At 45.5% G+C, this 276588-nt stretch overlaps 7 protein-coding genes across 19 annotated transcripts; 3 read left to right on the forward strand and 4 right to left on the reverse strand.

The window, feature by feature from the left end:
- Positions 1–1496: 1496 nt before the first annotated feature.
- Positions 1497–63011, reverse strand: LOC131895267 (tetratricopeptide repeat protein 41-like). Of its 3 annotated transcripts, none has more exons than XM_059245696.1 (16): positions 62921–63011; positions 55143–56110; positions 49999–50173; positions 45214–45428; positions 38885–39045; positions 37155–37596; positions 34534–34773; positions 31930–32128; positions 30452–30630; positions 24988–25127; positions 19369–19540; positions 18287–18434; positions 16467–16619; positions 13888–14021; positions 2256–2385; positions 1497–2167 (listed from the first exon to the last, which is right to left on the reverse strand). In XM_059245696.1, the coding sequence occupies exons 2-16, from the start codon at positions 55927–55929 to the stop codon at positions 1525–1527; spliced, it is 3918 nt and encodes a 1305-aa protein (XP_059101679.1). In that variant the 5' UTR covers positions 55930–56110; positions 62921–63011; the 3' UTR covers positions 1497–1524. The 3 variants fall into 3 exon arrangements, with proteins under 3 accessions (XP_059101679.1, XP_059101680.1, XP_059101678.1); XM_059245697.1 differs by lacking the exon at positions 62921–63011 and adding an exon at positions 62697–62860 and having other exon boundaries at positions 2256–2382; XM_059245695.1 differs by lacking the exon at positions 62921–63011 and adding an exon at positions 62697–62860.
- A 181-nt stretch (positions 63012–63192) lies between these two features.
- On the forward strand, positions 63193–76964 carry Hsp90b1 (heat shock protein 90 beta family member 1). The gene is made up of 18 exons (XM_059245698.1): positions 63193–63379; positions 64277–64379; positions 65120–65261; positions 65772–65888; positions 66718–67049; positions 69066–69177; positions 69346–69465; positions 70468–70584; positions 71687–71824; positions 71913–71990; positions 72104–72169; positions 72870–73139; positions 73336–73581; positions 73984–74120; positions 75111–75189; positions 75280–75435; positions 75894–76013; positions 76656–76964. The coding sequence occupies exons 1-18, from the start codon at positions 63331–63333 to the stop codon at positions 76683–76685; spliced, it is 2412 nt and encodes an 803-aa protein (XP_059101681.1). The 5' UTR covers positions 63193–63330; the 3' UTR covers positions 76686–76964.
- Positions 76965–79626: 2662 nt separating this feature from the next.
- LOC131895127 (ubiquinol-cytochrome-c reductase complex assembly factor 6) lies at positions 79627–82706 on the reverse strand. Its single transcript, XM_059245557.1, has 3 exons — positions 82575–82706; positions 82205–82321; positions 79627–79740 (listed from the first exon to the last, which is right to left on the reverse strand). Exons 2-3 carry the CDS (start codon positions 82310–82312, stop codon positions 79645–79647), a joined length of 204 nt encoding a protein of 67 aa, XP_059101540.1. The 5' UTR covers positions 82313–82321; positions 82575–82706; the 3' UTR covers positions 79627–79644.
- A 4229-nt stretch (positions 82707–86935) lies between these two features.
- Tdg (thymine DNA glycosylase) lies at positions 86936–108495 on the forward strand. Of its 2 annotated transcripts, none has more exons than XM_059245727.1 (10): positions 86936–87041; positions 94284–94417; positions 97191–97432; positions 99141–99210; positions 101432–101567; positions 101686–101768; positions 101851–101945; positions 105421–105592; positions 106196–106321; positions 106674–108495. In XM_059245727.1, the coding sequence occupies exons 1-10, from the start codon at positions 87019–87021 to the stop codon at positions 106811–106813; spliced, it is 1221 nt and encodes a 406-aa protein (XP_059101710.1). In that variant the 5' UTR covers positions 86936–87018; the 3' UTR covers positions 106814–108495. The 2 variants fall into 2 exon arrangements, with proteins under 2 accessions (XP_059101710.1, XP_059101711.1); XM_059245728.1 differs by having other exon boundaries at positions 106677–108495.
- A 334-nt stretch (positions 108496–108829) lies between these two features.
- Positions 108830–151015, reverse strand: Glt8d2 (glycosyltransferase 8 domain containing 2). Of its 4 annotated transcripts, none has more exons than XM_059245723.1 (13): positions 150725–151015; positions 148139–148374; positions 145787–145835; positions 143644–143850; positions 124629–124682; positions 121804–121896; positions 119575–119746; positions 117369–117486; positions 115475–115559; positions 114817–114929; positions 113232–113398; positions 111468–111580; positions 108830–109569 (listed from the first exon to the last, which is right to left on the reverse strand). In XM_059245723.1, exons 5-13 carry the CDS (start codon positions 124645–124647, stop codon positions 109400–109402), a joined length of 1050 nt encoding a protein of 349 aa, XP_059101706.1. In that variant the 5' UTR covers positions 124648–124682; positions 143644–143850; positions 145787–145835; positions 148139–148374; positions 150725–151015; the 3' UTR covers positions 108830–109399. The 4 variants fall into 4 exon arrangements, with proteins under 4 accessions (XP_059101706.1, XP_059101707.1, XP_059101708.1 ...); XM_059245724.1 differs by having other exon boundaries at positions 148139–148410; XM_059245725.1 differs by lacking the exon at positions 148139–148374.
- Positions 151016–153641: 2626 nt separating this feature from the next.
- Positions 153642–212806, forward strand: Hcfc2 (host cell factor C2). 5 transcript variants are annotated; one of them, XM_059245633.1, is made up of 15 exons: positions 153642–153833; positions 155143–155291; positions 156641–156801; positions 159750–159958; positions 160670–160754; positions 162942–163048; positions 163147–163335; positions 171111–171278; positions 171791–171843; positions 175884–176058; positions 180583–180656; positions 182361–182495; positions 184479–184664; positions 186338–186623; positions 212624–212796. In XM_059245633.1, exons 1-15 carry the CDS (start codon positions 153671–153673, stop codon positions 212734–212736), a joined length of 2253 nt encoding a protein of 750 aa, XP_059101616.1. In that variant the 5' UTR covers positions 153642–153670; the 3' UTR covers positions 212737–212796. The 5 variants fall into 5 exon arrangements, with proteins under 5 accessions (XP_059101616.1, XP_059101618.1, XP_059101620.1 ...); XM_059245635.1 differs by lacking the exon at positions 212624–212796 and adding an exon at positions 186800–188851; XM_059245637.1 differs by lacking the exon at positions 184479–184664 and having other exon boundaries at positions 212624–212806.
- Nfyb (nuclear transcription factor Y subunit beta) lies at positions 207275–223091 on the reverse strand. 3 transcript variants are annotated; one of them, XM_059245639.1, is made up of 7 exons: positions 222978–223091; positions 220160–220243; positions 213725–213818; positions 211936–212066; positions 209152–209349; positions 208086–208167; positions 207275–207502 (listed from the first exon to the last, which is right to left on the reverse strand). In XM_059245639.1, exons 2-7 carry the CDS (start codon positions 220163–220165, stop codon positions 207282–207284), a joined length of 732 nt encoding a protein of 243 aa, XP_059101622.1. In that variant the 5' UTR covers positions 220166–220243; positions 222978–223091; the 3' UTR covers positions 207275–207281. The 3 variants fall into 3 exon arrangements, with proteins under 3 accessions (XP_059101622.1, XP_059101621.1, XP_059101623.1); XM_059245638.1 differs by lacking the exon at positions 222978–223091 and adding an exon at positions 222608–222758; XM_059245640.1 differs by lacking the exon at positions 222978–223091 and adding an exon at positions 222011–222124.
- Positions 223092–276588: the final 53497 nt, after the last annotated feature.

Below are 276588 nucleotides of genomic sequence, written 5' to 3' on the forward strand. Positions count from 1 at the left end.
CACTAAAAGCCCAATAAACGGCAGCCGCCCCACCGGGCGCCATTTCTGTGTGCGCTGAGTCAGACCGGACTCCTGGAGGACTATCATCCACCCATGACCTGCCCGAGAAGCACTGGGCCCCAAGGAATTCCCAAACTACCCAATGGTGACCGCTGAGTGGGAGGTAAATTAGGGGGAATAGCTGGCGCATGTGAAATAGGTGGGGTACAGTCGTGGTTCTTAAATTGTGGGCTGGAAGGGTCAACTGCTTCGTGTAAGAAGATGACACCTAAGCTAGTTCCTGACTGATAATAAAAACCATCAGCGGAAGATGTCCAGTGTATTTTATCTCATACAATTTTCTCAACTATCTTGAAAGGTAAGCACCGTGTCTCTAATTTTATACCTAATGAAACTGGGGCACAGCAGAGGTAAAGTCACACAGCTGAGTCCCCTCTTCTGTGAGTTTCCTAGGAATAATTTTGTTGAGTGGTAGGGATAAGGGTAGCTGGAAAGTAATCCTTAACTATTACAGGTTAATGTTTTACCAATCACTGATAAAACGGAGGATAATAAAATGTTCAAATAGATATAGTATCAAATTCATGGGCTCTGATACATAAAGCTTACTTTACGACTTGAGAGCATTTCAATTCCTATTTTTTCTTAATATATTAATAAAAAGTTTTGGTAATAACAATCATCAATTTGCTTAGATGAAAATTTTTTAAACTCAAAATAGATAAACTCTAGCAATGTAAAAATAAAGTTAAAATTGATAAGATTCCAGAGAGAGAGAGAGAGAGAGAGAGAGAGAGAGAGAGAGAGCAAGCCAGGCGGATCTTTGTGAGTTCGGGGCCAGCCTGGTCTACAGAGAGAGATCCAGGAAAAAAAAAAAAAAAAAAGAATATAGGACTATGGGATCAAGATTGTTCTGCTTCCCATAGAAATGTGGATCACTTAAAAACCTGCTCTTTTTAACTAAAATCAGACATAACATTATAAGGGACTAAGAATCCCCAGACCTGGATAATGACCACTCCTAAGTGTTTAAAAGAAAATATCCAATGAAAGAATCCAAAATAGATGCTAGGGGAATAGCTTAAAGAGCTTCCTGTCACACACAAGGACCGCCATAAAAAGCCAGGCGTGACAGCCTGTCCCTGTGACCTCATCATCCCTGACGCTCACTGACTAGCCAGTCTAGTAGAACCAGTGAGCTCTAGGTTCAGTGAGACCTTATCTCAAAAAACAAGGGGGGCTGGGAGGTGGTGGTGCATGCCTTTAATCCCAGCACTTGGGAGGCAGAGGCAGGAGAATCTCTGAGTTCAAGGCCAGCCTGGTCTACAGAGTGATTTCCAGGACAGCCAGGGCTGTTACATAGAGAAAAAATAAAAAATAAGGGGGAAAGCGATTGAGGAAAACATCAACATTGACCTCTGGCCTACACACAAACATGTACACACATGTCCCACAAACACGCATACACATAAAACTTCAAAAAGACTGAGAAAAACTTAAATACAAAAGAGCCCAAAGTGGTTTTTATTCATTATCGGTTTCATCTGAGATCCTCAACCATTTTGTTTCTACTTGAGATCTTCTTGGGAAAACAGATTTCTGGGGAGTAAAGCTGTGCTGTGGGGTGTGAAAGAGCCATTTTTCTGACACAAGCTCGGACATGGATTGCCAGGGGTCGTTTGCACTCAGAGGTGCTCTCGGGGGCCGACGGTAAATCGCGGTGACTAGTCCGTCTCCACGCTCACATTTAGCAGAAAAAACTCTTTGCTTTGAAAGTTTGACTAAGCCATTCTTTTCACCCACAGACAATGTCTTGACAGGATAGTTCTTTTTCCTTGGAGTTTGCTTTCTTGGACCGTTCCATATTTGGGTCTTTTCCCCAGCAGACAGAATTGGAATCAAAGTCTTCCTCCCTTTGCCAGGAAAACATTTTGGTTTATCTGAAACCGGAGGAGGCATTGGCTCTGTGCTTTTAGCTCGCTGCAACTTACTTACATTCATACACATTGCAGTGTTCACCGTGTCCGAACTCTGAGCGCTGCAGAAGTTTAATTTAGACAAGTTTTCCCATAATAGAAAGCCATTCTTAGAACCTTCAGAGTGCAGCTGGCTCATGCCTTGAGGCCAAAACCTCCTGCCTCGGAACCTCTGGATTTCCCTTAGAAGGCTGCAAAAGACCAGAACGTGTCAAGTGGCTGTGTGTTCACACAGGTAATCACAAGGTCTACTTTCTGAGACAGGCAACAGAAACTCACTGCAGTATTCCCTGGATGGAAGCGTGGGAAGACCCCAGGTGAGTGGACCTTAAATCAAGTGACCTGTACAGATAGCTGACGGCCTCCATCATGGCGTGATGGCAGACGTCACCTGACAACAGTTGGCCTGCTGGAGAGAAGGAGGGGAAAGGAATATTAGAATTCTTAATTACCAACTTTATACACTTCAAAGAAACTAGAGAGCGTTTATTACACCGTCTGTCGTAATATCCCGCCCAAAGCATTTCACTTGCGTCTTATGTGAAGAAACAGATACAAATGAGAGGATGCTGGGCCTGGAAAGAAGGGGCAGAAGCTGACTTACACTCTTTAGAAATGAAGATGTTGATGTTATGAGAGGAGGAAGAGACAGAAAAAGGAAGATGAGACCAGGTCAATGCCTTAAGTTAAAGAGACAGTAAGCACAGCTTGAGCCCCTCAGGAGAGAGCTTGCCCAGCATGCACCAGGCCCTGCATTCCGTTGTACACAAACGCGCGCACACACACACACACACACTAAGCATTTGACAGCTGCGGTTCTAGATAGTTCTAGAGTAGAAAAACAACTTCCTTGTGGCTTAAAGAGTTTCGTTTCTCTCGGGTCAGGTGACACAGGTGGCATTTGAAACCATGCACAACATGCTTCCTTGATTACAAATGCACTGTAAAGCTGGTGCCGGGAGGACACTGACCTGGCCGTGTGATAGAGACTGCTGGGGAGGTGAGGGCTGTGAGCACGGACGTACACCCAGGAGCCTGTGCTCATTACAAGGCACCTGGCTGTAGTCGCCATCTGTCTGTAGTCCAGTAAGAGCTGCGTGCCGTCATTTGCTTTCTTTACCATTTAGTCTTTCTCACAGTACCATATACCTGTGGCTCACACGTGAAGGTGTACCCAAGTGTGAAGGAGAAAGCGCCCCCCTCCCTCCCTCCCTCCCTCCCGTACCTCTGTAAGGGGTGCCATGGGCTTCCAGTGCATGTCCATTCCACGCCTCTCGTAGACATGGTCTGGTTGGTGGTAGAACACCCCAGCCTGACCCTGACCACTGCACTGGCCCTGAATGACCGATGCACTGGCCCTGACCACTGCACTGGCCCCTCACTCTGGACTGTAACGAACATCATTAACTCCTACTTGCATTCATTCTCCCCGCGGCTCTCTACCCTAAGCCATGCCGCCTGCTGCTTTCTCTGTAAGTTTTGGGGGGCTATCTGCTTAGCCATCTGCAGCTCTGTCCTTGCTTTTGAGTTTTCCCATGATGCCCTATGATGTTTCAGCCTCCCTCTCAAGAACAGTAGCATGCCCATTACTCAGTGTGATGCCGAGTTCCAGGGATTTTTAACTGGCCTCAAAAGGAAAAAATGGAGAAACACAAAACATCCCATGGAGCTGGTAAGGTAGGACCCACTGGGAGATGCTCTGGTTACCCATCTCCAGATTTTGCAGACACTGTTCATTCTCCAAGGAGCTCTTCGGTTGGTGATACAGAGGTAAATTTTCACAGGCACAGCTTTGCTGCTTCATGGCCTGCTGCCCAGGCTTCTTCCAAGCCAACGCCTGACCCCCAGGGCCTTCCTCTGGGACCCAAGGCAGACCCATAGCTATAGTTTTGACCTTGGTGTCCTTTGACACAACCTGATCCTCTCTTTCTGTCAGCAGGTAACTTCCAGGATCAGGATCCTTGCCTTGGACTAGCCCCAGACCTTTCTCTGGAGCTGGTATCAGCTCTGGGTTAGCTTCATCAGTCCTCTTGACCCAGGGAGAAGACAACCATCCCTGCGAATGTGAATTACTGAGGAATTTCTGGGCCTTCTCCCACAGCCAACTTTTGCTCTGGGTGGGGAGAGAACCTAACACCTAGTTGCTTGTTTCTGCTGGTGTTTTTATCTCATTAAATCCTTAGAATAGTCCTATGGGCAGACATTATTATCCCCTTCTGGACAGTGAAAAAAAATTGAGGCAGTGATGTCCACAAGCTCAGAAAATAGTGCTGCTGAGAATCTCAGTCACCACGATTCCAGACATAACTCCACAAGCAAGAAAGAGGACACTCTTCTCCATGTTGCATGTATTCCTTAGGAGAGTCAAAATCATCGTCATCAAGCCGGAGAGATGGCTCGGTGGGGAAAGACACTTGACCCCAAGCTTGATGGAGGTGGAGAAGTGGCTCCTGGGAGTTGCCCTCTGACCCCCACAGACCCAAGGCACACCCACTCACACAAATAAATAAAATACTTTTAATTTTTGGTTTTTCGAGACAGGGTTTTTGTGTGTAGCCCTGGAACTCTCTCTGTAGACCAGGCTGGCCTCAAACTCACAGAGATCTGCCTGCCTCTGCCTCCCAAGTACTGTATTAAAGACATGGGCCACCATCACTCTTGTATAATATTGCAGGACCAGCCTTAATATTATACATCCCAGGGGCTCAGGAGAGAGAACTACTAACGGTGAGGACTATTTTCAGGAAATAGAATCTCAGCACACCAAGCTCTATAGTCCACTTGCTTTAATTCCTCTGGCATAATATCCTTTATACACAGCTTCAGTTCTGTTCTCATGCCTAGCTCCTATCTTGCCTTATTTCTCTCTATACTTATCTATTGCTCCCTCTAAGTTCTATCTTAATTCTCTCATCTTAATTCTGCCTCATCTAGGTCCTTTTCAGCTTGTTCTTACCCAGCTAGTACTTCCCCATCTGGCTCTTCCTCATCTTCCATCTCGTTCCTCTAGTACTCTCTTCTAGCCCTTCAATCTAGTTCTTCCCCATCTCAGTTTGTTCCTCTCAAGTTCTTACCTGTCTAGTTCTTCCATTATTTGCAACCCCAAAGGGAAGTGACCAATCGGGAAATGAATTAACTAAAGGCTAAATTCGGGTAATATCTAAGAAGAGGGATCTTATGTGCTCAACTATTAAACTCTCAAATGTGATTAGTAGAAAATGTTAAGAATCTATAAGTTGCTAGGTCAATGGGAGAAAATAAAACTGTCTTTTTTTCCTGTGGCTCCTATCTGTCCAAGCTATCTGGCATTTTTCTGCAGGGTGGGGGAAAGTGTGCTCAGTCGCTAGGCAACCTGTGTACAGCTAGATGCCTCTGGTGATAGTTAAAGGGAGATCTGGAACTGGAGGTAAGGTTTGGGAAAGGAGGAAGTAAGGCTTAATTGGCACATCCGCCAGGCCTTCTCAGACAGGTAGCCTGGATGCTTAAGTCTGTTCTTAGAGAGTACAGAGGTATCTCTGATAAGGTACTTTCCTCCATCTGGGGATGGACCTGGCCGGATGCTGCCAATGATGATAATTACAGGGAGGCTTGAACTGGGTTTCCGGCTGAGCATAGCTGTCAGCACAGAAAGTTATCTAAATATTCCTAGAAGTGGTTAGGTAAGGAGTTAAAGGTCTATAAAGTTAGTAAGGATGTAAGAAAGAAGGGTCTGAGCTAAATTGTGTAAAGCTATTACTTAATGTTCACCTGACCTAGGCAGTGTCTCCTTGTGGAATTTATCTTAAATCAGGAGACTTGCATATGGACTGTTATTACTGCTAGTCCTTGAAAGTGGCCAAGGGAGATATCTGATTCCAGAGAAAGCCTTTCCTGAGGTTGTTCTCCAAATACCTGGAATGTGTATGTCCAGAGAGTGATCAGTCCACACTGTTAGCCCTTCTTAGGGAAAAGTCAATTGGGAAAACTATGAAGGCACACATGATTTTCATAACAGAATACAGCTGATATATAACAAGCCAAGTAACACCAAAAACTCCTTGGAATTTGGCTTCCCCTGGAGGAAATCCTTGATCCCTCCAGGTAGTGACTTTGCCATAACCAGCTGAGTTCTTATGATATATTCCTGCGGCCTGCAGCACATCACCGGGCCAATAAATAGTTTTTTAAAAACTTGTAATATCACTAGGAAGGAATCCACCTGTGTGGTACATCTGGGAGGAGACCCTTACCAGGTCCTTCACTTCCTCTACAAAACCCAGGACACACTAAGTGTCTGCAGCTAGTTCTTCTCCACAGCCAGGCTTCTGTTCCCAGCCAGCTAGGTGCTAGCATGAGCCAGAGTCAGGCAGGTTCATTACTCTAAGTAATTTGGTTAAGTACCAAGTAACAGATGAGACTTGGGATGAAAAGGAATTGCTTCCTATGAAAACTAGACTAGATGCTTTAGAAAGATTCACTCCCATGAGATGCTAAAACAACTAACTCGTTGTTTCCAAGTATGAGCAGGCAAGACCACCGTAGAGACAGGACATCAGGTGGCAGTCTCAGGATCTGTCACAGAGACTGAAGCACACTTGCCTCACTCTTCAGAAACCCAAACTAGAATTTGTGGGCCATGTATTTCAAGAAAAAAATGACATCCACTTCTAATCCAAGAGTCCACTCTTAAAGGTGGAGAGAGACTCTATGAAGCATTTAAAAAATTGGGGTTTTTAAATGGTGGACATTTATACCTAAGTCAAAACGAAAATGTAAGGTTTGTCTGGGTTACTAACTTTGGATCAAAGGATCAACTTCTGTCAGCAGAGGGTTCTGGCTGAGGTGAGAATTTTGAAATCAAATGACAGAAAGAGACTGCCTCTCCCTGCTGAGAGTCACCCGCTGGCACAATTAATTTCCTCCTTCTGAACTTGACCCAGAGGGTTGACATTTCCTCTTAAAGAGAAGCCCAGTGAGAGGGAGGTCGCATTGTGTTCATCTGTCATTCTCCATCCAAAATAAACTGCTCAGTGCAGAGCACTCAGCTTACACAATGGGAAAGGAAAGGCACATTTCTATTCTTTCCTCCCACTCAATAGCGAGTTTACAGCATTTATCAAAGAGCTATGAGATTGCGCCTGCCAGAGAGAGCTCAGAACATAGATCACAGAAGGCCTCACGTCATAGTTGGCAATCCTGCTGAAATCTCTGGGATCTACAGCTTTGTTATGCTAAGGCTTGCACTTGAAACTGGAGCTAGGAAGGCTTAATGAACAAAAGAGATTCAATTTAGTTATAAGTGCCTCACAAAAGTGATCTCAGGTGGAAGATGAAGGACCCACCACCTTCCTACAGATGCAACATCTTAACATTTAAACCTTACTATTATTGTCTCATGCAAAAAAAAATCGTGATTATAAAATAAACCTTAATTATCAAAACTTACTGGAAGCCCCTCTTTTCATATCCCGTTGAAAACTAAACTGTATTCAACTTGTTCGCCTACTGTAATCATAAAATTAGAAGGAAGATGCCAAGACACTCAAGCTGGCAATTATCATTGTTAATACACAATCTAAAACAATCTAGAATGTCAGCTAAGGAGAACTGCTTTCAGTGGGGGAGAGAAGGGTTGATTTGTTTCCTTCCGTGTTGTTAGCTAGGAGCAGCACCATCATCTCGATGGGATAACCCAGGGCACACCGTGTAAAGGACATACCCTGCTTTACCCATGGCGCCTCACTCAGCCAGCATGCTGACAGAGTGAATGCCAAGTGCCCTGCCCCTGGGGATTCTCAGTCTGTTTGAGAAGTCAAAAATGCACACAGTGGGAACAAGAATGATGGGGAAGGGTCCTTGAGCTCCGTGGTGGTGCTGACCCAAAGTCTAATTTAGGACTATTACATTGGCAATCTCAGTGAACGATTTGCCAGGGAATGACTCTTCCTAACACTTCCTGCCCTGGCTTCCCAGGAATATGATCTGTCAGACCCTTCTCTGGTGCCCCTCCCCGACTGCTGCCGAACACCAGCCATAGGGACCTTTTCAGTTCCATCCAGCCTCAAACATTCCGTCCCACTCCTGGACTCTGCTTACTGAACAACTTCTCATCCTGCACCTTCTGTTCCAGCAACACTTCCTGGGATACTTCCCCTGCCTGGCTCATCCAGTGGAGGAAGCCTGGTCCCCTGGTACACTCGGACTTTCCCGGAATAGTACTCTCCTGGCTGTACTTAAGGTGTGATATGTCACTACAGCATTGTGTCAGCTGGGTCTCCAAGCAGCACTGCACAATTTAAACAACTGTGTACTTAGTTGTGTGACAGCCTTCTTCCATAGGTGAGCTCAGCTGAAGGCACAGCTGGTCTTGTCTGTCTTGTGCTTTGCTATCTCCCCAGCAACGAAAACAAAGGTTGACATGTGAAAGGCACAGTAAATATTTGTTGAATGAATTATTAATAATAACCAAACAATTTAAATAACTGCCTGATAAGAATGTAAGAAGTAATTAACATACAAATCCCTTTAATAACCATACTTGCGCTACATTTTCATTTTTCAGGCAGGCTGATCTCAACTAAGGAACTGAGGATGTCCTTGAACTTCAGATTACAAGTGTACCCAAACACGCTGAGTTTATTCAGGGCTGGGGATGGGACCGGAGCTTCTAATATGCTACACCCCTGGTCCCATGCTTGCTTTTCTAAAGAGAGAAGGGGAATCAGCATTAGCTAAGGTTTTTTCTCCCTCCTGTGTGAGCTTGCTCAACAAATGCCATGTTGGTAAAGAGAAACCAAGTCTCTTCCTGTTAGAAAAAGGTATAGACGGGCTGGAGAGATGGCTCAGAGGTTGAGAGCACTGGCTGCTCTTCCAGAGGTCCTGAGTTCAATTCCCAGCAACCACATGGTGGCTCACAGCCATTTGTAATGAGATCTAGTGCCCTCTTCTGGCCTGCAGGCATACATGCTGTATACATAAGTAAATAAATTTAAAAAAAAAGAAAAAAGAAAAAGAAAAAGGTATAGACAATAATAGCAATAATAATAATAACAAACATATAAATACTTAACTTTAGGTAGTAAGGAACTATGTTAAGCATTAAGTAACGCTTATTAAAAGAATACAAAATGTGTAGGAAGGTTTAAAAAAAGGCAAGGGTTAAGTCATATAAGATGGACAGGGACTTCTTCCCTAGGACATTGTTGGACAATCCTATAAAAACGACCAAATGAGATTATATTTCTCTTTTAAAATGTCAATTAGATGCTGATATCTGGTGGTGATATCATCTCAAGTTTGGTCCACATTGTCCCCAACTGGACATGCAGCTGGGACCTGGGCAGGGGCCTCACCACACTGTCCTCTCCACTGGACACACAGCTGAGACCTGGGCAGAGACATCAGCACACTGTCCCCTCCACCGGACACACAGCTGGTGCCTGGGCAGTCATCAGCACACTGTCCTCCACTGGACACACAGCTGGAACCTGGACAGAGGCATCAGCACCCTGTCCTCTCCACTGGACACACAGCTGGGACCTGGACAGAAGCATCAGCACACTGTCCCTCACTGGACACACAGCTGGGACCTGGGCAGAGGCATCAGCACACTGTCCCTCACTGGACACACAGCTGGGACCTGGGCAGAGGCATCAGCACACTGTCCCTCACTGGACACACAGCTGGGACCTGGACAGAGGCATCAGCACACTGTCCTCTCCACTGGACACACAGCTGGGACCTGGAGAGAGGCATCAGCACACTGTCCCTCACTGGACACACAGCTGGTGCCTGGAGAGAGACATCAGCACACTGTCCCCTCCACTGGACACACAGCTGGGACCTGGACAGAGACATCAGCACACTGTCCCTCACTGGACACACAGCTGGTGCCTGGACAGAGGCATCAGCACACTGTCCCCTCCACTGGACACACAGCTGGGACCTGGACAGAGACATCAGCACACTGTCCTCTCCACTGGACACACATCTGGTACCTGGACAGAGACATCAGCACACTGTCCCTCACTGGACACACAGCTGGGACCTGGACAGAGACATCAGCACACTGTCCTCTCCACTGGACACACAGCTGGTGCCTGGACAGAGGCATCAGCACACTGTCCCTCACTGGACACACAGCTGGGACCTGGACAGAGACATCAGCACACTGTCCTCTCCACTGGACACACAGCTGGGACCTGGACAGAGACATCAGCACACTGTCCTCTCCACTGGACACACAGCTGGGACCTGGAGAGAGACATCAGCACACTGTCCTCTCCACTGGACACACAGCTGGGACCTGGGCAGAGGCATCACCACACTGTCCTCTCCACTGGACACACAGCTGGGACCTGGACAGAGACATCAGCACACTGTCCCTCACTGGACACACAGCTGGTGCCTGGACAGAGACATCAGCACACTGTCCTCTCCACTGGACACACATCTGGTACCTGGGCAGAGGCATCAGCACACTGTCCTCTCCACTGGACACACATCTGGTACCTGGGCAGAGACATCAGCACACTGTCCCTCACTGGACACACATCTGGTACCTGGGCAGAGGCATCAGCACACTGTCCCCTCCACCGGACACACATCTGGTGCCTGGAGAGAGACATCAGCACACTGTCCCTCACTGGACACACAGCTGGTGCCTGGACAGAGACATCAGCACACTGTCCTCTCCACTGGACACACAGCTGGTTCCTGGGCAGAGGCATCAGTTGCTGCTAAGGCACTGCCTAGGACAGTTACTTGAACCGACCTCTCCTACCAAGTTTCCTGTTGTTTGCTCCTTACACAGAAGTCTCATCTAACAAGCATCTGACTTCACAGTTAAACTTTGATCTGTAAACACAGCTCACATTGATCAAGACACAGAGGAAATCATTTCCCTGACATCGCCCTTCCACAGGGTTTTCGTACGAAGGTTCTGGTACTAGTCCAGCCAGCTGCACACTTATGCTTCACCTTATTAAACAGGACTTACGGTAATCATAATGTCAAAGGATTTTCCTCATTAGCTTTGTCTCTTAATGTTCCCCACAAGGTTCGCTCAGGGGACCCGATGGTCGACCTCTGAACTTACACTGGCTAAGAAAAGCGTCTCAAGCTCTTAAGCCATCGATCTTCCTGTAGCTGTGACAAAGCTGCCGGGAGTTCTCTGGACAGTTTCTTGCCTACCCTTCTCTTCTCACAAGGGCAAAACTGCCCCGACCGCTTCCCAAGGCCAGGAGGAGTTAGAGCACAACTAACAGCCTGGTTCTGTGTGACACAGAGGCGGCCTGGCCCACACAGCACACTCCAAGGACGTGTGCTGTCCTCACAGGGCTCCCTCGTGTCCTGAATCTCTGCCACCAGTTAGGTTTGGTGACAGCCCCCTAAATCAACCCTCCTCCGAGGCACTCTCCCCATCACTACTTTTGTAGCTCAAAACATCTAGTCTGTGCCCTAAAACTCCTAATGGCTTTTAGGGGGACCTCTGAGAAGGGGGAGGAGGAAGGAGGAGTTAGAATCACTGGTGGGCAGAGAGACAGGAAAGGAGCCAAGACTAGGTAAAGGATGGCGAAGTTCCAAGATGGCTGGTTTCTTCCTCCTCCTCCTCCTCACCCAAGACAAAAGCCTGATAGCTTAAAAAAAAAAGTCCTTATTGCCCTGTTCTTCTACCAACAGGGCCCCTGCTGAGGAACTGGCTACTCTACACTCCTCAAGTTCCAGGCCAAACCAGAACATGTTACACAATAATTGGGGGCCAATCAGTCAGCCTATCTTTCTTCAAACTGAACAAGCCTAAATTAGGGGAGGAATGCTGTGGAATAATGCTTTTGTACACTGGTCTAATAAAACACTGATTGGCCAGTAGCCAGGCAGGAAGTATAAGTGGAATAAGCAGACAAGAATAATTCTGGGAAGAGAAAGGCTGAGTCAGGAGACACCAGCCTGCCATCCAGGGAGCAGCATGTTACGGCACACAGGTAAAGTCACAGAAAACATGGTGACATATGGACTAACAGAAATGGGCTGAGTTTAAGTGTAAGAGCTAGTCAGTGATAGGCCTGACCTAATGGCCAAGCAGTTTTAATTAATATAAGTCTCTATGTGTTTATTTGGGCCCAAGTGGCTGCAGGACTGGTGGGTGAGAGAGATTTTTCCTGACCATGGGCCAGGTGGGACACAGGAAAAGTTCAGCTACAGAGGAAGACCCTTCAGAGACATTAAAAATGTTGCCCAGCCCTAAGAGAGAGGCCCCTCTACTTTGCTATATGTCCCTGGGTGCCTGCCATAGGAGTGTGTTCCCTCACCCCTAATAGCCTTTCTTCAATCGCTGGGAGAAAGAAAAAGAAGTTGGATCACAGCACATTGAACACAGGCTGCAAACCTGAGCCATTTTGTATAGACTTATTTCAGGAGTCATAAAACTCTGCCCTTGACACTGTTACAGATGCCGACTTTCTGAAGTAAATGGATGTCATTTATTCCTGCTATAAGCTAGAGACCCAAACTGTCACAGAACAGACTATGTGGAGAAATTAGAGCAGACATACCAATTCCTTTTCCAAATACTTTTTCTATTTTTTGCATCTGCATTTTCTGGTCTTAGATAAAACACTGCACAAACCTCAGCCTGAAAGGCTTTATCAGAAAATAGAAAAAAACTGTTTGTTCAAGCACATACACATACACCCCTAAATCCATCCACTGAAAACATTCTTTTGCTGCTCAGACAGATATTTTTGGCTTTTTTTTTTTCTCTTCAGCAAGTGACCAAGCTGATGCAATCATTTTTTACTGAAAAAAAATCCACAAAGAATGAAAAATGGCATGGGAAATAATCTTTTTCTTTGCAGGGTTAGAGATAGAAGGTGGGTTCTTCTGAAGGCAAAGCAAGGACTACAATCCTAGCCTCTAGGTTTCATTCGCTTTTTATTTTTGAGAAAAACTCTCACAATACATCTTACACTGTCTGTGAACTCTCAGTCTTCCTGTTACCTTCTTGAAAATGCTTGGGATTACAGGAGTACACCACCATCCCCGGCTGGGATTACAGGAGTGCACCACCGTCCCCGGCCGGGATTACAGGAGTGCACCACTGTCCCCGGCTGGGATTACGGAGTACACCACCATCCATGACTGGGAATACAGGAGTACACCACCATCTCTGGCTGGGATGATAGAAAGTGCACCACCATCCCCGGCTAGAGAAGAACATTAAAAGATTTATGAATGGAAGGGAACTAGATTACAACAAAATCTGAAGTTTCTGGGCCAGTGGACAGCTTGGTAGGTGTGGTGGTTTGAATGAGAATGGCCCCCACAGGCTCAAACATGTGAAGACCTGGGCCAGTTCTTAGAACTGTCTGGTAGAGTCAGGAGATGTGTCATTGGAGGTGGGCTTTGAGATTTCAAAAGCCCACCCCAGGCCCCCTCTCTCTCTCTGCCTCCAACTGAGACTCAGATGTAAGCTCTTAGCTGCAGCTCCTGTACCACACCTCCTCATCTGCTGCCACGCTTCCCACCATGCTGGTCATGGACTCACCCTGTGAAACCGTAAGCAAGCCTCTAATCAAATGCCTCCTTTTGTAAACTTCCTCAGTCTCTTTACAGCAATAGAAAAATAGCGAAGCTGGTGAGTAAAGGCACTTGCTGCCACATCTGAATTCAATCCTCTGAACCCACATGATGGAAGGAAAGAATAACTCCTGCAATTTGTCCTCTGACCTCTACATGCATGCCTGCATACACGCACGCGCACACACGCACACACACATATACACACACTAAATAAATGTAATTTTAAAATTCATTTTAAAAAAGCAAGTATATAGAGCAGGAGTTGCTTCAATGAAGCCACTTTTAAAATAAGCAAAGCATGCAGATGAAGCAGGGAAACGTTGCCCTTTCATGAACAGATGGGAGCAATTACCTAGTTTACACAAGGTATCGCTGAGGCTGATGCTCAGCTGCTTCCTGACAAGCTTGCAGGTGGCCACAGTGTCTGAATTCTCTTTGATTTTTATTACTTGTTTATAATATTCAGTTACTTGCTTCTTTTGTGATCTAGAAAACAGAAATTCAATTAAAGCTTTGCATTGAAGAAATATGGCATACATTCATTCAACAAACATTCTCTAAATGCTGGTCTTAGGATCGGGGCGCAAAGGAGAGTAAGTGAATATCAGACTCTCACAGTTAGTTTAGAGGGTGGAAAATGAAGCCAGATCCATCGATGTAACAGTGTGCGCCTTTTTTTTTTTTTTTTTATAGACAGAGTCTCAGGCATCAAAACTCCATATATAGCCAAGGATGACCTTGAACACCTGCCCCCTGTCCTGGGCTCTGGGACTGTAGCATGTACCATTTCACAGAGTGGAGATTTGCTGGGGAGTGAACCAAAGCCTTAGTACATGTTAGGCAGGCATTCTCCCAACTTAGACTCATCCTCAGCCCCTGTTGTTGTTGTATTATACTATTGTTATTGTATTTTTATTATTATTATTATTATTATTATTATTACTATTATTATTATTGTAGTGCTGGGTATCAAAGCCAGGGCCTCTGTGGTAGTTTGATGAGAATAGCCCCCATAGGTTCACATGTCTGAATACTTGGTCCCCAGTTGGTGGAACTGTTTGAGAAGGATTAGGAGGTGTGGCCTTGCTGGAGGAGGTGTGTCACTGAGGGCGGCTTTGAGGTTTCAAAATGCTGGAACCATCCTCCTACTCTCGGATTGAGATGTGAGCTGTCAACTGTTCCCGCTGCCGTGCCACCATGGACTCCACCCTCTGGAACTCTAAGCCCAACTAAAGACTTTCTTCTACACATTGCCTTGGCCATGCTGTTCTGTCACAGCTCATCCTCAACCCCTTGAACATGAGCTATACCCCCAGCCCAGGGCTTTGGGCTGTAACGTTGAAAAACCTTCAAGAAGATGGGAGGCTCACACTGACTGCGCCTGGGTGGACGCTGGAGGCTGCACTGAAGTGGCCACAGAGGGCAGTCAGACCAGAGTCAAGCCCTCTGATATGTGCTTACCGCTTCCCTCACCAAACAGCAAGACGGTAGGTAGGTAAGCTCCTGTCCAACCTCACAGTCACTCAGCAATAGAAAGGAAGCCAGAGTGCAGCAGTGAGACACAGCCCACACCTCCCCTCCAGTTCCTCCCTCATCGGTCAGAAAGGACACGGTGGGCTGATTTAAACTCAGGGACTACAGATTACTGTTAGGCCTCAGAGAAACCCAGCCCAGACGGCTAAGGTGCCTATTAACATATCAAAGCCGACTCTAGCCGCCAGCTTGTCCCAACATCTCCCAGCATGGCAAGTACCTGTTACAGAGTCCTGGCTCCTCTGCTTCCCACCCCGCCCCTACCCTACACCTTCCCAGCCCCTGAGCGTCCCTTCCCTTCCCCAGCTCCTCTTCCCTGCATAGCCTCGGCCTTTTTGACTACGTGCTCTCCTGGCTTCTATCTTGGTCTGCCATTTTTGGCTCCTGGTCCCCTCTCTTTTGCCCTCTCTCCTCTCTTCTTCCTCTCTCAACACCCCTCCACCACCCACCCACCCCCGGAACCCCCGGCCTGATTCAGTCAGCCGGCCATGTTCAGGAAAAACTCTTCCAGATGCCTCTGGCTGTTCTCTCCCTCATATCTACACTAAAACCTCCTCAGCTGTACCTAGGAGCGGCCATGTCCTCATTTTCAGTTACCAGTAGGCACTCATCTACTGATGGAGAAGAGGGAACTGTCTTAGAGAAAGTGGAAGACTGGGGTGGAAAAAGGACACCAGAACACAGGAGGAGAGGACAGGGGAACTCCGAACCCAAGAAACAGTAACTTCACAACTGAACGAGCATCCCCGGATGTTCAGTCAGCGGACTCCCCTATGAAAGAGCAATGCTGAGCCCAGGAAGTCTGCCATTGGCTCTCAGGCTTCACAAAGAAACTCCTTCCACACTAGCCTGCAGCAGGGGGGGGGGGGGGGGGGACGGACGGACGGACGGACAGTCAGATCTGGCCACGCTCACAGCAGGGTCCTGTGATCTCTACGACCCTCTTCTGCACCTGGATATGTGAGGAGCTGAGGACAGAGCCACATCTCAAAGGCTGCTCGAGGCAGGGGGGGGTGAGTATGACCTAAGGCATGGCTGACTTTGGCCTTGATCACACAGCCCCACAGAACAGCAGCCAGGGCCTAGGCCTGCACAGAAGCCCTTAGCAAAGCATGCTCACTCACAAGTCCTGTCAGGAACACTGGGGAGCACTCGCAGTGAGCGCACTGGACCCCCTGTGTCCTTACCTGCTGCCAAAGCTGCCACTCTGTGGGCCCAGAGTTTTCAGAATGCCTTGTAGCAGGTCCCCTGACAAACTGGGCAGGACAGAGCCCTCAGGAAGGGCACATCCCCACTAGGGACAAAGAAGCAAGATGCCCCTGATAGGTCAGTGCACACCCCAGACACTAGAGAAATGGGAGAGGGACCCATTTCTTGAAATAATCCATAGAAACTTACTTTTCATTATCTTCTAGTAAAAAAAATAGCAAATCCGCTAAAAATTCCATAATTTCTCCAACTAGTATGTTTTTATCACCAAACAGACGTCTTCTGATATGTAAACACTCTTGAAACTTCAGTCTTGCAACAGGCACATTTCCCGCAGCCAACCTAAGAAAGAAACACAAGCCTGTGGCTGACCAGGATGGAGAATGCTTAACAGTAAATGGTCCACATTCACTGGGCTAGCGACAATTCTCAACAATCTTATGAAAATCCTTTCTCTTATATAGATATCTATCCAGAAAGATATGTGTAAATTGGGGAATCAAGAACCTCAAAAACACTCAGAAGTATGTGTCTGTGTGTGTGCGAGCACACACGTACATGTGCATGAGCACACTCACCGCCTTCAGGAGCGGGCAGTGCTAGGGATTCAACCCCAAACCTTTTACATGCTAGTACTTGCTCTAGCACTGAGCTACATCTGCCTGTCCTCAGAAATACCTTTATAAAGAAACCAGAATAGCCAGGCATAGTGGAACATGACTATAATCCCAGCATTTGAAAGGTTAAGACAGGAGGATCATGAGTTCAAGGCCAGCCTAAGCTACATGGTGTATTTCAGGCCACCCTGGGCTATCTGGCAAGATTTTTGACTCAAAAAAAAAAAATCCAAATAAGAAAGAAACTAGAACACTTCTCAACCTCAGCACTACAGTGTTGTGGGATATTTGTACACTGTGTAAAGATGGATTGCTGTGATTGGTGTAATAAAAAGCTGAATGGCCAATAGCTAGGCAGGAGATATAGGCAGGCATTCCGGGGACAGAGAGGAGTCTGGGAAAAGAAAGGACACCAGGAGATGCAGAGTAAGCAGGATGTACAGGAGGAGAGGTAACAGCCACAAGCCAAGTGGCAGAATGTAGATTAATATAAATGGGTTAAGTTATAAGAACTAGTTAGGGGGCTGGAGAGATGGCTCAGAGGTTAAGAGCACTGGCAGCTCTTCCAGAGGTCCTGAGTTCAATTCCCAGCAACCACATGGTGGCTCACAACCATCAATAATGAGATCTGGTGCCCTCTTCTGGGGTGCAGGAATATATGCAGACAGAACATTGTATACATAATAAATAAATCTTAAAAAAAAAAAAGAACTAGTTAGAAACAGGCCTAAGCTATAGGTCAAGCTTTCATAATTAATAAGAAGTCTCCATGTCAATATTTGGGAGCTGGTTGTACAGAGAAAGATTTGTTACACTATATATTTCTTTGGGGAGGGTAATTTCATGTAGATCTGCCCTTCACATTGTCGGCTGCATTCCTGGCCTCCACCTCTAGATGGCAATAAAAATCTTCCTGCCAGTGATGTTAACCAGAAAGTGGTACAGCTCTTGCCAAAAGTGCCTTGAGAAGAGCCCCAGACCAGCCATGGCTGAGGCCTGCTATGCTGGAAGATAAACATGCCAATGCTCAGCGTCCAACCAAATTTAGATTTAGATGATAGCTGTGGTAGCAGGTACCGATCAAATATAAATATAAATATGTATTGTTGAGACAGGGTCTCATGTTAGCTTAAATTGGTTTTGAACTTCCTACGAAGCTGAGGACAACCTTGAATTCCTCATTCCTCCCGTCTCTGCCTCCCAAGTGCAGGGATTACAGGCATGCATCATTGTGCCCAACTTACACTGTTCTGGGAAATGAACCTGAGACTTCATGTACACAAGGCAAGCACTCTACCAGTTGAGCTGCATCCTCAGACCCTAAGCATATTAATGAAAAGAACAGGAGCTAATACAGAAAGCAAGAAGAACAAAGAAAAATGTCATGCTTACATGAGAACACCTTCAGTATATTTCATGGTAGCTTGATCGCGGGGGCTATCAGTCACTAACTTGGAGATTTCAGTAGCATAATCCAAAATGTGGCTTTCTTTTAAGAATTTCTCAGATGCTGATTTTACCAGGTTATTCATCACTTTGACTACAGGGCATAAATGTTGGCAAAGAATATAATGCTTAAAGGTTTTGTTTATCCACAGAAGAGTCAAATTGTCAACAGGCCTAGCATTTAATACCATTTCTTCATCATGCCAAGAACCAGGGTTCTTCCGGACAAATCAGTCACTGACCTACACATACTAGGGTTTGTTTCCATACAAAGTGTCTGTACGTATGCAGCAGTCAAAGGACCAAGGAACAAAGACAACAGTGTGAACCTGAAGAGTAGATCTGTGTGGAGGTACAAGACAGACTGAGAGAGAGAGAGAGACAGAGAGAGAGAGACAGAGACAGACAGAGACAGAGACAGAGAGACAGAGACAGAGACAGAGAGACAGAGACAGACAGAGACAGAGAGGCAGACAGAGAGAGAGACAGAGAGACACAGAGAGAGAGACACACACAGAGAGAGACAGAGAGAGACACACACACACAGAGAGACAGAGAGAGAGACACACACACAGAGAGACAGAGAGAAACAGAGAGAGAGACAGAGAGAGATAGAGAGAGAGGCAGAGACAGAGAGAGAGAGAGAGAGAGAGAGAGAGAGAGAGAACATGAGAAGTCAGAGGATGCCTTTAAGTTTCATTTCTCAGGTACCATACACACTTTTTTGTTTGTTTTTTGTGACAGGGTCTCTCCGTGGCCTGGAACTCACTAACAGGTGAGGCTGGCTGGCCAGAGAGCCTTGGGGATTCAACCATCTCTGCTTCTTCAGCACTGGGGTCACAAGCATGTGCCACCATGTCCACCTTTTTATACGGGTTCTGCCTTGGCCTCCTGAGTGCTGGGACTAGAGAGATGCACCTTCACGGTTGGCAGTGGGTAGTTTTCTTTAGCATCACCCGGCCCTTCCCCTCCCTGGGGTTGCTCTCTGAACTGCAAGGAGTGGAGTGGCCTCCGTAGGTGTCGCCTACCTTTCTGCCTCATTAATTCCTGGCTGGTTTTCAAGTCACTGAGCGTAAACCGCAGCAGATTTGACCACGCTTTCTGAAAATACGTGAGTCCTTTCTCAGTCATCCCGATTTCAAGATATAATTCTCCAATGGCATTCTGGGCTTTGAGGAGCATTTCTGTCATGGATGGGCTCTATACACAATGACAAAGGGAACCACTCCTGAAAACAGAGATTGCTGACAGTGACAGCTACAGCACCCACCCATCACTTCTCAGGGAGATTTAAATGTTTATCAGATGAACTGCTATGATGAAATCTTTAGTAGCAGACACGTAAAAATAAGAATCCACTTTGGACGTTTTCACCGATTATTAGTTAATGGTAACACGCCAATGCCTAATGTGTGTCAAGTATTCCAGGAAAGGGTGATCCAGGTGATCCCGCATGCATGAGTGGCTGGGAATGCTGCTTGAATTCAGTGGGACCAGAGAGTTCATTGCTTCATATCTGACACCTTTATAATGTAAATTCTGATTACTACCTGTAAGGAAGAAGATGTCATGGCCCATTATAGATTGAGATATGCTCAGAACTCATCAGAGTCACAGTTAAGCAGGAGGCCTGGCTAGGCCCCTCTCCCCATCTTGTCTCAGAATTCTAAAGCTTGGAAAGTTACAAGTGTCCCTCACTATGTGACTAAGCCCATAAGATAAGGAGACAAGCTCCAAATGATTCATTAGATAAGGCTGTGTGCCCTAAACCAAGGAGATGAACTGAGAAAGGGAGCAAGCCCAGAGGACAATATGCCATATATGTGCAGGTACCCATGGAGGCCAGAAAAGGGTGTCAGATCCCCTAGAACTAGAGTTACAGGTGGCTGTGAGCCACAAGACATGGGTGCTGGGAACCAAACCCTAGTCCCCTGAAAGAGCAGCAAGCACTCTTAACCACTCAGCCGTTTCTCCAGCCCCTCCATTTAAAAGGTAATTTTATTGTCAGGCATAGCGGCACATGCCTCTATTCCCAGCACTTGGGAGGCAGAGACAGGCAGATCTCTGCAAATCCAAGGCTGGTCTGCTTTACAGAGTGAGTTCCAGGATAGCCAGGACTACAGAGAGAGACCTTGTCTCAAAAACAACAACCCCCAAAAAACTGTATTACATTTGTTTGTGTCTGCGTCTGTGTGTGTATGTGTGTGTGTGTGTGTATGTGTGTGTGTGCATGCATGCGTGTACACCATGATGTACATGGGTGGTCAGAGGACAGCTTGCATTGAAGGAGACAGCTCTCTGTTGTGAAAGATTAGTTATAGATGTGTTACATTCATTTGTGCTATGGAATATTTGTTTAATGAAGCAGAGATGTGTTGCATTCTTCATGTTGCATTTGTTTAACTCGGTTACTTTGCCTGTCTAAAACACCTGATTGGTCTACTAAAGAGCTAAATAGCCAATAACAAGGCAGGAGAAAGGATAGGCAGGGCTGGCAGGCAGAGAGAATAAACAGGAGGAGAAATCTGGGAGGAGAGGACAAGGAGCAAGAAAAGAAGGGGCCAGCCACACAGCCACACAGCCAGACACAGAATAAGAAAGAGAGAAAGATATACAGAAATACAGAAAGATAAAAGCCCAGAGTCAAAAGTTAGATGGGATAATTTAAGTTATGAAAAGCTGACTAGAAACAAGTCAAGCTAAGGCCAGGCATTCATAAGAAAGAATAAGACTCCATATGTTTATTTGGGAACTAGGAGGCGGACCCTCAAAGAGCCAAAAGAGTAGAAAGAGTTAAAAATAAAAACGTACATTTTGGCACTCAATGTAGGATTATCTATCCACAGGGCTTGAGAAAGCTCAAAGTTTAAACAAAACAAAACAAAACAAAACATGGACACAGCTCCCTTAAGAAGTTCTGCCATAAGCAGAGCACTTAGACAGGCTTGTTCACGCTCAATAGAAACAAAAAACTAAGTTAAAAAACCCTGCCACAGTGCAGGACTCTGGCACTCCAGAGCTGGGGGTTGAATGCAGCTCCAAGTCAAACAAATCTCTGACTGGACCTCAAGCTTTAGGCTTGGATCTCACCAGTGAAAAGCATGTGGAGCCAATCAATAGAGCCATTTGGAGGACCCAGCTGTAGCTTAGCAGTTTAAAGTTTGCTCACACGGTCAAAAAAGACTAGAGATATGCAGTAAAGACAGATCCAGACAGAAAAAAAAACCTCTAAACAGTTCCAGTGTGTTTTACAATGTGCATAGGCTTAAGAAAGAAAGAAAATGGGTATGGACAGTCATAGAAAGAAATAAATAGCTTAAAAATAATAAAGTCTTTAAAGAGAGAAGTAAAATAAAAAAGAAGAAGAAGCCACATAGAGATGGGAAATACACAGTGAGTCTGGGTCCTGTATGCTGCTGTGTTGATCTTGAATTTTTTGATTGTTGACAAGCAAACAACAGCTGCTGAGGGATTGAAAGAGGGACTGCTGAAATAAACCAGCCTATATGCTTTAGGAACGCCTTAACTTTAAAATGGAAGTCAAAAACCGTATTTGTAAAATGGAACTTAAAAGATGCATTGCTTTGGAGAAGAGGTTTTGCTTTTGTTCCCACATGAGACAAAAGGCTGTGGATTCCTTCAGGATTGATATGCATCAGGTCTGATCAGGGGAGACCTCCTGAATCTTGATAGGTGATATCTATCAATAAAGGTTATAGCTGGTCTTCCCAGCACTTGGCCATTATCTCAGTTTTTCTCAGGGACCCCTAAAGATGCCTTTGCCCACAGACAATAGGAAGCAGTCTGGAGAACATGATGCCCACATTCCCAAGAGATGGGGTGGGTAGTATTTGGTTATTTGGTGGGTTATGGATGTTTGTTATCATTTAGGAGAATATAGAAATATAGGATAAAAAGACAACTATTAATCTCAGGTATTTTGCATTGGCATGGATTTTGGTATATTGATACAAATTTAAAGTTATTTTTGTTTTGCTGTATATATGTTTCTACTTTTGTTTGGGGTATTGTAGTTAAGCAGCTCATTTAAGATACAATGTATAATTAAGAAATAAGGTTAGTAGTTAATCTATAATAAACTTGTAGTCACATTAGGTATGTTTTCAAGGTTAAACAGGTATATTTTAGACAGATAGATGATTTTCAAACACTTCAAAGACCTACAAAATATGGCATTTAAAATGTTTTGTTAAGATGGGGCTTTTCATGACAATAAGACACATCTTTTCCTGGCAAAACCAATTTACTTCATAAAAAGATGACAGATGGGCATCAAAGAAACGCCATATGAAGTTTGCTTTCAATATGGCAAGGCTAGCCATTTGGGCAAGAAAGTACTTTTCCTTGACTGCTGCCAGTATGCTGTATAAACTGGACATGCAGGACCCACAGGAAAGTGACTGCTGAACTTTGCCAAAACAAGGCAGGACAGTCCTTCAGGGTTCCTGCTTCATAGAAGAGTCTGCCAGATACTCTGGGCTTATAGGCCCAGATGGATGCCACAATGTTTCAGAGGAACTTAGGGTGACTGTCCAGGCAGCCAGAAGTCTCTGTTATTAGGTAATATTACATCCTTCTGGGGTCTTTGATGGAGTTAAAGGCTAAATAATTAGAGTTATAGTTTTCCTTAGTTATGATAGAAAGTAAAATAGGTATAAAACTTAGGAATCACTAAGATAAGATAATGAAGTATTTTTTCTGAATTTGCTAAATACAAATGGACTGAATATTGTAAATGTAATTCTTACTTGATAACCGTTTTTGTTGTATATAGTTTTACTATGCTAAAGTTAAAACCTTTCATTTTTATTTAGACAGAAAGGGGGAAATGTGGAAGATTAGTTCTAGATATGTTACACTTATATATGCTGCAGAATATTTATTTAATGATACAAAGATGTGTTGCATTCCTTTAATTCTGTGAAGCTATGTAACTTTGGCTGTCTAAAACACCTGATTGGTCTAATAAAGAGCTAGATGTCCAATAGCAAGGCAGGAGAAAGGATAGGCAGGGCTGGCAGGCAGAGAGAATAAAAAAATTGGAGGAGAAATCTGGGAAGAAGAGATCGAGGAGCAAGAAAAAAAAGGGCCATCCACACAGCCACAGAGCCAGACACAGAAAAGGAAGGAAAGAAAAGATATACAGAAATAGAGAAAGGTAAAAGCCCAGAGGCAAAGGGTAGACAGGATAATTTAAGTTAAGAAAAGCTGACTAGAAACAAGCCAAGCTAAGGCCAAGCTTTCATAAGAAAGAATAAGATTCCATGTGTTTATTTGGGAGCTAGGTGGCGGACCCTCAAAGAGCCAAAAGAGTGAAAAAGAGTACAAACAAACAAACAAACAAAAAACCCTACAGTGTTCCCCTTCCATCATGTGAGTCCCAGGAATTGAACTCAGGTCAGTAGGCTTGGCTGCAAGAGCCTTTACCCACTGAGCCCTCTCACCAGCCACAGCCTCTTCTTCCAAATTTCAAATTAACAGTGTTTTCACAGACTGGAGAGATGGCTCAGAGGTTAAGAGCACCGGCAGCTTTTCCAGAGGTCCTGAGTTCAGTTGCTAGCAACCACATGGTGGCTCACAATCATCCACAATGAGATCTGGTGCCTCCTCTGGCATGCAGGCATACATACAGGTAGAACACTATATGCATAATAAGTAAATAATTTTTTTTTTTCGAAACAGGGTTTCTCCATGTAGTTTTGGTGCCTGTCCTGGATCTTGCTCTGTAGACCAGGCTGGCCTCGAACTCACAGAGATCTGCCTGGCTTTGCCTCCTGAGTGCTGGGATAAAAGGCGTGTGCCACCACAGCCCAGCAATAAGTAAATAAATCTTTTTAAAAAAAAAAACCCACTCATTTCCTCTCTCATGCCTACCCTGAATGAAGACAAGCCTAAGCTCCTTCCACGGGACCTGCCTCTAGCCTCAGTCTGCACGTCGGTCCCACAGCACGGCCTCCTCAGAGCCTGCTGCACAACCTGTCCCTCTACCAGGCTCACTTCCTGCCCCCATAAACACACCTAACCTGGGTCAAATGACCTGAGCCTCCCACTCTCCAGGCTGTCTATCTTTCTCCTTTTACCGAGAAGCTTCTCAAACAGGCTCCCATGTGTGCATCTTCCCCACTTCATTCTTAAAACTCACCTCTTGACTTCCTGCACGCCAGTCCCTCACGAGCCCTTGCCTTCTCAGGGTTATCACAGACAGACACCACTTACCAGACCAGAGGCCTGTTGTCACTTTACGGTGACATTACATTCAGAAGTAAACTTTTCATTACATTCAGTAAAGCCAAAGGTTCATGGTTCAGAAAAAAAAAATCAAGAAATAATCAATCAGACTTCTCCCAGGTCTTCATGAAAGTGGCAAACAAGTTTTAGGTGACTATAATTCCATTCCCTCCCACAGAAACACCTATCTGCAGCTGTCATTCCCTAATGACTCCTGTTTATTGGAGCTTGGTGTTGTTGGTGTACAGCTGAGGTGTGGGTTATAGTCTCCTCTCTGGTGAACAAGCCCTCTGACTCTCCCCTTCTTGGATAGTAAGTCATAAAGTCATGAAGGAACAAAGGTCAATGGTATATGAAAGACACCAAGGGGGAAGAGCTTGAAGGATTTCATTCTTTACCTGTAGTAACATTTCCTCGACACTCAAGAATAGCCTTTCTGCATCATTGATCTTGCCCATGAGCTTCAGGAAACTCCCAACAAAGAGTATCATCCTGCATTTATCAGCGGCAGTAACCTGGGAGAGGCTGCATTCCAGGACTGGAACAGGAAGAAAGCAGACAGGCCTGAAGGACACTGGGAAGGAACAGACTGCCTGGCCTGCTCCTGCTTCAGGACTCCACAGCTGTATATCTCATTCCTTTTGTGTGTGTGTGGGGGGGGGGGGGGGATCGGTTGTTTTCTTTGTTTTTGTTTGTGACAAGTTCTCTTGGATTTTTGGAGATAATGCCTCACTCTGTAGCCCAGGTTAGCCTTGAAATCTCAATCCCCTACCTTTGCCTCCAAAGTGCTGGGACTGTAGACACATACCATCATATCTGGCTTCAACTTCTTGTTCAAGACACCAGCAGATTTTATTACAAATATTGGCAAATACTTTAAATGACACCATAAAAGTCTATAATGATATTTTACAACCTTGTATAAATGTTAAAATCTAAAGAGCTAAACAATTATACAGCTCTGTTGTAACTTGAATGTAATTGGCCCCATAAGCTCATTGGGAGGTGTGGCTTCATTGAAGTAGGTATGGCCTTTTTGGAGGAAGTGTCTTTGTGGGGGCAGGCTTTGAGGTTTCATGCTCAAGATACTATGCAGTGTGTAAGTCCCCTTCCTGTTGCCTTCTGATCAAGATGTAGCCAGCACCATGTCTGCCTGCATGCCACCATGTCCCACCATGATGATAATGGACTGAACCTCTGAAACTGTAAGCAAGCCACCACAATTAGATGTTTTCCTTATAAGAGTTGTCATGGTCATGGTGTCTCTTCACAGCAATAGACACCCCAACTAAGACAAGTTCAATCCATGTATAATTTGTGTTTTGGAATGATTTTTTTCAGGAAAAAAGAAAAAAAGTTAATGTTTCTTTCTCTTTTTTTGGTTTTTTTTTTTTTTTTTTTTTTTTTTGGTTTTTTGAGACAGGGTTTCTCTATGTAGCTTTGGAGCCTGTCCTGGAACTCACTCAGTAGAACAAGCTGGCCTCAAACTCACAGAGATCTGCCTGCCTCTGCCTCCTAAGTGCTGGGATTAAAGGCATGTGCCACCACTGCCCATCTTTTAAGTTAGTATTTCTTACACAATTCTTCCCTCTGTTACAACTATCAAGAATTGCTAGATTAAACAGAAAGAAAAATGTTAGAAATGTCAGCCAGGCCTGGAGAACACAGGCAGACTTTTAAACCCTACTGCTACCACTCAGAAGGCTGAGTTGGGAAGGTCACAAGTTCAAGGTCAGCGGGGACACTGGGGGAGTTCAAGGACAACCTGGGCAACTTCATGAGACCTTGTCTGAAAATAAAAAAGGTTAGGCATGTGGGCTGGCTGAAGACACCCACAGACCTGCCTGGGTCCTCACGGCCTGGGTTGGCTGAAGACACTCACAGGCCTTATGGCACCTGGCAGGTAGGCACTGTTATGATGAGCAAATATATGGTGGTAAAATGGGAAAGAAAGAGAAATGGACAAGTTCATGTGCTGTGGAAAGAGGCAGAACTGAAGAAGCAGAGGAGGTGAGGAGCAGGCTCCTGCGGGTGGCCTACTTGCCATGGTCATGTCCGGCACCATACTGATCTGGGTGACCCACATTGCCACTGGGGCCAGGGTGACGTCCAGGCCCGAGCTGCTGCCTAGGGCCATGTCTGGGTCAGTGGCCCTACAGCAGCCAGGGTCTGAGTTGATGTCTGTGGTTCCTGTTACCCCAGGGGGTCATGGGAACCATGGGTGTTGAAATCCGAGGGCTGTGCTGAGCCAGCACCACCTTGGTTGGCCTGGGAGAGCTGACCCTGCCTCTCACTGGCCACTATAGCAGAAGAGCAGGCCCTGCCCCTCAAAGGAGAGATGGCCCCACCCCTCACCTTGAGCATAGGAAGGCTGGCCCTGATGACCTGAGCGTAGAAGAGCTGATTCTGCCCCTTGCCTGAGGGGGCAGTCCCAGCTGCCTGGACTGACCAAATCAGCTACCATTTGGACCCACATCCAGGCTTTGAGTTGGCTCACCCCAGCATCTACCCCATCTGTGACCTGCCAGAGTGTGTGGAGGGACTGGTCCTGCGGAACTGTAGCCGCAGAATCTCCATGACTCAGGGCAACAGCAGGATATCCTGGAGGAGTTTCGAAGAGAGTCCAGTATTGATGGTGTACCAGGAGCCAGAGGTCTTGAACCAGACAAACCACTCACTGCAATGAGCATCTGGAAGTAAAGCTGAGTGGACAAAGGGACCTACGGTGTGACACACCGCAGCTCCCAATGCCACTAAGATGAATGCAGAGGTGTTGGAGAGGCCGGAAAGATGGAGAAGCAAAGAGGGTTTTTGTTTGTTTGTTTTGTTTTTATTTATTTATTTATTTATTTATTTATTTATTTATTTATTTTTTGTTTTGTTTTTGTTTTTGTTTTCAGAGCTGAGGACCGAACCCAGGGCCTTGGGCTTGCTAGGCAAGCACTCTACCACTGAGCTAAATCCCCAACCCCTTGTTTTGTTTTTAATGAATGTTTTTTAATTTGCTTTTCTGGGGGACACTACAGGGGTGAGGGGTGGATATGGAGAGACTGGGAAATCAGCAGGATTGGGGTGCATGATGTGAAATTCCCAAAGAATCAATAAAAACTATGTTTAAAAAAAAAGGTTGCCGGGCGGTGGTGGCGCACGCCTTTAATCCCAGCACTTGGGAGGCAGAGCCAGGCGGATCTCTGTGAGTTCGAGGCCAGCCTGGGCTACCAAGTGAGTTCCAGGACAGGCACCAAAACTACACAGAGAAACCCTGTCTCGAAAAACCAAAAAAAAAAAAAAAAAAAAAAAAGTTGAGCATGTAGCATAGCGATAGAACATTTGCCTAGCACATGCAGACGTACTACGGAAAGGCAAAGCAATAAAAATGAACAAAATAGGGGATACACACTTGTGTTTGTATGTCATTACATACAAGTAAAAGTATACAAAACCTCTGACTCACGGTGTGACAACATTGGCACTGGTCTGCCTCTCTTTATATGCTCCAGGGCAGTGGTTCTCAGCCTTCCTAATGCTGCGACCCTCTAATGTAGTTCTTCACGTCCTGGTGACCCCCAACCATAAAATTATTTCGTTGCCACTTTGTAACTGTAATTTTGCTACTGTTATGAATCATAATGTAAATATCTGATATGCAGGAGATCTGGTGTGACCCCAAGGGGTTGCGACCCACAGGTTGAGAACTGCTGTTCTAGGATTTAAACTTCTACATGGAAATGACTGCTTATTCCTCATTGGTTGTTTCCTTGTGTTGGGGCCAGTGTTCCCTGCATGCTTCTGGCTTTCACAGTCATGTGCAGGGTAAACCTGTACTGAGGACCTACTACTGTGTGTCAGGCAGGGTTCTAGGGTCTGAGAAAGCAGACTGCATCCCCCAGGACTGCAGAGTAGCTGGGAGCTAATGTACTTCCAGGTCAGAGGGCAAAAGCACAAACGTAGTCGTGGAGACAGATGCAGAGGGCTAAAGTCAACGCTGTTTGTCCAGAGTCGGCGGCAAAGCAAAGGGACTTGAGGTTAGAAGAAGAAGCAGAGTCGAAACAGGAAATGGGGACGCCTCAGAGCCACAACAGCTGTTTACAACAGGCAACAGGTGAGGAGGAACAGCGGCAGGATGTGGGGATTTTACATTCCAAGGAGATGAGAAGGTCCAGATGCCTGTCAAGGGTTCAGATTTGAATGGCTAATGTTGTGAACAAGAATTCCTAAAAAGAAGCTGTGTCTGACTGTGAATGAAAAGCTCATGGAAGGAGTCTATGCCCGCAGAGACTGATGGACCAGTTGGAATTTTAGTACCGTGGAGAGATTGGAATTTTGCAGGTTCAGGGCTAATTACTTTATCTAGGGCTAGTGTTAGCCTTCTGGGACAGCCACTCTGTGCATGAACTAACACCTTGTGATGACAAATAAAACCTCTCAGAAGCTATTATCTTAGCAGAACACTAGCTTCCACCAATCCAAGAGCTAAGAACTTCATCTAGTAGCATCTTGGGTCTACAGAACAGCTCCTCCATCTCATTGTACCCACCTCTCTGAAGTATTCACCAATGTATTTTAAACTTCCCTTGATTTATTACTTTCTTTGTTCTGTAAAAACTATAAAACCTTCATGAAACTGCTTCTGTATTGGAACATGGAATTTGGGGTAACCTAAATCTGTGTTCTCAGGCCATGGTCACTCAAGATGGGTCCAGAGTAAACTCTGATTCCTTTGAAGGGGAGCTGTGGTTTTTATGTTGACAGAGGTCACTCAGGAAAGCTGTTGATTGGGAAACAACCCTAATACTGGGGGTGAGGCTGTAGCTGGGGGATGGAGCGCTTGCCTGGTATGCTCAAGGCTCTGGTTGACTCCCCAGTACGAAAGAAACGAGAACAAATAAATTCTAGCAATATCATGAAAAGCAGATGGACTCTGGCCCTCCAAAAGGAGGTGAGAGTTGAAGATGGAGCTAAGCAAGGCCTTAGGGGTGGGCCTTGAGGAAGTCTAGAGAGAAAAGAATGCTAAGACAAAACTATAGAAAACTGCCACAGAGACAAGAGAAAGAGAAGCCATTTCAACATTAGCCCCTTATCCTGACTCGCTGTTTGCAGAAATTCTCGTCTTAAACTGTGAGGAGTAATCAGAGAGGCCGACAGACTGGGACTTGTGGGAGGAAACAAAAGAGCATTGGCTTTGGGATATTTTCTATCCCAGAAAAAGATTCATCAGCACCGTGGCTGGTGTACCTGAGGACGTGGTCAGCAGCACTGTGGCTGGTGTACCTGAGGACGTGGTCAGCAGCACTGTGGCTGGTGTACCTGAGGACGTGGTCAGGAGCACCGTGGCTGGTGTACCTGAGGACGTGGTCAGGAGCACCGTGGCTGGTGTACCTGAGGACGTGGTCAGCAGCACCGTGGCTGGTGTACCTGAGGACGTGGTCAGCAGCACCGTGGCCGGTGTACCTGAGGACGTGGTCAGCAGCACCGTGGCCGGTATACCTGAGGACGTGGTCAGGAGCACCGTGGCCGGTGTACCTGAGGACGTGGTCAGCAGCACCGTGGCCGGTGTACCAGTGGCTGGTGTACCTGAGGACGTGGTCAGGAGCACTGTGGCCGGTGTACCTGAGGACGTGGTCAGCAGCACTGTGGCTGGTGTACATGAGGACGTGGTCAGCAGCACTGTGGCTGGTGTACCTGAGGACGTGGTCAGCAGCACCGTGGCCGGTGTACCTGAGGACGTGGTCAGGAGCACCGTGGCTGGTGTACCTGAGGACGTGGTCAGGAGCACCGTGGCTGGTGTACCTGAGGACGTGGTCAGCAGCACTGTGGCTGGTGTACCTGAGGACGTGGTCAGCAGCACTGTTACTAGCATACCTGAGATCGTGGGTCGCTTCTTTACTTTCTGGCACTGTTCTGCTTCTATCTTGGCAACGCAGAGCAGAAAAGACTCAGATACGTCATAGCCAGCCTCCAGCAGCACATCCCAGTAGTGGACAAGGTGCAGCCTGGTCCACAAACTCGGGTTGTGGATTTTTGATATGAAATCTGTGATGCTATGAGACACATAATCATTTTAGTACTCAGGCCTTGGAGGAAGCTATTCTTTTCTTCCCACGTTTCACTAGCCTAGCCTTACCCTCGCCACCCCTCAAAGCAGGATCTCATATGTTCCAGACCAAGGAGGACCTTCAACTTCTGATCTTCCTGCCTCAATCTCCCAAGTGCTGGGATTACATATATGTGCCACCATGCCCAGTTTAAGCAACCAAACTCAGGGCCTTGTGTATGATGAAGAGTCCTGGCTAGGTGAACATTCTACCAACTGAGCTATACCCCATGACACACAAACACCATTGTCTCTGTCTGTCTGTGTGTGTGTGTGTGTGTGTGTGTGTGTGTGTGTGTGTGTGTCCCACAGAGTTTAATTAGGGTTGCTCGCATAAGCACAGGAGGTGCATGGGCACCTCATCAATGACTACACCACTGAAAAATGACACCCCTCCCCCAACAGCCATTGACTGCCAAGAGCCTCACGGAGGGGAAAAGACCTTAAGGCTCGCTGCCCCGTCCATGATGGAATGTTGAGGGCCCAATCTTGTGCAGATAACCACAGGTGCAGTGAGTGGGTAAGTACAATGACGACATCATGCCCAGATGTGCTCTGGCCACCCATGTCCCCATCCTTGGCTCTTACATTCTTTCTGCCCTCTCTTTCCTACAACTCCCAGAGCCTCATAGGAGGGCAAGTCCCATACACTTCTTGAAGCTTTGGTTGTTACCAGAGAAATATGAGCCTTTTCCTCTTCCACAGCCAGAGACGGTTCTCTGGGCAGGCTCCTCGGCGCTACCTCCCAGACAAGGGGGCCCCTCCAGCTCTTAGGTCTGCTGCTTCACATGAAGTATGGGCCACATCTGCCCCTCCCCCATACACGGAAAGTGAGAACTTAGGGCTGTGTCCTCGTCAAGGGCTACGGCAGTGCCACAGGCCAGAGGCAGGTGAGACCTCGATAAACTGGCTGAGTTAATGCGTGAGGGCGGAGGAAGGAAGCAGGGAAAGACAGAGAAAGGACAGCAGGAGAAGGATGGAGCAAGAAAAGCAAGGACACACGTCCAGCCAGCCACCAGCACAGCCCATCTGTCCTCGTCTCTACGCAACGCCTGGAGGAACGCATACGGACTGGAAGAGGAGCATGCTGTAGTGACACAGAGCTCAAACAGCATCCTTGGGGATCCACCCACCATGCAAGGGGACCCCACAGTAAGGTCCACACATGAATTAATGAACGTTTTGCCCAGAGAGTCCATGTTGCCAATGTGACATCGACATTCCCAATGAAGCTAGCGGGACTCACCTAGGGCTCGTGACAAAGCTGCACAGGCCTTCCCAACACCTGCTCATCTTCATGTGCCACGGCAGCTCCTGATACACTCTCCAGAAAATGGTTTGCCGCTGGAAGTACCTCATCAAGACCTGGTGGAAACGTGCCTTCTTGTGATTCACGGTGTTCTGAGACATGTTTGGACTGCTCTCTCTGACCGGAGTGATTACACCTATTTCAAAACCAATCGCAGCCTCACAGTTCTGACTTTTTTAGCGTGTGAAAATACTATCACAAAAATATGACAACTCCAGTGCTATGATTAAGGAAGGACAAGTCAGAGTATCTCGGAGAGTGGCTTGGACAGGGCTGGGGAAATGGCCCAGTAGGGAAGTTCTTGCTGAACAAACATGAGGCCTGGAGTTTGGATCTGCAGAACTCATGAACACCAGGCAGAGGTGATGGCTCACCTGTAATCACAGCGCTAAGGAGGAAGAGGGAGGGGATTCCTGGGGCAGCCTAGTTGGTCCGCTAGCTAAGCTAGCCAGATCCATGAGCTATGGGTTTAAGTGAGAGACCCTGCCTTAATATATAATGTGAAAAAAAGTTAAGGACATCTCATATCATCCTGTGGTCTCTACATACATGCACACACACATACACACACACACACACACACACACACACACACCTGCATATACACATGCATGCACACACACACACACACACACACACACACACACACACATACTTGCACATGCACACACACCCATGCAGACATGCAGCCATAAATACACATATACATGACCCCAAAAAAAGTATCTTATGCAACATTCTGATTTTCTCCAGAAAGTATATATAGTTATGATTAGGGGTAAATATATGGATTTTTCATGCTGAGTTTCCCTCCCTGACTTCCACAAGGAAACACTTTCAACTACTTTTCTATTTTCTTTTTGTTTGTTTGTTTCAAGAAATAGGAGAGCGGCAGTGTAGAAGGAACAGAAGGGTAGTTAGAGATATTAAGATATTATTCATTTACTTTTATTTTATGTGTACAGATGTTTCACCTGCATGTATGCTTGTATACCACATGCATGCAGTGCATGTAGGTCAGAAAAGGGCACCAGGTCCCCTGGAACTGGAGATACAACAGTTGTTAACCGCCATGTGTCTGCTGGGAGTCAAAACCGAGGTCCTCTGGAAGAACAACCACGGCTCTTAATCCCTAAGCCATCTTTCCAGTCCACTTTTCTAGTTTCAGTACACACTGTGGCTGCGGCCTAAATAAGCACTCTCTAGCATGTGACAGGGAGTACTCTGGAGACCAGATTCCTCTTCCTGGATCTCCTAAGGGCCCTATGGTCACTGACCATGCAAATGGGAACGTGGTGCTAAAGCCAGGAGTTTGTGTCTTCATCCCCAAAGGGAAACGGTCCTGACAGACTGTGACACTCAGAAACAAACCTCTCAACAGCTCAGAGTTTTGCTTAATCAGAGCCTGGGGATGTCTATTCCTTTTGTTTGTTTGTTTGTTTTTGTTTTTGTTTTTTCGAGGCAGGGTTTCTCTGTGTAGCTTTGGTGCCTGTCCTGGCCTAGTTGCTCCGTAGACTAGGCTGGCCTCGAACTCACAGAGATTCGCCTGGCTCTGCCTCCTGAGTGCTGGGATTAAAGGTGTGCACCACTGCCAGTATTAAACACAAAGGCTACAATTACCAGCATTTTGGGCCAGAGTGTAGCTCACTCTAGAGTATGTGCTTAGCACGCACGGGCCCTGGATTCAATGTCCAGCACACGTGAAAAAGGAGGAGGTTACAGGATGTTGTAGATAACACCACATTTCATTTTATCTTTTTACAAATTAGTCTCATGAGGAAGATAAGGCTATGAATCTTCATATGACAAATAAAGCTACTTAAAAAAAAGAGAGAGCTCATACGGGATGTGAGGAAAGTTCTGACCTGAGCTTACACACTGCAGCACAGTTCTCACTGACAGACTAGCCTGAACACTCCCGAGCTAGGGTGACTCATGGTAGGCTAGAACACGCTACCCTGACAACTGCTAATCTCAGTGGCTTGAGAGAACAAACGTTCGTTATGTCTGTCTTCAGGTTGGGGCCCTAAAACTCTAGTCCAGGTCGGGAGATGCCAGAGGAGCGCCATCTTGAATGTTGCATGGCCACTCAGTCAAACAGACCCAACCCACAAAGGTACTAGAGAACTGTCATTCAAATGGCTGCCATGGAGATGACCTGGGTAACAGATGGGATGCTGTATTTACACAGGCTCCCATTACTCTCAAGGTAAATATCATCGATAGCCTTATTTTGAAAGTGAGAAACAGAGTTCAAAGGAGTTAAGCACGTTGCATAAGATCCTATCAGTTCTGTAAGATACCGAAGTCATCACCCATAATTTTCAAAAAGTCATTTTGAGGAAGGAGCTAGGATAGACTCAGTCTACTCCCTGAGGGAATAGCCCCTGGAGTGCTCAGCCATTGAAGTCAGGTCTCCTTTAACTTAGGGGACACTGTCCTGCATATTTACGCTAGAGGAATCCCACACAGGTTTCCTCTTGAATGTGGCTCTCTCCCTCCCTTTAGCCCCAAAGCATTTTCGCAGACTCAGCTCCTCACCCAGCAGCTTGTGCTCCACCGCATTCCGTAGGGACTGGTGTCGGAAGCAGAGGAGGCCATCGGGTTTCTCCTGGATCCAGTGCTTGGTGGCGTTGCGGAAGGCCGCCCAGTGCACGGTGGTCACTTTCTGGTTGTTCCTGTAGCCCAGCATGTCCAAGAGGTGGAGCAGCTCATCTTCAGCCAGTCCACAGTGTGAGATGCACAGCAAGCACAGTGCGTCCGCTACCCAGCCACTCAGCCCTGTGCAGCCACAAGAGCGGGGACGGAAGCATGAATGAGAGCGTGAGTCAGTCAGAGTGGGCTCCGCTACGCCAGTAACCAGCTTCTCTCCCTCAACCGAGGTCAGCACTGTAATGGCCCCAGACTTAGACAGGAGTGAGTGGGTGACCAAAGGCACCCAGGAGTAAGTGCTGACATGGGATCTCAGCCCAGTCTACCTTCAGAGCCCGTGGTGTTACCCGCCATTTGCAAAGTCACAGCCAACACCTACGAGTCCGGTCACTCTGCTGAGCATGCTGCCCAGTGGTGCCCGTTCCAATGCTGGGGCTTGTCCTGTGGAAGTGTTTCCTTCACACCCACGAGCACCACTGAAGGGCCCCTTCAGCTTCTGTCCTATCGCTGGCTTTCTGATCCACCAGCTAGAGCGAGATCAGATCACAGAGAAACCACGCGCTATGATCCACTGTGACCTTTCATGGAGTGAAGGGGCCCGTACCACCTGCCATCTCCAGGTGAAGGCAGATCTGAAGCCCAGCTGATGAAGCTTCCCTTGAACTTGACGGAACTCAGCCAAGCTCTTCCTAGATCTGTGGCGGAGCTCCCTGGACCAGACAGGATTGCTGGCCATAGCTGGGGAAGCTACAGTCCCTGGGGGACGAAGCCCTGGGCTTTACTGCGCAGTCCTGGGGAGGGAGTTGTACGGAATACGTCAGATGGCCTGTGTGACTCTTCTAGGGAGCCCCACTTCTACCTCTGTGGAGGTGGGGCTCAGTACAGTGAACTTGAAACCCATTTTCTTGATAGAAATGCAAAGTGTAGCGCAGAAAATTGGGTGGGACTACGTAGCACAGCAGTAATCGATGCATCCTGTGCTCCTCATCCACCTCTCCAATTCTGTTCCAGTCTAGGTCCCATGGCCTGAAGAGAAGACTGATGCAGCAGAAACAGAATGGGGAAAGCATGCTTCAAACTGGACTTCACCGGCCTACAGCACAGACAGTGGCTTGAGAGAGCAAAAGCTTTCAAAAGCCTGACTATTGAATATCATACACAAATTCTAGAAGAAGCTGTTCACCGCAAACAAGAGACTCAGAGGGTGAGCTAACAATGCTATTTGTTTATTCCCCACCGAGGAAGAGAAGAGCGGTTGCGGAACTGAGAAAGATCTAGGAGAGAGTTGATGAGGAAATCAGGATTCAAGAAGCCAGGGGAGCTAGGTGTGGCGGCACACACTTTTAGTCCCAGGACTTGGGAGGTAAAAACAGATGGAGCTCCGGGAATTGAAGTCCAGCCTGGTCTACATAGCAAGTTCTAGGCCAGCCAGAACTACATATAGATAGCCTGTCTCAAAAAACAAAAAAGCCTGGTCAAGGTTCTCCTTGGCGAGGATGAGGGATCGCACCAGCAAGGGGCAGCAGAGACACAACAACCAAGAAAAGATGGCAAACGCTGCTCCTAACAGGAGCCACCAAATCGAGGGGGGGGGGGGCACTCTGAGGACTGCCGTTCATCTGGGATCAGCTACCACATCGGAAGACTGTGCAGGAGCAGATGACAGCCAAAGACATCCCTGTACCAAGGCTCCATCCAAGAGAAACACGGAAAGTATCCGAATCCTTGCCAGACTTAAGAGGCCCCATTGGCTGGAAACATGGAGAATGTACCTAAATTCACTGGATAGGCTTGTGCAAAAGTAGGACCGTGGGATCAAAGCAGAGGTTTTATACTGAGCGATAGAAATAATAAAAGTACACTTTTCAGAGCCCTGAATAGTTTCAAATTTGTACCTAATACAGTTCTCTTTATAGTCAGCATACATCTCTCTACACAGTCACCAAACAAGATGAGATGCCCAGTTAAATATGAATTTCAGATAAACTAATTTTTAGTACAAATATACCCCCATGCAATATTTGGGACATATTTATTCTGAGAATTACTTGTTGTTTTTCTAGAATCCAATTAGTGATTAAATGCATCTCATGCAATATCAGAGACATATTTATATCAAAATATTTTTTATTTGTACGTGTCTTCGTGAGTTTATGTGCACCATGGGAATGCAGGGGCCTGCAGAGGCCAGAAGGCATCAGGTCTCCAGGAAACGGAGTTAGAGGTAACTGTGAGTCATCTGAAGTGGGTGCTGGGAACCAAACTCAGGTCCTCTGTAAGAGCGGGAAGCACTCTGGACTGCTGAGGCACTTCTCCAGCCCCTAGAATACTATTTTTCTCTTTTTATATCCCTCCCCTAAGATATTACTTGTTGTTGATCTGAAATTCAAATCTAATGAAGTCCTGTGTTTCCTCCGACAGTTCCCTCCCCAGACCCTTCTCCTGAGCAAGCCTACACCACGGACCTTTGTCCCCGTGGACTCCCACCAAGATGTCAACACTGCCCAAACCTTTTCCTGAAGCCACAGCATCTGAGTTTGTCTCTTTTTGCTTCAAATTCCAACCATAGTCTTCAACCCAGCGCTTCAGAATCAGCTCCCAGAGCTCCTGGACAGAGGCCACCTCTAAGTACTCCCTCAGACACTGGAACTCGTTACGGTAGATTCTGCACTCCTGCAGCTCGCTGGCGATGATCGACAGCTTCAGAGGGGTCAGGTTTGGCTTTTTCCTCAAAATGGGTTTGCTCTGCCCGAAGCGCTCTTGGTCGGGAGTGGAAAGGTGCTGTCTGAAGATGCTGAACTTCGTGTCTTCATCCCCCATGCCCGAGAGCTCCAGAGTCCTCACATCCGGGCGGGCGCACAGTGACTTGCATGACAGACTGGAGGAGACGGTGCTCAGGATGAATTTACAATGTGGAGGGAGTGCACACGGCAGCCACGAGAAGTCTTTCGCCTGGTGGAGACATTTGAAAACCTCAAAGACCTTGAAATGACTTTGTGGATGGTTTTCAGACTTAGAATAGGTGGAATATTGGGTGTGAGGATAGGGTAAGGGTGGGTGATGGCCACTAACAGTAATTTGGATAAGGAGCCATTTGGTAGGAAGAAATACAAATTTGCACAGAATGAAACCTGTTGACTGATGCATATATGATGAATCTAATAGTACAAATCTGGACTCTTTTTTTCTTTTCTTTTCTTTTTTTTGTTTTTTTTGTTTTTTTTGAGACAGGGTTTCTCTGTGTAGCTTTGTGCCTTTCCTGGAACTCACTTGGTAGCCCAGGCTGGCCTCGAACTCAAGAGATGGCTCAGTGGTTAAGAGCACTGGCTGCTCTTCCAGAGGTCCTGAGTTCAATTCCCAGCAACTACATGGTGGTTCACAACCATCTATAGTGGGATCTGATACCTTCTTCTGCCAAAATGTCATACATGCAGATAGAGTATCATATACATAAAATAAATAAACAAATCTTTTTTAAAAAAGAAAACAGATTCCTACAAACAATTTAATAAAATCTCATATTTCTGAGGACTAATCTACAGTGATAATCAGAGGAAATCTAATAAAAGGCAAATTGAACCACTTAATAAAATAAGACCTTGTGTTATGGTAAAGAATTGTTACTTTCTTCAGTAAAACTATCTTGAGTTGAACACCTAATATGATCTTTTCTTGATTATTGTTAAAAAAATTTTTAATTACCTTTTCATTTCTTTATTTTTGTGTGCACATGTGTGTGTGTGTGCAGGTAGGTGCCAGGGCACGTGTGTAGAGGTCAGAGGACAACTTTTGGGAATCAGTTCTCACCTATGATACAGATCCTAGGTATTGAACTAAGGCTGTCAGCCATGGCAGCAGGCATCTTTACAACTGAGCCATCTCACTGGCTCCCTGTGTCTGAATTCTGATCCCACCACTTAGTTATCTTTGGACCTTAGACAACACCTAGCATCTCTTTGTCCTCTGTCCAACCAAGGATGATGAGTAGTCTCTTTTTGAACATCTGTGTACATTCTAGACCTTCTATTCTGAGACAAAAAGAATATGTTGATACATTTAAAGATGGTACCCAGCCCATGGTAAATGTCATGTAAATAGTTGTCTAATGAAACACAAAAAACAAATAAAATCAATGATGGGCATACCTAGAAACACAACACAATAGAAATGTACTATATACACCTAAATAATGGGGTCTTCCTTTTTTCATAAAATAAGTGTTATTTTTAAAAGATGTTACCTTCTGACCTGAAATCCCATAAACGCCAATCAACTCTTCAATCCCATCTAATACAAGTACACATGGCTTTAGGCTGATGAAGGCCATGAACACTTCTACAAGAAGCGAAAAGACCAAGACACTTGAGTCTTCATTAAGGAAATCCATTTCAATCTGGGGACCTACAATACAGAAATTTCAAATTAGGTGAAGATGTTCCAGTCACTGCTAAGCTGTGCTGATGGGCTGGGGTGGGGTAGGGTGTAGGAAAGAAGTGCTACTCACAGTTGTGCAGCTGACACACGCATGCGCATGCTTGGCTGGCTTCCTCGAGACATTCAGGCCCAAAGAGCTAATAATAGTATTTGTCACCATATGTCTCCAACAGTTTCAAGATTTCATATAAAAATACTATGTACGGTGTTTGCACATGTTTCTTGCGCGCGTGCGCGTGGTGTGTGTGTGTGTGTGTGTGTGTGTGTGTGTGTGTGTGTGTGTGTGTGTGTAGGCCAGGGTAAATGTCTGATGTCCCTCTCGATCACTCTCCACCTTAGTTTTTGAGACAGGGTCTCTCTCTGAAACTGGAGCTGACCAATGAGCTCTGGGGACCCTCCTACCCCCACCTCCCCAGGAGTCCGAAGGCTACGGCAGTTGATGCAAAAGCATCACAATGAAGAAAGCTCCAAGTAAAAGACAGTCAAGTGGACATAACTATTTGTTCTTAAAATGATGTGCTGTGGGATTCTCTGTATGCTGTGAATGTGTTGCTCTGATTGGTTGATAAATAAAAAGCTGATTGGCCAGTAGCCAAGCAGGAAGTACAGACGGGATAAACAGACAAGGAGAATTCTGGGAACAGTAAGACTGAGTAAGGAGACGCCAGCCCACCATCCAGGGAGCAGGATGTAATGGCACACAGGTAAAGCCACGGAAAATGTGGCGACATATAGATGAACAGAAATGGGCTGAGTTTAAGTGTAAGAGCTAGTCAGTGGTAGGCCTGAGCTAATGGCTGAGCAGTTTTAATTAATATAAGCTCTGAGTGATTATTTTATAAGCGGCTGCGGAGTCCGTGGGGCTGGGCAGGACCGGAGAAAACTTCAGCTACAATGATGTTAAAGATAAGGATAGTATCGATAATACTGGAAAAAGATCCTAAACATTTCCCTTTGTTTGGAAAGAGCCAATCTGCCTCTATTGAAGTTCTGATTTAAATGTTAATATCTCAAATGTTTAAATTCCCACTTAGTGACTTACTAATAGGCAGACTTGGTTGCTCATTGTATGTGTACATGCTCATGTGTGTCCTTGTGTATGTGGAGGTCATCATTCAGCACAAATTTGCCAGGAATCTTGTATGCCTGTGGTATATCAATGACCAGGAAAATAGACATAACCTCTGAACTCCGAGGGCTTGCAGAGGGAGACAAACACTAAAACATACAACACTGGGACCTTTGTAAGTCACCTGGGGAGCCAAGGAGGAGGAGCTTACATCCACAGGCAGCAGCACCACATGGGGCTGGGGCTACACTGGCTGTCAGTCAGGGACAGCTGCCCATCAGCCCTCTCACAGAGGGGTGGCCCGTGAACAGAATAAACATCTCGCCACCAGGGAAAATTGAGAGAAGCGAATGAACCTGAAGTGATGGGTCTACTCCAAAGAAACCAGACTTGTGGAGGAAAGGACAAGAAGCCAGGCTAGGAAGTGATCTTGGCCCAGGGCACGAAGCAGGTCACAAAGCTGAGGCTGTCTGCCCATGTATTCCACATCATCAACCCACAGGCAGGTTCTCCCGAGAGCCAGCGCTGGTGAGGACCAAGAAGGAAATCTTCCACAGACTGAGATTTTCCTTTGCTGCCTCGAGGAGGCTCCACAGCGCAGTACTGAGAGCTTTAAAGTCAGCAAGAGCGGAGCTTAGACTATTCTACTCTGCCCACGTGCAGCTGGTGACACTGCCACTCTGAGCCTCAGTCTCCTTGTCAGGATGCTAATGTCCTCGTCGTCGTCGTCGTCGTCGTCGTCGTCGGTTCAGGGCCTGGAACAAGGTGAAACCCCTAACACAATGCCTGGTGCTCAGGGCGTCTTCAATCGGTACAACTTGCCTGCTAGGGCTGCCTCACACGATACCATGGAACATGGCGGAGAGGAACTGCGTCAAGAAAAAGCTTGACTCTGCAAAGCATGTCACAGAAGGGACACCAGCTGCTAGCAAGGCAGGGGAGGGGGCAGGATATCAAGGGAGTCTGATAGTGGCAGTTCTCCTCCACCAGAGGCTTTGTCCTGGAAGGCAGAGGCTGGGGCCAGAAAAGCAGAAATAGGTCACACATGGCATTTGGTGTCCCAGAGAGGAAGGGTCGCTGCTCACATCTCACAGAGGAAGGCTTGCAGAGGCAGAGGTGGGTCACAGGAAAACGGGCCACAAAGTAGCTGAGTCTGTGGTGTGCACCTGCGTCTGACCCCTGCACCCACATCCACCTCATTCCGGAAACCAGCTGCGCTGTGCAGCACAGGCAGCCCTGAAAACGCCCCTCGGCCCCGAACCCAAGAACCCAATCAGGCTGCGGTGGCGACGCCGCAGACGCTCCTGTGGCGGCCTCTCTCCTCCTTAACCTAGAAAGGGGGTGGGAGAGTCTGGTTTCCCTTAATAGTGCACCCCGCCGCTTCTTTCTCCGACCCAGGGAGGAACGCTAATCCCATCAACAAATAACAACAGCGGCAAAATAACAGTAGCAGCAGGCTGCCGGGTACCACTGTCAATCCTTTACAGGCTTCATCTTTCCATTCTCACACAGCCTTAGAGGGTAGGTTTGTGGGTTTTACAGGTGAGAAATGCGTCAAAGAGCTTGAGTAAACCGCTGGCGATCACCCAGCTAGTGAAGAAGGAAGGCGGAATTGTGGGTCAAGCCCAAAGCCTCCCTTTCTGGGCTTCCACCGTGAACAAGAAGTGTTCTCTCATGGAGAACTGTCTGGTGTTCACAGGCTTTCCTGAATTTGTCCTACCACTCACTACCAGACTAAAAAGCTGCTTGTTTGAAAGACAGCAGCTGTTTTTATCAGGAGCTTCCTGAACCCCAAGACACACTCGTTAAAATAACAACTCACTTTGGGAATAAAATCATAATTGGGTGTGCTCAGCCAAGCTTACATCATCAGCTGCCTAGCCCAAGTGAGCACCTAGGGGATGTGCCAGAATAGGCCTAGGAGCCTACGGAGACAGTCACACCTGCTTCTGCCGATTCTGATTTTACCTGCTTTACAGACCCAGGAAGTGCAACCAAAGAGAACTCACCCTGCATGTTCACAGAAACCCACCAGGTGCGTAGACACCTGCCCTGCCCTGCGTGAATTGTATGAACACATCCAAAGTCACTGTGAGGCACTCAGGACCTCGAAGAACACACAGGTGGATGATAAGAGATGAACTGTCACCAGCAGGCAAAGTCAGACGCATGTGAATCTGTACATCCTTGGCAGATGAGGAACAATGGTAACCACTAATGTTATCAGTGCTTACTGTATGCCAGGGTCACACCACACTGAATGCCTTTGTCTTTTGTGCCTTATCCTAGCTAATCCTCTTATATGCCTAAGAGGTACTTTTCCTTTTATATCCATATTTTATAAATAGAGAAACAAAGCTGGGTATGGCAGGCTTGTGATTGGAACACTTGGGAAGTAGAGTTGGGAGTTCAGGGCCATCCTTGACTACACAACAAATTTGAGATCGCTCTGAACTACATGAGATCTGTCTCAAAAAAAAAAAAAAATTGAAACAAAATCAACTAGGAACCAAGTCACAGAAATTAAAATAATTTACCCAAGGTCATATGACTAGTAAGTCATAGACCCAGGTTTGAATACAGGTTCTCAGGTTCCCAAGGACAGAATGAAGCACAGCACAGCACCCGCCCCCATGACTGCCATCCCTGTGGGCACAACACACTTTGTATCTCAAACACCACACCTCCGAAGCAGAGCCCTGACTTCCTCCAAACCTGCTTACCTCCCTGCCCCGCCAGCTCTGCCTGACTCAGTGAGCGGCCCTTTTCCTACAGCCTAGAAACGGGAATCACCCTCCATCACCCTCCGTGTCCCCCTTTCCTTCAACCCACATCCAACCAAACCAGCCACAGCCCAGCCCTTCTCCACCGCTGCTGCCCTCACCCCACATGCTGATCATCTTGCTAGGACCATTTCAACAACCAACAGTAAGTGTGTGTCCCCCCACCCCCACCCCTGCAAGCTGGCCTCCCTGTGTATCAAGCCACGTCCTGTCCGTCCATGTGTCCCCCCCCCCCCCCCACTTAAATCCCTCCACTGGCCTCTGGCTACACGTAACAGGATCCACACCTGTGGCGGCATTCCTGCTGAGCTCCTGGCTTGGCTCCAGAGAGCAGCACCTAGCCCTAATCCTTCCTTTGTTTAACCACACCTTTTGTTTTTCTTATCTTTTGTTTCTCTTATTGCCCTATGTGAATCTTATTTGAGAGTCAAGGATCAGAGAGTCCCCCAGGGATCAAAGGCCTATGCAAAACTTGGTCCAGGAAACCCGGAAAACCGAGGTACCTGATAGTTCAAGTAATTTGCACCTGGCATTTGGTCTCTGGGAGCTCCTTTTGGGTTGCTTTGAAAGTATGTAAATTAACTGTAAAATGGAGTAAATAAATATGCCCTAGGTGAAGGGAAAAGCGCTTCAGTCCTTCAAGGCTGGACTCCCCTGCAGCCATGATAGGCTAAATTCATTCTTTTTTTTTTTTTTTTTTTTTTTTTTGGTTTTTCGAGACAGGGTTTCTCTGTGTAGCTTTGCGCCTTTCCTGGGACTCACTTGGTAGTCCAGGATGGCCTCGAACTCACAGAGATCCGCCTGGCTCTGCCTCCCGAGTGCTGGGATTAAAGGCGTGCGCCACCACCGCCCAGCATGTGGCCAACTTCTTACCAAAAGAGTGGAGGTGGGGAGAACAGTCCCTGGTTTGCCTTTTCCACTCTTCCTCTAGCCCAGCGGCTCTCAACACGTGAGTTGAGACCCCTTTGGGTGGCCGACCCTTTCATGAGGGTCGCACATCAGATCTCCTGCATATCAGATATTTACACTACGATTCATAACAGTAGCAAAATTACAGTTATGAAGTAGCAATGGAAATAAGTTTATGGTTGGGGGTCAGCACAACATGAGGCACTGTGTTAAAGGGTCACAGCATTAGGAGGGTTGAGGACCACTGCTCTAGCCCAAGGCAGAAGAGTCAGACCTTTCAGGCACAGCCTCTGTGTGGAAAGGTTTCCTCCAGGTACCTTAGGGAAGAATGCTGCTTGTGACTCAGTTAAGAGACACCCCGCCGGGCGGTGGTGGCGCACGCCTTTAATCCCAGCACTCGGGAGGCAGAGCCAGGCGGATCTCTGTGAGTTCGAGGCCAGCCTGGGCTACCAAGTGAGTTCCAGGAAAGGCGCAAAGCTACACAGAGAAACCCTGTCTCGGGGGAAAAAAAAAAAAAAAAAAAGAGAGAGAGAGAGACACCTTATAGACTATTACCTTCGAAGAACCAGAGACGTTCTAGGAAGGGAGAAACAGGGTCTGTGGGTGAGGCCATAGGGATTCACATCCAAACGAGAGAATGTCAGCCTCAAGGACAGGGGCAAGAACTGTTTCTTTCTTTCTCTTTTCTTCCTCTCTTTATTTTTTTGTTTTGTTTTGTTTTTTGTTTTTCAAGACAAAGTTTCTCTGTGGAACTTACTTAGTAGATCAGGCTGGCCTCGAACTCACAGAGATCCACTTGCCCCTGCCTCCCGAGTACTGGGATAAAGGGGGTGAACCATCACACCTGGTCCAAGAACTGCTTGTTTCTGATTCAGCTGGTACTTTAAAAAATGTTTATATTAATTATCCTTTGAGTCATGACTTTATTTTTCATGGGGAAAAAAACCACATTTTTAATGATTTTTCTTTTTATATTAAGATTCACGCTTATATCAAAACCAATTTTTTTTCCTGGTCTTAAGAACTTTTTGGTTTTAATTTGACAAGTGACCTGAAGTGTTTAAAGCAGTCATATTGGAATTTATAAAGAGTAAAAGTGGAGATTGAAGAGATGGCTCAGTGGTTAAGAGCACTGGCTGCTCTTCTAGAGGACCTGGGTTCAATTCCCAGCACCCACATAGTAGCTCACAACTCTCTGTAACTCCAGTTTCAGGGGATCCGACACCCTCACACAAACATACATGCAGGGAAAACACCAATGCACATAAGATAACAATAAATAAATTATTTTTTAAAAAGTGAAAGTGGAGTGCAGGAAGAACAGCAGAGGGGCTTGCGTCCGCGATCGATCGCCCCTAAGGCTGGCTCCATTACCGTGGGCTCTGTGCTGCAGCTCCATGATGAAGTAGTGGATCACCGACATGATATCGCTGCTTTCACAGGTACTCCCCACGAAATAGGGGATCATCAGCACGCCGGGATGTCTGCTTTTGAAGTAATTGACCCAGCTGGCAATCAGAGTAGACTTCCCACAGCCGCGTTCTCCAGACAAGAGCAAAATAGACTTATAAGTCGGAAGAGCATTTATTCTGAAAAATAGAAGGGGAAGTGGTAGGCACGAGTCTTTACCAAGAAGGAGAAGGAGAGAAGACATTTTCGTGGGTACATTTTCCCTCTAAGGGATACAATGCTCTGGCCTAAGTTAGTAGGCTTTGGCTGGCTTCAGAGAAGCCATTCCTCCTTCAAGCTGCAGTTTCGTAAGACACGAGATTCGGAGAGTAGGGACAGAGTTACTTTGGAAGGTCCCTCTGCCTAGACGGACCCTAGGACTGTCCAACATGAACTTCAAGTATGGTCAAGGGCTCAAGGCCTAGGGAGGAAAAGGTCACCACCCCAGCCCACTGTCCTATCTGTCTGTCCACTCTGCCCACCTCACTGCCACCAGGCTATCCTTGGTGACATAAGCCACATTGGAAGAGAATGAAGAACAGGAGCACCCATACACCAAGAACGCTCATCAATTCCCAAACCGGCAGAATTGGAATTCCAACTAACTTGCCACTGGTTTGGTGGCTGAGAAGCGCCTGCAGCTGCCCCAGCGTGTGTTAACTGGTAACTCCACTTAAACGTCTGTCTAGGTTCTGGCAACAGCTTGTTTTGGTGCTTAGTTTTTAGCCAAGTTCTGGATATGCAGAGATACTTCTGGCCTGTGAACACCATGACAGAGACTCTAGCCTTGTGACTTACAGTTATTTTATTTTTTACTTGTTTCTTTTTGAGACAGGGTCTCACATTGCTCAGGCTGGCCTCACACTTCCTAAGTAGCCAAGGATGCTCTTGAACTCCTGATTCTCCCCCTCAAACTCCCCAGCGCTGGGATCACGTGACAACCACCCCGGACTTGTGATTATGATGAATTAGTATGTATCAGCTAGGTTTAGTGGTGCTGATTTGTAATCTCTGCTACTTGGGACGCTGAGGCAGAAGGATCACAAGCTTAAGGCCATCCTAGGTAATGTCGTGGGACCCTGTTTCGAGAAAAATAAGGAAAAATGCCTGGGGGTGGGTATATAGTTCAGTAGGAGAGTGCTTGCCTATCATACATGAGGCCCCAGGTTCAATCTCTAGCCCCAGTCATACAAAATATGTGTGTGCCTGTGCATGTGTGTGCACGTGTGTGTATGTATGTGTGTAATGATTTTCCACTGAGGATAAATATCATGAGGAAGTATCTTACTGTTGACTAGGACAGCACCTGACAACAAGTTGTTGAGGGAATAAATGACTGAATGAATGAAATGAAACACATGAGCCAGAATTCAAATTCAGCAATAGAAGAGGATTGGCTAGGAAACTCACTGAAATAAAAACTGTCAAGTAGTCATTAAAAAGTAGTTTGCAATAATTCAATCTTCATTGATAGGAATTAGGAATCAATGCTCTATTACTTAAATGCCTTCATCAATAATTTTCTTTCTTTTTTATTTTTATTTGGGCGGGAGGGTAGAGGGTTTCGAGACAGGGTTTCTCTGAATAATCTTGGCTGTCCTGGAACTTACTCTGTAGCCCAGGCTGGCCTCGAACTCAGAGATCCATCTGCCTCTGCCTCCCGAGTGATGGGATGAAAGGTGTGCACTACCACCGCCAGACTTTCGCTGATAATTTTCAAAAGTGGGATTTAATTTTGAGTCCTCCTCCTCCTACCTCTGCCATCAGCCAGAGTGAGCTTATTGACCTCTGTCATACAGGTGACCTGTGAGACCAGATGGCCATCAGCTCACCTCCACCTTCACCCCCTGCCGCTTTCCCTGCCTCTCACTGCCTGGAATCTTGGCTATTTCTCTAGCCTCAGGGCTTCTGTATTTACAATTGCTTCTGTCTGGAATGTTCTTCCAGGCCATGTTTGCTTAGCTGGCTGCTTCACACATCTCTTAGTTCCCAAACATCACTTGTCACCCAGGGCTTTCCCTCAGCCTATCAGCCGGCCCCTTTCATTTCAGTGTTGCACAGTGCTCCGTTGGCTCTTGAAGACGTGGAGCACACTGCACACTCTTCACACATGCTGTTTAGTCCCTGTGTCCAGGATCAAAAGCCACAGAGGCAGGGGGTTCAGCTCTTTTGTTCCCTGCCGGACCCTGTGAGTCTGAAACTGTATGTGGCACTAAGCAGGTCAAATCAGTGAGCACAGACATGTGTGATGCATCCGTGTAAACAGAGATAGTCATACAGTTTTTTTTTCTTCAAAAACAGATGAAAACATTCTTACAAAAAATTCTTTTGGTAAAAGGTTGATAGATGACCTGGAAAGGTGGCACACGCTTATCATTTCAGTACGCAGGAGACAGAGATAGGAAGATGGCCAGAAGTTAAAGGCCAGCCTAAACTATATGAGTTTGAGGCTACCCAGGGCTACACAGTGAGATCACATCTGAAAGAGATAGAGAGAATTAAAGAAAAAAAAGGTAGTATTAAGGCCATGCTTTGCACCTTAGAACAAAGAACATTCTTCTGTTGACTTACACACAGTGTTCAGGAACATACAGTACAGAGCACCATTCCAGATCATAAAGCAAACAGGGCCCTGAGTGTTTCTATGCAGTTCAAAAGACTATCTTATCATTGTGTTTTTACTGGGTCCAATTTAAATTCTTCAATTACAACTAAATTTATTTGAATGATAAACTATTAAAAAATAATAAACAGAATGAGAATCTACAAAGCCCAAACCTCAGTGTTCGAGTACACAGCTGATTTTCATTATATAAGGATCTATGATCATCACTGCTATTTAACTCCAGAACATGTCCAGTATCCAAAAAAAAAAAACAAAAAAAACAAAAAAAACAACCCTCTGTCCCCTTTAATAGTGACCCTCCCCTCCATCCCCACTCTCACCTCTCAGCAGCCACTCCCTAACTCTCTGTCTCTGTGGACTCACCTATCCAAGCCTAACATTTTTAACCATAACCTACACATTCTCCTATAGTCTTAAAAACATTGGCTGGCCGGGCAGTGGTGGCGCAAGTCTTTAGTCCCAGCACTTGGGAGGCAGAGGCAGTCGGAGCCAGTGAGTTCAAGGCCAGCCTGGTCTACAGAGTGAGTTCCAGGACAGACTCCAAAGCTATACAGAGAAACTCTTTTTCAAAAAACAAAAACAAAAAAAAATTGGCTGAGTATCATGCTGTAGTAACCTAGCATGAGCACCCAGAACTACCAGAAAGCTCCCTGGTCACTCTGAGTGGCCTGTGACGGGAGTACTAAGGCTAGGATAGGAACCACGAAGGCCAGCCTGTGGCTTCATTTCAAATCACAAAATTCTTACAAAATAAATGAGATCTGCGGCAAGAGCCAGAAGAGGAGAATGAAAAAACGTTCTACAGTCTTCCCCTCTTTAGAAATGAGGCTTGAGGGACACTGGAGACAGCTCCCGCTCTTACTCTCAACCTCATCTGACCGGTAAATGGGGGTCTGCGATCACCATTGGCGGAAGAGGTATGGGGTTGGCTGTACTGTGCAGGACACCAGATAAACCAGAAGGGCGTCATGCATTGTGTGTAATAACTTGATTCCTTATTAACCCAAACATGATATGGCCCATATCCCAATAAGTGCTTGGGGAATATATTAATATAATTTATAATGATATATGTAGAAGCTCTTTGTAAATGATATAACACTATCCAAACACATTCATTTTCCCTGGTTTCTGTGGCTTACAGTCATCCCACAATTCTCAGGGATTTGTTGAGCAAATTTTGATGTATGAGACTGAAAAAGGATAGGTCCTCGGCCCTTCGGAGGTTTTTCATCTTGACAGTGTGTGAAATACAGAAAAGCTTCAAAAAAGCAGAGGGATCACTAATGTTCTAATTGAAGCACGGCTTCTACAGTCCTTTTCTTTTCTCTCTTTCTTTCTTTCACCTAATTTTTTATTTAAATTTTTGCAATTTTTTAAAAATTAAAATATAAGTACAAGCCGGGCGGTGGTGGCGCACGCCTTTAATCCCAGCACTCGGGAGGCAGAGCCAGGCGGATCTCTGTGAGTTCGAGGCCAGCCTGGGCTACCAAGTGAGTCCCAGGAAAGGCGCAAAGCTACACAGAGAAACCCTGTCTCGAAAAACCAAAAAAAAAAAAAAAAAAAAAAAAAAATATATAAGTACATAATGTCCCCTCCCTCTCATCCCATGTCCCCCATTCCCTTCAATTCATAACCTCTTTTTCCTTCATTATTATTACGTTTTATATATTGCATAAATATATACGTATAACCCACTGAGTCCGCAGAGTGTTGCTCGTATATATGATTTTAGGGCTGACCACTTGGTGTTAGATAACAAATTAGAAGGCTCATCCCCAGGGAAGACTAATTCTCCTTCTCTCGGTGGTCCTTAGTCGCTCGTAGTTCTTTGTCTAGGGTTGGGGTCCCCGAGATTTCCCTCTTCCTCATTAGCATGTCCGTTGGTGTTGTCACAGTTCAGGTCTGGTTTGGGCAACCACACTGCTAAGGTATCACGAGTGTAGACTCTCACAGGGTCTTTCTTACAGAAAGCTACGGGAAAAGGGAAGCTAGACACTCCAGAATTGGAGGCTCACATACACCAAAGCCAGGCTGCTTTGTGTTAGCCCCATAAAATAAATTAGGATTTCCGAACCTCTTACCTGAGAATGGAGTCCAGCCCCAAACCTGCACTGTCGGAGTCAAGTTCAACATCTTTTAAGGCAAATCTTTCCAGTATTTCAAAGGTCCTGTTTGACTCCTTGGAAATAACAAAAACTTGCTCGCACTTCTCAGCAAACTCTTCATGATACAAGCACTCAAGACTGTGTTTGTAATCTTAACAGTGAAGAAAAGGTAAGGCAAGTGTTAGATTTGTAGTTTCACATCTTCAGTTCTGTGCGACTCTTCTAACGCCCAGGAAGGAATCTACCCTTCTGTGTCCATAGCTCTTTCTCTCTATGGTTGTATCATATTTTATAGCCCACTGTATATAATAGTGAAAGCAAACCATAGACCAGTGGTTCTCAACTTTCCTAATGCTATGAGACCCTTCAATACACTTCCTCATGTTATGTACCCCAACCATAAAATTATTTTGTTGCCACTTCATAACTGTAATTTTATTACTGTTATGAGTCATAATATAAATATCCAATATGCAAGATATCTGATATGCACTCCCCAAAAGGGTTGCGACCCACAAGTTGAGAACCATTGCCACAGATAGCCCATTTCCCCTCCCTCATGCCATTTGTATACGGAATCCAACTTTCACCACCCGAGAGCAACAAGTCTAAAAACAAATTTAGACTTGATACATAAACTGCTAGCGAGTACAAAGGTTCAGTGTTGTGGTACGTGTGTACATGTATGTCCTCCATGGCAGAGGCTGAGGAGTACGGCTTTTTTTTTTTTTCTGGGTAAAATGTTCCAACACGGACGATAACCATAAGCACAGATACAGTTCTACCATTGGGGAAGTCCTTTAAATTCTGGTAAATATGGAGGGCCAGACAACTAGATGATCTCTAATGCTCATGCCAGCTCCAGTTTCCTTCAATTCCAAACCCACTGCCTGATTAGTGTCAGGAGGTTCTGGCCTATCAAAACCCCCTCCTGTCTTTGGAGAGACACATATTCCCCAATTTATTCCGGTGGCAGGGGTGGGAGGTGGGGAGTGAAGGATAGTATCAATATACGAAATATAATATAGTTGGTCTGGTAGATTCCCAAAAGACACACCTTGCACCTCCAAACTGGGCTTCTCAGCTTCCCTGTTGAGATTTGGGCCAGAACAGACTTAGAAACCCAGTTTGCCCAAGGCCAGCTCCAAGTTCCAAGAGCTTCAACAGAATGTTGTACTGCAGAATTTACAGTCCAACAAGTCTCTTGAACTGACCTGGACTTTCACTCACTTAGGTTTCTCTATGAATAGCAGAAGTATTTTAAATTGATTTTTAAGGTTGGCTTACAAAAAATGGGTTCTGTTACAGTATTTTCATCCACGTGTCATGAGACTTCTAAGAGTCAAGTTCAAACTGAACAAGGTGATCAGCAGGAGGAACAACACCTGCAGTTAACCCTTAGTCGCTACATGTACCTGCATATACACAAAAACAGACAGACAGACAGACACACACACACACACACACATGCACACATGCACGCACATGTGTGCATAAATACACAATGACAACTTTACCTTGCTTTTCAGGAGCTAGCAGCTGACCAAATGGTTTTCTACCATCCCAGCTGTAGCCTCCTTGAGTTATTAAAGGGTCCCAAAGATCCACAAGGAAAGAACTGAACACTTGTTTCTAAAGCATTTTTATAATTTATACACATAATTTATATTTATATTATTTAATTATACATTTATAATTCGTATGATAGAAACAATTTCTATTATATAACCCATTATGTATCTTCTTATTCACTTAGTGCACATAGACCCATTTAAGAATAAAGCCGCTAAGCAGTGGCAGGGAAGGGTGGGGTAGAGCCAGGCGGATCTCTGTGAGTTCAAGGTCAGCCTGGTCTACAGCGTGAGATCCAGGACAGGCTGACCAAAACTACACAGAGAAACCCTGTCTCGAAAAACAAACAAACAAACAAAGAATAAAGCCTAGGGGCTGAAGAGATGGTCAGCAGTTAAGAGTGCATCCTGCTTTTGCCAAGGACCTGAGTTCAGTTTCCAGCACCCCCATCAGGCGGCTTCCAATTACCTTAACTTCAGCTCCAGGGGATCTGACAGCTGGTCTCCGAGCACACCTGCACTCATGTATGCATACCCCCCCCCACAGCATACTCACACATACATAAATGCATGTGATTTAAAATTAAAAGTAAAAAAAAAAGAAGAAGAAGAAAGTCTAAAACAAGCTAACCTTTCAATAATATTCAAAATCAAAGACTAATTAGGGCCATCAAGATGGCTGAACAGGTAAAGACACTTGCTGAGCAAGCTTAGAAACCTAACTTAACCCTGGTAGAAGGAGAAAAATGATTCCACGATGCTGGACTCTGGCCTCTACATGCCTGCACAAGTGTCCCCTCTACACACTCACACACACACACACACACACACACACACACACACACACACATCATACACATACACATGCGTGCATATCCGAAAAATTTAAAAACTAACATAAATACAAGAATGAAATAAGGTGGCCTTAATCCAACTATACAGAAAAGCTTGATTCTTCTACACACTGGTGATCATTAATCAGATAGGTTTCAGATTGAGATCGGTAAAAGAATATTAATATTACCCACATTTCATACTTTAGCCAAATGTAGATATTCTTCCAGATCCCATTTGTTGTTATTCCTGCTTCTTAACAATTTCCCATGACTAACATGTGCTGGGCATTGTGTTTAGATGTCTTACTTTTTTATTACCTTCAAGGTATTTACTGTTAATCCGTTTTATACAAGAAACGAACACTTAGCAATAGTAACTTGCTAAATTCCAGAGCTTGGAACTGAAAACTCTAGGATCTAGCACAGTCTGGACTGAGAGTCCAAAACCCTACCCCACCACAATTATTTGGTCTGTGTTTCTGGCTGCCTCACACCCCCTGGCTTTAGCATCATTTCAGGAGCAGCACCAGATTAGTGTCTGAGGCTCATTCAGCCTCAGTTCACATTCTCCAGCTCATGACTGCTCTTCCAGATACAGGATTAGCCAAGCAGAACATCACATTTTTTTGGCACCAGTGACCTATGGCCCAACTCAGGCTCTCAGAGACAAAATGACCCAATTCTAAGACTCAGAATCAATTCTTAGGACTTTGAACCTGGAGCGGCTACACTCATTTTTCCTTCCGTAATGGGGAACTCAAGGTGTTGAGACCACATCAGGACAGCAGCTCCCAGCTGAGAAACACTGTCCCAAGCCCAGGGACACCATCTGAGCACCAAGAGGAAGCCCACGTGACCCAGAACTAAGCCTTGCATCTCCAGTTCTAACAGCAAGTTTAATTCAATAGAATGGAATGGGGCCCAAACTCTGCAATTCTCCTTTTTTAATGATGTCACTTAGAGCCAAAAGACTGACAGAACTGATAATAATATTCTTGTCTGGGTCCCTAATGGTTTGGCTTGCAAGCAGTTTCGTGTTACCAGCACAGTCACCACCCACCCATCTGCTCCTAATCACATTACAAGGTCTCTTGACTACTTGGTCCCAGAAAGGATCTGGCAATATACCATCTACTGTCATTTTGCATGCCCATGTTAACTAGTCCTTACATTAGAAACTATAACATTTGTATATCATTCCTTGAGGATGGGACAAAACATAGTCATCTTCTTACCCCCTAAACATACCACATGCATGTGAACATTCCACTACTCATATTATTTGATGAATTTTCTTCATCACAGATCCCTTCTGAAGCTTGTCTGGGTGAAAAACCTCTGCCACACTCTTAAGTGCTATTGGCTTTTCAATCTACCACATGCATGCCATGTCCAACATAGGACATTATTTTCAAAAACACTAACATAACCATTGTTTTAATTAAACAGACCTGGAAAGGGATAACAAATTCTCAAGCTTGTTAGTCCATGGGTTCCACTGAGTAGTAAAGGATTCCACAGGTAAGGATCTGAGCATCAGAGGGACCTGAGTTCAAGACCTGGATTGGTCCTTTAGTAGTCGTGTATCATTGGTAAGACACTTAACCACTGGACAGCAGCTTCTACTTGCTCATCTACAGGACCAGAATGTCATCTTAAAGACTAAATGTGACACTATACACATATCAACAGACTATAAAGGTTCTTTCTTTTCCTATCTATGGCCGCCATTAGCATTTAGGACCAGACAGTCCTTCATTGTGGAGGTCTGTCCTGTGCATTTACGTCCCCAGCCTCTACCCACTAGACACCAATGCTTCCCTTCACTTATGATAATCAAGATTCTCTGCAGATGAGACCAGAGGGGACAACATCAACTCTGGGTGACAATATCTCTCTAGACCTACATGCGAATGCCAATGTTCTGGGTCTTCTCTGAGCTCTCTAACATCCTAATAATCTCCAGGCCCATGATTAGCTCTTCTTTTCAGTTCCAAAAGTCCTCCTGCAGAGGAGCCAGATTCAGTTACCAGCACACACCTGGCTCACAACTGCCTCTAACTCCAGTTCTAGGGGATATGACACTTTCTTCCGACTTCCTCAGGCTCCTGCATGAACACAGTGTATAGACATGCACTCAGGTACACACACACACACATTAAAATAAATATACTTTTAAAGAGAGCAACATGTGCTACAAGATTATGGTGATAGTTTAAAATGCTTAACAAGTATATTCAATTATTTAAAGGTTCCTTTCCTGGGCCAGTGAGATGGCCCAGCAGGTAAAAGCACTTGCTGTACAAGTCTGATGACTCAAGTTCTATTCTGAGAATTTACAAAAAGCCAGATGTGGTATCCTAAATCTGTAATCCCAGCACTGTCGGATACAGGGAGATGGGAAATGGAGACAGGAGAATCACAGGAAACTTGTGAGCCAGACAGACTGGAGTGTGCAGAACACCAGAAATGAGAGACTCTGCCTCAACAGGCAAAAGAGGAAAACTGACTCCCCAAAGTTGCCCTCTGACCTGAAAAGGCACCATGGTGTGGGCACACGTGCATACACACACACACACACACACACACACACACACACACACACACACACGCAAGCACACATTATTATTATTTTTTAATTCCTTCTCCAGGAAGACACAGGAGACATCCCCGATTGCAAAGGGCAGCCTTAGCTGTCTCTGTGTTTACTGACCTATGTTTTCCATGATAATAGGGACTGGGTAGAGCTTCTCCACAACAGCGGACCAGTCCTTGAAAACCAAATCGCCCAACTCATCCAGGTCTCGATAGAATCTGACAGGAAGCCCTTTCCCGATGATCTTAGCCTTGAGTCTCCCAACTTTCAGTTTTCCCTCTTCATTCATCAGAAAAGTTGGGGACAGCTTTTCTTCCTCTTCTTCCTCCTCGCTGAAAGTCCTTAGCAGTGAGTTCGATGTCCGGAAGTAGAAAAACTGAAACTGAGATTCCTTCCGAAAGGCTGCTTGGGTGATCTCGAACTCTGTAAGGCTGCAGTTGGGAGTCTCCAGGACCCAAGGGTAGCCATTTTTTGCAGCAACATACAGATTTTGTTCTCCCTTGGATAGATTGGCGAAGTCCTTTACGTTGGAGAACAGGAAAGGCGTGTAGTGGGGGAGGAAGTCTCCGTAGGTCTGCCCCAGCAGGCAGATGAAGAAGGGGGAGCAGCTGTCCACACAGTCGAGGCAGAGCTTCAGACGCTGGGAACACAGGCAGGTGTACTGTCGGAACAGGTTGGTGGTGAAGGACTTATGGGCCTTCACGGCTGACCATCTCAGGTCCACAGCTTTGAAGTAGGTGCCCCGGGGGCTGCAGAAGTCATTGAGCCGAGGGAAGATGATGTTGGCCAAAAAATCTCTCTCTTCCTGAAAGTCCTCTAGCGTGGAGCAGACGTAAGGCTGGATGGGCTTCTGGAGCTTTAAGTTGGGTTGAGTGTTGTATCTCGGTCCAGGGTCACCCGCCATCTGATTCACTTCATGAAGCTTAGGGATGGCATCGCACTCGGAACAAGACAAGCTTTATCCTGGCCCAGTCGTCAAGGTGCACAGCTTGAGTCTCGTCCCCGATTGTGCTATCAACAACCAGTCAGCTTTACTCAAATCCCATCTTTGAATTGTGTTCTGGGGAAGACATGCCACAGTCAATCTAGTTTAGGAAGGGCACAAAAGGGCAAAACAGATTTATTTTAGGAGTACCGGCAGTTTGTGTCTCCCTTGACTCCCCACAAAGCTTTAGCTGAAAAACTAACAACCATAAGACGAATGGGGTAATGAACACAAGGCCTCCCTCTTCCCCAGAGTCCCAGGCCACTCTCCCAGGTCCTCTGGCCAACCCCTGCTTCTGCCCCATAGAAATATCAAAACGAATGCAAGCTGGGCTGTCAACGAGAAAGGGAAGGCATGTCCACAGAGGGACTCTAGTGTAATTAGGAGCCACGGAAGCCGAGGGAGGCTCACGACAGGAGCAAGACTGAAAACGGGTATGAAGTGGAGGTCGGCACAGGACAAACAGGACCAAGACCAAGACCAAGAATGTGGCTGGCGGCCAAGGAAAGTCTGCATCCAGGAGCCTGATGGGGCTCAGAGGCGTTATCTTCAGTTCTACAAGCTCACACACATTCCACTCACCTACCGGAATTTAATCCCACCGAGCTAATGGAAAACACTCGGATGACAACACAGCCTGTGAGAGCTAAAAATAGCTACGAAGACTACGTCACTGTATGAGCTTTTCCTCGACACAGCTTACTTCCACACAAAATACTACTTTTAAATTATAGTTATTCCTTTCACATAGAGTAAAAAACATCAGAAGCCTAAAACAGTTCCTAAGATCTCCTACCAACATTTAAGTCCATGCCTTAAAAAAAAAAAGTATTAACCCTTTGCATTGAATTACCTCAATAATCCCACGAGAGACCACCACCCTCCCACACAGATCAAGGAGCAAAAGTTTGAACAGGATCAGTAATAGTCCAAAGTCATGCTTGCTTTAGTTAATTTATTTATTGGGGGTAGAGGGCACACGTGTGCCACAGCCAGCATGTGGAGGTCAGAGGACAACTTTTGAGAGCCAGTTCTGTCCTTCTACCGTGTGGCCCTGGGAAGGAGCTCCGGTCATCACACTTGGTAGCAAGCACCCTTACCCACTGGGCCATCACAGGGGCCTGAACATCAAGATTTATCCCCAGGTCAGGCGGACTCAGAATGTGCACATTATAATGTCTCCGTATATTATAGAGGTAAGACTTGAGGTGTGAGGAGACCGTAAATTGGTGTGTAGAAAACACCTGCCCTAGAAGGAGTTTTATAATAAATAAGCAATGTAGACAAGGTTTTTTTTTTCAATTTCACAACTTTTTTCAAAAATATTAAAAATATGACAGAACACCATGGATATTTTATTAATAGAAGTCTCATCTGTCACATAGGAGGCTAGATAGATCATCAAGCCTTACAAAAAAACTACCATCTCTCATTTCCATGTGATCAGAGGTCATTTCTGTGTGTGAACGAGTATGTGTGTGGAAAGTGGTTGTGTGTGTGTGTGTGTGTGTGTGTGTGTGTGTGTGCCTGTATGTGTGCAATCCTGTGTATGAGGAAGCCAGTTTACCTTGAATATTGCTCATCAGGTGTCATTCACCTTATTTTTGAGATAAAGTCTACCATTGGCTTAGAATTTGCCAAAGAGGCTAGGCATGGTGGCCAGTGAGGCCGAGGGATCTGCCTGTCTCCACCTCCCCAATGCTGGGATTACAAGCACATACCACCACGCCCAGCTTTTGTAAGTGGTTCTAGGGCGTGACAAGCACTTTACCAACTGAGCCATCTCCCCAGCCTCGCCCCGCCCCTTCCTCCTCCCCCTCCTCCTCTTCCTCCTTCTCTTGAAACAGGGTATCACTCTGTTATCATGGCTAGTCTCAAACTTGAAATCTTTGTTCTTCTAGTGCTGAAGTTCAGGTATACACCCCCATGTCTGGCCCAGTCTTCAGATATTACTTCTTTCTTACTATCGAGTATCTAACACTCGGGATGCGATAGATTCAGAATAGGTCCTGGGGAAATACGTGTTGTAAGCGATGCTTTTGCGGAGGACCAAGTTCAGTTCCAAGCACCTACATGGAAGCTCACAACCTTCTGTAACTCTAGTTCCAGGGGATCCAGTGTCCTTTTCCAGCCTGTGCTGACAGCAGCACACATGTGGTGCACAGGAACTCATGCAAGCTCACACACATAGCCATAAAAATAAAGATGTTCAAGTACCAAACATCTGTGGTTCAGTGATTCTACGCTCCGGGAATCACTCTCAAGCAACTAAGCCAAAAGGTTAAAAACTACACACATAAAGATGTTTTTCTACTACTACAAAAAAGATAGTCAGAGAAAGCAAATGCTACACCAGGCAGTGGTGGTGCACACTCAGCAGTAACCCCAGCACTCAGGAGGCAGAGGCAGGTGGATCTCTGTAAGTTTAAGGCCAGCCTGGTCTACAGGGATGAGTTCCGGGACAGCTAGGGCTACACAGAGAAAAACAGAGTTTGAAAAACAAAACAATAATAAACCAAATAAATGGAGAGGAAGTTCTGGACATGGCTGGCACACACCTGTAGTCCCAGTACTCAGGAAGTAGACGCAGGAGGAGAAATGTTGGTGAGACCCTGCCTGGAAAAACAAACACAGAAACTAAAATATATCACAGTGTGCCTCAATTCAGATCACCAGATACCATGTAAGACAATAAGTGGGTGGTCTTTAAGCTGCAACTTATTACACAGCACTTCATAATTCAGAGGCACAGACCAGTCCAAGTTTATTTATTTTCATTTCTTCAATACTGTATATAGTTTTCTTCATACTGGAATTATGTCGTTGCTTATTCCCACATATGTGTTTTTTCTAATATGAATGAAATTTTTGTTTCAATTTTTATGTTTTTGCAAAATGAGAGTAAGACTTAATTTTTATAGGTTCATCGTAAAATCAATAATTTACCAGATTCTCATATTCATTTGAGGCTTAAAAAAACTAAGATCATGGGTTGGGAATTTAGCTCAGTGGTAGAGCCCTTGCCTAGCAAGTGCAAGGCCCTGAGTTTGGTCCTCAGCTCCAAAAGAAACAAAACAAAACAAAACTAAGATCTTGGGTATCTGGGATATGTAAACAATAATTACAAAATAAGGGACTTCAATTTTTCTTTTTTCTTTTTTCTTTTTGTTTTTTGAGACAAGATTTCTCTGGGTAGCCCTAGTTGTCCTGGAACTCCTTCTATAGACCAGGCTGGCCTTGAACTCAGAGATCCACCTGCTTTTGCCTCCTGGGTACTGGGATTAAAGGCGTGCGCCACTACCACCCAGCCAGTTTGATGAGTTTTGAGCATCCCCCAATATCAAGATCAAGAATGTCCCCTTCCAAGTTCCATGGTTCTCTTTGGTAGTACTCTGCTGTGCCTTTACTCAGGTTACATTCTGTACTTGAACTCACGGCCAGGCGGACAGGTGTACTCCTGTAATTCTAGCTCTCTGGAACACTCTGAGTTGGACGCCAGTCAGGGCTACACAGTTTCAGACCAGCCTGGGCTAGCTAGCAAGATCTTGACTCGATAAATAAATAAATAGATAAATAAATAACTAAATAACACTCCCTTATGGTGCACCTTGACTGTTAATACTGCTCATGCGCTGTAGGGACAAAGACCACACCCTTCATTGTCCACCAGTGACTTTCAGCCCCTAGTATAATACGTAGCACAGATCGGGTCCTATATTTGGTGTATTAATAAGGGAGAAACAGAATGAGGTAGGCAGAAGGGAGGAAGGGAAGGAAGGAATCGATCAACCCACCAGTTCCCCTTGGTATCCATTCCATCCCTCAGTTCTTCAGTGCTCCCAAATGCCAAGTGCTTTCTTGCCTTAGTCTCCCCACAGCTGGATTGTATCTGCTTAATATATATATCATATATATGTTATATACATTAGTATATGCTATATTAATATATGTTATATTAACACACACACACACACACACACACACACACCTGAGGGAGGTATTCATACCCATAACTGCATCCCCTTTGCCCATCTGGATTTTCCTTCCAAGTTTAACTGCAAGACCAGGGACTAATGGCCTTAGAGTTGCTTAAGAACTATGACAAAAATCAGAACAAAGGTAGCCATGGACAGTAGTAGCCACAAACATACAGAGTTAAAGAGAAACACTAGCCAAGATGGTGGCGCCCTCTTTCTTTTTTTTGGGGGGGGGGTGAGGTGGGGTGGGGTGGGGGTGGGGGTTGGTTTTCGTTTTTTCGAGACAGGGTTTCACTGTGTATTCCTGGCTGTCCTGGAACTCACTCTGTAGACCAGGCTGGCCTTCAACTCACAGAGATCCGCCTGCCTCTGCCTCCAAAGTGCTGGTATTAAAGGCGTGAGCCACCACCGCCCAGCTGGCACCCTCTTTTAATCCCAGGCAGCGGCAAGTGGAGGCCAGACTGGTCTATATAGTGAGTTCCAGGACAGCTAGGGCTACATAGAAAGACCATGTCTTAAAGAGAGAGAGAGAAAGAGACAGAGAGCCTGGAGAGATGGTTCTGTGGATAAGAACACTTGCTCTTGAGGAGGTCCAGGCTTCAGTTCTTAGCACTCACAGGGTGGCTCACTAGGAAGCAAGAGAATCAGATTCAAAAGTAGCGAGCTTAAAAACCCCATTTTGAAGCCGGGCGGTGGTGGCACTCGGGAGGCAGAGCCAGGTGGATCTCTGTGAGTTCGAGGCCAGCCTGGGCTACCAAGTGAGTTCCAGGAAAGGCGCAAAGCTACACAGAGAAACCCTGTCTCGAAAAACCAAAAAAAAAAAAAAAAAACAAAAAACAAAACCCATTTTGAATATAGTGCTGGGCAAAGACAGTAAAATGGAAACTAGCGATCAGTCACGGGTCAAAAGTCAGAAGTGCAGAACGTGGGGAAAACACACTAGGCTTCCAAGAGTCAATCTCTCTCTCTCTCTCTCTCTCTCTCTCTCTCTCTCTCTCTCTCTCTCTCTCTGTGTGTGTGTGTGTGTGTGTGTGTGTGTGTGTGTGTGTGTGTGTGTATTCCTCTATCCTCTCATGGGGGGGTTGTCTCTACCTCGCCCCCCCCCCCACTGGGCTTACAGACCAGAATCTGACCATTATGCAAGTGCTGAGAAGCCTAACTCAGGTCACAGTGCAAGCGGGGCAATCATTTTACCCGCTGTGCTTCTTCTCAGATACCCATTTACTTTACAGGGCGCTCAGCCAGCAATCTCAGAAGAGCCAAAAGAGCAAAGTTGAGTCAGATGAGGGCCAACCATTCTACGAGCTTCTTTCTTTCTATCTTCTTTTTTTTCTTTTTTCTTTCCGGGGACCATCATCTGCAGAAACTTCTACCCACAAACAGCAGCTTTATTTTGGAGGATGACTCTCATTCTCAGTTCCTCCCAGGTGCAGCCCCAATTTAACCCCCACTGGCCAGTTAAGATGCATTTGCAGTTTCAGAACAGTTGCTTACTTGCTCGATTAAAAAAAAAAAAAAAAAAAAAAAAAAGTGATGTTGGGCTGTCAAACACAGAAACAGACATCTTTTTCTAAAAACAGAAAGAAATAAGATCCTGGTATGCTCTATACAAACACAAGCACAGAGGGGGAAAAAGCCTGTGTCTTAACGCTTCTCTGTGCTTTGTTACATGTAGGTAGATCAGACATATGTAAATAAGGCATCACATTATGTAAACACCAAACCACAGATTCAAGATTGGCAAGTCTAAATTCCGGAAGCTGTCAAAGGCACTAGGACACTGAAAAGCTTGCCTTCAGGAATTTGGATGATCCGAAAACAACTCCAATTTTCTTGGAGGAAGCAGTGATGGAGCGGGTATGTTAGAGACAGGCACTCGGGCTGGAGGAAAATTTGTTAAAATAAGGCTAAAGAGCTTAGAAAACATTTCGGAATGCACAAGCTGGCGTGAGGGACTTCCCTCACCAGAAAGAGCCCCTTTGCTGTCTTTCGGAAGGCGGAAAGATGTTTCTACGAAGTTACAAAGCCACGGTCCAGCTATTTGCAAGCACTGCGGCTTTTGCTTTCAAGTATCTGCACACGTCCTTTCCTGCTCTGTGCTAGCCTGGACTTCACCACCGCGCTGTCCAGCTGATTCACAGAGGGGCTGTCGGATTGCAGGTCGTTCCTTGGTATTTACAGGGATGTCAAAGGAACTGGAGGGAACTGGAGTTTCCCTCGGGGTTGGGGAACCCAGCCACCCTCAACTACAAACAAAACCAGCGAGGTAAGGAGATGCCGGCAGCGAAACGCCAGGTGGAGCTGAAGGTTCCAAGAGCCCGGAGTGACGCACAAGAAGGCCGACCTGGAAACCCGCGTGCCACCATCGGCCAGAGGCGGAGCCCCGAATTCAGGGCTGGCCCTCTGACACCCGGCGGCTAGGTGTCCGAGGCGGCTTTCCAGGTCCGCCTCTGAAAACTGTGTGCTTTAGAGTCCTGGAACAAGCATACATCTAATCTGCAATCAGAACGAGGTGGAAATCCTAAATCACTGAGGGCACACTTCCCGCAGACACATGACAGGAGACTGCAGAGAGGCCAAACTACGCCCACTGGCTCAGAGGCCTAAGACTACGATTCCCAGCATCCATAAGCCTAGCGCGTTGCATGCCGGGAAATGTAGTTTCTCACCACCATCCAAACGCACCAGGGAGAGTGTTCAATCCCTTACATATTTCTCTTTTTCCAAAAGCAACGTCGAACAGAAAGGTGACGGGGGAGGGGGGGCGTAGCGCTAAAATGGCTCCCAACGTGACCCCCCGTCGTAGACGAGAAAAGGGTAAAAAACGCGTTGTCTTGGCTACCGTTTCCCCTAGTCACGGAACGAACGTTCTGTAGGAGCCGGAAGTGATTCCCGGGGACCTCTAGGAAAAGACAGACGTGCTCTGCGCTTACGTTCATTGGACGGTTTTCCTCAGAGGCCAAGGCTTCCCAGGCCAAGGGGTGGCCCGGCGTGTGAGGGGCCCGCGGAGCCATTTGATTGGAGGGAAGCGGCTGGCCAAGCCCAATCGGAAGGAGCCACGCTTCGGGCATCGGGCACCGCACCTGGACAGTTCCGATTGGTGGGCTGCGGTCCCCCCCGTGCGTCCCCATTGGGTGCAGAGAGTGCGTGGTGAGGCGGGATTGGTGCGTTCGTGTTTCCCGTCCCCCGCCCGCAAGCCGTGGGGTGAAAAGCAGCCCGACCTGCGCGCGGTTTAGTGGGCGGACCGCGCGGCTGGAGGTGTGAGGACCTGAGACTCGGGGTTGGGGGGGGCGGAGGCGGCTCCTGCGACCGAAAAGGACTTGCGACTCGCCGTCCGCGCACCATGAGGGTCCTCTGGGTATTAGGCCTCTGCTGCGTCCTGCTGACCTTCGGTGAGTGATCGGGCGGCGGCGGGTGCCCCCCCTCCTCCTTCGCGACCGCTTCTCGAACGTTCTGGGGGCGTTGAGCCTGGGAGGGGGACGCCAGGAGCTGCAGAGGGTACAGGGACCATCTCCTTTCTTAGACCCGAGACCCGGGTGATGATGCTTGCCCTGAGACCTCTGGGAAGAGGCGACTTGGAGCCGGGGCATTTAAATGCCTTGCGGATGGAGCTGGAGCGCTCCCCGAAGTCTCGCTGGCGGGGCGCGGCCTCTCGGACTCTAGTCCCGGGGGAGCCTTCTGCCGGCCCCTCCCTAAGGACTTTTGTCATCAGATCCGACCTTTGGCCACCCCATCCTGAGGACCCCCGGTCCCTGCCCTCCGATTCTTCGGAAGTGCGTTTCTGTTTCCTGACGCGAGGCTTGCAGGCGTGCGGCCGCAGGCCAGCGCCCGATTCCAATGTGCTGCGAGCACAGTCCTTGACACGTCTTCCCCTTTGGGCCCGATTTCAGTTCCCCTCTCTAGAAGTTGCAAAAACCCTGTTTGCATTCTTTCCTGTGACAACGAAGGCGGGCCCACGTTTTAGCTTAGCGAGTGTAGGCCTCCGCACTGTGTGCAACACGTGTGGGTGTCGATGGGGCCTGCATCACTCTGGCCTTGTTTCGAGGGAACGTTGGACACAAGTGATGGCAGCCTGGTCTTCCAGAGTCCACTGGGGGTAGTGAACACTTCCATTTAAACTTTAGCGCGCTAACTTGGTGTGACATTGATTATTGAAATCAATACATCATTCTTCCATCCCCTCATCTTGTTGAATTTTGTTCACTTTATCTCTAGCCCTGCTTGGTCTTGTTCTTTGTATGAAGGAGAGGAAGCCACAGTGTTTTGAGAGTTTTACCTTTTTTCCTCAGGGTTTGTTAGAGCTGACGATGAAGTCGATGTGGATGGTACAGTGGAAGAGGACCTGGGTAAAAGCAGAGAAGGTTCAAGGACAGACGATGAAGTTGTGCAGAGGTCGGTGCCGTTGAAACTCTGCTGATAAAACCTTGAAAGTCTGTGGGACACAGTGGCTGCCTCTCTTCCTTCTCCAGCCTAAGGAACATCCAGTGCTTAATAAGATAGTTGCTAATGATACCAAATAATCAGAAATGTTGAGGAGTACCCAGTTATCTGCACACAGAAGTCTCTCCTAATTCTTAGCTAGGAATGACTACGGATTGAAGGAGGGAAGTTGAATGAGGTGCTGGGGGTAAGCCTGGCATCTCAGCATCTAAAAACAAAAGCTGGTAGCTGCAGGACGGACATACAGCTCGTGCTGGGAACTCTCATAACTGACAGATGACTACAAATTGATTTTGTTTGTTTGTGTGAAGTTAGTAATACAAAAAGAAAATAGAGCTTATGCCAGTAACTTTAAAATGTGAGTTCTGCAATAGGAGAGCTGTGTTTTAAATTTTGATCTCTTAGGAATTAGCAGCAGTACTAAAGTGTTAGCTGTGAGGACATGCATACATGAGTACTTGATTTTCAGTAGAGGGTAGCTGGGTTTATTTTTCTGGGAATTTTAGGAACTATTTCCAACTGAGTGACAGCCCATTACTGTGATAAAAATGAGCTGGTATGTTAATGGTAGTTTATAAAGGCTTCCATTTTACCCTTCAACGAGATAGTCTTCAGACCGTCACTATGTCCTGACTGGAGACTTTTTAAAAAATGAAAACTAAGCAGTTGCTTATCTAATTTGATTTCCTTAGAGAGGAAGAAGCTATTCAGTTGGATGGGTTGAACGCATCACAAATAAGAGAACTTAGAGAAAAGTCTGAAAAGTTTGCTTTCCAAGCCGAAGTTAACAGGATGATGAAACTTATCATTAACTCTTTGTATAAAAATAAAGAGGTAAGTGTCACGTGGTTAGGACAGCAGTTTGTATCCCTGTGGTAGTGCTTGCATCCTTTCATAGTAGATCATGAAGATTTAAGTATATAGTAATTGTGAAGTTTAAATACACAATAGGAATGAATAAGAATTGTTACTGGTTATACTGGGGGAGGAAGAGAGTTGACATTTTCCCAGTCTTGCCTTTTAGCTCAGAGTATGGTTGTGGCCTGCTGACTGAGGGGCAGTCACACACACAGACTGAGCTCTCAGGTATAGTGAACTAAAGATGGAGGGTGGGAGAATAAATAGTACCCCTGTTCTCACCAGTTGGGGTAGCCCTTGTGCTTACCACAGGCCTATTTATGAAGAGCCACACCTGACTTTTTATGAAGACAGTGAAGCCATCCTTGAACCACAAAGAGCTTGTCTTTTCATGTTTCTGAGGAGAAATGAGGAATTTGGCAGAAAAAGCAACATCTTACTGTGCCCAGGGGTTAATCCCAGTGTGTTACTCTGACTTCCTTCTAGATTTTCCTGAGAGAACTGATTTCAAATGCTTCCGATGCTTTAGACAAGATAAGACTCATCTCACTAACTGATGAGAATGCCCTGGCTGGGAATGAAGAGTTAACAGTCAAGATTAAGGTAAGCTTAACTGAACTGTCCTTTTGAAAAAGGAACCTCAGAAGCCAGGCAGTCCGTCAGTTGGATACAGTGGGTATTCTGCTGCGAAAAGTGAAGTCCTTGGGCTGCTTGTAGGACAAATCTGACTTTGCCTATTTTTATTAGGTTTATTGGAACACAGTCATACTAGTAACATTATAAATGCTTTTGTCTGCAATGGCTGTAATCACTGTGACAGGGTCTTATGGCTCCCCAAACCAAAAATAGATACTACTTGGCCCTTTAGGCAAAGGTAGCCAAGTCCTGGGCTTAAATCATTCCACGGGCTGACTGAGCAGCCATCTGGAGTATCTCTGGTTGCCATGGTGCAAAGGGTCGAACATCAATTAAAGGCTCAGCCTGAAAGTCACACTCACAACTCCCACTTGCAACTTCCCTGGGCAGAAATAATCACATGGCCCGTGGATGGGTGCATGCACAGTCCTACCAGGCTCCTGGATACAGCCAGGGGTATTTAATGAAGAACATGAATAATCACTGATTTTAGTCCTTTTGTGTTCTGTGAAATAGTTTTTCTGGAATTTTATCTTCAAAATGTTTTATTTGGGTTAGTATCTGTTCTTTGACATTTAAACCAGTCTCTTCCTATTTTCCTGAAGTGCACTGCATTTAAAACTACAAAGAAACATACTTTTAAGGAGTGCTTTTGAAATGCCATCAAGTAGATTACAGAGTAGTATCTGTCTAAAGTTGATGTGGCCCAAAGCTGGTCATTGCTCCATGTAGAACCTGGCATTTGGCATAATGTAAATAAGGAGACCTAACTCTCTGATTCTTGTCTTGCTTTTAGTGTGATAAGGAGAAGAACCTGCTGCATGTCACAGACACTGGTGTAGGAATGACCAGAGAGGAGCTGGTTAAAAACCTTGGTACCATTGCCAAATCTGGAACGAGCGAGTTTTTAAACAAAATGACAGAGGCCCAAGAAGACGGCCAGTCGACTTCTGAGCTGATTGGCCAGTTTGGTGTCGGTTTTTATTCTGCCTTCCTTGTAGCAGATAAGGTCATTGTCACGTCCAAACACAACAATGACACCCAGCACATCTGGGAGTCAGACTCCAATGAGTTCTCTGTCATCGCTGACCCCAGAGGAAACACACTAGGTCGGGGGACAACAATCACGTGAGTACTGCTGCTTCTGACACACACCAATAGAACGAGGTCCCGAGCACGTGGTTCACTGTGGGCCTGACTTCCTTGCCCATGACATGAAGAAATTGCTGTCCCATTGGAAGGAAGACTTGAGATGTGCAGGGGTCTAGGTACAAAGTGTTAAGATTGCTGTTGTACAGAGAGCACAGATAGGAAGTGAGCTCTCCTAGAGGGGTAGCTCTGGGTTTTCCAGATTAGAGAAGGAGGTTGAGATGTTCAGAGAAGCCTAGATAAAGGCGGGAAGAAGGAAAGGGTGGTGTGTTCTCAGGCGTAAAGGACTTCTCACCCTTGCAGTTGCTGATAGTTTTGGTTCTCTGTTTTTTTAAATAGTCATGATTTGTAATGTGGGGTGAAGAGAATAAATAATCAGAGAATGTGCCAGATGTTCATGTACCAAGAGACTGGTAAGATTATCTGGGTAATAACTCTGTGATAACTGTTTTCAGCCTGACAGTTGACTAGCGTGTACTTGAGGACAGTTTAATAGCATAGTGTTGGTTAGTAAAGCAAATGAAACTATATAACAGGTCTACTGCTTTCTTTCCTAAGTAAGATTTCCTTTTCTCAAGTCCTGCATCACCGGTCACCCATACTCAGGTGAATGCCTGGTAGCGTAGCGTAGCGGTTGGGGTTACAGTGGGAAATGGATAGATTTAGTCCCGTGCTTTCACGGGGCTCAGGCTCCTTAGAGCATGAAAAACAATTTAGGGTCAAAAGCAAGAAAGGACGCTAAGGGCTCCTGCATTTTCAGGAAGAGTTATTATCAGAAACTTCCTGGAATACTGATGTTAGCTTTAGATACTCTGTAGGCAGGAAGCAGGGTGTGTTTGAAGGCTCCAAAGCAACCCAGGATGGCCCAGCTGAAGAATTGAAAATGTCCAGAAACGCTACAAAAAGACATCAGTTTACTAGTGTTCTCATCCCTAAATCAGCTGCTCTAACCCTTAGGAGCGATCTGTGAGAGCTAAGTGATAAGGTCAGAAAATTTGCATCTGGGAAATGTTGATGCATCCCTTCTAGTCACTGTTGATTTATTTTACCACATTCTTCCTCAGCTTTTAAAGTCCGACTTGCTGGCACACATCATATTCCCCTCATACATAAAGGTTCAGTGTGCAAGTGTGTGGGGAGGAGAAGGACTATTGCGGGGCACACATACTCTCTTCTCAACAGTGCGGCATCGTCAAAGTAGAGACTCACTCGGTGTCTGCCTGGGATTGGCTCCAGGAGCCCTGCAGACTCCAAAGCCAGTGGATGAAGAGCGGCTTCTATACATGGTGTTGTATCTGCACAGAACTGTGCGCCCTCCCATATTCTAGGTCACCTCTTGGTTACAATTTTAGTGCGGCCACCAGTCACATGTGTCTGTTGAGTACTCAGGGTAGACACTGGAGCTGTGGACCCCTGCTCCCCACCCTCAGTTTTGGCGGTGGGGTGTGATTGTGCACATGTTTGTGGGTGGAAGCCAGAGGACAACCTGAAGTCTCCTGCCTCAGGAACTCTCCCACCTTTTTCTGTTTTGACCCAGTTGCAGTGGGGCTTGAGGAGGCTAGTCTGGGTGGCCAGCTCCAGGATGCGAGTGCAGCCACTGTGCCCCGCTCTCTACATGGGTGCTGGGGATCAGACTCGGCCTTCACGCTTGCCCAGCAAGCGCTGTACTACCATGTTTTTATTTAGGAATACCTAATCCTTCGGTGCTAGAGTGACGGTATAAAACTGAAAGTGACAGTGTTGAACTGCTTTCTCACCCTGAGAAATGAAAATTCCCAGCGTCCTCAGATTTTTGTTTCCTAGAAAACACTGTTGTCCACCTGAGGGAATACAGGGAAGTCTCCTTTCCCTTCCCCGTGTGTTATATTGAGCTCACAGCCTTCTGATGGGGGAGGGCAGTTCTTACTGTGTCAGGTGTCATACAGAACTAACTGCTGGCTGTCATTACCAGTGTGGGCAAGCTGTGTCTAAACGGCGCATTCTCTCTCCTTTCAGTCTTGTCTTAAAAGAAGAAGCGTCTGATTACCTTGAATTGGACACAATTAAAAATCTCGTCAGGAAGTATTCTCAGTTCATCAACTTCCCCATCTACGTGTGGAGTAGCAAGGTGAGTCTGGATAAATGTCATGCGTGACCTTGGTAGACATGAGTGTTGAGCTGGGGTGAGTGTTGTGTGGTTCTTACTGGAGGCCTTTTACTTGACAGTGGTTGCTGCTCCGTAGACATGAGGATTACACCAGCAAGCTTAACTGTCCTTGTACTCTCTACTCAACAGACCGAGACCGTCGAGGAGCCCCTGGAGGAAGACGAAGCAGCTAAAGAAGAGAAGGAAGAATCTGATGATGAAGCTGCAGTGGAGGAGGAGGAGGAAGAAAAGAAACCGAAGACCAAGAAAGTAAGCCTGGCTCTTCAGATTTGATGTTAGCGTCTGTGGAAGAGCAGCTTCCAACCGCCAGTGCAGGCTTATGAAGCTTCAGTCTTGAACAAAATTGTTTTTGAGTGTGTGGGTGGTTTGCTTGCATGTATACTTATGCACCACTGTGTGTGTGGTACCCATGGAGGCCAGAAGATGGTGTTGGGGCCTCTGGAACTGGCATTAAAGAGGTTGTGAGCTCCCGTGTGGACACTGGGAATCCAGCCTCCAGTCACTGTCACCACTGAGCCATCATCTCTCCAGGCCTAGAACTTCATTCTGGCGTGTGGATGGGTGTGTGTTTTGGTTGGTGGTGGACTTTCTGAAGCTGGGTCTCAGCATGTGCCTCTGACATCCTCCTGCCTCCCCAGTGTGGGATAACTATCAAAGGTATCCATTACCATGCATGGCATGAGGCTTCATTTTTAAAAGTTTCTCATTTTCCAGGTGGTTCTACTATTAAAAACATGGCCTTTGTTTATGTGCTGTGTTTTATCCTGGAATGCTTTGAGTAGCAATCCTCTGTAAAAACCTTCTGACTTTCTGTATTAGTTAAGTCTGTCTTCTGTATTCTGAATTTTAAAATCCTGAAGCTTTCTGTATCTTCTCTCTAGCATGTTGTGATCTACTATCAAAACATTTCCTAAACTGATTTAGGTAGCAGAGAGAGTAGAAGGGTTGCTGAAGATTGTTGAATTTATGATGTTGGCTACTCTCCTTTTCGTGTTAAGTACTGGCTATAAGTGCTAAGTGAAAGACTTGCTTTTTGCTGTAATCCAAGCACTTTAGAGGCAGGGCAAGAGGTTCTTGGTTTGAGACCAATCTGGGCCACATAGCTGGAACTTACCTCTTAAAAAAGAAAGACCTGTGCTTTGAAAAATACTTGTTAGTAGGACCCCTATTAGATAGCAAATAGCAAATTATGATCACTTGTAGGTTAACCATTGAGGACTAAAAGAAACTTACCAAATATCTTAACTTTAGGTTGAAAAAACAGTTTGGGATTGGGAACTTATGAATGATATCAAACCAATATGGCAGAGACCATCCAAAGAAGTAGAAGAGGATGAATACAAAGCTTTCTACAAATCCTTTTCAAAGGTAAATTCTATGTCAAGAGTTCTTTCCTTTTAAGTTATTAATGAGTTGTACAAAATCATCAGCATATTTGTTAATTTAAATATGATAATGTGGCTGGGCGGTGGTGGCGCACACCTTTAATCCCAGCACTCGGGAGGCAGAGGCAGGCGGATCCCTGTGAGTTCGAGGCCAGCCTGGGCTACAGAGTGAGTTCCAGGACAGGCTCCAAAGCTACACAGAGAAACCCTGTCTCGAAAAACAAAAACAACAACAAAAATATGATAATGTGACTATAAAGATTGTTCATCCCCATTTTTCCCAATAAGATTATACAAAAAATTTTATAACAACCATGTTGTGTCTCTTGCAAGAGTATCGAGGGCAACAATTATATTCAAATTTCACAAGAGCCTTGGAGGTTGGTTTCTGGTTAGGAGTCGTCTTAAGAGTAATCACACACAACATGTTTGTTAATGAAGCAGTAGAGATCCAAGAGTTGTTCTAAACACTGAGAACTAAACTGTCATTTTCATAATGCATGTATATATGAGACGCGTCATCCACGGGTCTCACAGGATGGCTGAGAAACATGTTATAGAGACATTAAGAGCCACTTACGTCAGCGATGGTTTCCAGCATAAAACAGGACGTGAGTTAGTGCGTGGCTTTTAATGTGATCTTGAAAGAGTTCGCACACAACATCAGACATTGCCGTGTATTTAAGATACTGCTGATGCTGTTTCTCGGGGATTTTTGTTTTTCTTTTACTGATCCATTATTTTGACTCCTCAGAATGTAAAACTAGACTTAAGATTGCTTCTAGTTACTATTTCCTGAACAAGGTCTTGTACAGATCAGCTGTGCTGAAGGACTTGGCATGGCATGAAAGTTAGTGTTTGCTCACTATCATGTCATTACCCTCCTGGATTAACAGATAGATAGTGGGGTTATCAGCAGTCATCCAAAACCTTACTCAGTCAGAATCCAGCCTTGCTCTCGGGACCACCTTTCTGTTTTGATTTGGTGAGGGGCCATCTCTGTGAAATGCTTGTGGGTGTGATGAAGTGCTAAGCCTTTGTACTGCTCTTTCCTGTGATGTGAATAACCCAAGTACTTTCCACAGGAAAGTGATGACCCCATGGCTTATATCCACTTTACTGCAGAAGGGGAAGTCACCTTCAAATCAATTTTATTTGTGCCCACATCTGCTCCTCGTGGTCTGTTTGATGAATATGGATCCAAAAAGAGCGATTATATTAAGGTAGGTGGGTTTTTAAGTATTGTAAACTAAGTTTAAAATTGAAAAGTATGATTTCAAAAGTGACTGACTCTGTTTTGGTTCCCATCAGCTGTATGTGCGCCGAGTATTCATCACAGATGACTTCCATGATATGATGCCCAAGTACCTTAACTTTGTCAAAGGTGTTGTAAGTATCTGAAGATGGGGTGCATGGGCATTGGAGTGGGTGGGAGTCGAGCAGTGCTGGGCTTTTTGGTATGGAGTTGATTTTATTGCTCAGTGGACGTTTACTATCTGCAGGTGGATTCAGATGATCTCCCTCTCAATGTTTCCCGTGAGACTCTTCAGCAACATAAACTCCTCAAGGTGAGGACTTGTAGTTGGGTTCCTTGCCCTTTAGTTGGAGTGCGAGGATGTTCCGTGAGGAGGGCAGCTAGATTTTGTGCTTGAGCTGGTCTTTGACTGTCCAAAAGAACTTCTGTCAGGCATAACAGTGCTTACCTATTATCTCAGCAGCTTGAAGGAAAAAACAGGAAGGCTATGAGGTCCTGCTAGTCATGCCAGGGTTTATTAGTTTGAAGCCACCCTACCTTAACATGAGGTCCCGTCTCAAAAAGGGAACTTCTTTCACTCTGGACTGTTGGGTCTTCGAGCTGACACATTGCCCCGACACTTAATACAGTTTCGAACAAAGCTGAAAGCAGGGAATGTACACACCTACTCTGTGGTCCACAGACAAGTGTGTTATCACATGGTCACTTATGTGTGTGTTACCACAGTAAGCCTGCTCCCACCAGTGTCACAATAATTAGAAGACGAGGTGGGTTTTGTTTTGTTTTTAAGCATTTGAAAATATCAGTCATTTTGTCAAAATATCCACGTTCTAGAATGCTAACATTAAAAACACTTGTCGTTAATCTAACTCAATGAAGGAGTACCCAGTCATTTCCTGTCCCTTGATCGGTGGCAGTAGTGTGGCCATTCTGCTGTTCCAGTGGCTGTTCTTGTCTCTACACTTGCCAGGGTTTGAGGCGCACTTTGCTAACCAGATTTCCGTTTTCTTTAGGTGATAAGGAAGAAGCTTGTCCGGAAGACTCTGGACATGATCAAGAAGATTGCCGATGAGAAGTACAACGATACTTTCTGGAAGGAGTTCGGCACCAACATCAAGCTGGGCGTGATTGAAGACCACTCAAACCGCACCCGGCTGGCGAAGCTCCTGAGGTTCCAGTCTTCTCACCACGCAACTGACATCACTAGTCTAGACCAGTATGTGGAAAGAATGAAGGAAAAACAGGACAAGATCTACTTCATGGCTGGGTCAAGCAGGAAAGAGGTGAGGAAAAGCAGCTAGCTAGCTGTGGGTAGCCAGTGCTGGAGAGGAACGGAGTTCGTTGTCACAGGAGTAGTTGGCAGCCACTAGAGGACACTTACCCCAGGTCCTTCTCTCACACGGCGTTGTTAATGCTGTGGAGACCCTGCTGATACACCAAGGTGGAACTTGACGAAACACACTTCCTTTAATTTTATAGGCTGAGTCTTCTCCATTTGTTGAGAGACTGCTGAAAAAGGGCTATGAGGTCATTTACCTCACAGAGCCCGTGGATGAATACTGCATTCAGGCCCTTCCCGAGTTTGATGGGAAGAGGTTCCAGAACGTTGCCAAAGAAGGAGTGAAGTTTGATGAGAGCGAGAAGACTAAGGAAAACCGGGAAGCCACAGAGAAGGAGTTTGAGCCTCTGCTCACCTGGATGAAGGACAAGGCCCTTAAGGACAAGGTACTTTGTGGTGGGCAGACCTTAGCGTCCACACCTAAGAATTAGCTCAAACTGGTCTACGCCTGGTTTCTTTGTAACCATGAACAGTTGTAGAGAGTGGCACCTGTAGCCTCAGGCACTCAAGACTCAACAGGGAACTGGAGGTGCAGCTCAGGGACACCTTTATCTGCTGTGCTTTAGACCCTGGGTTTAATACGGGGTAGAGTGAGTCTGCACCTTACAGACGTTTCCTGTTGTTCTAATACTGATTTTACTGAGTGTGTACTGAGTTTTTACAGGTTTAAGTTGAAATGAGTGTCCCTTGAAGGACCCCGAATCTGAATGCCTCTGTCAGTAATCTGAGGGGCGACTGCATTGCTTAGCTGTTGAGACTCACTTGTGTCTGATGTTTCCCATCCTAAGATTGAAAAGGCCGTGGTATCGCAGCGTCTCACAGAGTCTCCCTGTGCTCTTGTGGCCAGCCAGTATGGATGGTCTGGCAACATGGAGAGGATTATGAAGGCACAGGCATACCAGACGGGCAAGGACATCTCCACAAAGTAAGTAACTGGGATGTCCCACCAAGGTACCAGCTCTTGTTCTTTTATGTGCAAATGTCATTTTTTTTTTTTGATCCGCTACATGTATCATCCTTATTTTCTTTATTTTTACTTTAGATTAAATTAAGAACAATGTCCACAAGCTGGGCAGTGGTAGCACACACCTTTAATCCCAGCACTGGTCTACAGGGCAAGTTCTATCCAGGACATCCACAGCTACACAGAGAAACCCTGTGTGTGTGTTTGGGGGGGGGGGGGGGGAATGTTCACATTACATCATAACTCACCAGTGTTTTTTGGTCTGGTTTTTGAGACAAAGTTTCTCTGTGACAGCCCTGGTTGTCCTGGAACTCACTTTGTAGACCAAACTGGCCTGGAATTCACAGAGATCCACTATGCTAGGCTCTCTGAGTTCTAAGTAAAAAATGCTGCTGTATCTTTCATCCTACGTTATAATATTGTTTAAAACTTAGCTGTCAGTGTCAAAAAAGTTACTTACTGTCCATTCAGCACTCGCTGCGTTTACACTGTGGTGGCTCTTGTCTTTGTGACCATCAGACTAATCAAGTTATACCCTAAGCGGATGTATGATAAACCCTCTGGACTTGGATTTATAGAAAAAGTTGAAGTAAAATACTAATGAGCATGAGAACGTACAGAACACACTGCAAAGTTTTAATTGGTGTTAAGTAAACAAGTGGGTTTAGGGACCCACACTGGAAAGGAATCATGGAGATGATGAACTTAAGCAGCACCCATCACTGGATGCCTCAGTTAAGGTATTAGGGGATGAACAAGACGTTAAACCAGTTAATTAACCCGGAAGAACTTGGGAGTCATCATTAAATAGTTCCTTTTATTTCTTTTTTTTTAACCTTACCATGGCCACTCTCCTGTTAAAGGAAGCAATAATTCTTTTCTCTAATTAAAGCTAGGCATGTGGACCCTAAAATTGGCATCTTAACTGATGCTCATTTTGTCCCTCCACAGTTACTATGCCAGTCAGAAGAAAACATTTGAAATTAATCCCAGACATCCGCTGATCAGAGACATGCTTCGGCGAGTTAAGGTGAGTAAAGCTATGGCTGCTCTCCTGTCTGTTTAAACTGGATGCTCTGTAACTTGTATACTAATATTAGTCAAATGTGCCTTCTATCAGGAGGATGAAGAGGACAAGACTGTCCTGGATCTTGCTGTCGTTTTGTTTGAAACAGCAACACTCCGGTCAGGGTATCTCCTACCAGACACCAAGGCATACGGAGACAGAATAGAAAGAATGCTTCGCCTCAGTCTAAACATTGACCCTGAAGCACAGGTTTGTACCCTGGGCTCTGCCACAAGTGTTAGGAACAATTGTCTCCCAGTTAAGTGATACTGCTTAAGAAGTTTGTTTAGCCGGGCGGTGGTGGCGCACGCCTTTAATCCCAGCACTCGGGAGGCAGAGCCAGGCGAATCTCTGTGAGTTCGAGGCCAGCCTGGGCTACCAAGTGAGTTCCAGGAAAGGCGCAAAGCTACACAGAGAAACCCTGTCTCAAAAAAAAAAAAAAAAAAAAAAAGAAGTTTGTTTAGTTTTTACTCTTAGAAGTAACTTGTTCCATGTCTGAACCCTTAGAGTGACCTATGAAATGAAGGAGAAATCCCTGTCTTCCTTTCTGATAGTTTCCCTGCTTTACTACAGTTCTTATTAAAGCACCCATTAGCATCTTAAACATTTTGAGAGCAAAATGAAAATAGACGGAAGGCATTTACTAGGGTCGTGGATGTCACCTTTAGGTAGAAGAAGAGCCGGAAGAAGAGCCAGAAGACACGGCAGAAGACACGGAGCAAGACGAAGAGGAAGAGGTGGATGCAGGCACAGAAGAAGAGGAGGAGGAGGAGGAAGAAACAGCAAAGGTCTGAGGGAGAGTGGGGCCGACTGAGTTCACCCAGATGGGGCTGCGTGAGGCTAGTCACACAGGAGTAAATCCAGAGAAGTGGGCATCAGACACCAAGCTCAGAAGCTGGAGGAAATGTGTCATTCCTTTATTTTATCCAGCATTCACAAGATTTTTTTTTTTTTTTTAAGATTTATTTATTTATTATGTCTACAGTGTTCTGTCTGCACATATCCCTGCAGGCCAGAAGAGGGCACCAGATCTCATTACAGATGGTTGTGAGCCACCATGTGGTTGCTGGGAATTGAACTCAGGACCTTTGGAAGAACAAGCAGTGCTCTTAGCCTCTGAGCCATCTCTCCAGCCCCTTCACAAGATCTTTTTAAGCAGATTGATTACCCCACCCTCATGCTGCTCACTGTGTGCAAACACTCAGGATGGAGCGGGATGTTGAGATAGGGTCTTTCTGTGTACTCCTGTGCCGTCGCTTCATTTTTAAAGTTTTCATTATTTAGATGTAGGCATTGATCTTGGTGGGTTCTGAATTATTTTGCCAATAAGCAACTACAAACAGAATAACAGAACAGTTTAAATGTGAGCTTTTCCATAAGGCAGGGTTAGTGACTGGATTGTAAGTGTCTTCTGATGTTTGTTTTCACAGGAATCTACAGCAGAAAAGGATGAATTGTAAATTATCTTCTCACCACGGATCCTGTGTGGAGAGGGAATGTGAAATTTTAAAGTCCTTTCTTTTTGGAGAGACTTGTTTTGGATGCTCCCCCAAGCCACCACCTCCCCTGCACTGTAAAATGTTGGGATTATGGGTCACAGGAAGAAGTGGGTTTTTTTTAGTTGAGTTTGTTTTGTTTTGGTTTTTTTTAACATTCCTCATGAATGTAAATTTGTACTATTTAACTGACTATTGGTGTAAAATCTTGTCATGTGTATAAAAATAAAAAGGTCCCAAATACCCGCCGACTTTTTTTTTTTTTTTTTTTTTTTTTTTTTGGTTTTTTGAGACAGGGTTTCTCTGTGTAGCTTTGCGCCTTTCCTGGGACTCACTTGGTAGCCCAGGCTGGCCTCGAACTCACAGAGATCCGCCTGCCTCTGCCTCCTGAGTGCTGGGATTAAAGGCGTGCGCCACCACCACCCGGCTGCCGACTGTTTTTATAACACAGCAGGATAACTTTTTTCTTCTTCCTGCCTGTTAGGTAGCTGGTTTGTTCAGGTCGGGTGGTTTGCTTTTCAGGTCATCTTTCTTACTAAACAAGTTGATATACATGCAAATAACTCCCCTTCCAGGGATCAGAATATAAACTTTGAATGTGGGCTAGACTTGGTGGCAACCTTCTATAGTAAGCACAGGAGGGGGACACTGTCACTCTTTAGAGGTCATGAAAACCTTAGACTGAGCAGTCCTTACAGGCTAGAGGAAGTTGACTGGAAACTTAGGGGAGGCCATTAGATTGAGCAGTCCTTACAGGCGAGAGGAAGCTGACTAGAAACTTGGGAAGCCATTAACTGGGTGGTGGGGGTCAAGTGGGCACTCAGTAAGACACAGTGAGGGCCACGGGGTAATTAGAAGTAACTTGCCAGTGGTTTCTGTTTTGAAACATGCTCTCACAGCTATGTAATTCCAGCTGGCCTAGAACTCCACTTGCCTCCAGAGTGCTAGGATTAAAGGTATGCATACCATGGTGATTTTATGTTAGCTGAGCATGGTGGTACACTTGGGAGACAGGAGTATCTATCTCTTGAGTTCAAAGCCAGCAAGACTCAGCCAGTGCCAGGAAGAAATAGACCCTGTCAAAAATTTAAAAATTGATGTGCATGAGTGTTTTGCTTTGCCTGCAAAGGCGGTCAGATCTTGAATTCAAGGTCAGCCTAATCTACTAGGACCAGCAAGGTTGCATAGTGAGACCCTGTATCAAACAGAAAAAACTCATCTTCAGAGCCTCAGTCTGCTCATTAGGGTGGGCTTAAAAGATGTCGTCTGGGGCTGGAGAAATGACTGCAGACAACTTGTTGCTTACAGAAGACCTATGTTGAGTTCCCAGAGCCCACCTGATGGCTCAAAACTGTCTATAACTCATATTCTAGGCGATCTGACACCTGCCCTCCATGGCAATGCACACGTGTCCACATTCATACAACTTGTGTAAATTAACCTTAAGGGGCTGGAGAGATAGTCAACAGTTAAGAGTATGGCTACTCTTCCAGAGGACCCAGGTTCAGTCCTCAGTACCCACATGACCTCTCGCAAAGTTCAGGCTATCTGATGCCCTGGCTTCTGAGGGAACTAGGCATGCACACAGCGCACAGACAAAAATACAGTCAGTGCATTCATACATAAAAGTATTTAAAAACAGGCCCATTGTATAAATTACTTTTTATTCTACATTTACAGAAGGGGCAAAATCTTGAAACAAGTTCACTTCCTGCAGCTGATGTAGGAAACTAGGTGGCAAGAGATGTGCTGTCACAGTTCTGAGGGACCAAAGTGGAGTCCAGGGTGAGCAGGGCCTTGTTCTGTGACTGCGGAATCCTTTCCTAAAGTACTTGTGTTCTTGGCTTGCGGTTCCAACACTCCAGTCCCAGCCTCTCCACACAATGCCCTCCCTGCCTTTCTTCTCAAGGCATTAAGACTGATCCCGTGCATCAGGCCCACCCTGTGGCCCGTCCTACAGTCACAGGCACTGAGGGTTGAGGTCAACATTTTTTAGGGACGCATTTCAACTCAGCATATTCATTTAAGTTTTTATGCCATTTTTAACATATAAGAAATGCCCATGTTAATTTGCTTTCTCGAATGTGGGGGATGAGAGCACCTTGACAAGCTAAGTTGCTAATGCTGCAATTCCATTAGGCACACAATTCCAAAGAACTTCCAACTTTAAATATTTTATACAGTTTGGTGCAAATATTACTTCTCAATGTTTAGACTCTAAGCATTATCACTGACTTATTGTATGTAATTTATAACAACATTAAAATCAAGCTCTTTCAGAGAAGTAAGTATCATAATGGCAGGAGACATTGCAAATACTCAGTCTCGTGTGATACTGAAGAGAAACATCTTCCTAGTCAAATGCAAGAAGCTGAAGCGAGGCCGGGCGGTGGTGGCGCACACCTTTAATCCCAGCACTCGGGAGGCAGAGCCAGGTGGATCTCTGTGAGTTCGAGGCCAGCCTGGACTACCGAGTCCCAGGAAAGGCGCAAAGCTACACAGAGAAACCCTGTCTCGGAAAAAAAAAAAAAAAAAAAAAAAAAAAAAACAAAAAAAAAAACAAAAAGAAGCTGAAGCGGCGCTTAAGAGGCGCTGGACCAAGTGTGTGGTCATTTATACCTGTGACTCCACCATTTGGGAGGCGGAGGCAGGGCTGTCTTGAGTTTGAGGTCAGCCTGGGCTACACATCAAGACCCCATTACAGAGGCCAGCCTGATCTCCACAGTGAGCTCCAGGTGAGCCAAGGATGCATAGTGAGACTTTAAAAAATTCTAACTGAATCATAATACAAGTCAACTTCATCAGCTCCTACCAACCAGCATTTGTCTTTGGATTAGACGTTTTAAGAAGTCGTTTTACCCACTATATGTAAAAATATATATGTAAAATATTATTCACATGGCAGAGTTGTATTTTGAAGTTTCTACTGCTGTGAAACTTGAGGTTTGTGGTGTCTCTCTTTCAGTCCCAAAAGTTCCGTTTTGAGTTCTCCAGGCTTTGGTGGAATTTCAGGTATTGTCTACAAAAACAAAAACAAGCCAAAAAACAGTTGCTACTACATCTGAGACAACAGGTCAATGAGATCTAAAAAGCTTGAGAAAGAACAAAAAGCCTCCTGCATGCTACTCAACACCATCACCATTATGAGGACCCCTGGTTGATCTAAATTTCCTGCTGTCTGTATATTCACGATTAAATCATCTAGATGTCTTAAGTCCACAGGGATAAATCCAATTGACTCACAATTTCAGTGAGAATTTCAACACTTGGAAATTCATTCCTGCACTGTTTGCTGGCTCTCTACCATGCACCAGGCCCAGAAGATAACTAATGGTGGTTATTGTATTCAAAAGATATGAAGTGACCATCACATGACATGCATAAAGCAATGAGCAAACATGCACAATTCTGCCTTTGAGGAAGGCAGGAAGAAATGCATGGGATGTGCAGCATGTGGATGGTTGAGTTTGATTCCCAGACCACAAAAAAAAAAAAAAAAATACAATGGTTTTCAGTACAGTATCATCAAAACTATGAGTCTATCACAATAAAATTTTGGAATCTTTTCACTGCCCCCAAATAAACTCCTATCTTGTTCCCATATGATTCCCACTTTTGTCCACATATATTTGCCCATCATGTATCATGTAGTCTTTTGTGACTCGATCATTTCACTTAGCAGGATTTCAAGGTTCATTCACGTAGGATGACTGAATGATATTCCCCTATATAGATGGTACTATGTTTTATACAGGTATTCATCAGATATCTGCACTGTTCCCACCTATGAACATGCACAAGGTCAAACAAATTAGTATGATGACGTATGTCTTGGTGTTTGGGTAGGAACCTAGAATGGGAATTGCTGGAACATAACACTGTTTGAGGAATTCTAGACTGGGTCTCAACGCAACTGCACAGTTTTATAGTCCCCCTGGTAGTGCCTGAGGGTCCCAACTTCTCCCTGTCCTTGACAACTGTTTTATTATGGCATCGGTCATTCTGATTGCATTTCTCTGGTGGCTAATGATAATGAGCATCTTTTCACAGGCTTCCTGGCTGAGATGACTTCTGACCACAGATATGGAGGAAGATGAAGAAGCCATGCTGCAGGTATCTAGGAGTGTTTCGGGCTGATGGGATCACAAGGGCAGAGCACCTGGGGCACGACGACTGTGCCTTCATGTTCAAGGAAAAGCATTGTTACATCTGATACAATGTGCAAGAGGTTAGAAGGCTAGTTGGTGGGCAGTGGAGGGGGACAGAAAGGCTCCACTGGCCGTCACTTTGGGGAGAGTTTTGAGAGGAACGACACGAGCTGAGTCAAGGTTAAAAAGACGTGATGGAAGCTGTTGAGAAGAGACCAGGAAAAGCAAGAGTGGAGGGCAGAAGACGGTCAGGAAGCCACTGTCTTAACTGAGGGAGGAGCTAACTGATGGTGGCCTGAACAGGGTAGGTACAACAGTGGCTGGAGAAGTGGGCAGGATGCGGATGTATCTTGCAGATTCACCCAATGGGATCTGTTGAGGCATGCTGTGAGAGGAACAGGTTGCCTCCGGGACTTCAGTCTAAATAACTAAAAGAACACAGCTGTCGCTTCTGCTGTCCTCATGAGGCTGGACAACTGAAACAGCATCCTTAACAGTTCTCCCTAAGTCGGCACTGAGTGCCAACCACGGGCAGCCACTATGGTCTCTTCTGTGCTCTTTCCCTAAACCTTTTAGTTATTGTAACAGTGGTGGCTGGAATAATTCCAAAAGACTAGGTAGGCACAGGACATAAATTCCTTAAAACTAGGAACACGTCCAGCGCCCGATAGCAGGCAGCCACCTTGGCCTGTAAGTCTATCAGTAAAGACGCCTGCTGCCAATGCTACCACCCAGCCAGACTGAGGTGGCCTAGGACCGTTGGTATGCCCATTTTTGAGACTGTGGTTTTGTGTTGTTTTCTCCCAAAGTACAGCCTTGTACATCTCCAATAGCAATGAGATGAATCAAGTCAACCTCACAGGATCAAATTCTAGGCATTGTTTCCTTGGTATGGAGCTGCTGGTAAGTATGCCGGGAGAAGATAGACACAAAGCTGCATTTCCGGGCTGGAGAGATGGCTCAGAGGTTAAGAGCACTGCCTGCTCTTCCAGAGGTCCTGAGTTCAATTCCCAGCAACCACATGGTGGCTCGCAACCATCTGTAGTGAGATCTGGCGCCCTCTTCTGTATACATAATAAATAAATACATCTTTAAAAAAAAAAAAAAAAAGCTGCATTTCCGTGGAAAGTTCTTGCCACTTTGTGTCTCCATTAAGTTTCTTGACACTTCATTATGTGTCCCCCGCCCCTCCGACAGGGTTTCTCTGTGTAGTCCCAGCTGTCCTGGAACTCACTCTGTAGACCAGGCTCTAAATGTCAAGAGGGACTGAGCAAACGGACAGACAGAATGCTGGGGTGTAGCTGCGAGGATGGGCACGAGCCCCGCAGCACTCACCAGGTCAGGCTGGTAGTACCAGTGCACCATCTGGGCCCCGACGCACATGGCCAGGAGGCTGGAGGACAGCATTTTCAAGTAGGCGGACCAGGGCACGCCCCCGGGCATGGTGGAGAGCTGGCAGGGAAGGAAAGGGTACGGCGTTAGAGGGGTGGGTGGCTTTTAGACTGCCCGACAGCTGAGGCACTCGAGGTGCAATGCTGCCCTCGGGTACACGCGCAACTTCCTCCGCGGTGACGAGCGAGCGGCGCAGCCGGCGACAACCGGGCAGGTGGGAGGTGGGCCCGGTGGTTCCTCGCCCCTTGAGCCTCTCGGGGAGCAGCTGCAGCCCCTGGCTCCTGCCCCCGACCCCGCGAGCGGAAGACGGTACCGGGGAGTGCACGAGCGCAGGACGACCCGGAGCTGACCGCCAGGGGGCCGGACCCAACGTGCAGGGGACCGGCGCCGCGCCGGAGCGGAAAGCCAGGGCAAGGCGCGCGCAGGCGCACTCGTGTGTTCCTGGCGGAAGTGAGGTGTTAGGTTATGTTTTTCGGCTTTTGCTTTGTCTTGACTATTCCCACTCACTCCTTAGCCAGCCGGCTCCTGGTCACTGTCCCCATCCTGTCGTGTGCCGTCCCTGGCCATTGTGATGTTTACGGAATCGTTTCTCCTTTCACGCAAAGGAAACGGCACGACCCCCCCCCCCCCCCCCCGTCCCGTGGTTAGGAGGAGGCGGGGTTCGCAGCGGAACTCTTAGGGGCTCCTGCCAGACTGAGGTCACGCTCCAGGACAGCGTTTCTCACCTTGTGGGTCGAGACCCCTTCGGGCCCTCCTAACGGTGCCATATCTGATATTCTGCAAATCAGATGCTTACATTACAGTTCATAACTGTAGCACAATTACAGATCAGAAGTAGCAAATGAAATTTTATTTTATTTTATTTTATTTTATTTTACTTTTTTGGTTTTTTGAGACCATTGTTAGCATTCTCAGGCATCTGCACTGGCCTGCTCAGCGGCTGTAGCCGCTCAACTACAACATAACATGAGGAATTATATTAACGGGTCATAGCATTAGGAAGTCTGAGAACCACTGCTCTAGAAAGAGGCTCAAAGGTTTATTCTCCAGGATCCTGAGGGTCTTTGGTAATTTACAGAGAGCCACGCCCAAGCACCGTGCCTTTGAGACACGGTGTTACCGAAAAGAGACAGCCAATCTATCTTAATCTGTGAGTGTTTTTAAAGATCGTGCTTTGATTGTGGATTCATGTTTTGTTAAGCACACTTCAAGAATTAATTCTGAAGTATGAAGGTTGCATTGTATAACATCAAGCTTGAGAACATTTTTACAACTTTGGGCCTGAAAATGGCTGAACGGGTGAGGAGGTTTGTTGCTAAACCTGACCCCATTTTGCTCCCAGGGCTCTACATGGTTTAAGCAGAGAGCCGACTTTATGAATTGTTCTCTTCACACACACACACACACACACACACACACACACACACACACACACATACTTTTTTTGTGATAGTTTTAAGGTCCTGTACCGGATCAGGACACCCCAAGATCAAGTTCTCAGCACCACGAAGGTTTCTTTGACCCGGAGGGACAGAAGGCAGAGAATAAGAAACAAAGACAGAAGACAGATGGTGAGGAAGAAAGATGGCAGAGGAGATGGCAGAGGGATATTTGTGGGGGAGGGAGGACAACACAGACTGACTACAAAGGGCTGCCTCTCGATAGGCAAATGGAAGTTTATAAAGGTAAAAGGGGAAACCCAGTGCTAGGATGAGCTGGTTTGTTTTGATTGGGCATATTAATTAGGTGAGCCAAAGGGGGCTTTGATGCTGGACATCAATACTTGGACAGCTGGACCTTGGTAGTAGCCTCAGGAGAAGAAAGTGGCCAAATAAGGGAATAGACCTTGGTGGCTAGCTTTAGGAATGTAATCTATCGGTTTAGGAATGTAATCTATCGGTTTTTAGCAAGGCAGAGGGGATGGGGGAAGGGCAGGGTCTGCCAGAGCCATGTTTGCTGTGCTCAGGTTGGCTAGTCCAGTAGGAAAAAAAACTTTCTTTTTTCTTTTTTCTTTTTTTTTTTTCAGTTTTAACTTCATGGTAGTATCTTTGACATGATAATCTCACAAAGTATGGACAATTTTATGTGGTTTGCCATGTGTATGTTCCTAAAATCATTCCCACAACTGAGACAATCAACGTTATGCCCAAGTTGTTTTGTGTGTGTGTTCATGTGTGTGCACATGTGCAATGTAGAGGTCAGAGGATGACTTCAGGGGTGTCACACCTCCGGCACTGTCCATTCCTCTCCTTTCTTATCTAGACTGGGTCTCTCATTGACCTGGAGTTCCCAAAGGAGGATGGGATAGCTGGCCAGTAAACCCTAGAGATCTGCCTGTCTCGGCTTCACTAGAGCTGGGATTATAGCCGAGACTAATTGGTGACCTCCAGATTCCAGTCTCAAAAACAAATAGGTAAAGGAAGTGTGCAGTTTTGAATGGCCCCCAAATACTCCTGTGATTAAATGCTTGGCCCATAGGGAGTGTCACCATTAGGAGATGTGGCCTTGTTGGAAGAGGTGTGTCTCTGGGCGTGGGTTTTGAAGTTTCATTCTATTCCTGCTGCCTGCCTATCCAGATGTAGAACTCTCAGCTACCTCTCCAGCACCATGTCTGCCTGTGTGCCACCAAGCTTCCCACCAAGATGATAATGGATTAAACCTCTAAACTGTAAGCCAGCTCCAATTGAATGTTTCCTTATAGGAGTTGCCGTGGTCATGGTGTCTCTTCACAGTAATAAAATCCTAACCAAGACAGTGTAAATAAAAATAAGACACAGAGCAACTGAGAAGTTACTTGATGTCAGCCTCTTGACTTCCACACACATCCACATGGGGACATGCACACCCAAACAAACACATGTATACAACACACAAACAAAGCAAAATGCATCATGATAGCTCAAGCTGGCCTTGAACTTACAGTGATCCTCCTGCCTCAGCCTCTCAACTGCTAAGATTATAAGCATGTGCCCCATCCCCTGCTCTGGATCATAGACTTTCGTATACTTATGTTTCCTTCGGTGAATTATCTGTTCAAATCTCTTGCCTATATTTTTTTTAGATTTATTTAATTTTATGCATATGAGTGTTTTGCCTATACATATATATATGTGCACCATGTGCATGCCTGTGCACTCAGAGGTCAGAAAACGGTGTTGAACTCTGGAACTGGAGTTACCGATGGCTGGGAACCATCTGTATGCTGGGAACCAAATCCCAATCCTCTGCAAGAACAACATGTGCTTTTTTAAAAAATAACTTATTTATTTTTATTTTATGTGCATTGGTGTTTTGACTGCATGTATGTTTGTGTGAGGGTGTCAGATCTTGGAGTTACAGACAGTTGTGAGCTGTCGTGTGGGTGCTGGGAATTGAACTCAGGTCCTCTAGAAGAGCAGTCAGTGCTCTTAACCACTGAGCCATCTCTCTAGCTCTCAACATGTGCTTTTAACTGCTAAACCAATTCTCCAGCTCAACCTACCCATTTGTTTATCGGAATGTTTCTTCAAAAGTGTGAAATTGTTCTTTATTTTGTATACAAGCCTTTTATCCCATACACTCTGCAAATATCTTCTTCCAGTCTATGTGTTGGGGAATATTATTTTAAAGTGTGTTACTTTTGTTTATGTTGCATTTGTTTAACTCTGTGAAGCTGTATTATTGTGTCTGTCTAAACACCTAATGGTCTAATAAAGAACTGAATAGCCAATAGCAAGGCAGGAGAAAGGATAGGTGGGGCTGTCAGAGAGAATTAATAGAAGGAGAAATCTGGGAGGAGAGAAGGAAGGGTCCAGAGAAGGAGGAGGATCCAAGGGGCCAGCCACCCAGCTACACAGCAAGCCACGGAATAAGAAATAATGAAAGGCGCCGGGCGGTGGTGGCGCACGCCTTTAATCCCAGCACTCGGGAGGCAGAGCCAGGCGGATCTCTGTGAGTTCGAGGCCAGCCTGGGCTACCAAGTGAGTTCCAGGAAAAGGCACAAAGCTACACAGAGAAACCCTGTCTCGAAAAACCAAAAAAATAAAAAAATAAAATAAACTGAGCCCCGAACGGTAGTGGCCCCCAACTTTTAGGTTTTCCAATTCCAAACGGAAATGCCCTAGTCCCCATCACAGAAACTGACAATAAAGGCAGTTTTCTTGTTGTTTTGGTTAAGGTACAGTTTTAATTTATTTAACACTATGATTTATTATTATTATTATTATCACTATTATTATATTAATTTTGGTTTTTCGAGACAGGGTTTCTGTGCGTGGCCCCGGCTGTGCAGAAACTCGCTCTGTAGATCAGGCGGGCATCGAACCCAGATCCACCTGCTTTTGCGCTTTTCCACGAAAGCGCGTGCGCCACCACGCGGGGGCCACGACAGGCGGAGTTTCCGATCCGCACAAAACCCGGGGTGGAGAGACATGCACTCGCCACCCGGAAGCTGACGTCAGCCGGGCGCTCCCCGGGCCCCCTCCGGGTCCTCCACGTTTCCCGAAAGGCTAGGCGGCGGACGGGGCGCCCCGGGAGCCGGGGGGGACCCCATTGGCACGGCCCGCGTCACGTGACGGCGAGCCTCCCCGGCGGGGGACGGAAGTGCGCCTGGTGATGTAGCGGCGAGGGAGGGGCCGAGGCCAGCGCCGTCCGTCCGCCGGCCGCCCCGATCGATCGATCGTGCGGTGAGTCCGCGCGCCGAGCGGCAGAGCGGGGCCGCCCGTGGGCCCGGCAGCAGCGGCCGCCCCCCTCCCCACCCTCCGGTCGGCGGCTGCGCCATGGACGCGGAGGGCGCGCGCAGGTAACGCGGACGCGGGCGGCCGGGGTCGGCCGAGGCCGCGGCCCGCACAAAGGCCGGCCTGCGCGTGCGCGCTGGGGCCCGCGCTCCCACCCCCCACCCCCCGCGAGCCCGCGCCGGTCCTCAGGCCCCGGTACCCGCGAGCTTTAAAAGGCGGTGTGCGCGGCCACAGCCTCGATCGCCGGGAACTGGAAAGATGGAGCGGGTGCCTGGTGGACGGACCGGGGGGGGGGGGGGGGCTTCCTCCGCATCCTCTCGGGAAAGCTCCGTGAAGGTTCCCCGGGTGGATGCTCTTGCTGTGGGGTGTGTGCGTGTACAAGGCGCAAGGAAGGCAATCTATAGAGGTTGTGCCTTTCCGTGTGTGTGTGTACAACGCAAGGAAGGCAATCTAGAGATTGTGTCTTTCTGTGTGTGTGTGTGTGTGTGTGTGTGCAACGCCCAAGGAAGGCAATCTATAGAGATTGTGCCTTTCCGTGTGTGTGTGTGTGTGTGTGTGTGTACAACGCGCAAGGCAATCTAGAGATTGTGTCTTTGTGTGTGTGTGTGTGTGTGTGTGTGTGTGTGTGCATGCGCGTGCGTGTACAACGCGCAAGGAAGGCAATCTAGAAATTGTGCCTTTCTGGTGGCCCTGAGATGGTCTTTAACATTGTCCCTTAGGGGTGCTGAGGATGTCAGGGGTGTTGCCAAAGTACAGGTTTGGAGATTTAAACTCTTGACAGAAAGTGAAATAAGAAAAACAAGATGGCAGGGCCTCCGCAGGTAAACGGAATGCTGACTTACTATTAGGCCTGGTGAACAATTAGCGTGCCTCTCAGTGGCGAATGGACACTGAACTTAGGGCAAGGCAACTGTCTTCAGCCTGCCTCCCTTTTCGACCCCTGCGTTCATCTCTGTGAGTGGGTTGATGGGGGCTGACGGCAGTTTGTGGGAGTGAAATGAAAGCCTGGATTACAACTGAAAGATTCAAGGGCACTCTGCAGAGGGGTCTCTACTGACAGGGCTTGTAGATCTAACCCCCAGCTGTTCCTCAACAGTTTACCAATTGCAGGGTGCCAGTGGCCTGCTGGTGAAGAGTGTCCCAGCCCAACTTGCAGAGGGGTTTGTAGAACTGATTGAATGAGAGTCTGCATAAATAAATGCTAAATGGATGGAATAGTGAGTCATTAACAAAACGAGGCACAGTCTTATACGGAAGTTCAGAAAAAACTAAGACAGTAAGGCACGTCAGCAGTTTTCATATAATAGGTTGTGTAGTTTGTCTCTGGAAAGAACGTAACTAACTGCTCAATTTCATGCCCGGTTCAATTTCATGCTGATGCTGTATTTGATGTATTTGGGGTGGGTGTGTGTGTGTGTGTGTGTGTGTGTGCTTGCACACACGCGTGCACACACACACTCCTAAGACCAAATAGTGGGGGAGGGGGGAACCTTGATGTTATACTGTTGAAGTGATGTTAAAATGATCCAAAATAAAATAAAATTATTATTATTTGGGAGGATGTGATTGGGGATTGAGTCCAGGGCCTCTAGCATGCGAGATAAACACTTTACCACAGAGTCATGCCCCCAACCAAAATCTTGGTTTTTATTTTGAAACATCTTGCTGTGTTACCTAGGCTAGCCTTGAATCAGTCTGTAAGCTTAGATGGACCTTAAAGTTATGGGCCTTCTGCCTCAGCCTCCTACATGGCTGGGATTATGGGCCTGGTTTGAACTGGAAATTCTGGTTGGTCCTAAGTCTCTGTGCTCACTGCCTGTCATAACTAATGCACAGTTATGTGCACACAAGCACAGTCAGCAGCAGACTTGTATGTGGTGTCCCTTCGCAGTGCCCATTACCAGCTCCCACGCCCATTAGCACAGGTCGTTGCGTTGTGAGCACTCAGTGTGATACGTATTTGTTCAAGTGAGGAGTTCCTCATTGTTTCTAGAGAAAGCCGTAAAGATTTAAGACACGGCAGATCTGAATTGTTTTAACTATACTTTTTTTTTTTTTTTTTTTTTTTTAAATCTTTGAGACACTCTTGCTTTGTAGCCCCAGGCAGGCCTCAAGCTTATGTTCATCCTCCTGCCTCTGCTTTCTGAGTGCTGGGATTACAGGTGTACAATGTGGTGACTTTCTTAATCAGCTCTGTGTGTGTGTGTGTGTGTGTGTGTGTGTGTGTGTGTGTGTGTATGTGAGTGTGTAGAGACCACGGACAGCAGTGGGAACCAGTCCTGGGAACAGGAAGTAAATAGGAGGGGGTGGAGAAGGGGTCTAGGAGAGAAGGGGTCTAGGAGAAGCAGCATGAGAAGAAGGAAAGAGGCAGTGAGGGGTAGTTTAGACCAGCAGATAAGGGAAGAAAAGAGAATGGGACGTCTTCATCAAGCTTTGAAGTTTCACACAGAATGGAAGGTCTGGGGCCTCTAATAGTTCATCACAACTTGACTTGGAGTCACCTAGAAGACACACTTCTGGATCTGTCTTTAGAGTGTTTCCAGAGACGTTCCCCTGAGGAGCTGCCCTGAATGTGATGGTCCTGTCAGAGGGCTTTCCATTTGCAGACCTCTGCTCAGTGAAGCTGGATCTTGGACTGAACTACACAAAAGAATGTCGGGATGAGAAAGAGCAAAGCAGATTTCGTAAGCTTGTTAGGTAGTGGTAAGGGATTGTAAGTACGCACTTACTTATTATTTTATTTTTAGCATTTTACTGTGTGTGTGCACTCATTCACTCATGCATGTGTATATATGGGGATGCCCATGTTTCACAGCCCCAACCAATATGGAGGTCAGAGGACAATTTTCTAAAGTTTATTTTCTCCTTCCCCTTGTGGGTTCCAGATGCCAGACTCAGGCTATCAGTCTTGGTGGCAAGTACCTTTGCCTGCTGAACCATGTCACTGGCCCAAGCATGGCAGAGCGGAGCTTAGTTTAAAAGGACAGTACACACCTAAGACATGGAAGTCCACAGGTGTCTTCAGTGGCTATGTGTAAAATTCTGTGTCTTTCTACTGCATTGCTCAAGGGATGTAATTTACAGCTAAGTTTAAAGACTAAATGAAAACAAGATATGTACATTTGTCTTAGTTACTGTTCGATTGCTGTGAAGGGACATCATGACCAACTTTCATAAAAGAAAGCATTTAATTGGGGACTTGCTGACAGTGTCAGAGAGTTAGTGCAGGACGGCACTGGAACAGTGGCTAAGAGCTTTGTATCCTGACATGAAAACAGCAGGCAGAAAGAGACACTGGGCCTGGTGTGGGCTTTTGAAACTTCAGAGCCCGCCCCCAGTGACACGCCTCCTCCAACAAGGCCACACCTCCTGATCCTTCCCAAACAGTTCATCGACTGGGAACTAAGCATGCAAATATACGAGCCCATGCAGACCGATATCATTCAAACCATGGCGCTGGTTTGTTTTCCTCTTAAAGAATTTCCCTTGTAGGTAAAATTGTAAGTGGTTTTATGAGGTGTGTTAAGGATGACTTAAGGTGATATAAGGATGTGAGAGGAGTCAAAACTTAAGGCCTGATTAAGCTTAGTTTCTTGTTTTTAATACCCTTACTTGTGATGTACTTAGAAAGATAGGCAATCCCTGTAGGGAATCGTGATTTTTGTCGGTTGTGTTGACGCTCTGACTCATAGCCAAACTCTGGAATAAAAGACTTCCCCTTCTGGTGTTCTTTAATTTTTCTGTCCATCCTTCTCTGGGCTGGGTCCCAGAGTGGGGAAAAGGAAAGAGCCTGCTAAGTGCTGGCATTCCCCTTTCTCTGCTTCCTGATCAGCACCATGGACCAAGTGGCTCTGGCTGCCACGCCTTCCCCAGCCTGGTGGACTGTGTTCTTCTGAACTGGGCATAGGAACAAGCCACGCCTTCCCCAGCCTGGTGGACTGTGTTCTTCTGAACTGGGCATAGGAACAAGCCACGCCTTCCCCAGCCTGGTGGACTGTTCTTTTGAACTGGGCATAGGAACAAGCCACGCCTTCCCCAGCCTGGTGGACTGTGTTCTTCTGAACTGGGTTAGGAATAAGCTGTTCTTCCATTAAGGTGCCTTTTTTCAGGTATTGGCTACACCGACCAGGAAAGGAGGAAAATACAGGATCTGTTCAGATCTCAACAGGTTTAGTCCTGTGTAGTGGAGAGGCTGCTAAATCTAATTCTTCATTAGCGTAGTGAGGGAGGGGAAGGTGGACAGTAGGTATGACGACTCGGTTCTCCCTGTGGCTGCCCCTCTCCTGGAGACGGAACAGGAGCACTGCAGAATTCTATCCCAGGGAGTAGCCAGTGGTGTGTGTGTGTGTGTGCGCGCGCATGTGCGCGCGCACACGTGTGAGACAAAGATATTTCTTAAATCTTTTGAGCAGGGAGTTAGAAAGATGACTGAGCAGTTAGGAACACTTGCTGCTCTTGCAGAGGATGAGTTTCTCCCCCATCATGAGCATGGTGGCTCGTAACTGCCTTACTCCAGTTATGGGGGCACTGACTCCCCTTCTCACCTCCACATGACATGCACATAGACTCACGTAGACAAGCATAGGTACATATACAACTCTGGTTTTCTAGCATTCAAGTTTAAGAAGGTTTTTCTGTACATGTACAGCTTTCTTCTGCCAAGTAACAATGTTACAGAGGCAGAGGCAGGCGGATCTCTGAGTTCAAGGCCAGCCTGGTCTACAGAGTGAGTTCCAGGACAGCCAAGGCTACACAGAGAAACCCTGTCTTGAGAAAGAAAGAAAAAAAAAAACACCCCAAAAAAAACGAAGAACAAAACCAAGAAACCAACCAAACAACAACAACAAAAGACTGTTATGGGACTGGGGAGATGGTTTACCTGGTAAGGTGTCTGCTGCAGTACCTATGTGAGAATCCGGGTGTGTGCCTGTTTTCCTTCCACAGGGGAGGAAGAGGCCATCTGTGGTTTGCTGGTTGGTTGGTCTGGCTGGTCTGGGAGCCTCAGGTTCAGTGAGACCCTGTCTGAAAAACTAAGCTAGAGAGTCCTCGAGGGCGCTACCTGATACTGACCTCTGGCCCCCACATGTTCCCACGTAAACAGTGTTACATTCCACCTTTTGTTTGGGGTGTTGGGAAGCTAGTCACATGATGCCACATTTAATTCTCATGGCCAGGCACGGTCACACATGCCTATAATCCCAATACTTGGTAATAGAGGCAGGAGGATCAGGAGTTCAAGTTCACCTTGAGCTATGTCGAGTTGAGGCCAGCTGGGACTACACGAGACCTTGTCTCAAACAACAAAAAGCCCACACAGAAATATTTTAAATATTTATCATTTTTTCTGTAGTTTTGCATAATGCCAATTAGCTTTTAGTAGCTGCATAGTATTTTCTCCCGTTTGTGACAATAGTTTATTGAGTTGTTATGTAATTTGAGAACAGTATTTGTAAAGAAATAGTTTGAGGATGGAGAGATAGTTTAACAGTAAGAGGACCTGCATTTGATTCGCAGCACCCATATGGTGGCTCGCAACTCTCCATAACTTCAGTTCCAGGGGCTCTGACACCCCTCTTCTGCCCCCACAGGCACTGTACGCACACGTTATACGTATATGCAGACAATACTTTTACACATAAAATTGACCTTTAAAATTATTGTGTGTGGGAGTGTATGTGTGTGTGTGTATGTGCACATACGAGCGTGTGCTTTGGTTTTTTTTTACTGTGCAGCCTGGTCCTCAAAGTCACAGAGATCCGCCTGCCTCTGCCTCCCGAGTGCTGGGATTAAAGGCTGCACCACCACCTCCAGGCTCTGTGTATGTGTTCCTATTTTTCCTCACTGGTGCCAACCCTCCTCTCCTGCATCCCTCCTTGAAGACAAAGTGCCTATTCGCTGGGATTGGGCCCCTGTGGTCTTGGAGCGTGTAGCACTCTAGCTGTGTTCTCACGGGTAGTCTGTTACCCTGTGTGCCCTTTGTGCCCTGTGCTGAGGAACTGAAGTTGATTTCCAGATTGAACAGAACCGGGGGAGTCTATACAGTACTGCTCAAGAGCCCTCTTTCAGGCTTTGTGGGATAGCTCAGGGTTCCAAGCAGGGACAGAGAAGCAATAGTCAACATCCAGAGTATTTCTCCTCACTCTCATCAGGTGTTCTTGGGGCAGGAAGTCTCAGGGCAGATTAGGCTGTCAGCAAGGTGCTCTCACTTGGGCTGAGCTGGGGAAGGTGTTCCCAGGGGAGTAAACAAAGATCTAAGGGAGCAGAGCTCTCAGCCAGGCAGTGTGGGAAAATCTACTGTTACCTTTTATGGGGCGGGGCGGAAGGGAGTGATTTGAGACAGGGTTTCTCTGTGTAGCCCTGGCTATCCTGGAACTCTGTAGACCAGGCTGGCCTGGTACTCAAGAGATCTGCCTGCCTTACTGCTGGAATGTTGGGATTAAATGTGTGTGCCGCCACTTCATGGCAGTTAAAAGTTACCTTTTGCCGGGCGTTGGTGGCGCACGCCTTTAATCCCAGCACTCGGGAGGCAGAGCCAGGCGGATCTCTGTGAGTTCGAGGCCAGCCTGGGCTACCAAGTGAGTTACCTTTTAACTTGGCATTTTACTGAGATAAGACTTAATTACAGAACTGGCTCATTTGACCTTTGCTTTTTTATTTGTGCATGTTTGTGGGTAGATGAGAATGTGTGCACCATCTCTGTGCAAGTGCGTATGGAATTCTGGAAGAGGGTGTCCAGTCCCCTGGAACTAGAGTTACAGGAGATTGAGAACTGCCTGATGTGGGTGCTGGGAATGAGCCTGGATCCTCAAGAGAGCAGTGAGTGCTCTGCATGTCTCTCCAGCCCCTGTCTCAAAAACAAACAAAACAAAACAAAACACACACATAACCCAAAAGAAAACCTAGGTTATATGGGGATGGGGAAATCCTTGTGCCAAGATGGGAAGTAGTGTTTGTGGGGCTATAAATTGTATTTGTGAATATTTTTAATTCATATGGATTGATAGCCCTTCAAGACTATCTACTAGAAAGTTCCTATGATCTTGTTTCAGGGACAGTGTAGGCACCTTGAGAGGACTGGCAGGTTTCATTGGTGGCACATTGGGCCAGCATACACTGTAAGAGTTAACGTTTGTGTAGTGAGTGCTTGGTAAAGGTCAGGGAAGAATGTGCATTGGAGAGTAGGCCTTCTTCTCTCCTGTTAGCTTTGAATAATGACTACGATCCATCCGGCTATAAAATGGTTGGATTCTGAAGACTTGAACACCTGATCATTTAAACTCACAGCTTCTACCTAATTGTTCTTTCAGCTATTCGCTGGAGCAAGTTCAAGCTTTCTATTCATTTCCATTTCAACAAATGATGGCTGAAGCCCCTAACATGGCAGTCACGACTGAAGCGCAGATGCCGGCAGAAGCTCCTGCCCAGGAGGAGCCTGTACCAGGTACTTCTTACCACGCTGCTTTAAAACCGTGGGCCCGTCCCTGAATGCCTCCTGTGCTGGTAAGGCGGTTAGTAAAGTTCCACATCTGCACACCGGGTGCTCCGGGGTGGGGGTGGGGGTGGGGGGATGGGGACCCGAGACCTTAGCACTAGCATTTAACTTGGTCCACGGGCTCAGCGGCAGCAGACTACTAACACAAGAGCTCTGAATGTCAGGGCAGAATGACATCCTGTGAACAACAGAGGAGGGAAGGTACCAGCTGAGGGAACAGAGTTGAGCCATGGCAGCCAGAAACTTGAGTGATTGTGTGGCTTCTGGAGTATGGAAGGAAATGGTGGGAAATGGGGCCAGACAAGGCAGTCAGGCTGTGTTGATCCTGAGGAGTACACATTCTATTCCCAAAGCAATAGAGAGCTGTCGAGAGGTTGGGAGCAAGGAAGTGACGTAAATGGGCATTTTAAAGTCGGTCTGGAGGGTGTTTTAAGAACAAGACAGGCTTGAAGGTGAGGAGTGGAGTAGAGACTTTCTGTAAGCTGGGGAGGATATGGAGAATATTGGAGAGCATGGAGAGAGTTGGGCAATACTCGAGGTAGAATTACTTGGCTGTAGTTCATATATTTCATGTGGATGCTGAGGGAGGAGGAGGAGGAGAAACCAGCAAGTACCTGTCGTAGTCCATTACATGATTATAATGATTACTTGAGGCTGGGTGACACTTTTATTGTGGGTTTGTTTGTTTGTTTGTTTTTTCATTTTGCATGCCAACTACAGATCCCTCTCTCTTCCCTCATCCTGCTCCCCTGCCTTTCCCCTCAACCCACCCCCTATTCCCTCCTCCAACAAGTAAGACCTCCCATGGGGAGTCAGCAGAGGCAGGTCTAAGCCCCTCCCCCTGAATCAAGGTGTCCCACCATAGGGAGAGGGCTCAAAAAAGCCAGGTCATGCACCAGGGATGGATCCTGATCCCACTGCCAGGAGCCCCTTAAGCAGACCAAGCTACACAACTGTCTCACTTATGCAGAGGGCCTAGTCTAGTCCCATGGAGGCTCCACAGCTGTTGGTCTAAAGTTCATGAGTTCCCACTAGTTTGGTTTGGTTGTCTCTGTAGGTTTCCCCGTCATGATCCTGATGCCCCTTTTTATTGTGATTACTATGTTTATGTTTATGTGTGTGTTGCCTGTGTGTATGTCTATGCACATGTGTACCCGGTACCCACAGAAGCCAGAAGAGGGCATCAGATCCCTGGAACTGGAGTTACAGACTGTTGTGAGCTGCCATGTGGGTGCTGGGAATTGAACCTGGGTCCTCTGGAAGAACAACCGATGTGTTCTTAACCACTGAGCTATATCCCTGCCCGGAGTGACATTTTTAAAAAGCGTGGTTTTGATTGTTTAATGTTCTATGTGCATGGGTGTTTTCCATGCATTGTCTGTGCACTGCTTACATGTCTGGTACCTTCGGAGGCTGGAAGAGGGTGTGGGATCCCCTGGAACTGGAGTTAGAGATGGTTGTACGCTGCCATGTGAGTGCTGTGTCCTCTGCAAGAGCGGCCACTCTTAACCACTGGGCCATCTCTCCCATCTCTCCAGCTCCGAGGACGGCGGTGTGTGCACAGTTCTGAAGGTTCAGGAGCATAGCACCAGCATTTGCTCAGCTCTAGGGAAGACCTCCTGGCAGTTGGCACCACAGTGGCAGAAGTTAATGTGAGAGAGAATCCCATCCCCAGACAGGAAGCCACAGCGACAGATAGGCATTCCCCCAGTTAACCCAAGGACCCTTGAGTGGCCCCACCTCTTAACGGTTCCACAGCTACCGAGGGACGAAGCATCCAAACACAGGAACCTCTGGTGGACAAACTCGAGCATTATCCAAAGCATTCTTAGATTTCTGACGGGCAGTTGGTTACAGGAAGTGCCACACACTGAGATAAAGAATTAGAAGAGGAGTCAGAAGATTGAAGTGTGGAGTTGGGGTACCAGCAGCAGTATTTATATTAGGAGTGTGCTCATAGTTGGTATATAGTCCCAGGGCTGCCTCCTGCCTTGCTTCTGTGTTTGCCGATGGGGAGCTGGTGTCCCCAGCTGCTGGTCTATGGTGGTAGAGCCCTGGTAGGGAGTGGCTGAAGCAGCCTTCCAGGCTTGGTGGAACAGAAGCCTGAGAAAACAGGAAAGCATGCAGAGAATGAAGGCTGAGGGAACCAAGGGTTCCTGTTGAATAACCTTGAGTCTGTGTTTCTCAGCCTCAGGAGACGTTAGCATTGTCAAGAGACGTTTGACCATGGGACTGTCAGGCAGAAATGACAGGTGGTGTTACTCACTAATGACCAGATTTGCCCTCAACACACATCGTTCAGCCTTAAAGTCAGTTAAAACCTCTCCCTTTGAGGACAGGGTCTCACTGTAGACCAGGCTGATCTTGAATTCATAGAAATTCTTTGCCTGCTTCCGCTTCTTGAATGCTAGTGTTAAAGATGTGCACCACCTTGTCTGGCCTTGTTCAGAAAGTTGTTTACTTAATTATTCATGTACTGATTGAATTCCTATAAAGTGGTTCATAGATCCCTGGAGAAAGCAGGAAGCCAAGTGAGATTGTACAGGAAATCATCCTGTGACTGTCACGTGTGCCTAGATGGAGGGAAAAGGAGGGAACACACTGCAGCCCAGTGTTGGGAAATACAAGGCCGGAACTGGAATCCGATAACATGGGTGGAATCTCCTGCAGTTTCTAAATTAAAGTTTTCTGTAGCCACATTCTGGAAATCACTGTGTTTCAGAGGCTCCAAAAAGAAGGAAAAGGAAAACCAGAGCATCAGAACCCAAGGACCCAGTGGAACCCAAAAAACCTGCTGAGTCAAAAAAATCTGGCAAGTCCACAAAATCAAAAGAGAAGCAAGAAAAAATCACTGACACCTTTAAAGTGAAAAGAAAAGTGGACCGTTTCAACGGCGTTTCTGAAGCAGAGCTTCTGACCAAGACTCTCCCTGATATTTTGACCTTCAATCTGGACATTGTGATCGTAAGAATTTTTGTCCTTGGTAGACAGTGAATGTCACTAGAGGATTATCTTAGAGTGGTCCTTACCAATAGCAATCTTCTGAAAAGAGGGTTTCTGAGACCCTTCTGGGGGTGAGTGGTGTTACCTTCCTGAGGTTGAGTTATGTGGGGGTGAACAAGAGATGAGCCTGAGGTTGGGACTGCCTGGGTTCAAACCTTCCAGCAAGGGAAGGCCCTGGGCGGGCCTTCATCTTTACAGTATTTCATTGATAAAACGTGTGCATGCCTCCCTTGAGTGAACTAACCCACGTGAACCACTTAGATTGCAGGATAGTTGGTAGTACTCAGTAAATGATGGTACTGGATTGTTTTTGCTTTTTGGTATTTTGAAATACACTCACTGTGTAGCCCTGGCTGGCCTCAAACTTGTAGCAGTCCTGGTGCCTCTGACTATTACACACCTGTGCCACCACATCCAGCCAGACAGTACTAAATCGGAGCTTCTGTCTATAATGTAAGAAACACTAGAACCTAGTGAGCATCATTGGACAGCTGTGTAGGCGTTCTGGAGAGAAAGTTACTTCCTGGGATGCTGGCAGGACGTGGCTTGGACTGGCTGCTGGAAGACCTGCATCTTTCCTGACTGCAGGCAGCCTGCCTCAGTGGGGGTCCAGTTGGTTCTTTGAAAACAGCAGCAAATTTTAGAAAGGAGTTTATGCTGCAGCAGTTATAATCAATTCCGTTTTCTCTGCCACCCCTGTATAAAAGCCCGAAGGCTTAACCCTGACTTCTTTCGGTTTTTAGCATGTAATAATTGCACAACATACCAGGCTTCGTTGTTTCATACATGTACATGATGCACTTTGTGTTCACTGCCCAGTTAACCTCTTGTCCTTCTTCCTCATCTTTTTTCTTATCAAATAGTCTACCTTTTCTTTTTCCTGTTTTTCTTTTTTTCTTTTTAAAGAATTATTTATTTATTATGTATACAGAAGAGGGCGCCAGATCTCATTACAGATGGTTGTGAGCCACCATGTGGTTGCTGGGAATTGAACTCAGGACCTCTGGACGAGCAGTCAGTGCTCCTAACCTCTGAGCCATCTCTCCAGCCCTTTTTCTGTTTTTCAAGACAGGGTTTATCTGTGTAGCCTTGGCTGTCCTGCAACTCGCTCTGTAGACCAGGCTGGCCTCGAACTCAGAGATCCACCTGCCTCTGCCTCCCTAAAGGCATGTGCTACCACAGCTTGGCTATTTTTCTTTTTTTTTATTCTCTTACATATTATATCTAGACCAGTTTCCTCTTCCTCCCCTCCCCCCAAGTCTGTCTCCCTCCTCTCCCCCCCATTCACCCCCATCTCCAACTCCCCTCAGAAAAGAACAGGCCTCCTGGGGGATATCAACCAAACATGACATAACCAGCTACAATAAGATCCGGCACATACCATCACATCTAGGCTGGACGAGGCAGCGCAGTGGGAGGGAAAAGGTCCACAAGTAGGCAGAAGAGTCACAGACAGCCCCCGCTCGTTTTTTTTTTTTGTTTGTTTGTTTGTTTTGTTTTAATAGAGAAATTTTTTTTAAGAAAAAACATAATAATTTAGTATACTGCATAGTGTAGGGGGTGTGGCGGTAACAGAACAGCCTGCCTTTCATCTGGATTTTGCATCTGAAATAAAATGTGATGTTTGTCTGAGTTAAAGCTAAAACTAGTTAATTATTCTGTTTTATAGATCGGCATTAACCCAGGACTAATGGCTGCTTACAAAGGACATCATTACCCTGGACCTGGAAACCATTTCTGTAAGTGTCTACTTCTGAAAAGGCCCTTTTAGAATGAGATCTTTCTTTAGGATTCATTAGAGTTTTACAGTTATGAGAATGATACAGATAACATGTACTCAGATTGCACATTTCTCTGAGTCTATATATGAAGGTCAGGGGTCTGAAATGGTGTACCATTGTTCACAGTTTTATGTGCTAGGGAGCAGAAGGGCACGGAGCAGAACTTGGTGATAATTTCTGTGGAGCTGGGGATCAAACCCAGGACTTCGAGCATGCTAAGTATTCTACACCTGGCTGACCTCCCTACCTTCTTTCTCTTTGCTCAAAATGTTTTCGATTCTTTTTTTTTGTTTTTTTGTTTTTTTTTTTGTTTTTTCGAGACAGGGTTTCTCTGTGTAGCTTTGCGCCTTTCCTGGAACTCACTCTGTAGTCCAGGCTGGCCTCAAACTCACAGAGATCCGCCTGCCTCTGCCTCCCGAGTGCTGGGATTAAAGGCGTGTGCCACCAACGCCCGGCATGTTTTCGATTCTTATTTGTTATTGTTATTACTTTTTTTTAAAAAATTGAGACAGAGTCTCTTTATGTAATCCTGGCTGTTCAGGAACTACTATATAGACAGCTGGCTTGAACTCACAGAAATCCTCCTGCTTTGCCTCCCGAGTGCTGGGATTAAAGGCATGCGCTATCATGCCTGGCCTTGGTTTGTTTTTGTTTTTGTTTTTTTAAGAGGGTGTGTGTGTATCCCACAGATACAGTAACAATAGTACTTTGCTATGACAGTATAGACCTATAGGTCGTGACCCCCTTGACAAACTTCTATCTCCAAAAATATTTACATTACAATTCATAACAGTGGCAAAATTACAACTATAAAGTAGCAGTGAAAATAGTTTTATGGTTGTGGGTCACCGCAACATGAGGAACTACTAGGAAGGTTGAGAACCACTGGTGTAGACAAAAGTATTGGTGTTCCTAGATTTTTGTAAGTGTTGTTTCCTCGGAGAGATGAAAAGTATTGATTGTGGAGCTGGAGAGGTGACTCATCGGTTAAGAGCATTGGCTGTTCTTCCAGAGCACCCAGATTTGATTCCCAGCACCTACATGATGCCCTGTTTTGGCACCAACACCACATATGGTGCACAACACCCTAGGCAAAACACCCTGTTATGGTTGTTTTTATTTTTATTTTTTGTCAGTGTGACACAAACTCAGAGTAATTTGGTAAGAGTTGAGAAACCACCAGATTGGGCTGTGGGGCATTTTCTTGATTGGGAGGGTCCAGCTCATTGTAGGTGATCCCATCCCAGGCAGGTGGTCCTGAGTTGTGTAAGAAAGCAGGCTGAGCAAGCCAGTAAGGAGCATCCTCCATGGCCTCTGCATCACTTCCTGCCTCCAGGTTCCTGCCTTGAGTTCCTGCCCTGACTTCTTTCAGTGATGGAGTGTGACCTGAGAGATGTAAGTTGAAATAAACGCATTCTCCACAAATTGCATTTGGTCATGGTCTTTATCACAGCAATAGAAACCCTAACTAAACACACCCATACACATAAAAAAACAGTTTCTTAAAAGAAATTAATTGATTTTTAGATAGGTTATATATAAAATGCTTTGGTATGAGACATTCTAAAGACAATTCCTTTAGAAGAAAATAGCAAAGGCTCATTCTTTGATAGTGAGCTTTAAAAACAGGTACTACTACTGTGTTGCTCTCCATATGAAGTTGTTCATACAGACCCTTTACCACTGCCTACTAGAGCAGCGCGTGTCCTCAAAAAACACTGCTTATCTAAGAATAGCATTCCAGATGTTTAGGCTAGGTACTAGTGTACTTTTGAACCCAGCACCATATTGTCCCTTTTTTTTTTTTTTTTCTTTTAGTTCTGAGAAAGTGTGTCTTAGTTTCCTCCACTCTCAAGGTGTTTTAATTCAGTCTGTGGGGTAGTCCGAGGGCAGATGGTGACATTACCAATAACTGGGTGAGAACACGGTTCGAAGCTGTGGTACAAAGAAGATAATAGTTTCTTGTAGGAAAGTGACGGTTATTGAAATCATAGAGATTAGCATGGTATCCAGCCTGCTGTCATTGCTCAATAAGGTATTAGGCCTAGGTACTGATTTTTAATACACTTTAAGTCCTTTATCTCCCATCAGTTTTAAGAACAGGATGTAGACTATTCCATCAGTTTTCTGGTAAAAGCTTTCCACTTTCTGTGGAAGTGACAGCGTCGTCTTTTCACAGGGAAGTGTCTGTTCATGTCAGGGCTGAGTGAGGTTCAGCTGAATCACATGGACGACCACACCTTACCCGGGAAGTATGGCATCGGATTCACCAACATGGTGGAGAGGACAACTCCGGGCAGCAAGGATCTGTCTAGGTAGCTATAGAGCATCTGGTGGCGAGGCTCTCGTGTGACTCAGGAGCACTGCGTGTGTGATGGTTATTGAGCAAACACTGCTGTTTATGTTCCTCACTGCTTCTTCACTCAATTTCAGTAAGGAATTCCGGGAAGGAGGGCGAATCCTAGTGCAGAAACTGCAGAAATACCAGCCACGCATAGCTGTGTTTAATGGAAAATGTAAGGTTTACTTCTGCATCTTTATCTTCTCTCTGCTAATGTCAAGGGCAGCGTTAAACATGTGTGTGGTTTTCTATTTTAGGTATCTATGAAATTTTCAGTAAAGAAGTGTTTGGAGTAAAGGTTAAGAACTTGGAATTTGGGCTTCAGCCCCACAAGATCCCTGACACAGAAACTGTAAGTCCTCTAAGTACATCTGTAAACCAGATCCACAGGGACTTCCAGCTAGCTGGCCTTTTCATTTGTCTCAGACATTGTCATTTTTGCCATGAAAAAAGCCATCTGTTGTATTAAATCATTATCAGCTTACACTTTCAGACGCAATTAGAGTTTTATTTAAAAAGTATTTGTGCCGGGCGGTGGTGGCGCACGCCTTTAATCCCAGCACTCGGGAGGCAGAGCCAGGCGGATCTCTGTGAGTTCGAGGCCAGCCTGGGCTACCAAGTGAGTTCCAGGAAAAGGCGCAAAGCTACACAGAGAAACCCTGTCTTGAAAAACCAAAATAAAAAAAAAAAAAAATTTGTTAGCTAAATATCAGAGGAACTGGCTCACACTACATTTAGAATATCATCAATGGCAGTTACTTAAAAACTCAGACGTACATATAAATACAGTCTTCATTGGTAAAATTAACTACTTTATTTGTATATTTAATCCCAGCTTAATTTTCGAGCCATACATGCTAGACGAACATCCAGCCAACATTCTGTTTGGTACTGTCACACTATCAGAGATACGAGACAGCCTGTGGTTTTCTCTTTTTTTAACGTTTCCTTTATTTATCTATTTTTATGTGTGTGGGTGTTTTGCTTGCATATGTCTGTGTACCACATGTGTGCAATACCAATGGAGGCCAGAAGAGGGCACCAGATTTCCTAGGACTGGAGATAGAGAAGGTTGTGAGCCGCCATGTGGGTGCTGAGAATTGAACCCTGAGTCTTCTGTAAGAGCAGCCAGTGCTCTTAACCACTGAGCTATCTCTTCAGCCTGGTATAGTGATTTCAAACTAATTTCCGCCGAGTATCTGCAGACATTTGGTTCCAGTTTTGTTTACTCTTCTTTTTTTAGTACTTAAGTATATAGGTTTTCCGTTGTCTTGTTGTGCTGAGGATCAAACCTAGGTCTTTGCACATGTCAGACAAGTACTGCCACTTAGCTATACCCTGGCCTGCTTACACATAGTTTTCTATACAGCTTTCTTTTATTATTCAGTTGAAGGGGTCAGGGTAATTGGGATTGAACCTAGGGTTTCTCACATGCTAGGCAAGTGATCTACTACTGAGCTATGTCCGCAGCCTTTTTTACTTTTTGTTTTGAGTTAGAGTCTCACTAAGTTGCCCAAAGTAGTCTTCAAATCGCTCTCTAGTTCAGGCTGGCCTTGAATTTGCCATCCTCCCATTTCAGCCTCCTGATTAGATGATGGGATTAGAAACCTGTGCCACCAGGCCTACCCTGAACACAGCTTTCTAAAAACTACACGGTGCACACTGACACAGAGGCAGGTGGATCTCTGTGAGTTAGAGGCCAGCCTAGTCTACAGAGTGAGATCCAGGACAGCCAGGGCCACACAGAGAAACCCTGTCTCAAAAAAAAAAAAAAGCCCCAAATCTCTCCCTCTCTGCTTTCCTGTAAACACTTGATTGGTGAGCATCCTAGTTTGTACTCTCGCTGTGATAAACACCATGACCAAAGGCGGCTTGGGAAGAAGAGATTTATTTCCACTTACAAATCACACACCATCGTCGTCAACGACGTCGAGGGAAGCAGAAGTGGAAGCAGACTGGAAGAACACTGCTTGCTGGCTTCCTCTGGCTCGCTCAGCTTGCTTTCTTATGGAACCCAGGCTCTGGGGCTGGAGAGATGGCTCCGTAGTTAAGAGCACTGGCTGCTATCCCAGAGGTGATCTGACACCCCCACACAGACAGACATGCCGGCAAAACCCCAGTGCACGTAGACTACATCTTAGAACAAACCAAACAGGCCCACTAGGGATGGCGCTCCTCTTAGTGGGTGGGGCTCTCCTCCCACATATTAGCAGTTAAGAAAAGGCGTCCCGGGGCTGGCAGGTTGGTTATTGAGTGGGTTACGACATTTGCTGCCAAGCCTGACAACCTGAGTTCAGTCCCCAGACACACACACTGTGGAAGGAGGGAACAGACTCCCACAGGTTGTCCTCTGACCTCCACTTGTACACACACCACATGCCCCTCCACCACCACCCCGCACCCCAAAATAAGAAAGTGCCTCACAGGCAAGGCCCAGGCTAGTTTGATCTGGGTAATTTTTCAGGTGAAGTTGCCTCTTCACAGGTGATTGTAGATCTGGGTCAGTTGATAGCCAAGAAGTAACCGTGGCAACGGCGGCGGTCCTCTTGGCCCTGCATTTATCTTAGACACGGTATTCTTTACCATAAACTAAGAAGCTGCTGATGTTGCTAGTGATTTAGCTCAAAGAGAAAACAGTTTACTTTCTATTCTTTTACTTTGTGTGTTTGTGGGCGGGTGGGTGGAGGGTCTCACTATGTAGACTAACCTGTTCTCAAACTTACAGAGATCCCCTTGCCTCTGCCTCCTGAGTGTTAGGATTAAAGGTGTGCTGGTGCCAGTAGACTGTCTACTCTGGGTCATTTTAATTGAAGAATATCTTGAAAATGTGCTGTTATAAAACACGCTAACATACTCACCTGCGTGTCTGTATCAATTAGGAATTTCTCTAAACATGCTATAGTCAGAGCAAATAATTAAAAATCACCATAGATAAAGTAGTCCATCATCTCACTTGTGTATAGAGAGGACAGAAGCAACTTCTGCCCTTTGAAGGATAGTTTGTCACCAACCAAAATGATAAATGTGTCTTTCCCTGTAGCTATCTACTTCTGGTGTTTGTTTGTTTTTTTGTTTTTTGTTTTTCGAGACAGAATTTCTCTGTGTAGTTTTGGTGCCTGTCCTGGATCTTGCTCTGTAGCCCAGGCTGGCCTCAAACTCACAGAGATCCTCCTGGCTCTGCTTCCCAAGTGCTGGGATTAAAGGCGTGCACCACCACTGCCTGGCTACTTCTGGTATTTTATCCAACTTCTGGGAAAATCTCCAAATTAATGATGTATAAAGCTTTTTCCTGTAGTCGATAAAAGAACTCATAACAACCTAAATCTACAATTGGCTCGGGTTAATAATTATAAAAAGCCTGGATAACTTCATTTAAAAGGCTTTTTTTTTTCCTTGCTATATGGTCAGAACATCTCTGCGATACACCGTTGAGTAAAGAGAAGAGCAGGGTATGGGGAAGTAGAGCACATTGTCTTGTATGTTATGAAAAGGGATGTGGGGTAGTTGATACCCTAGATGCCTTGGATTGTCCACGGACACCTCGGGGACTCAGAGTGATTGTCTCAGCAAAGGCAGCTGAGTGGACAGAGAGCTGGGAGGGTAAACGTCAGCATAAATGCTGCAGCCCTTTGTTCCTCTTGAATCGTGAAGTGTGTATTTACTAAGGAAAGAAAAGACTTGATTGATAGAGGAACACTGCAGGGAGCCATCTCTTAATTTAAGTATCAAGTTATTATGCCAAATAAAGGTAAGTTTTTCTGACCACAGTGTGAGTAGTTTCAATCAAATGTTAAGATCTCTGAACCTTTAAAACTTGTTGATCCCAGCTCTGCTACGTCATGCCATCTTCCAGTGCCAGATGTGCTCAGTTTCCTCGAGCCCAGGACAAAGTTCACTACTACATTAAGCTGAAGGATTTGCGGGATCAGCTGAAGGGCATTGAGCGGAGCACAGACGTCCAGGAGGTGCAGTACACGTTCGACCTGCAGCTGGCACAAGGTTTGCTAGCGTCCCTTCCCTCATCAGTGACTGTGCGTCCGCAACAGAAAGGAGGGTGTGGGTTTCAAGCAGGAAGAAGGGAAATTTTATTGGAGCCAGATGCTCTGGTACCGGATTTTAGTGTCTGTTCGGGTCTCCTTATACCATGGTTTCCCCCTGTTCTGGGTCTAAGGACCGCCTCCCTGCCTAAAACTGAGTGTGGTGGATTTTTCCAATTCTTACAACCTAATTTAGTATATGCTCCAAAGAATTGTAAGAACGACAGCAAATGGGGCTGGAGAGGTTGCTCAGGGGGTAAAAACATCTGTTGATCTTGTAGAGACCAGGTTCGGTTCTCAGAACCCACCTCAGGCGGTTCACGGCCACCTGTAATTCCACTTCCGGGGGAATCTGTTGCCCTCTAGCCTCCTCGGTCACCTGCATGCATATACACTAATGTAACACACACACACACACACACACACACACACACACACACACACACACAAATAAATAAATAAATAACAAGTCTTAAAAAAAAAACTACAGCAAATTCTGTAACTCAGCTGAATTTATAGAAAACTTCTACAACACCAGTTTCAGCCATCTTTACCTTCCCCACAGAGGACGCGAAGAAGATGGCTGTTAAGGAAGAAAAGTATGATCCCGGCTATGAAGCAGCGTATGGCAGTGCTTACGGTGAAAACCCATGTAATAGTGAACCTCGCAGCTTTCCTTCAAATGGGCTAAGTATGTTCCCATCCGGATTTGTTCCTTTCAGAGGATTGGGGGGCGATGGGGATGTAATAGGAAAAGAAAGTAATTGTTGGAGATTTAGGGATACTAATCTAAAAATGTAGTTAAGTGACTGAAGATTTTCACATCATGTTCTTAATGCATGGCTTCTAAACAACCCCCTAGCATCTCCTTCTCTGAGTAACAAATGATGATTTCTCAGTCCTCGAACTGAAAAGCTAGTAGAAACTTAACACTGTTTTTAAAAACTCGCTCAGTATCTTAATAGTTCTTTAATGCACTTTAAAGATCCCCCGATAAGATCAGTTGAAACTTGACAATGAACGAAGATTCTTTCCCTTCCCAGCAGCCGACGGTGCGGAGCTGAGAGAAGAGGCCCCTGGTGACGTTCCAAATGGGCAGTGGATGGCACAGTCATTTACAGACCCGATCCCCTCTTTTAACAATTGTGGGACCCACGAACAGGAAGAAGGAAGCCATGCTTAACGACGGTGCTTCTCAGCTCTGCCTCAATGCTGCAGTTTTAATGCAGCTGGCAGGACCTCGAACCTCAGTTTCCTAACTAAAGAGTTAGTATTCATAGTACTTTACGCTAGTGGTGTAATTATACATGGAGCAGTTACATGGTAGGGTCAACTGTATGAACCTATGTAGTCTGGAAGGAAAAAAATAGGGTGTTTTCTACCTGAGTTTTGTATTTGAATTACCCATCATCCCAGCTTTTTATATACTATATTTCATTTATGAAGAAACTGGTTTTCTTTGGGGAGTTACTTTGATGTAATTTTAAAACGCAACAGTCTGAATATTTATAGTTGATTCTTGACTGTCCATACCTATATATGCCATTATCCCTTTTAATGCCTCAGAAGGGCATGCTAATAAGAATCAAACTAGTAAAAGGCAGATGTGCCGATTTCCATGTAAGAAGCTAACCAACCCTCAGTGGAGTCTGGTTAGTTTTGGAAGCTGGGGGTAAACTCAGAACTTCCTAGTCACACTCTCCAGATGGTGTATATGGCAGTTGCTTAGTAATAGAATCAGAGTGTGGCCTGACCTGATGGGCCTAAGCCCTGCCTTCGGCCTCCCACTCCTGTGTGCTGATCCTCTCAGAGACAGAAACTGTTCTGAGCTGGTAGGTTCCTGAGAACGCACTAGACCTTTTACGTTTGCCAATTGTGTATTTTACTGAATTTCCCCATCAGTGTTTATCACTGTTCTAATTTTATCCTTGACTGGAAAGTAGTAAGAAATGAACTTTCAGGGACAGCAACAAGATGCTGGAGGTGTTTGATAATTCTGTTTAAACTGGTGCTGTGTGTACATGGGATGTACTAAGATAATGCAGACTTTTTCTTGCTAGTTAAAACTAATGAGTCAATAATTTAAAAGTGACTGTCACTACTGTTTGTTACTGTGGACTAAGTGAACCTCATGAAAAGGTTGGCTGGAATTTGTACCTTTATAGTTTCTAACGCATTTTCCACGGTGCTACAAATAGTCCAGCCCACTGGGGCTGGTGGATATTAAAACTGGGTATTCAGAAATACCTATTACATTCAATCCTGATCACTCATGAATATTCTGACTTGATGCATACCCAAGGAGCATGCTGGTTTTGCAGTATGAAATGTCTGTGCGGTGTTTTTATTCCACAGAGGTTAAGTAGTCTGCAGAGAAGCAGTTTCTTGTGAATCTTAACATGCCTTTTAGCTGTGGCAATGATGGATTTTATTTTCCTTACGTCTAGTCGAGCTGTGTACAGTCATGTTATTTAAAAGGTGTACTGCACTGCTGTTTACATGGACATTTTGTGCGGGTGCTTTGAAGTGCCTGGCATCAGGGATTAGGACCAGTTGAATTATTTTTTTCCATGGGACTATGTAAAGCATGTAACTAGGTATTGCTTTGGTATATAACTGTTGTAGCTTTCCCATAGATTTCCTTGAGTAGAGAAATACCTTTAAATTATGTCACTCTGGAGAATGGGTGTGAGGGTCTTCCGAAACAGCTCAGCGTTTTTCATTGACCATGGCAAATGAGTCATACGTGTTGATATATCCTGCACATGACAGGATGGCGTTTTCTCCATTATAATACTGGGATTTTAAATTCATATGAAAGTCTGTGTGGTTTTTACAATAAACATTAAGAATGGCTATGCTTAAGGAACAGGCTTTTCTGTAGAAAGACTTAATGGTATCCTTCTTCGCTTTAAACCTGAAGACAGTTTACTTTCTATTATATTTAACTTGTAGAGTAATACATGAGGAAAACTTGAATATTTTATTTGTACAGATATCGTGTATGTGTGTGTGTGTGTGTGTGTGTGTGTGTGTGTGTGTGTGCTTTGTTTGTTTTTTGAGACAGAGTTTCTCTGTGTAGCCCTGGCTGTCTTGGAACTCATTCTGTAGACCGGCCTGGCCTCTAACTCAACAGAGATCCACCTGCCTCTGCCTCCACCTCCCAAGCTGGGATCAAAGGCATGCAACACCACCAAGCGATATTTAAATTTTTTTAGTTTTAATTTTTATAAAGGACAAAACTGGCAACCTGTTAAAAAACGAAAACACCTGCAGCCAGGCATGGTGGCACATGCATTTAATTCCAGTACTTAGGAGGCAGAGGTATGTAGATCTTGTGAGTTTGAGGCCAGCCTGGTCAATAAGTGAGTTCTAAGCCAGCCAGGGCTATATAGAGAGATCCTATCTTATGCAAAATCAGAACCAACAAGAACAGCTACAAAAATACCTAACTGTGAAAAATTAGAGACTTTTAAAGTTTTCTGGTATAACTGTCATTCAAGTCCAGACCAGCCTGGGGTACATAGTGAGACCCTGTCTCAAAACACCAAGAAGAGAGGGGAAGGGGGTGAAGGGCCAGTCATAATTACCACTTGAACTTCAAGAATTAGGTCTGCCTTTGGTCCACGGTTGAACATGTAACACAGTTCTTGCTTCTTCCATTGTAGATCTATGTGTCCGAGGTGCCGTTCCTAAAGAACAGGGCTAGGGGAGGGTACAAAGGGTGATTCCATTTTTGTCCAGGGAATACTTGAAGTATCGAGGTGTGTCATCTGTTGTGATGGAGTTTAAAGATCCCCGCAGGGTCAGGAACAAACCAGCTTTCCCATAAGTCGTTGTGAACACTAGGAAAGTCCCAGGGCTTATGTCTTCCGTTCCAGTGGAGTAGTTTAGCGTCCTGCAGAAAACGCTCCGAATATCTTGCTTCAGGGTTCCAGCCTTCAGTGTGTGCAGAGGAGAACAGGCTTGTTAGTGAATACAGTTTCCAGGAAACACTGGACACAAGCTCACAGGAAAGGTTTCCACTTAGCAGTCACACCTCAGATGAACCTCACTGGTGTGAAACTACAGTGCGCACAGCTTATAGAGTAAATAAACCACAGGGCTATACAGTGAAGAAAGCTTACTACTGCCATTTCTCGGACTATTCTACAGGACTTAGAAGGTCATGCACATAGAATTTATAAAAAATACATATCCTCACTGGGTGGTGGTGGCGCACACCTCTAATCCCAGCACTCGGGAGGTAGAGGCTGGTGGAGCTTCGTGAGTTCGAGGCCACCCAGGTCTACAGAGTGAGTTCTAGGACAACCACGGCTATACAGAGAAACTCTGTCTCAGGGGGAAAAAATACATATCCTCTGCTGCTATGTTTCTTTCCGTAACTGAAACTCTATTGAGTAGAAGAATGATTACTGGAAGCTGTTCTGCTGCTGCATGCCAGCAACAACAGAGCCTGGCTTCTGTCACTCATTAGCTCAGATGTGGCCGCAGCTGCCCGAGAGAAGCTGGTTAGTCTCCTCAGCCTGTGGTTAGAATGACCAGCCTCCAGCCAGTCTCCACAAAGGAGCCCACATCTGGGAGGAGGCACATGACACTGTGGAACTACCCCAGAGTCTGAGAGATGAAATTACTTCTAACTAATTTGTTTTATAGATGCTAAGTCTTTCTGTTTAGACCCAGACTTAGTGCATCCTATCATTACTGTTGCTTCCTCTTCTAAAACAAAACCGGATCACTTTTCAAACCATTGCTACATAGACTGACTTTACAGACCTCGCCTGATTCCAGACCTTACAGAGAAAAAGGGTCATTTTCCTAGGAAGATTATATGACCTTCTTGAATGTCAGTAGTTGGTCATTCGCAAGGCAGATCACAACGTGCTTGTCCTTTTTCTTTTGTGCACATGTTTCTGTGCACGTGGTCATGCATGTGGACATGAACGTGGCCATGCATGTGGGTATGCACATGGCTATGTATGGAAGGCCAAAGCTGACATCAGCTTTCTTACAATTTTTTTCCAGTTTTGAAGCAGTGGCCTCTCACTTAAACCCAGAGCTTGCCAGTGTGGCTGGTCTAGCTAGCCAGAGAACCCTGTCTCTGTCCCCCTGAGTCCTGGGATTGCTGGCTTTGCTGGCTTTGCAAGGGTCCTGGGACTGGAATTGTTCATAAGCTTGCATGGCAAGTATTTTTATGCCCTGAGCCATGTTCCCAGCCCAGCTTCACACAGCTCTTCTTACAAATATTGACCTCCGCTTTTGGTGGGATTTTTGTCTATGGAAATGGTGAGAGTTGACCTAATAGCAATAAAGTGCCAGGTATCTAAGGTCATTGTGTGCCATTATACACCAGCAGGTTCTGTCCACGGTGTTCTGTAGAACCTTGCAAAGTGGAAGTTCTATGCCAAGCATCAGTCTGTACGCTTTTCTTTCTTTCTTTCTTTCTTTCTTTTTTTTTTTTAAAAAAATCTTTATTATTTTTAAATAGATTTTTATTTCATGTGCATTGCATGTCTGTGTGAGGGTGTCGGATCCCTTGGAACTGGAATTACAGACAGTTGTGAGTGGCCATGTAGGTGCTGGGAATTGAACCTAGGTCCACTTACAGAGCAGCCAGTGCTCTTACCTGCTGAGCCACCTCTCCAGCCCAGGTTCATAGGGTTTTCAGGAATCCTAGAATGTACCGTCTGGCAACTAAAGAGGGCAGCTGCGTTTGAAGATTCTGAGCCTAAGGGTTAAGGAGGTGGGGTGACGGGTTCGAAGACCTAGGCTATAGGCAGCGCGGTGGTGGTCACTGGGTGAAATGTGCGCCTCCCTTGCTTCCTGGCACTACTTACCGAGGTGCCGGATGTGCCACAGAGGGTTGATGGTGGAATACTTCCCGTGAAACACAATCAGCATCGGTGAGGTAGCCACTCCGCCTCCCAGGGAGCTGCTGTAGAGGTTTTCTCTAAGAGATGAGACGGAAAACCGACATTGGGTCTGGAGCCCGCACAAACACCAGGTCAGCGCTAATACGGTCCTTCAAGAAAAGATGTGAGGCTTTCCTTTCCACTTCTCCCCAACTTTTAATTTTCAGCTAGGGGTTTTGTTGTTAGAAACGGTCTCCTGTAGATCAAACTGGCCTTGAAGTCCCCCTGTAGCTGAGGATAGCCTTGAGTCAAGCCTGCTGCCTTCACTCCGACACGCTGGGGTGGTAGGATGTACTGTCACACCTACCTCCCAATTTCTTTTCTTATTTTTAAAACTATCAAACTTCAAAATGTACACAACCAGGAGCTCCCGTACACATCACGTAGAATCACATGACCCATGCACATGATCCAGAGTCACAATCTCCCATGTATGTCACCTGAGGTCACACTCTCATGTCCATGAGGCCACACCCCTCTGCATGTCATCTAGACTCGCAGTGTTCATACTTGTTAATATCTTTTTTTTTTTTTTTTGGTTTTTCGAGACAGAGTTTCTCTGTGTAGCTTTGCGCCTTTCCTGGAACTCACTTGGTAGCCCAGGCTGGCCTCAAACTCACAGAGATCCGCCTGGCTCTGCCTCCCGAGTGCTGGGATTAAAGGCGTGCGCCACCACCGCAACTTGTTAATATCTTGTCACTAACGCTCGAGGTTTTTTATGGTCCGCACAGAAGATCAAATTCTGATCCTATACTGAAGCTGCTCACGAGTTCAGTGTTAGGATGGCATTAAGACACACATGAGGGGCTGGAGAGATGGCTCAACAGTTAAACGCTGGTGCTCATACAAGGACCCATCTTCAAGATTCCCAGCCCCAGGTGGTGACTCTCAGCCACCTGAGACTCCAGTTCCCAGGATCCCACACCCTCTTCTGGCCCCCAAGGATACCAGGTATGCGTGTGGTACATAAACGTACAGGAAGGAAGCAGAACACCACACACACAAAGTTAAAAATAGTTTTGTTTTTAAAAATGGGGGGAAAAAATCGAGCCAGGTGTAGTGGCGCACGCCTTTAATCCCAGCACTCAGGAGGCAGAGGCAGGTGGATGTCTGGGAGTTTGAGGTCAGCCTGGTCTACAAAGCGAGTTCTAGGACAGCCAAGGCGGTCGGTTACACAAGAGAAACCCTGTCTTGGGGGGAAAAAAATCAAAAGGATTTTTAAAAAATGCAGGTTCTATGAAATGAGACTTAAAAGTAGGTCTGTGGCCGGGTGTGGTGGCGCACGACTTTAATCCCAGCGTATTGGTGGCAAACGCCAGTCTGGTTTCACGGCAAGTTTCAGGCCAGCAGGCCAGGGCTACAGAGTGAGACCCTGTCTCCCTCAAACAGCAGACTATAAAAGAAACTCAAAATAAATGAAGATTCCTCAGTGGAAAAGGTTCAACTCACATTACAAAGCAACTTACTAGGAAAATGGAATGAACCCTGATCTCACAGCATCGATTCTTCAGATTTCTATCATTTGGGGAAAGATCTTCATCCTTGCCCCTTTTCTTGGCCAACAGGTTCTATGAAAATCTGACCTCAAATTTTTGTTGTTGTTTTAACTCTTGAGCTATACAAAGATTAGCTGAGCCATCTGTTTCCCAGCTGGGAACAATGCTGGCAGAGAATCCCGCGCATACATACTCCACGTTCTTTTGCATCCATTTTTCCAGCTGCTTGGTGATGCGTTGATGTTTCCACTCGGTCATGTTGGCGACAATCACACCAGGATTGAATGAGCAGGTGCTGGGGCTGATGCCAAGATCCTTAATGGTCTTCTTCCGGTAGTCCAGATAGCCCATGTATGTGTTCTGCAAAAGAATGGGATGGAGTCTGCCGTTTCTGGAAAATAGTTAGGCTCTCAGAGCTATTGTGCAGCATCCCTGGGCTTCCTCCCATGGTACGAGCAGCTTGTTTTTGGTGCGTTTTGTTGTTTGAGGCAGCAGGGTCTCACTATGTAGCTCTGGCTGTCCTGGAACTCACTATGTAGACCAGACTGGCCTCAAACTTACAACGGAGACCTGCCCGCCTCTGCCTCTCCAGTGCTGGGATTACAGGCGTGTGCCACCGTGCCCAGTGTGTTTGTGTGTGTGTGTGTGTGTGCGCGTGTGCGTGCGCGCATGCCGCAGTGCATGTGTACGTGTCAAAGGACAGGCTTCCAGAGCAAGTGTTTTTACGCTCCGAGCTAGCACACCGCTCTCCATGGCTGTTTGTGCCTCTTTTTCCAACCTCTGAATACTCAGTGCCCTGCTCTCAGTCCCAGCACCTGTCATTTTTTCTCACTCCACTGGCAGCCCATCCTGTTTCAGGGCTCTAAATTCCATCTGTCCGACACTTCGGTCTCTCTAGCCTTCCAGCTGCCACATCTACCTAGCTGGTGTTGCATTTTTTCTTGTTTTTATTTTTATTTTTTCCAAGATAGGGTTTCTCTAACAGCCCTTGCTGTCCTGGAACTCACAGAGATCCACCTGCCTCTGCCTCTAGTGTTGCTTTCTTGATGCTTAAGCAGCTCCAACAGGCAACATGTGCCAAGTCCTGTCTTAAAGCTGGCTCCCTGCCACATGCCGCCTCAGGAAATAGTGTTTCTGTCCGTCTTGTTATTTAAGCAGAAGCCCAGGGTCATTAGACCATCCTGAGCTGCTCCTCATCCAAACCTATTACTCCTGTTTGTCCAGCTTCACGATGCCTCCTGACACCAGCCAGTCCCCGCACTCAGCCTTCCCATGCCTGCCCATAGGTGCTATGCATTGCTCCCTTTTAAAATGGTCTTATTTTTATCTTATGTGCATGAGTATTTTGCCTGCATGCATGTTTATGCACCGTGTGTGCCTGGTGCCCAAGGAAGCCAGAAGAGGGCGTTGGGTCCCCTGGAACTGGAGTTACGTATAGTTGTGAGCCTCTGTGTAGGTACCGGGAACCCAGTAATGGCCTGTGGTGATGCGCAACACAACAGCCACCTTTTTTAGAGCACTTGCCATACCCCATTGCAGCTCAGGATAGATAGTGCCCATGCCATGTTTCAGATCAGGAAAGTGAGACTTAATGGTTACAGAACTTGGCCCGAGTGGGTGGGAAAAACAGAGCCCCTCCTACCATCCCGGTCTCCTGGAAGTTCCCACTGGCTTTGGATGGAGAGGTTGTGATAATTTTGAGTTGGGGAGGAGGAATAGAGGGCCAGAGCCAGAGAAGAAGGGTAGGTAAGGTAGGATTTCTAAGAGAGCATGCTCACCTGCAGCCCCACGATTCGGTTGTTGTCTTGAGCGGAGGGTAAGTCACAGTCATCCGAGAAGGCCGCTGCATGGCCCAGAGCCAGGGTGGTGTCGTACAGTTCCTGGATGTCACCTGCGTTCGGGAGGATTACCAGTTAAAACACAGCAAGTATCTCGGGGCTACAAAGAACCTTAGCTTAGTCCCTAACTTCAGTAGAGCAGAGAATACAGGGTCCCGCTTTTCCCATGCGTGGCGGTGTTCTTAACAGCTCATGCCCGTTGAGGAAACCACTACAAACAGTAGATGGATGTTGGTCAGGTCTGTGGCTGGTAGTTTCTGAACGCTTATCTAACTTGCACGTGGAAGAGAACAAATACAACATGCACACGCGCAGCCAAGGCCACTACCAAGTGCCCTCAGTGACAATTATTCCTACATGTTTTAGGAATGCAGAGAAGATGCTACCAAGGTAATTACAGCAGACTTGGCAGTCTGCCACCGGATGACCCAGGGAATATCAAACCCTGCTTGCAAAATAGGCCCAGTTTTACAACAATGCTGTGTTCACTTCACAAAGAGTTGGAAGCCAGCCAGCTCCATGGAAAATGAGGGGAAAGTATGTCGCTCTCCTTGAGAGCGGTGCCCTTGCAAGGGTTCTTGGCGGTGAGTGAATGTACCTTGCACAATGACGTCATCGTCCAAATAGATGACTTTCTCATGTTGATGGATAAGCAGAGGGAGATAAAATCGAACGAAGTTCAGCTGTTAAAACAAGAGAAACAGGTGGGGAAAGGCATATGGCTCAAGGTTGTCTGGCACCTACAAGTCAGCTCTGACCATGGCCCGTTGAGCCCCAAGTGTGGAACGGAGTAAAATGGGCTAAAGTGATGCCTCATCCAGGCTTTCAGCACCCGGTCCTCCGCGCTCTGAGGATGAGGCCAGGCTGGCCCAGAGAAGCTCTTCTAAATCCAGTCCCCACCTCTCTCCCTCTCCCTCTCTCTGCCCCACCCCCCACGCCTCAGCAACAAGCCCAGCCTTTTAGCGTCTTAATCCAGAAAACAGAAACATGAGTCTGTAGGGTTTCCATTAGTGCCATTCAGTTATCGTGACCAGCTAACAGTAGAGCCTGTCACAGGCAGAGGCTTTAGAACTTAATTGGAAAGGATGGATTTACGTGGACTATATAGGAGGAAGCCAGTTTCTACAAATTGCCATCAGAAACTGCTTTTGGACTGGAAAGGTGGTTCAGCATGTAAGCATGAGGCCCTGAGCTTGGTACCCACTTGGTAGGTACCCAGCACCCACATGAAAAGATGACTGTAGCACACTTGTCTGAACCACCAGTGCTGGGGGAGGCAAGTTGGGGTTGGGAGAGGGGTGAGGAACTAGGGGGAGGCTGGAGAAAGGCTTGCTGGGGTTCACTGACACATAAGCATATCACACACACACACACACACACACACACACACACACACACACACACACACACACACACATACTTCTGCTCTTCATGAAGGAGAGGGACTCTGTGGATGACCCCCATAGCTGGGAAGAGCATGGATGTCTCCTGAATATGATGTGGCCATCACTGAGGCTCATAGCTGTACACTGCTGGGTTTCCTTGGCTTTTGGAAGAATACGAGCTAGCTAGTAATTAAGCACAGAAGATACAAGAACGGAAGTGCTTGGGAATGGTTTTGCCCACCTCCCTCCCCGGCCCGCCTCCCTCCCCGGCCCGCCTCCCTCCCCTACCCATAGCCATCTTCACACACACAAATGTAGTCTACATTTTTATGCCTCAGTTCTTCCCAGTAGCTTCATTGTGCTTATATAAACCATCTTAAATCCTTCCTGGAGCAGGTGGCTGCTAAGTTATAAATAAGCAGAGCTTTGTGGGGATCCAGCACTCATGAGTCTGAAATATCCTGTGTGCACCAGATGGTGTGCTGGCTAGTTTTATGTCGACTTGACACAAGCTAGAGTCATCCGAAAAGAAGGAGCCTCAGTTGAGGAAATGCCTCCATAAGATCCAGCTGTAGGGTATTTTCTTAATTAGTGACCAATGGGGAGGGCCCAGCCCATGGGGAGTGGTGCCATCCCTGGTTAGTGGTCCTGGGTTCTCTAAGAAAACAGGCTGAGCAAGCCATGGGGAGTAATCCAGTAAGCAGCACCCCTCCGTGACCTCTGCATCAGCTCCTGCCTCCGGGATCCTGCCCTGCTTGAGTTCCTGTCCTGACCTCCTTCAGTGATGAACAGTGATATGGAATAAACAGTTTACTTCCAGCTTGCTTTTTGGTCCTGGTGTTTTGCCACAGCAGTAGAAACCCTAACTAAGACAGATGGCGAGGCCAGGCATGGTGGCGCACACCTTTAATCCCAGCACTTGAGAGGCAGAGGCAGGCGGATCTCTGTGAGTTCGAGGCCAGCCTGGTCTACAGAGTGAGATCCAGGACAGCCAGGGCTACACAGAAAAACCCTGTCTCAGAAAACAACAACAAAGACAGGTGGCTGGGAATCTACAGTGTCCGTGAACTCAGGACTGTCCCCACCGTGTGCATGGCTCTTACTCACAGGCTGGAGCAGCTCAGGCCTCGATGAGTCTGGTCTGATCTTCCCCTGGAGGACTACAGGGTTGAACTCCACAACTCTGAAGTTTATTTCTCTCAGTTTGGAATGTTCGATCCACTTTCTAAAGAGATGACCAGAAACCTCTAGCACACACTTCAGATCTTTCCTCCAGTTAACTTGCATGCCATCCCAGGGCTAGTCCGTTCCGGCCTTAGAAAGTTAAGTGTCTATAAACAGTGCTATAAATCCTTCTGACTGTTTCCCCATCTGGTCTAACTTCCCATCTCCCCTTTCCCCGCCACCAATCTGCTAACTCTTCCTGCAAAGGAAATTAACAAGACAGTAAGAACCAAGTATATTCCCACGTCCAAAAATCATCCCGGGAAACTAGAGGAACATGACATGTTCCTTCCTTATCAAGCTGCCACATGCTCCTGCTGAGACACGGGCAGCCCAGCCTTTGACTCCAAGGGACGATGTCGCTCAGTCCCCTCCTCTGCTTCACCCTTCTTCTGTCCCTCACCCTCTTTCCTTTGTCACTCAGTCCCACAGGGTGTCTAATCTTTCATCTGATTCGTTATGAGCATAGAGTGGTAGACATCATCTCAAAACAGCGTTGGCGATGACCCAAGCCACATACGGCAGCCTTTGCTGTTGATGGCAAATTGGCAGAAGAGGGCTGGGGGTCGGTGCCCGGCGGCAGAACTCTGGCCACTGGTGCTGGGAATGTGGCAGTTGTTCCAGAAGTACATTTGCTTGTGGTGACTGACTGAGAGGTACGGTAGGTCCATACCTCTACTCTTGTGTTCTCCTTCAATGAGAACTGGTTGTAAAATAGTTAAACATTGCGGGAGGACCAACAGCCAGGAACTGGGAGATAGCCCACTCTGTTGACCATCTATATCTCTGTGAATTGTGTGATCTATTCTTTTTTGGTTGGTTGTTTGGTTGGTTATTTGGCTAGTTTGGTTAGTTGGGAGAATGCCTCACCATGCAGCCCAGTCTGGTCTCTAATCCACAACCCCCTTCCTCAGCCTCTGAGTACCAGGCACAGTGTTGGCCGTTGGTGGTTGTGTTGTTCATAGAGCTGGGGATGGAATTCGGGGCCTTGGTGTCTGTTCAGAGTTTATGCTCATTTTCCCACTAAGTTTAACATTTAAAAGTTTTTTTCAACAATTCTTCATGATAAGCCATACTTTTTACTAATGGATTTTATAACTAATCCCACTCACTGTTCTTCACTATTCAGAAGTTCTTGTGTTGTACAGGGAAGTCTGTCAGCTTTTTCTTCTAATTCCTGGGCTCAGGGAGCTACTGTCCCAGATTACAGTTATCCTGCATTTCTAAAGCACATTTGAATTTTGATTTTCTGTTGATTTCTTCTTACTCTACCTCCAATTCATTTTTTTTGGTATGGCATGTCATAGGGAAAATAAGTTCAGAGTTACACTATGACCTATAAAGATATATTACTGCAAGTTTGCTGTTCAAACATTACAGCTGAGGTGAGATTCGGTGGTCGAGCCTGTGTTTAATCTGTGTGGGACATGGATTGAATCTCCAGCCCCTTTCCCCCAAAAACATAGTTAGTAAGGATTATGCAAATATTCTCCTAGGTTAGGAAAACAGAGGGAAAATAAAAAGAACAATTGTTTTCCCTCCTCTGCTGGGAATTGAACCCAGGTCCTCACATACGCACTCTAACACTCAGCTACACCCCTACTCTGTTTTTACTTTTTATTTTGAGTTTGGATCTCATAAAGTTGCCTGATCTGGCCTTCCCTCGATAGCCCAGAGTGCTCCTCCAGGCTCCACCTCCTCAGTAGCTAGGGTCACAGGTCTTCATCAACCTGGCTAAGAACAAATATTGAAAGATTTTCCAGTAAGCTGCTCCAGGACTGGGGCTCTTTAGTTCCCTAGACAGTTCAAATCTACAGAAATACCTGTCGTCCTACTTGACTAATGAAGTTTTGATGACGTTTCCTCATCTAGAAACACATTAGTCCAGCACAGTAAACCCAGGACTTCCTCTCAATAATTCTAATGACAGTTGTCAATCTAGAAGAAGAGGAAGGAGGAGGAGGATGAGGAGGAGGAAGAGGAAGAAGGAAAGGAGGAAGAGGTGGTGGTGAAGGTGGTAAGGGTCCATCTAAAGAGAAAAAAGGTGAAAAGAACATAGAACATTCCAAAACCACAGCATACAAACTACCGTATTCGAGTCAGAGTGTTCCGCAGTCCAACCACATAGAACACAATGTTGGCATCCGTGTTGCTGTAGATGCTGTTGATGGCGGCCATGGTCGCGCCCATCCTCCCTGCGGCCGCACAGATCACCACTGGAATCTCCTCCTCCGTGTCCTCGGGGGACTCGGAATCATCATCTGAAAAAACATCGACATCGTAAGGAAGGTGCCAGGAGAGACGTCTGACCGCTAGTCCGCGGTGCTGGGGAGGATGGCTTTTCAACATCCAGGCTCTCCCCAGCCCTTGGAAACGAGTGTGAAAATTTCAGCTCGCACGTGACCAAACACTAAAACTAATCCTACCATTCCCTTCCTGCAAAATGTGGTCAAGTTGGACAAATGGGAAGCTGTTTTAAGTGATGTGTGCATCTGTACGGTCTGCACCCCAGAGTAATGCTCCATGCCAACCCTCCTCCCTCTCCTGCCATGTTGGTATGATGTGGTGAAGACCTTCTTTGACTGAAAATACCTAAAGACATCAGAGCCATAAGGTCCCAAAGGACTTTGATCTGAAAGGCTGTGGAATCCATGCATCAGATTTTCAAGTGAAGATAGGGTAAACTTCTAAGTCCCTATTGCTCCGGGCCTCTTTTTCATATGCCAGCCCACGGCCTCCCACACATACAGCTGAAACACACACAGAATGCAGAGCCTCACGGGCCCAGCATCGGAACTTGTGTGGCCTGTACTGCTGTGGATCTCTGCTGCTCTCCACTCGGTAGTCAAGTGTTAGCAGCAAGAGGAAAGAGTAACTAAGGGGCGTGGCTAGTACTCATGAATGACCAATCATACTTCAGCACCGGAAGAGATGAAACACCGATGCTACCACATTATATTTTGGTAGCACAGTGCAACCTGCATTGTGAAGAATAACCAGTCTGTGCACAGCTGAGTTTTACTAAGCTTCCTCTCTCTTTGCAGACAGTTTTACAAAACCCCTCTTCTCACCTAGGTCCAAGGTAGTTCCAGCTGATATTTAATTCAATAAACACTTACTGAAACAAATTACCAGGTGTATTTTGTATAACTTAATAAACATTAAATGGTTTCTCCATCTCTTTATATTTTTTTCTATCCACTTCTGTATCTGCTACTAGAAAAAAGAATGTTCTCATGACATATTTCCTGACTTGAGAGGATCTCATAATATACTTTGAAGGGGAAAAGAATATAAATTCTTAGCTGGTGTGTTGGCACATGGGGAGGCAGAGGTGGGTGGACCTCTGTGGGTCTGAAGTCAGCTTGGGCTGTATCATGAGTTCCAGGCCAGCTGAGGCCGAATAGTAAAACCCTGTCAATAAAGAAATAAATAATTCTTTCTGGTCTTTGATCCCAATGTGATACATACACTTCTACAAACTTATCTGTGGCTACTTATGAAATTGTAAGTGACTTAAATTTTGCTTGTATTTCTTACTTTTTTTTCTCAAATTCTCTAAGTAATCATGATTTATTTATTTACTTTTTCGAGACAGGGTTTCTCTGTGTAGCCCTGGCTGTCCTGGAGCTCACTTTTCTAGACCAGGCTGGCCTTGAACTTACAGAGATCCTCCTGCCTCTGCCTCCCGAGTGCTGGGATTAAAGGAATTATTATTATTTTTTTTATAAACAAATGAAATAATGTTTTGGAGGTAGCATCTCACATAGCCCGTGCCAGCCTCAAACCTACGCACAAGGATGACGTCTTCCCAGGTGGTCAGACTCCTGCATCCAGTTTGAAAAAGCAAACCAGAACAGACTTGTTTACAGACTGTTCACTGAGGGGTACACTGTCACCGGGCAGCCGGGTGAGGAGGTCTAACTGATGCAGGCTTGGCTGTGCGGATCATCACTGGTGGTTTTTCGGCAATACCAGACTCCTCATTTCCTCAACACCAGGAGCATGCGTGTGCGTGCGTGCGTGCGTGCATGTATGTGTGTGTGTGTGTGTGTGTGTGTGTGTCTGTGTGTGTGCGCCTGTGTCTCTGTGTGTGTCTGTGTCTTCTAACAAGCCCTCCATGTGACATAGGCTACATTTTGAACGGCACCGATCATCCCAGAGCATAACCCAACTGCTGCCCTGGGGAAGATGTTTTACAGGCTGCCCCCTTCACCATGTTCTCATTTGCCCGCAGCCCAACCACTGAAAGGACCCAGTGGAAAACATCGGAACCACCTTCTTAGGTGTCTTGTTGACAGACCCCATAGGTGCTCACCTGCTTCGCTCTTGAGGACAGCTCCCTTATGAACTTTCTTGTACAGAATCCCACAAAGGGTCAGGGCCAGAAGGAAGAGCAGCACCTGATTAACTGAAATGAAGAGGAAACACATCAAAGTCTGACCAGTCAACCTCAAACCACTAAAAAAAACATCCTGAACGGCAGCGTGGGCAGGCATACAGAGGACATGGCAGTCTGGGGCTGAGCACGCACAGCTATGGAGTACTGCATTGACCTGGTGTACTGCTGTGGATGATTGATTGATAAATAAAACACTGATTGTCCAGTAGCCAGGCAGGAAGTATAGGCATGACTAGCAGAGAGGAGAATTGAGAGAACAGGAAGGCAGAGAGGAGGAGACACCAGCCTGCCATCCAGAGAGCATCATGTAAAGGCAGCAGGTAAAGCCACGGAACACGTGGTGACATATAGATTAACAGAAATGGGCTAAGTATAAGAGTAAGAGCTAGCCGGGCGGTGGTGGCGCACGCCTTTAATCCCAGCACTCGGGAGGCAGAGGCAGGAGGATCTCTGTGAGTTCGAGGCCAGCCTGGTCTACAGAGCGAGATCCAGGAAAGGCACCAAAACTACACAGAGAAACCCTGTCTCGAAAAACCAAAAAAAAAAAAAAAAGAGTAAGAGCTAGACAATGGTAGTCCTGAGCTAATGGCTGAACAGTTTAAATAATATAAGCATCTGTATGTTTATTTTATAAGTGGGATACTGGACTACCCGGGCTTGGCGGGACCTGGAGAGAAAAACTCTACCTACAGTGTACTGTAGCCACTTCCTCAAAGCACTAGGAAGACCCAGGACCCAGGCAGTCTGATGGCGGAGGCCTCAAACCCAATCACCACAGGAGGCTGCTTTGCATGAATATTTGATCCATTGTATAAACGGCTTCATTTCTAGAATGCTTTTTACAAGCTACTGCTAATTCTGAACAGGCTTAAAGTTGTAGACGCTAGTTGCGTTTCAGTTGATTCAGATGCCAGTGGAGGATGATGTGCAGAAAAGCCTGGCTCCGGGTCAGGACCTCAATGCTTCCAGTTCCCAGCCTCCACCTGTTCCACATTAGTGATGAAACGGGACGGGGCAGGGCAGCATTTTTTGAGTACGGAACACACATTGCTGGTTGTTGGCAAAATGACTGGGGGCATTTGTGTTCACAGAGTTAAGCAATACCAAATCATGTGTGGAAAAGCCAGTCTCTGATTTCAACGCTGCAGCCAAGCAACACAAGGTCTTCAAAACTGAACATTCTTCTAATTGAATCTATTTTACAAACCATCTTCTTTTTGTGGCGGGAGATAGATGCTTTCCCATTTACAGAAAGGATAGAAACTTCCTGTTATGAAATGTGCCTCCCAATATTAAATAGGAATGAATTTAAAGAAACGTGGAAGACAGAAGGAACACAGACAACAAAAACTGTAGAGATGGGACTTTGCCACCGGCCAGGCACAGCGTGGAGTGTGGCGCATGACCCAGGCCTGTGGCCCTGCGCTCACCAGGCAGGGGCAGGGGGTCACAGGGAGTCCAAGCCTGCCCGAGCTACCCTGAAACTCTGTCGTGGGGAAGGGAAGGAGCTGGGACATGAAGTCAGATCCAAACCTCCAGTCAGATCTTACCCTCCCCCTCCCCCCAGCTACGCAAACATAACTTCCCTGAGCCTGGGGGGAGGGGTGGTGGGGGGTGGGGTGGGGGGGTGGGGGGTGTTCTCTGATACAAATAAAAATAATACAAATCTAAAATATTTCTCTGAAGGTAATCATTGGCTTCATGCTAGCTTGTTTTTTTGACCCTCTAGCTTTTGTGCTCATATTTGTAAAAGAAACGACCTAGAGAGTCTTAGATCCCCCCCCCACACACACACTACACCCTGCACTTCCTGATGGCTCCATCTCCCTAAGGTTCCAGCTCTCCTTCCAGCCCTTTTCGGGAAGATTCAGCCGTGGATAGCCACAGGCCAGGAAGAAGTAAAAGGTTCTGTAGGTCTCAGGAGATCTGATGACTATTTCACCTGCCACTGTGTTTAGAGAGGTGACCCCACACCTGACCCTCCCATGGCTGTTACCACCGACAAAAAGTTGCCAGGAAAACAGAATTTTTAGGTTAAGTATGTCCCATGCAATATTTGGAACATACACTAAAAATAATTCCTCATTTATGGGAAGTTCACATTTAATTGGATGCCTTTCATTTTCATTTAAATTAGGCGACTCCAAGAGTAATAGAAACAGTATTGGGTTACTGTGTTTTTCCTCAAATTAATAATGTTCTATTTAAATCAGAAGAATATAGGTGTTTGCAAGGTCTGGAGATTTGATGTGACCCTTTAAGAACAAGAACAGAACTTTAAAAATGCTTAGGCATGAATGAGGAATACTTATTTAGAGTGAGGAAATGATTGTAAGAGCAGGTTTTATTTTAAAAGATATGATCCAGGCCAGGCGGTGGTGGCCCATGCCTTTGATCCCAACACTGTAAGCTGGAGGCCAGCCTGGTCTACAGAGCTAGCTCCAGGACAGTTGGGTCTACAAAGAGAAACTCTGTCTCAAAAAACATATATATATATATATATATATTCCATGATAATATATGATTAATGATAAGTCCATTTCTAACCAAAATCTCAACAGCATCCCACAGGAATCCTCAAATTCCCATGCCAAAATTGCTTGTGGGAAAGTGATCTATGAAAATCACACACACACACACACACACACACACACACACACACACACACAGAGAGCATCATCATCAGAACACTCCTCTGAAACATCTTTCTTTCAAGGTCTTTTCACAAGTTCAATTCTTACTTTTGCGTAGAAGAGCCATGTGTATCCACCTGGATAACAACCAGGACCTGTGAACTGAAGAGAAAAAGTCGTTAAAAAAAAATCAATGCCAAAGACATAAGTTGGTTAAGAACTGCATCTTCCCTGGAAATATGGTATGTTGTGAAGTATATACCACCCATTACTGTTCTGGATTTCAAATTTTAAGGAGAAAATAACTATTTCTTGAATGTGGTCTCAGTTTCTTGTTGCTGTGATGGAATACCCTGACAAACGCAACTCAAGAGAGAACGGACTTGTTTTGGTTCACAGCTCAAGAGTACTGCCCATCACGGCAAGGAAGCAGGTGCTTGAAGCTCACACTTGAGGTCACATCACTTCCACAATCAGGAAGCAGAGAGCGAGGAATACTTATGCAGCTCATCTTGTCTGTACAGTCCAAGATCTTCTTAGCCTAGGGAATGGTGCCACCCACAGAGAACAGGTCTTCCTACCTCCATTAACACAGTCAAGATAATCCCCACAGGTGTGCCCATAGGCCCGTTTCCAATGTGAGTCTAACTTGTAGTAAGTTGACAACTGAGATAACCATCACACATATACAGCCTGCTTCAAGAGTCATGATTCTGGCTGAACAAATGGATCCAAGTAGATGATCATTTCTCTTCAGTTTTTTTCCCAATCCTTCCCCAAAAGGAACCCTGTTACCTTTCTTGGCTATCAGAGTAGATGGGACTATACAGAAATGTCATTTAAGGAAGTCTCTTTGCTCTAGGATGCATACCCCATGCTTGTCTTTAAAATAAGGGAGTGTTTCCATTGTCTGGATTCTCTGGTAGAAACAGACCATCCTGGAGTGGGCAAACTTCACACTCAATCCAATCATCTGTTCAGTTGTTGAGATCTTACGAAAGGCCCAGCCTGTGATGTGCTGGGAAGGCGCTGATGAACCAGAAGGACCTGGTCTCCATCCCCACGGAGCCTTCACCCCAGTGAGCAAACAGGTGTTAAGACATAGCAGATAAAATAGCTGGGGTAAGTGCAGAGAAAGGAACAGCCCTGAGGAGAAGGCGCTGCGTGGGAAGGACGAGCAGGAGTCAGTCAAAAGGAGGACATGTGGAAGAGAACCCCAGCAGAGGGGATGCAAAGGCCCTGCGGCTGGAAAGAACTCCAAGTGCTCTGGGAACTACAGGGTAAGTGGACACACCACCATGAACTATGGGAGGAATGGATAGGAGGGGCTGACGAGGGACCAAGGGGACAGATACAGTGTGCTGGCATTTAACCCTCTCCATCAGTCTTTGGCCACACATTAAAACCCTCAGACAGCAGGTGTGCATATTCCCAAGGGTACTGGAAAGACGGTTCTGTGGGTAAGAGTGCCTTCTGGGCAAGGGTGAGGATATGGGTTCACGTTCTCAGCACCCACACATCTGGCTAGATGTGTCTGCAATCCCAGAGTTGAAGGCAGAGACAGGTGGACACTGGCGCTCTCTTGCTAGCCAGCCTATTTGGAATGCGGGTTTCTGGTTCATTGAGGGACCCTGTCTCAAGGCGATCGGGCAGAGTGATGGAGGACATCAGAATTCCTCCTCTGACCTCTACATGAGTGCACATGTGCATGCACCCGCATTCACACAAGCGCGCGTGCACACACACACACACACACACACACACACACACACTTTAAATTAAAATGAAAATATAAACGTTCCCAAGGAAAGTCTAATGGGAAGAGAGTGGAACTCAAGGTCATCCACATTGGACCAACACTCTAAGTTTGCAGCTTTACTGCCAGATTCTCATGAACAGCATGTAGCAGTGGGGAAAACATCATTCCTTTGGTTGTTGGAGAGTTCCCCTGGGAAAGAACATTGTCTTGCTTATTTAAGGATTTAGAGTTGTTTCCAGTGTCCTGTGGTTGTGAACAGTGCTTCTGTAAACACTTGGGTACAGGTTTTTGTGTGAATGTGAGGGTAAATGCCCAGGAGTGCCATGGCTAAATCATTTGGTAGCTCTTGCTTAGCTTTCTAAGAGACCGCCGCGCTGTCTCCTGAGTGGAAACATTGCCATGTTTCATCCCCCCTGGCAAGGTAAGAGTTGCTGTGGGCTTGCCAGCACTTTTTATTATGGCTGTTATTTCAACCGCTGTACATACATTACATTGCAGGTTTCACTTGAATTTCCCTAATGACCCCTGATACTGAGCATCAGTATTTATTTTTAATTTATTTTTACCACATTCAGATAGAGAAGTGTCTGTTTAAATCTTTCCACTGTTTTTGAAGATTATTCCTTGGTTTTGAATTTTCAAAGTCACTTATATATTCTGGAGACCAATCCTTTGTTGGATATGTGATTTGCAAATACCATTCTTCAGTACATAGCCTCTTTTCACCCTCTGGCCAAATTTGGCAATTCAGCATCTTGCTATGTAGCCAAGGCTGGCCTCCAACTGGCCATCCTCTTGCATTAGCCTGCAGAATGTTGACATTACACATGTGCACCTCCACATCCAGCCTCATGTAGCCCAGGCTAGCCTTAAACTCCTGACCTCTCCACCTCCACCTCTCAAGTTCCAGGATTACAGACATGCCTTAATCATGGCTGGTTTTATTTGGTGCTAGAGACAAAACATAGGGCCTCTTGTATGCTAGACAGACACTCTACAAGCTGAGCTACATCTCCAGCCATCCCCAGTCAGATTTTGATTAGGCCCAACTCATGATTTTTTTCTTTATGGATTATGCTGGGGTGATATATCTAAGACTGTTTGGCCTACCCTGAGGTCTCTGAGAATTTTACAATTTAACAGGGTTGTTTTTTGTTTTTTGGTTTTTTGGTTTTTTTTGGTTTTTCAAGACAGGGTTTCTCTGTGTAGTTTTGGTGCCTGTCCTGGATCTCACTCTGTAGACCAGGCTGGCTTCGAACTCAGAGGTCCGCCTGGCTCTGCCTCCCGAGTGCTGGGATTAAAGGCGTGCGCCATCAAAATTCCATTGTTTTAGCGGATGGAGAGCTGGCTGTTCTAGGGCTCTTTATTAGTCTATTCTTCCTATGGAGTTGAGTTTGTAACCCAGTGTTTCTCAAGGATGAAATGTGTCCTGTCAAAAAGCAAAAGACAGTCAGCAGAGCTTTGGGATTCTCCTACACTTTGCATAACAATGACCACAGATCCAGACAGAAGTGAGTGGGTAAAAAGCTAAATATATATAAGCTAAATCAGCAAATAAAGACCCAATAATGGGCCTGGGAGATGGCTTGGCAGGTAAGAAAGCTTGCCACTCAAGCCTGAGGACCTGAATTCAAATCCTAAGAACTCATAAATATCTGGCTGTGGTTGCATGTGCACCAAAAATACACAGGAAGACCATCACTAGGGTGTGCTGACCGGCCAGCCTAGCTCTACATTCAATGTGAGACCATGTCTCAAAGGAATAAGGTGGGTAGTGGTAGAACAAGATGCCCAACAGCCTCAGGCCTCCTGGTGCAACACGGGCACACCTACCACACACACAGACTCTCCCACAATCATCTAGAAATAACCTCAGAGTAGTGTCAAGGTCAAGAGGGCAAGGAAGGGGCTGAACCAACATGAAAAGGATTCAGTTAATCAAGTCCCATCACTTCACAATATCCTTGAATGGTTTTTTTGTTTGTTTGTTTGTGTGTGTGTGCACTGAATTCGAGAGTATCTTAGTTAGGGTTACTATTGTGGTGATGAAACACTACAACGAAAGCAACTCTTATAAAAGAAAGCACTTACTTGGGGCCTTGTTTACAGTTTCAGAGGCTTAGTCCATTATCATCATGGCAGGGAGCATGGCAGCATGCAGGCAGGCATGGTTGGGGAAGTAATTGAGAGCTTCACATCCTGATCCACAGGCATCCAACTTGGAGTGGGCTTTTCAAACCTCAAAGCCCACCCCCCAGTGACACACTTCCTCCAACAAGACCACACCTACTAATTCTTCTAATCCTTCTCAAACAGTTTCACTCCCTGGTAACTAAGCATTAAAATATATGAGCCCATGGGGCCATTCTTATGCAAATTACCACAAAGAGTTAACAATGCCTCTTCTCAAATAGACCTGCTATGATCATCCTCCCTGGTTTTCCCAGGTTACAGTTTTATCTGTGTACTTACTAGAATATCTTAGATACTCCTACAGAAGAGCAGGGTATTTCCATGAGAGAAAAAAAGTTTAACCATTAGAAGCTGGGTGTGTTGGTGTACACCTTTGATCCCAGCACTCAGGAGGCAGAGGGAAGTGAATCTCTGAGTTCTATGCTAATGTGGTTACAGAGTGAGTTCCAGAACAGCCAGGGCTACACAGAGAAACTCTGTCTTGAAAAATAAAACAGCAACAACAAAAGTTCAACCATTAGATACCATTTTGAGACAAGGTCTCTCTGTGCGGCTGTCCTGAAACTTGTTCTTTAGATCAACCTGGTCTCAAACTCACAGAGTTTCACCTACCTACCTCCCTCTGTCTCCTGGGTACTGGGACTAGAGGCATGTGATACCACATCTAGACGCTAAGTCTGAAAGCCTGAAATAAACTTTTGCCACACTTATATGTGTATTTCCTTTTTTTTTTTTTTTTTTTTTTCCGGTTTTTCGAGGCAGGGTTTCTCTGTGTAGTTTTGCGCCTTTCCTGGAACTCACTTGGTAGCCCAGGCTGGCCTCGAACTCACAGAGATCCGCCTGGCTCTGCCTCCCGAGTGCTGGGATTAAAGGCGTGCGCCACCACCGCCCGGTGTATTTCCTTTTTTGTGACGTTTTGCTAATCACTCCAGGAGATGGAAAATGACTTATTTTCTCAAAGTTACTTTACCATAAACAGCAATTTGTCTTGGAAACTCAGTTTATTATAAAATTAAGGGGTTCCATCTAATGTACAGTCCTTCAAAAGAACTTCTGACCTTGACATTTGCCTGGAGGCTATAGACAGTAAATAATAAGTTCCAGGAAATATCAGCAGACAGTCCAAGGAAGGGAAATGAGATGTAATGTACGCCAGGGTTTCTGTGCTAGAATGCGGTGAGAATTTGTTGGCAGTGATCCAGGCATCACCAGAGATGTGAGGCAAGTCTTTAATTCACTGTAAATATCCAATCACACTGTCTTTTCTATTTCCCTGGCCTCTCCTGCACACCCAGGAACTCATAGTGCATCTGGGTGGCCCTTCCCTGCCCTTAGTGAAACAGCACATTGCTTAGGATTTCTTTTCTTTTCTTTTCTTTTTTTTTTTCTGGAGCTAAGGACCGAACCCAGGGCCTTGCGCTTGCTAGGCAAGCGCTCTACCACTGAGCTAAATCCCCAACTCAAGAAACCTGCTCTTTTTTTTTTTTGGTTTTTCAAGACAGGGTTTCTCTGTGTAGCTTTGAAGCCTGTCCTGGAACTCACAGAGATCTGCCTGGCTCTGCCTCCTGAGTGCTGGGATTAAAGGCGTGCGCCACCACCGCACGGCAGGATTTCTTAAAGATAAGATCTCAGGTAATTTTTATTCATTTACATCTCCAAGTGATATTCATCATCTACCTTTTGGTGTAATGTCATCTCAGAATTGTCTTTGGCCACATGGTTCCTCCTTCACTTCCTGAAGGAAGCCATGTGGTACCCGGGGAGAAACGAAGACCAAGTCCAGAGTTCCAGGAGAAAGTTCCTCCCTGGGCACTTCAGCTTAAGCCAATAAATTTCTCCTTTGCTTGAACAAGGTTCAGTTTCTTCCTTCCTTCCTTCCTTCCTTCCTTCCTTCCTTCCTTCCTTCCTTCCTCTCTCTCTCTTTCTTCCTGTCTGTCTGTCTGTCTTTCCTTTCTTTTTCCTTTTTTTTTTTGAGACAGGGTCTCACTATGTAGCCCTGGCTATCCTGGAACTCACTGTGTAGACCAGACCAGCCTCAAACTCAGAGATCCACCTGTCACTGTCTCCTGAGTGCTGAAATTAAAGGTGTGTGTCACCATGTCTGGCTAAGTTCAATTACTTGAAAACAAATACATTTGCTATGGCATGTGTGTGGGGTCACTGGGTCCATTGCCTCCTTCAATTCTTGCAATTCTTTTCCAAGTGGAGACATTACTCTTCGTTGAGTGGGGAAATGTGGCTCAGAAGGGCTCAGAGACCCCACTACACACCGTGCCTCTGGAATTCTCCCCCATGGAGTTCCTGTTTCAGGTTTCTGAATCTTCTTGTTCCCTTCGCTGTCTTCAGCTTCCAGTCAAATGTCAAAAATCACACAGTTGGTCAGTGACAGAACAGATATTGACCATTAGAGCTTTCCAAATGCATGAACCACAAAGTTCTGGAACTCTCTCTAGGGGCTATTCTGATCCCACCAGGGGCCAGTGAGTTTGGCTCCAGGTGGAGGAGTTTACTATGCTGGTGTTCCACTGTACACACATAAGTTGAGCAGGTTACTGGGACTATGAGACCATACTAGTTACTATCAAGTGTTGGCACAGCTACAAAGGGGGCTCATCTTTATCTCTTGGGCTGCCCACTCTGAAATCGCCATAAGATAAAACAAACAACTTCAGAAAATTAGCACTGGTGTGTCTAATAGCAAGGCACTACAAGGATTTGAGGAGGAGGGATGCTCCTGATGAGGAGGAGGGATGTTCCTGATGATGAGGAGGGATGTTCCTGATGAGGAGGAGGGATGTTCCTGATGAGGAGGAGGGATGTTCCTGATGAGGAGGAGGGATGCTCCTGATGATGAGGAGGAGTGTTCCTGATGATGAGGAGGGATGTTCCTGATGATGAGGAGGGATGTTCCTGATGAGGAGGAGGGATGCTCCTGATGAGGAGGAGGAGTGTTCCTGATGATGAGGAGGGATGTTCCTGATGATGAGGAGGGATGTTCCTGATGAGGAGGAGGGGTGTTCCTGATGAGGAGGAGGGATGTTCCTGATGAGAAGGAGGGATGCTCCTGATGAGGAAGGAGGATGTTCCTGAAGCAGACGGAGTGTAGGAAGCCCTAAGCCACATGGCATCTCCTTGAGAAGCAGAGCGTTCCCACAGAAAGTCTGCTTTACACAAAGGGTGGAATGTACCTCTGCAGTAGAGTGCTTACCTAGCATGTGCATAGTTGGGTCTGTAGCACTGGGGGTGTGAGTAGGGGGCATGTGAAATTGTACCCTCTTCTCCATCTTACAACTTCATCTCCTCTCTGATAGCATGGCTTCATGAGCCTTACAATCCCAGTGGTAAATACAACAGGAACATCTGCAGTCATAGACCAAATAGAGGTCATTCTCCAATATGGCCGGCATGCTGCTAGGTTAGAGGGGAACCTTGTAGTCAGATGAACCAAGGTTCAAATCCTAGCTCCACCATACATAAGACCTCTGCCCTAGGAAAGTTAAGATATCGTACCTACAATACCACTTTGCAACCACCATGCTTAATAACTAATTAAAAAAATATAAATCTCAATAATTTAGTGAGAGGTTGTTGGGAAAGAAACTCATAATCTCAAAGTATCAGCTGATTAGTTATTAATTGCAAAAGGGACTTCTCAAGAATTGAAGTGGAAAACCCCATTTCAAGAAAGTGAATGGACTCAGTATCATCAACAACAGAAAAAAACTGAAACTCTGTGCCTCAGGAAGTGCGGGACACCAGGATATTCCCTCCAACGGCATTTCATCTTTTCTATCAAGAACAGGGCACAGTCAAGCCCAAACTGTGCTTCATTCTGAACACTCTGGGCCTCTTTGAATATGTGGATGTCTTGACAGAAAACAGAAAGGCTGACTGTTGTCAAGAGAACACAATGTGCTTGTCAAATCGCCTTCTAAACATTTACGCTTCTCCATTGACTGGCCGGCTGTCAGCTCTGGTCAGAGCAGCTTCTTCTGCAGTGGTAACAGCCGGACTCACAGTACCTCAGAGCACTGGCAACAAGTGAGTTCTGAGTGCTCGGCCATAAGCGGGACACTTACATAACACACTCCAAGCTCAAGAAACATCATGGAACAGGGGGCGGGAGGAACGTAAGAGCCAGAGCAAAGAGTCGGGTGCTGTGGATCATGGTCTTCCAGGCAGCATGTGACCTGTAGAAGACCTGCACAGGATGGGTCTGTCAACATTCTGGCATAGACGGGAGCTCTCACCACTCCCTTAGGGCTTATAGGCAAGGAGTGGGTGGGAGGGGGCAAGAAAAGGTTAAAAAAAAATCTTGGGGCTGTAGAGACCACTCAGTGACTGGACTAAATCTGAATTCAGTCCCTGCACTCACATTGGGTAGCTCATGACTCCCTGTAACTCTGACCCAGGGGATCTAAAGCCTTTGGCTTCCTCAATAAATATAAACTTTTAAAAATACTGGAACATCTCTAGAGACTTGACATGAGATTAAATAAATGGCCCTTGGCTGCATATTTAGAAACAGGGATATCTGGGTGGTGGTGGCGCATGCCTTTGATCCCAGCACTAGGGAGGCAGAAGCAGGCAGATCTCTGTGAGTTTGAGACCAGCCTGGGCTACAGGCTAGTTAGTTACTGTTCTGTTGCTATGATAAAACACCATGGCCAAGGCAACTTGTGAAAGAAAGGGTTTATTTGGGTTTATGGCTCCAGAGGGCTACAAGTCCATGACGGTAGCACTCTGTGAGTGCTCATGTCTAAGAGTCCCAGGACAGCCAGAGCTACACAGAGAAACCCTCTCTCAAAAAAACAGTGAGTAAATAAATAAATAAAAAAAAAACCAGTGATATATTTATTATTGGAAAAGGTAAGAAATACTATTGCATCAATGTTACATTTCCTTAGTGGATAGCTATATGTTTACATAGAAATATCTCCTTGAACACAGGAGACACATACGTATATTTAGGGGTGAAGGGATAGGATGTTAAGGGATGTATAGAAAGAAAGAGATGACACAGTGCTAATGATTAGTTGAGTTGGTAAATAAATGCTCACTATACACTTCTGCTACACTTTCATAAGTCAAAATTTATCTAAGCAAAAAAGTATGGGAACATCACATGAGCAAGCTTTTTTTTTTTCCTTTTTAAGATTTATTTATTTATTATGTATACAGTATTCTGCCTTCATGTGTCCTTGCAGGCCAGAAGAGGGCACCAGATCTCATTACAAGTGGTTGTGAGCCACCATGTGGTTGCTGGGAATTTAACTCAGGACCTCTAGGAAAAGCAGTCAGTGCTCTTAACCACTGAGCTATCTCTCCAGCCCCATGAGCAAGCTTTTGTGAGGATTAAATACAACAATCCCAGAACACTCTCTAACCCTCCTGTGGCAACAGCAGAAGCCTTGTTAGTGAGAGGCGCTGACTGGGTGATCCTGAGGAAGTCACTCCTCCTGCCTCAAGTCTCATCATGACATGTAAAACAGGAAACTCTTAGCGAGAACATCCTAGAACTTGACACGAATCTTCCTTCACATAAATTGACTGAGATCAAAAGATCCAGTCTTGTCAAGATGTCTATAAGCACCACCAAAGAGAGCTGCAGATTCGACATACCCACTAACAAAATTCCAGTGGTGTTTTCTAAGGAAAAGTTTTCCTAAAACCCACACAGAAGTACCAGGTGCCCCATGTAGCCAAAACCTCCCTGAACAAGAGCTAAGTGTCATGCTTCCTGATGTCAAATTATATTCCCAAGCCACTGATACCAAAACAGCTTGACACTTACATAAAAACAGACACAGACAGGGGCATACAACAAAGAACTCAAAAATAAACTACACACACACACACACACACACACACAAAGGCACCGACAATACTTAATGGGGAGAGTATTCACAGTTCAGTCACTAGTCTCTTTCACTGTTCACCTCTTCGAGATAAAAATATCAGACATAAAGGTGGAAGGAGAGAACCCAGTCCCCAGAGTTATCCTCTGACCTCCACAGTCAGGCTACGGCATGTTCAGTGGTTAGGGGTACTTAGTGCCCCTGCAGCTCAGGTCCCAGCACCCACATGGCAGGCCCAGGAACTCCAAGTCCAGGTGATCCAGTGCCCTCTGCTGGCCCCCACTGGCACTGCGTTCATATGCTACACTTACATACATGTAGGCAAAACACCTAGGCACACAATATAAAAATAAAAAAAGCCACGTAGAGAAGAAAGCAGAAACCCGAGTCCAGCAGAAAATCCAAGGTCTAAGGCTGTGTAGTGAATCTTTTTAAACATTTCATTATTTTTAATTATACGCGTGTGTACCTGTGTACATGAGTGCCAGTGCCCATCGATTCTTTGGATTCTCCGGGAGCTATTGTCACAGGTAGTTGTGAGCCTGTGGAACCTAACATGTCTTCTGTGTGGTGGTTTGAATTAGGTGCTCCCCATATTCTTGGACATTTGGTCCCCAGTTAATGATGCTGTTTCGTTGGTTAGGAGGGATGGTCTTGTTGGGAAACTATGTTACTGGGAACAGGCTTTCAGGTTTTAAAGCCTTATGCCATTCTGTGTGCTCTGGAGCGGGCTCATGACATGGAGACTTATTGTTAATTATGAATGCTCAGCCTTAGTTTAGGCTTGTTTCTAGCTAGCTTTTTTTTTTAAATTAAATTAACCCGTTTTTATTAATCTATGTGCTGCTCTGAGGTTTGTTTAACTCATCTATACACTATACTATACTACACTACACTACACTACACTACACTACTCTATACTATACTACACTACACTACTCTATACTATACTATACTATTCTATACTATACTATTCTACACTATACTATACTATACAATACTATACTACACTACACTACACTATACTATACTATACTATTCTATACTATACTATACTATACAATACTATACTACACTACACTACTCTATACTATACTATACTATTCTATACTATACTATACTATACAATACTATACTACACTACACTACACTACACTATTCTATACTATACTACACTATACTATTCTATACTATACTATTCTATACTATACTATACTATACTATACTATACTATACTATATAGTCTATCCTGCCTTCCTGATTTTCTCCATGTCTGTCTGTCTGGCCCCTGGATGGCTGGCTCCCAGCTGGCTGGCTCCCCTTTTCTCTCTGCTCACCAGCCCTGCCTATCCCTCCTCTGCCTAGCTATTGGCCGTTCAGCTTTTTATTAGACCAATCAGGTGCCTCAGGCAGGCAAGGTGAAACAGCAACACACCTTTATGTAGTTAAACAAATGCAGTATCAACAAATGCAACACATCTTTACATAAACAATTATTCTGCAACACAAACAAATGTAACACATCTTTACTTAGTTAAGCAATTCTCTATTCCACAACAGTGCTCTCTCCACTTTGTGCTCGTGGTTCACGATGTGAGCTCTCCATTGTGTTCCTGCCCTCACGCCTGCCACTTGCTGCCATCATGGACTGGAAGCCCTCTGGAACCATAAGCCCAAATAAACTCTTTCTCCCACAGGTTGCCTTGGCCACGGTATTTTATCCAGCAACAGAATGATAACCCATACACTCTGCAAAAGCAGTCTGTGCCCATAACCACCTAGCCATCTCTCCAGGCCCTGTGGTAGTTAATCGTGATTGACAGCTTGACAGGATTTAGGAGTCACCTAGGAGACACGCCTCTGTGGCTGTGAGGATGTTTCCAGAGAGGTTTAACTGAGGTGGACTCACTCTGGGAGTGGCCCCATCTCATGGGCCCGGGTCCCAAACAGGATAAAAAGGAGGAAGAGGGCAGAGCACCAGATCCATCGCTCTCTGCTGCCTTCTGGCCCATGGCCATCCCACTGCCTTCCCTGTGGTGACAGCCTGAACCCCATGAACCAAATCAACCCTTCTTCCTTGATTTGCTTTTGTTGGGTGTTCTGTCTCAATGGCAAGACAAGTGACACCAAGGTACAGCCTAAGAGGACACTGTCTGGGTCATCAAGGTCCGTGAATGCTAGAAGATTCCATGAGGCGCATTCCTCAGGGGTATGCTCACTCCCCTCCTCCACACACTCCCTGAATACCATCTATAAAAGCTCTTATTTCTCCACCCTTCAGGAGGTGCATGTTCAGTCTCTTCTACTGTCCCCATCTCTCCCTCTCTCTCTTTCTCTCTCTCTCTCTCTCTCTCTCTCTCTCTCTCTCTCTCTCGGCAGGGTTTCTCTGTGTAACAGCTCTAACTGTCCTGGATCTCACTCTGTAGACCAGGCTGGCCTTGAACTCACAGAGATCCTCCTGCCTCTGCCTCCCGAGTGCTGGGATTGAAGGTTTGTGCCGCCACCACCCGGCTCTGTCCCGGTCTCTTTAGCTCCCACCTCCTGAACATCAACAGGAACATGGTGGAACACCCCTGTCTATGGTCTCTTTTCTTCTCTTCCTTCTGAAGAAACCCTACCATGTTTTAAACATTCACAGTTTTAAATACTATTTATGTGACAACCACACTCACATTTCTGTCCCAGTTCAAACCTCCCATATGGACTCCATATGTCTAAATCCCACTGGACACTTGACATGCCTGTGTGAAGGCATCCGCATGCTCCGATCTGATACTTCCCAGCACACATCACCCAGGCTCTTCCCCAAACCAGTTATCCACAACCTCATTTTATAATTATCCCAACAAAAGGCAAACGTGCTGTCTTCAGCCTCTCCCTGTGCCGACGACGTGTAGACTGGCAACACATCCTCTGGGTTTTGTTTTCAGAATACACCCAGAATTGTCACCACCCCCAGGGCCTCCACCCTGGCCGACCGACACCATCTTTTGACTGTATCATAGTCTTACAGAAGTACTGCCTTATCTGCCTTCAGCAGGTCTACAGCCAAGCAGCTGTACTGAGCCTGAGTCACACTGTGCCTGGTGCTCGGCTCTGCCCAAAACCCTTCCAGGCCTTCCAGGCTCCCGGGGAAGAGCCAGAGCGCACACAATGCCTCCTGTGAGATATCACATGACCACCCTGCCCACCTTGCCAGGCAGACTCCAGCCTCAGAGTCCTTCCACTTGTTACCCCCACCACCCCCACATACACCAGTCCCCTCCCCCGACAATCTGGAGTGTTCTTCAGGTGCTTGCCACCTCTCCACCCTCCGACTCTTCATCTCCTCAGTAGTCACCTCCAGCCACCAGGCTGTCCCTGCCGCTGTCCCTTCCCCCACTCTGTTCCCACTAATGGAACATCAGAAGCTGTGACTTGTGTCTCTGTTCACCGACATGTGTTCAGCATCTAGCAGTATAATCTCTCAAACATACCAAAGGGCCCGGATGACTGTGCTGCCCTGTTACAGGACGACCACAAACCCTGGGTGTTCATCATGAGCTCAGCGCCTCAGGCCCTGCGGGGACTGCTTGGCTGCACCCTGCCATCTTCTTCCATGTCTTCCCTCACGGGAGCCATCACTGGCTCTGGGGACTTATACCGCCTAACTCATACTTAGGTCCTCCCTCCCATCCTGTTTCATCTCACCCCCTTACTGACTCTGCAGTGACTTCCCATCCAGCCTTCCTGCCCCCTCCCCTTCCCCAATCAATCTCTGACATAACCGCCTCATGGATTCTTTTTTGTTGTTTGATAAGTATATAAAGTCTACGTGAAACACATATGAAGCTGCAGCAGCCTCATTTTTTTTCTTTTCTTTGTTTCACTTGAAACAGTTCAAGTTTACAAAAGTTAAAAGAATAAATTACCCATAGGCTCTTCACCAGCTCGCTAGCAAGGTGTTGCATTTGCTCAGCTGCCCTACCCATAAGCACGCGCGTGCATGCACGCTTTGAAGTTACAGGCACTGTGCGTGGGACATCACCCCTTAATATTTAAGCACACCTCTTTTAGAATTTTTTGCTTGTTTGTTTGGTTTTCGAGACAGGGTTTCTCTGTATAGCCCTGGCTGTTCTGGAACTCTCTCTGTAGACCAGGCTGGCCTTGAACTCACAGAGATCTTCCTGCCTCTACCTCCCAAGTATTGGGATTAAAGGCCTGTGCCACCGTGCCTGGCTCAGCATGCCTCTTGTAAAAAAATGAGGGTAGGGTAAGGACTGGGGAAATGGTTCTGTGGTTAAGAGTGCTGACCACACAAGCGTGTAGGTCTGAGTTCAACTCCCTAGCACCTACATAAAGAGCCAGGCCCTTCCATGTGTGCCTGTAACTCCAGTGTATGGGGACAGAGAGAGAACTGGCGGGCATAGAGGTCTGTCTCAAGGGAACAAGGAGGAGTAACAGAGCAGGACATCTGACATCCTCCTTTGGCTTTCACATGCGCAAACATGGGCCCACACACGTGTGCACACACACTCATATACACATACACAAAAACAACGGTATACTAAAGCGCAAACAAACCCAAGACATTCTCCTATGAAACCAAAATGCCATGACCACATCTAAGAAAAATAACATTAATAGCATCACCCAATAAGCAGTTCACACTCAACTCCCTCTGTTCCAACCTGGTGTTCTATAGCGTGGCTTTCTGTCTTTAGTGGCTCTTACTCTTAATTGGTGCCATTTAAGCATTTCCACTGCTTTTTTTACTTGTCACAACTCTGACAAATGTAGTGTGCTTCAGAACTGTACTGGGCAGATGGAGACAGTGTGGCTAAGCGGTGCATAGGTGCAGCTATATCGGGGAAATAACACCTAACGTCTGATAACTTCAGCTGACAAAACATACTTGTACATTTTAAATAGCTAATGATCTCAAACGTTTCCAATACATAGAAACAAGGTAAGCCAGCTGTGATGGTGCACACCTTTAGTCCCGACACTTGGGAAGCAGAGGCAGGTGGATCTCTGTGAGCTTGAGGTTAGCCTGGTCTACAGAGTGAGTTCCAGGACAGCTGGGGCTACACAGAGAAACCCTGTCTCAAAAAAAAAAAAAAAAAAAAAGAAAGAAAGAAAAAAAGAAAGAAAGAAAGAAAAGATTTTTTGATTGATGTGATAGAATATCAATTTAGCCAGCTAGTCACTTTACACATGAATCGAAACATCACACTGTACCTTGTAAAAATACACAGTTATCTGTCAGTTTTCAAAATTAGCCTACCGCCCCACCTAACTCTGAGCATTCCATTCTTGCTTAAGACCCCTCATGGGTACCACCGAAAATTAAGGTGAATCAACTCCACTGACTGTCACACCTCTGGCCATGCTGAACAGCTCATGATTAGGGTCCACCAGTCAGCCTATCCACACCCAACTCTACGGTTTCTTGTCCTCAGCCTAACTCAAGCGGCATCCCTGCCCGGAAGGCTCTTTCCTCACCTCCTTCAGGCAGTGAGTGCCTTGCCTGGTGCTCTCCCTGTACCCATCGGTGAACTCTCCATACTGTTTTCTTTCTTTTTTGTTTTCCCTTTTGGTTTTTCAAGACGGGGTTTCTCTGTGTAGCCCTGGCTGTCTCAGAACTCACTATGTAGACCAGGCTGGCCTTAAACTCAGAGATCTGTCTGTCTGCCTCTGCCTCCAGAGTGCTGGGATTAAAGGTGTGCATCACCAGTGCTCCCAGCCTCCAAACTGTTTTTTGTTTTTGTTTTTTTTTTTTTTTTTTAGATCTATTTATTTATTATGTATACAGCATGTATGACTGCAGGCCAGAAGAGGGCACCAGATCTCATTACAGATGGTTGTGAGCCACCATATGGTTGCTGGGAATTGAACTCAGGACCTCTGGAAGAGCAGCCAGTGCTCTTAACCTCTGAGCCATCTCTCCAGCCCGCCAAACTGTTTTCTAAAGTCATGCTGTGCCTGTCTCCTTTCATGATGGCCGAGGACAGGAGTGTGACGCCCCTCTGGGTCTGCCTGACCTGTCGCAAGGATGGTTTGAAAGAACACCAGGACAGAGAAAGCAAGGGAGAGAGACTCTGGTCACTCTGCTTGTCACCCCCTGAAAGAAAGGAGCCAGCTCATCAAAGCCAGTGGTCCCATTCCAAGGATGGAGGCAGAGGGTTCTGGACAGGAAGTCCCTCAGCTTTCGCCTCTATAAGCTTTTCTAGGCTGAACGACTTCCGAGTCACTGTTTCTGTGTTAATAACAGTCCACTCTCCAGTGTAGAAAAGCCTGTCGGCCTGTCTTCAGACAGTCAGAGGTAGAGTTGGGAGTTAGTAAATGTCAATGATGGAACAAGGAATTCCCAAAGCAAGGTGCTGGACAGTGACAGCTTCAGAGAGGAGAAAAAGAGAGCAGAGGGCATCGAGAGCTAGGCTAGGCGTGAGGAAAGACGGAGCACGTTCAGAGCACCACCCCTGAGGACGCTGCAGGGCGGCTGCTTTGGACCCGAGAAGAGAGCTTTCGGACCAAGTAGTAGCCAAGGAGCTCAGCTCTGCCTTGGAAGAAAAAGCGGGACAAAAAAGGCCTCAAAATTCAGAGCCCCAAAGACTTTTTTTTTCTTTTTTGGTTTTTCAAAACAGGGTTTCTCTGTGTAGCTTTGCGCCTTTCCTGGAACTCTCTTTGGAGACCAGGCTGGCCTCGAACTCACAGAGATCCGCCTGGCTCTGCCTCCCGAGTGCTGGGATTAAAGGCATGCGCCGCCACCGCCCGGCCCCAAAGACTTATTTTACATGTCAGCTCTAATGAGTTGGTAGAGGAGTTGGAGATTGCTAAATGAAGGAGACTTCTAAAGCCATCTCCAGGCTCTTGTTTTAAAAGGGTAGAGACGATGACTGATTAATCGGATCTGCCCTGGGTGCAGGTGAGCTGGGAAAGATCTGGTAGTGCACAGGTGGAAGAGAAATAAAGGCAAAAGTGCCCAAAAGCCGTTGCTGAATGATTTAAATACAGGAGGTCGTGTTCAATGCTGGTAGTAGAAATACCATGAGTGCTGTAGCCGAACAAGGGATGCCTTGAGTGATGTAAGCACCTTCCACGAGGCATCATCCCTCCTGAAATCACTCCTATACCAACTCCCAAAACTGACGTAAGGATCAAGTCTTATGCACTTGAACGTTTGGATCCGAACTACAAACCATATCCAAACCATAGCAATAGGGGAGGAAGAACAAGACAACCCCTTGCATGCTCATCCGGCGACCCCTTGCATGCTCACCGGGCGACCCCTTGCGTGCTCACCAGTAGTGCTAAGAGATAGGGCTTCATAATAGGAGCCAAAATGAAGACAAGCGTGGTCAGAAAAGCAAACCCCAGAGCATGCTCCAAGCAACATTCACTGACATGATAAAATGGCTCAACTTTGGGAACGACTGTGCTAAATGCCCACTCTTTTTTTTTTTTTTAAAGATTTATTTATTTATTATTTATACAGAAGAGGGCACCAGATCTCATTACAGATGGTTGTGAGCCACCATGTGGGTGCTGGGAATTGAACTCAAGACCTCTGGAAGAGCAGTCAGTGCTCTTAACCTCTGAGCCATCTCTCCAGCCCCTAAATGCCCACTCTTAAGTGATAGTCTTTGTTGTGACATTTCTCAGGACATTTAAAGTGTTCTTCTACCTTTGGGCCCGTCAGTCAGGGGTTTGTGGAGCTCCTTTCTCGTGAGACTGTGTCTTTCTGAACAGTCTTTGGAAAACTCTGACATTAAAGAAGTGATGTAAGAAACGGAGTTCCTTGGAAATAAGAAATGAAAATCGTGGTTTAATAACCACGCCTTTGTCTCCAAGAGGAAAGACGAAGCGCAAAGACGGAGGAGAGGAGAGAGAGCTGGGGGTAGGGATTTGAGGGGAGCAGTGGAGAAAGCAGGGTCCTGGGGAGAAGACATGTTGGGAGACCAGGAGCACCTGAAGCCACCAGAATGTCAGAGGAAGAACATATCAAGACAGGGACCAGCCTGGTGCAGGATGTGTGTGCACTCCGGTCCCCAGCACCATCACCGGCAGCTCTGCCAGGGAAGCGGGGCACCCCGTGTGTCACACATGACATTATATCACTTTATTTCCACTTTACAGACGAGGAAAAGCAGGCACGTGCAACATGATGTGACCAGAGTCAAGCTCATAAAGCTCCTCCCGGGCACACAGCTCACGCTGTCACTACTGGAGGGTGCAGCTCTGTTGTTGGCTGTATCAGGGAGAGGACTCAAATTCTCTTATGTAACACAAACAGGATACTGCACCGAAGTGCAATACCAAAACATTTCGAGAAAAATGAAAAGCCAAGACCAACCCACCAGCGTCACACTGGCTACCGGGCTGCATGGGCCAACCTCTGCAGGACTGATGTCCACAGCACATTCAGGCATTTAGACAGAATCTATGTTCTCTCTCTTTTCAAACTCTGTGCTTACTATCTCGTCTTAAGTTCTATCACAGATTACCTGTGACTTAGCTATGGACTTATCCGAGATCTTGCATGTACTGCTAAAGAGAACATAAGACAGTTTTGGGATGCTAAAGCAAACAGCAAACACCGCGACTCTTGTACTACAACAAAATCACAGAACCCTACGGTTGCCAGCTCTCTTACTGGGTATGGAGGCCCCAAAAGAGTTTCTGAGGACAGATTCCAAAAACATGAATCATAACTCAGTTAAGTCATTTTGGCTCCAGAAACAGACTCACGTTAAATGCTAACATTGATCTCTGTCCTATCTAACTCCTGATGCTCATCCTTAAAATCCAATGCAAACAAACAAAAACAAACAAATAATCACGCTATTAGGGGCGGGGTGGGAGGAGGGGGATAAAACTCTCCTCCGCAAAAGCAGCCCAAGATGTGAAAAGTTGGTACACTCAACATCTTGGATTTGTCATGATAGCAAAGCTTCCGTTAGGATGCTACCATTTCAAAGCAGGGGGCTTCTGGAGGCTAACTCTGTGGAGCGGGCAGTCTGAAGCCTCTGATGTACACATCTTTGAGTCCACAGCAAAACAAGCAAGCGCTGTAGACAGAGGAGGCGAAATGGAGAGAGTACCTGGCTCGAAAAATTGCTCTATTTACCTGATGGCTGGTAAGGGAGGCTTTGGGTTCCTTGGTCCAGAACCCGGGCAGGGCGGAGCGTTCAAATTGCCGCTGGCCTCGCAGGGGCTGCTGAGCTTCGCTCCGGCTGCTTCTAAGATCCCATTGGAAATCCCTAGGGGCCCGGGGAGCCCCGAGGCCAATACACGGTTTCCAAGAGAGTGTGCCTCGGCTGTCCACACCCACCTCCGCTTGCGTTGACTTTGAATGGCTCGGGTTTCTTCCACTCCTCCTTCCCCGGCTGGGAATCTGAGCCTTGTGCCCAGAGGCTGCTCCTGAAACCTCTTCCAGATGTGCTCCCAAGGCAGGGCAGGCTGGCTAGCTGGCACGGACTTCCTCTCTCAGCTTTCTCTTGAAGTCTGTGTGCGAAACTCTCTCCCAAACGAGGCTGTTCTGGAGTAAAAGATTCAAACCCAGGGAAAAGCAAATGCTTGGAAAGAGAATTTATACCATGATGTGTCTTATGTAAATTTCAAGAGAAAGCAACAGTCAGGCTAGAGCCCAGAATCTTTTAAATATCCTGGACATTGCAATGTTGCTATGGCAAATCAAAACGCAGACAACTGCGGTCTTCTACGGAGGCTGCGATAAAGACAGACATTTCCAGATAGAGAGCATTTCTGCCCGAAGTGGAGAGGAATCAGGCAGGGAGAGGGCAGACTTGGTCCCGATCTCTGCGCTCTGTAGTTTTGCAGGTGGTGATCCCCAGAAACCCAGGAATGGTACCAGCTCTTTGCCCAGGATCACGGAACATATTCCACAACGGCCCCTCTCGGCTGCTGTAAAGAGGTCCTTGCTGGCTGCCTCCGTCCCAAGCGGTCCTTTCCTTCATAAATATAATGCAACTCACACTGTAACTTCAAATTTCCAAGACTCCTCAGTAAGAACCGCGGTGGGGAGAAGGGGTGGGAGTGGAGTGGGGGGTGGAGTGGGATGCCTGTAATCCTTGGGCCATAGAGACTGTAGGGGTCAGGAGTTCAAGTCCAGCACAGGCTACATGAGACCTTGCCTCAAAAATAGATATATGAACAAATAAATAAAAGTTAAAAAGGATCATCCATATTAATAAAAGTATATATATGTTTATATTTTAATGATGTTTCTTACTTTACTCAGTGTACACAAAAATTTCAACCAACAAGTAGTATAAAATATGTAAAAGACTTTTTTTTTTTTGGTTTTTCGAGACAGTGTTTCTCTGTGTAGCTTTGTGCCTTTCCTGGAGCTCGCTCTGTAGACCAGGCTGGCCTTGAACTCACAGAGATCCGCCTGCCTCTGCCTCCCCAGTGCTGGGATTAAAGGCGTGCGCTGCCGCCACTGCCGCCGCCCGGCAAGACACGGTATTTTTTAAAAAATTATTTTTACTAAAGCTACACAGAGAAACCCTGTCTCAAAAAAAAAAAAATAAAATAAAATAAAAAATTATTTTTACTAGGTCTTTGAAATCTGGCATGGATTTTGCATTTTCAGCAATCTCACTTCGACATTAAATTTTTTCATATACATTTAGATTTCACAAACTGAACAGCAGAACATGGGACGGGCGTGGCAGTGTGGGCCTGTAATCCCAGCTACTGGGAGGCTGAGACAGGAAGATTGTTTGCCAACGGCATCTGGGATTCAGTGGGAGTTTGAGGCCAACCTGGAGAACTTAGTGACTCAAACCAAAGTAGAAAACAGGGATGGGTAGAGTGTTTCTCCAGTATGGACAGGGCCATAAGTTTAATCCCTAGCTGGAGTCTCATATCCCACGCTGTTTTAAATATACCTAAAATAGTTCTAACAGCTGAGTGTAGTATTCATTTTTCCTCTCAAAGGAATGAAAATTTAGTAAAATTTAAGATTCAGTTCTCCAGCTTCACTAATTATGTTGAAATACTCCTAAGCCACGTGGCTGGTGGCTACGGGTTGGATATCTACGTTCCTGAGGATTAAGTGTTTTCTGGACTTAGAGATGGAGAAGCAGTGTTTTGAATATCTTTCAATCACATGGAACTCGGAACATTGACAAAACAGATCCATGGCTTCCGTTTCGTTTTGTTCCCAGCGTTTGTGTTGGTAAACTGAATTTCTCTCCACCTTTCAGATGAGCAAGCTGAGGCTGTAGGGGAGATAAAGTCCAATGTAGCAAAGTAATTTAGTGCTGAAGCTGGGATTCCTGGTGGACACTCCTCAGCTATCTCCTTTTGTTTTGTTTTTGAGACAAGGTCTCACTATGTAGCCCTGGATAGCCTGGAACTCATTATGTATACTAGGCTGGACTCTAACTCACAGAGATACACCTGCCTCTACCTCTTAAGGGCTGAATTAAATGTGTGAGCTGCCATACCTGGTTTTTAAATTCTTTCATCCTTCTCTTCTGCAGTGTTTCTTGAGCCCTGTGGGGAGAGGAAGAATGATGCAGATGTCCTGCTTAGGACGGAGCACTCAAGAGCAGTTGTAATGGCTATATTGTTTGGAGAGACTCTGGACTCCCCCTAACAACTCTAGGGAGGTATCCCATGGCTGGCACTGGGATTTTCACTGATAACCCAGCCTTCTGGGAGCAGCATTATCCACTCATGGGGGTAGCAGATGTTGCAGAGTGGTCCTCAGACATGTCCTAAGGCAGCTCGGCAGGCAGAACCTTAAGCTGATGCCCGTCCAGGTCACTCCATACCAAGGTCACCTCATCTTCAGCTCTTATCTACTTAGGAGAATGTTTGATCAGTCTGCTGTTGAATAAGCGGATGACACCCACTCAAAAGTGAGCTTCAAAACTGAAATAATAACTGCCTTCACAGGACCTAGTTACTACTCCTATTAACTGAAATCTCTCTGATCATTATTTTTGGACCCTTAATGTCTCTAACTCCAGCTCCTTTCCCTTCTATTCCCGCTCTGCCATGCTTTGAGGATACAAGCGCTTTCTCATCTATGGCCAACGTTTCCATGTTGTATTCGTGGACTCCTCCTTATGAAATAAATGAGATGGGAAAGAGATACAGGCTATCAGTGATGTGTTAATGGTGCATTGGCACCCAATGTGGACTTGGAGCTCAGTTGTTATTTTTACATATTATTGCACGTTTTCAGTTTCTCCACCTATTAGGAGTTCTGTTAGGAGAGGCCTAACAGAACTGAGGGCTGAAATGTATCATGCATGCCAAGCGGTGGTAGCACACATCTTTAATCCCAGCACTCAGGAGGCAGAGGCAGGCGGATCTCTGAATTCGAGGACAGCCTGGTCTACAGAGTGAGATCTAGTACAGCCAGGGCTACACAGAGAAACCCTGTCTCGAAGAACAAAAACAAACAAACAAACATGATTTTACATTATGCATATAAAATACTCAGAAAAGCCTGATAAATGGAAATTAGTATTGTTGGTGCTTTCAAATCATACTTAAATGGAAATTTAATGATAATATTTAGCTAATTTAATTTAGCAATAGTTTTACATGTTATGTTGTTATGTTAATTGATAAAGACTGAATATATTCAAGATATGTCTCATGACCTGATACATACACAGACACAAACTATGTACTGATTACCAAGTCAACACATCACCATTTATGTTGTACTTTAGATTCCCAGACTCTGATCATCTTATACCTGTAAGTGTGTACCTTTGACAAACATCTACCTATTTTCTCTACTTTTCTGTCCCATCCCTGGCAACCATTATTCTACTCTCAGTTTCTTTAACTTCGACATTTTTAGATTCTCTAAATAAGCTTTTTGTTTGTTCATTTGTTTTTTTTTTTGAGACAGGGTTTCTCTCTGTAGCGCTGGCTGTCCTGGAACTCAGTGATCCACCTGCCTCTGCCTCCCGAGTGCTGGTGTTAATGGAGTGCGCCACCACCGCCCAGGCTATAAGCTTTTATAGTATTTGTCTCTCTTTGTTTGGCTTATTTCACTTAACAAATTGTTAAGGTTCATCCATGTTGCTCCAAATGTCAGGATCTTCTTTTTATGTCTGAGTGCCCAGTATGCATATGAACCACGATTTCTGTGTCCTGCCATCTATTACTGGACACTTGGATTGTCTCCATAGCTTGGCTATTGTGAGCAGTCTTCCAATGAGTACAGGGACACAGCTGTCTCTTCAAGGGATGGGTGAAGTAGAAGAGTGCTTGCCTAACAGATGTGAGGCGTTCAGTTAAGAACCAGAACCAGAACCAAAACAGGCATTCACTGAGAGATACTGATTTCATTTCCTTTGGATGTATATCCAGAATTAGGGTGGCTAGATCATACTGTAATTTTATTTTCAAATTTAAACACTTTATTTATTTAGTGTGTACACGTGTGTGTGTGTGCATGCTCATGCATCCTACAATGCACATGTAGACATCAGTTGATAACTTGTGGGAGTAGTCAGTTCTCTCCTTCCACCATGTGGGTTCCGGGGATCAAACTCCTGTCATTAGGCCTAGCGGCAGGTCCCTTTACCCACTGAGCCATCTTGCCAATCCTCTGTTTTTAACATATTTTTGAGAGACGTCCATACTATTTTCCATAGTGCTTGTACCAATTTTATCATTGATATTGAATAAAGAAACCCTAAGATAGGAAATAGGAAAAGAATTACAGCAGTAAGTTATTTGTAACTTTGTACAAATGTGCTGACTGCTTTGCCTCATGATTTAATTCTTCTCTACTTTAGTCCTTCCAATGGAAACTATGAATATCTTACCTGGACAGCAATGTCTGTAGTTAAAATGCCTCTGTGGTGTTCTGCAGCTAAGGGAAGCATCCCAGTGGAAGTCACTGTCTGGAACTTCCTAGAAAGCTCCTGTTCTTCTGGCAAAGGACCATTTGGAGCCTTGCCCTTTCTTCCTGTCTGAAATCCAACCTTGATGCTGGAAGAGGAGCGGCCACTTTTCCTTTCCGAGGATCAAAGGCCCACAGTGCTGCAGATGGCCACCCAAGCTGTGCACGGAGATTACGGTTGAGTGGGTCAGCGTCCTGACGGGACACAGATGGCTCACTACAATCTAGGAACGTCGGAGATCTTTAAAAAGCGCTGCTGCTCTATGTGGTGGAGCATATCTTTAATCCAGCACTCGGGAGGCAGAGGCAGGCTGATCTCTGTGAGTTTGAGGACAGCTCGGTCTACAAAATAAGTTCCAGGGTAGCCAGGGGTACACCGAGAGACCCCATCTCAAAAGAAGGAAGTAAGTACATACAAATGAATGAATGAATTAGAAAGGACATTGTTTGAAAGTGTAGTTAGGGATAGGGACATGAAGTTAAGAGAGTGCACAGTGCCGGGCAGTGGTGGCGCATGCCTTTAATCCCAGCACTCGGGAGGCAGAGCCAGGCGGATCTCTGTGAGTTCGAGGCCAGCCTGGTCTACAGAGTGAGTTCCAGGAAAGGCGCAAAGCTACACAGAGAAACCCTGTCTCGAAAAACCAAAAAAAAAAAAAGAGAGAGAGAGAGAGAGAGAGAGAGAGAGAGAGAGAGAGTGCACAGCACCCTGGGCTTGGCAATAACCGGGAGCCTCCACCACCACTCTCCTCAGTTTTTTTTAAATAAATGTTGAAAAGAAAATCATTGGGCTGGAGTGATTGCTCAGTGGTTAGAGCACTTCTTGCTCTTACAGAGTTCGATTCCCGGCACCCTCATTGACAGCTTACAACTACCTAGAACTCCAGCTCTAGGGGATCTGATGCTCTTTTTTGGCCTCTGAGGGTACCTGCACACACACACACTAAAAAAAAAATCTTAAAAAATAAGAAAATAATAATTATTCTAATAAATAGGTAGGCTATATCACACCATATAGCCCAGTTATAACCTATATCATCTAGGTATGCCCAAATATTCTCTATGATATCATACATAATATTACTTCACACCATTTACTTAATGATGCATTTATTTCAGGACTTAGGTTCATGGCTGAACATGATAATCTCTGCCCTTCACGTGCACTTTTAGTCTGTAGTACCATTTATCATTAAACTATGTATCTTTTAGCTGAAAGTTGAACATTTATCATTTCTTCTTGCCAACCAGATCGGCCTTCGCGGAGTCTTTTTAAAAACATCTTAGGTAATATCTACTCATATTTTTCAGCAGTTTCAGACCTGCATATGTTTTGACGATGCTCATGTCCCCATCATCATCACCTTCTTGTGTCCCCTCTCCTCCTGAACCCTTCCTCCTTCCCAACTAGTCAGTCCCTCTTCTTTTTTCCTGTCTTACGTGTGTGTTCCCCTGGATTTAATTAGGGTTGGTTATGGCTATGAGTAGGAGGCTCTTATGAACTCACCAAAGCTGTGGTTACACCTGCATAAGACCTGCAGAGGACCTACCAATATGCCTTCATGGATGGTGGGAGTAGAGGACGAAATCCACCCCTCCCTAAGGAGCTGTTGGCAGTTAATGGGTGAAATAGCGTCTCCTAAGGCCAATGAAGGAAGGAAGTATTTTGTAGTAGCCAATGAATCACTACATGGGTCAAGCTGATTTTTTTTTTCCTTTTGTCTCTCATGGCCGGCATCCAAGATCACACACAGCAGGCAGAAACAACAATGGACACTCAATCCCTCTTGCTCAATGGACCTCAGTAGTGGGTTATCACCTTGGCAGCCTGAGCTTCAGGGCTCTGGGCTCTTTTCTGCTACTTGCTGAGGGGGTAACATTGGGGTCTGCACCCAAGTCTTGGCACTGGGTTCCCTGTTTCTCACGTGCTCTTGAGTCCCTGCTCTGGTAACTCAGTTAGAACCCACAGGGCCTAGAGCTCGGCCTTACTCTTCCCTCTGCCTTCTCCATGTCCTGAGCCTAGGAGCTGTAAACAGATGTCTCAGCCACTCTCTGATTCCCTCATCTTGAGAACAGTGCCTGTACCCGCTCGGACGCTGCTCTTGAGCCCACCTGTTAGCATTTCCCAGAACATAAAACCTTGGCCTGAGCCCTCAACTGAGACCTTGTGGATTACACTCAGCTCTCTGCCACCCTTGGGCACTAGTCTCTTGCTCTACAACTGACTCTCCAATGTCCTGTAGCTAAGGAAGAGGATTGGAAACAGTAGTAATATGGTGATGATAGAAATTATAATCTTACTGAATGACCACCATGTGCCGGACGGACATTGCCCGAGCACAGCACATGTTCTTGCTTTGCTGGCAACAGTTCAAAAGAATACTAGACTGCCGATGTTCTCTGCGCCTCCTCACTTGTTACTCACTCCTCTGTTCTCTCTGGCTTCTCCTCCTCCACTGAAAGTGGCTTACACTAGGCATTTGTAAATCCAACAGACAGTTCCTCCTCCTACCTGAACTCGGAATGGCTTCGGAAGGAAACGGAACACAATAGTCGAGGAGGTCAAAGGGAACTTGGTGAGGGCTGACATTTAAAGGAAGCCACAGGCAAAGGGAGCTTCGTGAAGGTGGAAGTGGTTTTCAAAGCCAAACCCATTGAACAAGTCCCCAGTTCCCTTTTCCACGTCTGTTATAACCTTTAAAATGCTGTCTTCTTGGGGGACATCACTAACCCTCCTCCTTCTCTACCCTTTCTAATCTTTCCTCCTAGATGGTGCCTACACTGGTGTTCTGTCCTGCTGACACCCTGGTTCTGGAATTCTGTTCTCTAGAACTGTGAGACAATTCTGACAATTCTACTAGGTTTTGTTTGTTTTTTTCAAGACAGTTCTTCCGTGTAGCCCTGGCTGTCCTGGAACTCATTCTCTAGACCAGGCTGGCCTCGAAGTCAGAATTCAGAGATCTGCCTGCCTCTGCCTCCTGAGTGCTGAGATTAAAGACGTGGGCAACCGTCGCCTGGCTCTACTGTTTTGATTCTTTTTAAAAAATTTATTTTATGAGTATTTTGCCTGGAGGTATGTCTATGAACCACAGGTGTGGCTGGTACCTGTGGTGGCCAGAAGAGGGCGTCAGAACCCTTGGAACAGGGGTTCCAGATGGTTGTGAGTGGCTATGTGGGTGTTGGAAATCAAACCCAAGTTCTACCTTTTATTTTCTTTTTTATATTTTTGGAGATAGGGTCTCTCTACAAAGCTCTGGCTGTCCTGGAACTCACTATGTAGACCCGGCTGGCCCCAAACTCACAGAGATCTGCCTTTCTCTGCCTCCTGAGCGCTGTTCAACTATTTTAAGCCACTAGGTACTTGGATGTAGCAGGCCTGGAAAACAGGCTCTCTCCTAATTAACACTGGGTTTGCGACTTTTAATTCCCCCTTAAGTCTTTTTGTCTAAGAATATTAACAACAACAAGAATCTATCATATAATTGTTGTTGGTTGTTTTTGCTCTTTTGGGGGGCCCGCCACCCATCTCCCAAATAAATCACACATAGAGGCTTTTTTTTTTGAGGGGGACGGGTTGAGACAGTGTTTCTCTGTGTAGTTTGTGTAGTTTTGGTGCCTGCCCAGGATCTCGCTCTGTAGACCAGGCTGGGCTCAAACTCACAGAGATCCGCCTGCCTCTGCCTGCTGGGATTAAAGGCGTGTGCCACCACCACCCGGTTGACAGTAAGAAGTTTTGATTAAAAATGTAGAGAATTCTCTCTTCAGAAAACTTGGGTGGATGAGAACTTAGAGATACGGTACACGTAGCTTTGAGGGAGGTGAGAGTGTGAGGTAAGAGATGGGAGAAAATGAACTTCAGAAAATGGGCTGCACAGCGTGTGTTCCCTGCAGTATCATCTTGATAACCTGAGATGAGATTTAAATTGCTTTAAGCGTTTGTTTTACTACTTACTTTGTGATCCAGTTCGAACCGAACTGCAAGGCGTTTGGGGATTAAGGGCTGTAAGTGTCTACTGTCGGAGGCAATACATTTAGCAGTTAAGGCTGGAAAGCCATGAGCATAGAAGCCTGTTCGAATCCTGCCCCAGGTCCTTTTCTGTGTGTACCTGAGCAATTTCCGTAGCCATATGCCTCACTTCCCCAACCACAACGGGGAAGTACCAAACTTCCTGAACAGTTGCAAAGACTGCGTGTTATTATAAAGAAGGTAATTTAGGATGGTGCCTGGGTGTGGAAGTACTGTCAGTTGTTAGCTAGCGATGCCCCCTGTGGTAGTCAATAGTGTCAGCTTGATAGTGATAGTCAAGAGTGTCAGCTTGATAGTGATAGTCAAGAGTGTCAGCTTGATAGTGATAGTCAAGAGTGTCAGCTTGATAGTGATAGTCAATAGTGTCAGCTTGATAGTGATAGTCAATAGTGTCAGCTTGATAGTGATAGTCAATAGTGTCAGCTTGATAGTGATAGTCAATAGTGTCAGCTTGATAGTGATAGTCAATAGTGTCAGCTTGATAGTGATAATCAAGAGTGTCAGCTTGATAGTGATAGTCAAGTGTCAGCTTGATGGTGATAGTCAATAGTGTCAGCTTGATAGTGATAGTCAAGAGTGTCAGCTTGATACTATCTGGGTTTACCTGGGGGCCAAGCCTGTGGGCAGGCCTATGAGGGATTATCTAGGTTAATTAAGATAGGGATAAATGTGAGTGGCACCATTCCCCGGGTCCTGGACCAAACAATGTGAAAGGCAGCTGGGTTCCAGCATCAGTGGCTCTCCGCAGGTGAAGTGTGACCTGCCACCTCCTGCCAAGCCTCCTTCCTTACTATGATGGGCTTCCTTCTCCGTGGGTCAAAATAAATCTCCTTCAACTGTTTTTGTCAGGGTATTTTATCTCAGCAACAAGACGACTCATACACCTGCTTCAATCAAACGAAAGCCAATCCCCTTGGGGGCTAACTTGGGCTGTCTAGGCCTGACACCTCCAAATCTGATCGGAGCTGGGGGCAGCGCACTTTTCTTAGCCACACGGTCCAGGTCCAGGTCCTGCCCTCTGCATCGGCGGGACCCTGGCGTGAGATGACAGATTTGCCCAGCGCCTGGGACCTCCACGGCGGCGGCTCTTCTCCAGCGCCTGGCGGCAACAGTTTGCAGGGTGTGCCACGCCCACACGGAAGATGCTCAAAGTGGACTCCGAGGACCAGGCGGTCCCCTCCTCCGCGGACAGCCCACGGGAAGCCACGGGAGTGGAGCGGAGCAGGCAGGGCCGGTGGGAGGGGCTCCATCCCGGCGGCGCCCCGAGGGCCACGTCGCCACGGGCAGGGGGCGGGGCCCGCGGGTCACGTGCCGGGGGCCTCCCGCGCACAGCTGGAGGCGGTGCCCGGTCTCCCCCCCCCCCCCCGCCCCACGAGCCGTGGAGCCCGTGGCGCGCGGGGCATTGTGGGCCGAGGGGCGGGGGTTGGGAAGATGGCGGCTCCCAGCCTCCTCAACTGGAGGCGGGTTTCCTCCTTCACAGGGCCGGTGCCCCGCGCCCGGCACGGACACCGAGCCGTGGCCATCCGGGAGCTGATGATCATCTTCGGCGGGGGCAACGAGGGCATCGCGGACGAGCTGCACGTCTACAACACCGGTAGGCGGCGGCTGGGCGACCCCGCCTCGGGACCGCGGAGGGGGGAGGGGAGGCGCGGCGGACGCGGGCCTGACAGCTGTCACCGCCGCGGCCGCCGCTTCCTCCGCTCGGCGGGGTCGGCGGCCCGAGCTCGCAGACGTGCTGGAGGGCGGCTCGGTTTCCCCGGGGCCCGTGGGCTGGGCCGGTCTGGCCGGCGGACATCCCTGCCCGTGGACCTGAGTGGACCCGGCTCCCACCGTCTGGCCTCCCCCGCTCCCCCGCCCCGCTCCACTCCCCCGGGGGCTGGTCACTTCGAGGGCCGAGATCCCGCCACTGTCAAGACCAAAACCCACCCCAAGCCGGGCCCCGGCGGTCTTTGCGAGGACCGAGGGGCGGGGAGGCCCTGTGGCCCTTGAGCTGCGGGACTCGGTGTCTGGCGGAAGCCGGCGAGACTTTCTCGGCCGACCGACCGACCGACCGTTCTCTACCCTGGCGGGGAAGGGACCTGTGGTTGATGTGTGTACATGCTCTCGCAAAGAGGACTGTCAGAGCTCAGACACCACTGCAGAGCGCCAAGTGTCGCTGATCGGGGGGGACGAGCCTTTATTAGAAATTTTTTTTTTTTCTCCATTAGTAAATAGTCTAGCCATCAATGGAAACTAGTAAGTCTAGTTGCTGAGTTTGGGGTCGATATATTTCACAACCAACTTTTCTTTGAAACAATTTGATCACAGTAGTCCTCTAAAGGCAAAAATCTATAGGAGAAATTTCGTTAATTTTGTTCCTCTCTGCTACCCTCCCCAATAGTCCCAACAAGTATTTGATTTGGTATAGTGTAAATACCATGGATTTAGAAAAGTTACACTTATTTTGACTCTTACTTTGCCAATTGTTCAAAATCAGTGTTAAAGTTACCAAGGCTTTCTAAATCTCAGGTTTTCCACTTCTTTAATGGCGATGACACCCACCAGCGTCTTTCTAGGAGTTAAATGGTGAAATTCAGGGTTTTCAACAGCAGCATTATTGACATTTTGGGACAGGTGATTTTTGGCTGTGGAGGCTTGTATGGTGTAAGATAAATGCTGGCGTCCTCAGGCTCAACCCACGACTTGGTGTAGCATCTCCTTTCCAGTTGTGACAACTAAATATGATTTTGGACATTGCAAAGTCAGTATCCTTGGAAGAGCAAAAGAACCCCCAGTTGAGAGCTACAGGAATGTAGAATGGGTATATGCATGTATGTTTGTATCTATACACATATGTATCAAACTCATGGAATATGTAGCTATAATTTGTTATAATTGATCTTAATTTTTTTTCTGACGACTAGTTACAAATCAGTGGTTCCTACCAGCTGTTAGAGGAGACATCCCTCCAGGTTGTGCAGCCCATGGATTTGTCTGTGATGGTACTAGAATACTAGTGTTTGGGGGAATGGTTGAATATGGAAGATACAGCAATGAGTTATATGAGTTGCAAGTAAGTGTATTTCACATTTATTATTTCAGTCTGAAGTGCTAATTAAATTGTTGTGATTTTTTAAAAAAGATTACAAAACATTGTATTAGCACAGGTACAGTAACAGATGCTCCACAGTTTATAGCTTCAAAGAAAATGTTTCCACTTCACTGACAAGTCAAAGTATCTGATGTCTTTTCTTAGGTCTGGTGTGACCTTTATAGCATAAAGATACCTGACCTTTAGCAATACTTGAACTGTCTCATGTTTAGGTCTCTGTGGGTTAGTGCAGTTGTCCGTTAGGCACCCTCGGACTGATGAAAACAGATTGCTGGTCCCGCCCCTGGGTTTTTGGAGTCTTGTCTGTGCTGGGACCTGGACACTTGCCTTTCTACCACCCAGAGCATGCTTTGAAAACCGGTGCCTCAGTGTGAGAATGGTTTCCTTTAACAGTAATAGTAACCCCCACACAGTCATGCAGAGAGAGGTTACAGTTTCATATAGCCTTTCTAAATTTGATTTGCTTATTAAACTGGAGCTCATTCTTGTTGACTGTTCTTGATATGTTCCAAGGGCCATGATCATCAGGGTATCTGCCATTGGCAAATGTGAATGGGTTGTACATGTTTCCAAGCCAGCAACCATTTCAAATAGAGAAGATTCTCATGGCTAAAGAGTAAATTTTGGAATTTGATTTGTTAAATGAGTTTTTATTTATTTAAAGGTTAAATATTTAGCATTCATGGATTACCTAATATATAAAAGATAGCTTTCATGAATTACATCTAATCTTAAAGTTCTACGTGTAAATACTTATTTTTTTTCACTTGGAAGAAATTAGAAGTGATAGTATTTAGTATTATTGTAAACTTAGCGTATCATCGTGGAAATCTGTGTATAGAGAAGATTCACTTGAGTGTCTACTAACATGTATGCACACATACCTACAGGCATACATATAGCTTTGTGATACAAGTTTCACGTAGTCCAGGCTGCCCTTAAACTCACTCAGTAGCCAGAGATACCTTTCACCTCCTGGTCCTCTTGCCTCACAAATTCTGGAATTACCACAGCCAGCCTTCCCAGGATATACATTTTAATTTCACAAGTTAGCCATAGAGTTACATGCCTTTTATTCTAGCACTTGGGAAGCAGAGGCAGGCAGATATTTTGGAGTTTGAGGCCAGCCTCGAACTGTCCTGGAACTCACTGGGTAGAGAGTTCATGGTGAGATCGTGTCTCAACAAACCAGCCAGAAGTTAGCCACTTACTTGTCATTTGGATTCTGAGGCATTGGGATGGCGGCTCACTGTTGACAGTACTGAGGTAGAAATGCTTCCTGCTTTCATAGGCATATCTTCTTTTTTTAGGCAAGCCGTTGGCTATGGAAAAAAGTGAAACCCCAGCCTCCTCCTTCGGGTTTACCGCCTTGTCCTCGGCTTGGACATAGTTTCTCTTTGTATGGTAACAAGTGCTATTTGTTTGGTGGTCTGGCAAATGAAAGTGAAGACTCAAATAATAATGTTCCCAGGTATGCTCGTTATAGACCAAGTGCTTATTTTGACTTAGATTAAAATATTTTATCTGTAGTTATTATAAGGCTTAGGCTTATATTTTTATATTTGAGACTAACAATAAACACATTTTTTGGGGGGGAGGTGTTTCGAGACAGGGTTTCTCTGTGTAGTTTTGCGCCTTTCCTGGATCTCGCTCTGTAGACCAGGCTGGCCTTGAACTCACAAAGATCCGCCTGCCTCTGCCTCCCGAGTGCTGGGATTAAAGGCGTGCACCACCAACTTCCCGCACACATTCAGTCCCTAGAGAATGTTTTCAAACTCTCTTTTCTAATCAGAAATCATCTTATTAAGTTGATACTTGTATAATTGCTTATGCCAATATATTTGTATGTCTTGGGCTATAATTCATATTAAGTGGGTCATGTACAATACCAGTTTATTTTAAAATTGGTTTTATCTGAAAACTTGGTGTGAAGTGTGGTTATTAAATGAAAGCCATTGTTCTCATACTCCATACGGTCTATTAAGATATATTACACTAGCAAATACTGTCTGTCCCTTTTTCCAAAGAGAATGAATCACTGTCTCTTTTCCTTTTCCCTTTTCAATACATGTCTTGGTTTTTATTTTTTAATTTTTACTTATTTATTTTTTTCTAAGATAGGGTTTCCCTGTGTAGACCAGGGTAGCCTGGAACTCAGAGATCCACCTGCCTCTGCATCCCTGAGTGCTTGGATTAAAGGCGTGTGCCGCCAGGACAGATGTAAGAATTTATCTTTAATTATGTATATATATGTGGGTGTTTGTGTGTGGGTGTATGCCTGTGAGTGTGGATGCCCAGTGAGGCTAGAGGTGTTGGCTTCCCTGGAGCCGGAGTTCCAGGCGGCTGTGGGCCACCTGAAATGGGTGCTGGGCAGCTGAACTCATGCTCTTTGGAGTGTGCTCTTAGTCACTGAGCCATTTCTCCAGTCTCTAAACTTTCAAATTTTATTTTCTAAACTGTTTTTCTCTCTGCCTTCATACTTGAATAAAAAATTAGTAGGAAATTGAATTAGTTGTTACAGAAGTCATTTTGGAATTGGGAGATAGCTCAGCAGGTTAAGCTCTTGTCATGCAAGTGTGAGGACTCTGCGTCTGGATCTCTAGAACTCACATAGAAAGCGAGGTGGGTGTAGTGGCCGTATGTCATTCCAGTGAACAGGAGGCAGGAACAGAAGGGCTCTGGGCAAGACTAGACAAAACAAACCAAGTTCCAGGTTCAGGACAGACTGCCTCAACTCTAAAAGGTAGAGACGACAACCTAATGTCAGCCCTTGCTTATACATGTGTGCACACATGTATGCATACCACATATGCATGCATTTGCAAAAAAGCCAAGTCATTGCAGTAAGAAATATATGTCACCGGGCGGTGGTAGCGCTCACCTTTAATCCCAGCACTCGGGAGGCAGAGCCAGGCTGATCTCTGTGAGTTCGAGGCCAGCCTGGGCTACAGAGTGAGATCCAGGACAGGCACCAAAGCTACACAGAGAAACCCTGTCTCGAACAAACCAAAATTTATATGTATGTATGTCATAGATTAATGACAGTTTTATAAGAACAGAAGCTGTTTAGAACAAGTTTAATGCCAGTTTCTAAATTAAGACACTATTTAGGACATTGCTATGACATTATAGTGTACTAAAAAGGTTGCAAAGCAGTAAGCATTCCAGATAACAACATCTTCAAGGTATTTGCTGAAATATTGTCCATAGTTACTGTTGGTTATCTAGTGCTGTGTAATAATGATGCAAAGTAACAACTTTTCTCATGCTCATAAACTCTGTAAGTAAGGAAATCAAATGGCATGAAGGGGATGGCTGAACCCTTCAGTGGGAAAGCTTGAGTGGTTATCCCCACATTGGGCAGTTAACTGAGGTGGCTGAAGGATGGATTCAATGGGGCCATCACCTGACATGCCTATGTGTAGCTTATTTTGAGACAGGATCTCATAAAGCCCTGGCTGGCTTTGGACTGTGTAACCAAGAACAACTGGACTTCTGATCATTCTGCTATACCTTCTGAGTGCTGAAATTAGAGGCCTCTGCCACCATGTCTGGGATGTTCATTGCTAGAGACTGAAACTAGAGCTTCCTCTGCGCTGGGCAGGCACTCTACCATCTGAGCTGCATACCCAGACCCTTGAGTGGCCTTTTCAGAGCTTGATGGAGAGTTCCACAAGCGGTATTACAGTAAGAATACATTGGCCTTCACAAGCCAGCCAGGGCACCCTTGTTCAGAGCAGCCTACAGTAAAGGGGAGAGGGATCTCATCTGATGGAAAGAGTATATTTCAGATATTTGGGACTGTGTTTTAAAGCCATCACCATGGTCAATAAGAAGAGTATTGGTAAGATGCTTTCTGTCTTCACTATATATTATGGCAGGTACCTGGCACATAGTAGTTTGATAAATATATATGGAATGAATAAATATCTGGAAGTTTTGCTTGCCTAGTGCCTTTCTGTACTATGAGAATTTTTTTACAATAAGCATATAATAGACATTTTTCTTTTTAAAAACATTTGTGTATGTGTGCGCATGAGTTTATTGCACCATGTGCATGTAGGTGCCTACAGAGGACAGCAGAGGGCATCAGATCCTCTGTAACAGGAGTTCCAGATGGTTGTAGCCACCAGATGTCAGCACTAAGAACCCAGCTTGAGTCCTCTGCCAGAGCAGTAAGCACTCTTAGCTGCTAAGCCGTCTCTCAAGCCCCTTCTCTTTTCTTTCCTCCTTTGAGATAGGACGTCTGGTTCATACTGACTGACCTGGACTCAGGTCCTCCTGCCTCAAACTCCTGAGTGCTAAGAGTACAGGCATGCACCACTGTGTGTGGCTAGCATATGCTGTGTTTGTGAATTGAAAAAAAGCAAATAAACATACCTATCATCTGAACGTTTTCATTTATTTGTGATGTCGTAGGTATTTGAATGATTTCTATGAGTTGGAACTACAGCATGGTTCTGGTGTCGTGGGCTGGAGCATCCCAGCCACCAAAGGCATTGTACCTTCTCCGAGAGAGTCCCATACTGCGATTATATATTGTAAAAAAGACTCTGGGCGTCCTAGGATGTATGTTTTTGGTGGAATGTGCGGTGCTCGCCTGGATGACCTATGGCAGCTTGATTTAGGTAATCATAGTTTGATTCAGGAATTTCTTATGATTGGTAAGAGAAATTTAAATGTATTTAAAATGTTTTTGTTTAAATACTTGTCAAGTTGCACTGATATTATAGTTAGCATTTACATTCTCCGAAACAGCTGAGACTTTGAACAATTGAATGTTCAGTTTATGGCAGTAACTTTCCTATGGTCCCTTGAGCTCCACCATAGGTCCCGGCTTGTCTAGAATGGTCCAGCTTTATGCTAGCTGTCCTTTGTAGTTGTCAGTAGTGCCCTCTTTCACCTTGAGAAGGATCTGGTTGGGTTGGTAGTTTCTCATTGTCCCCCGTGTCTTTGGGAAGTGTGGCTTTCACAGCATTGCTAACCAGTGGGAGACCTGAGGGCAGCTCTCTAGAAGTGAGTAACTGGAAATGTACTTCTCATTTTTGACTGTTTCACACATTTATTTACAATGGTAAAGTCAAAAATATTATATGTAACTCAAAATTAATGACATTTTAAGCATACTTCTTCAGTATAAATGTTAAATTCAAATGTAAGTAGATTTCTAATTGGAAGTTTTTGTGGTCTGGAAACATTTAAGATGAAATTCAGATAACTGATTTAAAACATTTTTGCTTCATTTTGATAAGTACTTCTTTTGTTCTATACTTGTGTGTAAATTAAGGTGATGTACTATTATTAGATCAAGTTCCTGATTTGCTTATTTTTGTTTCTAGAAACTATGTCATGGTCACAACCAGAAACAAAGGGGACTGTACCACTTCCACGAAGCCTCCATACAGCCAGTGTCATTGGAAACAAGTATGGCTAGCTTTCATTTTTACCAACTTTGAAAGATTCATACCAAGCAAAATAAAGATGTTACTTTCTTAGAAATAGACTAGTAAACTTAATAATGCCTCATGCTAACCACAGCTAAGTGACTTGTCTGTGGGAGCTGAAACCCCTGTACACCCACTTCCTTTAGTACCATCTGTGATACCTAGTTGCCTTCTTCTCCATGCCTTTCCTGGTGTGGCATGACCTAAGTGTCAGAAGGTGTGGCCACGCTGCTGTGTCTTCTCTGTGGTTGGATTCCCAGCATCTGCACGGGGCTCACATCCATCACTAACTCCAGTTCTGGGGAATCAGAGACATCAGGCATACATATGGTGCATATGCATAAATGCAGGCAAAACACCCACACACATGAAATAAAATATGTTTTAGAAAAAATTAAAAAGAACTGTTTATTGCTCTAATTGGCAGTGTGAGTCTGGGAGAGCAGGGCCTAAAAATGAGGTGGACTGCCGGGCGGTGGTGGCGCACGCCTTTAATCCCAGAACTCAGGAGGCAGAGGCAGGCGGATCTCTGTGAGTTCGAGGCCAGCCTGGTCTCCAAAGTGAGTTCCAGGAAAGGCGCAAAGCTACACAGAGAAACCCTGTCTTGAAAAAAACAAGACAAAAAAAACCAAAACAAAACAAAAAAAAAAACCAAAAATGAGGTGGACTGAAAGTCTCATGCAATAGACAACTTTATTCGGAGCATCAGACAATTTATACTCTGAGGGTTAAGAATCCTGTGAGTAAGGTGTTCAATCACAAGGACAAGCCACATGAGGTAAAAACACGTTTTCCATAGAAGCACATGAGTAACAACAGCTGAAGTTAAACTCCTATCCACTGCAGCTGAGAGGAGCATGCAAACACCTTCCAAGAACAATTCCGTGCTTTGGAGAAACTGAGGTCACAAGACTCTTGTCTTGTTTTCTTGGAGTTGCCCCATAAGCACTAAGAACTTCTACACTACTCCATTCCTGGACAGTGTTCCGACAAGTACCCCTAGAGTGCTGGGGAAATTTAAGGATCTTTATCTGTTTTTTTAAACAGTGCTGGAGTTTGAACTGAGCATTTTAACATGTATCGCAGTGTCCTACCATACGTGGAGCTACCTCACCAAACCTTTTTTTCAATTTGAATTTGAGGACCAAGTCTCACTAACTTGTCCAGGCAGGCCTCAGACTTGTGATCTTCCTGCTTCGGCCTCCCTGGGTAGCTGGGATTGTAAGCCTCCACCACCAAGCTTGTTCAAGCATGCTTTTACCACAGCCTCCCATGCAGTTGGGACTGCAGGCTTAAAGTTCTTACATTTAAGTAATAGCAGTGACCCAGAGTTATGTGAAATTTCATCTTTTTTGGTCTCTGTCTTAGTTACTTTTCCTGACAGAAGCAACCTAGGAAGGAAGGGCTGGCTGTGCTCACAGTTGGAGGTGGTAGTCCTCCATTTTGGGGAACTCGGAGTGCATCTGCAGTCAGGAAGCAGGGATGGATGCCTGCACCCTGACTGTATTACACACAGGACTGGGTTTTAGGCATGTTATAGTTGAAGCACTCTTCATTAAACTTACTTTCCAGAGTATAATTTTGATTCAGTACCACTTTATCGAGGTGTTGATTTCGTTTGCTGCTGTTGTTTAGACAGGCTCTTGTTTCATCTCCCAGTGTGGACTCCAGTAATCCTCCTCTTCCCAAGTACCTCTGACTTCAGATGAGTACTACCCTGACTTAAAATGGTAAATTTTTTTTTTTTTTTTGAGCTGAGGATCAAACCCAGGGCCTTGTGCTTGCTAGGCAAGTGCTCTACCACTGAGCTAAATCCCCAACCCGGTAAACTCTTTTTTTTCCCCCCGAGACAGGGTTTCTCTGTGTAGCTTTGCGCCTTTCCTGGATCTCACACTATAGACCAGGCTGGCCTCGAACCCACAGAGATCCACCTGCCTCTGCATCCCGAGCGCTGGGATTAAAGGCGTGCACCACCACCGCCTGGTGGTAAACTCTTTTTTAAAGGACCATTTTATTTATATAATACTATCTTTACAGTGTAGTAGGTAAGCAAGTGGTTCTGAAGTTTTAAACCAACAAATAAATTTAAGTTCATCCTTGTATTTCCTATCCAAAAAGTAAAATTAAACCACTTACTTTAAGTTCTTGGTTTTCTTTTGCTTTCTAGGATGTACATTTTTGGTGGATGGGTTCCACACAAGGGGGAAAATACTGAGAATTCACCTCATGATTGTGAATGGAGATGTACCAGCTCATTTTCTTACCTAAATCTAGGTGAGTCTTTGAAACTTGCTCATTGACATAATAAAGTAATTTTTGCTATTTGTTGCTTCAGAGCAATCACTGAGTCATGGAAATTTCTTTCTTTTTAGATACAGCAGAGTGGACAACTCTAGTATCAGATTCTCAAGAAGATAAAAAAAATTCAAGGCCCAGACCAAGAGCTGGACACTGCGCTGTTGCAATCGGAACTCGATTATATTTTTGGAGTGGAAGAGATGGCTACAAAAAAGCACTTAATAGTCAAGTTTGCTGCAAGGATCTTTGGTATCTTGATACTGGTAGGTAAGAGTACTTAATTAAGTTCTACCTATAGATACTCAGTACCTGTCTTCAAAGACTTTAAATGAATATAATTTCCTCTTTTCTTACAATAAGAAATCACTGAAAGAAATATGTAACTCTTCCCCACTTCAAAGGAGTCTATTAATTCCTCTCTTATTGAATGTAGAATGGGTTTAAAGATTCCTTCCCAAAGCATGGAAGAAGAAAACTATTCTTATTCTAATGATCAGACCTTGCAAGCTCATCTAAAGTGATCAAGATCATTATCATTAGTGATAAATTCTATTGTATCATTTACACCCTAATAAAAAATGCAGCAGGAGAGCAGGGCAGCAGTGGTGGCATGTACCTTTAATCCCAGTACTTGGGAGGCACAGACAGGTAGATATCTGAGTTTGAGGCTAGCCTGTCTAGAGTTCCAGGACAGCCAGAGCTTTTACACAGAAAAACCCTGTCTCAAAAAAAAAAAAAAGTGCAGCAAGAAATACTCTACTCCTGTTGGTACTTTCCTACAAATCTGTAACCCCAGTGTAATGGTGCCAGATAGCCTCAAATTAAAGGACATTTTAGAGCATTTCTTAATAGTTGCATCAAAAGTTTTAAAGTGAGGGCCAGCAGGATGTCTCATCAGTTAATGGTGCTTGCTGTCAAGCCTGACGTCATGAGCTCATTCCCCAGGGCCCACATGATGGAAAGAGAAACCACTGACTCATATAAGTTGTCCTCTGACATGTCCATACATGCTCTGTGGTGCATGCACTTGAGTGTGTACACACACACACACACACACACACACACACACACACAGTTGAAAACAATAAAAATCTTTAAAAATTTTCTGAGAATTTCAAATATTGTATTTTTAGATTTTAGATTTGTTTTTATATGTATGAGTGTTTGCCTGTAAGTATGTGCACCATGTGTGTGCTTGGTGCCCGTGAGGGGGTCAGAAGAGGGCATCAGACATTTTGGAATTGGAATTAGAGCCACCATGTAGATGCAGGGAACCAAACCCTGGTCTTCTGCAAGAACAAGCACCCACTGAGCCATCTCTTCAGCTCTGTACTTGGTGTTTCAACCACAGTTATTTTCCTCCTCCATCCTATTCTGTACCCATAGAATTTTGTACTCTTTTTCAATCTGTTCAGTCAGCCAGGAATGGCAGCCCACACCTTTAATCCCAGCACTCAGGCAGAGACAGGCAGATCTCCGCCCGGTCTACTGAGTTCCAGGACAGCCAAGGCTACCCATGGAAACCTGTCTCGAAAAAAAAAAAAAAAAAACAGGGAAAAAAAAGTGTGTTGAGTCCAGTTAGTGCCACCCATATATTCTTGGGTGTGTGGCCATCCTACCAGAAATTAGACCAACCTACCAGAGACTATACCCTTAAAGAAAACGTATGCTCTCCCAGCAGCTCTCAGTTACCAATAGCTTCTCAGCTAGGGGCACGACTTCATGTCCACCTCCTGGCTCCATGCTGGGATTCTTTCTGTCTTGAGCTTGTGTGGGTCTTGTGCACGGGGTGAGAACCACTGTGAGTTGGTGTGTGCAACTGCCCCGATGTGTCCTGAAAACCCCGGTTCCTTGTAGCCATCCCGCTGCCTTGTAGTCTTCCTGCCCCTATTCCGAAGTGATCCCGAGTGTGGGAGGAAGGCAGGTGATAGAGATGTCCCACTTAGGGTATTCTAGAGTCACTGTTCTCCGCCCTTTGGGAGAGCACAGTGACAGAAAGAGGAAGGGGAGAATAATGGCAGGAATGCTACATGGTGTGGGAATGAAAGGGCCGTGTAGAGGAGTACACAGTCCACAGTCCTTGTCTTCTCTACACTCCAGGTCTGTCGTGTGGAATCAGTTTTCTTCTCCTGAAGGGCTTGTTTCATTTGCATTTCTAATAATTTTCTGTTAAAGATTTATTTTTATCTTAGTTTGTATGTGTTTGTGTGCTTGTGGTTGCACACACATCAGTACAGGTACCTGAGGAAGCCAGAAGGCATTGGATCTTCTGGAGCTAGACTTATAGGCAATTATTAGCTGCAAGATGTGTGCTGGGAAAGAGGCAGTACTTGCTCTTAACCACTGAGCCATCTCAGCCCCCATTTCTAATAATTTTTATTGGTAATTTTATTATATTGTTATCATCTAATGTTGTCATCCTTTAGAGGGTATTGGGCTTTGTTTCAGAAGGCAGTTAGTTTATTTACTAGTTTAAAAACTCATTACAGCTTTTTTTTTTTTTTCTCGAGACAGGGTTTCTCTGTGTACTTTGCACCTTTCCTGGAACTCACTCTGTAGCCCAGGGTGGCCTCGAACTCACAGAGATCCACCTGCCTCTGCCTCCCGAGTGCTGGGATTAAAGGCGTGCACCACCACTGCCTGGCTCATTACAGCTTTTAAAAGTACTTTCCATGGAGAAGTTCCGAAGAACCTTTACTGTGAGGATAATTTATTACAGTTTGTAAGACTTAACCTTTCTTGGGGCTGGACAGATGGCTTAGCAGTTAATACCTCATTCAGTTCTTGAAGAGGACTTTAGTTCCTAGCATCGTATCAGGCAGTTGTGGGTAACTCCCTCTCCCAAGACATCTGACACCCTCTTCTAGCTTTGTGTCTGTGCCCGCATGCACATAGACATATGAGTAAAGGTAGAAAGTCACAGGTTTCATTATGACATTTTCATACATGTCCTAAGACTTTGTTCTAATTCCCTTCCCTAAAGTTATTTATTTATTTTTGACACAGTCCAGTCTTAGGTATCCCAGCTGGCCTTAAATTCAATATGTGGCCAAGGATAAACTTTGATCCTCTGTCTCCAGTTCCCTAGTGCTGGCATTAAGGAGTGCAAGCAAACAACATGCTTGGTTTTGTTTGTTTGTTTGTTTCCCAAGACAGCGTTTCTCTGTGTAACTGCCCTGGCTGTCCTGGAACTCGCTCTGTAGACCAACTTGGCCTTGAAGTCAGAGATCCACCGTCTGTCTCCCAAATGCTGGGATTAAATGCATTCGCATTTACCTGTATGTAAATGTATTCGCACTACCTCCTGGTCGTGCGTGGTTTATGTAATGCTTTTGTAATGACAAAGTTGATTATAACCGTGGAACACCTAAACTGGAGACTAGATGCTTTCATTAAAAGAGCGCAATAGCAAAGAGAAAGAAATTCAGAAAATCCACTTTACTGATTTGTCTTTTAAATTGAGATTTACTAACTGATTGTCCTAGTTAGGGTTTCTTTCACTGTGGTGGAACCATAACCAAAGCAATTTGCAGAGGAAAGGGTTTATTTGGCTTACATTTCCTCAGCACTGTTGATCTTTGAAGGAAGTCAGGACATGAACTCAGACAGGGCAGGAACCTGGAGGCAGGAGCTGATGCAGAGAGGCCATGGAGGGATGCTACTTACTGGCTTGTTCCCCATGTCTTGTTCAGCCTGCTTTCTTAGAGAGCCCAGGACCACAGCCCAGGATGGCACCACCCACATGGGCTGGGCCCTCTCCATTGGTCGGTCACTAATTAAGAAAATGCCTACAGCTGGATCTTATGGAGGCCTTTTCTCAGTTGAGGTCCCTCCTTTCAGATGACTCTAGCTTGTGTCAAGTTGGCATAAAATTAGCCAGGACACAGATAATACAAAGACAAGCTTCAGTTGCTAAAATTATAAGAAAAAAAAATGAGTACATATAAATTTATTTGATAGCTTTGATGTAAATAGAATTTTATGCTAAAACCCAGAGAATCTTATAAGTGCCATGGGGCTGGAGAGACCCCCTGAGCAGTTAATAGTGCTGGCTGCTCTTCCAGAGGCCCTGGCTCTGATTCCCAGCATCCACAGGGCCGTTCACAACCATCTGTAACTCCATTTGCAGAGGATCTGATGCCCTCTTCTGGCCTCCTCAGGCCCCACACATACATGTAAGCAAAACACACAAAAACACATCTAGGGTATCTGATGCCCGTTTGTGGCCTCCACAGGTACTTGGACAAATGTAAGCAAACACCCCTACATATGACAACAGTGAAGTAAAGTGTCTTAGTTTGATGTCTCACAACAACAGCAGCAACAGCACTGGTCTCTTCTATGACAAGGTCTCAAGCCACTTCTCAGTTTAGTTCTTCCTTTTTTGTCTCTTGGCTTCTTTCATATGTTAACCTGTTGTTTTCAAGTTTTTATTGGAAGATTTAAATTTACATAATGAGAATGAAAAATGAAAGCATCAAGATTAAAATCAAATGAAACTCAGTGGAGATAGTTGTAGAAATGTGCAAATGCAGAACACAGCAGCATCCTCAGCAACATAGATAATCAGAAGAGGAAATGAGTCTGAAGTAAATTAGAACAGAAATTCCAACAACATAATTGGGAATTTAAGATTTCTCATAAATGGTCAGATGCTAATCAATCATGACTTTTTGAGTTTTAATTAAGACATAGACAACAGTAAGATTTAATTCTAGGGTAACTTTCTGCTGAAAGTTATTTTTTCTCCCTCTCTCAGGCCCCTTTCCTGTTTACTGGAGTCTGCCGCCTCATCCTATACAGACATTCATATAGTGATACAGAGGTCAGAGGCTGAGACCCACATGAGAGGACGTGTTGTCTTTCTAAACCTCTACCTCATTTATACTTTGCAGCTCCATCTATTCAAACTGTAGTTCGGTTTTTCTTTGTGCCTATGTACCAGTTTTTCATTCTTTACTCACTTATTGATGGACATTTAGTCTGATCCATTTCCTTGCTATTATGAATAGAGCAGCCATAGATACAGATGAGGAAGTATGTCTGTAATGGAATGTAAAGTCCCCTAGATAGATGCCCAGGAGTGGTATAACTAAATCAAGGGGGACTTCTCTCTAGCCCTTGGAGGGTCCCTCATTTATGTCCGTAATGTCTGTCCAGTTTACAGTCGGGCCAGCAGTTTCTTGTGTCCACCTTTTTCAGTGTCCACTGTCATTTGTTGTTGTGATGATGACCCACTAAGACCAGGATGAGACAGAGTCTCGGAGTAGTTTTAATTTGCATTTCTCTGGTGGTCGAGGATGTTGAACACATTTTTAAAATATTTATTAGCCATTTTTATTTCTCTTTGGAAAATTCTCTGCTCCTCAACCCATTTTTTTTAATTGGATTGTTTGTTTTCTTGCTGTTAGGATTTTGAGTTCTCTGTATATTTTAGATAACAATCCTTTACAGATGACAAAGACTTTCCTCCATTCTGTAGTCAACCTCTTTACTCGATTAGCACTTTCCTTTGCTGTGAAAAAAATCAATTCCATGCAGTCCCATTTGTTGATGATTGCTTTATTTCCTGAGTGACTGGAGTCCTACTAGGTACCTATGCCTGGAACTTGAGTTGTCTTCCTTACATTTTCCAGGTTTCAGTTTTGGTTCTTTTTAACAAGACCTTTTTCCCTTCCCCTGCCTCTAGAAGCTTTGTAATTTTTTTCACCTATTCTTGCAATTTTAAAATTTTATGATGCGGGTGATTTGTTTCTGTTTATTTAGACAGTCTTCCAAAATAGCCCAAGAGGCCTTAACTATACAGTCCTCCTGCCTTAGGTATGTGCCACCATTCTGCCTTGCTTACATGTTTGCTTGTGTTTTGTTTTGTTGGTTTTTTTTTTTTTTTTTTTTTTTTTTTTTCTGAAACAGGGTTTCTCTGTGTAGTTTTGGAGCCTGTCCTGGATTTCGCTCTGTAGACCAGGCTGGCCTCGAATTCACAGAGATCTGCCTGGCTCTGTCTCCTGAGTGCTGGGATTAAAGGCATATGCCACCACCGCCTGGCTTGTTTTGCTTTTTAAAGGAGGTTTTGTTTTTGTTATTTTTAATTGTTTGTAGGTGTGTATATGTATGAATTTTAGCATGTGCAAGTGAGTGCAGGTGCCTTCAGAAGCCAGAGGCATGTGATCCCCTAGAGTGGGAACTACAAATGGTTGTGACCCAGTTGATGTGTGTGTGCTAGGAAGTAAACTCAGGTTCACTGGAAGAATAGCTGATGTTCACTAGCCATCTCTTCAGCCCTGGATATGTTTTTTTTTGTTTTGTTTTGTTTTTGTTTTTTTTGGTTTTTTCGAGACAGGGTTTCTCTGTGTAACTTTGCACCTTTCCTGGGACTCACTTGGTAGCCCAGGCTGGCCTCGATCTCACAGAGATCCGCCTGGCTCTGCCTCCCGAGTGCTGGGATTAAAGGCGTGCGCCATCACCGCCCGGCGGCTAGATATCTGTTTTTAATCTATTGTGAGCAGTACTCAGTGGGCCTTTTCAGTCTGGAAACTCATATTGTTTAGTTTCATAGAAATTTATTTCAGGATTTACAGTTTTTAAAATTCTCTTCATGTCTTCTACCCTAATATCTCTGTTTGGTCTACTTTCTGGACTTTCCAAAATGTTTGCTTTTTACTCAGGTATGAGTTGTCTTACCTTGAGCGGATATAAACAGCTTGGATTGTTAAAGGGATGGTGGAGGACTTTATATGGGAATTATTGAAGGAACTAGGCCATATGGTCTCCTAACTCATCTTGAAGCATGAAAGCAACCCCAGGCAAAATACACTAACAAATGAGTCTTGCTGTATTTCCACAAAACTTGTTTAGGAAACAGGCATGGACTGGCTGTGGCCATATGTTGCTGATCATCAGTAAAAAGATACATTTGAGGTTGGAGAGATGACTCAGCAGATAAGAGCACAGGCTGTTTTTCTAGAGGACCAGAGTTCAATTCCCGAACCCACGTGGTTCCTCACAACCATCTGTAACTCCACTTCCAGGGGACCCAACACCTTCTCCTGGTCTCTGTGCACCAGGCATGCACATGATGTACAGAGATACATGAAGGCAAAACACCTATATACATAAAATAATGATTAAAATATTTTAAAGAGGTATTTAAAAGTGAAGTAGATATTAATATTAGACTTGCTCTAGACAGCTGAGCAAATCACAAAGATGGATTTTCTTAGCTAACTGTCCAAAGCTAGGAACATACTTCTCTCAGTTGTGAAACTTGCTGACATCCTAAGTATACACAGAAGGTTGGACCAAAGATATTGTCATAAAATCCATAATTTCAGATCTTTTTTGTTTTTGTTTTCCAAGACAAGGTTTCTCTGTGTATACAGGCTGTGCTGGAACTTGCTGTGTAGACAGACCAGGCTGGTCTTAAACTCAGAGATTCATTTGCTTCTGCCTCCCAAGTGCTGGGGTTAAAGGTGTGTGCCACCCACCACCTGACTGTAATCTTAAATCTTAAAGATCTGTTACTTGTGAAAATGTTAGCAATATTTTTCTTTATGTTAGTGATATTTTATACCAAGGTTATGTGTTTTGGTTAAAGGGATATTAAAACTTACTATTTTTCCAAAATATATCCAAGTCATCTTTGCTAATAGCAGTATTTCTAGCATGTATGCTGTTGGTTGAAAATCAGTTCTTTAAATTAAAAAAACTAGAATTTATGAAGGTCAAACAACAAAGCAGTAATTCTGTAACACCCAGTCTCACCCCTCAGTCTTTCAGACACGATTAGGTTCAGGGTAGACCTTTCGCCCTCTGATTCTAATGACACAAGTAGTTTGGTTCTGGGTTGTTTTATTTGTAGAAGGAAGTGAGTAAAATAGAGAGCTTCAGACCCCTTTGATTTGACTCTCTTTGTTGAAGTGTCTTCAGTAAGCAGACACCGCGCTCATTGCTGGTGTTTTCAAAACTGTCCACCAAAACTGTGTTGGCAACTTATTGATGCTTTTGAAACTAAAGGCCCTATATAAATGTTTTTCTTTAGAGAAACCGCCAGCACCATCACAAGTCCAGTTGATCAAAGCTACTACCAACTCTTTCCATGTCAAGTGGGACGAAGTGCCGACGGTTGAGGGCTATCTTTTGCAATTGAATACTGACTTGCCATACCAAGCTGCATCACCTGATTCTTCAGCAGCACCAAATATGCTAGGTAAAATAAGTGTCATGCTTAAAGAATGCATGTCTGCTCATGTGCTTTTGAAAAACATACTGCAGAAAGTCCTGTGATGATGCTTGGTTCAGGAAAATGCATGAATTTTAAGATGCCCTGGTATATACCTGGCAAACCAGCTTTCCTGAGTGTCAGCTCTGAAGCCTGGCTGTCTCACTCTTTGTTGTAGCAGAACTCAAAGGTGCATAGAGTGCTTTCCTGCAGTTCATTCTGTGTACTTGGAAATCTATATTACTTGAGTTCCAGACATGTTTTTAATTAGCTTTCAGAAATATTTCACTGGTTTTCAAAAGTGTTTTTAACTGAACAGGCCCTTGGAAAGTAACAAAATTTGTTACAGTCTTCAGCAACTATTAAATAACTATTAAGGAAGCAGATAAACATGGATAAAGATGATATTTTAATCTTTAATGTAAACTTATAACTATTTACAACATATTTTATGGATGCTAATTAAGAGCATATCAGTGTGAACTTTCTCATTCCTACAGGAGGCAGGATGGACCCTCACAGACAAGGCAGTAATAGCATCCTTCATAACAGTGTAAGTTGATGCCCCTGTGATGACAAATGAATATTTATGGCTTTAGTCCCAGGTTTACAGAGGTTTTTTTTGCATATTACTCTGAATAATTACTCCTGGCTTCATATGAGAACCCCCTCTGAGATGTCCAGGCAACCCGGTTTTCACAGGGCTGGGGATGAGGTTCAGTGTTAGAGTGCTTGGTAGCATACACGAGACCATGGATTCTGTCTGTAGCACCACAGAAGTAAAAGGAGAAAAAGGTTCCACAGACTTCTTATGACGGAGCCTGACTTGAACAACCTTGTTGGAGAGAAGTCTAGTCTCAGTGCACATAGCATTGGATGCTGTTCCTCTTGAATTGGTACTTAGGAGCCAGGCTGTAATCCCAGCACTGGAGAGGTGGAGCCAGGAGGTCCAGAAGATCAAGGCCAGCCTCAGCCAGCCTGAACTACACAAAACCCTGTCTCAACTCCAAGAAAGTATTTTTATGTATATATTGTGATATTCTTAGATGTTACACATATATTTATTCTGCATCTATAAATATGATTTAAGAATATTTACATATTAACTATTTTATTTACCAAAGACTGTCAATAGCTAAACTGAACAACTTTGTGTGAGTTTACTTGTTCCTTATGAAGTGGTCATGGTAAGTATTTGTGGATATTAATGGCTTGGCTTATTAAAATTTCATCTGGGAAAACTGCTGTTGATATCAGTGAATCCTTTCCATAGGAAGGGATGAGGTATAGTCCTGTTCTGAGCATGACCGAGAGGATGAGAAAATACTGTAGTTGTTCAGGAAGGAGATATTACAAGTTTTGCTCATACAGTTTGTGAGTAGCCTGTTTTAGAAGACACACTACATTTACATTGTGTGTCTCCATGTGTCATGAGTATTGTGTGTATATCATCAGCTGAACAGTACGTACTGCATGGTTGGTGGGAAGACAGTGGGTGACTGCCTTGCCCCTCCCTGTTCTTGAGTCTTGCTAAAAACAACTCCTTTCAACCCTTCTAGCTTTCTTTTAGTGTCTAGCTGTGCACACTTGAATGAAATCCTAGTTGGGTGTGGTAGCCCGTCTATAATGCCAGCACTCGGGAAGCAGAGGCGGTGACATGTCTGTGAGTTTGAGGCCAGCCTGGTCACAGAGTGAGTTCCAGGACAGCCAGAGCTACATAGAGAGCAAAGCAATAAATTAAATCCTTTTTTTGTTACACCTTTACTTTCTAGCTTTTGATCACTTCTCTTCAATAAGAACAGAGGATACTGGGAGTAGTGGTGAGTGCTGGGGATCCCAGTACTAGGAGGAGGGGCAGGAGGAGTCGCAGGGCCCACTGGCCAGCCAGCCGAGCCTCCTTGGCAAATCCTAGGCCACTGGAGGACTCCTGTCTCAGAAACCTGCAGCCGAGGTGTCCTCTGGTCTCCACACACGTGCAGACAGGTTCACATACACATACAGAAAGAATAATGGAAGGTGAAGACTTGATGACACCCCTCCCCATTTTCACTCCTCTCCAGCCTTGAAGTGTTTTTAGTGGAATTGAACTTGATGTTTGTGTCACAGTGATGAGGTATTCATAAATGAGCCCTGCAGTGAGCCATTAGTATTGTTCCTTCACATACAGCTTAGCTTTTCCTGCTGTTAGCTGCCTCCCTTTTTAGTTTTTTTGTCCTTTCCTACAATTAATTCATAATCAAAGCCCAACATCTAAAGCAATTTCTTTGCTTCTTTTTCTTTTTGTTTCCTGGAGCCCTTCTTCATCCTTTAGTCCAGGACCTCCTAAACTTCTTCGATTCACAACCCATTTTTTTGCCCAAGAAAATTTTGCATAATCCAATATATAGGTATATAAAATAAGTATACAAATAAAGTATTTGCTAATAATAATTGATAGAGAAGTGTATTGTGTGTGTATGCAAGTGTACATTTGTATGCAAGATCACATGGAAGACAGAGGTCAACACCAGGTATCCTCCTCAGTCACTCTGCACCATGTATTTAAGATGGGATCTCCCTGAACCTAGGTCTTGTAAATCCAACTGGACTGGCTGGCCAGTGAGACCCAGGGATCCTCCTGTCTCTGTCTCCCCAGCACCGGGCTTACAGGCGTGCACCACCACAAGGAAGCTTTTTCGAATGAGTTTTTTTGTTTTTTGTTTTTTTGGTTTTTCGAGACAGGGTTTCTCTGTGTAGCTTTGCGCATTTCCTGGACCTCACTCTGTAGACCAGGCTGGCCTCGAACTCACAAAGATCCACCTGGCTCTGCCTCCCAAGTGCTGGGATTAAAGGCGTGCACCACCACCACCCGGCTCGCATGAGTTTTTATTTGGGTCCTGGCGATTGAACTCAGCTCCTCATGTTTGTGCTGAAAGTATTTTATCAACTGAGTCATCTCCCCAGCCTGAGAAATTGCTTTTAAAATAATTATTTGGTATATATACAGATTACTGTTATTAAGCAAATTTGCATACTGATGAGATGGTTGTGCTTTGTTAACTGGAGGATTTAGAACATCTTCAGTGTTTTTGAAAATTGATGGCCATTTTTATTTTATTATTATAAATGCTGAGAATGCCACCTCACATAAATAATGTAGACAAAATGGCAGAAGTATGTTTAGGTCCATTCCATACATTGTTGGAAATTCCATCCTGATTCCTTGGGAGCCAAAATTCATGTAATGGTTTTTGTAAAATTCGAGTCAGCAACTCACCAGCAAATTAAAAATCTAGAGGCCAGCAAGATGGCTCAGTGAGTATAAACACACACACACACACACACACACGCACACGCACACGCACACGCACACGCACACGCACACGCGCGCGCTCAGGTAAAACAGCAGCAACATTGGAGTACTTGAAGAAAGGCAGGTCATTTTTTATAGTTCCATGGCTATATAATTGATGATGTTGTTACTGATAACTTGGACTGCCATAAAATTTAAATGTGTTCATTATAGTATATTTAGTCTGTCTCCCCCCTCCTCTCTCCTTCCCTTCCTCTTTCCTCTTCTCTTTCCTGGGTTCCATCTCCTCTACCCCATCCTCACAGAGTAGCCAGAATTATATGTCCAGACCTCCAGGCTCAGCATTAGGAAGGTTTCTGACCAAATGTTTAATAGTAAATAATTTTGATGTGTAGTGTGTTGAATCTTTATATGTAAAACTCAGTCATACAGAATAATTCATTTGCTGAAATTTTCCTCTTAGGAATCATCAGCCCTTTTGGCTATGTGTCTGATTTGTTTTTTAAAAATTGAATAGGAGCTGTTAACAAAATGGCTCAGTGAGTCAAGAACTTACTATGCAAGCCTGCCCACCATAGTTCAGTCCCCAAAACCCACATAAAAGCATTAGGAAACGGACACATAGAGTTGTCCTCTGACCACACATTTGTGTCATGGCATGTGTGTACCGTTGCACATTATACACACAATCAGTTAAAAAATTATTAATGCCAGGCAATGGTGGCACACACCTTTAATCCCAGCACTTGGGAGGTAGAGGCAGGTGGATCTCTATGAGTTTGAGGGCAGCCTGATCTACAAAGAAAATTCCAGGACAGCCAGGGCTACACCGAGAAACCTTGTCTCCAAAAAAAATTGTTAATAAAAATGCTAAAGCAGTTTTCATGGCCTCCTTACGTGTGCTACATAAATACTTGAAATACTAGCCACCATTTGAAAAAGCTAAACTAAAAATAATAATCTTTGGAACAAGGAGATTAGGTGAAAAAAAAAATCTTAAAACTACTAGGCTAAAGAATGATTATAAAATTAGGGATCTAATTTTAAATGTTTTATATTTTAGTAAATTTGAGTTTCTGTCGTTGTTTTGGGAATCTTACTTCCTAGCCTAGGCTACCTAGAGCACTGGAGCTTTCTGCCTGTGTCTCAAATGACCTGGAGTTACAAGCGTGCAACACCACTCCCTGCTGGTGAATTTACTTTCCCAAATGTACTTGTAAATTGTTTTACTTGTTTTTTTAAGTTTTTACTTCTATTTATTGCACATTACTTCCTATGATGAACTATTTTATTTCTTGTAGGTTAGTGATACAGTAAACAGTGCAAAAACTGAACACACAGCCATGAAGGGAACTGCAGTGAGAAACAAACCAGATTTCAGAGCAACAGATTCTAATGCTGCTTTACATTCACCTTTGGCGCCTAATGCTTCTAATAATAACAGTTGTGTGACGGATATGCTATGGAAGAATGAAGGTATAAGGTTACATTTTAAATCAAATTAAACCTTTATAACATTGGTAGAGCATCTTAGAGTTACTGAAAAAGTAGACAATTACACTGTCCTTGGGGAGTGGGGTGGGGTGTGTGTGTGTTCGAGTCTTACTGTGTAGCTTTGGCTGACCTCAAACTAACAGAGCTCCATCTGCCTCTGCCTCCTGAGAGCTGGGATTAAAGGCAAGTACTTATATTACATGGTTTTAATCACTTTCTTCATAGTGAGCCTCATTGACAGATTATAAGTGTGAAATGCAGTCAGGGAAGTTCTTGTTGAATTGACTTTGGTCAGTGTGGACAGTGTGACTTTCCTTGTGCTTATTTTCTGTCACTTTTTATGTAAGAGGTTATTTATTCATCTTGTTCCTCTTTCCAAAAGGCTGAGATCTGTGCTTGATGAATAGTTGTCATTTAGTAAATAGTCGTGTAGCAGGTATCTGAATTAAGGTAATTCAGTTATGGGAACTGTTCATTAATCACTTGCATTTACAAGACAGCTCATAATTTGGTGATTTTTTTTATTTGAATATTCTGTTGTATTTTGTTTTGGTTTTTAGGTTTTTTATTTTTGTTTTTTAAACAGGATCTTACTCTGTAGCCCATGTCACTATTTTAGCCTAGGCTGACCTAAACTTGTGGCAATCCTCCTGCCTCAGCCTATAAAGTGTTGAGATTGTAGGCACGATCCACCATGCCTGGTTGTATTTGAATATTCAGATGCCATTGAGATATATATCAAATATTGCTTATGATTTCAATATCTGCAATTATTTTATAAATTTTATTTTGGTATACCCTTGGAATAGAAATGTAGCTTTTTAATTTTAAGATACTGTGATAGCTGTTCTAAATCTAGTGGTTGAGGGATTCAAATAAAACAGAATAAACATTCTTATTTCCATTTTGAACAGTAGATAAACATACTCTAGAAAGATTATTTGTTGTACTGTTCTATTGCTCTGCTTACACAGAAGGAGCACTTCATTGAGTTTCTTTCCTTTTCCTTTGCTTGATTTTTCTTCTCTCTGCTTTTGTTTTGGTTGGTTGGTTGGTTGGTTTGTTGGTTGGTTTTTTTGAGGCAGGGTTTCTCTGTGTAGCTCTGTAGACCAGGCTGGTCTTGAGCTTACAGAGATCCACTTGTTTCTGCTTCCCAAGTGCTGGAATTAAAGGTGTGTACCATCACCACCACCCAGCTTTTATTTTATTTTATTTTTGTTTTGAGATAGGCTCACTCTGTATCCCAGACTGGCCTAGGACTCACTAGGTATCACAGGCTAGCCTCAGCTCCTAGTGATTCTCCTGCCTCACCCTTCCAGGTGCTAGGATCATAGGTATGTCCACTACACCTGACAGGGTCACTGGCTTTCTTGATAAAAAGGTATTATTTGGTATAGATAAGCTTGGTCCTAAACTTCCAATTTAAGATTTCTTATTTGTAACTTTTTGTCTTGCGAAGAAGTTTATATTGTGAAAACAAACTTGAGCTTGAGATTCTAAATCCTGAGTAAAGTTGGTACTGAACAAACAAACAAAAAAAAAAAAAAACAGTAAAGCCAGAGGTTGTGGGACGGTGCCTGACACATCATAAGCACTCCGTGTCAGGGATGGCTGCTCAGTCTAGGTTACACAGAGCTTGACATCCTTTACAGATGGAAGAGCGGCCAGTGTGTGTCTCCAAGAGGAAAGGGGTGATAGGATTAGATTGTGTTTTCCTTGAAAGTAAACCTGACTTTACCGGAGGAAGAGACGTTTTAGGAAAGAATTGAAAGACTGGGTAGGGCTTTTTTTAGTACTCTCAGATAGGTGTGCATAAAGACAAAACAGTGGGTAAGACAGAATGAAAACAAAACATTGAAGATGCCCTTAAAAAGGCATATTAACTCAACTTGGCAACTGGTTGGCTATGAGAGAAAAAAGCGAGTCAAGCAAGACTTTTTAGTTGACCATGAGAGTGGACACGGCTCTTCATCAGAGTGACAGTGCAGGAACAAGGACACTCAGGAAGAGTGTCTACCTGTGAACCCAGATAGGTCCTGGAGGAGCACACTGGGCAGTTAGATCCATAGTGTGCAGGCTAGGAAGCAGTTCTCGGCTAGAAATACAAATGTAAGTGCCACAGGAGCGGAGGGAGGCCTTGTGGACATGTTCACTGCTAGATTCCCAACAGCCAGTGTTGTGCCCAGGTCATACATGTGTGCTCGACTAGTGAGTGATTGGTGACTAGTGTTTACAGCCCAAGGTACTTACTGGCAGAGAAGGAAGCTCAGTTTAAGAATCCCGGTAGAGCCGGGCAGTGGTGGCACATCCCTTTCATCCCAGCACTCAGGAAGCAGAGCCAGGCAGATCTCTGTAAGTTTGAGGCCAGTCTGGTCTACAGAGTGAGATCCAGTTCAGGCACCAAAGCTACACAGAGAAACCCTTTCTCAGAAAACAAAACAAAACAAAACAAAAACACCTCGCTGAAGAGAGTGAGAAAGGAGGCCCCTAGCTTAGGAAAAGATAAATGTTGTTGTTTGTTTTTGTTTTTTCCCTTATAGTAGGCATTACAGTTTGTGACTCTTTGTATATGTATGTTTATGTATACGTATGTACCAAATGAAGAAATTTATGGGACATGAACCCTGTCTTCCTTCACCATCTAAGAAATAAACATAATACCCTGTAGGAAGTCTTCAGTATTGTGGGATACATGAATATAACTTTATTTTCCACAATGGGAGAGAAGACAGAAAATGGACAGGATCACAAATACATTTCTGGTTTAGGCAGGAAAAGATAGAACACTGAAGAAACTCATGCCCCCCCACAACACACACACCCTAAAACCGAGTGACAGAGTCATTTGATCTATAGTTCAGTAACAAACAGTGTCAGTATTTCAAGTGGAAAAGGGAGCTGAGATGTTAGATGTCCGTGATGGGTCCAGTGCCCTTTTGTAAACATTTTCTACCCCGTGGTAAATCCATATTAGTGCTGCGTACAGTGCTCAAGTTTTGACTGGAAACTGAAAGCGCCAAGAAGTGCACAACAAAAGTAGTAACTCAGAAACCTCCAGGGTCTCTACCTTTCCCTTTAAACTCAGGTCCTCATGCTTCAGCACATGTAGGTGGACTTAGTAGTTGCCTGGACCTAAGAGCAGTGATTCCTGGAACTTGGCTCTCTAGTACTGTTTCCAGCATGCAAACTATGTGAGCCCAGCAGGCTATTAAAACTGAACCATCCAGTTCAAATGAGGCAGGTGCTGAAGATGGGACTTCTCCAGCAGCGTTCAGTACCAAATCTAAAGGTTTGGGACATATTTCACATACTGCATTTTGAACCATTTATACTTAGAAATCATCAGAATTACTAATGCAGATGGGAATTCCACTGTGGAGCAAATCATGAAGCAGTTAAGATAAATATACATGTCTTTTTTTCTTTGACTTTGTTTTTTGTGAGATAAGATCTCACTATGGGGGTGGAGAGACAGCTCAGTGGTTAAGAGCACTGGCTGCTCTTCTAGAGAACCTGGGTTTAATTCTCAGCACCCACATGGCAGATCATAACTGTCTGTAATTCCAGTTCCACCAATGTACATAAAATAGTTCTTTTTTTTTAAATCTCACTATGTAGCCCAGCCTGATCTCCTACCTTGAGATCCTTCTGAATGCTGAGATTATAGGGTAGATCTCTGCACCCAACTATATCTCCTATTAACCTCAAAAGTTAGACAAGTTTTTGTTGCCTGTCCCATTAATAATTGAACGTTCTGATGCTACGCTGAGCTACATCCCCCATCCCAGTATATTCCTTGTTCCTGTATGTGAAGTATTCAGACCAGCACACACTAAGATGACGCTTATCTCCTCCACTGGAGTAAGTTGAGCACACCCCATCCCTTAGGAAAGGTTGGTCCTGAGGATCGACAGTCCTCCAAGCTTGACGGATGACTTTGTCACTTGTTCTCCTGTGCTAGGAGCCAGGTTCATCTTTGATTAGAGCTAGTCATCAACCCTTATGAAAGGAACACTGTGACTAGTTTGAGTGATTATTGATCACTGATATCTCTGGCTGTTTTTCCCATTTTGTGTGCATGTGTTTGTGTGTGCATGTGCATGCATGTGTGTATCCACAGATGTGCATGTGTGTGCATGAGAAGGCTAGAGACACCCTGTGTGTCTTCCTCAGTCACTCTCCACCCTGTTCTTTGAGATAGGGTCTCCAATTTTTACATGGAGCTTGCTAATTTAACTAAGCTGGCTGACAAACAAGCCCCAGAGATCTGCCTTTCTCTGCTTCACCAGCACTGGGATAATAAGATCGTGCCCAGTTTTTTTTACATCGGTTCTGGGATTGAGATAACTCCCCAGCTCCCCAGTTCTTCGGTTCTTTTAATTATGGTAAAATACATAGAATATGGACTATGTTTAATTGTTTGGTGGCATTAAATACCCTGTATATTTATGAACTGTTTTAGTATGTCTGAATGATTAAATACTTAACTGATGGTTTGATTTTCAGTTGATGAAATATGTGCTCTGCCTGCAACTAAGATCAGCCGTGTAGAGGTGCATGCTTCAGCAACGCCCTTTTCTGTAAGTGTATGATCTGGTGGAGATGATGTTCTAGATGAGTGTGTGTGTTTAAATAAAAAGGGTCTCAGGTCTCATGTGGTAGGAATTGATATAAATTTACACGTAGGTAGATGAATAGGAAATGTTCATAATATAGTTAGTGAAAAAAGATGGCTACAATAATAATGCCTATTTTGTGGTCCCAATTTTGAGGTAAAAATTCATTTAATATACATATTCACATTCTCAGTATACCACCTCACAATGCAGCCACAACTGCTAGGTGACTGTCTTTGGGATGTGAGGCCACAAATCGTTTTGACATTCTTCTCTAGTTTATGTGTATTTAAATGGACATATGTATGTGTGCATTAATGTAAATTAATGGTTAAAGGAATTTGTTAAGGGACGGAAGTACTTGGGTAACTACTTCATAGGAGCACAGCAGAACATTGCTCTAATAGATTGACATACATGGAGGCTAGCTCAAAAATCAGACAGTGAGTTGTTTCATGGGTGGTCATAATGGATCTGCATAGCACCAAACTGAAATGCTTGCAAAGTGCCTCACAGATACATCAGGATTGCCTTAAGTAGATAAATATAAGGATCATACATACATACTGTTTTTAGGGGTTTAAAAAACGGTCATTTCACTTGATTGCTGTGATTATTATGATTCCTTGCTTGTTTTTTAAGAGTCTTTAAGAATTTTCCATACTTTTTTTCTTTTCATTTTTGGAATTTTGCTCATGTATCTTCCTTCATCGGTGTTCCCCTTTCCAGAATGTTAAGTCTGTGTTTGTAGACTCTTCTCAGGGAGGGATTATTAAGTGGAAAGGTTTTCCTTTTGAGTCTGTTTTGTGACATATCAGTCACAGTTGTGTTTGTTATTTCAGTTGGAGCCAGGAGCTTCATGAAAGTTGTTGAGTTTTTCCAGTTTTAGCAAATGAAGATGAGTTCAGAGCTGTCCCTAAGCTTTTAAGACTTCCAGTCAGTTGATTTTGTTGTGTGTGCTAGCCTGAATAACAGAAATGTCAGTGATAAGCATGTGCCTCTGCTGTTGTATATTAAGTCAGAAATAAATAACTGACGTGCACATTTGTTTTGAGCTTCTGGAAATAATGTCTCATTTATAAAAAGATGGTTTTGAAAGGTTAGTTCTGGGAGTAAGGATAGCTCACCACTGAAAGTTAGAGAAAGTCTGTTTTTAAAGCAGAGAAAAGAAATGCAGACCAGTGTAATCTTCTCCTCTTTTTCATATAGATTGAAGTCTATTCACATTGCATTTTAGTTTTGAACATTTTTTTCTCCTTTTAGTTTTGGAGAAGCACAGGTATTTCAGATACAAAGATCACTGGATCTCTACTTACTAGTTTTGAGTCTAGAGACAAGGCCAGTTGGAATGAACTTTGTTCCTGTAGCATTTCTCCGAAGGGATTCTGTCTGCTTTCTGAGGGTCTCTGACATGACAGTGTTCTCTAACAGCTGGTACGTTAACCTGCCGCTGAGGTGGAAGCATGCCAACCTCAGCCAGGCTCATAGCAAGCTCCTGGCGGAGAGTCCCTGTTACCCCTGTGTTTAATTGGCATCCCGTTCATTGTGAACTAGTAGTGTGTGCTGTTCACCCAGGTGTGTACTTGTAGACCACTGTATGGGATTACACAAGTTTGACATTTCTATAGTCAATAAGGTCTTTATAAACTTTCCTTTCTCTGAAATTAGAAAGAGACACCTTCAAATCCAGTGGCCGTTTTGAAAACAGAACAACAATGGTGTGATGTGGGAATTTTTAAAAACAATACTGCTTTGGTGAGCCAGTTTTATTTGCTACCAAAAGGAAAACAAAGTATGTCAAAGGTAACTGTTGGTAAATTTTCTACATTTTGAGGGCTGAGGAGATAATTAGTAGAATGCATGTCTAGCATGTGTATAAGTTTGGCTACAATTCCTAACACTTCATAAAGCAAGCAAAATGTACAAAAAGTGAATTATGAACCTTGGGAATGAGATTATTTTTGATAACTCTGATTCAGGTCATTTGAAGGAATGAAGTTGGGATCTTTCCACGGTGTATTTTGAGAGTTCTGTATATGTAATCATCTTACATTCTTTAATGCTGCTTTTATAACTGTGACACAAATAGTTCATTTAAAAAATATTTTGCCAAGCGATGGTGGTGCACACCTTTAATCCCAGCGTTCAGAAGGCAGAGGCTGGCAGATCTTTGAGTTCCAGGACAGCCTGGTCTGCAAAGTGAGTTTCAGGACAGCTAGGGCTACATAAAGAAACCTCTCAAAAACAACAAAAACAAAAACAAAACAAAAAAAACCACACACACACACACACACACACACACACACACACACACACACGCAAACAGGCAAACACAATGAAAAAACCTGCTTCAAGCTGGGCATGGTGGTGCACGCCTTTAATCCCAGCACTCAGCAGTCAGAGGCAGACAGATCTCTGTGAGTATTAGGCCAGCCAGGTCTACATAGTGAGTTTTAGGACAACCAGAGCTACATAGTGAGAGCCTATCTCAAAAAAGTAGCTGTACCCAATTATTTCAGATAAAGGGTATCCCAACCAACCTATATCACACACACATAAAATCGTGTACACACACACACACACACACACACACACACACACACACACACATAAAATCACTTACCAGTTTAATTTCTCTAGCAAAACTTTTGGCATCCTTCCCTCTTTTTCATATTGAATATTTTCAATTCTTTTATTTCATTATTATTATTATTTTGGTTTTTCAAGACGGTTTCTCTGCGTAGCTCTGGCTGTCCTGGAACTTGCTCTGTAGACCAGGCTGGCCTTGAACTCACAGAGATCTGACTTCCTCTGCTTCCAAAGTGCTGGGATTAAAAGTGTGTACCACCACCACCCGGCAAATATTTTCCATTTTTGATTTTAAAAAAAAAGTCTAGTAAATAATTACTACTTTTATGGCTAATGAGGATCCCTGGCTGGAGATGAATCTGTGTCCACATAAGGATACATTCATTGTAAAGACATGTTAGCTACCTAATTTTTCTTAAAAAACAAAAGAGCAGAAAATCTCTAGCTAGTAAACTGGAGTTTGAATTTCTAGTTCCAGTATTCCTCAGTTTGAACAGAGGCAAGTCAGTTGTCTAAACTCTCTGGGATCTGGTGTCCTTCCTGTGTAGTAGAGATGACCAGGCTTCCAGACAGTGTGGTGGTCCACTGGCTCTGTCACGGCAGGTGTGGTGATGGTCAGCAAGAACAACTAACTGCCAACTGTCTGAAAGGAATAGATGGTAGGGTATTGCCACCCAAGAGCATATCCTCATTAACATTTATTCAGTGTCCTGCGTAGGATTTATAAAACTACCCTACATGTTAGTTGCGCCTTCTTTGCCAAGCTTGCTTACCTGTCTCTAAAGGGCATTGCTCCTAGGAAGACCATTATATGACAGCAAGTCCGAGATTCTTCTCCCAATTAAGTTCACGTGGGGATGGGGTATTTCTTTTCTTGATTGTGATGTCACCTCTGGGTTTTTGTTTTTGTTTTTCCTGCCTCTACTGCCTCCCATGTGCAGAATTCCCTTGCCTTTCTCCGTACAGTCAGAGGTTCAGATCAACTCCCCATTGGGTATGAATCTGATTCAGGAAGGGACTTACTGGGTTCTGCGTTAGTTTTACTCTTTGTGTGAGAAAGGGAAATACATGATGGACTTGCATCCCTAAAATACAGCTCATTCTTAAACAGTTTTTTGTTTAATAAAAGTTGAATAATTATAACTTTGAAATAATAAGTGTACCTTTTTTCTGACTTCAATATATCTTACATTTTAGGTAGGAAATGCAGATGTACCTGACTACAGTTTACTTAAGAAACAGGATCTTGTTCCAGGAACAGTATATAAATTCAGAGTTGCTGCAATCAATGGTTGTGGAATAGGCCCTTTCAGCAAAATCAGTGAATTTAAAACGTGTATCCCTGGTTTTCCTGGAGCTCCTTCCACAGTCCGTATCTCCAAGGTAACCTGTCAGGTCCAGGAAGACTGGTCTGTGATGCAAACTATTGGAAACGCCGGTTTAGAGATCTTTTTTTTCCCCACTAGCCAATCATGGAAATATTTGTCAGCAGTAACATAAACAAAAACATTTTCTCCATTGCTGTTTACCTCTCCATCCTTATCATTTCTTTTCTGTGTGCCAAAGGGAATTTATTATGTTACAGCAAACTATCCAAATCTAGATGATTTATTTTAAAAATACAAATATATCATTTGCAGTTTCAGAGGTGGGCAAGTCCAAGATCAGTATTCCTGTGAATCTGGTGCCTGGTTGGAGACCAGCCTCCAGTCCATGGCATTTCCCGTTGTTTCATGGGGGAGAAGCTAAATTTTCAGGTTTCAGAACTTACAGGAAAGGTCATTCTCTGTATCATGAACCTGATTTTTATGGGCATCACATTAGATTGCCAAGGGTGAAACCCTCTTGGTTCTGTCACTTGTGAAATACCCCTCTGAACACTATTATATTGAGAACGAAGATTCATCTGATACAGAGATTCTTTTTTTTCCTCTTTTCTTCTTTCTTTCTTTCTTTCTTTCTTTCTTTCTTTCTTTCTTTCTCTCTCTCTTTCTTTCTCTTTCTTTCTTTCTTTCTTTCTTTCTTTCTTTCTTTCTTTCTTTTTCTTTTTATGCCGAATGCCGTTTATTGAAGGAGGGAGGAGGTCTTAAATACAGGCTTACAGCACAATGGGAGAACCCCGGAGGGCAGAAGTTTGCTACCAATGTTTTACAGTCTTGCATCTAAGCTGTTAATGCCCATTATGCAGGATATACAGACAAGGAACTTCCCTTAAGCATTCAGGAGGGTGGAACCCAGGAGAATTAGCATAGGGAGGATATCAAGGTCAGCAAGCAAGGCAACAGTTACCCAAAACGGGGGGCCAGGGTCCTACAGGTCCCCCTTTTACTAAAAAATGAGCTTCTGACTTAGGTTGCGTGGGACATCAGCAGGTCACCTTACCCATCACGAAGATGCCTGCCCAGGCCACACAGGCGCTCTGTCTTAGGTTGGTGAGCGCCCCTCAGGTATTACCCGTCTTATACAGAGATTCTTACTGGCACTTGTGAAAGATACCTAAGGGAGGTGGATTAAATGTTTAAAAGTGTGTGCTGGTAGCCATGCATGGTATTTTTAGTACCAAATTACAAGTACAATTACAGCATAAAACCACAGGACTGGAAATCAGTTTGTAATTGTCCTGTTTCGTCATCCAGAGTTCATTTTGGAGAGGTTCCTCCCCATCTACCACCCCACCCCCACCCCTACCCCCGGAGCTGAGGACTGAACCCAGGACCTTGCACTTGCCTTAGGAAAGCGCTCTACCACTGAGCTAAATCCCCAACCCCATTTTGGAGAGTTTTAAATTCCAGAACACACGAAGTTGGGTTGTATTTTATAACTCGTGCTCTTTGCTAAGGAAGAAAATCCTCTCTGGGGGATACAATAGGCAGATTGTGGATATTTAAGCTTCACTTTGTGAAAAGTGTGTGTAAACTGTAGAGCCAGTTAAGCTGTCCTATCCTAATCAGCAGTGAGAGTTCTGATGTCTAGTGGATTGACAGGAGGAAAGGGTCTGCCTTCTAAAGACATGATAAGTGATAATAGAGGATCACCTCTTTCTTCCTCTTCTCTAGAATGTCGAAGGGATCCACCTTTCCTGGGAGCCTCCAACTTCACCTTCTGGGAATATTTTGGAATACTCAGCCTACTTGGCTATCCGCACAGCACAGGTGCAGGATAATCCAAGCCAGCTTGTGTTCATGAGGATCTACTGTGGTCTTAAAACCTCATGCATTGTGACTTCTGGGCAGCTTGCAAATGCGCATATTGATTACACATCCAGACCTGCCATTGTATTCAGGATATCAGCAAAGAACGAAAAGGGCTATGGACCAGCCACCCAAGTTCGATGGCTTCAAGGTAACAATAAGAAAGCACCTTTGAGTTGAGTTGTTTTTATTCAAGCTGTTGTGATGGTTATTTATTAGTAACTGGTTATGAAGACCTGTTCTCGGAGAGTATTCTCTGATTGTATTTCTGGCAGTTATGAATTTGAGTTTGTAAGTTGTTCTTAAAATGTATTTGCTCATTTCTAGATCCAAATAAAAAATAGAAAGAAGCAAAGACTGAAAATTAGTATATGGATTCTTCCTTACCCATATAACTACTTATAAAGAAAACAAGAGCAAAACAAAGACAGAAGCTGTAAGGTGTATTGCCCCTTCTCTTTTGTAAAGGCCTCGTAACTCAGTCATCTGCAGCCACTGAGATGAGTCCAGTAACTGGCTGGTGTACGCCTTGCTGTGGTGAAAGTGTTCCACGTTGTAAATGCCCTCCTGAGTATCCTCCTGCCTTTATCCCATGAGCAGTGCTCTTCTACCAACTCTTTCCAGTGCATAGGATTTATGATACCTAAACTTACTCCTTTATTTATAGTTACCACAAGCCTAAGAAGTTTAAAAGAAAAAAAAAAAGGCAAGTGCAGGAACTCTGTCTTGTTTTTTTTCCCCCCTGAGAATCCTAGCAAATAGAAAAAGGATAGTGGATAGTCTTGATTGGTATATGACCAATATATCTGACTATATCTTTAGCTGAAGCACTTAATCTATCTGGCCCTTAATTTCTTCACCAGCAGGTGAGAGAGTTAGACGAGTTTTCGTGACGGTCCCTTTCAGCTCTGGTGTTTTGTATTCTCCTTACAGTCAGGTGTGTCCCTGAACGCTGTCCTTTGTAGAGGTCTTCCTCACTCTAACTGTGCTTTTCCTTGACTTCATTAAAAATCAAGGCGTGTGTCCTCCTCCTGACGAAAGAAGTAAGCACCTTAACAGGACACAGGTTTTTAAATAGTGTTTTAAACATTTGTAAGATTTTTGTAAATGCTCTAGATGTTTTATTTTTGCATTATTTTTACCTCAAAATTGTATAAGCTTTTGTATACCAGAAATAAAAAGCACTAGACAGCCAGTTCAGGCTCCTTACCACCTTAGAGATGCAGATAATTCCATGACCATTTGGCTGCAGGTAACTTCCTTTACACCTTCTGAAGTCTCTTAGTTTGGCCGCCTAGTCCGTTTGGAAATGAGTATGTACAGGCAGTAGCTGCAGAAAAGACGTTTCCGGCTGCGAGCTGCCGTGACTGCAGGAGCACAAGCCTGGCTGCTTCTGCCACACGGTCTCAGTGCCAGTTAAGGTGATGAGTAGCTGCACCCTCCAACTTTACATAAAATATGCCCAGTGAAGAGGAATCTAATTGTGAAGAATTGATATATATGCCAGTTACTAACTTAAAGTGTATAGAATATTTTAATATATAATTTTTGTAAAGACTGGGATTTTATACTACAGTATTTGTAATTAATGCGTCTCACTAATTAAATTTCTCTTGAAGAAAATATGCAAACTATTAGACACATGAGTGGTTTCTGAACTCTAAAGATAAAAAATAAATGCACTACTCTGGTGTTATTAGAATACCTTTTTTGGGTACATGAGTCCTTAATCATTAAATGGGTACTTTCCAAGCAGTGTTTACAAGGAGCACCTCTGGTTGGTTATTCCAGCAGCTCCCGTGGGGAGAGCTTCACTCTGCCTTCATTTAATTTATGTGCTTTGCTTTGGGCAGTGCTTGCTTTTTGCACTAGGAGACTTTGAACTTACCTCATTATTATGTTTGTAATCATTTGTGTAGCTTCCATGATGTGTCTGATAAAGCTAAACATGTCTTAACCAAAGTTATGTGGTATGCAGATTTGCACATACTGAGTGGTAGGCTTTGTTGTATGTGTGTGCTCAGCTTAGAATAGCCAGTTACAGGAAGTGTATGTTTCAAGCCCAGTTACTTTCTTAGAAAACTTCTGACTTTCAGTCCCTATTCTCTGCATCAGTTAACAGTTTACATCTTGAAACATTTATCTTTCTGTTGAGGAATAAGTTGATGTATAGCAGACTAGAATGTTGGTTTTGTGTGTGTACTTTTTTTGTCTATTTAGTATGTGATTTAGTTTATTTTGCTTAAAGGCATCTTCTATTCTAGACCAGGAGACAGATATGAGCCCATGGTTCTAACATACGATTTGCTTCTTTGACAAAAGGGTAGCCTTTCTATATCAAGTGATTTGTTAAAATAATAAATCTTTTTACCTTGCAAATTGCCCAAATTGTATTTTTTTCTTCATTGGCCTACTTTCTTAAGCATAAGTCATTTTTCTGTTTCTGTTATGGAGCTGGTGACTGAGAGATCCTTTAGCAGGTGAGTGTGGCTTTGGTGTTAGTAGTTCATGCGATGTTAGAACTGCTCCAGTAGAAGGACTCGTCCTGCCAACATGACTTGCACATCGTGAAGCTGTGATCCATGTCATGCAGACATTGTTTTCTTTTTCCGCCATCTTCCACATCCTTGTTTTGTGTGTGTGTATGCTGGAGATTGAACTCGAGGCCTGGGCAACTAGGCCAGGGCTCTAACACCAAGCTCACTACCCCTAGGCAGATATCTCTTACTACGAGGATTTACATTAGGTTGAATTTCTTTCTTTCCTCTCCAGTTGTATAACGATCTTTGTGTTATGAGCCTCTGTCCTGTGTTCTGAACTTCGGTTCACATAAGAAGTAAAAATATTATTGATATTGCATGCTCTTAGAATTATGTTTTTTAAGATACTGTATTGGCTCTATTTTAGTTTAGCAAATTATTTTGGCAATTTAACTAGAAATAAGTTATATATAAACTCAATCTGTATTTAAAGATTAAAATAATCAGATTGCATGTATGAGGCATCTTTGCCCCATAATCCAGTACATGTATAGTCATCTATAGAGAAGTGAAATTGTTGATCGATTCTTTCAGACTTGTAGACTAGCAAAAATCAGTTCTGCTTAGAGAGTGTCTGCTGTAACTAAAGGGCTTTTATTTTAAAATGGTAGCACTTACAACATAAAGACCATTTGTTACATTCTGTCTGGAGTGATTAGTATTTAGAGCTCCTGTAGGCATCTGCTCCTAATAGAGAAACTGCAAGTAGGCTTGGCCTTTGGCCATTTGAAGTGTAACTGTTGTTTCCTAAGACTGATTATAGGCAGTTCTATGTATTGTGTACCAATGATGTGTAAAATAAAAGCCCCTTTTTGCTATAAACAATGACAGGTGTTATTATTGACTTTGAATGATAAAATCAGAGAGTAGTGGTGGCAGAGCCCGGTCTGTGGGAGGCTGATGTGTCTGTTGCTGACTTCAGATGGACTGTCTAGAAACTGAAGTTAGGTTGTGGTCAGGAGTCATACCGTGTTACAGTTGTGCTGATCGGTGTGCAAGGGAAACGGACAGACGGCTCCAAGAGACAGTCTAGACTTGTTTTCACCTTCTGGAGTCTCGTTGGCTTTTGGAGCTTGCTTACTTTCTCTCCGTGTCTCTGTCTCTCTCCTCTCTCTCTGTTTCTCTCCCCTCCCTCCCTCTCTCCTTTCTCTGTCTCTCTCTCCCCCTCCCTCCTCTCTCTCCTCTTTCTGTCCCTGTCTCTCTGTCTCTTTCTCCCTGTCTCTCTGTCTCTCTCCCTTCTTCCATCCCCCCCTCTCTCTTTCTCTCCTCTGTCTCTGTCTGTTTGTCTCTCTCCTCTCTCCCTTTTTCCCTCCCTCTCTTTCTCTTCTCTGTCTCTGTCTCTCTGTCTCTGTCTGTCTGTCTGTCTCCTTCTGTCCCACTTCGGTTCACAGCAGCCAGGTTCTGCCCTGCTACTCTGTTCTGATGGCTCTAACAAAACCAGGTATAATGTTGCATTTCCCAGATCTAGGAGGCGCTCTCCTCACACTCATCTTGTCCCGTGAGCACCCCTTGGAATTTGCACAGTTGCCCATGTCTGTGGTGGCACATCTGTCTTCTTTCACACACTCTGTGTGGACTTGACCAGTCTGGGCACACCTTCTTCGACCTCCCCCACCTTCAGCGAGCTCTGGCTGCTGCATCGAGGCCCCTCTCCTCACGGTCTCACGGATGCTGTCCCTCACTTCATAGCACTGCCCCTTTCTGCTCTCTGACCGGTGTTTGTGCAGAGACGGTCTCCTGCTCTTCCCTCCTGGGCCCTTCATGGCACCTGACTGTCTGAACAGGTGAGTGAAAAAACGGCCACCTTTGTCGTCTTCCATTCCCGATCTCAGATCACAGTCAGCGGGGAGGCTCTGAAGGAGAGTGGTTTTAGTGTGTGTATCATGCTGGGGAAATAGACGCTGGCGCTTTGTCTTCCTCGCCCGCCCTGCACTGGGTTCCTAACTAAGGAAATTGTGAGATGAAGTGTAGGAGGGAGGTGCTAGATCTCAAAGAGGAGGGCCTGATCTGAAGTTGTGTTAGAGTTTAAGGAGATCAGTGGGCACAGAGACACTAGGAGATCAAAATGATCTAAAATCTGTCAGAAGTTAATCTCTCGTCTTTGTTGTTGTTGTTGTTGTTGTGTGTGTGTGTGTGTGTGTGTGTGTGTGTGTGTGTGTGTGTGTGTGTTGAGACGGTCTCACTGTGTAGCCCTGGCTGTCCTGGAACTCACCATGAAGACCAGGCTGGCCTTGAACTCACTAAGATCTGCCTGCCTCTGCCTCCCGAGTGCTGAGATTAAAGGTGGGCACCAGCGTGCGGAGCAGAAATAGTCTCTCCGACACTAGAAAGCAGTGCATCAGTTTAAGCCAGGAAACTGCTGGAACTGACACCTGGTTAGAACTGAACTCCTGCCGCTCCCCGGGGCAGGCCACTGTAAGCTTGTTGTTCAGTTTAGAACCGAACTCCTGCCACTCCCCGGGGCAGGCCACTGTGAGCTTGTTGGGCAAGAGCCTGTTTACCTAGGCTGACTTTGAACTCCTGGCAGTCCTCTGCCTCACCTCTCAAGGGCAGGATTGCAGCCTGAGTCACTGCACTTCGTTTTAGATTCTTACTCACAGCGACAGACACAAGATGCCCTTGGCCTTCCTCCCTTCAGGTCTAGTTAGCTATAAGTCCCTGTAACTACAGTGTATTATTCTGATCATGTATGGAAAGACAAACCATAACATTCTGGGAGAAACAAAAAACAGATTCTTGAAGCTGAGTGAAAGCTGCAAAATCTCAGGATGGTTGGCCTCCTGGTTCCAGATGGCTCTCCATCTTCCTATCCATGTGCTGCTTCTGTCCATTGCAGAACTAAGATTGAGAAGAAAGAAAGAAAGAAAATGTGTGCTTGGGTGGTCTCCCGATCCAACAGGTTCATCTAGTAAAATAAAGCCTAACAGGTGCTAGGCGGAGTTTGGAAGCTCCCAGTGTCTGGTGCACAGACTGCAGTTTGCCCTCCTTGTCCGTTCCCGTTACACGTGGATTCTGGGTCGCACAGCTGGCTGTGTGTGTGCGTGTGTGTTGATGGATAGGCACAGCAGCTCCTGTAACTTGCTGGTGAGTTGATGGTGTAGATGGAGTTGACTCAGTAGAGCGGAGTCCTTGGCTCATTTGCTGCCTCAACTAGTCTGCCCTTTCCTACTCCATAACTAAGAAGATAAAAAACTTCAGTGGCTGATGGGTTAAATATTTCAAGAGCACTTTTGCTTTTCAGAATTTCTGAATTGAAGACCAGAATTTTCAGTGAATTCCCTGGACTAGGAGAAACTGTCCCTTAACTGCTGCAAGTCCATAAAATCCCAGGCACAGACAGGGTGATGTTGGCAGACAGTGTCTAGAAACGGTTGACATTTTTGCATACCCAGAAGGAAGCTGTCCTTGATGAAGATAGAGAGGCAGTGGAGAATGGCTGTATGTTGCCCAGGTTTTGGAAATACTTAGCACACAAATGCACAGTTAGGAGAATGTGCCTAGGCAACAACATTCAGTAAGGAAGTGTTGTATGCTTTACATTGCCAGTTAGTTCCTCATCAGAACCCCAGGTTAGCTCAGACCTTATGCAGTTCAGGCTGGCCTTGAACTTGCAATCCCACTGTGCCTGGCTCATTATCTGCTTTAGAGAAATAAGTATCCACAGTGAGCAAAGTACTCACACAGAGAGGTGGCGGTGGCTGTGGGCTGATATGGAAGGGCAGGGCCGTGGCACTACGAGCTCATTGGTTCTTTACCAGCTTGAGTGAGCAATCGTGCACACTGGGTTGTTTTGTATGTCATGGACTTGCCCGTTATTGTTGGCTGCCTCTCATTTGGACAACAGTGACTGAAGTGGCGATGTCATCTTGTTTGAAGTATTGTGTAACCTCACGTCTTGTTTAAAAATATTTGCTGTGAAACAGTGTGTGCCAGCCATAACCTGTCTGTATGGGTAAAAAGGTAAAATAATGTGACTTTTACCAAGCTTCCTAACTGCCTACAAACTCCTTCTATCCCATCTCTCCTCCCTTCATACACACCATACAGTGTAAGTGCTCTGGATTCGTTTTTAGTAATTATTTCCATGTTTTTTATTTGTAGCTCTATTATACATGTGTATGTTCTTAATAAAATGTTTAGATGTACCTTGTTTTGAACTTGTTTGTAAAAGTAATCATGATATATGTATTCTCCTGTGACATTTTGTGGTATTTTCTAAATTTGCATACATGTTTATGCACGTGATTGTATTTCATGTCTTCCTGCTATATAATATTCCATTGTATTGCTATTCTACAATTTTATCTGGTCTTCTATTCACCAGGATCTGGGTTATTATTTTCAGTTTTTTGCTATTGAAGACAGTGCTGCTGTGGCCATTCTGCCCGATTCTGTTGCAGACTCTGTGTTCCTTGCCTGTAGTCAGTGCTGAGAACAATGACTGACAAAGGACAGACACTCAGTCAGTGTTGAGGATGTATAGCTTCCTGCACCCATTTCCTTGTGTGTGCGAGAGTTGCTGTAGGACAGTTGGCTTTGAAGTCCTGCACTGCGGTTTAATAACCAACCACTCCTTAAAGAAGGTCTTTGAGGACAGTTGTTTTCATGACCACCACTGAGACATGCGTCCTTTTTACTGCTTTCCCAAAGCTTAAATATTGTCCTGGTATGTAGTATCACAGCTGATATCTAATCGAGCATACATATGCATGTTTTGTGTCTTTAAAAGTCTCCACTTTGGTTTCTCATGTGGTAAGTACAAATAGGCGCACCCTGCATGTGCTGTAGCTCTGAATGCCTCAATTTTAAGAATGAAAGAGGGAAATGATAGGTTGAATACCGCAGCTTGTAGGAGGAGTCCACTGTAATGCTGAGCTGGGCTCTGAAGTGCTCTCACTGGCAGCGCAGCTGGAGTTCCTGGACCACACCTTGGCAACACCTCTTCTTGGCTGTCTAGTGTCTGCCAGTTGGAGGTCTAATATTCAGTGTCTCATTCCCCTGATGACTGTGGAATAATTTTTCCATGTATGGTCCTCTCCTGTGAAGTAGTGATTAGTGTCTTTTGCCCATGTTTGATAAGTTGTCTTTCATTGATGCATATGGTCTCTGTGTGTGTTCTGGATGTCAGCCCTTTGCATATGGTACACACACATTTCCTACCAAATTTGTGCATTTTCTTCTGTAGTTGTGTTGAATGTGCTAATCAACTTGGAGAAAACTTGCATTTTTTCCATGTGTTTTCCCAGTCAGAAGCATTATATGTCTCTCCATTGATTATGATTTCTTATTGTTTGTTTCTAGACAGAGTTTCTCTGTGTAGCTCTGGCTATCCTGGAGCTCACTCTGTAGACCAGGTTCGCCTTGAACTCACAGAGATCCTCTGCTTCTGCCTCCTGAGTGCTGGGATTAAAGGCATGAGCCACTACCACTCCCTGACTTTAATGTCTTCATTGTCTTTCTTTAATGTCTTCCAATAAACATAGTTTTCCCTATGAAAGCCTCGTGTCTTATATTAGATTTCTCTGTAGGAATTTTATATATGTGTGTTTTGTTTAGTTTGTTTGATTTTCTCTGTGTAGCCCTGGCTGCCCTGGAACTTGCTTTGTAGTCCAGGCTGGCCTCAAATTCACAAAGATCTGACTTCCTCTGCCTCCTGAGTGCTGGGATTAAAGGTGTGCGCCACTACACCGGGCACTTTTTAATTTTCATCTGCTCATTATGGATGTTTTGTTTCTTATCCTTATTTTACTACAGTGATAGGTAGAGTGTTGTGGGGTCTGAGAGTTGGAAACAACCCAGGCAGGCACAAGAACCCACACAAAGCAGGGTCTTTATTGAACTGGGCAGGGACAGCAGTATAGACTTGGGAGCTGACTGCTTCCTTGAACATTCATTTCAGCAAGTATTTAAGCAGAGAGGAAAAAAAAAATCCTCTGTGCCAAATTACGGTTGTGTTTTCCACCAGTCAGGATTCGGGGGTAGGTACTTTTCCTAGGGACATTGTTCTTGGCACAGTCTTGTTTCCATTGGTCGGTTCACTCGACTGTGGTGGGGTGGCTTGTCCACCATTCATGTCTCAGCTTGCCAACCGGGATCAGTGATGTCAGTTACCCAGGGAGGTCTGGGGAACTTAAACTTTATTTGGCCCCTTATTCAGAATGGAAATTGTATCCAAAATGGCTTCAGTTTGGTCCCTTCCTACAGACTCACAGTACATGTTGAAAAGTACAGACAGTGAACATGTGCCATCTCAAAGAAAATCACGTATTTATGGTTGGGTTATGTGTGCACGTGACCATGCAGGTATGTATTCATGCCCATAGGCAGCCAGAGTGAACTACAGGAGTCTTCCTCTGTTGTCCTCTGCCTCTGCCTTGGACAGGAACTGAATTCTCACTGGGCTGTCTCCACCTCCAGTACTGGGTTAAGGCGTTTGAATGCTTCACAGTCGGAAGTGTGTTCTCACTCGCCTGTCCTGGTTGAGGAAGTCCTCTCCACTGTAGATGCTGGTACTTGGTTGTGAATAGTTGTTGAGTTTCACTGCTCTCTGCATGTGTACATACATGACTGTTCTTTCTAAAATACTAACTAACCTTTAATTCTTAGTTCGTTGATGGACTCAATTTGCCATTTTTCTTTTTTAAAACAGGGTCAACCACACTTCAGTGGAAGGCTCTGCATCCAAGAGTATATGGCCAGCACAAACTGTACTTAAATGTGTTTTTTTCTTTTGTTTTTTTTTTTAAATTTTTTTATATTTTTTATTTTTTTTTAAGATTTATTTATTTATTATGTATACAGTGTTGTTTGCGTGTATCCCTGCAGGCCAGAAGAGGGAGCCAGATCTCATTACAGATGGTTGTGAGCCACCATGTGGGTGCTGGGAATTGAACTCAGGACCTCTGGAAGAACAGCCAGTGCTCTTAACCTCTGAGCCATCTCTCCAGCCTTGTTTGTTTTTTTAAAAGGCTACAAAGTTGGGTGGGTATGAGGTGGAGGTAGGTTTGGGAAAGGCTAGTGAAGATGATAAAAATGGAAGCTGGGCATGGTGGTGCATGCCTTTAATCCCAGCACTAGGATACAAGAGGCAAGCAGATCTCTGAGTTTGGGGCCAGCCTGGTCTACATAGTGAATTCCATGACATCTCCAAAGAGAAAAACAACAACAAAAAACCAAACCAAACAAACCCTAAAACCAAAACTGAAAACAGGTTGTACATGATTCTCAAAGAATTTATAAAAACTAAAGGGGGAACTAGTCTCTTCTCCCTGGTTTCTATAAGTGTGTTTTCAAAGCCAGTTGAGCACATACATTTAGTCTGGGCCTGGATTTAGTGTTACTGGGTCCACTGGTCTGTCTGCCCTTGTGCTGTGACACGCTGTCATCACCATAATAGTTTCATGATAGGAACATCTGGAACCAGCCCTCAGTTTTTCCAGAGATTAACCGCCATCTGAGTTTAGAATTCTCCCATCCTAGTGTCATTATGGTCCCGGCAGTTGTGCCCTTGCATTTTCTTTTTGATACAGTGTAACCCTGGCTAGCTGGAACTCAAATCCACCTGCCTCTGCCTCCTAAGTGCTGCCTCCTACCACCTGGAGGCCAAGAAAGTTTTAAAAATTGAATGATTTATTCTGTTTATGTTGTGATTATAGGCTGATTTATTCCTAAGCCTTAAACATAAATTGTCTTTTTAGTTTAATTCTAGTCTTAGGCTTGTGGAGGCCATGTCTTTCTCCATATGGACTAGGGCATGTCCCACCCAAGGCCTTGAGTGAGGTAGGTGTGCAGCAGGCAAAAGTTGGACTCCAGGACACACAACTCACCAAGGGACCTCCAAGTCATGCCCCCATACCTATTACTTCCTCTAAGTGGACCTACCATGCTGCAGGAAGCCCTCAGGCACGGCCCAGATCAACTCAGAAGTGGCACCTCACAAGTCAGCCCTGGGTCACCATACTGTCCCACTACCAGAGTAGTGACTGCCTGTCTTAGAATGAAGACTACAGGGTTCTCAAGAGGAGTCTGTGGCTAGAGACGAGAGCAACCAGCCCAGTGCTTCCGTGGGCAAATGAGATCACCCTGGTCATGCCTCGGTGCGGCCTTTCTGGGACACCAGGCATCGGTCCGTATGCCAGAACTCCGGAGACTTGAAGTGTAGTGGACAATGGCCTTGTCTCCTAGAGGGTTGTTTTTTAATCTTCAATTATTTTATTTTTTCTTACAAGTTCTAGTTGGTTTACAAATCTTTTCTGCAATCTTTTGTTCCTTTTATATGTTTGTTTCTTTAAACATTTTTCCTGTTCATATTCTATGTGATGATCTTGTTTATCTGAAGGATTTTGTCTTTTATTCATGGTGCCATTTGTCTTGAGTATCTGGTATCTTCCGTGACAACTAAGGATGGTTTGAGTCAGACTGAAGTTGAAAATCCCTAAGAGAATCTATTTGCTTTTCCAGACATCCAAAGGCTGTTAGCTTGAGACTCCTTCAAATTATTTATTAGCTTGATGGTTTTTCATTTTGAATAATAAACTGAGGAATGGCCTATTATGAATGTTTTGAGAGTGGCAATTTATGCCTCTCCATCCAGCACCAAAATTAAGAGATGTTCCTAGCCTGCTCACATTCCTACAGTGGTTGTTTTCAGACTTCAGCCTATGTCTGCCTTATGTCCAGCCCGGCTACTGTTTCTAAGTCTGCAGGGCTTAACACCTCTGGGGATAGAGACACAAACTTCAGTGTTGACTTACCAAAGTTTTTCCATTTCCACTTCATTTCTGAAAACCTGCTTTTATGTCAGATACATTTTTAAAGGAATTTTTTTAACAATACAGCTTATGCACATGTATTATTGTATGAGTGCCATAGTTCCAGTGTGGAGGTCAGGACAGCTTGTACATGGAGTTCTCAACTTTCATCTGGTGAATCCCGGGGATCAAACTCAGGTACACTGGCTTAACCCGCTGGCAAGTGCCTTAACCCACTGAGGAGGCACTCCATCAACCCTAAAAGACTTGTATATTATTTTACCTCCCTTTGTTATTCAGTGTTTGGAGTTCTTAAAGAGAAGCTTTATTGTCTAGGCTGCTTCCCAGATGAAGTCTGAAGATGTAACTTACTGTTGACACAAGTAGAAAACCACACACTTGCAGGTTTGTTTGGCTTTTTGAGACAGTTCTCTCTCATGTAGTCCGAGCTGGCCCCAACTTGGTATACAGCCAAAGGTGACCTTGGATTCTTGATCTTTCTACCTCTGCTTGCCAAGTGCAGGGATTACAGGCCTCGGACATGATAGCCAGCACTATAGGGCATTTGTAGTCTTTATAGAAGTCTGGGAAACACTGACTGTAAGTTAGCACTTGCAGTTTGGGGGAATCCTACTTAGAGTAGGTGAGAAAATGCAACAAAAGGACCTCTCACTGGCCAGGGGTCCTGTCTTCACCTTTCCAGTACTGGAATTGCAGGCATGTCCTGCCTTTCCAGTTTACAGGACTCCTGTGAACTAACTCGGCCTCATGCATGAGGGGCAAGCATGGAACCCCAGCCCCAAGGAAACATTTTCCAAGTTATTTTTGCCAGAGTAGGAAGTAGGACTGGCATTCCATTAAATGGCCCAGATATTCTCTTGCATGCTATCATCTGCTGATTGCTTTGTTTTCCAAAGTGTTTTTGTGTTTAAATTGGGAAGAGGGGATGTGTTTGAGTGCAGGTGCTGGTGGGAACGCAGTTGTCAGATCCCCTGGATCTGGAGTTACAGGTAGTTGTGAGCATGCCGGGAACCACATGGGAGTCCTCTGCAAGAATATGGAGTATTCCTAATCACGGAGCCCTCCCTCCAGCCCCTGGTGTTTTTGTTCTGAGCAAGCATCTTGTTGTTGCCAAGCTGTCTCTTGCCTCAGCTTCACAAGTGCTGGGCCCTTTGGCAGTGTGCCACCATGCTCAGCTGGCTTTGGTTTCTCATATGTGAATGAGCTTCCTTGGCATGTAGGTACTGCTTATGCCTTGTCCTTGCCTAGAAACTTGCTTTGTTACATTTATTTGTGTGTGCATGTGCATGTGTGACTGTCTGCATGTGAGTGGAGTCAAGACAACCCTCCAGAAATCTGCCCTCTTCCCTCATCCCTTGGGTCGTGGATTTAACTCAGTCTCCAGCCTTGGGGACAAGCACCTGTACCTGCTGAGTCAGTCATCTTACTGGCCCCAATTTACTTGTTGCAACTGACTGTTCAGTATTCAAGATTCAGAACTACCTTTCACTCATAGACTAAGTACAGAAAGTAAGGCAGAAAACTAAGACAAAAACTTGCTAGTGCCATGAATTATATAATATACATAAAAGGGACAAAAAGATCATGCCATCTGTTGTAGATTGAGGAGTCAATACTAATGCATGACGTGCCCTGAGTTTCTATGCAGTGTGCAGTGCTGAAGGGAGCCATCTGAACAAGTCAGGGAGCCAGAGCCATACTTTTAGGCAAGTCTTTGTCTTCACAGGCAGTGGCCAGAAGCCAGAGAAATAACACATTCCAGTGTCATCTGCAGTTGTGACTCTAAAGACTCTCACAGACCCTAAACTGGGACGACTTGCAGGTTGGGGCTGGCCTTGAACTCTGTTGATCTTGATGCCACCACACCATCCAGAAACTGAAAGAACTAAGGTTTTGCCTAACTTCACAGGAGTGACTGAAGGCATATTTTATATAAAGTAACAAGAGAACTATATATTTTTACATCTTGCAAAAGATAGAATTGTGCATTTTTAAAAATTACACATTGTGTTTGTGCATGCACTAGAGAGAAAAACAGAGACAGAAAAAGAGCACATAGTGCCACAGCACATGTTTTAAGGTCAGAAGACATCCTGTAGGAATTCTCTTTCCCTGCATGGGTTCCAGGGATTGAACTTGGGTCAGTCTTGGCAGCAAATACCCTTACACACTAAGCTATCCTGCCAGTCTTTGGTTTCTTTTGTCTGTCTCAACTGCTCAACTATAGAAATTTGAGATAGAACCTCATGAGTATTTATAATTAGAATATTAAAGGTAACTGGATTTCTTTAGCTCACCAAGGCAGTAAGGCATGTTTTCAAGAAAGGAGAATAATGTATACATATTACATGGGAGGAGAGAAATAAATAACAGCTTTTATACCTGCTGTGGGATGTCTTTCTGTATGCTGTATGTGTGGCTCCCACTGGATCATAAAGCTGTTTTGGCCTATGCAAGAAAGCTTACAGCCAGGTGGGAAATCGAAGTAGAGATAAAGAAGGGCAGAGTCCAGAGAGATGCCAACCTGCCACTGGAGGAGCAACAAGATGCCAGCAGACTGGCAACACCGTGGCCATGTGGCAGCGTATAGATTAATAGGAATGGGTTAATTTAAGATGAAAGAACTAGCCAGAAGCTGAAACCATAGGTCATACAGTTTGTAATTAATATAAGCCTCTGAGTGATTACAAGTGGCTGAGAGCTTGGGTGGGAGAGGTTCATCTGGACCACGGGGCTAGGTGGGACTGAGAAACTTCCCTCTACATTTGGTGCCCAACGTGGAGCATTGATCCACATAGGCCTAAGAAAGCTTAAAGATTCCGAGCGCCCAGAAATGGAGCCACACTGGGCTTCCTAGTCTCAGTCTCATGACATCAGCAGCGCAGAGACTTATCTCCTGCAGCCACGACCCGACCCCCCCCCCCCCCCGCCCATTTTTTTAAAAAAAGGGAAACAATATTATAATGGAGGGAGTTTGGTCTCTGTTTGATAACACACTCGACAGCCTGAAAAATGGAACAATTAAATGAGAGGATAATTAACTTAGATGGGATTGACGTAATGTCAATTATAAACATTATCGGTTTGATTATTCTTATTTTATCCCTAAAAAAGTTGGTTTATATGAGTGCTAAGTTGGTTGATATGAGTGCCAAGATATAAGTCTTAGAAAAGCTTATTAATACAGATCATAGAGATATTCAGACCCAGACAGAGGAATTTGAGGGAGAAACAATTTCAGCATTGCATTATAAGGTTACAGAGGAACAACCTAAGGCTTTCAAACAGTCAACCTTAATTTATCCAGTATCCTTACAGGAACTGCCAAATGATAGATATCCCCAAGGCTGTGTAAGAGCTGACTGGACTCCTGTGCAAATGTTAGATTTGAGGAAATTCAAAGAAGCGATAGTCTCCTATGATATGCACTCACCTTTTGTGAAGATGTTAAACTCATGGTCAACTTGCAAAAGAATTATTCCTCAAGACTGGAGAGATTTGGTTACAGCAGTCTAAGAGGCTGGTCCCCAATTACAATGGAGGATCTGGTGGAAGGATGAGGCTAAGACCATTGAACAACGAAAAAGTAGGCCTAAAGGTATGGAAATCTCCTAAGACCAACTTCTTGGAGAGGACAATTATGCTGATATACAAAGAATCTTTATATGATAACCCTACTTTATGCTGCACAGCAGCCTTGAATGATTGGGACAGAATTGAAGAAGTCGGAAAGAAAATTGAATCATTTACTAAAGTTATACAGGGCCCAGAAGAAACCTTCACTGATTTCTTACAAAGGCTGTCTTCAGCAGTAAATAGAATGATACCAAATTCAGAAGCTAGACAAATAATTGAATCTCTGGCTTTTGAAAATGCTAATGCACAATGCAAAAGGGTAATTAGGCCGGTAAAGTCAAGATCAGTACCATTGGAGGAATGGATCTGAGATACAATCAATATTGAATCTCAGGACCATGATTATGCTTGGATAGGAGAGGTGATTTCCAGAGGTTTGAAGAAAAATAGTAATGTCTAATGTTTCAATTGCAGTAAACAAGGTCACCTAAAAAAAGGACTGTAAACAGGGCATTCCTAGAAATAATTTTTTTTCAAGGAATAATCCCAATTTAACACCCCTCGCCTCTGGATTATGCAGAAGGTGTGGCAAAGGCAGACACTGCACTAACGAATGTAGATCAACGAGGGACAGACAAGGTAATCCTTTGCTGTTGGGGAAACTCCTGAGGGCCCCTGGCAGGCCCCCATGTCAAATTCTGTTCAATCCTTTCTGGTCATCGTGGGAGAAGCCCCTTCCCAGAGCAATTAAATAACCTAATGCCTATTGTAAATTCCCATACTGCTCTGAATGATAGAACAGCTATAGGAGAGAACAAAAATTTCAGGAGAAATCATAAAGCAAATACGATACAGATTAGATTTGGAACCTCCTCAAAGTTAGGGTTGGGGCACGGTTTTGTTTTTATCACTCCAGGAAAAAAACAAACCAAACCAAAAATCATCTTGAGGAATTTAAAGACCTTTGGACAAATAAGCATCCAAAAAAGGAGAAAGAACCACCCCCCAAAAAAATTACCAAGGAAAGGAATTAACCTCCAAGACTTGACAGTTAACCCAAAATTTTCTTTTCAGGATCCCCTAAGATGCCTTCATCCCCAGACAGCAGGAAGTAAATTTAAGACAATTACATCCACATTGACAAGAGGTGGGGTGGGTAGTTTTTGTTTTGTTTTGAGAGCTGAGGACCAAATCCAGGGCCTTGCGCTTGGGCAAGCGCTCTACCACTGAGCTAAGTCCCCAACCCCAAGGGGTAGTTGGTTTTTAGTCATTCAGTAAGTTATGGATATTTGTGTAGTGGTATTTGCCCTGCCCGTGACCTTGGGCTGTCTGCAGTGCATCCTGTTGTTGTACATGACCTCTGATAAGGAGTTGGAGAAGGGTCACATGCCCCTTCTCCCTGCTCCTACCTGCGAGATGGATTTGCTCCCAGTCAGATCAGGGGATGACTTTGTGCTGTCTACTCCGTTCTTAATTGTGAGTGTATTTCCTCAATTTATATCTTAATAAATTCTGTCATCCATTTAATAGACTCACATGGATTGATCATAATATATTTGTCATTATTTTGGTGGTTTATTACAAGTTGTTATTGGTAATAGGAAAAAAGCTAAACAAAGGAGTTCTTGTTTTAAAAAGAAAAAATACAGGTATAATAAGATAAAAGGTAGATTATTGAATCTACTCTGAAAAAAAGATACAGATATGATAGGGTATCATAAAAGATAGATAGGATAGGATAAAAGGGTAATTAAATCTACTCTGAAAAGAAAAGAATATGGATATGCTAAAAAGGTAGATTATTGAATCTACTTTAAAAAAGCAACTACTAGTTTTAAATATTTTACATTGGATTGGATATTTTGGATACAAATTGTGTATATTGATAAAGTTGAGATTATTTTTGTTGGAACATACTGTACATGTATTTCTACTCTTGTTCAAGGTATTGTATCTATACAGCTTGTTTAACAATGTAATGCAAATTGCTAGTCCTTGAAAGTTATTATTACCAACTATTTAGGATATAAAGAAATGCAAGTTAATAGTTACCTATTAAAATCAAACTTGTAGTCATATTAGGTATGTTTTCAAGGTCCACCAGATATATTTTAGGTAGACAGGTCATCTTCAAACACTTCAGAGATCTACAGAATATGGCATTTAAGATGTTTTAGTAACATATTCTTTTTTTTTTTTTTTTTAATGACTATGAGACATGTCTGTCCTGGCAGCACCAATCTATTTCAGAGCAATGATGGGCATCGAAGAAACTCCATATGGAGTTTACTTTCTTTGTGGCAAGTTAGCCACTATGCAAGAAAATGCTTTTGCCTCCACTGCTGACAGTGTACGCTGTCCAAATGGGATGAGCAGGACACACAAAAAAAGGACTGCCAAACCCTGCCAAGCCAAAGTAGGACAGCCCTTCAGAAAATCCTGCTTCACAGATAAGTCTGTCAGATATGCTAGACCTGTAGGCCGAAGATGGATGCCTGAACATTGCAGAGGAACCTTGGGTGACTGTCCAGGCAGCCAGCTGTTTCTGTCATTTCTTACATTTTTTAGAAGTCACTTGCCTGCTCTTCCTGTTTACTTAGGTAGTATTCTTTCTTTCTCAGGTCTTTGATGAAGTTGAAGACTAGTTAATAGTTTTCCTTGTTAACAAATTCAGAAAAGAAACTCACTAAAGAGGTGTAAAGTTTATAAGTTTGAAAGACATCAAAATATAGTTTTGGGTTGGTAATACAAGTTAGGATAGAAAGTGAATTAGGTACATTTTAGACTCACCAAAATAGGATAAATAATGGAGTATTTTCTCTGAATCCATGAAATGTCAATGGATTGGACATTGTTGATGTAATTCTTGGCTTTATATATTATATATAGTTCTTGTACTTATTGTATATAATTTTTCTTATATTAGTTACAACCTTCTTTTATTATTTTAGACAAAAATGGGAAATGTAGTAACATTTTGTTGTACTCTAATAAAATCTGCCTGAATATCAGAGGACAGAGCCAGCCACAGAGTTAAACATAGAGGTCAGGCAGTGGTGGAACACACCTTTAATCCTAGCACTCAGGAGGCAGAGATCCATTAACTAGGAAGGTTGAGATAAGAAGTGAAATGGCTGGGCGTGGAGTTGGCGTGGTAGACATGGCTGTGGCCTGTTCCTTTGTCTCCCTGATCTTTCAGCATTCACCCCAATATCTGGCTCTGGGTTTTTATTATAAGACCATTTAGGATTCGTGCAACAGACACTACTATACCAAGTACCAAAATCAGGCTAATTTAAGCCCCTTATGCCACTTGTAACACAAATCACCGAAACCTCAAGTCACTTTTAATCAGAAAAGGAGTATTTACAAAATCATAAAACTATTTTAGGCTAACAAACACTTAAGGATGGTATCAGATGTGAGCCAGGATGAACATGAAGCTAACACTAACTGAGCATGAAGGACATGTATCAGGCACGCACAGAATGCCTGGTTTCTTTCCTGCATGAATATGGAGGCAATATGACCCTGAGTTGACCTGCTTTTGCCCTAAAAGGTATCCCTCACAATCAGGTTCAAAATCCTATTTTGATGTATGCTTTAAACTTAAAAATGGTTAGTAATTTATTTTTTATCTTTATTCTTAACCTTTAAAGAGTTGTCGAGATGGTCTGATGCCCAAGTCTCACACTGTGTCGGTGAAGTGATGACAGTGTCTGGGTAGGACACATTCCGAAAGTGAACCCACACACAAGGAGCAAAACCTTCCTGCTTTGTGTATCTGGTATCCCAGCAGTTCTACTTCTAAGAATTTATTTCAAGAAAAGTTACGATATACACAAGATTCAGTGAAGTGCTATTTATAACTATGGAGAGATGAAAAGAGTTAAAATTTCCAATAGGTGATTAAATAAATTAATCATGATTCAGTCATACAACAGAATAAAAACCCAGTAAAAATGATGCAGAAGACCATGCACAACCTGGGGAAGATGTTCACAATATATTGTTAAGTGAAAAAGCCAGTTACAAAACAGTGTGCACAACATGAGCCCATTTTATAAAAATATACATATTTAGCAAAGTAAAAGGACAAATGAATTTATCAAAATATTAACATTGGTTATTTCAACACAGTAGGGTGGCTGTTGATTTTGCTTACCCATCCTCTCCTTTTCTTTCCTATGTGCATTGTCTACAATGAAGGTTATTATGGAAAGGGGGGGAGGAGAGGAGGGTTAGTTAATCTCTGAATAGCCAGCTATGTCCCCAAGACTCCTGGCAAAGTGGCTGTTATCATTCAGTTTGTGTCTAGGCAATTTCTCCTTCATCCATTGGAGTCCCACAAATTTCCTTCTGGACAAAGTGTACAATAAGCCATTTCTGATAGAGCTAAAACTACCACCTCTACGTACACAAAAACTCAAAGTAATTATTACTAAAAAGAATAGATGAGAAAATAGAAATCTTTAGTTTAAAAAGGAACCTAAGCACACACTGCTAAGCTGTACAAAGCCACATCATCTAACGTTAGTTTATTGCAGACAGCATGACAGCGCCTCAAGGCCCCCGTGTCACATGATCCGCAGCCCTCACTGCTCTCCTGTGTGTTCACTCATCCACGTAAAACGTCTGCACACAATCACACCCACTGTTCCGGTTCTCACAGCTCAACAGGAAATCTGACCTTTCAGTGAAAAGGGTAATATGACATTATCAATGGACTAAAAACATCCCTCTTGACGAGGACACTGTAATACTTAAGAAAGGGACCACTTCAGGGGTGCTGGGACTACATCAAGTGAGAATGAATTCTAACACACATGATAGTAACCAGAGCTACCCGAAGAGGCGCGGACAGTGATGGGCACCAAGTTTATAGGTCAGACAATACTTGCTTCTGCATCCAACTTAATTATTCAATTACATTAAAAAAAGACACTGCTTAAGCTATGACTTTTACCAAAAAAATTAATTTCAATAAATAAATTCTAAAAATCTAGCTAGGTTATCATGCAAGATAGTATATAGCCAGGACAAACTCAAATTTATAATAAAGGCAACTTTCATTCAAAATGAACTCTACCCTTATACTTTATTAAAAGGGCAAACATCATGAATTAACCCAGCTGCTTACTTGAATTACAAAATAACATGATTCAATATGAAAATAAGAAACTGTCTACAAATCTCTGACAGTAATAAATTGCAATATACAATGCATACAGGCGTCATACAGAGCAACAAACTCTCGTACAAAACAAAAATATTTTAATACCTTTAAAATCCAATTTTTTCTTTAAAATCATTCATGAAAAAGATTCTCAAGTCAGAATTAACACCTCAATTAGTCAAGCGTCAGGAAGCTACATTACAGCTACATATTGTACAAAGAGGCGTCTTCCCCTCACTTCCTCCCGACGCCTCTGTTCCAGACTTGGTCGGACTATCTGTACAGCCCGCTTCCATCACTTCTTCAGATCACGAAAACTGAATTTGCTGGACACCAGAAATCTAGGATTGGAAAATAGAAAGTAAGATCTTGAAAAGTTTCAAGGGGCGGTGGTGGCGCATGCCTTTAATCCTAGCACTTGAGAGGCAGAGCCAGGACAGGCACCAAAACTACACAGAGAAACCCTGTCTCAAAAAAAAAAAAAAAAAAAAAAAAAAAAGAAAATAATTTGCCAGAGCCAGGCGGATCTTTGTGAGTTCGAGGTCAGCCTGGTCTAGAGCGAGATCCAGGAAAAGCACAAAGCTACACAGAGAAACCCTGTTTTGAAAAATCAAAAAAAAAAAAAAAAAAAAAAAAAAAAAAAAGAAAAGTAAAGTTACAAGTAACGTGTCTATTTCAGCCACCAAACAGGCAGCAGAAGGGGGTTGTTCCCACACCAGCTAGCTGCTGCCTGCCTCAGAGCTACGTCACCTTCCATGTAGACGTGAGCAGCTGGGAAATGCTTTCCTCATTAAGGAGTTCTGACCGTAATATACATTTGGAGAAAACCATTTTATCACAGTGACTATCATGTGCTTCTGAGGTTGTGAGGTGCAGACGGACCGTACCTGTTGATAGGACGTTGTGTAAACCATAACGTTCTGTTGTTGACCGTCTGCAGTGATTAAGCCAGCGGGTAACTGGTTAGCTAAAGGAAGGAGAAAACAGTGAAAGGGGAAGACTCTTACTCTCGGCCTCAATCTTAGTTCAACGCTGTTAATGTCCCACTACAGTTCTCCCATGTATGCAGCATATAATCCTATGAAAAGTCATAAACTTCGTATTTTCTTTTTAAAAAGTCCTCTAAGAATAAAAGTCACATTTTTTCCCTACTGTGCCTTCCAATCCACGGCCTCACATCTCTACACTGTACTCAGCAACAGTTTCCGAGTCCTGCTCAGACCTAGCCTGACCACTGGGCGTGGCCGGAGCCACACAGGACTGAGCATCGTGAGTCTCGTAGATGAAGTTTCTCGTGTTAACATTTAAATCATACAATTTTATGTCATAAGCTGTAATTCTCAATATTCCTCTCAGAAGTCTTCACTCAAACGCGAAACGAGGAGAATGATTGTAATTATTACTGTAAGGTCGAGGTGTCTGTCTTCCCAGTTCAAATCTCCACACATCACTCACCGACTTCACCAAGGTCATTTAGAGCAGGTCCCCGACACGGCTTAGCACCAAGCCTCAGCGGCCCACGCCCCAGCAACCGCGTGTCAAGTACTTACTAAATGCCTCTTCCGTGAGCTCCTCACTTAGCCCATCTGTAGCCGAGACCGCTCCACCAATGCCCTTCTCTCCTTTCATGGCCTAGGGAATGAAGAAGTCCAAACAAGTGCTCACATTCACTGTTTCTAAATGAGAGCGTGATGTCCAAAACAGGAAGCCTCAGTTAGAGAACTATGACATGACGGAGTGTCTTATTAACTCTTTACGGCCTGTTTGTGTGTCGTCATCAGTGTACGGCCAGGTGGCTTAGTGTTTAAAATTCCCAACTACAAATTTGTTTGAACCAGAGACCTCCAAAGTTCCAGCCGCTCTCTGGGTCTGTGGTACTCTTCAGTAGCAAAGTACTGTGGGAAGTATTTAGGAGAGTACTGTGACTTACAGTTTCCCCACTTTTACTCATTCCATGCAAACACCCACCAATTTCAGGGAGGGACTTGAGCCCTGAAGATGCTTTTTCCCAGCAAGCAGGAGGACCCGAGTTCAGAGTCCTCATAACCCACTTCAGAGCTGTAACCAGTGCCGGGAAGGCAGACAGAAGGGTCTCCGGGGCTTCTGGCCAGCCGACCAGCCCGTTAGTGGGCTCCTGGTCAAGGAGGCCTGTCTCAAAAACTAAGGTGCCAAGGGATGACAGCAGACGTGTATAATGTGTGTGCACACGAGGGGATGGTCACACCATCCTCTGGTCATCTGAGAAGTCCCACACTGACCACAGCTCCTCACTTAGTGCAGCAGCTCTGTCCACCATTTAATCTTTTCAATAACTCTATAGTGGAAGTGCTGTAAGTCTCTCTTTACAGATGAGGAACCAAAGCCTAAACTATTTCAATATTCTGCCCCCTGGCAGCATAAACCCAGAAGCCTTGTAATCACTATTCACCTGCTGAAGTTTGTAACAAAACAGGAAAGAAGTAAAGAACTGGTATTTAAAATACTGTAATCTCACACATCTAACACTACTGGAATGTCACGTGATTTGCTGCAAAGCCTCTGAGGTGACATGGTCTAACACCGAGCTGAGGGTGGCTGTCGCTTTCCTCGGCATAGCACCGCGGCCACACCACTTACCTCTCTGAACTTCTGAAGGTACAGTTTCAGAGGTTCCACGTAGCTGTCGAAGCCTAGAGTAGACATGGCGAAGAGAATATCCTCCCCGTTAATCGTCTTCCGCTTCTCCTGATGACAGCGTTCGCTTGCCTCAGATGTTATGAAGCTTATGAACTCACTCACACATTCCTGAACACATTCTTTGGCATCTTTTGCAATCTGAAGAGGAAAAAAAAGCCATAGGTAAATTTGTAGGAAATGCATTACCTTTTTTTTTCTTCGATTGTTTGAGACAGGGTTTCTCTGTGTAACAGTCCTAGCTGTCCTGGAACTCGCTTTGTAGACCAGGCTGGCCTCGAACTCACAGAGATCCGCCTGCCCTTGCTTCTCAAGTGCTGGGATTAAAGGTGTGAAAACAAAACGCTGCCCAGAGCATACCACACTGCACTGACAGACACCTCTGCTACCCAGGGTCTCATGTCTCCAGGCCGGACTCTTTACGTAGCCAAAGATGACCTGAACCTCTATTTCTGCCTCTACCTCTCAAGTGCTGGGCTACAGGCATGCACCACCATGCCCAGTTTGAAAAGCCCAGGGTTTCTTGCTTGCTAGGCAAGCACTCCACCTCTGGAGCCACGTTCCCAGAGCTGGTGATGCCTAAACTTTAGCCCCTTACATATTAACCGTTGTTGTTGGTAACAGCCAACTCAGAGTCAGAATGAGCAGAAGGAACACATAATAAAAGAGAGAGAACTTCTGCATCTGTAGCAGCAGCCAGACGGAGATGGTGGAGAGCCACCGCTGAGTAGCTTACCCCCCCAGGGACGCAGGAAGGCCAACCCGGTACGGCTGCACTGAGCACATCAGGGGCTGAGACTCGGGGAGCGTGTCTGTGACTAGGACATACAAAATAAACGCCACCCCCCTGCCGCCCCAAAAAACCTGAAGTGTTGACCCAGTGATTAAGAGCACTGGCTGCTCTTCTAGAGGATGTGGGTTCAATTACCAGCACCCACATGGTGGCTCACAACCATCTGTAACTCCAGTTCCAGGGCATCTGACTCCTTTTTCTGGCCACCTCAGGCACCAAGTATGGGCAAGGTGCACAGACATACATTTCAGACAAAACACTAATACACACAAAATAAATAAAATGCTAAAAATAAAATTCAGAAAAAAAAAAACAATTCACAAAAGTCTTAGGAATAAAATACTGATTTTTTTTTCTTTTTTAAACTATTGGGGCTAGAAAAAGTATGGGTTCTGAGTATTGCCTACAACAGCATATACCCTCCACACCATTATGAAGAAGTCTTCTCTTCAAATTCTGAGGTCTGCTGGGCATGGTAGTGAATGCTTTTAATCCTTGAGAGGTAGAAGTAGGCAGAGGCCAGCCTGGGCTACACAACAGTTCCAGGCCAGCCATAGCTACACAGTAAGGCCCCGTCTCAATACATACGTGCATACACACATAAACAGGTAAGTAACGGTCGGGGGTCTACTAGTGAAAACGAAATAGGCCTTCCTGAAAAATTACTGTCACTGGGAGCTGGCGGGATGGTTCAGCAGCTAAGGGTGCCGGCTGCCAAACCTGAGCACCTGAGTGTGGTCCCCAGGGCCCAAATGATGGGAGGAAAGAAGTGAACACCGTAAGTTGTCCTCTACCCTTTACACGTGTTCCGTGGCATGTGTACATATATGCAGTTGCGCACACGAGCATACATACTGTCATTTACCTCCACACCCATTTTACATGGTGGAGAAAGTAAATGAGAGTTGTACAATGCATTGAACAAAACAATGGGATGCAAGCGAAGTGTGTAATTCTGTATTTCTCTCCATTGGAAGCCACGTTAACTGCTTTACCGAGCATGTATATACACATACATATGTGTACACACACACATATAGCAGAAACATGTAATCAATTTAATATGAGGTATTTTCATGGTGCTCCTCACACCAGGCCTCTGGAATCTGGTGGGTTTGTTACAGCACTAGTCCTTTTAGACCAGCCACATTTCAGCTGCTTGGTGGACAGGACAGGCAGGAGCTACTTAAAAGCAAGTCTGGAACAATTCCTCTGCTCTAAAACATAAGGAGGAATATCTCATACTTACAGTGGGAGTAATGTAATATCATTATATTTATTTGAAAGTTTTACTTTCAAAAGGTTTATAAAAATAATGGAAAAGGTTAATGTATATGCATATGTTATATATAAAGCAATATATAAAGTAGGAAATTTACCTCAGACCAAGTGATAAGCTGAGTGATGAGGTTTGTCTGTTTTATGACACAAGGTCTCATTATGTAGCCAAGGCTGGTATGGAACTTGCTATGTAGCCCTTGAACTCTTGGCAATCCTTCTGCCTCAGCTCCCCAAATGCTGGAATTAAAAGCAAGTGCCACCACACCTGGCTGAGGAATGTTTCATACAAGGAGTTGCTCTCAGACAAGCTACTGTGTGTCAGCTGAGGTACAGATGGGCTCCATTTGCATAAAAAGGAAAACAGCTGTTTGCAAATTCCACGGTGTTTTGAAAATCTTATCATACCTTTCAGTCCAATGCCACCTAACGTCACTGACACTGGATGTCCGGGGCATATGGGAAGGTGAGGGGACTGGAGACAGACCACTGTTCAGTAGCCAAGTAGTCAGAAACAAAACCTGATGTGCTGAAAGGCTGGGGACCGAAATGAATAGCTAGCTACTACTGATTTAACTATGGACACGTGTCTTACAGTTTCCATTCCCTCCCTCCCCCTGCAAAAGAAAAGCCAGATAAAGTCTCCTCTACGTTACCTTTCCTGTTTGAGGTATGGCATTTTTCATTATCCTAGCCACATTTGCAATTGGAAGATAAATATCTTGTTCTCTGAAACTTTCTTTTGAACCATTTGTATCTTCATGATCATTCATGCTGTCCTCAGTATCTAAAGAAAGTTTTTTAAGAATTAGGTTTAGGGCTGGAGAGATGGCTCAGCGGTTAAGAGCACTTACTGCTCTTGCAGAGGACCCGGGTTCGGTTCCCAGCACCCACATCAGGCAGCTCACAACCGCCTGTAACTCCAGTTCCAAGGGATCTGAGGCCCTCTGCCTCCACAGGCACCCGCACACACACACACGGTGCACATAGCTCACCCAGGCACATACACGAGTAAAATAATAATAGTTTAAAACATCTTCATTTTTACTTCAACCTTGAAATGACTGTGACGGTCTAAAGCACGAGCCTTGTGGCTCATCACCCAGTGCTCCTAAGAGATGGCAATAATTGTTTTTCCACATTTCCTCGGGGTTAATCTCAAACCCAGCACCCAGCACTCTCTTGTCCTGGCTGTCCTCTAACATCCCAGCACCCATTCCTCAAAAGCCTCCACCAGCCCCCTCCCCGACGGCACCTCCCAAAGTGCTCTCCCTTCATGCAATACCTTGGCAGGTTCTCCTTGCTGTTCCCTAATTCTTTTCACTTCTCATTTCCCCTATCAAGAGTCTTTCCTGATGCCAGGAAGCAGCTCTGCGTGCCGGGACGTGGTTCTACAGAGCAGACGCTCACCACTGGGGGATGTAACTCAGTGTGGAGTGCTTGACTGCCAGCCATGAGGTCTTGGGCTCAATCACCAGCAGTGGCAGGGCCAACACTCACTCACTGCCTAACCTGGCTATAAAACTCAGTCCGTAACCTATGCTCCTTAAATATTACTAGACTAAGTTTATGTTTATCCAAAACCAAGTTTATATAAACCTGTATATGTAAAGTTTATAAAGTATAAAACTCCTCGCTAGCATTTACATAAACCTGTTCATATAAATTTTATATTAAATTCTATAGACTTAAAAAATTAGACTTGAATATTATTGACCCAACTGGGTAATAATTTAGTATCTAGGAACACTAATCCCTTCATAGCTCCTAAAAAATACACGTTAATGTTTAATTTTACAAATTAAAATGCCATAAAAGCAGATTATTTCTGGTAGACTAACATAAGAATTCCTCTTACTGTTTAGAGGGAGTCTATGCTGTTCTGAGGTTTTTAGAGCACACTTTATATTATAGAGCACTCTTCCTAGGCCTCACCACGCTTCTGAAGAGCATCTCTAGTAAGACGGTAGGGTGTGCCTTCTACAGTGGGTTGGCTTTTGGAATACTTGGACTGGACCAAGGGCCTTAGGGACAGGACCTAAGGACAGAGCACTGAGCTATGGCTCTCTCTCTTCCCCACTTCTCTTTCTTTTCAGACAGGGTTTCTCTGGGTAGCCCTGACTAGCCTGAAACTCGCTCTGTAGCCCAGGCTGGCCTCAAACTCACAGAGACCCGCCTGCCTCTGCCTCCCGAGTGCTGAGGTTAAAGCTGTACACCATCATACCCAGCCTTAACTTCACATGTGAGACAGGGTCTCAATAAAGTTGATTAGGCCAGTCCTGACTTGTCACCCTCCTGCCTTGGCCTCCCAAATAGGTGGGATTACAGGTTGGGCCCCAGACCAGGCTCTCACTTAGATTTCCAGTGAACCAGGGCATGCAATCATTACTCTGCTGTCAGACACTGGTGACCTGGTGTGTGTCCGGTTCTAGCTGTGTGTCTTACCATCGTGCGGCTGGATGACATAGTGACTTCCTCCGATGTAGTCCGCGGAAATCCCTAGTTGAGAAGCATCTGTTGTGGAACCGTCACCATCCATCTAAGGAGACAAAGTCTGTCAGTGCTCCTCAGGAAACGGCTCAGCACTTACACGCTCGCCGGGTGGACCACTTCTAGCTTTCCTTACTAAGAAAATGCATTTCTTGACTAGGACATTTTTCAATAATTTGCTAACCACTCAACATTCCTGTCCATCATCCATATGCACTAAGTGTAAAATCAGTAGAGGAATAAAACAAAATGACCCTAAAGTACATGCCTCTTGCTTTCCAACTACATACTCCTCAAGTACAGTGTGGCCAACCTTAACTTACCATACACTTCTTCCTTGGAGCTCCAAATCAGGTGAGCACGGCAGTCCCTGGAATGTCGGGCAGCCCCAGCCCTACCAGCGGTCCTGCACAGCCTGAGGACTAGCCTCTCTTCTGTGCCTGCTGCATACCTCCCTTTGCTGCCTCCCTGCCACCCAAAGGTACAGTCCTCTTTTTTCCTGCAGGGTCTTGTCACACAGCCAGACTGACCTTCTGAAAACTAGGATTACCGGCATACGCCGCCATGCCAAGCTTCCCATCAGGTTTTGAATGGGGCCATCACCTGAGTCTAACACAAGTATTTTCTTCCCCCAGCTCCTCAAACTTTCTGATTCTTTAAATGAAAGGAAATATTTGAGACGAATATAGAAATAGGAGAAGTACAACCACAGACAAGAAGAAGAATTACAGAGACCTCAGCGGTCATTCCTCAGGGGCCAGACACCTTGTTTTAGGGACAGTCTCACTGGCCTGCAACTAGCCAATCAGGCTTGGGTGTCTGGCCACTGAACCCCAGGGGGCTGCCTGTTTCAAACAGACATGGAGACACAGACACACAGACACAGATACAGACACACACACACACACACACACACACACACACACACACACACACACAGCTGGGCCTTTTCATATGCGTTCTGGGGAAAGTAAACCATTAGCTCCCAACAGATCCCATTTCTTTTCATCACAGCAGATCTGGAAGGACTGGCCCGTGGGCATGGAGCTGCATCAGCCACAGGACAAGCCCAGAAGGGTGGAGTCTACCTGGCATACTGACTAAGGCCTAGAAGTTAGCAGTGACTGGAGTACTACCCTCCTCAGAGTGCTTCTCCATCTGTACGGCTTTCCTCTAACACACCAGGCTAGTTTCTAAGTTTTCAACATGGCATGTCTTCCATGCATCTGTTGGCTTTGCTATCTGATTCAGTTGTAGACAGAGATACATTTCTGTAATTGATACTGTTTTAAGGAGCCTCTGTCTATGGAGATGCAGGGGTCCTATTCATTCACTGGTCCTCCACTCGTTTCTATACACATGGAACAATATTACCCTCCCCATCTTTCATTCACACACACGTCAGCCATCACCCCAGTAGAAAATGCTAGTGTCTTTGATCACAAATGCCTTTCAAGGCTTTGACAATGAATCTACTGGCCATGGAGAGATGGTCTATTAGAACAGCTGTTCACTGTTTTAAAGGAAATAGGACAAGATTTGATTCAGAACCCACAACTGGAAATAAATCTTGACTGGTGAGGTCTGATAACAGAAATTCCTGGCTAAGTCAATGTTCACAGGATACTAGTCTTGAAGTTCCCCTAGCAAGAAACTGGTCAAGGAGCTAGGTGGATCTAGAGATGGATTAATTATAAATACAAGCAAAGGTACTAGAGCAGAAGGCTGACTGCCATCCCACTGTACACTGTGATTGGTTATCACGTGGATTACCCGACTAGTCTTCGAACCAGGCGCATGCCCTACTTCACGGCTGTCTGGGTCAGCAATGCCGGGGCTGTGGAGACCCTGCTCCCCAAGTCCGCGTCTCCTACCTCACAACTGTCTGGGTCAGCAATCCAGGGCTGTGGAGACCCTGCTCCCCCAGTCCGCATCTCCTACTTAACTGGGTATCTTTAGTTCTGTCTGTTCTAGCCTTTCTGTTACTGCACGCCTTCTGCTCCTCACCTCTATCTTTCTACCGTTAAAACCCCACTCTAGCCGGGCGGTGGTGGCGCACGCCTTTAATCCTAGCACTCGGGAGGCAGAGCCAGGCGGATCTCTGTGAGTTCGAGGCCAGCCTGGGCTACCAAGTGAGTTCCAGGAAAGGCGCAAAGCTACACAGAGAAACCTTGTCTCGAAAAACCAAAAAAAAAAAAAAAAAAAAAAACCCACTCCAGACTTCAATCCCAGTATTCCCTTTCCTGCTGCAACTTCTTGATTTATCCTGTTCTGGAATCTCAAAACATCTAACATTCACTTGACTGAAGCCAACAGCAGCAGCAGCATTCCTCAGATAAGCAGCCTAACCCTGGGTCTTACAACATGCCAGCTACCCTGCTATATGTAAGGAACAGTGGGGAAAACCTATTATATAGTCTAAAGGTTTGTTCTGTTTTCCTATGGAATTTTTTTTTTCTTCGACATAGGGTTTCTCTGTGTAGTTTTGGTGCCTGTCCTGGAACTCACTCTGTAGCCCAGGCTGGCCTTGAACTCACAGAGATCAACCTGGCTCTGCCTCTGGAGTGCTGGGATTAAAGGCGTGTGCCACCACCGCCCGGCTTCCTATGGAATTTTTATGGAAGAGAATGTGGATGAAAGTCAGCCAATGCTGCACTGACTGAGCGCCCAGTGTTTACTGGTCCGCGCTGTGTGGTCACAGAACGGGAAATAACCCATAAGGGTTCTGTCCTTATCCTGCAGAGAAAACACGTATTACGTAATCTGGAGAACGGGGTGAGGGAGTGGAGAGCGGTCCATGGGCTCTTCGAGGCCACTGGCTCTGGAATCGCCTAGTTTGAATTTCCTGCTACTTATTGGCCACAAGACCTTGAGCAAGGTGGATAAACAGAGAGAAGACTTGTGCGTACAGGGCTTCTGCATGGATCAGAAGACATATCTGTAAAGACTGAGCAAGCACAATGGGAATACTCCATCCATGTTGTTATATTTTAGCATAGTGACCTTATTTCAAAAGGGCTTGACTAGTCTCAGGGGGCCAAGAAAAGCCCCATTAGGAGATGGCATTTAGCAGGCAGTGGTGGCGCACACCTTTAATCCCAGCACTCCAGAGGCAGAGGCAGGTGGATCTCTGAGTTTGAGGCCAGAGTAAATTCCAGGACACCCAGGACTACATAAGAAACATCTTAAAAAACAAAACAACAACAAAGGAGATGGCATCTAAACAGACTGAAAGAATAGAAATCAGGCCCAAAGGGGGAGGGGGAGGGTGCACATTCATGTTTAAGAAAGAAACAGAGATGGCAGGGCGGTGGTGGCGCACGCCTTTAATCCCAGCACTCCGGAGGCAGAGCCAGGTGGATCTTTGTGAGTTTGAGGCCAGCCTGGTCTACAGAGAGAGTTCCAGGACAGGCACCAAAACTACATGGAGAAACCCTGTCTCGAAAAAAAAAAAAAAGAAAGAAAGAAAGAAAGAAAGAGAGAGAAACATAGTACTGGGGAGAGACAGCTAAGCAGTTATCTGTGGACAAGAGCCTCCAAAGGGGGATTTTCAGTCGAAGAATAGAATATCGTCCAGTACAGAAAATGGCCTGGAGGAAGCAAAATAGAGCCAGGAGACAGAGGGTCTGTAACACCGCTCTTATGGCAGGAAGTGAGGTAAGATGATCCCCCAGTGCGTGTTCCAGGGCCAGAGCCCTGCACATCCACAGGACAGCAGCTACACAGCATTTGAGAAGCTAAATGGGACGTCTGCCTGGCTGCAGCGAGCTCAAGCAGAGTGGTGCTGGGCTCCACCTGGGAAGTGCGTGGCTGCAGATGTGGAGAACAGAAAAGGACAGCGAGGGATGGAAAGGACAGGAACACCAGTGGGAGGAAACAGGGCCAGTCGGCTGTGACTGAAATTATACGTGTCCACTGGGGAGCTGCAACCCAGAGACCATCTCATTACATTAGGTTCAGTGACTGTGCTATCCAGCTGAACTGATGTTCTTTAAAGATGATGTGATAATGCATTTTTATTCCGATTTTTAAAGTAGCAATCATCTGCTAATACAGTAAGTGCACTGGTAAACAGTGTCTTCTTTAATATGTTTATTTACTGAGCACTTCTAAATCCCTCAGATGTTCATAGCCCTGTGCATAGCTTAAGAAACTAGCTATGGGCCAGCGACATGGCTCAGCAGGCACACAGGCTTGCCTCCAAGCCTAACTACCTAAGCTCCATCCCTTGAAACCACACGGGGAAAGGAGAGAACCCAGTTCCACAATGATCCCGACTTCCACATCACGCCATGTCATGCACCTTCACCGTCAGCCCCATTCCACATCTTAAAAAAGAAAAGGGGGGCTGGAGAGATGGCTCAGAGGTTAAGAGCACTGCCTGCTCTTCCAGAGGTCCTGAGTTCAATTCCCAGAGACCACATGGTGGCTCGCAACCATCTGTAATGAGATCTGGTGCCCTCTTCTGACCTGTAGTCAAGTCATACATGCTGTATACATAATAAATAAATAAATCTTTAAAAAAAAATAAATAAAAAAATAAAAAAGAAAAGGTAGCTGAGGTGCGGACTGCCTGAGGTGACGGAGTAAGTGGGACTCCAACCTAGAGGCCCCACGTTCTCTACAGAACCCATCCTGGTAGCTTTTCCTAGGCCTGATTCTCCAGGTGCCCCCTCTTAGTTCTCTATCTCCTGATTACATAGTGAAAGCATTGTAGCTGCTCTCACAACCAGAATAACATCTATAAGGGGTTAAAAACGTGTTCTGGAGTTTGGGATGAGTGTGGCCCTTGGGCTTGTCTGGGCTGGAGGCACACTCCCACTCACTCCAAGTGGCGGTCAACAGGCCACTTTCCATCCACTATGGAAAGATTGCTCTAACAAGTTCCTGTGCAAATGCCCCAGCAAAGCACACAAGCCTCAGCCTCCTGTAATTCCTGCCTTTTCAAACAGTCCTGGTTCTTTCCAGGCATGAAGACCTTTCCTCGAATGTACACTAACCTCTTACCTGCTCTTTATCTGTTCTGGAGGTTAAGAAACAGTTATCAGGAGTCCTCATCGCTACTCATTTTCAGCTCTGCCTGCCTGCTTCCTACTCTCCCTTAAACACGTGCATGCGGCCGTCTCATTTCACACAGCGGTACTCTCCCGGCTGAGGAATACCCTCACCTCCCCACTCCCTAACTAGCGCTCACGCTCACGGAGTCACATGGTCCTTACACAACGCTTCATTCCCATGCTCTTAAAACACCAACACGCCAATGGAAACCACTGAAAAGCCGCCTTTTCAGATCAGCCTTCACCCGGCAGACCATCGCAGAACTGACACGGCTTGCCCGTCCCCTCAGAGACTTCCAAAGCCATCCTCTTACTCTGTCCCCCAATCGTTAGCTCTTTCCTCCTCTGCTCTTCTAATGAACTCATTAAATTTTACCTCTACTCTCATAAATACGAAATTTACAATCGCTGTTGCGCCTGCCGTTTAAGCAGCCTCAGTGACTTCTAGGACACTGGAGTGTAACTCACCTCCCCCACCCCGACAGTTCTGTTGAGAGCACCACAGGTCTACCGGTCTAGGCTGACCGGCCAGCACTGTCTCGCGGTTCCAACCTGGATCAGCCCGTCCTTTTCCTCCCACTGGGTCACCACCACCCAGCCCAGCTTAGCATGCTCTCAAGACCAACTCACCGAAACTGTTTCCACAAGGTCTCTTACATCAAATCCAAACCTCCTCTTCATAGCTTTACCAGAAGCTTCCCGTCTTAACCTAGGAAAACTCTGAACACTAGAATATGCCTAGGGGACCACCAATTGCAGGTCTCTCATTGTAAGAGTGAAGCAACCATGACTCATAGGAACTGTACCCTGCCTGAGGTCACAGATACTGTAGCAGAGCCAGATCCAAATGTGCAGTGGCCAGGTGGGAGCTCGTCACAGAACTATCCTGTGAAAACCCACCTGGAACAAGTACCTGTCTCCCTCTCCAAGCCTGTGACTCAACGGGGCTTCTGGGCTTTTGCTCTGAGTGACACCTTTTACCTGGCCAAATCCCACCCATCTGTAAGACCCCGTTCAGCCCGGGAGGACCCCTCCTGACATTCCCAGGTCAACCACATCCCTCTCTTGCAGCCCTTTCCAATCGGCACATAGCCCTGCCTGCAGCCGAACAGACAGCCCATAAGCAGGAGAGCAGACGGTCTTTTACCAGACGGTCTCAGCAGTGCTGAGGAACCGGTGAGCCTGTGCCAACAGCTGACAAGCGTCAAAGCGGATAAACACAGGTACTGTCTGTCTAGACTGGAAGGTTTCACTGTGGAGCCCTCTCCAACACACCAGCTAGCTACCTTTTCATGTCAGACGGAACTAACCAAAATGGTCAAAGCATACTTACTGTCATGAAATACCGTCAGAATTGTGTATCAGTGGTGTTCTCAAACACCCGTCAAAAGGTGTTGGATCCTTGCCCAATTTTAACCTAAAAGACAAACATCTCTTAATAGCAAAAGTGTGCAGTCTGCAGACTTCCTTGAAATTAGAGACACAGGCCATCTTACCTCCTACACCTAATCAATGGAGGGTCTGCAGGAGAGGGCAGAAATGGCTTTCTAACATACCCCCGAATTTGTTTTAATAATAAATATTCACCATAATACTCCAAATAAGGGACCAAATTATATATTATGCAAGAGACTGAAAACTCACATATCTAAATTTCATAAAATATTAACACCAAGGACAGAAATACCCCACTGATTAACTTCAATTTTTGAGGATGGCTTCATTAAATGTTTCAAAGATGTATAAATTTTTGAGCTTCAAAAAGAAGAAAAAATTTATGTCAGACTATATAATGCATTTAAATTATTGTTCATTATGCTGGAAAAAAGACACAAATTGCCTAGAGGGCACACTGAAAAAAATATCCACAGGGCCCTTATTTATAGTTTTGGAGCACCATCATTGGGAACTAAAATTGCATGGAGACAGGCTTCAGTCTCACTGTACGGCAAAAATAACTGAGAGAATCAGAAGCAATGACAGTTTGGGCACCTTCCTATTTGCTGAGTCCTTGTTTTCAAAGCAAACAATTAAATGTGTGTGTGGGGGGGCACAAAACAAAAATCCTTTCAGTGTTAATTTTAAAGGAAGAATACTGATTTCCATTCAAGCATGAAATGCAGTATAAATAGCAGGGGGTAAAAACGTGGCTGTTGAGTTGAATTGTTTTGTTTTTGAGACAGGGTTTCTCTGCAGCTTTGGAGACTGTCCTAGAACTCGCTCAGAACTCACAGAGATCCTCCTGTCTCTGGCTCCCGAGTGCTGGGATTAAATGCGCGTGGCACCACTGCTCCGCTAAATAGATTTTTAAAATGGGATTAAAGGGACCAGATAGCAAAGACTGTCTGACACTGTTACACTCTCCAAAGTAATTTGTATCATCTTTTCATATTATGTCCCTTTTCCAGATCCAAAACTGCTCCTACAGCTTTAAAAAGTGTTTGGACACTTAAACACAGGAGTTGGGCATGTGCATATATATATTGCTTAGAAAGGTTATGGGGTTGAGGGCCCTTACCACACCAGTAACCCAAACAGTTGGCTAAGTATACATTTAGGTTTAGTCCATTAAGAATAAAATCACTCTATCACTTCATATGGAAAACATTTTCCTAAGGGCAGGTTATAATCTGTGTAATAGCTCAAGGGAATGCATACATCTGCTTAATGTTTGAAGAAATGCAAATTTGTATCCAAGAAAAGCAGTCTTCCCTTCCTCCAACCTCCATTCTTTGGCATCGACAACCACAGTTTTGCATCGATAGAATCCTTAAATTAAGCTACAGGAGCCGTGCAGAGGAGGAATTTGCCTTTTACAGGAATTCTGGTAAAACTCTCAATACTTCATCCATAAAGCTCCTGTTTATTAATGTCACTACTACTGACTAGTTAAGCCATCACTTTCGGCTGCCGATTAGTTTCCTTACTGAGAGCTGAAGCCACCCCGGTGATTTGTGGCACGATCCACAAAACTAGGGTCTGTGAGGATTAGCGGGATGCCATTTTTTTTTTTTAAAGGTCGCCTGCTACCTAACCTTGCCTAAACCAAACAGTCTTCTTGTAGCACTTCGGGCACGAAAACTGATCTGTGGGTGCTCGGTAATTCTTTGTTCTCGCAGACCCTCCCGCCCCCCCAGCACGGGTGACTGAAAGCACCGTGCAACCTCCAAGGCTCCTTTCCCACCTTCGGGGCAAGTCCGGGGCGCGCCAGCCGCCAGATGGCTGCATGCTGTAGGCGCCGAGCGGGCCGGGGGCCGCCAGGCCGCCTGCTCGTTCCTCGCGGGGGACCCGCCACCTCGGCTCGCAGGTGCCCGGGCGGCCCCGCCGAGCGCATCCCCCGCCGCCCGCGCCCAACGCCCGCCGCCCGCCGGGATGCGGGAGACAAAGCGGCCGCTCCGGGGCGCCGCGCACGCCGGGCCGCTTTCCCCGCCCGCCCGCTCGCCCGCTCGTCCGCTCGCCCGCTCGCCCGCCGCAGGCTCCCCGAACAAAATGGAGCCGGCCCGGGGGCCGCCGCCGCGAGAGCCCCGCAGCCGCCCGGCCCGGCCCGGCTCGGCCGAGCTCGCGGCCCCGTGCACAAAGCGCCCGCCGCCCCGCGCCCGGCCCGGCCCGAAGCACGGCGGCCTCGCCCGGAGGCCCGGCCCGCCCGAAGGCTGCGGCCGGAGAGTGCCCCCGACCGCCGCGGCGTTGGCGGCGGGGACGGCGCCGGGAGGAGACGGACATTTCATTCGAGCTAAAGTGGAGTCGGTTTAGGAGCGATCATTGGCCGAAGCGAGACACAAACCTCCAATGCAGCCCTGGTTGGCTCCCGTCTCCAATCGGCTGTTTGGTTGGACAGAAAATGGCTGCGAGGGAACCAGTCCCAGCGCGGAGCTCCACTTCCAGGACTCGGCCTCCCCTCCCTCCGCCGCGGGCCGCTTCCCTCTGCGTGACACCCTCCCTCCGCGACGCCCGCGCCCGAGGCCACGCCCCGGGCCACGCCCCCCGGCCGCGCCACGCCCCCCGAGCCCGCGAGCTAGCCGAGCCGAGCCGAGCCGAGCCGAGCCGAGCCGCTCGCTCGTCCCCCGGAAAAGCGCGCGGGCGGGCTCTGGGCGCTCGGTTCCTCGGTGCTGCACTGCTCCGGGGAGGCCGGGCGTCTGCCCCGGCGTTCTCACCGCGCAGCCTGGAGTCGGTGCCGAGCGCGTCTGCTCGGGCCTCTTTCGCCTTCCTGTTCCTTCTTTTCCCACGTGCCAGCAGCGTCTCGCCCGCTTGAGTTCAGCCCCGGAGGGGATCGACACCCGAGCTACCTTCCAGGATGCCTAGTGTCCCTCCAAGCGTCCCCAGGCACACAGCGTTCCCTCCCAGTCACTGAACATGGCTGTTAGTTTTTCAGGTTTCATCTTAGCACACCGAACCCTTCCTCCAAGTTTAACAGGTCCGCTATTCCAGCAGACCACCACCCCGTACTCTGGTCTAAAGATGCTGCTTTTTTTTTTTTTTTTTTTTTTTTTTTTTTTTGGCTAGGCCGGCTCTACCAAGTTGGCTTAGTAGCTTGCTGCCTGATGTGCCTTTTTCCCAATCAGATGACACGGCCGCAAAATCTCATGGCCTCTGTGCAGCCAGGGCCTTCACTGAGGTCTGGATCGAATGTCCCTTGGCTGCTATGGTGGAATATGGTGGAAATCCAAACACCCTGCATGGCCGGGCACTGGAAAGCACCACATGGTGCATGCACCCAGAGCTGGGAATCTCTTTCCTTTGCTTTTGTGAACAATGCCTGGCACGTTAACTTTCTGGCTTTACTTTTTAAAATATATGTGGAAAGTTATTGTCCCCCTTTTAAAAGCAAGACCATCTTTAAAAGCAAACAATGGTAACAATAAAAGTCCTGGTGTTGTGCCTTATGCCTTTAATCTCAGTACTGGGGAGACACATACAGCAAGACTGGAAATTCCAGGCCATCTTGGGCTCTCTAGTGTGTTCACAGCCAGTTTGGGACTACATCTCAAAAAAAAAAAAAAATTATGTGTGGGTATAGATTACATATAAAAGTAAGCTGGGCAGTGGTGGGCCCACATCTTTAGTCCCAGCACTCAGGAGGCAGAGGCAGAGGCAGGAGGCAGGTGGATCACTATGATTTTGGCCAGCCTGATCTATAGAGTGAGTTCCAGGACAGCTAGGGCTCCACAGAGAAACTCTGTCTCGAAAAAACAAGCATATTAAGTGTGTGTGCATAAAATACACAGAAAGATTGAGAAAGATGTTTATTGAGTTCCTACTATGTCTGGAACATATAAATAGTTCCTGGGCAAATAAGGAAGCGAGCATAAACCAGAGTTGCTCAGTTAGTTATTCCAAGAGGAGAAAGTGGCCCTGCATGATCTGAGGGACTACCTGACCTGAATTCCAGGACCCCTTCTCACAGGCCAGATTCACTCTTCTGTTATTTCTTTATAGCAGAAATAACATTAACTACTAAGGTTGGTTGCAATGTGTACACACAAAGACCTAAAAAAGGCTAATTCTACGATTTTTTTGGTTTGGTCAGTTTGTGCACCACTGTTGTCTATATTAGTCAGGGTTCTCTAGAGGACAAACTGACAGAGTGAGTAGACAGACTGGTAGACAGAGATAGATTCTTATAGATAATGAATATCTATAGGAATCTTTTAAATCCCATACCCATACATACATATGTGATCAATTAAATCCCACAGATACTTATGGGATTTACTAGAAGGGCTTGTAAGCTCTGGTTCAACTAATCCAACAATGGCTGGCTATGGAAGGTCCACGAATCCAGTAATTAATTGTTCAGCCCTCAAGGCTGGATGTCTCAGCTGGTCTTCAGTACACAGTGGAATCCTGAAGGAGTAGGCTCTAATGCCTGTGAAGGAATGGACTTGCCCGTGAGAGCAAGGGCAAGCAGGCAGAGAGCAAGCACTTCCTTCCTCCAGGTCTTTTATACAGGCTGCCAGCAGAAGACTTGGTCCATATTTAAAGTGGATCTTCCCACCTCAAAAGATCCCACTTCAAATGATTCAATCAAGAAAAATCCCTCAAAGATATACCCAGACACTTGGGCCTATCTATCTATCATCTATCTATCTATCTATCTATCTATCTATCTGTCTGTCTGTCTGTCTGTCTGTCTGTCTGTCTATCTATCTATCTATCTATTTGGTTTTTCAAGACAGGGTTTCTCTGTGTAATAGTCCTGCCTGCCCCAGAACTCACTCTGTAGCCCGGGCTGGCCTCGAACTCACAGAGATCCACCTGCCTCTGCCTCCCAAGTGTTGGGATTAAAGTCATGCACCACCACCCGCTTTCTCAGTCCTTTCTATGTGCTGAAGTCTAGAAGGATGTAGCTTCTGCTTCCTTCTCCCACCTCAGCTATACCATTCTCCTAGCCCCACCTCACCACCCTCTGGAGCCCCTAGCCTTGACATAGATTCTCACACACACACACACACACACACACACACACACACACACACACACAGACATACACACAGACACACAGACACACAGACACACACACACACACACACACACACACACAGCTTTTGCCTTAAGACCCTAAGTGGCCCGCTTTTACCTCTAAGTCTTCTCTCTCTTCAAAGAGAGAATTCCCCTATTCTTCCACCTAAAGTAGTCCTTAGTTCTGGAGCATGGTAGCACATGCCTGTAATTTCAACACCAAGGAAAGTGAGGCAGGAGGATTTCTGTAAGTTTGAGGCCAGTCTTTTGCTGTCTCCCTCTCCCCACCAAATCAACAGTAAAATAATATTTAAAATAAAAATAACAGTAAAAGAAACCCACCTCTTAAAGCTTCCATCTCCCCAGTAATGTTACTCAAGGTCTGGTCCAGCCTTTAACAGGTGCATTTGGCGGGGACTGTGGTGATATATTGTGTACCCTAATAAAATTTGCCTGAAGATCAGAGAACAGAGCAAGCCACTAGATTAAACAGAGAGGCCAGGCAGTGGTGGCACACACCTTTAATCCTAGCACTTGAGATCTCATGCCTTTGCTTGGGAAGCACACACACCTTCAATCCTGGGAAGTGATGGCTGAGCAGAGAAAGGTATATAAGGTGTGAGGAGACAGGAACTAGAGGCTCTTTCAGGCTGAGGAGTTGGTGAGGTAAGAGGTGGTGGCTGTGGCTTGCTCTGCTTCTCTGATCTTTCAGCTTTCATACCAATCTATCTGGCTCTGGGTTTTTATTATAATACGGTTTAGGAAGCTCACGTTACCATCAGTTCCTTTCATCTCGTCATAATAGCATTCCTTCGCTGTCTCCTTCCCTGACCTTGGAGGAGCTTCAGCAGAAGCTGGGGACTGCAGCCCAGAGTGAGGTTGGAAAGACTCTCCCCCCACCCCGGGCGGGGGGGGGGCGGCTAGGCTGAGCACAGCCCAGTTGAGAGCTTAAGTTATGGCCATTATAATAAACTCAGAGCCACAGGCACATGCAAATGATTTCCCCACAGAGACGGAGACGGTGTTCACTCTTTTACGACACTGTTTGAGATGACTTGTTACACAGCACTAAGTAATCAACACAATCTAATTAGCTAACAATTTCAAATGGCTGAACGGTTATGGCATTAAACCAAAATATCATGCTACCAACTAAAAGAGGTTGTAAGGACTTTTTACTTCTTTGTTTTTTTCGGTTTTTTTGAGATGGAGCCTCACTTGGTAGCTTAGGTTGGCCTCAAACTGGAGGTCCCCCACCCCTCACTTGGTAGCTTAGGTTGGACTCAAACTGGGGGTCCCCCGGCCTATCTTCCTAAGTGCTGGGATTGCAGGTGTACACAACTCCAAGCTGAACCCCTTGTTCTCATATTTACTTATTTATTTGTATATGCGGATGTTCCACATCTGCCATGGCACATGTGTGGAGGTCAGAGATCAACTTTCAGGAGTCTATTCCCTCCTTCCACCATGGGGATTCTGAGGCTCAAACTCAGGTACCAAACTGCCTTTACCAGATGAACCCCCTTGCTGGCCACGAACCATTTCTTACTGGAGGGGCTGTCCAGCCTGCTGTAACCGAATCCTTGAGATCCAGGAATTCGTAGTGAACAGGTTTACTGGCTCATCGCTCTGGAGGCTGGGGAGTCCAGAATCAAAGGATATGTATTGCACCCGGGGCATCTGGTGAGCACCTTCTTTACCTCACAGCAGGCCAGGTTGGTGGTGGGGAGGGAAGAGAAAGGGGAGACACACAGAGACTGCCGTCATGACTTCTCTAACAAGCTCACTCTGGAGATGATCACATTAGCATCATGGAGAGCAGATCCCCCAAGACCCTAATCACCTCTTAAAGGCTCTACTCTTAGCACTGCTTGCTGTGCTGGGAATTAAGCTCCCATGCCTGAACTTTGGGGGCCACTTTCAAGCCAAAGCAATGGGGATGCAGGTGGAGAGACAGAGTAGTGCCTGACTAGCTTTACATTTTAGTGACAGAACACTCTGGCCCCCCAAAAGGGAACAGTGAAAAACAACGACACTTATCCTTGGGTCCCCGGCTTGGCAGCGAGTGCGTGGTAGGTAGAATCTGGAGTAGGGTGTAGATTAGAACTCTCTTGCCACCCTCTACCAGCCGAGGACTCTGGGTCCACGGACTACACCAGCCCCACATGCCTTTATTTATTCTGCAAACTGAGGGACTTCTTCACCCACTCTGCCCCCAGAGTTGTTGGAAAGCATCAGGCAGCAGACAGGGTTTAGAGTGATGATGTTTCACAGAAAGACAGCTGAAAACCATGAGTCATTTGTTACCGCGACTGAGATGGTTATGACTGAAGAGGTTATTAACATGAAGAATAACTGAGTACTTAGGAGGCATAACCTTTATTAATATTTCTCTACCCCAGCAGAACGGTGCCGTCCAGTAAGGATTACCTAGTTTAACCAGTTATGGAAGTAATTTATGCGCTCCGTGATAATTAACACTGTGGATTAGAGGTGCCCGAGGGAAGGAATAAGTGAGCAGTAAATTTTAATAAGGACTCCAGGGAATGGATCTAGCAGGGAGGAGCTGAGGCAAGCTGAACCTGGGGGGAAAGGAGCTACAGACAGAGCTACAGCAGGAGCTGGAGGCCACTACCATGCCTCCTACTTTGGGTCATTAACCTGGGGATGGTTAATGGCTCCACCTTGAATATTGGAGGCCTCTCCCCCCAAGTACGAATACTCCAAAATGAAAAGGGAACTTCACTGTAAAGTGTTGGGGGATATTTGATCACACTATGAACCCCAAGTTTGCATTTATGTTAATTAAATAAAATTAACCTTGGGTCAGGAGGCTGAATTAGCAACTAGTTGGCAGAAAGTCACGGTAGAGCATCAGAGGGCATCTGGGAGAGATAGAGAGATGCACAGGAAGTAGTAGGGAAGGACTTTGAATGGCGCGCCTCTTTTGCTTCAATGGAGCAGAAGAACATGCCTTTTAGGAGATGCCAGCAAGAAGCGAAGGTCAGCTAGTTGCTACTCAACCTCTCTGAGCTAGCAGGTTTTCACCCCAGCCTTTGAATCGCAAGTCTTATTTATAAATAGAATGGTAGACATTTAGTTAAAGCTATCTTTGGTGGCAACGACAGAGCCAGTGCCTGTGGGAACAGAATTCCTGCCAGGCTGTGGCCTGAGCAGCCAAGTTGCTTCCAGTGAAACGGGCCGGTAACTGTGGAGTCACAATTGCTGGCTGACGTAGCAGCCAATTAAGGTGCAGCCACTGTGCTGAAGATAAAACTGCAGTAAAATGTGTGGGTGAGAGTCCTACAAGGCTCAGCTTTCTCCGGGATGGGCGCATCTGTAGGTTTTGTATTATGAATATGACGAAATTCTTTTTTTTTTTTTTTCTCTAAAGTTTCCATTCCTTTTCTTTTTCCTTGTTGTGGTGCTTGGGCCTCATGCATGCTAGGTAAGTGCTCTACCGCTGAGCCGCCGCATCCCCAGCCCTCCTCTGCTTTTCTGATATCCCTTTCTCTAAGGGCATTCTTGGTCTCCAAATAGTGATCCCACCTGGGGAGTTTCATCCACTCACACCTCATCCTTTGCCATTCGCTTGACTGACTCCTCAGTATTCTTCCAGATGTAGGTTAGTTTACACCTCGTGATGGGTAATCTGGACTGCCAACTTGATTGCATTGAGAGATCCCCTAGGAGGTTAGCAGAGCATCCCTCTGAGTGTGTCTGAGCATGTCTGTGATTTCCAAAGAGGATCAGATCAATCATGAAGGCTTTGATCTACAATGGTTTAATACACTGATAGAGTCAAACTTTTTTTTAAATTATTTATTTTAGACAGGGTCTTGCTACGTAGCCCTGGTGGCCTGGAACTTGCTATGTAGGCCATGCTGACTTCGAACACACAGACACAGAGATCCACTGTGAGACTGAAACAGGAACAATGTACCTCACAAGCAAGTTAATGAGATACCAAGACAGGAAAAATAGACCTTGCAGGTTAAGAGTTCTCTTTACAGTTAATACATCTAAGAATAAGTTCCTGTTTGTCCTATGCTAAGTCCTTGCAAGGTACGGTTTCTATCTGTAATTAAGAATAAGTTGCTGCCGGGCGGTGGTGGCGCACGCCTTTAATCCCAGCACTCGGGAGGCAGAGCCAGGCGGATCTCTGTGAGTTCGAGGCCAGCCTGGGCTACCAAGTGAGTTCCAGGAAAGGCGCAAAGCTACACAGAGAAACCCTGTCTCGAAAAAAAAAAAAAAAAGAATAAGTTGCTGGGGTCTGAAGAGATGGCTCCACAGTTAAGAGCACTGGATGCTCTTCTAGAGGACCCAAGTTCAATTCCCAGCACCCACACGGCAGCTCATAACGGTCTGTAACTCCAGGATCTAACACCCTCACACAGACATACATACAGGCAAAACATCAATTAATTTTTTTTTCTAAAAGAAGAGTAAGTTTCTGTTTCTTAGATCTGATGTAAACTGCTTGCAACCTCAATCCGTGTGATGTGTATCCCTACCCTGTTCCTTCATTGTATTTTTTAACGATGTGTAGCAGCCCACTCTCTGGCCCCCGTGAACACCTTCTCTCCCGTAAAGGACTTCAGGAGGCCAGCAGGGGCTGCTCTCTCAAATCCTGACTTAGAGGGAGACAGCCACCAGGCCAGTCCCGGGGACACCCCAAGAGGCAGCTTGCTTTAATCGTACAGTCATGGATTTGGTCTTTTCTCCTCCAGATTCTCAGGCTTAACACCACCCAGCTCTGCTTCCCCAGGGCTGGGATTAATGGCACAGGCTTGGACTTGAGCTGTGAATAGATTTTGGGGGAGTGCTGGAACTCTGAAAGGTGAGGTCCAGATGAGGGAGCGAGCCACCGAGGATGCCATCTGAGGGTGTCTCGGGCTCTGGTCCCTTCCTGCTCCTCTTCTTCGCTTCCTGGCTGCCGTGATGTGAGGGGCTCTTCTCCACCGGGAGCTTCCTCTCTTGTGCTCCTGCCTCGCCACGAGCCTGACAGTAAGGAGCCGGCAGAGCGGGCGTCGACTGGAGCCAAGTGTCTCCTCCCTGAGGCTGTCTCAGGCATTCTGTCTCAGTGATGGCAAAGCTGAGGCACCTCCTCCAGAAAGCACCCTTGACCCCAACCATGAAATTACATCCATTTTTTTAACCACTGTTCATCGCTCTTTAACTATAGTTTTAAAATTTTTTGTTTATTTTTTAAGATTTATTTATTATATATACAGTATTCTGCCTGCATGTTTGCCTGCAGGCCAGAAGAGGGCGCCAGATCTCATTATAGACAGTTGTGAGCTGCCATATGGTTGCTGGGAATTGAACTCAGGTCCTCTGGAAGAGCAGCCAGTGCTCTTAGCCTCTGAGCCATCTCTCCAGCCCCTATTTATTTATTTATTTATTTATTTATTTATTTTTACAGTTTTTTGGTTGTGTTTTGTTTTTGTGGAGTTTTTTTTTTTGCTTTTTTGTTTTTTGTTTGTTTATTTTGGTTTTTTTGAGACAGGATTTCTCTGTGTAGCTTTGCTCCTTTCTTGGATCTCACTCTGTAGACCAGGCTGGCCTGGAACTCACAGAGATCCACCTGGCTCTGCCTCCCGAGTGCTGGGATTAAAGGCGTGCACCACCACCACCCGGCCTTTGTTTTTGTTTTTGAGATAGTCTGGTGTCGCCCAGGCAGGTTTCGGTAGCCCAAGATCCACTTCCCAAAGTCTGGGTTACAGGCGTGTGCCACCATACCTGATTGGGACTGCAAATTCTGTTGAACCAGGCAGTGTCTATCTTTCTCTTTTTTTTTTGGGGGGGGGGGGGACAGGGTTTCCCTGTGTAGCTTTGCGCGTTTCCTGGAACTCATTTGGTAGACCAGGCTGGCCTCGAACTCACAGAGATCTGCCTGGCTCTGCCTCCCGAGTGCTGGGATTAAAGGCGTGCGCCACCACCGCCCGGCTATCTTTCTATTTTTTTTTTTTAAAAGATTTATTTATTTATTATGTATACAGCATGTATGACTGCAGGCCAGAAGAGGGCACCAGATCTCATTACAGATGGTTGTGAGCCACCTTGTGGTTGCTGGGAATTGAACTCAGGACCTCTGGAAGAGCAGGCAGTGCTCTTAACCTCTGAGCCATCTCTCCAGCCCTATCTTTCTATTTTTTAAATCACTACAATGCTCCCTCCCCCTTGCCTAGGACAGCACCCGGAGCAGAAATGAATGAAAATTTACTAAACGAATGAGTTATTAAATAAACGGCCCCTGCCTTCCCCTAACTTCTTCACTCCGACAAGCACTTGCAGAAAGCTGGCCAGCTCTTTTCTGTCACCCCCACCCATTTCTAGGACACTCACACTCCGCAGCCTCCCAGTCCGAGGCCCTCCCACCAGCATGCCTGCTGTGTGACACCAAGTTCAATTAAAAAAAATAAATCAAAGGATAAAAAATACAATCACAATGAAATCACAGGACTGAATCTTGAGCTCAGAGTACGGAGTCCCTGGATTCTCTAAGGAGTCTCAGGGTCGAGTGAAGTATGGTGATATTTTATTTGTACTGAAATGTGATTTTATTTGTATGTTAATAAATAAAGTTGCCTGGGGGTCAGAGCTAATAGCAAGCCATAGCAGAAGCCGGGGGTGGTGGCACAAGCCTTTAATCCCAGCTCTTGGGAGGCAGAGCTAGGCGGATCTCTGTGTGTTCAAGGATACATCCAGCATGGAGACACACGCCTTTAATCTCAATACCAACCATAGAAGACCTGGAGGTCTGTACAGACAGGCAGTGACGAGGAGGTCATGTGGTTGGATTTACAACCAATGAGAAGGCAGAATAGAAAGTTTATAAAAAAGACAGACAGGAAGTAGCTCTCTTGCTGAGGAGGACAGCAGCGGCAGTGAAGGGTAAGGTGTTTAGCTTTGACCTCTTGGGCTTTCATCTCTGCATTGGCTCTGTGTTTCTTATTTAACAAGACGGTTACTTCTACAGTGAAGGTCCTCTGCACCCTGCCTCTTCTAAGCGGCCATAACTGCTGCCTTAATCATGCTCCCGAAATAGCACTTTCTTGGCTAGGAAAGCTCCCCTCGATACTTAAGGACACAGACTCCTGGCTTCTACCAGTGTCTTAGGGTTTCTATTGCTGTGAAGATACACCATGACCACTGCAACTCTTATAAAGGAAAACATTTAATTGTGGTGCCTTGCTTACAGTTCAGAGGTTCAATCCATTATCATCGTGGTGGGACATGGTGGCGTGCAGGCAGACCTGGTGCTAGAGAAGTAGCTGAAGAGTTCTATATCTTGCAGGCAACAGGAAGTGAACTGAGACCTGGGTGGTATCTTGAGCATATATGAGACCTCAAAGCCTGCCTCCACAGTGATACACTTCCTCCAACAAAGCCACACCTACTCCAACAAGGCCATACATCCCACTCCCTTTGGGGGCCATTTTCTTTCAAACCACCACAACCAGGTTATTGCTCACATTTCTGTCACCTGTTTGACCTGATCTCTGAAAACAATCAAAGCTTTGGTCACTGATGCTGGGCCAGCCTCCAACGCATCCCAGGAATCCCTCTGTTCCTCACTCTCTTATCATAGAAAAATGTCCAAGAGTTCAGCTCAAACCTGGACCCACTCTAGGAAATCCATTTTCACTCCTGTATGGCTTATGTATGAAGTATCTCCCCAGTAGGGTTATGTATTTTTTTCAATATTTAATTTTTAGTTATGTATACAGGTGGTAGAGGGAAGTGGTATGTACACATGAGTTCAGGGACCCTCAGAGGCCACAGTGGGAGTCATATGCCCTGGAGTTTGAGTTACAAGTGGTTGTTCACCACCTGACGTAGGTGCCAGGAACTAAACTCAGGTTCTCTGCGTGAACAGTACATGCTTTTGACCATGGATCCATCTCTCCAGCCCCAACAGGCTCATATTTTGAAGACTTGGGTCCCAGATGCTGGCTGTCTTAGTTCGGGTTTCTATTGCTGGAAAGAGACACCATGACCACAGCAACTCTTATAACAGAAAACATTAAATTGGGACTGGCTTACAGATTCAGAGGTTCAGTCCATTATCATCATGGCAGGAAGCGTGGTGGCATGCAGGCAGACATGGTGCTGGAGAAGGAGCTGAGAGTTCTACATCTTGATCCACAGGCAACAGGAAGAGAGAAATGACATTGGGCCTGGCTTGAGCATCTGAAACTGCAAAGCCCGCCCCCTATGACACACTTCCTCCAACAAGGCCACACCTCCTAATTGCACCACTCCCTATGAGCCTATGGAGGCCATTTTCATCCAAACACACAGTGGCACTGTGGAGAGGTGAGCAGGTTGTAAAGATACCCAAACTTCATCAATGGCTTAAGCTGCTGATGAGTTCATAGCTGAACAGGTTTTTAAGAGCAAGGTAGCTCATCAACACCCCATCCTGGGTGGGAGAGGGGCTGCCCCACCTTAAGAGCTCCTGAAGGTTGGTGACTGCTGAGGAAGGAGGACCGTTTCCTTCAGAGGTGTAGCCAGTCGTGAGTTTCCCATGCTGCAGTGAAGGACTTCCCACCCATGCAAATGATCGCTCTCAGTGGGTCACAAAACAAATAAAACACACATGAAAATAAAAGGGAAACCTGGGGAAAGGGGGCTCAGTGGGAGTAGACAGGAGAGGAGAGAAGGTGTGTGGAAACGGCATGTATGTTGTACACATGTATGCAGTTGTCAAGGAGAGGTCTCATATGCTCGAGCTACACCCAGTGTAGGACACAGCCTCCTGCTGCTGCCTGCCGATGAAGAGGTAGTTGAAGAAGATGTAGATCAAGAAGCTCTCCTCAGCTTCTTCTCCAGCACCACGTCTGCCTGCACACTGCCATGTCCTGACATGATGCTAGTGGACTAAAGCCCTGAAACTGTAAGTCAGCCCCAGTTAAACGTCTTCCTTTATCAGAGTTGGCATAGAGCCAGGTGGTGGGGTATACATCTTTAATCTTAGCACTCAGGAGGCAGAGGCAGGTGGATCTCTGTGAGTTCAAGGCCAGCCTGGTCTACAGAGGTTGTTCCAGGACAGCCAGGACTGTTACACAGAGAAACCTTGTCTCAAAAAAACAAAACAAAACAAAAACAAAAGCAACAAAAAAAGAGTTGTCACGGTCATGGTGTCTCTTCTCAGCAATAGAAACCCTAAGATGCTTGATGAGCACTCTGTTAATTGAGTTTCGTCTTCAACCCTCCATGGAATTTTTAAATCTAGATCTAGTGCTGAGGATGAAGTTCAGTGGTAGAGCTCTTGCCTTGCACATATGAAGTCCTGGGTTTGATCCCTATCATGAACACACACACACCCGCCGCCGCCGCCACCACCACCACCAGCAGAGAAACAACTAATCTACAAAACTCTATGAAATAATCTATATGTAAGAGAAAGCCAAGTGGGAAGCCCAAGATGGGATCCAGAATTCTCAACTTATCTATTGTAACTACTTGCCTACACAGGGAAGAAGAGGGAGAAGAAGAAACGTGTGTGTGTGTGTGGGGGGGTTAGTGCTGTTCCTTCCTCTGAGGTTGAATTATTAAGCCTTCTGGTGTACTCAGTATTCAGTGACCACTGTCATCTTTTTCTCCTGTCGTTTGTGAGGCTGAACCAGAGTCCCTGTGGAGACAGAAACTGCCTAGCATTGGTCCAGAAGAAACTGGGGACAAATGGCTAACTGCGTGCTGGCCTCCAGGTTCACTCAGTACCTGTGGCTCCACTCTACCCTTTCCATCCCACCTCCTACCCTAGACTTCTCCAGCTCAGGGGCTTGCCTTCCCGGGCTTCTCATGCAGAATAAACCCAGCCATGTGCTCTCTTGGGCCCTCTGCTTCTCTTCTCTCCTCTCCTCTCCTCTCCTCTCCTCTCCTCTCCTCTCCTCTCCTCTCCTCTCCTCCCCTCCCCTCCCCTCTCCCCTCCCCTCCCCTCCCCTCCCCTCCCCTCCCCTCCCCTCCCTCTCCCCCTCTTCTCTCCCCCTCCTCTTTTCTTCTCTTCTCTTCCTCTCTTGTACCCCCTCCCCCACCCCTTCCCTCATGGCCAGGTTCATTCTACTGGCCATGTTCAATATACCGGTTTCTTTCCCTGCTCTGGACTCCTTCAGATATCTCTGGTTGTACTCTCCTTCATATCTACAATAAAAATTTTCTCCTCAGCTATACCTTGGAGCAGTCATGTCCTCATTTTCTACACTTGGGATCTGTTCTGGGACGTGCGCCTGAGAATATTTTGAAAATCCCAATTAAAAACGAAAGACTGTGGGGGGTGGGTGGGTAATGGAGGGCATAGAATAGGGGATGAGAACATAAGGAAATGGGAGGGTCGAGCTGGAACAGAGACAGAGTGGGAGAGCAAGGAAAGAGATACCATGATAAAATGAAGACATCATGGGAATAGGGAGAGTCAGGGTGCCAGGGAAGTTCTCAGGAATCCACCAGGATGACCCCACCATAGACTACTGGCAATGGTTGAGAGGGTGCCTGAACTGGTCTACTGTGGTGACTGGACTAGTGAATACCCTAACTGTCATCATAGAACCTTCATCCAGAGACTGATGGAAGCAGATGCAGAGATCCATTGCTGGGCACCAGGCTGAGCTCCTGGAGTCCAATCCATGAGAGAGAGGAGGGATTCTGTGGGCAGGGGATGTCAAGATGGGAAAACATGCAGAGATGACCAGCCACACTAGTGGAAACCCACGAACTGTGGACCAATAGCTGTGGAGCCCCCATGGGACTAGACTAGGCCCTCTGGATATGGGAGACAGTTGTTAGCTTGAATTGTTTGGGGGGCTCCCAGGCCGGGGGATCGGGATCCATCCCTGGTGCATGGGTGGGCTTTTTGGAGCCCAGTGCCTAGGGTGTGACACCTTGCACAGCCTTGGTGCAGGGGGAGGGGCTTGGACCTGTCTCAGCTGAGTGTGCCAGGCTCTGCTGACTCCCCAGGGGAGACCTTGATTTGGAAAATGTGGGGATGGGGGATGGGTTGAGGGGAAGAACTGGGGGGGGGTGGGAAGAGGGAAGGGGGGATCTGTGGTTGGTATGTAAAGTGAACAGAAAATCGCTTAATAATTTTAAAAAAAAGACCTGTAATTTGTAAAAAAACAAAAAACAAAAAACAGACACACAAGCAGACTTTAAGATCCCATAATTTTCAAGAGGCCAGTGGAATGGGGCAAAGGAGAAAGCAGCTTTAAGTGTGAGTGCATTCTTTTACTTTTTGTAACAAGAATAATTGTCATTTCCTGTGAAGTAAGGGCTCCACGTTTCAAGACAGGAAACTGGCAAAGCTAACATCTAGTTCATGACAGATTTTTCAACTTGGGTCTGCCTGGTGTCCAAGCTTAATCTTCATTTACTATATTCTCGGCACGAAAGGAAAACATTCCTTTAACGTATTTTCCAGAAAATACTTGAAATCAAAACGGCTGGAATTGGAAATCTGTCTCTTGGTTCCTTGGTTCATAACCATTTGTTCTGAGATTTCTATAGGAATTAACACTGACTCATTCCTTCCGGGAACTCCAAAAGAGGTTCAGGATGCTTCTCTGTCAGAAGCCAGGCCGTAGGACACTCCAGAAGAGATACACAAAAATTTATCTGACGGCTGGAGAGATGGTTCAGCAGTTAAGAGCCCTGTCCAGTCTTCCAGAGGACCCGGGTTCAATCCCCAGCACCCACATGGCTGCTCACAAGTGTCTGTAACTCCCCTTCCAGGGAATCCGACACCCTCACACAGATATACATGCAGGCAAAACACCTATACACATAAAATAAAAATAAACTATTTTTTTAAAACGTATCTGTTGGCTGGGGACGTAACTCCGTGGTACAGGGCTTGCTTCGCAGGCCCCGTGGTTGATCCCTAGCACCGGGAAAAGAAAATGTCTATCTGAGCACAAAAGGATAAAAGGAAGTGATGAGGCTCCTCGGCCAGGCCGTGGCATGCTGCCCGGTTTTTGTTGGTTGGTTTTCTGTGAAGTGTTGCCGTGTCACAGGCATTCTGGGCTGTGTACTATTTATGATGTTTGCCTGTAAAGGAGAACGGGATGCAAAGTGGGAACTGTTCCCTGGCTGTCTCTTTAAAGAAGTCTGTAACCTCTGGTCAAGGACAGAGCTTAAAACATAAAAAACTCGGGAGTCACACACCGGTTTTTAGGCCGACTGCACAGGAAGTCCTTCCAAGCCCATCAGAGAACGTTCTGGTACTCTGCAGCCAACCTTATCCTGAGCTCAGTCAGCGGTACAGCTCATTTTCCACCCCACTGTCCCCGATCCCACTCTACTGCTCTCCTTTTTTTTCTCTCTCTCTCATTTTTGGTTTTCCGGGTGCACAGCCCAGAGCACTGGTACCATCTCTATCCCCCGCCCCCCCCCCCTGCCCCCCAGCGCAGATTCACCTCCGCAAACCCCGTTTCTACCAATTTCTACCATGTGTTTGGCCGGCAGAGGCAGTAACTCGGCCAGGTTGATGATGAGAAGAAACCAAAATGGGGTGTTTGTTTGCCTGGCCCCTGTTCCCCTGGCACACCACCTCCCGCTTCCACAGGCCGTGGTCAGGCCCCTTCATTCTGCCTCGGTCCGTAGATTTGGAAGTTGTTCTCTCCAGGCTCTTTCAGACATCAGAGGCTGATGGTTTCCTGCCGTCTCTGACCTTCCTTCCCCACGATTTGACCGCTGTGTCTTAAACCTTGATCACACTTCGTAACTCCTCGCTGTCCTGACTATAAATTGTTAATGCAAAGAAACTATCCCGAATTTGGTACCCTTAAAAAGTAAACATTTAGGGTCTGGGGGTGCTTGGTAGAATGCTTGCCAAATGTGAACGAAGCCCTGGGTTAAATCCTCAGCAGAGAATAAACCTCTAACCCAGCATTTGGGAGGTAGAAGCAGAAAGATCAGAAGTTCAAGGTCATCCTCAGCTGCCTAGAGAGTTCACAGGTCAGCCTGAGCTATATTAGGTCTGATCAAAATACCAATAAAAAGTAAATATCTGCTGGGCAGTGGTGGCACACGCTTTTAATCCCAGCACTTTGGAGGCAGAGCCAGGTGGATCTTTGTGAGTTGGAGGTCAGCCTGGTCTGCAGAGCGAGATCCAGGACAGGCACCAAAACTACACGGAGAAACCCTGTCTCGAAAAAACAACAACAAAAAAAGTAAACATCTGTGATCTCACATACTTCTGAGGGTGGGAATCTGGTAATGGCTTTGGGGAAGGAGTCTGCCTCCCGTGCCCAGGACACTGTAGTCAAGTTATTGGCCACAGTCATGCAGAGGCTGGAGTGGGCCTTGGGGACTGACCACCAAGACGTCATAATTCAGATCGACAGCATCCTCCAAAGGTTGGTTTGTCAGCCTAGGAAGATGGCTCGGTGGATAAAAACACTTGCTCTGCCCGATGGCCTAAGTTTAAGCCCCAGGACCCGTGGAAAAAAAAAGTGTGGTGATGTCCATCCGTCATCCCAGAACTCCTAGGGCAAGATGGGAGGCGAAGACAGGAGAACCAAGTGGAAGCCTGGAGCCCGTGAAGCCGGAGTACGCAGAGAGGCAGAAACAGCAGAAGAAACCTGATTCAACAAGCTGGAAAGAGAAAGGGGACTCCTAAGAGTGGTCCTCTGACATCCACATGCGCACTATGGCGCACAATATAGGACCGTGCACACACACACACACACACACACACACACACTAAATAGATAAAGATGCTTTTAAAGGCCTGTGTGTTAAAAAGCTGGGCCCCAGTGTAGCACTATTGGGAAGTGGGTTAGGAGATTGGGCCTTGTAGATTTTAGGACATTGGGTATTATGTGTTCCTTTTTTTTTGTGTGTGTGTGTGTGTGTGTGTGTGTGTGTGTGTGTGTGCGCGCGCGCGCGCGCGCGCGCGAGTGTGTAAGTAAGTAAGTAAGTAACTGTGGAGGCCAGAGGGGGTGGGAAATTCCTTGGAGCTGGAATGAGCAGATGTTTGGGAGCGGGCCAGTGTGGTGCTGGGACCTGAACTCTAGCAGACAGAGCAATAAGCACTCTTAGCTGCTGAAGCACCCTGCGGCCCACTGGGTGCCTGCTCTTGAAGGACATCACGGGGCCCTGGTCTTTCCCATCTCGCATTGCTTCCTGGTTGCCATGAACAGTTTATCTCTGCCAAACCCTTTCACCACGGTGTGGCACCCCAACCGGAGATTAAAAGTGGTACATCTACTTGACCAGGGACTATGACATGTAAGGATTCTAGGCCAGAATAAAGCTTCTCTCTCATTAAGTCGATTATGTCGGGTATTTGCTACTCACACAAAAAGCTGAACAATACACAAGTCCCCTCACACGGCTGTTGGCAAGAGTATGCGGTCCCTAGTCACATGAACTTTCCATAGGGCTGCTCAAGATATGAAAGATACCCCAGAATTTAAGAAAAGCACCCCAGTGTCTTTAAGGTCTAATCATTGAAGTGACCTTCATAAAGTAAAAATATATAACAATTTATACATGCGACTATTTCAAAACTCTTTTCTCTGTTTCTCCCTCATTACACCAACGCCACATGGTCTTCAATATTGTCACTTTAAAATGGGGCAATCTTCCAACTTACTCTTTTTTAAGACTTTTTTCTTTTCTGTGTATGTATGCATGTGTATATGTCCTCCTGGTACTTGCCAAGTAGCCTAGGCTGGCTGGCCCATCAGTCTACCTAACTCTGCCTCCCCATTGCTGGTACTACAACAAGCACATGCTGCCGAGCCTAGATTTTGTTTGCCTGGATTTTGTTTGTTTTTTAACATGAGTTCTGGGATTCGAACTCAGGTCCCCCATGCTTTCGAGGCAAACATTGTACTGACCGAGCTATCTCCCCATAATTAAAATGATACAAGTAGAAATCTTAATATTCACGAGCTAATTAAAGCCTGAATCCATTTTCATCTTTTCCTAATCAGTGATATTATGTTCCATTTCCGGATTGGAGGGATTAGAACCTTACATGCTTTGGGAAGTAAGTGTGTGTATGTGTGTGTGTGTGTGTGTGTGTGTGTGTGTGTGTGTGTGTAGGTCAGAGGACAGCCTTGGGTGGGTGTTGTTCCTCACCTTCTACCCTGTTTGAGTCAGGGTCTTACTGCTGATGTACATGCCAGGCTGGCCTGTGTGCTTCCTAGGACTCTCCCGCCTGTCTCCCATCTCACCATAGGGGCACTGGGGTTACAGATACTCACTGCCGCACCTGCTTTAGTTGGGTTCTGGCGAATCTAAGCTCCTGTATGCTGTTATCAAAAGAGACCACAAACCAGAACCATTCAGACAGCTGACCAGTAAGATTTCTTCACCATATGTTTTAGAGGAAGAATATATTTGAAAGTTCAAAGTCCTGACTTTTGATCTTTGAGTCGCTCTGTGCTTATCATTTGATTTCTTGGTACATTACAGAATTTTCATTAAACCAGACTCTGAAGGCGTGCTTCTCTTGAGCTATCTTAAAAGAGGGTCCTGCATAGCAGCCTTCACTACCAGGTTAAGAAACTGAGGCAAAGGAGACCATGGTAATGTCCATGGTCCGTGCTGCCTCCAGGAACCATGTGGCATTCTGTGCCCTGAGCGGCCACCACCTGCTGTGGACAAGGAAGCTTCATTTGCTGTGGTGTCGATAACTGCAGACTGGTAGCTGAGAATGAGAGACATTGAAGGCGTCTGTGACAACCTCCTCCCCATCCCTGCTCCCCCGCAAGACCCAGTCCAGACAGGAAGTTACTGAAGAGAGTCCTTAAAAACTGTGGGAAAGACGCTGGAGCATAGCTCTTCACCGTTGATGGCTGCTGGCAGGGGATGGGAAGGACTCAGTTATCTATAACGGGCTGGCTACTGGGAGTTTGACCATGCTCCAGTGAGTATATGGGCAACGCAAATTTTACTTGCTGGGTGTTTTTTTTTTTTTTTTGTGTGTGTGTGTGTGTGTGTGTGTGTGTGTGTGTGTGTGTGTGTGCAAGGGTGGAAGGATGGACCTGGGAGGTATGGAAAGTGAGTGTGATCGGGTGCATTGTATGTAATTTCCAAATAATTAATAAAAATATTGTGTTGGGAAAAAAGGAACTCAAGGCAAATTGCCCTTCCCTTTCTCCCCACTAAAAATGTTCAAGGCAGGTTAGGTGGTACAAACAGTGCGGAGAGCTGCTGAGACGACTCAGCCAGCAAAGGTGCTCCAGCCAAGCCTTACAGGCCGAGTTGACTCTCCGAGTCCACACAGTAGAAGGGGAGACTGGAACCCTGCAAGTTGTCCTCTGAGCTCTATACTCGTGATGCCACACACACACACACACACACACACACACACACACACCATAAACACATGAGATAGCTCAGCAGGTAAAGGGATCTATCTGCAGAGTTTGATGATCTGAGATCAGTTCCTGGGACCCACGTGGTGGAAGGAGAGATCCAGTTCCCACAAGTTTTCCCTGACCTCCACACATATGCCTTGGCACCTGTGCTTACACACACACACACACACACACACACACACACACACACACACACCACTTCAGAATGTAAAATCACAATGGTGGGGAGAATATCCTCAGCTGAGGAGCATGAAGGAGCCAGGAACATATAACCCGGTGCCTGTGCTGAGGGGATTACGGACTGACTGTGAAGACCTCTTTACTGTCCCCACTACTCATTAGCTAAGCTATTAACATATCCTGTTGATGACCAGAGAAAAACAAGATCCAAGAATCCCATTGGGCAGAACCTGCCAACATTCTCAGGGCATAGACTTAGTTGATAAAGTGAGGTTTAGGAAAAAAATCTGAAGTGAGGACAGCCCTGCCCAGTAGAATTTCCCCAGCTCAGATCCATCAATCCTGACCAAAGGGTGACCAGCCAATTCAGAGAGCTTGGGGGCAGGGGAGCCAAGACTTATCACCTAGTGGTAAAATAAATATCAGCCCCTCAAGGGACAATCAAGGACCAAAATGACTTAGGTCCATTCAAGATGCAAATATACTGTGAATATATGTGAAGGGGTCACAGAGAAATCATATTAGTTAGGATTCTCCAGAAATACAGACACAATGAGGAAGGAAGGTGAGGTGAAGAGGGGGCAAATGGTGGGAGAGAGAGAGAGAGAGAGAGAGAGAGAGAGATAGAGAAGAGTACGGTGGATATTTGTAAGGGAAATTGGCTCACAGGATTTGAGAGGACAAGGAGGTCCACGATATGCCATCAGCAAGGTCAGGAACTGGGAAATCCAATGGTATAACAGTCTGGATACAAAGGCCTAAGAGCCGGGCAGTGGTGGCGCACGCCTTTAATCCCAGCACTTGGGAGGCAGAGGCAGGCGGATCTCTGTGAGTTCGAGGCCAGCCTGGTCTACAGAGTGAGTTCCAGGAAAGGTGCAAAGCTACACAGAGAAACCCTGTCTCGAAAAAAAAAAAAAAAAAAAAAAACCAAACAACAACAACAAACCCAAAGGCCTAAGAACCAGGAGTCCCAGTGTCTGAGAGTAGGAGAAGGGCAAAGTTCTAGCTCAAGGAGAGAGGGCAAGAATTTCTCCTTTCCCTACCTTGTCCCACCAGACCCACAGTAGACTGGGTGCCCTTCCACAGAGGAAAAAGCAAGGCATTTTTACACAGTCTTCAAGAGCTTCTAGGAGCATCCTTGTGGACATTCTCAGAAATAATGTTTGACCAGCTACTTGTACATCTTAGGTCAACCAAGTGGACACATGTTGTTTTTATCTAAGTTGTTCTGTTTACCAACAAAGATCTGGGAGCCAGATGTTGGGGTGAAAACCTGCTAGATCAGAGCAGCCAAAAAGCAACCACCTGACCTTCCTTTTTAGCCAGAGACCCAGCAAGAGAGCGTCTCTCCATCTGTCCCAAACCAAAAAGGCCTGTAAATCTCTTAAGTCCCTCCATTCTCCTTTCTGTGCATCTCTCTATCCATCTTCCCAAGTCCCTCGTCCTCTCTATGGTTAATTCTTGTCAACTAGTCACTGGCTATGCCCCCTGATCCAAGATTAATTTTTTTAAAGCACAGTCTTAGAGTTTCCCAGTGTGATCAAATATCCCATAACATTTTCCCCTTTTTGTCTAAATAAAAAGGAAAGGTTGCTATGGGATGGTCTGTATGTCAAATTGCTCTGATTGGTCAATAAATAAAACACTGATTGGCCAGTGGCCAGGCAGGAAGTATAGGCAGGACTAACAGAGAGGAGAATTGAGAGAACAGGAAGGCAGAGGAAAACACTGCCAGTCACCGCCATGACAAGCAGCATGTGAAGATGCCGGTAAGCCACGAGCCATGTGGCAAGGTATAGATTTATAGAAATGGATTAATTTAAGATGTAAGAACTAGATAGCTAGAAGCTTGAGCCAGTAGGCCAAACAGTTTAAATAACATAAGTGTCTGTGTGTTTATTTTATAAGTGGGCTGTCGGATTGCCGGGGTTTGGCGGGACCCGGAAAGAAAACTCCAGCTACAAAAGTTTTTTTTTTTTTTAAAGATTTATTTTATTTATTAATGTATACAGTATTCTGCCTCTCCTTGCAGGCCAGAAGAGGGCACCAGATCTCATTGCAGATGGCTGTCAGCCACCATGTGGTTGCTGGGAGTTGAACTCAGGACCTCTGGAAGAGCAGTAGGTGCTCTTAACCACTGAGCCATCTCTCCAGCCCCCGACTACAAAAGGTTTTAACGCTGACACAGTAAAACTATATACAGTAGTAACAATTATCAGGTATTATCTAAGCAAAAAGGCATCATGTTCTTAAAATTACTTCCTGTTGTCTGGGGGTGACGACATCTTCAGGGGACCCTGAGAAAATTGGGATAATGGTCAAGTCCTGGGGGAGCTAGCTGTATCATTTGTTGTCCAGTCTCTGTGTGATGGGAAAGTGCAGAGCTTAGCTGAAGTTCTGGCTGCAGTAGTCTGTGAGGCTGGGTCATCTCAGCTAACCCCTTTGAAGTTGTCCTGAGCCGTTTGTACTCTAAAGCTGATCTTTGGGTGGTGTCTGTCATCTTAGTGGCCTTGCCACTGACCAGGAGGATGGAGACCTCAAAGGTCACTGCTAGGAATGGTCAAGATTCACTGCAGAAAACTTAAAACATTTTAAATGCCACGTACAGAAGATCTCTGAAAGGTTGAAGGACCACAATCTACTAAGTACATCCAGGGTACACAACCTTAGTGCCTAATTACTTCAGACTCAAACCCAAAAACGTGTACAGGAAGCTGGATGAAGCTTATTTCTAGAATTAGTACTCTATATGACCACTAATACATGACAGAAAGTTTATATATACATAATAATCTTATAAATTTAGAAGCATATTTATATCTTAAGAAAAGTTTTAAAGAGTCAAAATAAAACCAAAGTATTATGAGATTAGTGGTAATAGAATAGTCCCTTAATTTTGGTTTTCTTCTGTCCCATACCAGTTGGTTCTTCTTACATGAGACAGAGATTTTGGATTTTTCTTTAACAAGCATGCTTGGGTTTAGAGAAGGAGAGACCCACACTCCAACTCCAAAGCCAGCTTTGATTTTTCATTGAATTGGGACTACATAAAGACCATTTCCCTTTTATGTCTGTAGAGAGCTGCAAGAAACAAGCATTTAGGAAGGTTGATGAAATTCTATCCTGTTTGAGATGGGCTATACCATTAGGCCAGTTTACTCTTTTTCTTAGGACATTTTCTTTTCATGATTTGTCCTTCCTCCGATGTCTCATTTGTACAGTGGGCTTCAGATTCTTTTGTTGGATGATTTTATTTTCCTGAAAAAAACAAAAACAAAACCCTGCCCCAACTCTAACTTTGGGGAGTTTCTTTTTTGGCAGGTTATATTTTGTTAAGGCAAAATTTTTTTGGGGAACAGAAAAATTATCTTTAATTAAATTTTTTTTTGAAATTTTGAAATTAAATGTACCTTGGTATATGTGGATAAATATATGTATATCATCCTCCCTATCTTAAAGTGTATTTATTTTTAGATCACAAAGGACATTCATTTTGAATTTTAGCCTTCTTAGTAACCCTGTAGAGGGTTTTTATACTAATCTGTAAATATGGTATGTTATTTGTCTAGTACGCAAACATGTCAATTAGGAGCTGTATCTGAATTCTGTCTCTGGGTGGTGGGATTAAAGTTGTGCTCCACCACCACCCTGTTTACTGTAACTCTAGAATTTAGAAAATGATGAACTTATAGAGATCTGTCTCTATTGTGATTAAAGACATGGGCTATCACTGCCCTGCTCAAATATTTTATCTCAGCTCCAAATCATTCTAACTCTTAGATATTTAGAAAACAATCTTGAATTGTAGTAACCCTTCGAATTTACTTAAACCCTTTTAAGTCTCTTAGCTGGGTTTTTAATACTGAACAATAAAAACATTCTTTGTATTTGAGAAAAAAACCTCAAAAACTGACATCCAATGGTATGGGCCACACGGCAATCTACAGTCTAACATTCTAATATGGAATTAAGACATTTGGTTTAAGAAAACCCATTTTTCTTTTCATGCCAGTAAGGGGCTATTGTACCTTTGGTAAATTATGGTTCAAAAATATTATTATTATATATTTTATACCTGATCAAATGAAAAGCAATTGTTAGTCTTATAAGTAAGTTTGGATTGAATGACCAAGCTATTTGATGAACTATCTATCATCTCTCCTAATCAAAAGGTCTCTCCTGTTTGAATCTAATCTTTATCAATTTTGATGGTATTCATAGCTTTTCTTCTCCTGTGGAAACAAAAGCAAAACCTCTTCCTCAATGTAACACATATCCTAGTTTCCATTCTGAGGTCAACACATCTTTAAAATATATAGGCTGATTTAATTCACCAGTTTTATTCTACTATCCAATGTCTCTCCACAACCATTGTTCCTTTTTCATTAGCATTTAAAATATTTAAAGTTAATAAAACACTGTGTAATTGATTTCTGGGAGTCTTTATTGCCAAATTCATTTCTTTGAGTACCTTTTGGATTACTTCCTGTAGGTAATGGAGTTTGGGTACACAAAGAATAACAAATAGGATATTTCCTTATAATTTCCTTGGCTTGTTGCCAAGTGATAGAAAAATCTGTATTCAAACTTTTGCTATTAACATGGTGTTTCTTAAGAAAATTTGAGGCTTTTAGCATATTTCTTATTAATAGTTGATCAATTTCATCATTACCTTGTGCTAGAGGGCTTGGTAGACCCATATGGGATTGGATATATCTTATATACAATGGATGATTTCTATTTCTGATTACTTGTTGTAATTGAATACATAACAAAGTTAATTATGAGTTATCTGGAATAAATTCAGCAGTTTCAATATGTAAAACAACTCTTTCTGCATATTGAGACTTAGTAACTATATTAAGGGGTTCTGGAAAATCTGATAATACTATGAGAATAGCATATAATTCTGATTTTTTGAACTGAAACATAAGGACTTTGAGCCACTTTATTTATTTTTCCTGACTTATAACCTGCCTTTCCTGATTTATTTGCATCAGTATAGAATGTAGAGGCTCCAGGAATTGGTGTTCTTTTTATTATATGAGGGAGAATCCGATTAGTTCTTTTTATAAACTGAAGTCTCTTGCTTTGGGGATATTTGTTGTTAATCTCTCCCCAAAAAAATTACTCCAAGATCTTTGCCAATGCTCATTTTCTGCTCATAATGAGGAAATTTCAGCATTTGTAAAATGGGTCTGCTGGGTCTATTCCTGCTAATTGATGAAGTCTCAATTTTCCTTTTAGAATCAATACAGAAACCTTTTCTACTTGGGTATTTAATTTTTTACTGTTTGTGCAGTAAAAATATCCATTCTAAGATATTATCTTCTCTCTGCATAAGAATTACTATAGGCTAATCAGTAGAAGATAGAATGACTAGGATAGAACCAAGCTCTGGATCTAAGCCATCCACTTTTATACATCCACAATTACATCCTGTAATTGCTTTTCTTCCAGAGCCAATTCTCTCTCAGCCTCAGCTGATAATTTTCTTGGACTCAGACTTCTTTCCTGATTCTTCAACCTTGTCCTAAGCATTTAAGACTGCTAAATGACATAAGGCCAAGGTGTGATCATCAGATTCAAACTGTCTTTGTAAATCAGCATACTGGCCTTCACCAAGAAGTTGGTCTTGGGAAATATCAATACCTCTATGTTCTTCATTGTTCTATGGCCCTAGCTTCCTCTTTCCACCAAGTTCTCCATTATAACTGAGGACCAGTTTTCAATATTTCTGTGACTAAATCTTTCCAGTCTTGGGAGATAATTCTATTCTGAATAGCCCAAGAATTTAACATCTGCTTCACATAGGGTGAATGCATACTGTATGAATTGACCACTCCCTTAAATCTCCTCAAATCTAATATTTCTATAGAACTCCATTTAACTTCTGCATAACCTTGGAGGTGTCTATTGTCTCCTGGTAGTTCTTGTATAGTAACTAGATAAAGTAAGACTAGTTTTCTCATAATCTTGGGCTGCCCCTCTTCATTTTTATCATGCAGTGGTATGGTAGGTTTCTGTCTGAAAGAAGTTGATTGCTGAACTTTGCCAAGACGAGGCAGGCCAGTCCTTCAAAATTATTGCTTCACAGAAAAGTCTGTCAGATATTCTAGGCCTATAGGCTGAAGATGGATGCCCCAATGTTGCAGAGAAACTTTGGGTAATTGTCCAGGCAGCCTGTCTCTGTGGTTTCTATAGTTTTGGAAGTTGTTTGCTCTGCACTTCCTGTTTACTCAGGCAATATTTTATCCTTCTCAGGTCTCTGATGGGGTTCAAGACTAGATAGTTATAGTTTTATAGTTCTCCTTGTTACTAAATTCAGAAAAGAAACTCACAAAAGAGATGTAAAGTTTATAAAAGTTGAGAGATATAATAGCTTAAGTTGTTTATCTAAGAACATGTTTTGAAGTCTGAAAAGATATTTTTAGGTTGGTAATACAAGTTATGATAGAAAGTCATTTAGATACAAAATTTTGGACTCACCAAGATAGGACAGATAATAGAGTACTTTCTCTGAAGTTGCCAAATACAAATGGACTGGACATTGTGAATATAATTCTTACCTGTTAATTGTTCGTATTGTATACAGTTTTATTGCATTAGAGTTAAAACCTTTCCTTTTTTTTTTTTTTTCTTACTTTTTATTTTTGGTTTTTCGAGACAGGGTTTCTCTGTGTAGCTCTGCGCCTTTTCCTGGAACTCACTTGGTAGCCCAGGCTGGCCTCGAACTCACAGAGATCCACCTGGCTCTGCCTCCCGAGTGCTGGGATTAAAGGCGTGCGCCACCACCGCCCGGCCTGAAACCTTTCCTTTTTATTTAGACAAAAAGGGGGAATGTTGCAGGATATATGATAACACTGTGAATCCTGAGTTTTTATTTGTGTTAATTAAATAAAATCAACCTTGGGTCAGGAGGCAGAGCTAGCAACTAGTTGGCAGAAAGTAGTCATAGAGAGTCAAAGGGTGTGTTGAAAATGGAGAGACACACAGGGAGCAGTAAGGGACTTGGACTGTGGCCATGCTTTTCGGTTTGGACTTCTTTTATTTTTAAACATAATTTTAAAATTTGATTCTTTGGGAATCTCACATCAGGCTCCCTAATCCCACTCATTTCCCAGTCCCCCTGCATCACCCCTCATCCTTGTAGCACCCCACCCCAGGAAAATTTAAAAAGAAATAAAAATAAAAAATAAGAGAATTAAAAATACATAAAAGCATTAATTAAAAACAAAAATAGAACAAAGACAAACAGACAAACAAAAGCTTCTCCATCAGCTCTTCACTTGTCGCAGTGGCCTTGGGAGCTGCGGTGTGTCACACAGTAGGCCCTTTTGTCCAAACAGCTCTACTCACAAATGTTGATTGTGTAATGAGTTGTTGGTCAGGTTCAAGGCCTCTGGTTTCTGGTACACCATCAATACTGGACCCTCACTGTATTTCCTCTTGGATATCCTGCTGTTTCCCCGAGTCATGGACATCCTGCAGATATGGGTCCACAGGACCAGTCCCTTCACATATTCCAGAAGGTCATAGATGGGGTAGATGTTGGGGAGTGCCAACTCAAAGCCCTGGATGTGTGCCTGGGTGGTAACTGAGTTGGTTAGTCCTGGCCACTGAGATCACTGACCTCAGATGAGGTGCCAGCTCTCCCATGCTGGGGTCCCCACTATCCCAGGGCCGGTGAGGGGTGGGGCCAGCTCGGAATGGCCCTCATACTTCAACATATGGTTCAACACATGATTCGAGTGGGCTCCTGTGGTAACACAGGCAAAGGATATCAACACAGACCTCAGCTGCAGCAGGACCACAGACCCAGACATAGCCCTCACCATCAGCTTGGGCCTGGATGCCACCAAGGCCCCAGGTGGCAGTGCAAATCTCTCAGTTCACGGACTCAGCAGCAGCATGGTCCCAACTCAGAAGAACACCAAAGAAAGTCAGGGTAACTATATCTTTCAGCCAGAGTTAAGCTGCTGTTTTCATTGCCCTAAACTATTTTGTTTGTTGGAAAGAATCAGAATTTGATTATGAGATAATATGGTATGTTTGGAAATTATCAGTTTAATTTTACTCATATCTTAAAATATTTAATCTCTATCTTTTCAGAGAATTTTTTTTGCCTGTATACACATATGTGTACCACACATGTGCATGGTGTCCACAGAGGCCAAAAGAGGGTGTCGGATCTCCTGCACCTGCAACTGGAATTACTGACAGTCGTGAGCTGCCATGGGTGCTGGGAGCTGAACCTGGGCCATCATTCCAGCCCTGGACTTTATTTTTCTTTTTGAGACAGTATCACCATGTCCAGCTGTCATCTTATTTCTTAACCATTTAATCAGAAAGCACTACTTTCTTACAATTTCAGAAGCAGGTAGTTGCAGAATGGACGTAGGTGGTCCTCAGGGTCTACTGCCATATGCTGGGCTAGACAGTGTCTTCCTCACATACAAAGTCTCATCTTGCACAAACCCCAACTCCTGTTCCTGGGGTCCCCTGCTTCCTACCCATCATTTGTTGCCCAGAACGCCTTCCTCTGCCTCTCAAGGCCTGGGAGCACAGGCCTGTGCCACCCTGTCCAGTTTGTGTAACGCTGGGAAGCCAACCCAGGGCCTCCTACGGGCTAGGTGAGCCCGCTGTCAGTTAAGCTACACCCCAGCCTTGTTTGTACATCTCTGTCTTCCATATGCTGTTCTGCTGTCACCGAGAGTGCCGTGCCGAGAGGAAGGATGCCAGTTTCCCCTCTCCAGATTACACCCGGCACAGCACTTCACAGGAGCCAAGGACAGATTGGTCGGGAAGCGGGCGAGATGAAACGCTGTGTTGGAGCGGCTGGAAGCTCCTGACACTGCTTCCCAGCAGCAGGCCCTGTTCCGGGAACCAGAGAGAGCTGCCATGCTGCTTAACACATGAGTCAGTCTGCCCAGAACCTGCCAGGGGAGGGCAGTAGCCTCCCGCTTCAGATTCCCCACCCCCCCAACTATCTGTCATGCCAAATCCCATAGATTCCACCTGAGCCCTGGAATGCCACCCCCTTCTGCCAATGCCCGAGTATTGTCTCCTGTCAAAATACCCACCTGGCCACTGACTGGGCTCCTTGCTGGCATTCCTGCCCATCCCATCCTGCCTTCCTGTCAGCTGCCAGAGATATTATCATTAAAATGTTTGAAAAATTCAATTCTAAAGATTAAGTACTCCTTTTCTCCCTAAACCCAGAGATACAATCAAACTCAAACAGTTTGGCATAAGGTTCAAGGTGTTTTGTAATCTGCCCCGAGGTCCCTCCTGGCTCCTCTCATTACCCGCCCAGGCGTGGTTCCGGTGTTGAATGAACCTGCCTACCCTGCCAAGAGGCTGGAAACTGGCCAGCTCTCTCGTTTGCGTGGCCGCCATTGCCTCTCCGCCTTCACCTGGCCGTTTTTCTTCTGCTCCTCTCCAGACCTGACTAGAAACTGTGCTCGCACTGGGCCGGTTCAGTTCCTGGCACCGCATAACCAGGGTGGTGGTGTACGTGTGTCATCCCAGTACTTGAGAGGTGGAGGCAAGCGGATCAATAATTCAAGGTTATCCTCAGCTGCATAGAGAGTTGAGGCAGGCTTTGGCTATGTGAGACCCTTACTAAAAAATAAAGATTTAAGAAAAGGAAGGAGAAGAGAGGAAGAGGAAAGGGAGGCGGGGAGGGAGAAAGACGCTCATCTACTTCCCTCCAATTGTTGAAATTTCTATTAAAATCCTTGACGTCGGAGCTAGAGAGGTGACTTGGCAGTTAGGAGCACTGACTTCCAGAGGACCCAGGTTTGGTGCCCAGCACCCACATGGTGGCCTACAACCACCTTAGAACTCCAGTTCCAGGAGATCAGACACCACCACCCTTATCTGGCCCCTGTGGGCACTGCAGGCATGTGGTACACACACACACACACAGAGAGAGAGAGGGGGGGGGGGCAAAACAACCATACGCTGGAAACTCAAGATTTTTAAAAATAAAATAATAAAACCCTCGATGGTGCGGCCTGACTCTGAGGGAGGGAATAGAATGAGAACCGAAGGAAGGGGGAACAATGGCAGTGGCCACCTGGAGGAAGTAGCCACGGTATCAAACAGTGAAACAGCTGCCCGCAATTATCCTTTGCAGAAAGGCAAACACACCCACTCCTGCGCTCCTTAACCGCTGGCGTAAACACTCTTGGCCGCAGAAGAAGGAATTTCTCCTTTTTTATCCTCTTCACCTGGACCCTCTAAGGCCCACGAATGACGGCGGCGTGGTTAAAATAGTGCAGACGTGCCTGTCAGTACTCTGGAAACCCGTGCCTTGCTCCGATTTGCGTCTTCCCCACGGAGCCCAAGGCTAACATAATCTGGGGTCAGTTTGAGCTGTTCCGGGAACAGGGCTGCGGTCACCGAGGTGAAGGAAAAGTGTGCGCCGCAGCTGAAGCTCCACTCCTAACTTCTCATTTCTCTCTGCTTTCTCGACTCCACGGATCCCTCTGACTGACGGTCCCCGACGGAACACCCGCTGTGTTTGGATCCTGAACCATTGCTTTTACCTTCAAGGGCCGAGCTCACTGGTTAAGAGCGCTGGCCGCTCTTCCAGGGGACTCGGGTTCGATTCGCACCGCCCACACGGTGGCTCACAAGGGTCTGTAACTCCAGTTCCAGGGGTCTGATGTCTTCTGCCTACTCTGACACTAGGCACATGGGGCAGACAAAACCACGTGACGGCGTCGCTGAAGCCAGGCATGGTGGTGCACACCTCTAATCCAGCACTTAGGAGGCTGAGACAGGCGGACCTTGCGTTTGAGGCTCTTGGGAGACTGTGAGGGTCGATCTAAGTTTTCAATTTAGTGAGACTTAGAATCATCTGGAAGCTGCTGGCATGCCTGTGGCGGATCGTCTTGAAAACGTTATTTGAGGGGAGATCTGCCCACTACGGGTGGTCCTAACGCCTGGTTTTTTGTCCTGGGTTATATACAAAGGGGAGGGAGCTGAACACAGGCACTGTGGTGCTCTGCTCTCTGGGCAGGTCTGTAATAGGACCAGCTCTGGGGCTGCAACTTCCCCAGGGTGACAGACTGTACCCTGAACCATGAGCCCAATCAACCCTTCCTCCCCTAAGTCACTTTTGTCAGGGTGTTTTATCAGGGCAACGGGAAGTAACTAACAGATCTTGTTCCAAAAATTCAAACAAAACACCTCTCTGAGACTTGTCTTCCAAAGGAATTTGGAAACATGGTCTCCTTCCCAAGAGGATGCTAGACTAGCAGGTATACATCTCGTTGTCTAGGGAGATGGCTCACTTAAAGAGAAGGGGCATGAGCTGATGATGTCATCTGTGCTTGGACCCAGGTGCTTTGCTGGACTTGAGCAGTAAATTATGTTTTCAATTAATCTGGTCCGTTTATGCCCATTGCACCTGAGTCTCCAAGTACTGGAGTTTCAGTTTTTTAAAAAAATCCATATTTGGGAACTGGAGAGATGGCTCAGTGGTTAAGAGCACTGGCTGCTCTTCCAAAGGACCTGAGTTCAATTCCCAGCAACCACAAGGCAGCTCACAGCTGTCTATAACTCCAAGATATGACACCCTCACACAGACATACATGCAGGCAAAACACCAATGCACATAGAATAAAAATACATTTTTTTTTAAAAAAATCCATATTTATAGCTCAATCTCTCTCGCATGAGGAGTAAAACTTACCCTCAAAGCTTGGGAGAGAACACATGCCTCATGGAATACGTCATGGGTCTTTGGTGTGGAATTTAGGGGTCCTAACAGCCTTCTTCTTGTTTTTCTTTTTTTTTTTTTTTTTTTTTTTTTTTTTGTTTTTTTGTTTTTCGAGACAGGGTTTCTCTGTGTAGCTTTGCGCCTTTCCTGGAACTCACTTGGTAGCCCAGGCTGGCTTCGAACTCACAGAGATCCGCCTGGCTCTGCCTCTCGAGTGCTGGGATTAAAGGCGTGCGCCACAACCGCCCGGCTCTTCTTGTTTTTCAAAAGCAACTTTTTTCTTCCTCCTTCCCTTCTTTCTCAACTCCTCCCCTCCTCTTCTCTCCTCCCCCTCTATTCCTCCCCTATCCTTCCCTCCTCTCCTCTAGTCTCATCTATAAATGTGAAAGAAAGTTACCTGAAATTAAGCAAACCTATTTTTTTTTTTAAAAATTAACTACTAAAATGCATTCCTTTGCCTCATGGAATACGTCATTAGTACCAACACCAGCCCGTATTGCTAGAGCTAGTCACAATTTAGAAGGGCTGGATTAGGCTAGGCCTGGTGGCACTCAGGATTAAGAGACAAGTGGATCTCTATGAGCTCAAGTCCAGCCTTGTCTACAGAGTGAGTTCCAGGACAGCCAGGGCTGTGTAGATAGACTGTCTCAAGCACAAAACAAAAACATACCGACACCGGGCGGTGGTGGCGCACGCCTTTAATCCCAGCACTAGGGAGGCAGAGCCAGGCGGATCTCTGTGAGTTCAAGGCCAGCCTGGTCTACAGAGCGAGATCCAGGACAGACACCAAAACTACACAGAGAAACCCTGTCTCGAAAAACCAAAACCAAAAAAAAAGAAAAAAAAAAGAAAAAAAAAAACAAAACAAAACACAAAACCATACTAAGAACAACAAAGCTAAACTGAGCACTTACTCTCAGACCCTCTGTGCAAGTCTGCCTTAAGCATGAGAGGTGCTTAGTGGTGCTGACAGAAATGAGCCTGAGGAGCCTCACAGCTTCAGACAATCCATTTCCACTAAAAAATACATTAGTTTATATGTGTACATGCATGTGTTTATATAGGTACATGCCACAGCATGAGTGTGGAAGCCAGATGATAACTTTTGGGGATTGGTTCTCTCCTTCCAACTCTACATGGGTTTCAAGGATCAACTCAGGCCATCAGACTTACGTAGCAAATACTGATACCCCCTGAGCTGCCTCACCTGTCCACCATGGGTTCTTAGATGAACAGCAACCCAAGTGGAGACGGCACTGTAGAAGCCATCTGGGCTTCCAAAGACCCTTCCGAAAGGAGAGAACGGCTCTGTGCAGGGGATTTGGGGGTGACGCCAATGCAGGAGCCATTTGGGGAAAGGGAAACTGTAGAAGAGACAGGACTGACAGGGATAAAGTGGTACTAAAACATCTGCTTTAGATCACGGGGCATCGCAGCAGAGGTGGATGAAGGAAGCTCCAGGGTGATGCAGAGAAGGGATGTGGGGAAAATACTATGGAAATAAAATCATTTGGATACTCTGGCTTGCAGGACAACTGATCAGGAAGGGTCCATGAGGCAGTGGGTCCAGGCGGCAGGGTGTCCAGGAGGCTCCATGACCCTCTGCCACAGTGTAGGTGTTGATCACCCCCCACAAAGACTCAGGTCCCAGTCTGTGGTGGAACCTTTGAGAGGTGAGGCCTAGTGGGAAGAAGTTAGATCATTGGATCTGTACTCTGGAAAGGACTGTAGTGTTATGATTTATTACATGTGTGTGTGTGGGGGGGGACCCTGAGGGCATCCGTAGCATGCAGGAAAACATGCCGGGCAGATGCAGCAGCAGGCATGGCAGCGGGGCGGCGGGTGGACGTTCACAACCCGGATGCTACATCTGCGTGGAGAGTTTATTACAATAGAGAGATAAAGAGGCAGAGAGACAGAAAGAGGGAGACAGAGAGAGAGAGAGAGATAGGAAGGGGGATCGAGGGGTGCACACTCCGTGGGAGTGGAGGGAGAAGAGAGAGAAAAAGGGAGAGAGAGAAAAGGGGTAGAGTTTTTTCCTTAAAAAGAGGCTTTTACGTCAGGACACAGGGTGGCGCCAAGGGGCGGGATCAGAATATTAATACCCTATCCGTTCTTTCTTTTTGCTCCTCAGCCACCATGAGGTGAGCAGTTTCCTCCATCCTGAACTCCACACCATGATATGCTTCCTCACCCCAGGCCTCAAGTCAGGACCCTCAAACTTCTGAGAGCCAAGCTGCCCTTCGTCTCCAGGTTAATTACCTCAGGCATTTTGTTACAGTAACAGAAAGCTGAGTAACTTACTCTCCTCTGCTCTGTAGTTCTTCAAGGTCAGTCATGGCCAAGCCCAGCTTCCTGCAAGCATGACTCACGTGAGAAGTGTTTACGGAGCTGGCACCCAGGGCATGCCACCCACCAGCCGTCCACATGACACCAGAGAGCCCAGGAGCAGCTAGACTCTAGACCAATCTAACTCACCTTCTATTGGTTGGAGCTTATGCTCTCCTGGCCACGTGGCACATTCTTGCTATGTACCCACTCCAATGCTGGCCCAACCCCACAAGAGTCTTACCTGGTCTCCAGGGCTACAAAACAGGGCTGTTAAAACGTTTTCTGTCTCAACAGCACCACCCAGGCACATCTCTTACCTCAGCCACTCAATCTTGGGCAAATTTCAGGCCTGCAGGGGTCCACCCCAAAACTAGTCCAATTAATTTATTCTCCAGGCAACAGCACCCTCCCGCCTAATAACCTCTGATGGCGTCCCATTCCCTTTGGATAAAATCTGTCTTCATGGGCACAGCATTCAAAGCTGTTTGAGATCTGCCCCCCTCTCCCTTCCAACTCAATGTCTTCAAAAACACAGACCTTTTTCTCTACGGTAGCCAAGCTTCTAGAACTTTCTGTGCTTTGCCTGGTGACTGCTATTGTTTCCATCGCTGTGAGCATCTTGCTGAGTCTGTCACTGGGCTAGCTGTGTGCATCCTTCCCCAAGCAGGGGCACTCCCCGGCACTGAAGAAGACACTTAGCCCTAGCCCTAAGCCACATTCCTTAAAGCCTATTATAAACACCACACCTACGCTCTGTAACTGTAGACACACCTTGATGGATTCTCTCTTTCTGTCCGTTGCAGGATTGCTGTGGCGTTCAGTGACGGCTTCTAACAGCTGGGCCAAGCATCTGGCCTTTAGTGCTTTTCTTTGGTATCTCCACTGACCCATCTAGGCACAAGTCTGGGCAGTCCCTTGTGAGAAGCGGTCTGTGCCACTTGTGGGGGGCGGGGCAACTCCAGCCACAGGTTCTGCTGGATGGAACACTGTCTTTTATTTATGATTCCCGGTGATTTCTCACTGAACCACTTGATAAATGGCCTGGCTAAATGGCCTTCTGGCAAAATTGATTCAAATGAATGACATATAGGTCAAAGGTGACATGGAGACCAGCTGTTCATGGCCTGTTCTCTAGGGGTCCCAGCTGCAATTTTAATTGGAAGGTCCCTGAGATGATGTCCATAATAATTTCCCCTACCTCTTTTATTCCCTTAAGCCTTTTCAGATGATTTGTGGTATTTGTAAGTGAAATGTCTTTCATCAAGCATGACCTCATACACCTGCTGAACGGGGACTACTGTGTTCATTTGTGAAATTTTTGTGCAAGTTATCAGTTTTACCTGAGGAAAAAGGACAAGAAAACAAACTAGCTCCTTAGATTGTCCAAGGCATAAACAAAGTGACGTGTCTCCAGGCGTGTGTCAGCCAGACCTGTTGGGAAATCTGGAAGACCAACCAGGAAGAAATGGAAGAGCCTGGCTCCTGAAACACTTGGGCAGACCTGCCCATTGTCCTTGGTAGATTACCATAGCCGTAGCAATTTACAGCACCAATTAATGCCTCCCAGGTCTGAAATCCCGTCACTTGGCTGAGTTCCCGCCTGGAGCCTCCCAGGCTTGTTCTTGGAACCAGCAGAATCCGGTTCACTCGGTCCTAGGATGGAGACCCCATTTCCTCTCTGACCCTGCTGCTGTTCCCAGTTCTTGAGGCCACCCACCACTCGCTCCCACCCACCACTCCCTCCCTCCTGGCCTCCGTGGGTAGTTCACAACACGGATGTCTGCTGCCATCCAGGCTGACAGAGTTCGTCCCTCGAACTTTCTCTTCTTGGCACATGTAGAAGTCCCTAGACTGTGAGCGTTTGATTAGATACCTGCTAGGTAGGTGTGCGAGATACTACACAAGATACATTTTGCCAACTCACATAGTGTACCAACTACTAAACCAATGATTTCTATAAAACAGAGTTGGCGCCCAAGAACGTTGGTGGGAGACACAGTCTTGCACTCTCCTCCTTGAGGGCAGGCTTGAGGGTCTAATAGGGTATCTGAGATGTGAAGGAATGGAATTAGAGGCTAAGTAGTCACTAGTCCAAGCAAACGTGGCCCATCTTCATGACTTTTATGGCACAGGCATTCAGAACACCGAGGAGTTGGTTGAACACTTGCCATGGATGCACTGACGGTGACCCACACCTGCAGGGGACCTAGAGCAGAGCTGGTGGGACACTAACAGCACCCAGCACAGCTGTATGACCCTGTCCACTCACGGTTTTTACAGCAGCTATCTAAAAACAAGCAACTCAGAAACGCGCATGGGTTCAGAATCAGGCTGGTACAGAGCACACAGGGCTGATGTGTGCAAGTGAGACCAGGTCAGCCACGCAATTATCAAAGTTAGGATGTTGTCCTCTGGCGAGAAAGCCTGATGGAGGCTGAGAAAAGGGTGTGTGAGGGAAAACAGTGGTCTTCCAAGAGGGGAACAGATGCTGGGAAACCCACACATTTCACTAAAAGTACAGTTCGTGGCATAGCATCAGTATTCTGTAGTGTGTGTGTGTGTGTGTGTGTATGTGTGTGTGCGCACGCGTGTTTAGCAGAGTCACTGTATCTAGGGTAAACATTAGAGTGAATAGTTGTTTTCTAGAAGTACTTTGACCTTGAAGAATCATTGTGGAAAACAGTGATTGTTTTCTGTGTTTTGCAGAACTGTTTTCTGAGGAGGCGTTACAGCCTTTGCATGTCTTTGGTCACAGACGCTCTGGCACACCCGAAGCTCTTGGATTACTGGGTACTATAAACGGTACATAATAAGGACTAAAGTAGCAGAGGTATGATGCTTTCCTTTAGAGAAACATATAGATTGGATTAGGGACTTTGGTATGAGGAAATAGTTTACCCCAAAACAACTTTGTGTAACAATCAGTAAATTGCCTTTATGGCTGTTTGAGGTTCAGTTCACCAGAGGCTGAAACTTCCTGCTGCCTGCCACACAGGCCTAAAAAATTCATCTCGGAGTGACTTCTTTGACTGACTCATGTAACACAGAACTGTAGTCGAATTTCTAAACAGTCTTATTAAATAAAAAACACAGAGCCAAATGCAGAGGTAATAGCCAAAGAGATTGGAGAACTAGTGAAGAGCCACAGCTACCTTATCTTACCACCTTGCCGCTGTCGCTTCCCCAGGGAGAGCTTCTTCCTGTGTGACCTGTGTTTTTATTGCCTTTCTGTTCTGCCTTCTCTTTGGCTCTAAGCCCAGCCACATGACTTCCTCATCACTGCCTGTCTATACAGACCTCCAGGCCTCTATGTTTGGTACTGGGATTAAAGGCATGTGTCACGATGCTTGGCTGTGTCCTTGACCACACAGAGACTCTGCCTGCCATGTGATCGGATTAAGGGCGTGTGCTACCACCGCCTGACTTCATGGCTTTGTATGTGACCTCTGATCTCCAGGCACTTTATTTATTAACATACAAATAAAATCATATTTAAGCACAATTAAAATATCACCACACAGAACACCCCTACAGAGTGCGCATGCATGTAGAATTTAGAGGCCAGGCAAAATCCATACATGCCTCTGAAAGTACAGCCTCAATGTTCTGCTGTTCGAACACATATGTGTTGAGGCTGGAAGTCATCTTCAGGTGTTTTCTCAGAACAGCTGTCGGCCTTATTTCTTTCCGATGGACTCTCAGTGGGACCCGGGGCTCTCCAGGAAGCCCCATGGATCTGCCTATCTCTGCTTCCCCAACTCTGGGATTATGTGTACGCACCGCTGTGGGTTACATGGGTTCTGGAGACTGAACTCAGGCCCTCAAGCAGCAAGCAAGCACTCTATGGACTCTGTCTCAAAAAATAGAAAAGAGAGAGAGAGAGAGAGAGAGAGAGAGAGAGAGAGAGAGAGAGAGAGAGAAGGCTTCTTCTTTCCTTAGCCCATCAAGATAAATAACCATGCCGGGCGGTGGTGGCGCACACCCTTAATCCCAGCACTCAGGAGGCAGAGCCAGGCAGATCTCTGTGAGTTCCAGGCCAGCCTGGGTTACCAAGTGAGTTCCAGGAAAGGCGCAAAGCTACACAGAGAAACCCTGTCTCGAAAAGCAAAAAAAAAAAAAAAAAAAAAAGATTAATAACCAGTCCCTCCTCCCCATCCCTCCACTCCCCTCACCCCCACCCCTATTCTCAAGCCCCCTATGTGGTTTTTTGACTCTAGCCCCATGTTGGGAGCCATATTGTTGTTGTCTGTTTTTATTCTTTTGGAGGGCCCACCACCCATCTTCCAAATAAATCACACACGGAGGCTTATTCTTATGAATGCCTGGCCTTAGCTTGTCTTGTTTCTAGCCAGTTTTCCTTAACTTAACTTATCCCGTCTACCTTTTGCCTGTGGGCTTTTCCCGTTCTCTTACTTCTGTAAGTCTTACTCTTACTCCGTGGCTTGCTGTGTAGCTGGGTGGCTGGCCCCTGGAGTCCTCCTCCTTCTCTGGCTCCTTCCTTCTCCCTCCCAGATTTCTCCTTCTATTTATCCTCTGTGCCTGTCAGCCCCGCCTATTTCTCTCTCCTGCCTCACTATTGGCCGTTCAGTTCTTTACTAGACCATCAGATGCTTTAGACAGGCACAGTAATACAGCTTCACAGAGTTAAACAAATGCAACATAAACAAAAGTAACACTCCTTAAAATACTGTTCCCCACCACTCCTAGGAATTCCGCATCCTTTGTAAGGATGCAATAGGGAAAGGGTCTTCTTCCCAGCTACACTCCCCTGACCTTCTAACTTAAGTCCTGTGGTGTAAAGGGTGGTGTGTCTGTCAAGCTCACATGCTTCCTGTACACCGACACCCGCACACTCATGTGTATTTCTTTCCCTGCTGGGTACCGACATGCACCAACACCAGCTCACCACGGCTGCTCTTGCTTCTCTCCCCTGGGTTGTCTTCTCTCATCGGTTTTCTATTTTCTTTCTTTTTTTTTTGTTTTTTGTTTGTTTTTAGAGACAGGGTTTCTCTGTGTAGCTCTGGCTGTCCTGGATCTCACTCTGCAGACCAGGCTGGCCTTGAACTCACAGAAATCCACCTGCCTCTGCCTCTCAAGTGCTGGAATTAAAGGCATGTGCTTGTCACCACCCAGCTCAACATTATTATTATTATTACTATTATTATTATTATTATTTTGTAGTTGTTGTTGTTTCTTCCTTTTTCCAGTAGTACACACGACTCAGAGGTCAAAAAATGCCAATGTAAATGAAGATGTTACTGCAGCCTCTGGCTCCAGCTCTCTAAACCCTGACAGGAAACAGCTCAGGGCAAATCCTTCCAGACAGCCGGGCTCCTCCGTGTCCAGCTTTCACAGGTGTGCTCCTCCACGTTCAGCTTTCACAGGTGTGCTCCTCCGTGTCCAGCTTTCACAGGTGTGCTCCTCCGTGTCCAGCTTTCACAGGTGTGCTCCTCCGTGTCCAGCTTTCACAGGTGTGCTCCTCCGTGTCCAGCTTTCACAGGTGTGCTCCTCCACGTCCAGCTTTCACAGGTGTGCTCCTCCACATTCAGCTTTCACAGGTGTGCTCCTCCACGTTCAGCTTTCACAGGTGTGCTCCTCCGTGTCCAGCTTTCACAGGTGTGCTCCTCCGTGTCCAGCTTTCACAGGTGTGCTCCTCCGTGTCCAGCTTTCACAGGTGTGCTCCTCCGTGTCCAGCTTTCACAGGTGTGCTCCTCCGTGTCCAGCTTTCACAGGTGTGCTCCTCCACGTCCAGCTTTCACAGGTGTGCTCCTCCACATTCAGCTTTCACAGGTGTGCTCCTCCACGTTCAGCTTTCACAGGTGTGCTCCTCCGTGTCCAGCTTTCACAGGTGTGCTCCTCCGTGTCCAGCTTTCACAGGTGTGCTCCTCCGTGTCCAGTTTTCACAGGTGTGCTCCTCCGTGTCCAGCTTTCACAGGTGTGCTCCTCCATGTCCAGCTTTCACAGGTGTGCTCCTCCGTGTCCAGCTTTCACAGGTGTGCTCCTCCAAGCCAAGCTTTCTGGTTTATTTCATTTCAGTTGGAAGTTATTTTGGAGTTGGGTCTCCTCATGAAGGCTTTGAAAGACCCTAGCCCTTCAGGCTTACACCCCCAAGCCTCAGGAAGAGAGAAACTTCAAGCACCAGGAAATGAGAAACTAAAAATCTAGTTCCCAGGGCAACCTGACTCAGCCACTACTCAATCACCCCTGTAACAATGTAACAATGTAAAAAGATTTCTGTTAGGAGATGTGCTCAACTGTGACTGGGATAGTTGCAGGTGTTCCAGGAAGGACCACCGTGACCTCTGTGTAAGCTCCACTCCCGCCCTGATACCCCCCTTGAGGTTTATGTAACTGTACCCCCTCTGTGATCACCCTGTGATCAGGCCATGAACTTGTATGGGAATTGTAATCTTGTGGGTTTTTCCTTTAAAAGCCCTTATGGGGCTGCAGTAAGATGCGGCTCTTGCTCTTAGGAGCAGAGTTTGCCCTTCTATATAGAAGCTTAATAAATCCTCATGCTGTTGCATCAACTGGACTGGAGTCTGGGTTCTTGGGGCGCCCACTTGAGACCCTAAACTTTGGGGTCCAACAGCTTACCTATCCATTCTATTGATCTAATTAACGAGTCCTGTCTTGCTGGATGTTTAGATTGCTTCCAGTATCTTTCCTTTCCTTATTTTTGAGATGGCAGTCTCGTGTATCTCAGGCTGGCTTTAGACTTGCTATGTGGCTGAAGCCAGCTTTGAACTTGTGATCTTCCTGCCTTTGCCTCCCAAGCACTGGGAATACAGGCATGCACCACCACAGCCAGTCTTAAGTGGTGCTGGGCATTGAACCCAAGGCCTCGTGCATGCTGAGCAAGTGCTATTCCGATGCAGCCACATTCCCTGGCCCTCCAAACTCCCATGGTTCTGTTTCCATTGTCTAGGACATATCTGGTACCATCGTGGTCAGTTCCCAACTCTTGACGTTTGCCGTGAAGGAAGAGAACTTCTGAGCATCCTTTTGCATAGGAATAGAAGAATGTTTGGGACACACCAGACCCACAGCAGAGGAGCTGTGTCCTGAGCTGTGGGCAAGTGTTTCTGAGCTAGAAACGAAGTGATCAACAGGGTGAGATGCCCCTTAGTCATGAGGAAGGCAAGAAGGACTCATCAAATATGACATGTAAGTACTTGCGTATATGGGGGTGGGAGCATGCTGTGCCATGAAGACCTGAGGGGGTCAGGTTTTGTAGAGCTGATTTTCTCCATCCACCATGTGGGTTCCAGGGGTGAACTTGGGTCTTCAAGTTTGGGAACAAGTGCCTTTACTCACTGAGCCATGTGGCTGGCTGAGATGAGAAAATCCTTTTTGTCAAGTTTTATTTTTATTTATGTCTATGTGTGTCTGTATGCCACATGTATTCGGATACCCTCAAAGGCCAGAAGTGGGCATTGGATCCCTTGGAGCTGTAGTTATAGGTGGTTATAAACCACTTGGCATGGGTGTTCAAAACTGAACCCAGGTCCTCTGCAAAAGCAGCAAGCCCTTGTAACTGCTGAGCCATCTCTCCAGCCTCCAGATGATGAAATCTTTGTGTTTGTTTTTTGAGACAGGGTTTCTCTGTGTAGCTTTGGAGCCTTTCCTGGAACTCACTCTGTAGCCCATGCTGGCCTCGAACTCTCAGAGATCCGCCTGCCTCTGCCTCCCGAGTGCTGGGATTAAAGGCGTGTGTCACCACCCACAGCCACGTGTTCCCCAGGATAACCCTGAAAGAGACCCAACACAAAATCATTAACTTGGTCGGGCGTGGTGGTAAAATGCCTTTAATCACAGCAGGTGGCTGTCTGTGAGTTTGAGGCCAGGCTGGTTTACATAATGAGCTTCAGGAAAGAGGGCTACCGAGAGAGTCCCTGTCTCAAACAAAACAAAACAAAAAATCATTTACTAACTTAAAGCAGTGTGAGGTGTGATTTGTTGAACTCAATCGCGCGGTTCTCGGGAGCGAATTGTAGGCGGCAGTGATATAAGTGTCGACAGGTTGAAGACGCCTGTGTGTATCTACCTTACCTTTTGATTCTTGTGTTTTCCCCTCACTGATTCCTGTGATGGAAGTGTCCCATGCTCAGGACTGTCCTTTGTCCCTGGTGTGTCTCCAGCACTGACTACTCTCTCCACACTATTTCTTAAATGGTTTTCTTAGGGATTTTTGCGTTATATCTTAAGTTAAAATGTCCCGCTCCAAACAAAGGTTGGGGAAAGGAAGGCAGATATGGTTCATTTTCCTTTGCTTTTTTGAGTAGGCATTACATGCACACACTTCAAAATCCAGATGTTACCCAAGGGTGGACTGGGAAAGAGTAGCTCTCCACCCTGGTGTGCCAAAGGGGCTTCCCCTGGAGAGGGGATGGCTTGTCCTCTCCAGTGGCTCCCTTAGGCTAAACTCCTAGCATTTCGCAGCCCCAAGGTAGGGTGGGACACTGGGATTCACTTCCTAGATAGGGCCCTAATCAGCTAAAGGCAGGCTCCTCCTCTAACGCCTGTAAATGTAAGGACTCTGATTTATTTCTCTGGTCACTACTGGACCTCCACCACATCCCAGCTTTCCCTGCTCTGAGTGTTAGGGTTAGGGTCAGGGTTAGGGTTAGAGTTAAGGTTAGGGTTAGGGTTTATTAAGAGACCTAAAGTTTGACTCAGAGCAGGAAAGGATCTATACTATGTAACCACACCCTGTTTCTCCTAATGTCCTGTTTCCTCTCCACTGGAGACATCTGATGCTATCGCTGTCAGCTCTTTATAAGTTTCCAGAGAAATGCCACAGGTGGATTCCCCATCCTTTATATACAACACCCTTGTATATGAACCCTGAAGTAACATCCCACCACCACCACCACCGCAGACAGACAGACACACACACACACACACACACACACACACACACACACACACAACCACAGGGTTTCATGTAGCCCAGCTGGCCTCACACTTGCAGTTACTGGGGCTGGTATCAAGCTCTCAATCCTCCTGCCTCCACTCCCCACGGGCTGAGATTACAGGCATGTGCCACCACACAGAGAATAACTTTTAATTTCAGGTTTTATGCTGGAAATGACTGCTTGCAGTTCCTGGTGAGACACCTCAGCATGTCTGTCTCTCCACTGCCCTGAGAGTCGCGACTTCATAGGAGAATGGGCGCCTCATGGGTTTTTACATTTATTCGTTTATTTTTGTGGCTGCTGTTGCTGCTGGTGGTGGTGGTGGTGGCGGCAGTGTGTGTGTGTGTGTGTGTGTGTGTGTGTGTGTGTGTGTGTACTTATGCCTTGATGAGTGTATAGAGGTCAGAGGACAATTTGTAAAAATTAGTTCTCTCCCTCCACCATGTGGGTCCTGGGGATCGAACTCAGGTTGTCAGGTTTGGCAGCAAGCACCTTTACCCCCTGAGCCATCCCACCAGCCCTTATTTGTCTGTTGGCTCTTTTTTTTTTTTTTCCTTTGAGACAGGAACTGTCTGTTTTTATATATATATATATATATATATATATATATATATAACGGCCTGTTATATAGTTCAGGCTGTTCCGGAACCCTCAGCAATCCTCCTGCCTCACTCCTTTGTGCTGGAATTATGAGGTATATGTCACCACAGCTGGCGAGAATCATTACTTCTCATAGACATTTGACAAAATAATTACATCATGCTGTGTGGTGTCTCCTGCTTGCGTTAGGCCTAGATCTCGGGGACCAACAAAAGACCACCAGGGAGACCGAATCCCGCATGTAAAAGCAAAGAGCCTTTATTTCAAGCTCCAGAGCTTGGTCCCTCTGTCTGTCCGACACAGCGGTGAGAGCAGAGAGCCCTGAGCTCAGGTGGGGCAGAGTTTTTATCATAGCGGAGGTTGGGGTGAGGGGATTTCCAGGGTCCAGGACCCCGATTGGCTGACAATCGTCTAGGGGTATCTGTAAAACAAAAAATAGGTGTGTGCTAGACTCAAGGACATCTGGGCACCCTATCTAATGGTTGGAATGTCTGGGATGTCAGGTACTTCCTCATCCCTGGGTGGATCCCTGGGTGGTATCCGCTTAAGGCTTTTCCTGGATCTGGGTGTTGCCTGCCAGTCAGCCTGTCACAGAAGCTGTGTCTAGGCCCCTAAGCCTGTCATGGCTGCCGTGTGGTCAAGCTATTTTGGGGCCCTCCACACTTGCAATCCCGGAGCTGGGGGGACAGAGCCTTCTGGCTCCCCTGGGGCTTGCTGGCCAGTCAGTCTAAACTACTTAGCAAACTCCAGGCTAGTGTCTCAAAAATAAAACAAAACAACACCCGACATTGTCCTCTGGCCTCCACACACATGCTTACACACATGTACATGTGCACACACACAGATGTCTACATAAATAACACAGTAGCTGCCTCTTCTGTTGACAAATGCAATGTTGGAATTTTCCATGGAAAATGGATTTTTGAAATGTAGTAGGCCTTTCTTTTTTACGTCAAGAGTTTCAAAATCAGAAAGCAGCTCCTCCGATTTACAGTTGCCGCTGTTCCCTGGGTGTTCCCCAAAGCATGCCGGCGCCAAGTGGAGAGATACCTGCAGCATGGGGCAGGGATTTGAGGCTAGACCTGCCTTGGCCAGGAGCCCATGCTCCACCCAGTGTTAAAAGAATTGCCCTCCAGCCTCACCTGCCCTGTCTTGAGGTGTGGCTCGCTCCTTAGGTTTCCCAGGCGCTAACATGGATGGGTCTGCAGTCTCGTATGTATGTAGGCCAGAAAATGCACCATTTTAGAGCTGGAAGGTGGCGCTCCAGGATTAAGCATGTATGAGGTCCTTGCGGCAAAAGCAAGCAAACAAAGGAACAAACAAAAAGCCATCGGGCCCCTTTAAAGCCTACAGTAGTTCAGTGGCGATAAGAACACTCAGATTGCTATGTGGCTGTCATAGAACACCTAGTTTCCACATCTGAGACTCTGTACTCCCTTCCCTCAGCCCACGCTTCCCCTGTCTTCGTCTCTATGAGTCTGACCACTCTAGTTCCCTCATATAAGGGAGATTGTGCCAGGCCTTTTCTTTTCGGTCCACCAACCAGCTCCTAAATCATGACACGGAGACTTAACATTAGTTTTGAATGTTTGGCCTTTATTATGCTTATTTATTACCAGCTCTTATAACTTAACCTGGTTTTCTTCACTCTGTAGACCAGGCTGGCCTTGAACTCACAGAGTTCTGTCTGCCTCTGCCTCCCGAGTGCTGGGATTAAAGGCGTGCGCCACCGCTTCCAAGCCACATTATTTTTAAGAGTAAGAGTAGAAGTAAGTACAAACCTTGAGTCACTGAGGGACAAAGATTAACAGGCAGAGGTGGCGGCCCTTGTGTTGGAAGACAGAACCATCCCGAGAAGAGTGATTTCTTCCCCAGCACTGGGTGTGGGGGCACATACCTATAACCCCAAACATCCCGGAGGTGAGAGCAGGAGAGTCAGAAGTTCAAGGTCATCCTTGGATACACGGTGAGTCTCAAGGCCAGCCTGGGCTACAAGAGACCTTATTTCAAAACATTAACAACAACAAAACCAAGAAGATCTGTCAAGGTAGCTGAAGCGGCTGTCCCCTCTTATAACAGGTCTGACCCTAACGGGGCCAGTTGGTTTTTTTTGTTTGTTTGTTTTTTTCCAGGGTCCGGCTTGCTAAGACCTCTGCCCCATATTACCCCACCATCCTATGATGACTCAAGTATGGCTTCAACCAGACCCTCAGGAAGTACATCCAGTCTGGTAGCCAACCAGGGTCTTACCCAGCCACAAGCAAGAACTGTTCTTGCTCTTTTCAGTCAAACAGACCCCTGCCACTGCAACCACAGTTGCTGACCAGATGTCATGAGCCAATCATAAAATGATTCCTGTACCAGTAAGGGTCTATACCCAATCACTTCAAAGTTCACTTAACCACAGCTGGAATTCCCCTAGCTGTGTTTAAAAGGAGTCTGCCAGCTTCTCTTGGGGGTGCCATTTTGCTACTTTGTCAGATAGTTTGACCCCTGAATGCTGGAATTCTTGCTCTCGAGAATTAAACACTCAGGTTGATTGCATACGCGTCTGGTGGTCTTTTATGGGACTTCTCGTGGACCCTAACATTTTTGCCGGTAGCTCCCTGGCCAAGATGGCTCAGGAGGTAAAGTGTTCAGTCTGCAATCATGTGCACCTGAGTGTGATCCCCAGCTCACATCTAAAAACAACAACAACAACAACAACAACAACAACCACCCCAGGTCCAGCAGCACATGCCTCTATTCCTAACACAAGGAAGCAGAGACAATGGCCAGTTTGGATGAATCAATAAATTCCAGGTTCAATGAAAGATCTTGTCTTAAGAAACAAGGTAGAGAGCAACTGAGGATGACCTTTGGACTCCACATGTGTGCAAATATGGGTGTGTGTGTGTGTGTGTGTGTGTACATGCACATGTTTCAAACTGCATCAAGTTACTCTTAACAAAATAAAGCATTGTGGGATTTGTAAAATTGGATGGAAATTTGCTTTTTGCCCCCAGGGAAGTTAGGAAGCAGCTGTGCAGCCCCCTCCCCCCTTTTTTAGGAGCAAAAAGCTTTGTCACATTTTAGACCCAGTGTCTCAGCTTCTTCACTTGTGAGATGCACTAACAATGCCTGTCTCTGAGAGTGTGTGCCCTCTTTCCCAGGGAGCCTTGACCCCAGCCACCTCGGAAGGGAGAGCCCCTTTGCACCCTTGTGATTGCTGTGTGCCGTTTACACACTGAGTGCACAATATGATCTGACTTTACCTCCACACCTTCTGTTGCAGGACAGATATTGCAGTTCTCATTTTATAAGATAGTAGAGGCTCAGAGAAGTTCAGAAGCCTGGGAGCATCACACAGCCAGTGAGGAGCAGGAGCAGGATTTGAATGAGGTCTATGGGGTAACAGCATCTGGCTCCAACCTTGCTAGCCGGCCTGCCTGGAATTCTAGTCCCAGGAAGGCATGCATGGACCAATTCTAACTGGAGTCATTGGCATTGGGGGAACCTTGGGTGCCTTTCTCAGGATCAGGGTGTCTTTCCCTCCACCAACAGCAGTGTCCATAAAGGCAACCAGGGCTTGCTCTCTCACACTTTTGTCAGGCACACCTGATTCACTGAAGATCGTCCTGCAAATAGGTGACCCTGCCCAAGTGCCTTTAAAAGGCAACATGGAATTTGTATGCAATTCAGTAACAATAATTCTCTAATATTAGTCAAATTAAACTCAGGGAAATAACTTTGAAATAATTTTTAATTCCAGTGCAAAGCTCAGTCAGAGCTCAATGGCTCAGAATGTTTTGTTAATGAATAACTGATGACTGATGTTCTGTTAGAGATGGCGGAAGTTGGTTCTCTTAGGCACAGAGCCGGTGTGTGTGTGTGTGTGTGTGTGTGTGTGTGTGTGTGTGTGTGTATGTGTGTGTGTGTGTGTGTGTGTGTGTGTGTGTGTGTGTGTGTGTGTTGGGGGGGGGGGCGTGAGTGAGATACAGGCCTGCCCTGAGCAAGGTCTGGCAATCTTATCTTACGTGCAGGCCAACCCAGCTTCCAGACTTCCCTAGCCAGCTTCTGCCCCGTGTGAGGGACCCCTGGAGCCTTTCTGTGGGAAGTTCCACAGGTGCTGCCCAAATGCCACCACACAAGGAAAACAGAATATTCTGGACACACTTGCAGGAGCGTGGCTTCCCTGTGACTTCACCTGGTGAAAAGCATTGTGTGTGTGTGTGTGTGTGTGTGTGTGTGTGTGTGTGTGTGTGTTCGCGCGCGTGCAGAGTAAGAAGGGCCAAGATGGTCTTGAGGTGCTCAGCGGGTAAGGGTGCTTGTCACCAAGCCAGATGACCCGAGTTCAGTCCTCAGCATCCCACATGGTGAAAGTAGGTAATTGACTCCTGCAAATTTTCCTACGGTCTCCACACATTTACTGTGGCACACAAGCACACACATAATACAGAAATGAAAATCATTTCAAAGAGTAAAGTCTTGTCACCACATTAAGTAATTTGCGTGGTTTTCTGTTGGGGAATACTGTTTTAAAGTGTGTTGCATTTTTCTCCTATTGCTTTTGTTAACACTTCAAAGATGTGTTTGATTGAATAAAATTAACTTGCGAGCACGAGGCTGAGTCAGCAGGTAGCTGACAGGAAGTGGTAAGGAGGAATCATGGGTAACAAGGTTTTATAAGTGGGGGCTGAGAGAAGGACACTGGGATTTTGGAAGCCGCCAGCAAAGGGAAAGGTTAGTCACTAGCTATTCAGCCTCTCTGAGTGAGCAGAATTCCGCCTAAACCTTTGAATGGTGAGTTCTTTAGATTTAGTTAAGTTCCCTTAGTAGCTTTGAAAGAGTTGGTGCCTGGAGGCACAAAATCCCCTCAGGCTTCGGCCTTGTGGCCTAAGCGGTTGCTTCAGGAGCAGATATCTCCCCTGTAGATAATAAAAAACAGATAACAACTGTTTTCTGCTTTTTTCATTTTTGAGGTACTGGGAACTGCACCAGGCCTTGCTAATGCTCTGTCACTGAGCTACATTCTGGTGATGATGATTTGCAAGTTGGGTCTGAGCGGTCTCTCCTCCTCCAGAAACACTGGTGTGTCAGGAAGCTTTAATTTTTAGCCTCGGTTGGAGCACCGGATCCTATCCAGGGCACATGTCGGTCAATGACGGCTATTGAATGCATGTGCCAGATGCATGCAAGGTTGGATGCTGTATGAAGAAGGACTAGAGGGAAACAAGACCCAGCAAGGAAGAGAACCTGAACCCTGGGGCCATAACCAGGTGGCAGGAGGGAGCTGGGGGCACCAAGACAATGTCAGCAGGGCTCAGGGGCACAGACCGATGAGAGAGACATTGGCCATAGGCGGCCTGCAGGAAGGCAAGGCCTTCGGTCATGGGTAATGGCGTCGGGGCAAGGCACAGGGAGAGAACTGTGGAAAGCCAAGTAGAACAGGGTGGCCCTTGGTCCTTCAGCGTAAACAGAAATGCCAGCATGGTGACAAAGTTAACTAAGTAACGCTGGAACTCTTAGTTTTTTAAAAATATTTATTTATTTATAGTGGGAGTGGGTGGGTGTGCACTGTGGTACACACGTGATGGCCAGGAGACAGTTCTCCACTTCCACCTTGTGGGTTCTGGGGATCAAACTCGGGCCATGGGGTTTGACAGCAAGCACCTTAACCCACTTAACTTGCCACACCTGGAACTCTGCTCTTGCTGGGACTCGAGGGCTTTGTTTCCAAACTTGGTGACGGATGGATGGTGTGTTCAACGGGATGCTGTCAGTCTGGTTTGACAGCAGGTTTTCTGTCCATCCACCCACTCTGGGAAAGACCAGTATGATGGCGTCGGTGGTGGGGAGTGATGTGGATGATCACTGACGGTATCCGGAACAGTGCCCTGCGCACAGGGAGGACCACAGTATCATTTGATTGAGCGAACGGATGGGTGGATGCTGCACCTAGATCACCAAGTTCTAAGTCACACTGATGCTCTAGACACTCAGTGACTGGCTGTGGGGCCCGATCCTGTTCATCAAGCAATAAACACAGCAGGCCGTTAGGAAGAGGCATCTAGACCCTAGAGAGGGTAAGGAAGCAAAACCATGTCGATAAATGTGGGAGGAAGGAACAGCTAGGAAAGGATCTCGGGAGCCCGTGGTGCCTTCGGTGAAGAAAGGCGTCTAGTGTGGCTGGAGGGGGTTGAGCAGGACAGAGGAAGGAAGGGAGGTTTGGAAGGTCTCCTGGCCACTGAGCACCTAGGACCTCCCAACACAGGGTCATGCTAGAGGCTGGCAGCTGTGTTTAGTCCTGTGTGTGCTGCTGTGACAGAGAACCTGAACAGGAGATTGTGTGTGTGTGTGTGTGTGTGTGTGTGTGTGTTTCTGAAGGCTGGGAAGTCCGGAGACAAGAGGCAGCGGCTGGTGAGGGGCCTCTTACTGCATCGTCCCCTGGCAGCGGTGGAGACGAGAGAGCACACACCACAGAGATGGGTGAGGAGGGACAAACCCGCCCCTTTGTCAGGGCCACAGACTGTGATCACACATGCACGCACGCACGCACGCACGCACGCACGCACGCATGCACTCCTGCAATAGTGACATTGCATCTGCAAAGACCTCGTGACCTGATCGTGCTCACCGATTGCAGTGGGGACTCTGGGGACACACCGACCCCATAGCAAAACCGTAGACTTGTCTGCGGGGGGCTGGGGGTTGGGGGGTCCCCTCTGGTTGACCTGCTGCAGGGGAGTAGTAAAGAGAGAAGGCTGTGCAGAAGCAAAGACACCCCTGCAGTACTCCAGGTGGGAGGTGAGGCAGCCGGAGGGAGGCTCGGAGTGACTCTTGGTCTTCTTGTCTCAAGCTAGATTTGAATTTGAGGTCCAAATTGGAGCATCTGCATTAGCCTCCAGAATGCTGGGATTGTATTTGCTTCTATTTCCTAAATCTGCTTCTTTTACAACTTAAAACATGAAACTTGACAATGTCCGGCCTTTAAAAGTATACAGTTCAGTGAAGGCTTGGGGGTAAACACCTTTATCTGCTGAATCATCTCGCTGGCCCAAGAGAGACATCTTTTTTTTGAGCTGAGGATCGAACCCAGGGCCTTGTGCTTGCTAGGCAAGCTCTCTACCACTGAGCTAAATCCCCAACCCCATCTTTGTTTTAAAATACGATTTGATGGGGCTGGAGAAGTGACTCAGGGGTTAAAAGTACTTGTTGCTCTTGTAGAGGACCAAAGCTTGGTTCCCAGCACCACCTGATGCTCACAACCATCTGTAACTCCAGTTCAGAGGATATGGCTACTGTTCTGTTGCTGTGATAACTTACAGAAGGAAGGGTTTATCTGGGCTTACAATTCCAGAGGGATAAGAGTCCATCACCACCATCGAGGGAATTGTGGCCGCAGGCAGGCACGATGATTGGAGAAGCGAGCCAAGAGCTCACATTGCAACCAAGAGGCAGAGAGAGTGGACTCAAAGTGGACTTTAAGCTTTCAAAACCCATCCCCAGGGACACACCTCCTCCAGCACGGCCACACCTCCTACACCTCCCCAAACAGTGCCACCAACTGGAAAACAAATACTGAAGACTACAGGGGGCCATCTCTCATTCAAACCACCACACAGGTGATCCAAAGCCCTCTTCTGACCTTTGTGGACACCAGGCAAAACACCCATACACATAAAATAAAATAAACCTAAACATTAAAAAAAAAATAAAATAAGGCAGGGCGGCGGCGGTGGTGGCGCACTCCTTTAATCCCAGCACTCGGGAGGCAGAGGCAGGCGGATCTTTGTGAGTTTGAGGCCAGCCTGGTCTACAGAGCGGGTTCCAGGACAGGCACCAAAGCTACACAGAGAAACCCTGTCTCGAAAAACCAAAAATAAAACAAAATGTGACTTCTAAGTAGAGAGGAATCATTGGCAAGTTGGATGCGGGGTATGAGAAGGGTAAGGGACTGTAGGGACTTGGGTCCGAGCTCCTGGAAGATGACAGCTGCCCTTTTTCTAGATGGGGAAGATGGTGGAATTTGTGGGTCTGAGGAGGAGACGATGCTTTTGGACACTTCAGGCTTGAGTTTGACACTCAAGTGGGGATGCAAGGTGACAGCTGGACACATGAGGCTGATTCACAGACAAGGCCAGGGCAGGAGATGAAGAGTTGGCAGTCATTACTGGAGAGACGACATTTAAAGCTGAAGGCCAAGTGACTTGAGGACCACACCTCAGGGAGTTCCATCCTCAAGTGTCAAGGAGACTGGGGTGTAATAGCAAAGGAGGCTGATGAGCCGCCTGGGCACGGCGGGAGAAAGCTGAGAGAGCTGATCCCCTGGGAGGAGAAGATGCCAAGTCTGTAACTGAGAATCATGTTGGGGTGGAACAGCAATGTCCTCTCTTCTGATGCTCTTTAAACAAGTCATTTATAATTCAATTAAAAGTCAAAACAAATGTTCCAGGGAGGAGGGGTTCTCAGCCTTTATGGTGCCTCAACCCTTTAACACAGTTCCTCGTGTGGCGACCCCCAACCTTGAAGTCATTTTGATGCTGCTTCATAACTAATTTTGCTACTCATTTTAGTTAAATGTATGCTTTAAACATAAGGAAAAAGGTCACGATACAACTGGAATTGTGATCATTGTAATCTTAGCATGAATTACACACACACACACACACACACACACACACACAATTCTCTGGCTGCCCATGGTGATGCATGCCTGGAATCCTAGCACTTAGAAGGTGGAGGAGGCAAGAGATCTGGAATTTAATACCAACCTGGGCTTCATGAGATCTTGTCTCAAAACAAAACAAAACAAAAACAAAAAACAAAACAAAAACCTGAAAAATGGAATCTGAGAATGTAGCTCAATTTGTAGTGTGCTTACCTCCTGTGTACAGAGCCCTGGGTTTGATTCCTGACTTTCAGGAGGTTCTGAAGTTCAAGGCCACTCTTGGCTACAAAGAAAATTCTAGTTCTGAGGTCCTGGAGAGAGAGAGAGACAGAGAAAGAGACAGAAAGAGAGAGAGAGAGGGAGACAGAGACAGAGAGACAGAGAGAAAGAGACAGAGAGAGACAGAGAGATAAAGAGAGAGACAGAGAGGTTGAACAAAGGAGATGTAGCCCAGCTCCTGAGGGAGGGAACTGCCTTTGAAAGGTCCTGGCTCCTTACGTCTGTTGCTATTTTAACAGACGCCCAGCACCTGCATGAGGTTATTATTAAGCTCCACTTTTCCTTTGTACAGTATGTTTTTTAAAAAAGCTTTGGTCCAGCTTTTTATTTGCTTTCCATATTTAAGCAAACAACCACCTAGTGTTTTCAAGAGCTCTGCGATGCTGGGAGGGTCCAGGAAAAAGCAGGACCCTGCCCCAGCACAGCCCCACACCTGTCACACATCTGTTGCCAGCTGAGCTCACTAAATCTCATTGGGTTGGCAGGTCCTTAAACACTCGAGCTAGACACTCTGTAGGCCCTGAACAGAGCAAGGCAGAGGGCAGGGGTGGGGTGGGGGAGGAGGTTGAGACTTAATGTACCGCAGTTCAATGAAAGACAGTAAAACAAAACATCGCACAGCCCAGAACGGCCATTCTGTGGGGCTCTGTGAGGGCCTCAGGTTAGAAACGCACTCCCATTCTTGACTAGTGGGAACATAGATGGGGTCCGCAGTCTGGAAAAGCAACTCGGTACCATGTAAGCACAGCCTTAAAGTTCCAAACACAGTCACATTCACTGCAATCGACTCTACAGTCTTTTTAGAAAAGAAACAGCTTGGCAGACAGGATGGCTCATGCCTATCATCTGGGCACCAGGGGGCTGAGTCAGGAGGATTGCAAGGTTGGGCCCAGCTGGCCACACGGTGAAACCCTGCCTCAAAACACTACAAGCCCAGAGGCTGTGGAGACGGCTGTGGGGATGTGCTGCACAGGTCTGACCACCTGAGAAGAGATGGATATAGTAGAGAGAGCCTGCAAACCCAGCGCCTGTTACCAACGGGAGGCAGAAGCTGGAGAATCTCTGGAATGGCCGTTAGCCTGGCATATGCTGTGGGAAACAAGAGACTCTACCCCCCGAACGAGGTGGTTGGTGAGGAAGGTGCCTGCATCCACAGGGGAGCATGCGCACACAAACCCACTGCATATGATCAGACAGACATAAATCAGGACATTTACTAAATACATTGGCGAAGGCATCTGGCTCCAGCAAAGCAAGGACAGTTCCGTTACAGGTTTCAGGTGCTCTCTGTCGACATTCTTTGGGTTGATGGAAGCTATGTGCACATGCACCTGCACACGTGTGTTTCCCCCACTGTAGTAGAATATTTTAAGGTGTGTTACTTTTGTTTGTGTTGCGTTTGTTTAACTCTGTGAAGCTGTGTTACTGTGCCTGTCTGAAACACCTGATGGTCTAATAAAGAACTGAACGGCCAATAGCAAGGCAGGAGAAAGGGTGGGCGGGGCTGGCAGGCTGAGAGGATAAATAGGAGAAATCTAGAAGAGGGATTGGAGAGCTAGGGGCCAGAAAAGAAGGAGGACTCCAGGGGCCAGCCACCCAGCTACACAGCAAGCCATGGAGTAAGAGTAAGATTTACCAAAGTTAGAGAACCGGAAAAGCCCAGAGGCAAGAGGTATATGGGATAAGTTAAGAAAAGCTGGCTAGAAACTAAGCCAAGCTAAGGCCAGGCAATCATAACTAAGAATAAGTCTCCGTGTGTGATTTATTTGGGAGCAGGGTGGTGCCCGCCCCGCAAAAAAAAGTAAAATGCCAGCAACAATACCTTACATACACACCCAGGGTAAAGAAGAAAAATAAAGACTAAGCATAATAGTGCATGCCTCAGGCAGCAGAAACCGGGGGATCCTTAATTGGAGGTCAGGCTAGGCTACACAGACTCTATCTCAATAAACACACACACACACAGCTTATTTTTAAAAAATAGGGTAGTAGGATGGCGGGTGTACCCACTACTCATTGCCAGATGAGGTTTTGGTGACGGTGGAAGTCGGGTAGCTGGCTGAGTGTCTCACAAGGCTACTGAGAACCGGGGACAGGGCTCAGTATGTAACAAAGGCATTTGCCTGATGACCTGGGCTTGATCCCGGAAACCCAGAGGGCAGAAGAAAACTGACTCCTGACTTGTCCTCTGATCTCCACGCGTGCATCATGACACGCGTGCGCCCCCACCCCCACCCCTCCGCAAATGTTAAGACGTCCAAGAAAACAAACAAAAGCAGGTGT

This window comes from Peromyscus eremicus, chromosome 18, assembly GCF_949786415.1.
Source record: "Peromyscus eremicus chromosome 18, PerEre_H2_v1, whole genome shotgun sequence".
In the NCBI taxonomy this organism is placed as follows: domain Eukaryota; kingdom Metazoa; phylum Chordata; class Mammalia; order Rodentia; family Cricetidae; genus Peromyscus; species Peromyscus eremicus.

Bases quoted from the DNA above. Each gene is read 5' to 3' on its own strand.
- LOC131895267 (XM_059245696.1), bottom strand. From the start codon at position 55,929: ATGGCGGGTGACCCTGGACCGAGATACAACACTCAACCCAACTTAAAG. The intron at 37,597-38,884 runs GTAACATCTTTT...TGTCTCCACCAG, and splicing joins ATGGGATTTCAGGTCAGAAG to GCGAAAGACTTCTCGTGGCT. The intron at 32,129-34,533 runs GTGAGGAGCTGA...GTTTTGAAATAG, and splicing joins GGTGGAGCACAAGCTGCTGG to GTGTAATCACTCCGGTCAGA.
- Hsp90b1 (XM_059245698.1), top strand. From the start codon at position 63,331: ATGAGGGTCCTCTGGGTATTAGGCCTCTGCTGCGTCCTGCTGACCTTC. The intron at 63,380-64,276 runs GTGAGTGATCGG...TTTTTTCCTCAG, and splicing joins CTGCGTCCTGCTGACCTTCG to GGTTTGTTAGAGCTGACGAT. The intron at 65,889-66,717 runs GTAAGCTTAACT...TCTTGCTTTTAG, and splicing joins AGTTAACAGTCAAGATTAAG to TGTGATAAGGAGAAGAACCT.
- LOC131895127 (XM_059245557.1), bottom strand. From the start codon at position 82,312: ATGCCCGGGGGCGTGCCCTGGTCCGCCTACTTGAAAATGCTGTCCTCC. The intron at 79,741-82,204 runs GTGAGTGCTGCG...TTGTTTTTGTAG, and splicing joins GGTACTACCAGCCTGACCTG to ACAATACCTGAAATTCCACC.
- Tdg (XM_059245727.1), top strand. From the start codon at position 87,019: ATGGACGCGGAGGGCGCGCGCAG. The intron at 94,418-97,190 runs GTACTTCTTACC...ACTGTGTTTCAG, and splicing joins CCAGGAGGAGCCTGTACCAG to AGGCTCCAAAAAGAAGGAAA. The intron at 99,211-101,431 runs GTAAGTGTCTAC...GTCTTTTCACAG, and splicing joins TGGACCTGGAAACCATTTCT to GGAAGTGTCTGTTCATGTCA.
- Glt8d2 (XM_059245725.1), bottom strand. The intron at 119,747-121,803 runs GTGAGCACCTAT...ATGTTTTTTCAG, and splicing joins TGTCCTCAAGAGCGAAGCAG to ATGATGATTCCGAGTCCCCC. The intron at 117,487-119,574 runs GTAGTTTGTATG...TCATCTCTTTAG, and splicing joins AACACTCTGACTCGAATACG to AAAGTGGATCGAACATTCCA.
- Hcfc2 (XM_059245633.1), top strand. From the start codon at position 153,671: ATGGCGGCTCCCAGCCTCCTCAACTGGAGGCGGGTTTCCTCCTTCACA. The intron at 153,834-155,142 runs GTAGGCGGCGGC...TCTGACGACTAG, and splicing joins GCTGCACGTCTACAACACCG to TTACAAATCAGTGGTTCCTA. The intron at 184,665-186,337 runs GTAACCTGTCAG...CCTCTTCTCTAG, and splicing joins CCACAGTCCGTATCTCCAAG to AATGTCGAAGGGATCCACCT.
- Nfyb (XM_059245639.1), bottom strand. The intron at 212,067-213,724 runs GTAAGACACACA...AACTTTCTTTAG, and splicing joins TGTCATCCAGCCGCACGATG to ATACTGAGGACAGCATGAAT. The intron at 209,350-211,935 runs GTAACGTAGAGG...TTTCCTCTTCAG, and splicing joins CCATACCTCAAACAGGAAAG to ATTGCAAAAGATGCCAAAGA.